The following is a 271,589-nucleotide window of genomic DNA, read 5'->3' as shown; positions in this document are numbered from 1 at the left end:
TAAGAATGAAGATAGTAGGTAACCTCTTTTTGGAAGTACCACATTCAGTATCTTGTTCAGAAACTAAATGTTGCCATATTTATTGTAAGAACTCTTTTCACTGTATCTGTCAGTGAAACTCAAAATCTTGTTTAATTGGATTGATAAAAAAAAAAAATCTACTCACCAAGCAGCGGCAGAACACACACGTAAAAGACTGTTGTGATCAGCAAGCTTTCGGAGCCAGTGTCTCCTCCTTCAGGCAGAAGGGTTGAAGGGTGAAGGAAAAGGACTTGGATAGGTCTAGGAAAAGGGGTAGATTTTGGGTAAGTTATCCAGAACTCGCCATATGGGATTAGAAGGAAAGTATTCCAGACAAACCTCTGATGGAATGGGAACTGATAACTGTCTGGAAAATAGAGACATTTGACTCAATTTCATATGTCATAATTGATGTTTTTGGCAAGCCTGCAGCTGTCATTTATTATTTAAATAATAAAACACTGCACAAATTATATATTTTTTCATGCTTAGCTCGACGCGTTTTGAGAATTTTTTTTCTCGTTGTCAAGTACAAATATTTACGTAAGTATTTTGTGTGGCATCTGCATCTGTGTTGTTCTGTGTCTCTTGCACTGTCAACTTTTATAGGTTATCAGATAGTGTGCCTCCTCAGTTATGTAGATAAATCTCCCATACACAAGCAAATTATCACTTACATTGTTTGTTTGTGTAACATCACAAAAAATACAAACGTAAATACAGCACCTGACTGAGAATAAATTCTCAAAACACATTTTGCCCTGCATCAAAAAATACATATTTGGCATTGTGTTTAAAGCAAAAACATTTGAGCAACACAGAGTGAGTGAAGGTTTGAACTAGCGCTACAAGTGGCCAAACAATGAAACACGCTAAATATGATTCAACAAAGCTGTGATGGTGGTCACAACAATCACGAAATTGCACAAGTGCAGTAGAGACATAGCAGAATACTATGTGAGATCTTTTTAAAGTGTTGTCATAACACTGATAAAGCAATTCCAGAACATCATTTTCTTCATTATTCATTTAAAGGCTTTCATAATAACAATAATAATAATAATAATAATAATAATAATCATAATTGATATAGTTCCTAAACATAGTAATGAAAAATTGGAAAACCACACTTAATATCCAAACAAATTCAAATAATATCATATCACAGCCAATACAGATTAAGCGTGGAATATACCAAGGAGACTCATTAAGTCCTTTCTGGTTCTGCCTTGCTCTGAACATGCTAAATAATACAAATTATGGATACAATATTACTGGAACATACCCACACAAAATCACACATTTGCTATACATGGATGATCTAAAACTTCTGGCAGCAACAAATCAACAACTCAACTAATTACTAAAGATAACAGAAGTATTCAGCAATGATATAAATATGGCTTTTGGAACAGACAAATGTAAGAAAAGTAGCATAGTCAAGGGAAAACATACTAAACAAGAAGATTACATATTGGATAACCACAGCGACTGCATAGAAGCGATGGAAAAAACAGATGCCTATAAATATCTAGGATACAGACAAAAAATAGGAATAGATAATACAAATATTAAAGAAGGACTAAAAGAAAAATATAGACAAAGACTAACAAAAATACTGAAAACAGATTGGTTGGTTGGTTGGTTGGTTGGTTTGGGGAAGACCAGACAGCTTGGTCATCGGTCTCATCGGATTAGTGAAGGATGGGGAAGGAAGTCGGCCGTGCCCTTTCAGAGGAACCATCCCGGCATTTGCCTGGAGTGATTTAGGGAAATCACGGAAAACCTAAATCAGGATGGCCGGACGCGGGATTGAACCATTGTCCTTCCGCTGAAAACAGAATTGACAGCAAGAAACAAGACAAAAGCTATAAATACTTATGCTATACCAATACTGACCTACTCATTTGGAGTAGTGAAATGAAGTAACACAGACCTAAAAGCACTCAATACACTTACACAATCACAATGCCACAAATATAGAATACATCACATACATTCAGCAACAGAAAGATTCACATTAAGCAGAAAGGAAGGAGGAAGGGGATTTATAGACATAAAAAACCTACATTATGGACAGGTAGACAATTTAAGAAAATTCTTTATAGAACGAGCAGAAACTAGCAAAATACACAAAGCAATCACTCATATAAATACATCGGCTACACCACTGCAATTTCATAACCACTTCTACAACCCTTTAGATCACATAACATCAACAGATACGAAGAAAGTAAATTGGAAAAAGAAAACACTACATGGCAAGCACCCATATCATCTAACACAGCCACAGATCGATCAAGACGCATCCAACACATGGCTAGGAAAAGGCAATATATACAGTGAGACTGAAGGATTCATGATTGCAATACAGGATCAAACAATAAACACCAGATATTACAGCAAGCATATTATTAAAGATCCCAATACCACAACAGATAAATGCAGACTTTGCAAACAACAAATAGAAACAGTAGATCACATCACAAGCGGATGTACAATACTAGCAAATACAGAATACCCCAGAAGACATGACAATGTAGCAAAAATAATACATCAACAGCTTGCCTTACAACATAAACTTATAAAACAACACGTTCCCACATACAAGTATGCACCACAAAATGTACTGGAGAATGATGAATACAAATTATACTGGAACAGAACCATTATAACAGATAAAACAACACCACATAACAAACCTGACATCATACTCACCAATAAAAAGAAGAAATTAACACAACTAATCGAAATATCCATACCCAATACAACAAATATATAAAAGAAAACAGGAGAAAAAATTGAAAAATACACACAACTGGCTGAGGAAGTCAAGGACATGTGGCATCAGGATAAAGTTGACATTATACCAATTATACTATCAACTACAGGAGCCATACCACACAATATCCACCAGTACATCAACGCAATACAGCTACATCCAAACTTATATATACAACTACAGAAATCTGTAATTATTGATACATGCTCAATTACCAGAAAGTTCCTAAATGCAATGTAACGTATACCGTACAGTAAAAAGGAAGTTACGCTTGATCAAGGTCCGCGTCACTTTCCATTTTTGACCAGACATAACGTCTGAGAAAAGAAAGAATAATAATAATAATAATAATGTAACGATAGGTTTAAAAATGTCTGCTGTATTGAAAAAGATTTTTAATATTGTTTATGTAAACTAACAGATAGTAAAATTACAATTGCATGTATATATAGGTCCCCATCTGGCAATTTGAATTGTTCTCTGAAAACCTGGAAAATATTCTGAACTACCTAAATAGTCAGTCAAAATACATAATTGTGCTTGGGGAATTCAATGTTAATTTCAACGACAACTGTGGAAAGACTGATGACCTCAGAAGTTACGTCCCATAGTGCTCAGAGCCATTTGAACTGTGAAAAAGGGCATGAACCGGTTAATCTACTAAAACATACATATGGACATGTGTGTAGAAGATGACACCAGATAAGGCAGCAAAAGTGAAAGTACTATTGACCAAATATTCATTGACAAATAAAAATATGGCTTTAACTCTGAGGTATTGGTTACAGGTTTCTCTGATCATCAAGCAATTAAATTGACTTTAGAGAAATCTCATAAGAAAAGTGACAACAGGGGATATATTGAGAGAAGATTAATTAATGATGACAGCATAAGGGTCTTTAATCTCATGTTAAAAAATGTAAACTGGGACATGGAAAGCAATAGTTCTGTAGATATAAAATTCAACGAGTTCTTGTCAAATTATAAATACTGCTGCGATATTTCATTCCCTCTGAAGAGAATGAAAATAAACAAAAAATGAAATTCATGGATAACAAGTGAAATCAAAGAGTCATCAGAAAGTCTTAGAACGCTATATAAGTGTGCAAAGCAAAATACTACCTTGAAACCATATGTAGAGTGAGGAAAAGCACAGGAAAGCTATAGTTGCTGCAAAGAAGCAGCACAATGATTCATATATCAGAAAGGGTAGCAACAATCTATGAATTCTATGTGGAAAGTTATTAATAATCACACAGTCAAACATGAAAATGCAAGTAATAAAATCACCATAAAACACACAAATGAAACTGTTGATGATCCACTCCTAACAGCTAATATATTTAATGATCATTATATTAATGTAGCCCAAAACCTAATCACAACTAAATATAACCCAATGACAAAGGTAATAACTCCAATAACTGAAAGGACAAAGTACCTATATCCCATAACACCCAAAGAAGTACAGTACAAACAGCTATCAACAAACTAAAGAGTAAAGTGACCTGTAGATTTGATTGTGTCCCTGACAATAAGTCTGGTCCCTTCAATCCCACAAACCAACCTGACAAAATTATTAAATATATTACCGACTGTTGTCTCTCAACTTGTGGACATAATCAATGTTTTTCCAAGTAAACTTAAGCAGTCAACAGTTTTATAAAAGTGGTGACAAGTTTGACATTAAAAATTTCAGACCACTATCATTATTATTTGTATTTTCGAAAATAACTGAAAGAATAATGTGTGACAGATTGCTAGACTTCCTAAACAAAAATAAAATTCTTGTGAATGCACAGAATGGTTTCAGAAAAGGCAAACCTACACAAACACTCTCTTCAATTTCCTAAACGTTTTTACAAAGGTATTGAGGAAAACAAACTGATCCCTGGGTTGTTTCTGGACCTGTCAAAGCATTTGATATTTTAAATCATAATCTGCTACTGTTAAAACCATATAATTATGGCATCTGTGGTGTTTCCTATGAGTGGTTCAAATCATATTTAACTGACAGGAAACAAAGAGTGCAACTTTCTCAGGATGGAAATGTGTACCATTCTGAATATAAAAGAGTTAATTATGTGGTTCCCCAGAGCTCGGTATTGGGACCGTCGTTATTCTTGATTTTTATTAATGACCTACCACAACAGGTTTCAACAGCTAATACTATATTACTTACTGACAATACCAGCTTCATTATAAAAGAAAAGAATGATTATGAGATGCAGCAAAAAATCAACAAAACAGCAGAAATGGCAGAAAAATGGCTTAAAAATTACTGTCTAGCTCACAATGACAAGAAAACTGTATGGATGAACTTCAACAAGGAACAAAAATAGGAACAATGTAAAATTTACATTATCGAATAGCCAAATTCAGCAAAAGAATTACATAACATTTTTAGGATTATGGGTGGATGAGCAGCTAAGATGGGAAATCATGTATAAATGCTTAACAAAAAATTAAGCAAGTACTGTTACATATTAAGAATGCTTAAAGATTGGTGCAATATCGAAACAGTGTTGAGTGCTTATTACGCATACATTCATAGTCTGCTGAAGTATGGTATAGTATTCTGGGTAAATACCTCTTTCGCAAAGCAGTCTTTTAAGCTTCAAAAGAAAGCTGTAAGATTAATAAGTGATGTTGCTTACAGAGCATCATGTAGAACTATCTTTAAGGAATTAAAAACATGACCTTACCATTTATATTTGAAAGTATCTGCTTCATTAAGAACCATCAAGTTTCAGCTTTGAATAGTGAGGCCCATGATTATCAAACAAGGAACAGGGATGACTATTATAGGGATGCACACAAAAAGTCAACATATCAGGACAATGCTGTTTACAAACCAAAAATTCATTACATTGCATTGCCAGATAGCATAAAAAAATAACCAAACATCAATACATTAAAACATTAAAAAACTAAAAAATCTACTAGTAAAGAACAGCTTCTACTGCATTAATGAATACCTGGAATTTTGCCCAAATCTATAGGTCTGCTTCATAACAAAAATTTGTCAAACCATTCCCAGATATAACTAAACTTCTTTTATCCATGTATGTATCTAATTATGCACCTAACTTTTGTGCCGTATGTTGCTATGACTATTTAACTAAAGTACTGGCATTTAATAGTTTGAGCAAAAACCAACCAAGGTGTTTTGCTAGCTTTTATTTTATCTGTATGTACATATATAATTTTATAATCTAATTAAGCAGAATAATGTTTTTGTTATAAAGATGTGTTGATATGAATGATAAGATTTTGTACATGATGTAAATATGTAATATTTTATATTGCTTTGTACTTTGACTAGCCCAATATCATGAATGTAACAATAGGGGCACTAAATAAATAAATAAATAAATGGTATGTTTGCAGATAACATAAACAAAGTTCAGTATACATGTAGAGATAAGGTATTTGTTCAGAGTAACCACATTATCTGTATTGCAGCTATTATGTTTTTCTCAATATGTAATCGACTTCTTACATGCTGTCATCATACTGTGGACAAATGTCAGTACACAGCTACCTATCTTTTTATGGATAAAACTGTTTATGCCACTAAATAGAATATGTTTAGTTATTACAACATTTTGTCCTCTACCATCATCAGATACCTGCAGTTAAGATGATAGAAACAGAAAAGACTGATGCATTTGTTGTTGTAACATCAGACTCAAAAAATTTCACAAAGCTATAAAATATTTTAAAAGGTTCACTTGCCAAACACTTTGAACTTTCAAAACAAGGTTCAGTGTGTATTAAAATCTGTACCTAATCAGGGAGTCAACTAGCAGCTTGTTTAAAAGTTATACAAAGATATAAATTCTAGCCAACAAGTGATGCCAGTGTGGGTGATGTTGCCTTTGAATTTTACTTTAACAATATTAGTATCCTATTTTCCACCTTCCACAGATAATTACAATAAGACATACATAATTTAAATTAATAATATACACAGTAAAATTATAAAACACTATTAAGATGATTATAACTGCATACTAATGGGATTAACTTTTCAGATATGGAGTTTAGATAAAATTGACAACAAATATTCATTGAATCTGTTAATAATGTCTATACAAGAGCCACATGAAATTTCAGTCTTAAATACCTTTCACATCAATAGAAAGTGTATAAAGATAGCCTTTGCTGTTGTAATTGCACTTGTATAATATGAAAAAAGCTGTGCATTATGAACTTCACCAAAGACTACACTAAAATGTGTAGACTTGTAAAATATATTATAAAAAGTAAAACAATTTGATCATTACATTCAAATATTTTGGAAGGCTGCTCCACCTTGTGGAAGAAACAGCAACTTGCTTCCCAAGGCAGGCCGTTTGCTGCGCAACTGTTGGCAGTTCTTCCGGACCAACAGACGTGAGTTGTGGGCCGATCAACAGTGGTAGAGCATGCCACAGTCAGTTTACATCACAGTAGCAGTTCTTTAAAAATGCCAAATACCCAATGATGGCTAAGTACATACTGATCATTTAAGATTGTTTGTGGAGCTCTGTTTTATGCATAAAAATTTGTAGGTCCTCCAGTATGTTTAAGGAATGTCCCTTCTGACTCCTATGCAACACTGCCATGCTTTCACATACATGACCTAACTTATGCTTCTCTATTTTAAGTGTGTCATGAATGCACTACCACTCATATCATAGCAGTGCTTCTTAAACCTTGTCATAAATTTCCTTTTTGTTTGTCCTATACAGGCGGACCCAGGAGGAATGATCAATTTTCATGGATATGACAGGAATGATCAACTGAAGCAAAAAAGTTTAGTAAACATGGGCTCTAAAATGTATACCTTAAGAGCTATGAACACTTCTTCAAATTTGATACTGTGAAACAAATCTCTTCCACTGCATGCTCTTTGCTTTGCATATTTTGTAAAGATGTAGTATGGACTAAAACAACAAAACTTTTTGCAGTAAACATTGATCCAAAAATGCATACTTTAAAAGCTATGGGAACTTGTTCAGTAGAAGAAATGTGTTTATCAGTAGCAAAGATGAACAGGTGCTCATAGCTCTTAAGTTAAGGCATGCACTTTAGAGACCATGTTTACTGAAGATTTTTTATTATTTTGGTCTGTAGTACCACCTCTCAAAATATGGAAAGCGAAGAGCTTGCAGAGAAGAGATTTGTTCCACAGTATTGAAGGAGAAGAAGAAGAAGTAGTAGTGCATATAGATACCTCTGAAGGCATGTATTTTAGAGCTGATGTTTACCATATTTTTTCGCTCCAAATGAGCATTCCACTCATACCCCTGAATATTGACCATTCCTCTGGGGACACCCTCTATAAAACTTGTCACAACCACAGCAGTTTATTTTGCACCCTCTGGAGTCACAGTATTTATCAGATTTATTTCCGTTTCTGTGGTGTAACCTGTTTCCTAGGCTACCTGTAGTTTGAAAGCCTATGGTGACATTAGTTTTCTTGTTGCTCTTAGTATTGCTTTCAGAATGCAAGCCAATAAATGTTAACATTGCATATCTTTTGTTATTCTGGTGCATCGTTGCTCAAGTACTTTTCTTATGTTTAATTTTCTTGTACATCTGATGACATCACCATTTCTGTATCTATTTGCATGATGCAGTTGCACCACTGCTTGAAGCTCTTTCTCAATTTTGTCATAATCCAAAGGTTTCAAGATTATGTGTATCATAGCCCTGAAGAAGGTATACTTATGCCCTCAGAGATGACATGATTGCCGGCCGGGGTGGCCGAGCGGTTCTAGGCGCTACAGTCTGGAACCGCGTGATCGCTACATTCACAGGTTCAAATCCTGCCTCAGGCATGGATGTGTGTGATGTCCTTAGGTTAGTTAGGCTTAAGTAGTTCTAAGTTCTAGGGGACTGATGACCTCAGTAGTTAAGTCCCATAGTGCTCAGAGCCATTTGAACCATTTGATGACATGATTTTTGCATTTATGATTAGATCCATATTTGTTTGTTTCCTATGTATACCTGCTTTATGCTTTCCACCATTGTTAGTAATTTGAAGGTCCAGAAAAGTTTTGCTTTTCTCTTTTTCTAGCTCAACTGTGAAGTTAATTTTAGAGTGCTTGGTGCTCATCTTCTTAGCAACTTCTTGTATTTCATCAGCACATTACCTCTGTACAATAAAAATAATGTCATTGACATATCTCCTATAATATATGATCTTCTTGTCTTTGTCCTCATTCACTTGAAAGAATCTGTTCTCTACATCATTTACAAAAATCTCTGTTACTGTCCCAGGTAAACTGTTGCCCATTACTAACCTGTCTGTATGCTGATACATATGGCCATTAAACTTAAAACAATTAAAAGAAAACATTGATTCCAGAAGTTCTATTAGTTCCACAAGTTACCCTCTGCAACTCGTCTGATACTTCAATAAATTTTCTCTAGAATCATTATCAGGTATATTTGTATAAAGGTTTATGATCCGTCTGGGATTTCAGTTTAGTTTACAAATGCCACAAAGTCATAGCTGTTTGTGAGGAAAGCTGTGACTCAGGAGTATACAAAATAAACCACAATGCTTGTGACAAGTTTTATATAGGACAAACAGGAAGGAAATTTGTGGTAACATTTAGGGAGCACACTCCTATGATGGGTGTGGTAGTGCACTGACGATGCACATAAAAACAGAGAGGCATAAATTAGGTCCGATAAGTGAAAGCATGGAAGTATTGCATAGGGGCGCAAGGGAATGCTCCTTAAATATACTGGAGGACCTCAAAACCATCACTGGTTTTTTGACGTTTTTTGAGAATTGCTAGTGTGACATATGCTGACCGTGGTGTGCTCTCTCAGTGTTGAGTTGGCCACACTTTACCTCCTGTCTGTTGGGCTGACGGAGCTGCCTCTGCTTTCTTGGTAAACGGCCTGTCTTGGGAAGCAAGTTGCTGGTTCTTCTGCAAAATGAAGGAGCCTTCCAAGATATTTGAATTTAATAATCAAATTGGTTTATTTTGTGCAATAAATGGCATTTAACACTAAAATTTCATGTGGTTCTTGGATAGATATTATTAACAGATTCCATGAATACTTGTTGTCAAGTTTAAGTAAACACCACATGGACTAAATGTCCCCATTTGAAAAGTTAATGCCATTAGTATGCCATTATACTCATTTTAATTGTGTTTTATTATATGTCTGTGTATATTAGTAATTTAACATATGCCTGTCTTTTTAGAATTATAAATGAAAGGGGAGGAATGGAATAATAATAATAATAAAAATAATAATAAAAGTAAAATTCACAGGCAGCTTCCCCCAAACTAGTACCACCTGATGACTAGGATTTATATCTTCGTACAACTTTAAACAAATTATTAGTTGGCACCTCAATTAAGTATAGATAATAAAACTGACACTGAATCTAGCTTTAAAAGTTCAAAGCATTTGGTAAGTGAATCTTTTTAAATATTTTATACTGTTTTAAATTTTTAGAGCTCAAAATTGTGTAATAAATGTGCCACTCTTTTCTGTTCCTTTCATCTAAATTGCGGGTACCTGACGATAGCAGATTCTGAAATTTTGTACTAAATAAATACATTTTATTTAACAATGTTGACAGTTTTATTCACAAAATATTCTTGATGATCATGGACTCATACTGTAAATTAATTTCCTTTATTAACATGCACCCTACTTTGTTGCTGCCCCTAACCCTCTTGAACACTGGCCCATCATTTGTAGTGTAGTCATGAGTGCTCACTTTACACATCTTGTGCAAATAAAAAGCAGGTCTACAAGGAAGTTCCAATCTGGGGTTTGCTGAAGGCCGATAGAAAGTTTTTGCATGTTTTTGTTAGCTTCAACACTCAGTCCTTAAAGTATTGCCCTCAAGACTACAGCGCTTTTGAAGTGCAGTTTTTCATCTGGAAGGCCCTCTATCTTTCATCATCAGTACTCATTAGATTAAAAGAATGAAACACAGCCTGTCATAAGTCCTGCAAGCATCTGACTCTGGTAATTGAAATCCGTTATTATACAACTGACAAAACATCCCATGTTTGTCTTCACTGGCAGACTGAATGTTTCCTTTCATGCAGTACTTTCAAAGTAATCATGATATGAAGCAGTTATATTGAAATCATTATTAAAATATACTTTACATGCATTTTGCCTTTAGATATACTGTCTCTGGTATGTCAGTATGCTTCCAATATGTTAATGGAAAGCCAGGACTCTTTCTTTAGGAATATGATTCTGACAATTTTCATACTTCTAATTTGATTACTTTTGGGTGCACATTGTGACTTGACTTGTTTTTATGTGTTGTTTAAATGCCCTCTGTTGTGGTGAAGATAAGTCACCAGAAAAGATGTTCTTCTCACACACATACTGTCCATCTATTTTTATTTTATTTTTCAGTCATTAGTTTTCTCACTAGTTTATGCCATGCCCAAATTCCCCTCCTGTGCTAACCTCTCCATCTCAGAGTAGCACTTGCAACATATACTCTCAATTATTTGTTGGATCTATTCCATTATCTGTCCGCCCCTACCGTTTTTATTATCTACAACTACCTCTGCTACTACAAAAGCTATTCCCTGATGTCTTAACCCAAGGCCTATCCTTCTATCCCTTCTTCTTGTCAGTGTTTTCCATATGTTCCTCTCTCTTCACCAGTTCTGTGGAGAAACTCCTCACTCCTTACCTTTGCTGACTCATATCTTTGGATGTTCTGTTCAGAATGTTTCTCCAGTCAGTTGGTGGTTGATGGTTAGAGACAAAATATCCATGTTACAGATAGTCTGCGAAAACCATTTCGTAGATGTTGGCCACTGATGTATCATGTATACAATTAGAGTTAACTCCCTCAATGTCAGTTAAGGCCTGGAGATGGTGTACTGAGGCACCGAAACTGGTAGCCATGTAGTAAATTAACATCATCAGGACGGCTGTTGGTGTTCCATTTTATTACATAAGTGAACGACCAAATTTCCACCAATTTCTGATCAGAAGGCTTGGACAACCAAAAACCTTATCAGTTCACCTAATTTTAACCTCCTCCTGTAGCACTATATCCCAAACACTCTGATTCTCTTCTTTTCTAATTTTCCCCATAGTGCACGATTAACTATCATACAGTGCTGTGCTCCAAGTGCCCATTCACAAAAATTTCTTCCTCAAATTGAAGTTTGATCTAAGTAGATTTTGTTTGGCCAGATATGCCCTGTTTATCTATCCTAGTCTGTTTTTTATGTTCTTTTTTGCTTCCAGTGTTGCAGTATTTATCAACTTCGTCTACTTCCTAGGCCCTAATTTTACATCTGTCACTATTCTCATTTCTGCTGCTCCTCATTACTTAAGTCTTTCTTTCAAAATGTAAAAACAGTTTCAGAAACAAGGCTAAGGGAATGTGGAATGACTAGGCAAGATTCAGGGAAAAAACATCTTACACCCTTTAGTTTACACACTTTATTTGAACAACATCCTAATTTTTTGTAATAAGAAAAATCCCCAGCGTTTTAAGAAATATAATACAAAAACTTACAGAATTTAAGCAGAAAACATGTAGCGTAGCATAAACTACACGCCTACACACTTGCTTGAGGAAGACTTACAATTGCCAATTCTTAAAAGGAGTGTCAACCATTTAAGAAAAAAAAGCAATTTGAGAGACAATTCGAAAATGTGCTTTCCATCTCAATTTTGGAAATGCATATCAAATCCTTTAAGATATTGAAATGCACAATGTGTACAAAATCTTACATTTTTCCCTCAGTTAAACAACTAACAGGAATTTTTTTTATTAACCCTCACTCAGCCACCGTCACTGAAATTGAGCTACTACTGTAAGATCAGCACCTCCACCAGAACAAGAACATCTCAGAAGTGAACAAACAAAGGACAGGGAGACCCAGGGGATTCGAAGGAAGCTGAGACCCATGGCTCAACATCCCCTGCCAAACCCACAGGAACCCCCTCCCCTTTGTGATGTGTTGAATGTTCCGGGAGTATGCTAGTTCTCCTTAACCTGGAAGACATGAACCCTGGGTAGCTTATCCGATTCAAGATTGCGCCCAAGCAAGTTGACTGGATCCAATACTTGGATGATCTCAAATGGACTCTAAGGCTGGGGTACTAAGTTAATAGAATAGCCCTTCTCTTTCTGATTAACACTGTGATTGCGCACAAATGACCGATCACCTACCTTACCCCCAAATTCTCTACGCTCCTGATAATATTGATCGGCCATCCTCTGATGAGCCCACTTAATATCTTGATGCACCTTTCTCCAATTCTCCTCCAGAGCCTTAGTGTCGGTATGCTCTGGGTGCAAATTCTTCACTGACCACAAGTAGCCCAAAGATGAATTAACTTGATAGTCCAACATGAGGGAAGCAGGGGCCACTTTTAATAACTCATTTTGGGCCGTATTAAAGGCCAAATTAAGCCACCCCATAGAGTGGTCTCTCTTACTCTGCAAATTATTATGGAAGGCAATAAAAGTCCCATTCAGATTTTGTTTAACACGTTCCGCAACAGACGAGTATGGATAACGGGGTAGTCGTCACGTGACAAATAGTCTGCTCAAAACAAAATCTCATAAAGCCCTTGGATTTAAAAACTGAGGGATTATTGCTGACCAAATACCTCAGTGGGCCACATATGGAAATTAACCCCAACAGATATCGAAAAGTAAAAAGCCGTAACCCCTTAACTAGGTATTAACCAAGAGAAGTATGTGAAGGCATCCATCACGAGTACATACTCATTACCATCATGAGTGCATGGTAAATGACCAATACAATTGATGAACCTCTTATCCATGGGATAAGGTTCTCTAATGGATTGCATGAGACCTGTACCATGGCTAGAATTTGGTTAGGCCCATTTGCCAAACTCCACACTCACTCACCATCCATCACACCCACGTGTATAAGGAAGGCCAAGACACATGGCACTTAATTTTAGCAACAGTTTTGTGGGTACCTAGATGCCCTCCTACAACCATATGATGGAAGCACAGGTACACAGACTGGATGAGCTGACAGAGCAAACAGATCCAGAAACCACATGAGCGCATACCATGACAACAAACCAGGCCTTTATGCATGAGATGACCAGTCACATGTTCCCCATTCAGTAGTTTACTGTCAATGGCTTTAATACAGAGATCACTATCCCGTCTTTGCCTGAGGTCCCAGAAAAGTTATGGGACATCAGATAGTATTCCACTTACACAAACCTCCGGATCAAAATACTTCTCTGACTGTTGATCAAACATCTGACTCAAGGCATCACCCACCTGTTTGTTGGTGCCATGGATATGCTTAACCTTGAATTGAAAAGCCAAAATTCACACAGCTCAGCGAGCTGAACTTCCCATCTTATGTGGACACGCAAACACCCAACTGAGGGCTTGATTATCAACTTAAAGTAAAAATTTGGATTGCTCACGTTAAAACCCAAGCTTTTCTAAAGCAGAAAGCACCACAAGTACCTCTCATTTGTAGACAGACAGAATACTTAAGCTCTGCCAAGAACAACCTTCTCAGCACATAAGTTACTGGTCTATGTTTTTGTTTCTGCTCTTAGAGCAGGACTGCTGCTACCCCACAAGTAGAGGCATCAGTTTGGGCCGCAAAGGGCAACTTGAAGTTTGGGATAGCCAGGACAGGTGGGTTACTAAGAGCTTGCTTAATAGCTTTGATGGATGCCTGGTGAGTTTGATCTCAATATAAATTAACACCTTTCCTGTATAATTCATTGTGTGGGGTGTCCAATTGTGCGAAATTAGCCATAAAGCCTGCGTAACACTGCTTCCAAATTCCACAAGTGTTTCTCAGAGTTGGGGCTATAGATAATAACGTTGTCCAAATCATTGTATACACACTTAAATTTTAAGCTGCTGGGCACCCAAACCATTAACCTAGACGAAACAGGCACCCTTGTGACAGACCAAACAGAACTCTGTTACATTTGAATAGATTCCAATAAGTACAGAAGGCAGTAATGTGCTTGGAATCCTCTGACAGTGGAATTTGGTAATAGACTTGGTTCAAATCCAAAATGGTAAAATAATTTGCTCCAGAGAACCATGTGAAACCATGATGAATATCATGTAAAGGCACAGATCCCAAGATAAACTTTTCGTTCACGAACCTGTAGTCAGCTACTGACCAGAATTCCCCCTTACTACCCCTAGAACCCAAGAACATTGCTGATGCATAGGGGGAGGGGGGAGGTAGAAGATCTTCTAACCCCTTCAAGAAACAGTGTTTATCAGAGTATGCGGGTTCTTCATCTTGGGGGGGGGAGATAACCCGTAGGCAACTGATGAACTGTACCATTGTCAGTTAAGAGGATTTTGTATTGGATCTTGTTAGTCATGCCAAACCTACGTGTGAGAACTTCAGGAAACTTATTGAGCACCCACAACAATTGATCCCTTTGTCATGGCTCCAAATGACTTTGTTCATAAGACCCAGTAACAGGTAAAACAGAACACACTGGACATGAAATATTACACGAACATAAACTAATTGGCCCCTCAGGACAAAATTTAAAATAAATTGTGCATTGTTGAACATCCAACATTAATCCCATGTGGGATATAAAATCATATCCTAGGATCAAACTAATGGACAAATTCTTAAACACTAACAAATTAACAGGCCAGGAAAACTTCCAAATACTCAAACTAACCACAAGCTCACTGACTAAAAGCAGCTGATGGCCACTAACAGATCAACATTTCCAAAAAGAAGTTTATTAGTGAGCAACCTAACATTAATGTAAGGATTGATACTCCAGGTATCAATGATAGTCCAACAATGACACTGAGCTCCCAGAATCAACAAGCATGCAAGTGGCTCATGATTCAACTGAGCTCACACAAAGGGCTCATCCGCTACGCCCCCAATTTGATGAATCTAGGAAAGGAAGGCATGAACTCCTTTCTTAACTTCCAACTCTGTCAAATGTCTACCTCCTCTTTTTACTGAACCTGACATTCAAGAACAAAATGTCCCACATGCCAGCAATGAAAATGGACTTTAGATCAATGCTGCAGGACACTATTGAATTTAGGTTGCTCCAAACAGCCACTAATTCCCAGACAACCAAAAGATGATTGAACCTGCTGATTATCAGTGTAACTAAGTCCCTCAGTGCTGGAAATCAAATCAGTTAACTAATCACAGGTGGACGTTTTACTAGCAAAGGTGATGCAAGATTGATCTTCAGGTCTCATTCCTTCCAATATGTTATCAACAATTTGGTCCTCGGAAACTTACAATTCTAAAGCCAAAACACTGGTTTGGATCCACTCATTACATTTACTCAGAGACTCATTATTTGATTAATGAAAATCCACAAGATGAGGTAGGTTGCTGAAATTACTCACAGCAAAACACTCAGGCGAAGTAAAACCTGCCCAGGATTGGTCATACCAATTTTGGTGTCAGAAACCTGGTCCCCATTCGAACTTGCTACATCCTCTAAAGCAAGCTGATTTACAACACTTTGTAAAAGAACACTGACCCTGCAGTTTTTGAATAAATTGCACTTGGTCACTATCGGGCTTATGATGGCCAAGGTCACTAACCTTATTTTCCCAGTGGAATACTTGTGGCTAAAGATGAAAAGATGTTTACGAGTGCGAGGAGCGCCGTCAAGAAAATCAATGTTCTGCCCTAAACTGGCCAATGCAGCAGTATAATGTGGCAGTGCATGACCTACCTCACCAACACTTTCCACGATGATGACGAGGGGTCTATCCAACACCACCCTAACCTGTGCAGTGAGAAAGGCTACGCTTCCGTTGCCAATTTGAGAGTGAATCTTAGCTTCATCTGTGATCTGCTCTTTCTTTAACACATTGGACCACGGGTAACGCCATGCCTCCATGGCTTGCAAATCATAATTTGTTAGTGTTTAAGAATTTGTCCGTTAGTTTGATGAGATCCCATACTCCGAGGAACATAGGGGGACGATGCGCGAGACCCACACCGCCGACTAGGCAAGATCCAATAATTTATATGTAACAATAATTTACTTTAAATATTGTACCATTGAGTATACAACCAAGGTGAAAGGTGCTTAGAAGTTGCCACCCAGTGATAATAATCAGACCCTGAGTAAGCTTCTGACATGGCCAATCAAAATGTAAGAACAGTTTTAGAAACAAGCCAAGGAACGGCTAGATAGGGTTCAGGGAAAACATCTTTCACCCCTTTAGGTTACACACTTTAATGCAGAACAACTAAATTTTTTTAATAAGAAAACATCTCCGGTACACGCCTACTCAAGTGCTTGAGGAAGATTTACAATTGCCCAGTTCTTAAAAGGAGTGTTAACCATTTAAGAAAAGAAAACAATTTAAGAGACAACCCAAAAAGGTGCTTTCATCTCTATTTTGAAAATGTATATCAAATTCTTTAAGAAATTGAAATTCTCCCAAGAACCATAGACCTTGCCGTTGGGGCGGCTTGCGTGCCTCAGCGATCGATACAGATAGCCGTACCGTAGGTGCAACCATAACGGAGGGGTATCTGTTGAGAGGCCAGACAAATGTGTGGTTCCTAAAGAAGTGCAGCAGCCTTTTCAGTAGTTGCAGGGGCAACATTCTGGATGATTGACTGATCTGGCCTTGTAACACAGGCCAAAACGGCCTTGCTGTGCTGGTACTGCGAACGGCTGAAAGCAAGGGGAAACTACAGCTGTAATTTTTCCTGAGGGCATGCAGCTCTACTGTATGATTAAATGATGATGGCATCCTCTTGGGTAAAATATTCAGGAGGTAAAATAGTCCCCCATTCGGATCTCCGGGCGGGGACTACTCAGGAGGACGTCGTTATCAGGAGAAAGAAAACTGGCGTTCTACGGGTGGGAGCATGGAATGTCAGATCCCTTAATCGAGCAGGTAGTTCGAAAATTTAAAAAGGGATATGGATAGGTTAAAGTTAGATATAGTAGGAATTAGTGAAGTTTGCTGGCAGGAGGAACAAGACTTTTGGTTAGGCAAATACAAGGTTATAAATACAAAATCAAAAAGGGATAATGCAGGAGTCGGTTTAATAATGAATAAAAAAATAGGAGTGTGGGTAAGCTACTACAAACAGCATAGTGAATGCATTATTGTGGCCAAGATAGACACAAAGCTCACGCCTACTACAGTAGTACAAGTTTACATGCCAACCAGCTCTGCAGATGACGAAGAAATTGAAGAAATGTATGATGAAATAAAAGAAATTATTCAGATAGTGAAGGGAGACGAAAATTTAATAGTCATGGATGACTGGAATTCGGTAGTAGGAAAAGGGAGAGAAGGAAATGTAGTAGGTGAATATGGAATGGGGCTAAGAAATGAAAAAGGAAGCTGCCTGGTAGAATTTTGCACAGAGCACAACTTAATCATAGCTAACACTTGGTTCAAGAATCATAAAAGAAGGTTGTATACATGGAAGAAGCCTGGAGATACTGACAGGTTTCAGATAGATTATATAATGGTAAGACAGAGATTTAGGAACCAGGTTTTAAATTGTAAGACATTTCCAGGGGCAGATAGGGACTCTGACCACAATCTATTGGTTATGAACTGTAGATTAAAACTGAAGAAACTGCAAAAAGGTGGGAATTTAAGGAGATGGGACCTGGATAAACTGACTAAACCAGAAGTTGTAGAGTGTTTCAGGGAGAGCATAAGGGAACAATTGACAGGAATGGGGGAAAGAAATACTGTAGAAGAAGAATGGGTAGCTTTGAGAGATAAAGTAGTGAATGCAGCAGAGGATCAAGTAGGTAAAAAGACGAGGGCTAGTAGAAATCCTTGGGTAACAGAAGAAATATTGAATTTAATTGATGAAAGGAGAAAATATAAAAATTCAGTAAATGAAGCAGGCAAAAAGGAATACAAACGTCTCAAAAATGAGATCGACAGAAAGTGTAAAATGGCTAAGCAGGGATGGCTAGAGGACAAATGTAAGGATGTAGAGAGTTATCTCACTAGGAGTAAGATAGATACTGCCTACAGGAAAATTAAAGAGACCTTTGGAGAAAAGAGAACCACTTGTATGAATATCAACAGCTCAGATGGAAACCCAGTTCTAAGCAAAGAAGGGAAAGCAGAAAGGTGGAAGGAGTATATAGAGAGTCTATACAAGGGTGATGTACTTCAGGACAATATTATGGAAATGGAAGAGGATGTAGATGAAGATGAAATGGCAGATATGATACTGCGTGAAGAGTTTGACAGAGCACTGAAAGACCTGAGTCGAAACAAGGCCTCAGGAGTAGACAACATTCCATTAGAACTACTGACAGCCTTGGGAGAGCCAGTCCTGACAAAACTCTGCCATCTGGTGAGCAAGATGTATGAAACAGGCAAAATACCCTCAGACTTCAAGAAGAATATAATAATTCCAATACCAAAGAAAGCAGGTGTTGTCAGATGTGAAAATTACCGAACATTCACTTTAATAAGTCATGGATGCAAAATACTTACGCGAATTCTTTACAGACGAATGGAAAAACTGGTAGAAGCCGACCTTGCGGAAGATCAGTTTGGTTTCCGTAGAAATATAGGAACACGTGAGGCAATACTGACCCTACGACTTATCTTGGAAGCTAGATTAAGGAAAGGCAAACCTACGTTTCTAGCATTTGTAGACTTAGAGAAAGCTTTTGATAATGTTGACTGGAATACTCTCTTTCAAATTCTGAAGGTGGCAGGGGTAAAATAGAGGGAGCGAAAGGCTATTTACAATTTGTACAGAAACCAGATGGCAGTTATAAGAGTCGAGGGACATGAAAGGGAAGCAGTGGTTGGGAAGGGAGTGAGACAGGATTGTAGCCTCTCCCCGATGTTATTCAATCTGTATATTGAGCAAGCAGTGAAGGAAACAAAAGAAAAATTCGGAGTAGGTATTAAAATCCATGGAGAAGAAATAAAAACTTTGAGGTTCGCCGATGACATTGTAATTCTGTCAGAGACAGCAAAGGACTTAGAAGAGCAGTTGAACGGAATGGATAGTGTCTTGAAAGGAGGATATAAGATGAACATCAACAAAAGCAAAACGAGGATAATGGAATGTAGTCGAATTAAGTCGGGTGATGCTGAGGGAATCAGATTAGGAAATGAGACACTTAAAGTAGTAAAGGAGTTTTGCTATTTGGGGAGCAAAATAACTGATGATGGTCGAAGTAGAGAGGATATAAAATGTAGACTGGCAATGGCAATGAAAGCATTTCTGAAGAAGAGAAATTTGTTAACATCGAGTATAGATTTAAGTGTCAGGGAGTCGTTTCTGAAAGTATTTGTATGGAGTGTAGCCATGTATGGAAGTGAAACATGGACGATAACTAGTTTGGACAAGAAGAGAATAGAAGCTTTCGAAATGTGGTGCTACAGAAGAATGCTGAAGATTAGATGGGTAGACCATATAACTAATGAGGAGGTATTGAATAGGATTGGGGAGGAGAGAAGTTTGTGGCACAACTTGACTAGAAGAAGGGATCGGTTGGTAGGACATGTTCTGAGGCATCAAGGGATCACCAATTTAGTATTGGAGGGCAGCGTGGAGGGTAAAAATTGTAGAGGGAGACCAAGAGATGAATACACTAAGCAGATTCAGAAGGATGTATGTTGCAGTAGGTACTGGGAGATGAAGAAGCTTGCACAGGATAGAGTAGCATGGAGAGCTGCATCAAACCAGTCTCAGGACTGAAGACCACAACAACAACAACATTGAAATTCTTGAAAATATTCATTAAGATATTGACCTGCCAATGAGTGCACAATGTTTAGCACAATCTTACATTTTTCTCTCAGTTAAACAAGCAACAGGAATTTAAAAAAAATGTATTAACCATTTAAAAAGACAAAGATTTAAGAGAGACTCCCAGAACATGCTTACGACCCGCCTTTTCAAGTATGTGTAATTTGCTTTTAAAATACACTCCTGGAAATGGAAAAAAGAACACATTGACACCGGTGTGTGAGACCCACCATACTTGCTCCGGACACTGCGAGAGGGCTGTACAAGCAATGATCACACGCACGGCACAGCGGACACACCAGGAACCGCGGTGTTGGCTGTCGAATGGCGCTAGCTGCGCAGCATTTGTGCACCGCCGCCGTCAGTGTCAGCCAGTTTGCCGTGGCATACGGAGCTCCATCGTAGTCTTTAACACTGGTAGCATGCCGCGACAGCGTGGACGTGAACCGTATGTGCAGTTGACGGACTTTGAGCGAGGGCGTATAGTGGGCATGTGGGAGGCCGGGTGGACGTACCGCCGAATTGCTCAACACGTGGGGCATGAGGTCTCCACAGTACATCGATGTTGTCGCCAGTGGTCGGCGGAAGGTGCACGTGCCCGTCGACCTGGGACCGGACCGCAGCGACGCACGGATGCACGCCAAGACCGTAGGATCCTACGCAGTGCCGTAGGGGACCGCACCGCCACTTCCCAGCAAATTAGGGACACTGTTGCTCCTGGGGTATCGGCGAGGACCATTCGCAACCGTCTCCATGAAGCTGGGCTACGGTCCCGCACACCGTTAGGCCGTCTTCTGCTCACGCCCCAACATCGTGCAGCCCGCCTCCAGTGGTGTCGCGACAGGCGTGAATGGAGGGACAAATGGAGACGTGTCGTCTTCAGCGATGAGAGTCGCTTCTGCCTTGGTGCCAATGATGGTCGTATGCGTGTTTGGCGCCGTGCAGGTGAGCGCCACAATCAGGACTGCATACGACCGAGGCACACAGGGCCAACACCCGGCATCATGGTGTGGGGAGCGATCTCCTACACTGGCCGTACACCACTGGTGATCGTCGAGGGGACACTGAATAGTCCACGGTACATCCAAACCGTCATCGAACCCATCGTTCTACCATTCCTAGACCGGCAAGGGAACTTGCTGTTCCAACAGGACAATGCACGTCCGCATGTATCCCGTGCCACCCAATGTGCTCTAGAAGGTGTAAGTCAACTACCCTGGCCAGCAAGATCTCCGGATCTGTCCCCCATTGAGCATGTTTGGGACTGGATGAAGTGTCGTCTCACGCGGTCTGCACGTCCAGCACGAACGCTGGTCCAACTGAGGCGCCAGGTGGAAATGGTATGGCAAGCCGTTCCACAGGACTACATCCAGCATCTCTACGATCGTCTCCATGAGAGAATAGCAGCCTGCATTGCTGCGAAAGGTGGATATACACTGTACTAGTGCCAACATTGTGCATGCTCTGTTGCCTGTGTCTATGTGCCTGTGGTTCTGTCAGTGTGATCATGTGATGTATCTGACCCCAGGAATGTGTCAATAAAGTTTCCCCTTCCTGGGACAATGAATTCACGGTGTTCTTATTTCAATTTCCAGGAGTGTACAAAAGTCTTGGTGGGTCCACCATACTTAATAAAATCTTATGATTTCTTTCAGTTAAACAAACAACTGGAAAATTCTTAAACTATTAACCATTTAAGGAAAAAAAGTACATGAGAGGTTTACGTAACACTTGATTCAGTGAGCCATTTGCAAAACCATCATCCCTCAATTGTTGCATGTCCATGTGTCCTTTCTGTCAGATCAGCGTCGTCTTCTACAATGTCTGGCCCTCATGCCAGTAAAACTAGAACACACTAAAGCATGTGTTAACTGTCAGTTCCATACCACTTGTCCATAAATAGTTTTAATAAATATGAAGGTGGTTCGAAAAGTTCTCAGAATGGAATAGAAGAAAAATACTTACATCAGTGAAACTTATTTTATTTTTCAATATACAGGGTGTTACAAAAAGGTACGGCCAAACTTTTAGGAAACATTCCTCACACACAAAGAAAGAAAATATGTTGTGTGGACATGTGTCCGGTAACGCTTACTTTCCATGTTAGAGCTCATTTTATTACTTCTCTTCAAATCACATTAATCATGGAATGGAAACACACAGCAACAGAACGTACCAGCGTGACTTCAAACACTTTGTTACAGGAAATGTTCAAAATGTCCTCCGTTAGCCAGGATTCATGCATCCACCCTCCGTCGCATGGAATCCCTGATGCACTGATGCAGACCTGGAGAATGGCGTATTGTATCACAGCCGTCCACAATACGAGCATGAAGAGTCTCTACATTTGGTACCGGGGTTGAGTAGACAAGACCTTTCAAATGCACCATAAATGAAAGTCAAGAGGGTTGAGGTCAGGAGAGCATGGAGGCCATGGAATTGGTCCGTCTCTACCAATCCATCGGTCACCGAATCTGTTGTTGAGAAGCGTATGAACACTTCGACTGAAATGTGCAGGAGCTCCATCGTGCATGAACCACATGTTGTGTCGTACTTGTAAAGGCACATGTTCTAGCAGCACAGGTAGAGTATCCCGTATGAAATCATGATAACGTGCTCCATTGAGCGTAGGTGGAAGAACACGGGGCCCAATCAAGACATCACCAACAATGCCTGCCCAAACTTTCAAAGAAAATCTGTGTTGATGATGTGATTGCACAATTGCGTGCGGATTCTCGTCGGCCCACACTTGTTGATTGTGAAAATTATAATTTGATCACGGTGGAATGAAGCCTCATCTGTAAAGAGAACATTTGCACTGAAATGAGGATTGACACATTGTTGGATGAACCATTCGCAGAAGTGTACCCGTGGAGGCCAATCAGCTGCTGATAGTGCCTGCACACGCTGTACATGGTACGGAAACAACTGGTTCTCCCGTACCACTCTCCATACAGTGACGTGTTCAGCGTTACCTTGTACAGCAGCAACGTCTCTGACGCTGACATTAGGGTTACCGTCAACTGCACGAAGAATTGCCTCGTCCATTGCTGGTGTCCTCGTCATTCTAGGTCTTCCCCAGTCGCGAGTCATAGGCTGGAATGTTCCGTGCTCCCTAAGACACCGATCAATTGCTTCGAACGTCTTCCTGTCGGGACACCTTCGTTCTGGAAATCTGTATCGATACAAACGTACCGCACCACGGCTATTGCCCCGTGCTAATCCATACATCAAATGGGCATCTGCCAACTCTGCATTTGTAAACATTGCACTTACTGCTAAACCACGTTTGTGATGAACACTAACCTGTTGATGCTACGTACTGATGTGCTTGATGCTAGTACTGTAGAGCAATGAGTGGCATGTCAATACTAGCACCGAAGTCAACATTACCTTCCTTCAATTGGGCCAACTGGCGGTGAATCGAGGAAGTACAGTACATACTGACGAAACTAAAATGAGCTCTAACATGGAAATTAAGCTTTTCGGACACATGTCCACATAACATCTTCTCTTTATTTGTGTGTGAGGAATGTTTCCTGAAAGTTTGGCCGTACCTTTTTGTAACACCCTGTATATGTGGAAAATCTCAAGAACTCCTTTACAAAAAAGTACTTAAGAAGACTTTTAAGTTCAGTTAATTTTTAGATTTAAGAATGACCAGTAGATAAACGAACACAGAAACAACTGTAGGAATGAAAGGATTACAATAACAGAACAAGACTTGCACATCAATAATTTATACAACACAAAACATTTTGGAACTTACATAGAGATAACCTGCAGAATGACTGATATCAGATCATGGATTTTCATGAAGCTCCTTTTGTCTTTCTCAGGTGGTATACTGTTAACCTGTGGCTTTATGGGAAATGGAAGAAATACACTGAAGTGCCAGAGTGGAATGGATTCATGGAAGAAGCCACAAATCACTCACAGTCAGTTTGTTAAAAAATAATGTGCCTCCCATTCTTAAATTATCCTCGACCTTCGTATGATTTGATATATACATGTCTTCTAACAGTATTGAAAAGATGCATAAAACATGGTCAAAGGTGGGGTTTTGTCAGTTTCGATCATCCACTTTATCTGAAGGTGATGGATATTGTAAGAATCGAAGGTATTGATTTATTACATGCCATTGTATAACTAGGTGGGTTTCACCTTTTAATGTCCTTCTTGGGGTGCATTGGTATAACAATGATGGGAAGTGGCTTGAGAGACTTGCTGAAAACAGTTTGAATAAGGTTTTGAGTGGGCATGCATATGCTCAAGCAGTAAGAGCTCATACACTGGTTCACATGGTATTTTCATATTATATCTTTCAAGAGACTGATTTCATAGAAGGTTAAATGAAAATAATTGAGGAATTGTGGCTTCCTCATAACAGATCATCAGCATTCAAATGCCATGAAAATGGAGATTACATATGTGAGATTGTCAAGTTAGAAAATGAGATTTGCAGCATTGAAGCAAAAGGAAAAACAGCTAAATTATAGGTGCAATATTATCAGGTTACATTCACAAAACAATTCATTGAGGCTGAGTGTACTGGAAACTGGAATCCGCATTTAAATACCATTAAGAAAATGCTACCATACTTTCATGTTGCTGGTCATTTCTTGTATGCTATAAGTGCTGATTGTTACTTGCAAGAGATGCTCACTTCGGAGGACCGAACGGATGCTGCTGAATTCAACAAATTTACAACTGAAGGCTATTTCACCATTAGGTGAAGTGATAGATCTTGGTGTGGCATACAGTCTGATATGACAATATAGCAAACTTTAATGAAGACAATTAAAGTGAAAGGTAGTTTAACTCATGGACATAGGTTTTCAGATTTTATGCTCACAAAGTGTACTAGGTGGCACTCATTGTGATCCTACCATCAAGTGCAATCTTGATTGGGGTATAAAACTGATCCATGGCAGTGGGTTGGAAAAAAAAATTTATCTCGCTTGTTTCCCATGACATGACAAGTTGTGGCACCACACACAACTGAAGATGATTTTATGCGTTTGCAGAACGGGGTGCACAGTAGTATGTGGATGTCGCCAATCAGGACTGAACTGCTCCTTGACATGCAAACACCATTGTGTCATATCTTGTGACAACGCCCCAGAAATTAAACTATACGAGGATGAGGAAGAAATTAAAGATGTGTTCCAGGATGAGGAATTTGGTGAAGATGCCGCAATGGACTCTGTAGGTCAGATGCTGGACTGGGACCTGCTACCATCTTCCAAACGTCATTGATGGAATTGAAATTTGATAAATGTGAATCCCTGATATTTAAAATGTGTTTTTTAATATTGTCATGCACCTTTTATTTGTTCATTTGTACAAATTTTTGTATTACTCATACATAAATACATACTGGTCATTCCTAAGTACTTGGTTTTAATTTAGGAACCCACTCTTAGCAATTAAGGCATGGATAAAAATGAATAAAAATAAACATGAAAGAAGAAAATTAAAAAGGTAAACACATGTCTCCATTAGAGAGCTGTCTACACACTGGACATTTCATTTCATTTCATTGAATAGCTTTGAGTTAAAAAAAAAAAAACCACCAAATGGAATTACTTTAGTTTTCAGGGATATGAACGCCTAATAGTGCCTAAAAGAGAAAAACTTATAACATGAAATTTCATGCTCTACCACTTTGATAACTTTCTTGGTTCTTTGGCCACAAAAAGTTTTTCTGAGGGTTTTGGTGGTCGAAAACTTGGATTTAGCATACTCTCAACTCTATGCACAACATAAAATATGTGTATTAGGATTGCATAGCAAACTGTTTCCTGCGCCTCATATTAGGGCCTACCTGATATGTTTCTTTGTATGTATCATGTGCAGTAGCTCTCAGTATAATTCAGTTATGGTTTGGATTCACTACAAAGTCAGTGCTTTGATGAGCTGTTGTACGTTTGTAGTAATATTAAGTAGAAAAAAAATTTTTGTATCTACAGTCGTTCACCTAGTTCCCAAGGATCGAAAATCATCCACTGACTAAGCTAACAACACAGTATTTGCTTTGTGTTTACAATGTATGCCTACAATTCTGCACATAATTTTAATGCACTGCAGTACATTCGCAGTTGCATTAATATATCTAAAAAGTGCTCAGGATTAAACTTAATAATCTGCAAAAAAGGCTTTTGGTAAAAGATGACACAAAGTTTACACGTTTAATTTTACTAGAAATTTTCTCAAAGTGTTTTGAGTCAAAAGTGAATATCATTTCTGACATTTTCTTGTCATAACTACTATCTGGTGATCAGCTCTTGCTAGTCATGTGAACAGTTTCTCTCCTAGTCTTAACTTGCATCTTCTATACTGAGCTTCATGGTACTATGCTTCCTTCTGTACATTACGGGGATGACGAGATTCTAGCTATTAGGCTTGCAGAAATTTCTTTCCCTTTTTTGAGTTGGATGGTTTCGCACATCAGATGTGACACATACGCCTACATTAAAAATGTCAAAGAACCCCCGTTGGGTCGTGTGTCTTCCAATAATACATACCGTACCGGTAACACTATTTCAGTCTCAATGTGAGTATGCAGCAAAAAACTGAAAGCAGTGAAATAAAAGGCATCTTTTTTTTTATTTACGGAAACGTTTAAAACGATTAATCCTCTGTAACGTCAACGGAAATTTGAAATGATGTAATAAAAGTTATCGTGATTTAAGTTAACAGCAATCGGCACACTTCTTGCGTTACATTTATTCGTCATTCTAATCAATGAAATGAATGCGCCAACAATCAGTATTCTATGTATTAGTTTCACTTGAGAATATACATACTAACATCAATTTGGTGTACGTCGAAAAAAGACATTTGTTTTAAAATGTCAGTAGCATTCTTTGAACATTTGAAGCAACCGCAAATAAATTTTTTAGGGTTTATGTATATCTGTGGATAAGTGCTGCAGTTACATTACTAAATATTACTATAATAAGCATCTTTGTCAACACTTCAGTGTTGAAAGAAGAAGAAGAAGATTGTTTACATACTGTGGTGGTAAAGTGGATTGCGTGGCGCTACCCAAACATCGTTGTTTAACCCACAGCACCATGAAAAGTGAGTGTGCAGCAACAATAGACCTTTATTATTATTATTATTTTAAGTTCGAATGCCACTATTTCTGCTTAGTACGATATGAAATAACATGTCATGTTTGCCCATTGTTGAAATGGCAAGATGGGACTGCATATTTGTAGTTTTATTTCATTACATTTGGTTGTCGGTAACGGTAGAAAGAATCCTCTGTGATTTGGTAGGTCGCAGGTGTACTTAAAGGTAGAGGACACACAATGTGTTATATATAATTTTTAGGCATACCTATATCTATATTAAACGAATCTTACGAAAATACGCGAGTTTCATATAGTCGTCAATATGTCCGGAGATTGATGTTTCAAATAAAATTATAACCGTAATAGTCATTAGAATGATAAATGCTAGAAGAGAATAGCGAAACCTTTCTGCTCACAGAGAGTTCAGTGTTTGTTGCTCTTGTGGCTGCGTGGTGCAGCGGGTCAGTGTAGCAGAATTTTTCAGAGACGAGTGCAAATTTTAGTAAAATTTCGCAGAACAAATTCGCTATAGTCACAGCTAAAATAGGTCTATATACTCTCATGTTTGAGTGCAAGTGTTGCTCATAGTGGGATGCATGAGCGCGCAGGGGTTAGTTAGCAATAAAAATCATGGACCCATTCAAGATTGTAATGTGCAAAATGCAGAAATTTTCAGATGCTGTGTGAAGATTAGCAGTCGGGTACCGGTAATTTAGATGTTAAAATATTAACTGTGCCGGTAGATAAAATCTACATTTTGAGATAATTAAAATTTTGCGCCATATCTGTATGGTGGCACAGAAGTATCACTGCGCGTGAAATAAACCAATAAAAATAAGTTTGAACCTTGATGATTTAGAATTTTGTAATTTTTGTCATCTCATTCTATTTATCTAAGTAGGCTTAACATAAAATCCAAAATTAAAAACGTTTTGAATACTTCGTTTTTTGAGTTTCTAATTTTTAAAGTTCACGAAATTGTGCGATTTTTGCCACGTTTGGAACCATAAAATGACCATATCTCAAACAGTAGGCCTATTTGACGTACTGACCCCAAATTTATACGGTTTTGTTCAGTTTATGATAGGCTTTGGAAGTAAGTAGGCCTACTACTTGATTAAATTCGATAATATGCCAAATGTTCCCATACCAGAACTTTTTTTAAATTTTAAGAATTTCAAAATTGGTTACCTTTTTACTTTGAAAAACTGTTAGTCGTACACGATTTGTTAATGTGTGTGCCGAATTTCAGGGAACATAAGATTTTATTTTACTGCTATTCGTATGACTATATCTCAACTGCACTTGGTTTGCAAGATGGTTCATTAAACTATTGTTAAAATGAAATTATTGAGTATGAATTGAGCACTCTTCATTGTATCCAAAAACATTGTACTAAACTATGCCATATCACACACACACTGTCTGTGGAGGGGGGGGGGGGGGACGATTGGCTCTGTGCATGTATATGCTCATTAAGCACATGTGTTTAGGGGATAAAGTGGCAGAAAATTGCTGTGCCATGATTTAAATAACTTAATCGCCCAAATAAGTGTTAAAAGCCACATGTTGTAGTACAACATGTACTGACTTTGGTGCTGCTTGTGCCTATGACAATACATGGTGGGTGACTTTTGTGCTATGCAATCCAGAGATGAAAAAGGAGAAGTAAACCTTTTATTTATACATCATTCTAGAGCAGCTCTTTCTTTTTCCTAACTGAGAAGGCCAGATAAATTGATTGTACTGAAAACAGCTTCATTCTTAGTAAATTAAATCCTTCGGCAACCACTGAAAGAACATACAGACGATCAGGCGAAGAGCTATTAGTAGCCTCAGATTCTTTTGGAAAAGAACATGTTACATCAATTATGTTGTTATTGCTTGGGAGAACTAGGTTATTTCATTTACAAGAAATGTGCAATGCATAATCTCAGACTAGAGTAAGATTGATTGTGGATCACCATAACATCTTTCTTGTTGAAGATGAGTAAAAAAGTTTCTCTTTCAAGGCCCTCAGATAACACATTGTTAAATAATAACAGCTGCATCATTGTTTAAATAATAATACTGATGAACATTAATGTATCGGTGAAAATGAGGTATAATTAAGTAAATTATTTGTAGTCTTGTTGTGGTGTATGTTAAAATATCTTCAGGGTAGTTCCATGACTAACGAAATGAAACTCAGTGATTGTTTCTGCACATTAAGGATAGAAAAGACCAAAAATCATGTTAAAAAACAAAAAAATTAGTATTGTGTTTTATGCATTTGTTAAAGTGACACGTTCCACATCCTTATGAAATGAAATGTCGTATTCATTATCTATGGAACAAGGATTTATGTATGTATATAAGCAAAGGAACAAAAGTTATGCAATTTAATAGTTTAAGTTCCATTCATACAATGAGACATTTTAAAAAAAAAAAAAAAAAAAAAGACTTTCTGGTAACAGAATGGCTCAATTCAGACATGCATATTGTTCTCATTTATAATGCAACAATAATTCAGCTCGTCCATTTCCTATAAAAAGTCACAAAAATTATATTGTGAAGAGGAATAAATGGATAACAAAATAACGTAGAAGATAATTGCATGAAACTAATATTTTACTAACAAAATAAATAAATCTATGGTGATGCAATGACACTTAATAGTAACGGAATGACACTTTCACTTGAAAATTACCAGTTTTATTCTGCACTGCTGACTGGGTAGAGAAAGTTGTATTTATTCCTCTGATCTATAGTTGGTGCTGCTAGTTTCTCTACAATTTGACCTTTTTCTACCCAACATTTATCCTCTTTTGAGGGCAATGTAAATATCTTTCCATTTGCATAATTATTTCTAAGAAATGAAATTTCGTAATGATCTTCAACATAAATCACCTGCCCCACAAAAAATTTTGATCTGTTTCTTACAGAATAGGAAACCAGAGCAAAATCCCCTTGATGCAAAGCTGTATGATTGATCAGTTCTTGTGAATTTTCTTTGGCTGAAGATCGCCTTTTGAAATTGTGCACAAACCTCTGGGGATAGAGCAAGTAATGCTGGTACTCAATAATATATAGAGCAATAGGTGTAACAGCATGGATGACTTTTGTCTGCTCTATTGCAACTATTCCCATCCACATTTGATCTAATTCCTCTGTATTCTCTGCAGTTTGCAAGGCATAGATATTAAAAATGTTTGTGCTACAACATCTTTCATGTGCGACTTTTGCAAAGTCCTGAGCACCAGATAGTATGTGTTTCCCGGCTTAACAGATATTCCAGACTGCGCACTTTACAGTTCCACCAATCCCGTCCACAACACCTTTGGCATGGCAAAGAAATTCCATGAAATATTTATTCTACAGTGTTCTATGAAAAATGTCAAGTTGGCAAACAGGAAATTCTGCTTGAATTGACTGGCTGCTCATGAATGTGGCAGATCCTACCTCTGGGTTCGTGAATATAATGTGCTCTACAATTTTACTTATGAAAGCATGCACTAAATATGAATTATGATCAAATTTATCACTACAACAGCACAAGAATATCTATCATTTTGAGTCCCAAACATATGCTGTAAACAAAGTGATTTGTTGTTTTAACCAATGGGCACATTGGATTTCATTCTGCAGTTGAACAGTATAATTTTCTGCAAAATCTACTTGCACCAAGATGTTCTTCTTGTTTGCTGAATTCCCTCTTTTTTTCCAAAAAAAATTTGATTGTTGTCTTTTAATAAATGTATCTTGTAAGAATTAGGGTAGCATGTTTGAAAGAACATCAAGACACTGACCAACAGTACCATGAATATCTTCCAGAGTGATTCCCTGGTTCACTGTTTGCCATTGGGTCCATTTGATCAGCTTCTTCATTAAGTTCTCATCCAAATACTACTTATCTTTCAAAGATACGTTTGCACACTTTTCATATTTTGTCGTCATGCAAACGTCTTTCCCTTGATTGCAGACTGTCGTGCTAATGAAGTCAGAAAATGTGGCTTTCGCTTCTGGAACAAACTCGGGTATACATTTCAAAAGTATCTTTACGTTCTTGTTGTAGCAGCAGAGACACACATTGTGCATCCTGTAAGATGCACACAAACTTTTATCTCAGTGCACATAACTTGGACAATTTTATTGGCATGCCAGGGAATTCCTCTTGGTTTTTCCACCTTCCTTATCCTTCATTATCAAATAATCTTTCAATCCAGGAGTTTTCCATGAAATGTCGTCTCGAACATAAAAAGTTGCAGCAGTTTCTTCTGTGCCTGGATGTAGGCATTGAATCTGATTTTTCACCTGTTGTTCGCTTACTAAAACTTCATGAGCAGCAGCTAATTCCAAGACAACTTCCTTGCACTTTCTTGGACTTCTAGGTAAAAAAAAGTTTCCACACGTTTAACTGCTTTCCTTAATGTAGCGGGAGATTTATATGGACTATCGGTGTAGATGAAGCCTTCACTGCTGGCTCTAACTTCATTTCTGAATTTTCTTTGATTAAGTTTATCTTTCTTTCTTTCTTTCCTTCATAAGTTGAGCAGGAGTTAAACTTTGGCGTTTCAGCCTTTTCTTTTCCCTGTCCTTCTCTTTAATATCATCACTTAACCCTTTATCCTTGAGTCGTTTCCAGTATTCTCTCTTTTTCTCAGCTGATGTGAGAGGCATGATAACAATTGTAAAAAAGAAATATCTTGTTTGAGAATAATTGTGAAAACACTGTAATTGTTAGAAATAAGCCAATATCTATTTTAAATAAAAAATTCTATGCAATATAGTGATCTTCTAACAACACAAAACATAAAAATGTCTCGATTATTTAAGTATAATACATGTTGTTGTTGTTGTTGTTGTTGTTGTGGTCTTCAGTCCTGAGACTGGTTTGATGCAGCTCTCCATGCTACTCTATCCTGTGCAAGCTTCTTCATCTCCCAGTACCTACTGCAGCCTACATCCTTCTGAATCTGCTTAGTGTATTCATCTCTTGGTCTCCCTCTACGATTTTTACCCTCCACGCTGCCCTCCAATGCTAAATTTGTGATCCCTTGATGCCTCAAAACATGTCCTACCAACCGATCCCTTCTTCTAGTCAAGTTGTGCCACAAACTTCTCTTCTCCCCAATCCTATTCAATACCTCCTCATTAGTTACGTGATCTACCCACCTTATCTTCAGCATTCTTCTGTAGCACCACATTTCGAAAACATCTATTCTCTTCTTGTCCAAACTGGTTATCGTCCATGTTTCACTTCCATACATGGCTACACTCCATACGAATACTTTCAGAAACGACTTCCTGACACTTAAATCTATACTCAATGTTAACAAATTTCTCTTTTTCAGAAATGATTTCCTTGCCATTGCCAGTCTACATTTTATATCCTCTCTACTTCGACCATCATCAGTTATTTTGCTCCCCAAATAGCAAAACTCCTTTACTACTTTAAGTGTCTCATTTCCTAATCTAATCCCCTCAGCATCACCCGATTTAATTTGACTACATTCCATTATCCTCGTTTTGCTTTTGTTGATGTTCATCTTATATCCTCCTTTCAAGACACTGTCCATTCCGTTCAACTGCTCTTCCAAGTCCTTTGCTGTCTCTGACAGAATTACAATGTCATTGGCGAACCTCAAAGTTTTTATTTCTTCTCCATGAATTTTAATACCTACTCCGAATTTTTCTTTTGTTTCCTTCACTGCTTGCTCAATATACAGATTGAATAACATCGGGGAGAGGCTACAACCCTGTCTTACTCCCTTCCCAACCACTGCTTCCCTTTCATGCCCCTCGACTCTTATAACTGCCATCTGGTTTCTGTACAAATTGTAAATAGCCTTTCGCTCCCTGTATTTTACCCCTGCCACCTTCAGAATTTGAAAGAGAGTATTCCAGTTAACGTTGTCAAAAGCTTTCTCTAAGTCTACAAATGCTAGAAACGTAGGTTTGCCTTTTCTTAATCTTTCTTCTAAGATAAGACGTAAGGTTAGTATAGCCTCACGTGTTCCAACATTTCTACGGAATCCAAACTGATCTTCCCCGAGGTCCGCTTCTACCAGTTTTTCCATTCGTCTGTAAAGAATTCGCGTAAGTATTTTGCATCCATGACTTATTAAACTGATAGTTCGGTAATTTTCACATCTGTCAACACCTGCTTTCTTTGGTATTGGAATTATAATATTCTTCTTGAAGTCTGACTGTATTTCGCCTGTCTCATACATCTTGCTCACCAGATGGTAGAGTTTTGTCATGACTGGCTCTCCCAAGGCCATCAGTAGTTCCAATGGAATGTTGTCTACTCCCGGGGCCTTGTTTCGACTCAGGTCTTTCAGTGCTCTGTCAAACTCTTCACGCAGTATCGTCTCTCCCATTTCATCTTCATCTACGTCCTCTTCCATTTCCATAATATTGTCCTCAAGTACATCGCCCTTGTATAAACCCTCTATATACTCCTTCCACCTTTCTGCCTTCCCTTCTTTGCTTAGAACTGGGTTGCCATCTGAGCTCTTGATATTCATACAAGTGGTTCTCTTCTCTCCAAAGGTCTCTTTAATTTTCCTGTAGGCAGTACCTATCTTACCCCTAGTGAGACAAGCCTCTACATCCTTACATTTGTCCTCTAGCCATCCCCGCTTAGCCATTTTACACTTCCTGTCGATCTCATTTTTGAGACGTTTGTATTCCTTTTTGCCTGCTTCATTTACTGCATTTTTATATTTTCTCCTTTCATCAATTAAATTCAATATTTCTTCTGTTACCCAAGGATTTCTACTAGCCCTCGTCTTTTTACCTACTTGATTCTCTGCTGCCTTCACTACTTCATCCCTCAGAGCTACCCATTCTTCTTCTACTGTATTTCTTTCCCACATTCCTGTCAATTGTTCCCTTATGCTCTCCCTGAAACTCTGTACAACCTCTGGTTCTTTCAGTTTATCCAGGTCCCATCTCCTTAAATTCCCACCTTTTTGCAGTTTCTTCAGTTTCAATCTGCAGTTCATAAACAATAGATTGTGGTCAGAGTCCACATCTGCCCCTGGAAATGTCTTACAATTTAAAACCTGGTTCCTAAATCTCTGTCTTACCATTATATAATCTATCTGCTACCTTTTAGTATCTCCAGGATTCTTCCAGCTATACAACCTTCTTTTATGCTTCTTGAACCAAGTGTTAGCTATGATTAAGTTATGCTCTGTGCAAAATTCTACAAGGCGGCTTCCTCTTTCATTTCTTAGCCCCAATCCATATTCACCTACTATGTTTCCTTCTCTCCCATTTCCTACTGACGAATTCCAGTCACCCATGACTATTAAATTTTCGCCTCCCTTCACTACCTGAATAGTTTCTTTTATCTCGTCATACATTTCATCAATTTCTTCATCATCTGCAGAGCTAGTTGGCATATAAACTTGTACTACTGTAGTAGGCATGGGCTTTGTGTCTATCTTGGCCACAATAATGCGTTTACTATGCTGTTTGTAGTAGCTAACCCGCATTCCTATTTTTTTATTCATTATTAAACCTACTCCTGCATTACTCCTATTTGATTTTGTATTTATAACCCTGTAATCACCTGACCAAAAGTCTTGTTCCTCCTGCCACCGAACTTCACTAATTCCCACTATATCTAACTTTAACCTATCCATTTCCCTTTTTAAATTTTCTAACCTACCTGCCCAATTAATGGATCTGACATTCCACGCTCCGATCCGTAGAATGCCAGTTTTCTTTCTCCTGATAACGACGTCCTCTTGAGTAGTCCCCGCCCGGAGATCCGAATGGGGGACTATTTTACCTCCTGAATATTTTACCCAAGAGGACGCCATCATCATTTAATCATACAGTAAAGCTGCATGCCCTCGGGAAAAATTACGGCTGTAGTTTCCCCTTGCTTTCAGCCGTTCGCAGTACCAGCACAGCAAGGCCGTTTTGGTTAATGTTACAAGGCCAGATCAGTCAATCATCCAGACTGTTGCCCCTGCAACTACTGAAAAGGCTGCTGCCCCTCTTCAGGAACCACATGTTTGTCTGGCCTCTCAACAGATACCCCTCCGTTGTGGTTGCACCTACGGTACGGCCATCTGTATCGCTGAGGCACGCAAGCCTCCCCACCAACGGCAAGGTCCATGGTTCATGGGGGGGGGGGGGGTATATTACATAGTGACCTTCAAAGATGATCAACATTCTGTTGCAGTACATAGGAAACCAGTAACTTGTTTTTCTATAGGCAATGATGAGATTTTCTTATAATTCGGCATTGCTGTTGCTTCCCATAGAAAGCATAGGCTATGGAAGAAGAAATACTGTTTATCAAATTAATTAACTCCATTCTACAGGTACGAGGATAAGCCAATTATTATCGGCAAAGTAGTTATAAAATTTTATTGTAATCAAATAGGAAACTTACAAGAACATTATTTTTCGGCACAGTCTCCTTGCGTTTCAATGCTCTAGGTCCATTGTTGTATAAGCTTCCTGATCCCTTCATAAAAGGAGGTTCTTGATTGAGCTGCAAGCCAGCAATGCACTGCTTCTTTCACTGCTTCGTCAGAGGCAAATCGATGGCCCCATAATGCCTGTTTGAGTGGACCAAACAAGTGATAGTCAGAAGAGGCAAGATCAGGACTATATGGAGGATGACCCAGTACTTCAAATTTGAGATTCTGGACCGTTTAAGTAGTGTGGGCAAAGCAGTGTGGGCAGCAGTATATGGACGGGCATTGTCGTGCAACAACACAACACCTTTTGGCAGTAAGCATCTCACTGTAACGTACACAGTTCGTTGTGCCCCTTTCCCCATAATGTTCCAGTACTGGACCTTGCGCGTCCCAAAAAACTGTAAGCATAAGTTTTCCTGTGGACGGTTGGGTCTTGAACTTTACCTTGCAGGGCGAATTTGCGGGTTTCCATTCCACGCTCTGCCGTTTAGTCTCCGGCTCATTATGATGGATCCATGTTTCGTCACCAGTAATGATCTTGTCTAAGAATTTTCCCCCTTCGTTACCATAGCGATCTAAATGTTTTTTGCAGATGTCCAAGCACCTTTGTTTATGCAACTGTGTGAGTTGTTTTGAGACCCATCTTGCACAAACTTTATGAAACCAAAGTCTGTTGTGGATGATTTCGTAGGCAGAACAGTGACTAAATTGCAGACAATGTGCCACTTTGTCAATAGCTAATCGTCTGTCTAAGAGAATCATTTCACGTGTACTCTCAATGGTTTCTTCATTTGTGGCGGTAAACAGTCGACTGGCTCCTTCATCGCGTGTAACACTTGTGTGACCATTTTGGAATTTCTCAATCTACTCGTAGACACTCCGTTGTGGCAAAACACTGTTCACGTACTGTACTGAAAGTCTTCGATGAATTTCGGCCCCGGATACAAAAAACGGGTCTTAGGTGCAAATAGACAGCAGAGCAACCATGATAAACGGCACGGCAGTGATAATGAAACTAATGCTAGCAGCTTGAAAATTGCAAAGATATAATAACAAATAAACAAAGCATGCGTCGTCAACGTAAAACAACAGTACTGCCAAAATAAACAAAACTATAACTAAATTGCAGATATTAATTGACTTACCCTCATAGTGTGCAGCCATTTAGTCATTCAATTGTAATCTTCACTAAAGAAGCTTATTAACTCACCTTTCAGCATTTACTCTTCAGACGCACTGAATGTAAGTTTCTTCTCTTGGAAAAGTACATTCTTGGTTTGTGGGATTTTCCCATTTTCCTTCCAATTTTTACTAACAGTATAGCCAACATATAAATGTATTTGGCCTACATCATCTTAAGGAATGTCAGTCAAATTCAATTATAAATTATTGTCATTCCATAACTCCATTTATATCATTCCGTTACCGCATGTTTGTCAGTCCGTTACCACTAAAAAATATTGTTTGCAATGAATATTTTTTTCTCTGCAGTGAGACTTTTATCCATCTCGTAAATCTGTATTTGCATACCTATTCTCAGGATTCTATAAAATTGCATTGACCCTGAAAAATACATTTCGTACTTTTTTCGGTAACGGAATAATAGGAGAGAACAAATAAAAAATAAATCAGCCTTGAGACTTTACTAATTAAATAAAATCAATATAAGCTGCTGAAATGGGCTGATCTAAGATACTTGTAAAGTTTTTCAGATGTATTCTGTTAATACCGAGCGAGGTGGCGCAGTGGTTAGCACACTGGACTCGCATTTGGGAAGACGACGGTTCAATCCCGTCTCCGGCCATCCTGATTTAGGTTTTCCGTGATTTCCCTAAATCGTTTCAGGCAAATGCCAGGATGGTTCCTTTAAAAGGGCACGGCCGATTTCCTTCCCAATCCTTTCCTAACCCGAGCTTGCACTCCGTCTCTAATGACCTCGTTGTCGACGGGACGTTAAACACTAACCACCACCACCACCATATTCTGTTAATAAATTACTTTACGTTGGTTGATTTTGCATGGACAGACCCAGAAGCTGCAACTGAAGTATTAAATTGAAGATGTACCAGTAGTCAAGTTTTGAAGAACACAAAGGGTATAGACAGGGAGGGGCGGGGAAGCTAATTGCCCTCCACAGAAAAGTCTTCTCAAACGAAACTCACATCCTGAACCACTAGGGTGAACAATGCACTAATTTAGCCTCAGTTCAAAGCAGGGCAGAAAAAGTAATAATTATTGGCTAGTAGCAGGTGTAGTTTAGGGACCATGAAGTAAAGATTAATCTAATTACTCTAAATGATTAATGGAATATCTCATATAGGGGTCGATCCATTTCAAATCACCCAGGCGATGCTACTCAACATTTTTGATTTTCCTGATTTTTTTTATCATGACTTCCCTATAGGCAGGCATCCACAAAACACTGTTTAAAAAATTTTTATAAGTCATAGGTTTTTCTGGCAGTAATTTTTACAATGGCGGTTGGGCAAATTTTAGGGGAAATCGATGTTTGCTGAAAGTTTAATTGCCATGTTATTTTAAAAGATATCAGAATAATTCAAAAACCAGTGTGCTCAGCATGAAATGAGCTTCAGGCATAATTTTTTTTTAAATTTTTCTATCATGCAAGAGAGTCACTCAAACTCTTTCTGTAAAGACTCTGAAAAAATTTATCAATCTTCACTTTTTAAGGCCTTCAATTTTCATGAGACTCACTAATAATATCTCTGTGTTGTGTACTTACATAACTACGTGCAGTAAAAGTTGCAGTCCTGAGAATGCACTCCTGTTTGTTCTAGAGCTTTTAAAAAATGGCCAAAACCCTTCTGTCAATTTTTGCAGGTCAATATCTAAAAAGGGACTGAATGAAAACAAGTGAAAATTTTACAGAATGTTCTTTATTCTCATGGGAATCTCTCACAAAAAAATTATGACTGAGACTCAACTACATTGAGAGTAATAGAGCAGCAAATTTCAGTAAAAACGCTACCCCTCTACATGCTAGTGCAGTGCCAAGTTAGCAAACAAGGGCTTGAAATTATTACAGTTGACATTGGTCAAATGATGTTTAAATCATTACATACAATAAATGATCAAATATTTCTACTTTTAAATAACAATGGGCAGAGATAACAATTGGTAAGAGTTTTAAATACTTGAAATTAACGGTACATTTGTTGTACTACACTTGTGCACAGTATACACATAGTAATGTTTCTCCATGTATACAGATTTAAAACTTCAGTTGTAACTACTTGCGAGCTGCAATTTTCATTAGGGAGTTAAACAAACACGATATTTCATTGCATAGTTTATCAGTTATGTTGTGTGTTCTACCAGACCCTTTGTTAATTCCATTGGAGTTACTTTTCATATTAATTTCTTTGCGGGACCCAAGACAATAAACAAGTGAATAAGAGTTTTGTAAGTGTAGATCTGAAATCTCCCATCTTCAACTGTTTTCAAGAATAGTAGATTTTTCAAGTATTAAAATGAGTTGTTTTGTGGGTGAACTAATAAGTGAACAGTGCCATAAACAACACTACAAGAAGAAAGTGCATCAAGAATTAATAAGAGAGAGTGACTTGCCAGCTGAAGAACAATGTTTGTTAAAATTAAGAATTTCGAAAGAAATTTCTAATATTTGTTATTACCACAAAGATAAATATTTTGACAAATACAACCACATTTTTGGTAAAAAGTGTTGTGACTCATTTGGTACTCACAAAAAGCCAGTTAAAAATGGTTTGCGTAAAATACTAGTTGAACACCTAAACAAAAAAAATGTGGATATTAACCTAATTCCTGGACAAGCTCTATGCCCAACTTGCACATCAAGAATATTTGTAAATAAACCAGTTGAAAAAGTGGCAATTAGTGTTGAGAATGATCCTGAATTTCTTCCTGGGCCTTTTGAATTGGTTGAGGATGATCCTTTGCATCAAGTAGAATCAATCTGTGAAACTTTGGAATTATCTCCTTTACATAAAATAACAAAGCTCAACAAAGATGAGCGACTATCAGCTTTACAAAGAAAAACTGATAAAATTACAAGTGCTGTCAAGTGAAATTTGGAAGAATCTTTCCATAATGACTTTTATGCTCAGAATGGAAATAGGACAGAAAATGTGCAAAGTGAGTATGATATACATATTACCAAAATAAAAGAAAAATTCAAAGTTTCCAGTAAAGATGACAAAATTAAGATAATTAGCCTCTTGCCAAGATCATGGTCAAAGAAATAAATAATCGAGGAATTTGGTGCATCTGAATACATGGTGAAGTTAACTGGGCAGCTAGTTATGGATCAAGGTATCTTACCACATCTTTCGAAAATACAAGGTGCCAACAAAATAAGTGAAGTTGTTATTAATAGTGTTAAAGAATTTTATGAGGATGATGACAATAGTCGCTTGTGTCCTGGTAAAAAGGAATGTGTTTCAACTGTCATTGACAGTGTTAAAGTGCAGAAGCAGAAAAGGTTAATTCTTCTCTTGCTGAATGAGCTCTACAGCCTCTATAAACAAAAATACCCAGATAGCAAAATTGGCCACTCTATGTTTTGTGTTCTACGACCAGAGTGGTGTGTTCTTCCGGGTACATCAGGAACTCATACTGTATGCGTTTGCAAGCATCATCAAAACACAAACCTTATGATGGAAGGAACAAAGCTTAATGCAAATTATAAAGACCTGGTAGCTTTCATGGTATGTGATATTGATATTGAAAAATGTATGCTTGACATATGTGCAGGATGTCCTGGACCAGATACCCTACTTGATATCTTAAAAAATGAACTTGACATCTTGCCTGATGAAGTAGTTTTCAAACAATGGGTACAAACTAATAGTTGAGCTTATTACACAGGTAATGCCCAGTGAGGAATTTTTAGTCTCTTGTCAATAAGCTGGTGCTTTTAATATCCCATCACTTTATCTCAAAAGCTCAAGCTCAATATTTTAAGGAAATGAAAGAAAACCGGAAAGAAACCCTCTGTTTAGTGATTGGTGATTTTGCAGAAAACTATACATTTATAGTACAGGATGAAATTAAAAGTTTTCACTGGACTAATGCACAAGCGACACTGCATCCATTTGTCTTCTACTTTAAAAAAGAAGACAATGCGTGTTGCAAATCTATTTGTGTAATTAGTGACCACCTAGAACATAATACTATGACTGTGTATGCATTTCAACATCACCTCATTAGAGAAATTAAGAATGTCATACGTAATGTTGAAAAGATAATCTACTTTAGTGATGGCGCAAGCAGCCAGTACAAAAATAAGAAAAACTTAATTAATATCTGCCAACACAAAAATGATTTTGGTTTACCAGCAGAGTGGAATTTCTTTGCCTCATCACACGGAAAGAATTCTTGCGATGGGATAGGTGGAACAACAAAAAGAGAAGTTACACGAGCTTCCCTTCAAAGACCTTACACAGAACAGATCCTGACTCTACACGATTTGTTCAAATACTGTCAACATAATATTACTTGAATTAGATATATATTTGTTTCTACAAATGAAATTGAACAAATCAAAATAAAGCTGACTGAGAGATGTGATTGTTGTTTACCATTGAAAGCAACAAGAAGCTATCACAGATATATTCCCATAAGTGACAATCAAATAAGATGTTTTGTTACTTCCAAAGGCTCCAACTTTGATGATCATCAAACTTCAATACTTTTTACAAATGTATCATCTTTTAAAAATAACGATTTTGTTGTTTGTATGTATGATGAGAAGTGGTGGCTTGGAAAAATTGAAGAGAAAAGTGAAGATAACAGTGATGTTTTGGTGCATTTCTTTCGCCCTTCTGGTCCAAGAACTGCCTTTCAACTTTCCAAAAATGACACTGCTTGGGTGCCTGCAAATAAAATAGTACGAAAGATATTTTAACTCCACCCAATTTTAACTCAGTCAATGAGAAATGTCAGCTATCTTTATTGCATCAAAATATTCGAGGACTGAGAAATAAAATTAATGAATTAACTATCTGCATAGATGAATTAGAGTCTTCAAACCCAGCTGACATAATCTGCCTCTCTGAACATCATGTGACAACTGGTATAGAACTTTTAAGTGTTACAGGGTTTAGGTTAGCATCTCACTTTTGTAGATCAGAAATGGAGAAAGGAGGAGTTGCCACATTCATCAGGAACTGTCATAAATTTAAGAACATAGATATTCATAAATTTTGCCTAGAACAGCATATGGAAGCATGTGCAACAGAATTAGAATTTCACAAAAAATCCTTCATAATATTAAGTGTATATCGAGCACCTGCAGGTAACTTTAATCTGTTTGTCAACCACCTTGAAGCTGTACTGGCCCATTTAACAACCAAAAACAAAGAAATAGTGGTTGCTGGTGATTTCAATGTAGATTTCCTTAAAGACTCTCCCAATAAGAACTTATTTGAGTTAGTAACACTATCATTCAACTTATTTCCCACTGTAAAGTTCCCCACTAGGATAGCCACTTGCTCACAAACAGCCATTGATAATATCTTTATAGAAAAGTCCAGTGAACAAAATTATATTACAAAACCAATAGTCAATGACCTCTCAGACCATGACATGCAGTTCCTTCTGTTAAATGTTAATACTGAACAGGATATAAAATCTGTTAAATCTGAGCTCAAGAGGGTAATCAGTAAGCCAAAAATTGATTATTTTAGGACACTCCTCAGAGACATTCACTGGACTGATGTTTACAGTGCTCATGGCATGAATGAAAAATATAACATTTTTGCTAATAAAGTGCTTACCTTATTCGAACACTGCTTTCCCCCAAAAGTTACCAAGGTTAGAGCAAAGTCTACAAAGAACCATGGATTACTCGAGGAATAGGGGTATCTTGTAAAACAAAAAGAAAACTGTATCTGTCAATCCGAAACATTTCCAATATTGATGCTATAGCACATTATAAGAAATACTGCAAAATATTAAAGACTGTAATACGGATGTCAAAGCAAATATATTACAAGGAAAAGATAGTCATATCAGATAACAAAATAAAGACAATATGGGATATAGTGAAGGAGGAGACTGGTAGAACCAGACATGAAGAGGAACAAATAGCATTAAGAGTAAATGATACATTGGTGACAGATGTGTATAGTGTTGCAGAACTTTTTAACAAACATTTTATAACTGTTACTGAAAAGATGGGGTTGTCAGGTTCGGTAGATGCTGCTATGGATTACCTTAGACCAGACATTTCAAGTAACTTTCATAATATGAATTTGACCCTCACTACCCCAACAGAAATAATGTCCATCATAAAATCTTTAAAATCAAAAACATCTAGTGGGTATGATGAAATATCAACAAAGTTAATTAAAGAATGTGATTCTGAGCTAAGTAACATATTAAGCTATCTGTGTAGCCAGTCGTTTATTAGTGGAATATTTCCTGAATGGCTGAAATATGCTTAAGTTAAGCCACTGTTTAAGAAGGGAGATAAAGAAATAGCATCAAATTTCCGTCCAATTTCACTGTTGCCAGCATTCTCAAAAATTTTCGAAAAAGTAATGTACAGTCGTCTTTATAACCATCTTATCTCAAATAACATACTGTCAAAGTCACAGTTTGGATTTCTAAAAGGTTCTGATATTGAGAAGGCTATCTACACTTACAGTGAAAATGTGCTTAATTCATTAGACAAAAAATTGCGGGCAACTGGTATATTTTGTGATCTGTTAAAGGCATTTGACTGTGTAAATCACAATATCCTTTTAAGTAAACTAGAATATTATAGTATAACAGGAAATGCTGCAAAATGGTTCAAATCTTATATCTCTGGCAGGAAACAAAGGGTGTTATTAGGAAAGAGACATGTATCAAGCTATCAGGCATCATCCAACTGGGAACTAATTATGTGTGGGGTCCCACAAGGTTCCATTTTGGGGCCCTTACTTTTCTTGTGTATATCAATGACCTTTCATCAGTAACATTACCAGATGCAAAGTTTGTTTTGTTTGCCGATGATACAAACATTGCAATAAATAGCAAATCAAGTGTAGTCTTAGAAAGATCAGCCAATAAAATATTTGTGGACATTAATCACTGGTTCCTAGCCAATTCTTTGTCAACATGCAGTTCTGAACTTGTAAGGGGTGTCCCAAGAGTATATGTCTAACATATGATGACAAGAAGATAGAAGAAGTGGACAGTGTTAAATTCTTGGGATTACAGCTTGATAATAAATTCAACTGGGAGGAGCACACCACAGAACTGCTGAAGCGTCTTAACAAATCTCTGTTTGCAATGCGAATTTTGTCAGACATAGGGGATATAAAAATGAGAAAGCTGGCACACTATGCTTACTTTCATTCCATAATGTCATATGGGATTATTTTTTGGGGTAATTCATCAAGCCAAGCTAAAGTTTTCTGGGCACAAAAACATGCAGTGAGAGTTATATGTGGTGTGAACTCAAGAACATCCTGCAGAAGCCTGTTTAGGGAACTAGGGATACTAACTACTGCTTCCCAATATATTTATTCCTTAATGAAATTTGTCATTAAAAATATATCACTTTTTCAAACCAACAGCTCAATTCATGGAATCAATACTAGAAATAAGAATAATCTTCACAAGGATTTAAAGTCACTTAATCTTGTACAAAAAGGCGTGCATTATTCAGGAACACACATTTTCAATAACTTGCCAGCAGCCATAAAAAGCTTAACAATCAATGAAATTCAGTTTAAGAGAAGCCTAAAGGATTTATTGGTGGCCAACTCCTTCTACTCCATTGATGAATTTCTTAGTAAAACCAACTGATTTGTATATAAGTACAACATAACTTCTGCACAATTTCAGTGCAGTAATGTGTTCATTGAAAATTTGTGTGTGTGTGTTAGTATAATCTAACTTCTGCACCATTTCAGTGCAGTAATGTGTTCATTGTAAATAAGTATTACAGTAGTTGTATTACCTTATAAATAAATAAAAAACTTTTTTATTTTAAATTCAGTGCATTAGTATTTGTAAAATGACTCTTAGTGTTCATTAAAAAATGACGATCATTCCACTTGGGACCTGTGGAATGGTACATTAGCTTATTTGTTTTAGTTGTAAATATTTGTCATGTATTGTTGTTTTTCTGACATGTTCCACATCCTGGAGGACCTCCTCACTACGGATCAATTGGAATGAAAGTAAATCTAATCTAATCTAATCTAATCTGACTCCACTGGAACTCACAACAGTGTCTGGTAGAACACACAACATAACTGATAAACTATGCAATGAAATATCGTGTTTGTTTAACTCCCTAATGAAAATTGCAGCTGGCAAGTAGTTACAACTGAAGTTTTAAATCTGTATACATGGAGAAACATTATTATGTGTATACTGTACGCAAGTGTAGTACAACAAATGTACCGTTAATTTTAAGAATTAAAACTCTTACCAATTGTTACCTCTGCCCATTGTTATTTAAAATTAGAAATATTTGATCATTTATTGTATGTAATGATTTAAACATCATTTGACCAATGTCAACTGTAATAATTTCAAGCCCTTGTTTGCTAACTTGGCACTGCACGAGCATATAGAGGGGTAGCGTTTTTACTGAAATTTGCTGCTCTATTACTCTCAATGTAGTTAAGTCTCAGTCATAATTTTTTTGTGAGATATTCCCATGAGAATAAAAAACATTCTGTAAAATTTTCACTTGTCTTCATTCAGTCCCTTTTTAGATATTGACCTGCAAAAATTGACATTAGAAGGATTTTGGCCATTTTTGAAAAGCTTTAGAAAAAACAGGAGTGTATTCTCAGGACTGCAACTTTTACTGCACGTAGTTATGTAAGTACACAACACAGAGATATTATTAGTGAGTCTCATGAAAATTGAAGGCCTTAAAAAGTGAAGATTGATAAATTTTTTCAGAGTCTTTACAGAAAGAGTTTGAGTGACTCTCTTGCATGATAGAAAAATTAAAAAAAAATTATGCCTGAAGTTCATTTCATGCTGAGCACACTGGTTTTTGAATTGTTCTGATATCTTTTAAAATAACATGGCAATTAAACTTTCAGCAAATGTCAATTTCCACTAAAATTTGCCCAACCGCCATTGTAAAAATTGCTGCAAGAAAAAAACTATGACTTATAAAAATTTTTAAAACAGTGTTTTGTGAATGCCTGCCTATAGGGAAGTCATGATAAAAAAATCAAGAAAATCAAAAATGTTGAGCAACAAATTTTATTCATATTGGGTGATTTTAAATGGATTGACCCATAGAGATGTGAAACAAATACTAACAAAGTGATAGAGGGGCTGGCCAGTACTTACCTCAGCTCAGTACAGCCGATAGATACACAAAACAGAACAGAAAATTTAAATTCCTAGCTTTCGGAACTTTGTTCCTTCGTCAGGGCTGTACTGAGCTGAGGTAAGTACTGACCAGACCCTCTATCTCTTTGTTGGTCTAATTGCTCTGTCACGCACTTCATAGTGGTTTGCAGAGTATGTACATAGATGTAATTTCAGTGCCCACAAAGACACTTAAGTAATCATGCATCCTGCACTCCATACATGAATGGAATGTGAAGCTTTAATAAATGGTAGAAAGGGAAATACCCTCTGCCATTCGCTTAAGAGTGGTTTGCAGGGTGCTGAGTATAAATGTAGATGTATCTCAAGCCATTTGTCATGAAGTCTCGAAACTATTTTGTCATTCACTGCAAAACTATCGTGCCTTTCAAATCTTCACCTCAAGTCAATGACTTGGGTGCACTCTTGGAGAACACTGTGACAGGAAATAATACATATCTAGTCCTTTTCACATAAATCAAACCAAATCTTTCATTTGTTTTTAGAAAACTTATCTGTTGCTAAACATCCCAAACTTATCTCTTATATTCCCTCTCTGATAGCAAGTACATATATGATACCTGATACCAAATGTATATAGTCACGTTGTAACCAGAATCAATTCCAAATTTGAAAGGTGGGTTGTCAGTGACTTTCAGTACTTAGCACTGAAAGCATGTTTATTATAAACACCAGGACACAGAGATTAGATTAGATTCTGGCAACAGACAGAACAGAATTGAACATCTGGGTGGAGAGTGCGCGTATTTATACAAACATGAAATATTTCAGAATATACAAACATAAGAAATTTTGAGAACCTTCCAGAACTGATAACTCCTAAATGACAAAGAATATTGGGTTGGTAGGCTCCAACTGGCGACATGCAGCACACCAGCCAGCTACGCTAAATGCTAAGCCACAGTGCATCAGCATAGCTGGCGGCATTGCTCCTTCTGTAAGAACAGTGTCTTGCTGTTTCAGAAATTCCCATTGGAACCGAATACAGATCTAGTTATAGCTCTTGTCAGTTGCCATTTGTATGGCACCAATAGCAGATGCGTATGTTCTGGTTGTGTTGTGACATCGTTTTCCTATGATGAGCATCAAAAGTAGCTCCTTCCATTCAAGCTTCACAATCGTCAAGTGCATCTCCAGTTTTCTTGAATGAGAAGCCCTCATCGTCAATCTGTGTCTCAGAAATGTAGTAATGCTTCATACAGATAATGTGGACGACCTCTCTGCATATGATTTTGTCTTCTTAATGAAGGAAATGGTTTTGGACTTCATCTGTGATGTCTGACACACGACAAAGGATACGATATGACCCAAAGTAGACCATTAATAACTTTTCTTATAGCCCCATGCATAAAAATCCTCACCAAATCTCCTGGGCATTGTAGCACTTTCAGTGTTTCTCTGGTGTGCCAAGGCTCTGCATGTGAGCCAACTGTCCTCTTTCTTAGGTTCTGGTGATAAAATGTTTTATGTAGTCACCCTGTGTATTGTCCAGTTGAAATGGGAACAGTTAAATCATTGTCGTATCAGCCTAACGACCATGGAGCAGATAGAATTGTGTGAAGCCTGTAGTGTCGTCCATCAGTGTGTTGTATGCGAATGTAACATTGGGCAGTGTAGTGTCCCAGTGTCTGTCTGACAAATATACAGTGAGAGCATATCTGCCAACATTTTATTGAAGCCCTCAGAGACAATCCGCGTGTGGATGATTCACAGTGTGAAATTGTCTCTGATACTGGTCTTGCCTGAAAAAGTTTTCCGCAACCAGAAATCGTTACACAGTGTGCTCCAAGTTTCAAAATGATGTATTGTACAATGAACCTTGCAATTCCCAGAGCTACAGTTGTCAACATGGCTTTGGTAGCAGCATCTGCAGATAAGTACCACTTTGTATCAACATTTTCACAAAGCCAAATTATCAGAATGCCATTACCTTGAAAATATTACTGTATATCCCATTCCTGCTCCTGAGGGAAGAAGAAGGTTGTTGAAAACTTCTTACAGGTCATTCCATGTCATGTGGCCTAAATTTAGACAAGCTCCCCACTCGACCATCTCCAATTTTGATGAAATATTTACAGGATGTACATATAGACTTTACATGAAGCACTGCCAAATTACAGCTTCATAAGTACAGTGGGGCCACTAGTCACCTTTTCGTAAAGGCTCGTTTTTTGACATTGTGACTGAATTGAATAAATGATCAAATTTGTTTTACTGTTGTTCAGGATCTGAGAGACCTGTCCTGCTGAAACTTTGTGATCCTGTTCAACTTTTTGGGTACAATAGCTTAGTTGTAGTACAAAAGGTCAAACTATGGTAAATTCATCATAGTGTGCTATCACAGTGGCTCATAAATCTTGTCGTACCAAATTTTGGTTGTACTTTATTGCCTTGTATCTACTGAAAGAGTAACTTTCTGAAGCTAATACTTTAGTTATTTGCAGCCTGACAGCATGTCATAAAGCTCTGCAAGTGGCACCCAGATTGCTCAAATAATAACTGAGTTAGGGAAGTTCAGTGTGTGCTAAAAAATTTAATCTTTCAATTTTGGCTCACTTTCAAAAGGTCATATCTCAAAAGGTATCACTCAAAGTGATCAGAACAAGTTGTTTTTATCTTGGAGACTTTGCAATTAACAACAAATAAACTTATATTTTCATAACATTACATTTCTTGACATTGCAACTTAAATGAATAAATGAACAACTTTGATTTACTATTACTCGTGATCTAAGAGACGTCTCATGCTGAAACTTTGTGATCCTGTTAAACTTTTTGGGTACAATATCTTAGCTGTAAAACAAAAAGTCAATCTATGGTAAATTCATCATAGTGTGCTATCAGAGTGGCCCACAAATCTTGTCGTACCAAATAAACTTACATTTATATTACATTAAAAAATATATGTACCAGTCGTACTCTTTATGGTTCCCAAGTCAAATACACTGGACTCACATTCGGGAGGACGACGGTTCAATCCCGTCTCCAGCCATCCTGATTTAGGTTTTCCGTGATTTCCCTAAATCGTTTCAGGCAAATGCCGGGATGGTTCCTTTGAAAGGGCACGGCCGATTTCCTTCCCTAACCCGAGCTTGCGCTCCGTCTCTAATGACCTCGTTGTCGACGGGACGTTAAACACTAACCACCCAAGTCAAATATTTCAGTTCTTATTAATTCATTTTCTGAAATTTGTTACTAATAGCAATTGCAGTTGATTCTAGCAAACTATAATGTCGGCCCATTCCTGTTGCTTATGAAGCTGGAATGACAGAAATAATGTGTTGGTTTGGAATCCAACAAGCATCTTGCCTAGCTGGCCAATAGAATGAATGTGCAGGTCCGTTGGGGTGCTTGAAACTGACTAAAACATCATTTTCTTCTGAAACTTCAGACATGTTACCAATCCACCATTTTACATCATATATACAGGCAATGTATTGGCCTGGTTGTAAGGCTGTAATATTTCTGAATGAAACTGTTGTTTGACTTTTGTCAACATTTACCACACAAAAATTTGTTTCATTGGATACTCTTCTAATACAAACTTGCTTTTCATTTAATGGCACAAAATGGTGATTCTCTCTTGTTCCTGATACAGTGCAGCCATTTATTACTCTTGCTTACTGCTCAGTTTTTAATGTTTCAATTTCTTCTTTTGAAAGAAAAATGAATTGAATTCCTCTGGTATTCTCTGTAAAGTATTTAAACAAATCAGTTGGTGTCAAAATCTGGCCCTCAGATGGTCTTTGAAGGCTTGCTCTTGCTGCCAGGTGCTTTACAGTTCCTCCAATTCCATCACATGGAGATTTTCCATGGCTTGTAGCAAAAGTCGTTTTGATGGTGGCAGAGACTCAGATGATTATTATTATTATTATTATTATTATTATTATTATTGTTATTATTTTTTTTAACTGCGCTGCTGGCCCATCACTGAAATAGTAAATGTGTGTGATTTTTCCAAGGAGACACTAGATCTTCTATTAATTTCACTATAAAAGCATGTACAGCGATTGCGTCTTGTTTCAGGCTGTCACTTATTATACAGTAGCTGATGCTGCTGATGTCAAAGTTGTTTCTGAAGTACACAACAAATGGGTGTAAAGTTGCTTGGCTGTTATTCCAGTGAAAACCTTGAGCTGCATCCTGGAAATGATGGAATAATTTTCAGCAAAGTCCATTAATATGATCAGTTCAGTTGGCTTACAGCTTTCTTTTATGCATTTTAGGTGCTTGCTCTGGTACTTTACAACATAATGGTGAGTGGAAAGTTTGTCAATTTTTGGAATCAGATCTTCAATAAAATCCTCGTTGGTCATCTGCTTGGTTTCTAATGTATCTCTATCAGTGTGCACTCACTGTTTGAACTCAATGGTATCATCTGGATCACTTTCTTCAAAATTACTTTCTAAAAACTGTTCCAGTAGTTCTTTTCACGACAGATTTCACAGCGATGAAGCATGCAATCTTTAGGTTCCAAATCACACACTATTTTAACAATCAGAATCTTATAATCTTCTTTAATTGGAGTGCTTGCAAGCATCAGTTTCATATTTTGGTGTTAAGTGCAAACACAGACTGGGTGGGTTCCTGCAGCACTCACAGTGATGCACCATTTTGGCCTCAAATTGCAAAATTTGGAAAATCCAATTTCAGGCCCATGCTGAAGTCGATATGCAGCAAACATTTCTTTCAAATTATTCAGAAGAAGGTATTTTTCCATCAAAACTTTTTTTCCTTCTATTCTAATTGATATACAGTCTTTTTTACCTGGACAAATTCAGCTAAATTCTTCATTCTGAAAAAATGTTACCACTCTTTCTTTTACGCCATCTAGAATCTTCTTGCCACACTTGTTCTGTGGCAGAGCTAATACACCATTTTCTGCCTGTAACTTCCTAGCTGCTTTTACTGTCCTCTCTGAAACACCAAATTCTTGCATTGTCTCTTTTATAGTACAGCTTTGTGGTACTAATGTCAGTATTTGCCATTTTTCAGGCTGCCTTGACAATTACAACTTCTCTTTCAATTCTTTAATCAGCTGCTTATAATCTTCACAATCAAGACATGTCTTGCTTGTACTAGGTGTTTGAAGATCTTTTGGGGCGAATCCTCCAGCAGGAGCAATGTTATTCGCAATTGCCTCTTGAGCTTTGCTTATTTTTCATTTTGCGTAACCTTTCACATCTCTTTTTGATACACTCTGAAATTTTAGAGGGGATACCCAAAACGCAGTTAGACTTGAATTTATTGACACTTTTGGATATGCTTCATCTTATGACTGGTTTGAAGTTGACTGTGATTTTCCTGCTTTCTATGCTAAAAATTGTTTTCTGCAAGTTGGACAGATCTTCTGACCAGGTTTCACATTGCTCTTAGTCACGGCTTGCAATTGTTTTGCTGTTTCCACATTGACAATCCGTAAACCCTTTTTAACAGAATGGTTCTTTGCACCAAAAGGATTACAACAAGATTTTTGTAGGAGGTCGTATTTGTCCACAAGTATTGCTTTGTGATGGAAGCATATTAGTGCATTTTCAGTAAGACATATCTCACTTCTTTGGTTTATTAATTCCTGTTGCTCTACTGAAAATTCTTTGATTGGAATGAAGCCTTGTTGATGTATGTGTGTTTTCAGATGACGTGCAGAATTATCTGCAAGGCCAATGACACATGGTACTGGAACCTTGTTGATATCCATTACAGTACAATTAAAGTTATGCTTCCAATTGCCATTTGTTTCAATATGAGATAAAGTAGAAGTGATGTATATTTCCAACTGAAAAATATTAAACAGTCGTAGATAATGGGAACTTCCTTGAGAAAGCAGAAAAAGATAAACATTTCAAAAGAGTCACCCCATATCTTGAAATAAATTTTACTTACCAAAAAAATATGTTTATCTAGTAATGACAACACACTTTACATCATTTAAAAAGGCACACACTACATCTGAACACTCTTCACTACACAACAGTGTGCTCCAGACTGTTGAAGCATGTTACCAAACTTCATTGTTGACACTAAACTGGTCTCCAAAATAAAAACAACTTTTTCTGATCAGACAAGGTGAGTTCAGATAACTCAGTTTTTATTTGAGCAATCTGGATGTCACTTGCAGAACTTTATGACATGCTGACAGGTTGCAGATAACTAAAGTATCAGCTTCAGGAAGTTATTCGTTCAGTAGATACAAGGCAATAAAGTATAGCCAAAATTTGGTACAACAAGATTTATGGGCCACTTTGATAGCTCACTATGATGAATTTACCATAGTTTGACCTCCTGTTTTACAGCTAAGATATTGTACTCAAAAAGGTGAACAGGATCACGAAGTTTCAGCATGAACAAAGTTGATCATTTTTTCATTTCAGTTGCAATGTCAAAAAATGAGCCTTTATGAAAAGTTGGCTAGTGACTCCACCTGTACTACTTACGAAGCTGTAATTTGGCAGTGCTTCATCTAAGGTCTGTATTTACATCCCGTAAACATTTCATCGAAATTGGAGATGTTTGAGTGGGGACCCTTAGGCCACTTGACATGGAATGACACTTGTATTACATTTCTCCAACCCCCTGGGAACCTATTTTGTCTTAAGTAATTCCCAAGTTTATAGATTCTCTAATAAATTAATATTAATGGGTTTTCTACAAATCAACACACAAAGAAATCTGAAATGAAATAACTTTTTACTGTAATGAAAAAAGGGTCATTCCAAGTTCACCCACTGCCTCAGGTGCAGGGGTATCAAATTCCATATTCGAATGTCAATTATTCTAGGCAGACAAATTAACTGTAAGTGTGAAAAATTTATTGCATTCTAGAAATTCAGTAATTTTTGAAATGCTATATTATATTGTATTTATCTGTGTAGCTAATCACCTGCTCACAGTGATAAGAAAGTGTTCTCTATGCTTGCAGCAGTTTGCTTTGAGCCAGCATATACATGAAGACAATGCAACACTCACTGACATGCATTATTGAATATTTCTGACATGTGGCAATCGGTCCACTTGCCCTCTGTTCCTCTTCGTTTGCGAGACAGGTCATATTCATTTTTACTGCAGTCATTTATCATTCTGTTTGTAATGAAATATGTTTTAAATGATGTACTGCTCACGTAATTGCAATGTGAAGTATGAATTCATGTAGTGTCAGACAGTTAAAACCTTGCACCCAAAGACAAAACCAGTGTAAACCTATACAGGTTATGCCAACGAGGTTAGGCTGTTACATCTAGAAATTTTTTTGTGGCCAAGCCCCCTACCTCCACAGAGGCGATAAAAAAGAGCCGTCACTGTCCACATACATACAACTTCTCCATATACCACCAAAATGTGCAGTCAATAACAAACAAGCTTGCAGAAATCGAACTCCTATTCACAACAGACCTACAATATGTAAATGTCGTTTGCATTACAGAACATTGGCTGAAACCAGACCAAATTAGTTCAGCTAGCATACCTAGTTACACATTAGCTTCCCACTACTGCAGGAAAAGCCAGAAAGGTGGAGGTGCTGCCATATTTATAAAAAAAATCCATAAACTATAGAAGTTTTGACCAGTTTGACCACTTAAATAAAGAAAACGATTTTGAGGCAGCTGTAATCGAAATTCTAGAAGAAAATACAATCATAACATGTATCTGTCTTTCTCCAACAGTCAGTGTATGTGTCTTCCTAAAAAACCTTGAAATACTCCTAAACAAATTCCACCCAAACAAAAAGGTACTAATTTTATGTGGTGATTTCAGTGTTGATTTTCAGCCTACAGGGTGTGTGAAAGGATCCCTACTGGATCTCACTAACTCATTCAGTCTGAGTCCCACAGTAACATTCACCACAAGGTGCAAAAACAACACCAAAATCACACTTGACCAGATATTTGTAAACTGTCCCTACCACAGAGTCGAACTTTGGACACAGGCTATAGTGATCACTGTGGCCAAGTCCTATACCGTACAAATGTTCTCCCTTAGACTGCAACAACAAATACACAACTAAAGTAAGAAACTACAGCAATGAAAACAGGAAAATCTTCAATGATTCCTTAGCTGCAGAAACATGGAACAAAGTATATGAAGTAGACGATACAGACAACAAAATGGAATCATTTCTAAACACATTTCTATATCACTTCAATATTGCCTTTCCTCCTAAACTCAAATGCAAACATAAAAGAATACTCCACATGTTATGTAAACAAAGTAGTGCCTCCCCCCCCCCTCCCCCAACTAACAGAAAACTATAAAAACTACACATGTATCGTAAGAAGAGAGATAAGACAAGCAAAAAGGATGCTAAATGATGAGTACATTAGCAAATCCAACAATAAAGTAAAAGCAATGTGGAATATCATAAAAAGGGAAAGAGGGGAAATGAAACTTCACTCATGAATATAGAAATCAAACTCAACAAAGAATCTATATCTAATCCCGAAGTTGTGGTGAACTCTTTCAACAATTTCTTTATGAGCATAGCTGAAAAAATGGTCAAAAATAATCATAACACAAATTACCAACCAGCAAACCAAAAATATCACATGTGCAGAGTCAATTTTCATTACCAAAGTCACTGAAAATGATGTTGCAAAAGCCCTCAGAGAGTTAAAAAATTCATATTCAGCTGGAATTGATGGTATCCCAGCAGCTGTAATCAAAAATTGTGAACACACAATTGCTGAACCATTAACTCATCTCTGTGACTGTTCTTTCCAGGCAGGTATTTTCCCCGAAGCTCTGAAACTTTCTAAAGTAGTTCCTGTCTTCAAAAAAGATGATAATAAAGATATGAATAACTACATGTGTATCTCAATCTCATCCTGCTTTTCTAAAGTTTTTGAAAAAATAATGTACAAAAAAATGATGGACTTTGTTGAAGAAAAAAAAAAGAAAAAGAAAAAAAAAAAAGATTTACTAAGTTTAGCTCAACTTGGGTTCAGAAGCAACAAATCTACTGAAACTGCAGTATATGATTGCATAAATACGCTATTAGATCTGTTAGATAGAAAACAACCCATAACAGGCATATTTCTGGATCTGTCAAAGGCTTTTGACACTATTGACCACAAAATATTGCTGGAAAAAATAGAACACTGTGGTATCAGAGGAATTGCAAACAATTGGATTGCTACATTCCTAACCAATCGGATGCAGAGAGTCAGCATGAAATACACTAATAGACAAAGCAACTCAATAACCGAAATACTATCAAGTAATAAAACTATAAAGCAAGGTGTTCCACAGGGCTCAGTATTGGGACCCCTACTTTTCCTCCTGTATATTAATGACTTGAGCCTGAATGTTGATGCACACAAAACAATAATATTTGCTGATGACGAAACTGTACTCCTCAAAGGGAAGAATACAGAGGCTGTGCAAAAAGCTGTGAACTTGGCCACTGAACAACTCAGCAACTGGGCTAAAATCAACAGATTAACTATCAACACCAAAAAGACAGCTTCCGTGAACTTTCACACAACACAAAATGCAAATTCCTCTCAGCCATTTGTCACTGTAAATAACCTGCCAATAGATACTGACACTGTTTTCAAATTCCTGGGTCTGTGGGTTCCAGATCACCTGAAATGTAATACACATACAGGAAAGGTAAATGCCAGAATTAGTACTGGCTGTTATGCATTGAGTGTACTAAGATCGTGTGCTAGCCTGAAAACATTAACCAGTGCATACTACGCTTACATACAAACCCACCTAAAATATGGTGTGATATTCTGGGGAAAATCTCCAACTGCTCTGAACACATTCAGAATCCAGAAGAGAGCAATGAGGATTATTACTGGGAGCAAACCCAGAGACTCCTGCAAACCCATTTTCATAAAGTTGGAAATCCTTACACTGCCTTTCCTATACATTCTCAAGACACCACCAGATCACATGGAATAAATAAATAAACAATAAACAAATGCAACACATCAAAAGAACCCAATAAGAAGCCATTGATAACAACTGGTATAAAGATTTCCTGCAGAGAGATCTGTTGAAGTATCTAAAAAATAACACCACCAACCCCATCCCATCTCAAGAAAAATATATCAAGCAATATGTCAAAATCCTTAAAGTCATAGCACTAGCAAAGCAAACAGCAAATGACAACTATGTGGCAACATACTCAAACAAAAACATGAAAACACTATCCCGATCCACGATGACGCCAGTTACTAATCCACAAGAAATTGCAAATATTTTCAACAATTACTGTGAAAATATTGTTAAAAATCTGTTACAAAGCTTCAACAAACCCTCACCCGACAGACAAAACAAAATAGCAACTCCTGTCGAATCTATATTCTTCTGGGAAACTACTCCTGAAGAAATTGTGCTAAGTGCAAAGTACCTCAAGAATAAATTCTCATCTGGAATCAATGACATCCCAGATTTTATCATCAAAAACTGTATAAACAAAATAGCTCTCCCACTCTCAAATGTGTACAACCCGTCATTGATGGCAAGTACATTTCCGAAATGCGTGAAAGTGGTTAAAGTCATCCCAGTCTTTAAGAAAGGTGAAAAACTCAACACAGAAAATTAGACCCATATCGCTGTTACCTGTATTTGGTAAACTTTTGGAGAGATTTCACCAAAGACTAATAAAAGTTCTTGATAAGAACCAGATACTATCTGATGCCCAGCATGGTTTCAGAAAAAACAAATCCATGACAACTGCCATATGAGTATTTACACTCCACCCTAGATGCTCTAGACAAAAAACAAAAAGCAGTTGGGATCTTCCTAGATCTGTCCAAGGCATTTGATATCATAGACCACAAGATTCTTCTCAACAAATTGGAGTCATATGGCATCAGATGCACCCCACTAAACTGGTTCCGCTCGTACCTGACAAAAAGGAAACAAAAAGTGTCAATAAAACATAACAACCAAGGACATATCGAAACATACTACTCTGACTATTGCAATATTACGCAAGGTGTGCCCCAAGGCTCAATACTTGAACCAGTGCTCTTCCTTGTGTGCATAAATGACCTACCGCCAAACATCAATGCCAGCACCAGTACACTCTTCGCAGATGATACCAGTATCCTCATAACAAGCAAAAATGAACAAGAACTCCAAAAGGCCATAAATGGAAATACAGATGAACTTGGTGATTGGTTTGAGGGGGGGGGGGGGGGGGGAACCTTACCAGAACTTCCACCTAAGATCAAATAAAATTATGCCTGATATGAAATTACACGGTTTCCAAATATCCACAAATACAGAAACAAGATTTCTAGGCCTATGGATTCAGGATAATCTAAAATGGCAAACACACATTAATAAAACTAATAGTAAGCTAAACCAAGTGTGCTATACCCTACGAATCCTTGCATACTGCACGAGCCCAGAAACTGTTCACACAGCCTACTATGCACAATTCCACAGTGTAATGCAGTATGGTATTTTATTCTGGGGAGACTCTACACATAGCCCAAACATTCTCCTCACCCAAAAGAGAGCTATAAGAATAATGACCAAGGCAAAGCCGACTGATAGCTGCAGACCTCTCTTCCAAAAGTGGCTCATCCTACCCTTGGCAGCCTGTATATACTAGAACTATGCAAATTTGTAAAAAGTAATATTACAAAATTTAATAAAAATGTAAATGTCCATGACTATGGTACTAGACAGAAAATGGAACTCCATGTTCAGGAAATGCGCACCTCTCTTTAAAAACTCTCCCTTCAACAAAGGCATTAAAATATACAATAGCCTGCCATCAGAAAAAAAACAGTAAGTCCCTGACTGTATTTAATAAAAAATTAAAATCATTCCTACTTGATCATTGTTTCTACAGTGCAAGTGAATTTCTACTTAACGTGGGTGGAAAGAAACATGAATCAAATTGCAGCAAAGAAAGTATGTGCAAAAATCTTGCATCTACACTCCTGGTAATTGAAATAAGAACACCGTGAATTCATTGTCCCAGGAAGGGGAAACTTTATTGACACATTCCTGGGGTCAGATACATCACATGATCACACTGACAGAACCACAGGCACATAGACACAGGCAACAGAGCATGCACAATGTCGGCACTAGTATAGTGTATATCCACCTTTCGCAGCAATGCAGGCTGCTATTCTCCCATGGAGACGATCGTAGAGATGCTGGATGTAGTCCTGTGGAACAGCTTGCCATGCCATTTCCACCTGGCGCCTCAGTTGGACCAGCGTTCGTGCTGGACGTGCAGACCGCGTGAGACGACGCTTCATCCAGTCCCAAACATGCTCAATGGGGGACAGATCCGGAGATCTTGCTGGCCAGGGTAGTTGACTTACACCTTCTAGAGCACATTGGGTGGCACGGGATACATGTGGACGTGCATTGTCCTGTTGGAACAGCAAGTTCCCTTGCCGGTCTAGGAATGGTAGAACGATGGGTTCGATGACGGTTTGGATGTACCGTGCACTATTCAGTGTCCCCTCGATGATCACCAGTGGTGTACTGCCAGTGTAGGAGATCGCTCCCCACACCATGATGCCGGGTGTTGGCCCAGTGTGCCTCAGTCGTATGCAGTCCTGATTGTGGCGCTCACCTGCACGGCGCCAAACACGCATACGACCATCATTGGCACCAAGGCAGAAGCGACTCTCATCGCTGAAGACGACACGTCTCCATTCGTCCCTCCATTCACGCCTGTCGCGACACCACTGGAGGCGGGCTGCACGCTGTTGGGGCGTGAGCGGAAGACGGCCTAACGGTGTGCGGGACCGTAGCCCAGCTTCATGGAGACGGTTGCGAATGGTCCTCGCCGATACCCCAGGAGCAACAGTGTCCCTAATTTGCTGGGAAGTGGCGGTGCGGTCCCCTACGGCACTGCGTAGGATCCTACGGTCTTGGTGTGCATCCGTGCGTCGCTGCGGTCCGGCCCCAGGTCGACGGGCACGTGCACCTTCCGCCGACCACTGGCGACAACATCGATGTACTGTGGAGACCTCACGCCCCACGTGTTGAGCAATTCGGCGGTACGTCCACCCGGCCTCCCGCGTGCCCACTATACGCCCTCGCTCAATGTCCGTCAACTGCACATACGGTTCACGTCCACGCTGTCGCGGCATGCTACCAGTGTTAAAGACTGCGATGGAGCTCCGTATGCCACGGCAAACTGGCTGACACTGACGGCGGCGGTGCACAAATGCTGCGCAGCTAGCGCCATTCGACGGCCAACACTGCGGTTCCTGGTGTGTCCGCTGTGCCGTGCGTGTGATCATTGCTTGTACAGCCCTCTAGCAGTGTCCGGAGCAAGTATGGTGGGTCTGACACACTGGTGTCAATGTGTTCTTTTTTCCATTTCCAGGAGTGTATATCATCTGCTACTAAGCAAATTAAGTGCAGAAAGAATATCCAACCAGGTACTGTTGTGTATATGTGTTAGAGGAATATAGCATTAAAATACAAATGTGTAACTGAGTATGTAATTTGTATGTTCATAAAGTTGTGTGTCCATAACTTCTCAAAAAATATGCATGTAAGCTCATGTTTGTGTAAACTTTTGGCATATCACCTCATGCCATCAAATTATCACAATGTCCAATATTAAATGTATGTATGTGCATCACCATGTGCATGTTATGTACAGTATTGATTCATAGGACAATAAATAAATAAGTTATTTAAAACACCATGTCAACTGATGACCTACTCCTCAGTAAAAATTATTAAAAAACTTTCAGAGCTGGATGAAGACCAATAAGATTTACTATTGAAACGTCCTGGCAGATTAAAACTGTGTGCCGGACCGAGACTCGAACTCGGGACCTTTGCCTTTCGCGGGCAACGTTTGCAGGAGAGCTTCTGTAAAGTTTGGAAGGTAGGAGACGAGGTACTGGCAGAAGTAAAGCTGTGAAGACGGGGCATGAGTCGTGCTTGGGTAGCTCAGTTGGTAGAGTACTTGCCCGTGAAAGGCAAAGGTCCCGAGTTCGAGTGTCGGTCTGGCACACAGTTTTAATCTGCCAGGAAGTTTCATATCAGTGCACACTCTGCTGCAGAGTGAAAATCTCATTCAAGATTTGATATTACTGCTGTTCTATATAAATTTTTCGGAAGATCAACAAAGAACTTCTATATGTAGACATCACAGATACTATTGCTCAAATGTTTTTGGAAGCCATCAAAGAACTGGTTATTCTTTCAAAATACACACTTAGTCGGTTAAAAAATCCTTGCGGTCAGTAAGCTTGGCTGCACCTAAATCATCCATACTAAGAGAATCTATGTGAAGCCAGGCAAAAACCTTTATTCAAGACTTCATAAGGTCTGTGAGCAAAAAACTGAAATCAGTGATGGAAATGAAAGTGATGCAGGTGAAATTTCATGAGTCATTGCTAAAAATATAAAGAATCAAGGGTGCAAAAAACTTTGGATGATTTTGTGTGCTCTCCCTTAGAACTTCATTCCATTCTAAATCAGAGCGGGGCCTCATATGGCAAACGAAAGCTAGAAAAAGTTAAGCATGTTTAACAAAGCCCAAGATTTTGATGCCATGATAATGTTACTGAAAGAAAAAGTGGCTGTTGTAAGGAGAGCTGAACAAAAATCAATTTTTAACTATAGCTGCTCCTTCTTGGTAAAAAAAAAAAAAAAAAAAAAAAAAAAAAAGGAAACTGAACAAACACAACAGATATTTAATCAATTCCTAAACCAAAAAGAGGTAAAATGATCACTGATGAAGTTGTAAAGTTGGTCACTGATCTTTACCAAAATGATAAATATGACGGGTGATAAGAAATTAATAAGAATTTTTGTTTTTCTCAGAGAATACTTATTTATTCATGATGATGATGATGATTACGATTATGATTATGATCATCATCTTCTTCTTCTTTTTCTTTTTCAGCTTTGTATCCTTCATAAAAGAAATTATGCGAAATGGAAGCAGTTGTCAAAAGGTCAATGAGAGATTCTTTTAACGAATTTTAAAGCAATATTTTATCTGCATATTCTAAAAATAACACCATAAAATTTTGGTCGTTCTTAAAATCTATGAATGCTACACATAATTCAATACCTTCTCTTGCTGGCAGTACGGGTAATGTAACGGATGACGATATACAGAAGACCGAAATTCTAAACCTAGCTTTCAAAAACTCGTTTACTGTAGAGGACTGCAGCACCATTCCCCCATTCAATTATCGAACAAGTGCTGGCTGACATAGTAGTTAGTGTATCTGGGATTGTAAAACAGTTAAGATCCTTAGATGCCAGGAAGGCATCTGGCCCAGACGGTATCCCCATAAGATCATATGTTGACTATGCTACTAATATAGCACCATTCTTATCCATCATCTATCAGAGATCATTGGAACAGCAGAAAGTTCTACACGACTTGAAGAAGGCCCAGGTCATAGCAATGTATAAAAAGGGTAGAAAATCGGATGCACATAATTACCAGCCAATTTCACTGACGTCGGTTTGTTTTAGAATCATGGAACTTATTTTGTGTTAAGACATAATGACCTTTCTAGACTCTGAGAAGTTCATCTGCAGAAACCAGCACGGTTTGAGGAAACAGTGGTCATGCGAGACACAGCTGGCACTCTTTGTGCATGATATACAACAGGCTCTAGATATCGGCTCCCTGGTTGATGCCATATTTCTCAACTTTTGAAAGGTGTTAGACTCAGTTCCGCACTGTCGCTTGCTCCAAATGTGCGTGCTTACGGTGTATCCGATGACATATGCAGTTAAGTTTTCTGACAGACAGAGAGCAGTATGTCGTCCTGAACAGGGTGACTTCAACAGAAACAAGAGTAACTTCAGGTGTGCCCCAGGGCAGCGTGATAGGTCCACTGCTGTTAACGGTTTACATAAACAATCTGGTTGATGGTATTGCAGTGGCATTAGATTGTTTGCTGATGATGCTTTAGTCTACAGGAAAGTTGTATCACACGAAAGTTGTGAACAAATCTATGAAAATTTGCATAAAATAAATGCTTAGTGTAATGACTGGCAGGTATCTCTCAATATTAGTAAGTGAAACCTACTGTGTATAACAAGGCGAAAATCCCCATTAATGTAAGGGTACCAAATAAATGCCCAGTCGTTGGAAGCGGTAACATCCGTCATTTCGTTGTGTTATATTGTATTAAATAGTTGTTATTATTTGCCTGGTGGTTTAATAATGTCGGCTAGACGGAAGGTTAAGTACAGGGAAGAATATACTGAACAGTTTCCAAGTATAAAGCGAGGAAGAACTGAATACGAAGCTTTCTGCAAAATTTGCGGGTGAGTAACATTATGATTATACACAGACCCATTGAAATCGTTGTTTTCCTAGAAAAATTATTCTATTATACGTTTTTCCTCTTCACAGTTCCTACATTCCAATCAGTAATGGAGGTAGATGTGATATTAACGACCACATGCAATCGAAAAAGCATAAGACTGCAGTGGGTTCATCATCTTCCAAACAGCTCACCAGCTTTTTCAAAACACAGACAGATGGTAATAAAGTAGCTGCAGCAACTCAAGTTCTTGCACATCAAAAATTATCTCTCACGTTTTTAGTGACTCGAAAGTCGCAGTAAACTTCTCCAGCGGCAAAACTAAAACAGAAGCCATCTTTAATAAAGTGATATCACCGTTCATTGAAGACAGAACCAGGAACAGTCTATCAAAGGCCAATTAAGTTAGCATTAGCACTGATGCTAGCAACCACAAGTATTTGAAAATATTTCCTGTTCTTGTGCAGTATTTTGATTATGACAAAGGTGTCCAAAGTAGATTGTTAAATTTAAATGAATGTGACAGTGAGGATTCTAGTACAATAACTGAGTGTGTATACAGTGCCATTTTACAACATGGGCTTAGTGATAAGGTATCTGCTTTTGGTGGAGATAACACAAATACTAACTTTGGGGGTGTTGCGAGAAAAGGAGAAAACAATGTGTAGAAGAATCTTCAGAAGAAACTGAATAGGGAAATTTTAGGAGTAGGTTGTCCAGCTCATATTTTGCATAATGCAATTCATACTGGTGCAGATATCCTCTCTTATGATATTGAGAGCATTATCATAAAGGTTTTTAATTATTTCTCCATATATACTGTTCGTGTAGCATCACTAAAAGAATTTTCAGAATTTGTTGATGTGACACATAAGGACCTACTTAGACATGTAACAACCAGGTGGCTCACCATGTTTCCTGCTATAGAGTGGTTCATCCACATGTTTAAGGCACTTAAGTCTTACTTTCTTTCACTTGATACATGTCTTTCCCTTCTCATGAAATTCTTTTCTGATTCTGTTGGTGAAATGTATCTGCTCTTCTTGTATGCACAAATGAATCCTTTCCACAGTGCAGTTAGCAGCATTGAGAGGGAAGACATATCAGTGAATGAGGTAAGACTGGAGCTAGAAAATATACTGCAAATTTTAGGAGAGAGAAAACTGTGTTTTCGTTACGTCTAAAGTTAAAGAATTAATGTCTGACCTCACACAATATCAGCAGTCTACATTTTTAGGGGAAGTTTCTCTTTTCTATCAAACTGTTATTGATTACTTGATAAAATGGAGTAAGCCCTTGTCTGATATTAAACATTTTGACTGGATTTTGCTAAAGACTGTACCTTCATGGGAAAATGTTGAAAAGACATTCAAGTGGATGCATGAAAACACAAGCTGTAAATTGAATGAGTCCCTTCTCTTTGACCAAGTACTGAAATTAAAGTGTGTTTTGGGGAGGTCAAAGATGAAAGTTTTGAGAATATGACGTCACATAAGAAATGGGTGTTCTTCATTCATAACTGTATTTCTAGTGAGCAGTATTCAGAGTTGCTGAAAATTGTGGAATTTTATTTCTCCATTCCCAGTCATAACGCCAATGTAGAGAGAGTCTTTTCCCCTCATGAATTCTCAGTGGACAGAAGAAAGGAATAGGTTAACAGCAAAAATCAGTTAATACAATGATGCAAATAAAGTACAATATGAAAAATGTAAGTTGCAGTGAATTTCATAAACTGATTGAGAACCAGATTAAGTTCCTTTCATCTATCCAAGGTTCTGAGAAATACGATTGGTATAAGAAAAGCTCAAATGATGACAATAGAACTTCGTGTACTGAATAATGTAATGCATATTCTTATTTTTTGTAATAAATGCTTTCTTAATGAAGCAGTCCTTCCTAAACTCTGGATCATTAATTAAATGCACATTTCCCTTAGCTTATGTGCATGAGGACTTCTTATTCCTCTTATTTCCTTCGATCGGCTACGGTGACCGTAAGTTTTGTCCTGGTTTTGGATTCCGAGATTATGGCAACCCTATATGTCAAGTATCCGAATGTGACTGTTCAAAATGATCTCAAATGGAATGATCAGATTACACAAGTAACGGGCAAGGCGATCTCTAGATTGTGATTTATTAGTAGAATCTTGAAGCAATGCAGTCCTTCAGCAAAGGAAATTGCTTACAATATGTTAGTTCGTCCTGTCTTAGTATATTGTTGGTCTGTATTGGACCCTTACCAGTTGGTTCTGATTCAAGAGATTGAGAAGGTCCAAAGAAGAGCAGCAAGATTCGCGACTGGTACATTTAGCCATCGCAAGAGCGATACAAATCTCATAGAAAGTTTGAAGTGGGACACACTTGGAGGTAGACGACACGCTAAACGGAAGGGGCTACTCACTAAATTACAAAATCCAATCTTCGCCGAGGATGTAGAGCATATATTATTACCACCAACTTTCAAATCGCGCAATGATCACCATTCAAAGATAAGGGAAATTAGAGCTTGTACTGAGGCATTCAGAGAATCATTTTTGCCTCGCGCGATCCACGAGTGGAACGGGGGAAATAAGACTTTGGCACGAATTGTGCCCTCCACCACACACCACTTGGTGGCTAGCGGAGTATATATGTAGATGTAGATACACATATATTGTTCGTGATTCTATGGAGGGAAAAAATTTGATATTGCTTCTTGCAAATGGCACGTAAATTCCAGGTTGTATTTCTTATTGCCCCTATACCTCTAAGGCCAGAACTCGTGATACTCTGTGCCTTAGAGATTGAAGAAAACAATGAGAAGAACCTTTGCATGTAATCGAACTTGTCGAATTATTTTGTGGTCTCGACTCTTTTTATCAGTTTATAGTGGGATGGTTGGGCTTTGATGTTGATGTCATGCATGTATACTCGTGTTTTGTCATCAGTTACAACCTTTGTTAGAAGTTCTGGGTTGTTGTCAACTTCATTTAGCAATTCCTGAGTGATGTCTACGAAATGTTGTTTTTGGTTGAAATTCAACAAATTTGGAACAAACTTTGCTTCTACACATTTCATGCACAAAACATCCGAAAAAAACCTTAGCATGAGCCAAAGAATATGTCAACATCATCAGGTGTATCTCTGGTGGTGATTCAGTGATTTTCCAGAACTATTTCCTTTATGTCTTCCACAATGTCATCAGCAATTGATGCGCTAGGGCATCCACGGTGGTCGCCATATTCTCGACCCTCTTTGAAATGTTTATACCATTCAAACTCTTGTCTTATTCCTAGTAGATTTTGTAAAAGCCCCAGTCATCATTTTGAATGTGGTGCTGCACTTTTCCATTTTACAAGCAAAATTTAATGCAAGTTCATTTATCCATCTTTTTTGAATGTAAAAATTTGCTGAGCACACAAATACACATGTAACCATTTCGACTGTGAACAATATACTAAATATTCAGAGGAGCTTAATATTCAAAGATAAGTCAGAAAAATGTGTACCAACAAGATTAAAAAAAAAGAAATTTGAAAATCGGATGTACACACATCAAAAGGAAATTTTGCATGCCTTGGCTGTGCGAGTTCTGGAACCTGTACAGAAAATTGGAATATAGATCAACATAAACACCATTTCCACCCTTTTTACTGCTCATGAAATCCACACATTACATGTTGTACCACCATACGGCAAGACCTTCAGAGGTGGTGGTCCAGATTGCTGTACACACCGGTACCTCTAATACCCAGTAGCATACCCTCTTGCATTGATGCATGCCTGTATTCATTGTGGCATACTATCCACAAGTTCATCAAGGCACTGTTGGTCCAGATTGTCCCACTCTTCAACAGCGATTCGGTATATATCCCTCAGAGTGGTTGGTGGATCACGTCATCCATAAACAGCCCTTATCAATCCTTCCCAGGAATGTTCGGTAGGGTTCAAGTCTGGAGAACGTGCTGGCCACTCTAGTCGAGTGATGCCGTTATCCTGAAGGAAGTCGTTCACAAGACGTGCATGATGGGGGCGCAAATAGTCATCCATCAATACGAATAGCTCGCCAATATGCTGCTGATGTGGTTGCACTATCAGTCGGAGGATTGCATTCATGTATTGTACAGCTGATACGGCGCCTTCCATGACCACCAGCAGCATAAGTCAGCCTCACGTAATGCCATTCCAATCATCAGGGAACCTCCACCTTGCTGCACTTGCTGGTCAAAGTGTCTACGGCGTTCAGCCTGACTGAGTTGCCCCCAAATACGTCTCCGACGATCATCTGGATGATGGCATAGGAGACACTTATCAGTGAAAAGAACGTGATGCCAATCCTGAGCGGTCCATTCGGCATTTTGTTGGGTGCATCTGTACCATACTGCATGGTGTCATGGTCGCAAAGATGGACCTCGCTGTGGATGTCAGGAGTCAAGATGCACATCATGCAGCTTACTGAGCACAGTTTGAGGTGTAACATGGTGTCCTGTGGCTGCATGAATAGCATTATTCAACATGGTGGTATTGCTGCCAGGATTCCTCCGAGCCATAATCCATAGGTAGTGGTCATCCATTGCAGTAATAGCCCTTAGGCAGCCTGAACGAGGCATGTCATTGACAGTTCCTGTATATCTCTGTACCTCCTCCATGTCCAAACAATATCGCTTTGGTTTACTCAGAACTGCCTGGACACCTCCCTTGTTGAGAGCCCTTGCGGGCACAAAGTAACAATGCAGATGTGATCGAACTGCGGTATTGACCATCTAGGGATGGTTGCACTATAGATGACATGAGCTATGTACCTCCTTCCTGGTGGAATGATGGAAAGACTGGAAATGATCGGCTGTCGGAGTCTCTCTGTCTAATAGGCACTGCTCATGCATGGTTGTTTACGTCTTTGGGCGGGTTTAGTGACATCTCTGAACAGTCAGAGGGATTTTGTCTGTGATAAAATATCCACAGTCAACGTCTATCTTCAGGAGTTCTGGCAACCAGGAAGATGCAAAACTTTTTTTGATGTATGTATAAATCCTGTGAAATTAAAAAATTCCCATTACTTTTTAGCTCACTTTGTTTACTCGAGTGTTACCTGGAGCATAAGACAAATTGAGCATTCAGAGGAATGCATTTATGCAAAAAAGGCTTATCATTTGCAAACTAAGGGAACTTTATACTTGCTTAAATGGGAGGTTCATTAAGACCAGAGTTGTGTATTTTAGCTGGTGCTGGAGGCAGTCATCCAGTTTGTGTGTCTGTGGTATCCACCAAAATGTAAAACTGCTTTTGGGTGCAGAACACATTGCGTGCACAAACACATGTACAAAAATTATGTATGTGACTCAGAATACAATAACTGCATACTTAATCACTGTGTTAATTGTCCCTGTAATGAGAAATTGTTAAAATTTTTGAAAGAAAAATTAGCTTACATAGATGCTTACTATGAAATTGTGTATAGCCTGTGGGATGAACCCAGATTATGGGACTGAATCGGTAAAATGGTGTGCAACAGGTGATGAATAAACTGGCTTGTTGATAACAAAATTATAGGCACTTAATAAACCACTCTCATTTATATTTTGTGTGTTGTGAATAAACTGACTTGTTGGTAACAAAATTATAGGCACTTAATCGGGGTGTATATTACTCGGGAGATCCGGGAAAAATCTGGTAATTCTTTCATCCGGGAGAGAACCCCGAAAATTGTAGAATTCCGGGTATTTTTTATTGTTTCAGTTTTCAGTTAAATTTTTGTAATTGTGACTGGTAAGAACCAATACTCTAACAAAGGATATTACTTATCCTGCTACTGCTGAATAATACTGCAGCAATGAAACATGGACGAGAGAAAAAATGAAAATAAAACTTGAATTGGAAAGGAAATACGCCAATACAACAAATAACATAGTGCTTGTACAGACGTCTGCCAACAGCAAAATGTGTCAAAGGCTTTAGGAAGACTATGCAATGCTTCATAACAACAAATTGCCTCTGATGAGGATGACATCACAACTGTTTACGTTAGATTCGTATGAGTAGTTACTAGCGGGCTCATACACAGTTGAGCCACATAAGAGTTGTACCATCTCCTGGTTCTGCCTACAGAGATGAGGCTGTTGGCTGTGTAAGTACTCAAAGCAATCAGCTAGATGCTACTCGGAAAAATATTACTGGCATGCTGAAGCTGCCAGATTCACGCATGCGCAGCAGCCTGGATCTAGGGGAAAGGTGGGAGGGCTGCAAACCGGAGTATCTGACCTGGGTGGCATTTTTGGGGGGCGGGGGGGGGGGGGGGGCAAATTTATATTCATGGTGGGAAAAACCACTTTTCACAAAGGACCTAGCATCCTTTGCAGGTTGATCATTTGATTATTCATATGATTTTAAAACGCATCCCAGTTGGTTTTTCAATGCATTCTAAGTTGTTTTATGAATGAATCTTGATTTTTGAATGCGTGCATAGTGTACGTGATGTTTCTGCCAGGGGAGTCCTCGTTGTATATAGAAACAAACTTTGTTGCAGGCAAAAGGGGATGAGGTTATACGATCCCAATCGCTGTTTGTTCTATGTGGTTGACTGGGTTTGCGAATGATAAGTGTTGTTATAATTACTAGTGTAATCTGTAGATTTGGACTACCAAAGTGGAAAGAAATGACTAACAGGAATAAAAGGTAAGAAAGATTATGTGTTATCTTCTCGGTGCATCCAAGAACATGAAATTTTGACAGAAAATTTTTGGTCAGATCGCTACACTAGCAAGGACCAGTTGTACAGTCCACTGCTAGCAGCCGCTGCAGTTCTGTTCTGGGACTGGCGCGAAAAACGTGTTGTACAAGCATGTAATAACGCCTAACCGGAGAATAATCGTGGGATAACTAAACCGGTGATTCTAGCAGGGTTAATGAAATTAGCCGGAGAATAAGTTTTGACTATGTCACGAATAGTTACAGAATTAGTGATGGCAAGTTTGTTTGTTAGAATGAGGAAGGAGAAGAAATGAGGACATCACACAATTAGGGAAAATATGACGATTCCAAACTTATGTAAAAATTTTGTGCTACTGTTTTTCGATCTCATGCTTGAGAAACTAGAGCGTACGAATGAAACGTGAAATTATTTCCTAAGATAAAGCTTTTTGCTTGTAGTAGGCCTAAAAAGCATTTGCATTTGGTATGTCTTTGATTTTATTTTGTCGTGTTATAAAAATTACCATTTGTGACAAAACAGTCTCATTGGTATTTGGTGTGTGTTACAACTGCTGCAATATTAGAAAGGCCTGTTTTCTTTAATCTAGCAGACAGTAACAAAATAGACATATTCAGATTAAGAAGCCACACCAGTCTTGGGGTACTATTTGTATTAACAGCTTTTTGTGGCATTAGACAACAAAATTTCGATTATTGATGTAGCAAAATGTTTGATGAACTTCAATGAGGTAATATACTCTTTCGCAGAAAGGAAAGCATGCTATGTAAAGCTGTAGCAAGATTAGAAAGAAAAACAAAATGCTAGAACCTAAGGATTGAAGAAATGTGTACTGCCTTGCTTTTCACTGTCTTTACTTGTTTTATGTATCCTACATTTAATTTAAAGTCACACAAAACAGCAAGTTATTAGCTAATAGGCAATAAAGAGTGCAAATTTTCTGAAGAGTTCTTGTTCTCCCGATTACAAATAATCCCATCCAATATTAATTATGATTTTATTTATTTATTTATTTTTATTTTATTTTATTTATTTATTTATTTATGTTTAAGAGGGGCAGGATGTCAAACTGGCCGACTGGGAGCAGGAGGGGCACCTCAGGACATTTTAATTTCCATTGTCCTGAATATAGTTTGATGGTATTCATTACAAAATATACACATTTGAATTCCACGGAGTGATGTGTGATAGAACAACGCTGTGTGAAGGGGCGTGGCACTGTACTTTAGCACACTTAAGACCAAATATGTCTTACATTTCCTCGAACGTGTATGTTTTATGTATTAGACTCTTTAGAAAGATGTTAATCACAAAATGAATATATTTTTGAAAACTGTAATTTCCTTTTTTTTTTAGTCCTATCTCAAATGCTCGAGGGAGGGGGGGCACTATCTAGTATTGCCACGGTTTGGAAATATCGTAGATTTGGGACTGATGCGCAGAGCAGTCTGAGTTTCAGTGGAGAGGTGGGTAGTCTCCATGTGACCCGTGATTACATTTAGTGAATTTGCTGTTTCTTCTTGGCTTACTGCTCTCACGTTAAATGAAAACAAAACAGATTTCTGTTGACTGGTAGCTATCAAGTGAATTAAAATGCCGGCCGGAGTGGCCGTGCAGTTAAAGGCGCTGCAGTCTGGAACCGCAAGACCGCTACGGTCGCAGGTTCGAATCCTGCCTCGGGCATGGATGTTTGTGATGTCCTTAGGTTAGTTAGGTTTAACTAGTTCTAAGTTCTAGGGGACTAATGACCTCAGCAGTTGAGTCCCATAGTGCTCAGAGCCATTTGAACCATTTGAATTAAAATACATTCACATAATTACAGAAGACTAACCGCCCTGTGGGTCCAGGGGTTAGAATATGCCCACAGCATTCCTGCCTGTCGTAAGAGGCGACTAAAAGGAGTCTCAAACGTTTCAGCCTTTATATGATGGTCCCCACCTTACATGGTGCATCGTGTCCATCATGCGTTGAGATCTTTAGCCCCCTTTCTTGTCATCGCATTGCAGTCCCACCTGTTCTCCGTCTCTTGGGCGAGGATACATTCCTGGGTACGATTTCTGCCATGCAGTATGCAGTGTCGCTTTCTGCACCGATGATGACCATGGATTTCTTTGCACCTGATATCCAGCACAGTAGCCAGTCCGTTGTGGTGGGGCCACCAGATACCCTGTTGGTTGTAGCCCCCTGACAACACAGGGATCGCTCTGCTGATACCTGTGCCATTAACTCCCCATATATGCCAAGGAGTAGATGTCCGTCATCCTGGGGCATCGGGACTCCCGGCAAGGCCATCCTGCCAGGTGGCACTTGCTGAGGCTGGGTGACGCCCATTTGGAGGGCCCTTGGTCGGAGTGGGTGGCATCAGGGTGGATGACATGCAATGAAGTGTGGTACACCATCTCTTGCTGGTGGCCAGCAACCAGCAGTCTCTAAGCGTTCTCGGGCTCAATTCAGTGCACGTGAGTACGACCCCAAATTGTTCCCCTCCTTTGCCACACCATGGGAGGAGTGAAAGGCTAAGGGTGGCAGCGAGACTTATTCCTCCCGTACCTGGTTTGTACGAGAGCTGATGGGGAGTCTTCCACAACAGTGAAGCCTCAGTTCTATGTAGAGAATTTAGAGGACAAGTTTGGGGAGATGGAGGGCTTGTCCAAAATGCACTCTGGGGCAGTTTTGATAAAAACAGCATCCTCTGCCCAGTCACGGGCATTACTCTCTTGTGACAGGTTGGGGGATGTTTCTGTTACCATTATGCACCATAAGAGCTTAAATATTGTCCAGGGCGTTGTATTCCACAGGGACCTTCTTTTGCTGACTGATGATGAGCTGCGCGCCAATTTGGAGCGGCGAGGTGTTCATTTCATCCGGCGCATTCATCGGGGTCTGAGGGATAATCAGGTTGCCACCGGTGCCTTCATCTTGGCCTTCGAGGGTGGTACATTGCCTGGGAAGATCAAGGTGATGGTCTACCACTGTGATGTCAAGCCCTATATCCCTCCCCCGATGCGGTGCTTTAAGTGCTGGAAGTTCGGCCATATGTCTTCCCCCTGTACTTACAGCCTAACATGTCGAGATGGCGAACGCCCATCACATCCCAATACTCCATGTGACCTGCCTTCCATCTGTGTCAACTGTGGAGAGCATCATTCACCTTGCTCACCAGACTGCAGGATTTTACAGAAAGAAAGAAAAACCATGGAGTACAAGACCCTGGTGTGACTGCTCTATACTGAGTCTAAGACGAAATGTGAATGACTCCATCCTGTGCTAATGAATTCCTCTTATGCTGCCGCTATGACAACAGTTATAGCCCCATCAGTTCAGTAAGACTACACCTGCCCCCGTGACTGTGGTGGGCACTACCCTCCATGTTGCTCCTGCACCACATACTTGGGTAACAACACCCCCCCCCCCCCAATCATCAGGGATGTCCATCCCCACTTCTAAGCCGGAGAAGCATCCAACTTCTTCAGCTCCTCTCACTCGAGAGGGGTGCCTTGGGTCCCTCTCTTCCCAGGTTTACACCAGTGGGAAGGATGATGCCCGCCAGTGATGTAAGTGCCAACAAGCAGCCGGTCGTAGGGCTTCACGATCCTCCTCAGTCTCGGAGACTGAATCAGTGAAGTCCTCCCAGCCAGTGAGACCCAAGGAGCAGCGAGAAAAGTCCAAGAAGAAGACCTCTAAGACCATGGAACTCGCGGTGGCGCCCACCCCACTGCAACCTACAAGCTCTGCGTCTGAAGGTGGGGTGGAAATTCTGGCGTCCGCTGAGGACCTAGAGCTCGCCGGACCCTTAGACACCATGGAAGTCGATTGCACTGGCACTCAGTCGGTGGCAGCGGTGTTCCCGTGACATAATCTGCCTCCTCGGTCCCTTCACGCCTTTTTCGGATGCGGACAATGTCATCCTCCAGTGGAATTGCAGTGGTTTTTTTCCACCACTTTGCGGAGCTCCGACAACTTCTCAGCCTTCACTCTTTCTTGTGCATTGCTCTCCAGGAAACTTGGTTTCCGGCAATGCGAACCCCCACCTATAAGAATCGGGCAGCTTATGAGAGGGTATCTGGTGGAGTCTGTGGCTATGTCCTTACAGCTAGTGTGTCCCTCTTCAAACACCTTTAGAGGCTGCCTGCAGGTTGGTCCCTCCCATAGTTCCTCCCGAGTCCAGGAGAGTGGGGTCCCGCAAGGCTCTGTCTTGAGTGTCTGCCTCTTTTTAGTTGCTTTCAATGGGCTAGCTGCAGCTGTGGGAACGTTCGTATTGGCTTCTTTGTATGCTGATGACTTTTGCCTGTACTATGGCTCCACTATTATTGCAGTTGCTGAACAGCTGGTACAGGGCGCCATCTGCTGCGCGCAGTCTTGGGCAGTCATGCGCGGCTTCCAGTTCTCGGCTGCCAAGACCTGTGTCGTGCATTTCTGCTGGCGTCGCACTGTTCACCCTGAGCCACGGCTTTATCTTGACAGTGAACCTCTTGCCGTGGTGGAGACGCATCGGTTTTTGGGATTGTTTTTTGATGTCCGGTTGACTTCGCTCCCTCATATTCGCGGCTTAAACAAACGTGCTGTCACCATCTTAACGCTCTTTGTTGCTTGAGTCACACCAGCTGGGGCGCCGATCGGTCTACCCTTGTATGACTGTATCAGGCATTGATTCAGTCCCATCTCAATTATTGGAGCCTGGCTTACGGTTCAGCATCGCCTTCCGCGTTGTGATTCCTTGACCCCCTTACTCCACTGCGGGATCTGACTCACAACTGGAGCTATCCACACAATCCCTATAAACAGCCTACTTGTGGAGGCTACTGTCTCTCCCTTGCAAATTCAGCACTAACGACTACTGGCCACTTTTGCTGCACATGTTTGTAGCTTGCCTGGGGATCCAAATTACTGTCTCCTGTTCCCCAGCTCGGTCGTCCATCTTCCAGAATGGTGACCCTGGTCAGGGTGTATGATCGCAGTTCGCGTCCGGTCTCTTCTCTCTGGGCTTGAGTTTTCCCTCTCCTACCTCTTTTTCTGGGCTCATATACCCCCATGGTGTGTGCCCTGCCCATGCCTTCGGCTGGCTCTGGCACAGGGCCCGAAGGATTCAGTCCCTCCTAAGGCCCTGCGCCGCCACTTTCTTTCCTTCCTTGCTGTGTTTCACAGCTCTCATGGGGTCTGTACCGATGGTTCGATGGTTGCTGGTCAAGTTGGTTATACTATTACTCTTGGGGATCATTCTGAACAACACTCATTGCTGGCTGGCTGCAGTGTTTTCACTGCAGAGCTGGTAGCCTTCTCTCGCTCCCTTGAGTATATCCGCTCCTGCTCAGGTGTGTCCTTAGTCATCTGTAGTGACTCCCTGATCAGTTTAGGAGCTGTCGACCAGTGTTTTCCTCGTTCTTGTCTGGTGATGGCTATCCAGGAGTCCATCCATACTCTTGTCTGTTGCAGCCACTCAGTGGTTTTTATGTGGACCCCAGGTCATGTCGGCATCCTGGGTAATAAACGTGTTGACATGCTGGCCAAACAGTCTGTTGGTGCACCTGCTTTGGAGATTGGCCTTTCGTAATGTGGTCTCCATTCAGTTTTGTGGCGGAAGGTCCTTGGTACCTTAGGTGATGAATGGCACACCCTGCCTTCACCCAACGGTCTTCGGATCGTCAAGGAGACTACTGGTGTCTCCGCCTTGCGGGCCTCTCACAAAGAATCTGTTGTACTCTGCCGGCTGCGCATTGGCCACACCTGGATGATGCACCGTTATTATTGCACCGTGAGTACCCACCTCTCTGTCGCTGTGGTTCAGTATTGACAGTGGTCTACATTTTGTTGGACTGTCCGCTTTTAACTGTGCTCAGGCAGACATTTGTGCTGCCTTATATACTCCCTGCACTTTTAACAGATGATGCTGCCATGGATGGCTTAGTTTTGAGTTTTATTCCTGCAGGGGGCTTTAATACTCGATCTGAGAGTTTGCCTCTTTCTTTTGTGTTGAGTCTGGCCTTTGGCGTACGGTTTTAGATTGGGCTTTTTAGTGTGTCTCTTGGTGGTGGGCTTTTCCTGTTTTTGTTTCCATGGTTAACCAACCACTGTAACACTCTGTGTGTTTTTAATTCCTCTTTTCTGGTCTTTGTCTATGTCTTTCGTGTTCTGTGTGATTCCTTGTCATCTCCGTTGCTTGTTTTTGTTCCTTGTGTGTGTTTCATGATCATGGAAAAAGGGACCAATGGCCTTTTGTAGTCTGGTCCCTTCAACCGCAACAGAACAACCAACCTGAATCAGTGAAGCCCTCCCAGTGGGACAGACCTAAGGGGCTTCGAGAGAAAGCTAAAAAGCAAAAGACCCCCAAGACTCAAGGAACTGCAGTGGTACCCATACCACCGCTACCTAAAAGCTCTGCGTCTGAGAACTGAGAATGAGGTGGAGATTCTGGCATGTGCTGAGGACCTAGATCTTGACGGACCCTCAGACCCAACAGGCACACACTGCTCAGGCAGTAAGTTGGTGGCAGCAGTTGGCCCTGAGGCGTAAACCGCCTCATGGAATTTTCAATGCCTTCCCAGCCTCATGATGCTGTTATCCTCCAGTGGAATTGTGGTGGTTTTTTTCACCACCATGCTGAGCTCCGACAATTTCTTAGCCTTCACCCTTTCTTCTGCATTGCTCTCCAGGAAACTTGGTTTCCGGCAATGTGAATCCCGCCCTCCTTGGCTATTGGGGTTATTATAAGAATCGGGCAGCTTATGAGAGGGTATCTGGTGGAGTCTGTGTCTATGTCCTTAACTCTCTTTACAGCGAGTGTGCCCCTCTTCAAACACCTTTAGAGGCTGTCGCTGTTCAGGTGTGGACGCCTCAGGCTGTTACTGTCTGCAGTCTCTATCTTTCACCGGATGGCGGATGTTGATGCCCCATAGCATGTATTGGCTGCGCTGATAGCCCAGTTGCTGCCACCTTTTCTGTTATTGGGTGACTTTAAAGCCCATAACCCTTTGTGGGGTGGATAAGTGGCAACAAGCTGAGGCACTGTCGTTGAGCAAGTGTTGGCACAGCTTGGCCTTTCTCTTTTATATAATGGTGCCTCCACACATTTCCGTGTGGCGCATGGCATGTACTCGGCCATTGATGTTTTGGTCTGCAGCTGTGGCCTTCTACCCTCTGTCCAATGGAGTGTGTATGACTACTTGTGTGGTAGTGACCACTTTCTGATCTTCTGTCACTGCCCCAGCATTACTCACCTGGGCACTTCCCCAGATGGGCTTTGAATAAGGCTGATCGGGCCTCATTCGCCTCCATTGCCACTCTTGAGCCTCTTTCTCATGACACCACTGATGTGGTGGTTCACACAATAACCACCCTCAATGTTTCTGCAGGGTAGTCTGCAATTCCCTGTTCTTCTGGCCCCCCAGTGGAGGACTGTGCCTTGGTGGTCACCTGAGATTGCTGCGTCGATTAGAGATTGCAGGCGGGCCCTCTAGTGTCATAAGCGGTACCCATCATTAAACACCTCATCGCCTTTAAATGGCTCCGTGCCCAAGTCCGCCGCTATATTCACCATCGGAAGCAGGAGTGCTGGGAAAGGTATGTCTCCATCATTGGCATCCGCACCTATCCATCGTAGGTTTGGACCAAGATTCGGCGACTCTATGGCTATCACACCCCTGTCAGCGTCTCTGGGCTTTCTCTGAATGGGGGCAGTCTGTACTGAATCAGACATGTTTGCTGTACACTTAGCAGAGAATTTTGCTCAGTGTTCTGCTTCTATGAATTACCCGCTGGCCTTCTGCTCCCTGAAAGAGCGGTTGGAAAGTCGGAGCCTTTCATTCGATACACGCCACCCCGAATCATACAATGCTCCATTCAATGAGTGGGAACATAGCAGCTTGCCTCCCGGGTCAGATCACATACACTGTCAGGTGCTCGAACACCTCTTGGAGAACTTCTAGCGACACCTCATTGACTTTTTCAACCCCATCTGGGGAGGGCGAGTTCCCGTCGAAATGGCGGTAAACCATTATCATCCCAGTGTTGAAGCCTGGCAAGAATCCATTGGAGGTGGGCAGCTACCGCCCCATTAGCCTCACCAGCATTCTGTGCAAGTTGCTTGAATGCATGGCGAACCGGAAGTTGAGTTGGCTCTGTATCTCGGGGCTTTCTGGCTCCGTCTCAGGGTGGGTTCCGTAAGAATCACTCTGCCACCGATAATCTGGTCTGTCTTGAGTCTGCCATCCGTATGGTATTTGCCTGCTGTCAGCATCTGGTTGCCTTCTTTTTGACATGCGGAAGGCATATGATACAACATGGCGACATCACATCCTCACCACACTTGATGGGTGGGGTCTTGTGGGGCCGGCTCCTGATTTTTATCCAAAATTTTCTGTCGCTTCATTCCTTCCAAGTGCAAGTTGGTCCCTCCCACAGTTCCTCCAAAGTCCAGGAGAATGGGGTCTCGCAAGGCTCTGTCTTGAGTGTCTGCCTCTTTTTAGTTGCTATCAATGGGCTAGCTGAAGCTGTGGGAACTTCCGTATTGGCTTCTTTGTATGCTGATGACTTTTGCCTGTGCTATAGCTCCACTGGCATTATGGTTTCTGAACAGCAGCTACAGGGTGCCATCCGCAGGGTGCAGTCTTGGGCCATCACGCACAGCTTCCAGTTCTTGGCCACCAAGACCTGTGTCATTCGTTTCTGCCGGCATTGCACTGTTCACCCAGAGCCATGACTTTATCTTGATGGCGAACCTCTTGCCATGGTGGAGACGCATCGGTTTTTGGGCTTGCTTTTTGATGTCCGGTTGACTTGGCTCCCTCGTATTCGGCAGCTTAAACAAACATGCTGGCGCCATCTTAATACTCTTCATTGCTTGAGTCACACCACCCGGGGCGCTGATTGGTCTACACTTCTACGACCATATCAGGCGTTGATTCAGTCTCGTCTCGATTATGGGAGCCTGGCTTCCAGTTCGGCATTCCGCATTTCGGTTGCTTGACTTCATACTTCACTGCGGGATCCGACTCGCAACTGGAGCTTTCCGCACAAGCACTGTAAACAGCCTACTTGTGGAGGCTGGTGTCCCTCCATTGCAGATCTGGCACCATCGACTGCTGGCCGCTTATGCTGCACATGTTTGTAGCTTGCCCAGGCATCCCAATTACAGTCTCCTGTTCGCCAACTCGGTCATCTTCCCGGACGGCGGCCCCGGTCAGGGTGTATGATCGTGGTTCGCGTCCGGGCTCTTATCTCTGGGCCTAAGTTTTTCCCTCTCCTACCTCTTTTCCAGGCCCATTTACGTATACCCCCGTGGTTTGTGCCCCGCCCATGCCTTCGGCTGGATGTGGCATAGGGCCCGAAGGACTCAGCCCCTCCTAAGGCCCTGCGCCGCCACTTTCTTTCCATCCTTGCCGTGTTTCACAGCTCTCATTGGGTCTATACCGATGGTTCGATGGTTGCTGGTCAAGTTGGTTGTGCTATTACTCTTGGGGATCATTCTGAACAACGCTCTCTGTCGCTGCAGGTCAGCGTTGACAGTGGTCCACATCTTGTTGGACTGTCCGCTTTTAACTGCGCTCGGACAGATGTTTGCGCTGCCTGATAAGCTCCCTGCTCTCTTAATGGATGATGCTGCCATGGAAGGCTTAGGTTTGAGTTTTATTCAAGCAGGGGGCTTTTATTGCCCAATCTGAGGGTTTGTCCCCTTCGTGTGTTGGGTCTGGCCTTTGGCCTGCGATTTTAGATTGGAGTTTTTAGTGTCTCTCTTTGTGGTTGGCTTTTCCTATTCTGTTTCCATTGTCGGCCAACCACTGCACAACTCTGTGTGCTTTTAATTCCTTGTTTTCTGGCCTTTGTCTGTGTCTTTCTTGTTCTGTGTTGTTCCTTGCTACCTCCATTGCTTGCTTTTATTCCTTGTGGGTTATCATGATTGTGGAAAAAGGGACCAATGGCCTTTGTAGTCTGGGCCCTTAAACCCCCCCACAAACCAATCAACTAACCAGCCAACAGAAGGCTAAAAGTTTCAGATTTTATTTTATTTCTACCTTTCTAACAGTCAAGCATTAATCACCTTGTAGAACAATGAAGCTATTTTTGTCGGTTTGCTAAAGAAATTTGGCTTTTATTAATCTTTTCCGCTGAGACAGTCAATTTGTGTGAAACGAAATGTTTAATTCCACACAATTGTCTAGTTTCAACTGTTTGCAGCATTTCAAGTGCACTTTTCCATGTTCTAGCACGTATGGCATTATGCCATAATCAAGAACCAAACATTAGGTAATACAGTACTGGTACTCCAAGAATATTTACATCCCAAAAATCACACTGAAGTGCTTAATATCAGGTTGAGGCCTCCTTCATTGGGAATCTGGACATATGAATGTGCACTTTAAGCCGAATTATATATTTTAGTATGATTCACGAAATTCCGATCCTCTTGGAGTATCATCTGATGTCTTTTTTCTTTTATGACATAATGTAATAGCTTTTAATGTTTTACACATACAAAAATACATGCTTCCTATGTCATTGTAGCTGAGCAAGTGCGGTGATGCATGTTATCAGGCGCTGTCTGGCAACTGCTGAAACGAACCTATTTCTAAGAGATCATGAGAAAATATTGTGAATGGTGGTTTGAAAAGCGTTACTTTCAAAATCAATTTCCTTTTACGCAAGATGAACTATGTGCGAGAGTGTACGATGAATTTTTAAACCACAGTGCATTTGACTCTCATTTAAAAATCCAACTCTTTGCTGAAGAGCCATTCAGAAGGTTTTGAGCCCAGAAGATCACATATTTATGTCGTTATTAAAAGTTTTATTGGCACATTTGTGTTACACAAAAAAAAAAAAAAATCAACATTATATGTGAAAACTTAGCTTCACCTGCAGCTTATTAATTTTGGAGACCAAGATTATATGCGAAAGCTTTGCTTTTCTTGTAGCAACACTATGTATATTAATTTAAACCATTAACTTTTCCTGTTTGTTTTCATGCCACTTCAGTGATGTTGCTATTGGGTGACTACATCACGTGTCCTATGCGCTGAATATCCCCCGTGATCGGCTGGCGAGATCACGTGACATGAGCTATGACTGGCTTACAAAAGTGCATCGCAATCTCGATTTCAATGGTTCAGAAAGTAACATCTGGTGTTTGGTGAAACTCGAATTTATACTTTCATGTTACGAAAATATGAAAATATACAGCATACATTTTGCTGCACATCAAAGATCTTTCCAAAAAGTGTTTCTTTCCCTTCAGCTTCGCTTTCATGCCGGGAAATTCTACGCTGGTGTATAAAACCATAACCATTCAAAGGATTGATAAGTTTTACAGTTTTGAGGGAAAGTATACTGTCACTTAGCACGGAAAAAGTGTGTTTTCATCCGGGAGAAAGTGTATTTTTAACCTGGAAATCCGGGAATTTTTTTCCTTGTCCATGTATACACCTGTTAATAAACCACTCTCATTAAACCTTATGCGTCAGGCAAAGTCGCTGAAAAATTTAAAAACGAATCTAACCTTGGAAAAAGCAATTTTGTTAGTGGTCTTAGCTGAGAAATACAGTTTTGTAACTCTGAATGAAATCCAGAATTACCACAGAACAAGAACCAAGCTGTAAAATCCATGTTGTTTGTGTTTATGTAATAAATGAGGAAAATAAATTGATAATAGTAAACCAGTGCTTTGTAAGTGATGATTTGGATCACAGTGTAGGATCTTTAAATGTTGATCAGAAAGAAATGCTTAAGTGCGTGTCTGAACACTGCCTACAAGTCAAGAAACCCCATTATTTCTCTGATGGATTCCCCATAAATATAAAATCAGAAGAAGCTGTAAAAACTTGTGTGAAAACGAACATGAAATTTCCGTTGAAACAAAATGTTCCTTTTTTGCTACTAGCCATTGTAAATATGTATGTAATGGATTGGAGGGGGAACTGTAAAATTGGTATTGAGAAAAGCCAGTCTTCAACTAGAGGCTGATGTACAAATAGCAAGTGCATCTCTTGTTTGTGGTCTGCTTGGCTAATGTTGTCAAATGTTTTTTCCACTTCATAGAGAAAATCAATATAGCTCGCCGATGCAAGAACCTCGAGATAAGATTTTTGAAAATCTGCACAGTACCTGGTACTAGGAGTTTTCACAATTACAAACTACTTTCTTGTGATTCATTAGAAATTAGAAGAGTAGCGTGTTCTGAAAAGCCTTTCTTAATTTTTACATTCAGTGAAAATGCCCCATAATTGAGATACACACACACACACACACACACACACACACACACACACACACTCAAAAAAACACTCTTTGTAGCAACTGTGTATGATGACAGGTAGTACTTTGCCTTTATTGATTATGTATGTGATGAAGATGATGCTGAACTACTTTTTTTTTCATTGGCCTCCCGGAGACTGATTTGCGAACCTTCTTACGCCGCAAAGTTTTCGCGCTTTGGGACGCTGAATGACGCGATCTGACCACACCAATAAGCTCTGTGCTATCAAGGAGACTACAACTGTGTGGCGGTCATCCATGCGAGCCGCTCGCAGGGGCTCAGTTGTCCTTTGTCGGCTCCGCATTGACCACACCCGGCTGACGCACAGATATTTACTGCGCCGTGAGGACCTGCCTCTGTCGCTGCAGGGCGACTTTGATGGTGGTCCACATTTTGTTGGCCTGTCACCTTTTAGCTGTGCTCAGGCAGACATTTGCGCTGCCTGATACGCTCCCTGCCCTTTTAACAGATGAACCTGCCATGGCAAGCTTAGTTTTGCATTTTATCCGGGCAGGGGGCTTTTATCACTTAATCTAAGTGTTTGTCTTTTTTTGTGTTGAGTCTGGCCTTTGGCCTACGGTTTCAGACTGAGTTTTTAGTGTGTTTCTCGGTGGTTGGGTTTTCCTTTCTTGTCTCTATGGTCGGCCAACCACTGTAACACTCTGTGTGATTTTAATTCCTTTTGTCTGGTCTCTGTCTAAGTCTTTCTTGTCCTGTGTCATCTGCCGTCTTTTCCATTGTTTTTATTCTGTGTGGGTGTTTGAAATTTTGGAAAAAGGGACCGATGACCGTTGCAGTCTGGTCCCTTTAATCTCACAAACCAACCAACTACCTTTCTCAATCCACCTATACCATCAATGTCATTTTTATGGTCTGAGAAGGAAGACTCTTGTGTCATGCTTTTGGAAAACATTTTATGTACTGTTATAGTTCAATTCTTTTATCTTGGCGGCTCGCGCATGCCCGGCCAGACGCGGGAGATTGCTGCGTTGCCAGTTGTACGCGCCAAGAGAAGCAGCGCCATAGTATATAGTTCGCAAACTTACGTTTATGGGGGAGCACGCAGTTTATGAAATAAAGCCACCACGGCCGCATTAACCCTTTCACTGCTACAGAGACGTGCTCCCCGCATTCCGCGATGTGCGCGATTTTGTCATCATTGCACTGCTCGCCTGTGTAGACACATGGTGTTTCGACTGCTTTGACACACTTTATCATTCGATTTCACAAAAACTATTTGGCCCAAAAATTTTATTTTTACACATCTTCTTGACTGATACCTTCCCCCCATAAATGACTTAATTTTGTTTCGAAGTTCAACACAGTTATTGTGCAGCATTAGATGTAGTAAACCATTGCAAGAAATTTTGAAGAGTTTGCAGCGGTAAAAGTCCATAGCGTATACTTTCCGTATGGTAGATTTTAGTTGCTACTAGAAATTTCAAAAAATTACGTTAAAACGAATAAAATTCATGAAGTAATACATTTTGATATTGTTTTTAAATAAAGAAAATATTAAGCACTGAACAAGGTTTGAACTCAGAACCTTCTGCTTAGCAGTCATTCACTTCAACCATTACGCTATTGCAGCTCGTCGATGACTACATTTCCCAGAGAACTTTAAAATACCACGCAAAATACCGACAAACACTGTTGGTATGACTGTGAATTACTCACGTTTCGTCGAAGTACAATAGGAAATAAACAATTACCGCTGTTCTTTATTGCGAAAAAGCAGTTAGTGAGAATGATACAAATACCTTTCCTTGCTATCGCCTGAATTAGGAGGCTTATTGCTTGTTTGGTTTAATTAATTAATAGAATATGAAGCAATTGGTATAAAGAATGCTTTTTCCAAACTTTCTATAAAAGAAAGTCTGCTATCAAGACACTGCTTTCGTCAATTTATGACTGAAAGTTTCCAAAACTGAAGACACTCGTCCGTGCTCTGCACTGCAGTCAAGCTCTGGCAATGTCGTTCTCTGTTGATTGTCTGACTGTTTTTTGAGATGTCAGGTGCGCAGAACGAATCTAAACTCGGCCGCCGTCATAAATGACGCACACTTTAGTGTACCTGAATCAAGAACATTAGGAAGAATGTATAACTTTAATGAAAATAATATGAAGTTACCAAAATCCAATTTGTTACAGTGGGTTAAAGCTTAATCTTGAGCATTTGATACCCCTAAATATTTAGTTAATATTAGTAATGAAAGTATTTCAATTAAAATTATAACTTTTTGCTCTGTACCTTTATTGTTTTAACAAAACATGAGACATGTACTAAAGCTTATCAGTTTACGTAATGTGTTTTAAATTACCTTCTGAACAGTGATAAAAATACTTTAATGTAAAATGGGCATTTAATAAGTAATGCAACGTTTTTTTTTTTCTCGGCCAAGTTGAATTGAAAAAATGCAGAATCTTTGGTGGGACATGTGGAATATTCCCACTTCAAACCCTATACTTTCATGAAGGTCCCATAGGTGGCGGCACTATATGTAGTCTTCAAAATGAGATTTGTATTGGAGGTGCATTCCAAACTTAGAGCAGTCATTGAGTTTCTTTTGATGGAAAACAACAACAATACAGATACTCATAAACACTTATAGAATGTCTACAGAGGCGTGGCATTGAACAAAAGCATAATCAGTTCTTGGGCGAGGCATCCGTCCTCATTGCATCAAGGTTGCGCAGATCTGTCTGGTCTCCCACATGCCATCTGGTGCACACAGCTGTGACTCCTGCAATGTTGGAACATTTAGATACATTCATTTGAGGTGATCGACAGATCACAATCGAACATGTTGCTCCTCAACTGGATGTCTTTGTTGCTAGTGCTGCCGCGCGGGATTAGCCGAGCGGTCTAAGGCGCTGCAGTCATGGACTGTGTGGTTGGTCCTGGTGGAGGTTCAAGTCCTCCCTCGGGCATGGGGGTGTGTGGTTGTCCTTAGGGTAAGTTAGGTTAAGTAGTGTGTAAGCTTAGGGACTGATGACCTTAGCAGTTAAGTCCCATAATTTTTCACACATTTGAACATTTTTTGCTAGTGCTGACACACTCGTGCACCAGTTCAGGTATTCAGAGGTAGACTTCCCTCATGATGCAATGATTAACTGTGAAGTATTTGTGCTACCATCAAGAAATTGAAGAAATGACTACAATATGTTTGTCACTACAAAAATGCAAATGAACTTCATGATGATGCAAGGTCTCACGCATGTCTACCCACCCGAGAGGAGCTCACAAAACTTCATTGAACTGTTTTCCCTCTTCCTCCATACAGCCAAGATCTTTCACCTTCCGCCATATGTTTGACCCAGTGAGGGATGTAGCAAGACATTGGTTCTGATTTCTGATGTCGACCAGTAGAGTGGTACCATGTGGGCGTAATGCCCACACCGCACCCCCCTCCCAGTAAGGTGGTGTAAGGTCATCTTATTGAACAGAGACTGTGTTGAAAAGTATGATTTTGTAGACAAAAAGAGTGGGAAATGATATAGTGTATTTGAATCCTGAATAAAAATAACCTACTTCTTGGGGGGGGGGGGGGGGGGGAAATGTGGTGCATTACATATTTTACACCCACGCATAAATGAAAAGCCCATGTCTGTCAAAACCTATGCTGTTTTATTGTTTGTAATCACACTGTAGTTGAGTCTCAAATAAGTAAATAAACAAAAATGGCCTGATAACTGCTCCATCTAAAAGTGTTTTGAATATTCAAGTTGATTTTTTTGTATTGCCAGGAGTCAAGTGGAATTATTAAATATTTTTTCCTGTAAAGATACATATTTTTTCAAGAATCTGGATAAATGTGGTGGTAAGGTGTGAAAAGCTAGCTAAGTTCTGATTTATTTTCCCCTCTAAAGTTATGCAGTCCAAATGGGGATCTTCGGCCATTTGGTTTATGTGTGCTTTTTGTAAACTTTAGCATGTTTTCCCCTCAAAACTGAATAAAACTAACCTACTTCTTGGGGGGGGGGGGGGAGAAATGTGGTGCATTACATATTTTACACCCCACGCATAAATGACCTAGTAGATAGTGTCGGAAGTTCCATGCGGCTTTTCGCGGATGATGCTGTAGTATACAGAGAAGTTGCAGCATTAGAAAATTGTAGCGAAATGCAGGAAGATCTGCAGCGGATAGGCACTTGGTGCAGGGAGTGGCAACTGTCCCTTAACATAGACAAATGTAATGTATTGCGAATACATAGAAAGAAGGATCCTTTATTGTATGATTATATGATAGCGGAACAAACACTGGTAGCAGTTACTTCTGTAAAATATCTGGGAGTTTGCGTGCGGAACGATTTGAAGTGGAATAATCATATAAAATTAATTGTTGGTAAGGCAGATACCAGGTTGAGATTCATTGGGAGAGTGCTTAGAAAATGTAGTCCATCAACAAAGGAGGTGGCTTACAAAACACTCATTCGACCTATACTTGAGTATTGCTCATCAGTGTGGGATCCGTACCAGATCGGGTTGACGGAGGAGATAGAGAAGATCCAAAGAAGAGCGGCGCGTTTCGTCACAGGGTTATTTGGTAACCGTGATAGCGTTACGGAGATGTTTAATAAACTCAAGTGGCAGACTGCAAGAGAGGCGCTCTGCATCGCGGTGTAGCTTGCTCGCCAGGTTTCGAGAGGGTGTGTTTCTGGATGAGGTATCGAATATATTGCTTCCCCCTACTTATACCTCCCGAGGAAATCACGATTGTAAAATTAGAGAGATTAGAGCACGCACGGAGGATTTAAGACAGTCGTTCTTCCCGCGAACCATACGCGACTGGAACAGGAAAGGGAGGTAATGACAGTGGCACGTAAAGTGCCCTCCGCCACACACCGTTGTGTGGCTTGCGGAGTATAAATGTAGATGTAGATGTAGACTTATTTACATCCAAGAAATGGAAGAAATTTTACACTGGCAATTTCCATGGCAAAAGTAAAAAGTAAAAACAAATTTGTGAATAATCTGGGGCAGTGGGTTTCAGGCCTAGATTATCTAATTTGGAATGATCCTTTTTTAACTACAGTAAAAAGTTTCTTGATTTCCAATTTATTTGTGCATCCAGTCACAGAACACCCTTTTATCTTATTAGAAAGCCTACAACCTTGGAAGTCATTTAAGACTGAAACTAGTTTCGCAGTGTGTTAGAGAAATGTGATATGAGTGTTTTTCAACACCCTTGTTTTTCCAGTATTCAACAATTATACACATTAATATTTTTTTTATTTTCTTTGTAACTTTACTGCTTAAATAATTGCATTTCTCTTAACTTAAAAAAAAAAAAATTGAAATCAAAAGCTTCATAAATACCTGAGTTTTGAGTGTTTCTGTAGATAAGTACTACTTTGCATGGACATTCACACAGAGCCACATTGTAAGAAGACCATTACATTGAGAATTCAGTATTTTATAGTTTAGTAGTTTAGTTTACTAGTTGTCACATTACCAAACCTGATTATCGAACTAATAAGATTCATAGTACCCACACTCATACATTTTCAGGTTCATCTTTATGCAAAGCAAGTCTGTCAGCTACAGGTTTCCAGCTGTCTCAGTTGCCATGCAAAAACAAAGCTCTGGCAGATGAAAATGCTAATCTGCGAGCCAAAGTAGCAAAGTTACTGGATGAGAAAGAAAAATGGCAGATTAAATATTGCAACCTCCATATGAAAGTTTCAGATTATACAGTGAGTATAAAACAGCAAATTTCCTAAACAAATAAGATTCATTTTTATAATACTACAGTAAAATCATGGAGAATGATTGCTGCTTTTGAAGAATAGTAAAAGTTTAATTCTAAGTAAAGATAATTTTCATGTAGAATGTGTGTCCCTATCTAGGATTCAGAATAGAGCTTTATATTCTGATGTAGAAGTATATAACAGGTTGCCATTCGTTTTATTAGCCATTCTTTCTGCAATTTGTTGTAATTAATGGGCTCAGGTATGTAAATATCATTTAATACGAGCATTAGTATTTCTAAATACCAAGTATACTAGGTATTTTTAAGAAATTCTGGAACTATGTGCACAAAATTTTTCTATGCTTAACTTTTACTCATTGGGCATGGTCTCCATTGAAATAATCTCCTCCATGATTGATACACAGCTCCCAAGACAGTTTCCACTTCTGGAAGCTGTCGTGGTATGCCTCTTGTTGCAGCGCTTGAAGTGCCATATGAAAATTTTCTTTTATTTCGCCTATTGTTGCAAATCTTCATTCTTTCAACTTCAGAAATAAAGAAAAAGTTCGCATGGGCTAGGTCTGGAGAGTACGGAGAATGAGGCAGCACACTGATATCTTTTTTTGTGCAATAGTCACGAATCAATAGAGATGAATGTGCGAGTGTGTTATCCTGATGAAAAAGCAATTAATTGTCTCTTCACACATCAGGCCATTCTTTCTCACATTTTCTCACAGGTGTCGCAACACATCCTGATAGTACCATTCATTAACAGTTTGTGCCTGTGACACAAATTCATTACGAATTAAGCCTTCAATGTCAAAGAAGACTATCAGCATAGCTTTGCCATTCGACCTGACCTGACAACCTTTCTTTGGTCATGGAGAACCTTCCCCAACCCATTGTGAAGATTGAACCTTGGTTTCGACATCATAACCGTGAACTGACATTCTCACCACCAGTTATGATTCTCTTGAGGAACATATCACCCTCATTTGGCAATACAAAAGCTCTTCACAGATTGCGAGGCGTAGGTTATTATGGTCTAGACTTGTGGGACAAACTTGGTGGCTGCACGGGTGCGTTCCAAGAAGCTGTGCCAGGATTTCATGAAATGATCCGATTGAGATGTTACATTCTTCTGTAATCTCTCGGACAGTCTGTCGTTGATTGGCATGCACAATTTTGTTGAAGTTCCCGACATGAACGTCATTGGTAGACTTTGAAGAGCATCCTGAATGAGGATGATCTTTAACTTCCATTCGACCATTTTAAACTGTGTGAAACATTTGTTACATCGAGTATTGCTTATGCACTCATCACCGTAGGCTTCCTGCAGTATTTGGTGTCTCTCAAGTTAAGGTTTTCTTGAGTTTCATGCAAAATTTAATGCAGCTACATTCCTACTCCAACTATGCCATCTTGAAATTCACAAACTGTGGGACACACCATTCTACTCAATACAGCACTGAACAATAACTAACAGACATACGACAATGAAACTTCTGGAAGTTACACATTAAACACAGGCATGTGCAGAGACGCCAACCACATTTTGCTCCAATGCACCATTGGCGCGAAATTACGAATGTCCCAGAAATTTTTTAACGACCTCATATATACAGCTGATGGTGGGGACTACAGTCAGTATAAAAGTGCTTAGTTTGAAGCAGTATTTAACAGCCTCAGCTTAGTAATGTTAGTTTAAAGATTTCTGTAATTATCTGTGTGAGTAGATTAGCAGTATTTATAATTTGTTATTAGGATGCTTTACAAAAGTTGCTAGACTTTTTCCACATTGCTGAAGGCTTTCCTTCATGATAGTCCAAGACACACTTCATGATAGTACAAAACGCAACGAGACACTCAAATGAGTAGGTGAATTAGTACTTAAATTTGGAAACCGAATATATTTTTGAGGCCAGTTACATTTTGATCAGTAAAGAAATAATTAAGAGCTATTTTTCTGTACTGTGTGATATCTACACTTCAAAGAGTATTTATATTGCTATTATGTTTCTAGAACTATATTTGGCATTACACATTCATGGAACTGAATAATGCTGCACGAATCCTTGAATGTTTGATTAATAAGGAAAGTATTATTTGCAGATTAGAAAGTGTCATTGTATGTGTACTGTATTCAGAACATGCATAAAATTAACATTTTAAACTGATTTGTATTTCTATGGTAATTTGTGAAGTCCTGTTAGAATCTAAAACAAATTTTGGAATAAAGGTAACAACACATTGAATAATCCACCTGTTGAATTATCTACAGGCACATGAAGAAAACTAAGCTTCACTAGCTTTTGGACAAATCCTTTTTCCTTAGCTAGAGCACGTGTGCGCGCGCGCACACACACACACACACACACACACACACACACACACACACACACCACTACATTGAGCATCAAAATGTGGCCACACGTGTGTGTGTGTGTGTGTGTGTGTGTGTGTGTGTGTGTGTGTGTGTGTTTGAAATACATTTTACGAATTTATATTTGTTTAAATGTTATTGCTCTGCATACATAATAAAATAACTGGCATGTAGGTCACATTTTCTGCTTCTGAGTCTGAATTTGTGATTCTGCACTTTTATAAAGTGTGCAGGGAGGAGACCCCCCCCCCCCCCCAAGAGGGATCATTGCCAACAAAATTTTATTAAATAAATTTTCCATGCATAATGTTCGGCCGTAGCCGGCTTGGGCATACTGTGGTGGAAGGTGCTGGCCGGAAGACCATGGTCGGCACATTCCTGCCACGTGCACCTCGGTCAGACTCAAGTCCCACGGGTTGGTTGCGCTGACGGGGGTACGCTACTAGCAAGGCGCGTTGGCGGAATCAATCCTCCAATCAGAGACTAATCGTGTGATCACGTGGGGACGCGGCCGGGAGCGGCGAGGGCGGCTTGGAAACAGCTCCGCGCTCTCTTAGCTTCAGACCTCGGCCCCGAGTAGTCGCTCCTCTAGCCTCTGCCTCTCTGATGAGCAGACGGCAACCCCTCTTGGGGCTGCTCAGCCCTACGTAGGCACCAATGTATCATCGTTACAGGAATAAACTGGATCCATTCCACTTCATTACTTTTCATTTTACAACGCCCTCCGCTCCTGACCTCCATCCTGACGAACAAAAGGTTCATGATATTTGTAAGTAATTAATGGTACATAAAACCATACATCCTTATACACTCCTGGAAATGGAAAAAAGAACACATTGACACCGGTGTGTCAGACGCACCATACTTGCTCTGGACACTGCGAGAGGGCTGTACAAGCAATGATCACACGCACGGCACAGCGGACACACCAGGAACCGCGGTGTTGGCCATCGAATGGCGCTAGCTGCGCAGCATTTGTGCACCGCCGCCGTCAGTGTCAGCCAGTTTGCCGTGGCATACGGAGCTCCATCGCAGTCTTTAACACTGGTAGCATGCCGCGACAGCGTGGACGTGAACCGTATGTGCAGTTGACGGACTTTGAGCGAGGGCGTATGGTGGGCATGCGGGAGGCCGGGTGGACGTACCGCCGAATTGCTCAACACGTGGGGCGTGAGGTCTCCACAGTACATCGATGTTGTCGCCAGTGGTCGGCGGAAGGTGCACGTGCCCGTTGACCTGGGACCGGACCGCAGCGACGCACGGATGCACGCCAAGACCGTAGGATCCTACGCAGTGCCGTAGGGGACCGCACCGCCACTTCCCAGCAAATTAGGGACACTGTTGCTCCTGGGGTATCGGCGAGGACCATTCGCAACCGTCTCCATGAAGCTGGGCTACGGTCCCGCACACTGTTAGGCCGTCTTCCGCTCACGCCCCCGCACACCGTTAGGCCGTCTTCCGCTCACGCCCCAACATCGTGCAGCCCGCCTCCAGTGGTGTCGCGACAGGCGTGAATGGAGGGACACATGGAGACGTGTCGTCTTCAGCGATGAGAGTCGCTTCTGCCTTGGTGCCAATGATGGTCGTATGCGTGTTTGGCGCCGTGCAGGTGAGCGCCACAATCAGGACTGCATACGACCGAGGCACACGGGGCCAACACCCGGCATCATGGTGTGGGGAGCGATCTCCTACACTGGCCGTACACCACTGGTGATCGTCGAGGGGACACTGAATAGTGCACGGTACATCCAAACCGTCATCGAACCCATCGTTCTACCATTCCTAGACCGGCAAGGGAACTTGCTGTTCCAACAGGAAAATGCACGTCCACATGTATCCCGTGCCACCCAACGTGCTCTAGAAGGTGTAAGTCAACTACCCTGGCCAGCAAGATCTCCGGATCTGTCCCCCATTGAGCATGTTTGGGACTGGATGAAGCGTCGTCTCACGCGGTCTGCACGTCCAGCACGAACGCTGGTCCAACTGAGGCGCCAGGTGGAAATGGCATGGCAAGCCGTTCCACAGGACTACATCCAGCATCTCTACGATCGTCTCCATGGGAGAATAGCAGCCTGCATTGCTGCGAAAGGTGGATATACACTGTACTAGTGCCGACATTGTGCATGCTCTGTTGCCTGTGTCTATGTGCCTGTGGTTCTGTCAGTGTGATCATGTGATGTATCGACCCCAGGAATGTGTCAATAAAGTTTCCCCTTCCTGGGACAATGAATTCACGGTGTTCTTATTTCAATTTCCAGGAGTGTAATAAAAGTAAAATTCTTTTCTTTGCATATTATTTTGTTTGAGTCCAGTGCACCATTAACTGTACTTGAAAGATTGATTCAATTTTAGTTTACATTGAAATTCTGTCTCATGGGTACAACCTTACTTTTTACAGCAGTTAAAATCCTGTAATGATCAAATGTACACATTATAACAGCACTGGAAACACTGCGCTGTTTGTAATGTTTTTGTTAAGAACTACAATTATTAGCTAAAAAATATTGACAAGTGACTAGTAAAAGTACATTATCAATACTGATTTGATGTATCAAATCTTACTTGTCTCTGCTGGACCCAAGGTCAAAGGTGGCCTAGGGATCCCCTGTGATCTAGCAAATGGAGTGAGCTTTTGGTACTTGCAGAAAAGCCATATAGGTAGCCAGTCTGTGGATTAACTCACGGCGTGAACATGTACGAATAGGTGCAGGAAAGACATACAGGTAGCCAGTCTGTGGATCAACACATTGGGGGGAACATGTACGGATAGGGGCATGAAGTATTTATTTTATGGATAATATTGTGCAGTATGAAGCAATTTATTATGCTTTATGGTGGCCAGCTGGCATTGTACATGAAAATGGCTAATTCCAGTGAAAATGTAAATAGTGTAAGTTTTTCTGAAATCTGAATGGGCTTTAGATTGGCGAGGGATATTTTTGCTAACTCAAGATATAGCAAACCCAGTATTATTCATGAACTGTTGTAATTTTGAGATCTTTATTCATCATAGTACATTTATTTAGTCTTATACTGAAGGCTGGAAGCAGTAAACTGAGAAGACACTCCACATAGGCACATGGTTATGGAAGTTATTACAGAGATTCTGTAATGTTTCTCCATGAGAAACACTGACAAAAAAATTATTTGTATATTTTGTTTGAGAAGCTGATTTATATTGCTCATTGATTACTGTGTAGACTATTAAATAGGGGAGAACACTGGAATATAACTCTTTACTTCTGTTTATCCCTATCAGTTTGCCCTGAGAACAAAGGATTCTAGGTGTTTAGTTTGGATAAATGATTAACAGAAAAAAAGTTAAAATGATTGTCTTCCTGCTTTTATTATTTGAGCACTAGTCAGATAATTGTGCCGTTAGTAATGTTGGCTGTTCGCAAGAAGTTGATGTGCTACACAAAAGCGTTTGGAACAATTAGCTGTAGAACGAGCACTGCTTTCTGGTATTGTCTCCATCCCGTGACAGAGGAAGAGAATTGAACAACCAGGGAGAGTAAAAAAAGTACGTCTGCCTTGCTCTACAGTTAGCATAGGACAACATCGTTAAATTATATTGTAATAAAATGAACTTTGTGTGCTGAGATACCAAAACACAAGTTTCTCAGGAATAAGTTGTCCAGAAATGCTGTGGAAAATATTCTGATTCATCCGAATCAGTGTGGGAGGAAACAAGTGAAATAAATGAACTGTCCATAAAATCATCCGAAAAGACAAGGCAACGTAAAATTGGAAACTGTCATTTTGAGACTGCCATAATATATGATGCAGTTTGTAAGATACAGTGCCTGATATTAGGAAGAATAAATAGCAAATCATAATTTTTCTTTTATTGCATTATGTAATGTGACAGTGTTACAGACTTTGTAATCTTTCAGTTGTGTTCTTTTCATGTATTTGGTCTGGTGTCCTAGCTGGACACAAAGATCTCAAACTACACAATGGAACATGCATTTTCAGAGGACACCACACTACACAGATGGCACCATGATAGGTGTGACGAATTTTGTAGCCGTAGATGATTTCCACATTAGACATTTAAGGGAGTGCAACCACAGTTAAACAAAACACAATATGAAAAATAAATCAAAACAAGCTGTTGGTATTGCACCATGTGGCAACAGGTTCACTTGCAGCCACCAGGATTCCTAGTACCACTAGGGTCAATATGACCGTATAAGCTCATTTGAAATAGATACCTCCCTTGTTTTTAAAACTATTATTTTTCAAAATATATGATTTTCTCTATTTGAGTCTATTATTTCCATTAATTGTTCAGTTGTTGTGTTTACAACACATTAAAATTTATTCACTGTTTTTGCACCAAGTACCACAGTACACTTGATAAAATGAAAATAACGTTTTCTGCTGTTGGGATTTCTTACCTCAGCCGTTGTTTTGCATTGCCTCAGTTGTAAGTGCTTTGCCTCAGCGTCTCATAGAATTAGAAGTAGAAAAGGTTTGAGTCGCCCTAAAACACAAGTAATTTTGAATGAAGAAGAGGAATTAAGTGAAATATCATCTGGTGATGACTGAGAGTCTGATATAATTATTTCCGAAAATGATGAATCAACTGAAGATTCTTGTGATGATTTTGGAGATTTGGAAACTATTGTTCCTGAAGCTGATATATCAAATCAGAATGTTTTCAAGTAAGTATACTTCATCTACCATTTGATTACAATGTCTGTAATAATAATAATAATAATAATAATAATAAAAGACTGTCAGAAAGTGAGCTTTCAGTCAGCAGGGCTTTCTTTGGAAGTAGACTACAAAAGCTTGCTACCCCCCCCCCCCCCCACACACACACACCACTGTCTCTAACTGCACACACACACCACTGTCTCTGACTGCACACACACACCACTGTCTCTGACTGCTTGCAGAGCCAGGCCTCGTTGGCTGAAAGCTCACTTTCTTACAGTCTTTATGTTTCGCCTGTCTGCGACTCAGCTTCTCAGCCATATGGTGAATAGCAACTATCCTTTTCATAATACTGTAACATTCCATCCTGTTGTTTTCAGCTCCAGAAATGGAAAAAAATCCAAATAAAATCTTGGTAGATACAGAGAAGGCAGCCAGCAAGAAACATACTGAAGACAGTTAAAGTCCAATGCAGCTTGGTGTAAGGAATGTAAATACTATGCAGTCAGCATTCAATTATTTATGAAGCCAAGCATTTTCCAGAATGTTTTGTAGAGTGTGAACAAAGAAGGTAACATTTGTTTTTGGTTGAAATGGATAGATCTCGATATAGAAGAATTTACGTTCTTTGTTGGGCTGCTTATACTTGCAGAAGTGTACAAAGGTTATAAAGAGTACATAGTGTTTTTTATGGAACAAAGAGCATATCTGACCCATTTTCAATAGTTCTGTGGCTGGGAACAGCTTTACAGGAGGCGCTGTATTCGGTAATCTGACACACGGTAGCAGTAACAGAATCGTAGCCCTGATAAATTAGCTCGCATAGGGGATATATTTGAACAGTGGGTATGAGCATTACATGAAGCATTGAAGCATACGAGAATATTACAGTTGATGAACAACTGGTAACTTTTAGAGGCAGGTGCCTTTTTCACCAGTACATCCATTCAAAAGCCATAAAGTATATCAACCTATGGGTTGCATGTGACAGCATTGATTATAATGCTGCAAACCTGCAAGTGTACACAGAAAATGGTGAAGACCAGCCTATAAAACAAATTTGGGGGGGGGGGGGGGCTGCTGCGTAGTGTTGGAATTGACAGAAATTTTATGCAGGTGTGTTATATACATCACAACAGATAATTTATTTACAAGTCTGGAGTTGTCAAATGAATGAGAACAAAACAGATGAGTATGCTTGGAACAATAAAAAAATTGTCATAAATTACTCGCAGAATTGATGATAACAAGGGGAAGAATTGCAGCTTCATGTTTCTTCAGATTCCAGGAATCAGCTGCAGTAGTCTCCTGTTGCCCAAAACTGGATAAGGTAACGGCACTGCTGTACTGTGTATTTAAAAGAGGAAATTGGTGAAAGTGTGATGCAGCAAAACATATTATGATTCTAGACTTTTAACAAATCAGATGTAGACACAATGGACAAGTCAGTCAGGACCTATGATACAAGATGTATGAGAAGATGATGGCCTATGGCTATTTTTTATAATGTTTTGGATATTATTGCCTTCAGTGCTTGTATAATTTGGCTGGAAGAAAGATATCCACTGCAAATGAAGAGAACTACTTCTTGAACTGGGAACATGCGTATAGTACAGAAAAACAGGAGTTGGCGCAACAGAGTTCCTCCTCTTTGTCCTCATCCCTTCAGCGCAACTGCAAAATGGGGAGAAACATGGACAGTGCTCTCTGTGCAAGTGTTGTGTGGATAGAAAACAACAAGAAAATGCAGATTCTCTTCTTTTGTCTGTAACAGCATCCAGAGTTGTTTGCAATAAAGTTTTTATGACAGTTCCTTAAAATAAATGAAATAATGCTAATATATCCTGTGTACATTACTTGGGACCTTTATGACCAGGTTCATCAGGCCTGCTCTTATATCCCGTTGCCATTCTCTGTTGATGTGTCACTGTCAAGTATATGTTTATGTTGTTTGTCTGTTTACACCTTTAACTGTGTGGTGGTTTGTATGTCAGACAGATGTGTCATGTCTGTCCTTTAGAGTACTTAGCATGTTGTCCATTTTCGTTGATGCTCTTGCATTTCATTTGTATAGATGTTGATTCCTTTCTTTACCTTCACCTTCATTTAGTGTTCTAATGATAGTGTACAGGCTTGTACAGGAGGTATAATGGCATAGCAAGTGTATTTATTGGTTGGGATGCACCACCTGATGTAATTAAGATTTTTTGTGTTCTGTTTGCTTTTATTTTTTCTATATTCTGTATGTATTGTATATTAACGAGAGTCAGAATTTTCTATACTGAAACTGGGTAATCGGAATTACAATTTGTGATAAATCCAAATAAAAATTGAGAATTTCCATGTTGTTATTGATACATAATATCTCTTATGACAACCGCACAAAGAGCTCACTCATACTCTTTGTACTTTCATTGATATTGTCTGTTTTTTGCACACCAACGAGTTGGTGCTGTGAACTTCACAGTGCCCAGAGATATTAGCCATGTGTGTGTAGTCGCATATCTGTGTGTGTTGTCTGTTTTGGAAGAATGATTTTTTTGTCATTAAGCTTAAATGTTAAGCAGTCTTTTTCCATTATGCCCATGTGCGATTCAGTGCCTCCTGTATGTGGTGAGTAGCTTTTCTTCATATTGTTGTTACTTTTCTCTGTTACATGCTAAGTGCTAGTGATACATTTACATGCTTAGTAGTAGTGATCCATACTAAGTGCTAGCAATGCTAATTCTTTTCCTTATAAAGCATCCTTCGGTAAAGAATTATGTTCTGAGGTAATACACCACATAGTTATCATATTCATAACACAGAAAAGAACTGTAATAATAATGCAACATACTCAGCCATCAGATTCTTGCAAGCCTCTCTTTCAAAGTCATCAGTTCTCCCACCTCACTTGTATACACATACTGGTAACTTATAGATATGTTATCATGAACTTAAAATACGTAAACAAAAACTGTGAACATGATACAAACGATTATAATTACTAATATGGTATTGTCAGTCACAAATTTTTTATTCTCTGATTGCTCAGCAATAAGGAAGTGAATGTGTGTGTGTGTGTTTTTTCCACACATTCATACACAATACAGCGTCGGTTATCTGAACGGCGGTCAACTGAATGATCGCTTAACCAAACTGTGTACTCGCTTGGAATTATGTTCCAAAACCCTACTGCAAACCGACATTAGTGTTATGGGTCTGTAATACAGCGAATTACTCCTGTTTCCTTTCTTGGTTATTGGTGTGACCTGTGCAGATTTCCAGTCTTTCGATGAGTGAGTAGTTGTACATCATTGTTAGATATGGAGCTATTTATCAGCATACTCTTGTAAGGAAACTGATTGGTATGTTACTGGGACCGTAAGCATTGCCTTTTTTAGGGGATTTAAGCTGCTTCACCACACCAACAATGTCTACTTCTAAGTTACTTGTGTTGGCAGTTGTTCGAGATTTGAATTCTGGGATATTGACTTTGTCCTCTTTGGTGAACGAGTTTTGAAAAACTGTTTAGTAACTGCTTTAGTGGTACTGTCATCAGTGACATAACCATTGTTATGATACAGTGAAGGTATTGATTGTATCTTGGTGCTGGTGTGCTTTATACATGACCAGAACCTCTTTACGTTGTCTGCCAGATTTAAAGACAGTGTTTCGTTGTGGAAACTAGTAATAGCACCTATCATTGAAGTTTGTACTAGATTTTGAATTTCTGTAAAATTCCGCCAGTCTTGTGGATTGGCGAAATCTTACAGAAACTCTAAATTTAGTGCGAACTTCAACTACTGCTATGAACTCCTAATTGTTAGGATTTTCCCCAATTCCATTCACATATGGAGCACATAAAGTTTGTGATTACTGTCACTAGTCATTTATTTTATTTATTTATTTACGCTGATCAGTATGTTATGCTTGAATGCAGACACTACTATTATTAGTCATCTACACAAAAGTTGTATCTGTTGTTAGCTAAAAACATTATCGTATTAGCAGACTACACGCAAACTGATACAAAAACATGCACACTACAGAAAATATCTAATCCTGTATTGAGCAGAGAATTTAAGGGAACAAGCTATATGTTTAATTAATATTGTAAAATTGAAACTAGCATCTCAAACTTTGTATTCACCTGTAAACCAACCTGTTTCAGAATTTTGTTCAGTATGCCATGGTGACTCCTAATTGATTTGTAGTTAATTTCAGTAATTGTAACTTCAAAAAAATTGTAATATCAACAATAACTGTACTAGTTTTGATTGCCGCACTATCAGACCAGTTCATGACAGCACAGAGGTGTTCAGTTTTATGCAGGACAATACAATGTTATTTCAGTAAACTTCAATAAAAATTAAAAGTTGTGTGTTTGTCAGTTATTTAGAGCATCTCATTTATGTTCCAGTAACTTAAACACCACATAAATGGCAGCTATAGCAATGAGATAATAACTCCAGTTTTTGATATTATAATGAACATGCAGAATGAGTGTTATTCTTTGTTTTAGTATCATACAACTACCATTTTTAAAGCAAACTTGTGATGTTTCATTCTCATTATTTTGAAGTACCAACAAAAAAGATTATGAACTATCATTTTTATTCTGGCACTGCTAGTTGGTTGTGTCATAAGATTATCCAGTAAGAGTCTCTTACTGGATTCAGAGGACAATAAATAAATAAATAAATAAGTTGTAGTACTTCTCATAGCTGTTGAATTGAAACCATTTTCTGAAGGCAACTTAATTAACAACTGTATTTTAACACTGGTCAAAGAATTGTGCCCACACCTGGTTCTGTAATTGCAGTCAGACCCCTTTCTTGAACAATTGTAATGTGTCAAATTGAAGATTTTATGGATGATACTCAGCCGCAACTAACAATTATTGTAAAAGATGGTGATACATTTTCTTTGTCCTTGACTGTGTTGCTGGACTTGAAAGACTCAGCACAACTATTACTTGGATAGTGAATTAAAAGTCCACCTTCGGAATTATTAACCATTTTGATAACATAGAGTACTGTTCAAATCATTCATTTAGTAGAGCATATAAAAAATGCAGGGTTTTGACTTGTATATCATTCCTATACATTGCACGAGTCATCATCAAAATTTGTGTTTGTAAACTGTGAAACTAAGTATGCAATAAACTTAGTTTTGAAAATTACTGTAGCTATACAAGTGAAAGGATTGAATCATTTGCAGTTCAAGATATTTCTTAACAATATCATTAATTAATTGAGATTTACCCATATCATTGTGAAATTCACTGACTCAGCCATGCCAAGGTGTTGAAGTGCTTCATTGTTCTGAAGAAATAGTCATAAACGTTTAGCATGAAAAATTTGTAACACAAAATAATAAAGTGGCCCCAACAAAAATCTTACGTATTTTCATACTTTTCTCCTTTTAAACTGAAAAATTTCACTGTTGGAAGGAAAAAATACCTGATATCTGTAGCCCTGCCTAAACATAGGTCTCTTGATGATGGCATCATAGTTTGTTCATCTGGAGATGATATGAAAGAGATTACAAACATTATAGTTACATGATCTATCCCTGAATCTTGCAACCATGAACAGAGCCATGGTGCATGCCTATCACAGGGCGTTATTTTGTTATCTTTTCATTGTGTGTCTTATGACAACTTAATGATGAACAAGATAATTCTCTCTTGACATTCTTTGATAGTGTTATTTTGTGCTTTGTCAAACTGCCAGCTCTGTAAATCATAACAGCTATGTGTGTTTTCCATGCTTTTATACCTTATTTACAAAATTATGCTCTAATCAGGACCCAGGAATTACAGTGTGTATATTGGAACAGGGCAGTGCTTGCTGCGTCTGTGACATTTGCTAACCTTTATGTGCCTCCTGCTTTGTGCCAAATGACAGACACCTCAGGGAGCTCACTCTTAGTTGGTGGAGTACAGGTTTGGTGAATCGGGGCTCAGAACCTGGGGACTGGAGAGTGTGACCAGTCCTCTTTAACCACATGCTCTGCAAAAGCTTCAGTGACGACCATGCAATGTAGAAGTGGAATTTTGTTTGTCAAGAGAGTGGAGTCTTGGCTTAATCATCTGTATCATAAGAATAGTTAAAAAAAATCCCCTACACCTCAGTTGTTTGTGTTTACCTATGCAGGCAGGATTCTATATGTGAGGATTCTTATTTTCCTGACTGTTCATGGGACATCAACAGATCCTACCAATTTTGCTGTAAATACTTCCTGGTGAGCATCCAATCCCAACCAACAAATAGAGATTTGGTGACTAGCTCATGAAAGCATATAAAAGTGAGGTGAAAAACATGAATAGCAACAGATCATATTTGTACCCAAATGTGTATTTAGTAATAAAAAGAGAAGGGACATTTTAGGAGTACAGTCATTAGAGGCAGTGACCAAAGGCCTGAAGTATGCAAATATCTTAGAAATTGCTTTCATCTTACTGGAAAATCAACATCCAGACATGCAGAACATCATGTTATATGTGGCAGTGTACTGTCATCATTGAAAAACAGTGTGCTTATATGCAGAAAAGATGTCATTTCATACTGTGATATTATATCAGTTGATGATAACTTCAAAAGGAACAATTTGAAGAGCGTCTTATATAGGTGAGGAACATTTTGAAAAGTATTAGTGACAAAATGCCCCGATTTATTGTAACATTTCAGTCACCCTTTTTACTGGATGCCCTGAAGATAACCAATACGCTCTTTTGAAAGAAAGATGTTAATAAATATACATAGAGCAAAAGAGGAGCTAGATCTGTTATTAATTATGTAATTCTTAAACACAGGATAGTCTCACAACTGAATGGCACACATTTGAGAGGATTTGATATTGGCTCAGATCACTTCATGTATGCTTAAAAATTCAAATTTGGACTAGATGGAGGAAAACAAAATGGAAAACTAACCCTAAATATGTAGAAAAATATGCAATTCACCTCCTACAAATGGAAAGTATTAAATATCAGAGAAGACTTAAGTTTATAAATTGATGACAGTAAACTTTGAGGAAGAATGGCAAACCATTTGAGGAAGAGTGGCTAACCATTAAAAATCCAAATGCAGTTTTGAAAACAGCAGGTTCTTGGCAAGATAAAAGAAAGACACACAGATGAAGTTTTACAAAGTCATGGCAGTGTGTACTATGCTCTATGGATTTGAAACATGGGTTCCCACACAAAGGGGTACGAGCAGGATCCAGGCTGCAGAAACAAGATTTCTCTGTGGTGTTAATTGGACAGACCATTGCATCTGAGTCTTCCTCACATATATGATCCTTGTGGCAAGGGTTTGCAATTAGGAGTGCCATGTACTACTAGGATGTAGTGGAGGAAGAGTGAGAAGGATGCTCGGGTAGGACGTCCCTCATTTAGGGGCATCACAATAGGTAATCAAAGCCATAGCAGATGTTGCAATTCAGTTGTTCCAGTCCATGGTAGTACTGCGTGATGAAGGGGGCATTTGTTTGTGGTTCATTCTTGGGGGGTGGTGGGAGAATTTGAGGTGCGAGGGGAAATTGCATGGGAGATCTGTTTGTTCTGTGGGATAGTGACTATATGTGAAGGCCTTGGTGAGACCCTCAGCATATTAGGCAAGGGAGTTTTTGTCACTGCAGATACACTGTCCTCAGGTGGACAGGCTGTATAGAAGGGATTTTTTGCTGTCAAAGGGATGACAGCTGTTGAAATGAAGGTACTGTTGGTGGTTAGTGGGTTTAATGTGGACAGACATGTGGATGGTACCATCAGAGAGGAGGAGGTTAACATCTAGGAAAGTGGCATGCTCCATCGAGGAGAACCAGGTGAAGTGGATGGGAGAGATGTTGAGGTTGTGAAGGAATGAAGATAAGGTGTCTTGACTCTGAACCCAGATCATGAAGATATCATCAGTGAACCTGAACCAGAATAGGAGTTTGGCAGTATGTAAGGCTAGGAAGGTCTTCCCTAGATGGCCCATAAATTGATTGGCATAGCTGGAAGCGCATGGCTGTGCCACAGATTTGCATGTATACCTTCCCTTCAAAGGAGTAATTGTATGACAAATGAGGTAGTGGGTTTAGAGTCTGAAGGACATTGGGAAAGGTAGTGTTCAAAGTGTAAATGGAGGTGGCATCAACAGTAACAAGCCGAGATCCAGGTGGTAAATGGATCGGGATGGTGGAAAGTTGCTGAAGGAAGTAGTTGGTGTCTTTGATGAGGGAGGCTAGATTATGGGCTTTGGGGTGGAGTTGTTTGTCGATGAGGAGGAAAATTCTCTCAGTGGGAGCACAATCTCTAGAACCAAAACCAACCTAATTCCAACATTGAACCCTGCCTCTCACAATTCATACTATCATCCAACCATGATTCTCCCCCACTCCTACCTAACTACACACTGGTCAGCTTCGAGGAATTCCTAACCTCCAACTTAGCCTCACCATCCTTCCCCACATCCGTTCCTCAGAAAACAACCTTTCAGCAGCAGAAGAAAAAATAGCCATACACAATCTCAAGCCAAATCTAGTCCTAATCATCCTACTTGCAGACAAATCTTCCATCATTGTAGTTATGAGTCACAGTGATTACCTGGCAGAAGGCCTCCACCAGTTATCTGACTCCTCCACCTATCAACTCCACCATATTGAACCCATCCTAGAAGTCCAACATAATTTCCAATCCATGCTTAAAGCCTTAAGCCCTTCCCAGAAGCTTTCTCCTAAATCCATTTCCCTCCTCATCCCTATGACACCGTGCACATCCATGCTCCCAAAAATCCACAAACCCAACAATCCTGGACACCCCATTGTGGCTGGTTATTGTGCCCCCACGGAAAAATTTCAGCCTTCATTGACCAACACTTCCAACCAGATGCCTATAATCTAGCCTCCCCAGTCGAAGATACCAACCACTTGCTTCCCCATCCATTTACCTCCTGGATCCCTACTTTTTACTGCTGATGCCACCACCCTATACCCCATCATCTCTAATTCCCATAGTCTTACTGCTACTGAACACTATCTTTACCAACAACCTTCAGACAGTAAACCCCCTATCTCATTTGTCATACACTTTACTGACTGTATCATAACCCACAACTTCTCCTTTGAAGGGTAAGGCACACAAATAAATTTGTGGCGCAGTAATGGTCACCTGCATCGCACCCTCCAATGCCAACTTTAATGGGCCATCTAGAGGAGACCTTCCTAGCCTCCCATAACGCCAAACCCATAGTCTAGTTCAGGTTCACTGATGATATCTCAAAGATCAGGACTCAGGGCCAAGACACCTTATCTTCATTCCTTCACAACCTCAACACCTTTTCTCCCATCCACTTCACCTGATCCTCCTTAACAGTGTGTGCCACCTTCCTAGACACTGACTTCTCTCCATCTTCCCCTCTGTCCATGTTAAACCCCCCAATGACCAACAGTACCTGCATATCAGCAGCTGTCATCCCTTCACACCAAAAAAATCCCTCCCATACAGCCTGGCCATTCGGGGATGGCATATCTGCAGTGACAAGCACTCCCTTGTCAAGTATGCTGACAGTCTCACCAAGGCCTTCACTGTCAGGTTCAAGTCTGCAAACAGATGGCCCACACCATTTCCCCTCACACCTCATATCCTTCCACCACCACAAAGAATGAACCACAAAGGAATGCCCCCTTTGTCACTCAGTACCACCCTGGAAGGGGAAGACTGAACCACATCCTCGCCATGGCTTTTGACTGCCTATGCCCTGAAATGAAGGCAATCCTACCCAAGATCCTTCTCACTCCTCCTAAAGTGGTGTTCCGTTGCCTACCCAACCTCACAACGTACATCCCTATGCCACTCCCAATCCCAACCCCTTGCTACAAGGACCATGTCCCTGTGGAAGACCCAGATACAAGACCTGCCCAATCCACCCACCCAGCAGTTCATACTCCAGTCCTGTCAAAGGTTTATCCTACCCCATCAGGGGCTGGGCTACGTGTGAAAGCAGCATTGTCATCTACCAGCTCTGCTGCAGTCATTGCACAGCTTTTTATTCTGGTATGACTACGAACCAGCTGTCCAGTAGTAGGATGAACAGCCACTGCCAAACTCTGGTGAAGAGCAAAATAGACCACCCTGTAGCACATCATGTAGCTGAACATAACATGCTTGATTTCAATGACTGCTTCATTACCTGAGCGCTCTGTCCTCCCCTCTACCAGCAGCTTTTCTGAGCTGTGCAGATGGGAGTTATCCTTACAACACATTTTGCTCTCCCATAATTATCCCTTCCTCAACCAATGATAACATACTGTCCCAACACCCTCCACCCAGCAGTTTCCAACCCCACTGTCCTACCATCTTTCCCCCAATCTTGTCTCCTACCCTCTTTGTTTGCTGCCCTCTGCAAAAGCACCCACCCATCTTTCTCCACTCCTCTCCTTTCTTGCTTCTTTTTTCCCCACCGCCCTGCCCCACAACCTCTTGACGCTGTACCTGTTGGCATTCCAGTCCACGCATACTCGCCAGACAGTGTTCTGCTCTCCCCTCACCCATACAGTGCTGTGTCTTCCCCTTCCCTGCCCCTCCAGATTACTGCCTCCATCCCACATGATTGTTGCATTCTGGCCCAAGCTGATGATCGTGTGTGTGAAGTGTACTTTGTTAAGTGTATGAATGGCGTGTGTTTCTCTTTTCCTGATGGAGGCTGTGGCTGAAAGATTTGTGTAATTATCTTTTAATTATGCATGTGTGCAAGTTAATGTGTCATCTTTACAGTAAGTAGCTATCTGTCTTTTTCTACATTTTTGAATCTACATCTTCCAAATCCCGTGCATCCTGGATTTTCTATTGTTTGAAATTCCACTCATTGTTATGCATGTCAGTGTTACAGCACACTATCCTTATTTATAAGAGACAAGCAATGTGATAGATGTGGTCTAGCATCCTATTAAGAAGTGATCACACTCTCTACTGTCGTTCTGTGTGAGCTGCTTAGGAAGTCATGCTGCTTGGAGCCACAAATGCCGTGTTCCTTGAAGAAGAAAATTCGGAAGAAATCATTGTGACAAAATGGATGTTCTATCCTGAATTAAAAAAGGTCATGAGGCGGTGGTTTCTTTTACTTTTGCAACATCCTTTGCTTCAGTGGCAAAAGAAACAGCACTAAATGTTGATGTCAAGATTCAAACAAGTAATGCCATCACAAATAACTGTACTTGTAAGTGTGCCTTTAAAAACAATAGCTAAGGTTAAACAAATTACTAACATCCAACCTGGGAAGTGACCAAAGATTGATACCAGTACCACACAGCACACACATTCATCATCGCCAGTGAAAGAGAAACTGAGGGAAGAATACAAAATTGAGTAGATATATCCAAATCCTTTAATTGACTCACACTGCTTTTCTTGGAAAAAGCCTGGTGGTGATGTATGAGGGTTCCAAAACTCTCTGTATCTATCTGCCCACACTGATCAGTACAAACTTTCCATCTAATGGAAAAGAAAAAGAGAGTTTGTTGTTTTGTGTGTGTGTGGGGGGGGGGGGGGGACCACCAATGAAATTATTCCCTTTATACAGAGGGGCATAAAAGGATTCAGCAGTCACATCTAAAGTGGATGCTCACCGGAATGAGCTGAATACTGTACAACCGACTGACTTTTCAGACATCATGACATTGCCCAGGAATGGGTGGGTGTCATCAGGTCAACTGTGATGATCATCTTTTCTTTGTTGGAATGAAGAATCCTGTTCTACAACTAGGAGCAGGTATGTGCATCTGCATCAGTTTAAACTGCCAACCAACAGCAGAATGCCTCACAGCTTTTTAGGTAGCAAGGGCAAAATAAAATTACTATTGTCTAGCTGAAGGTACAGGTCACCTACAGGATGATGTAGTTCAAACAAAAGCACATGATTGGAAAATTGCTTCCTGCAGCATTTGCTGGTGAGAAGTGAATGATAAAGGTATCAGGCACTCATTTCATTGCACACTAGAATATCTCCACAACCTGTCTGAAAGACGCTCTGTTGATAAGTGTGTGTATTGCCTCATTTGGTTTTGAATTTACCTGTATTTGATTGGTCATGCAGCAGCATGTGCTGTGCCTCATCAGTCCGGATAATATATCGTGTGTGTGTGTGTGTGTGTGTGTGTGTGTGTGTGTGTGTGTGTGTGTTCTACAGTATCCATCCCTTTTCAACAAATGTTGTTGCTCATGGGATTTGGCTGTACCTGTTAAGGTTTTCTATTAAACAAAATTCAGTTCAACCTTTACACAGTAGAATCTGATGTCATAGATGTAGTGTCTGATACATTAGCACTCGCAATATGGTTGCAATCAAATGTGTTGATACGGTGGATGTAGACAATCATGTGCTGCATTATCACTCCAATGGACAGTGCAAAGTGTGATGACATTATCAGAGAGTCTATCCACCCTAAACAGAACTCGTTGTTTCATAATATTTCATAAAACCTAATGTCAACAGTTATATGCCATTGTTTTGTAATTGGTCTCATTGTAACATTCTTTACTGTTTCAGTTTTTTCCCTCGTCATTGTATTTTCATCAAGACAGACAGAACTTGTTCTTCTGGCTAAAGAATATAGTAACTTCAGTAGTATAACAATCATGAATATTTTTTGTACCAAACTCATGGCATATAAATTTATGATAGTATTTCCCTTTTTAAATCCTCTCTCTCTCTCTCTCTCTCTCTCTCTCTCTCTCTCTCTCTCTCTCTCTCTCTCTCGCGCGCACGCACGCACGCACGCACACACACACACACACACACACACACACACTAGAAATACTCTTCATTTTATACCAGCACTACAAGCCATTTATTTTTATATCTGTAAAAAGAATAAAAATTATACATCTTCTTTGCATATGTATATTCGGAATTGATGTCAAAAAGAGAAAATGAGTACAGAATTTTGTCTTGGTTAGAATAAAATTCTGTATGATCACTTCTAATATACAAAGTCTGTTCAGAAAATTCCAGAACATTCATAATTTCACGCCATTGGTGTGTTGGAGCAAAGTGCAGCATCCCTGCACATGCCCATGTGTAATTCCGGAAATTTCATTGTTCTGTGTCTGTTAGTTATTCTTCAGTGCTGTATTGAGTAGAATGTTGTGTCGAACAGTCTGCAAATTTCGAGATGGCAGAGGTATAGAACAGCAATGCATCTCATTAAATTTTGCTTGAAACTCTAGAAAACCTGTACAGAGACACACCAAATTATACAGGGAGCCTACGGTGACAAGTGCTCAAGCCATACTTGCAGGTATGAGTGGTTCACATGGTTGAAAAATCGTCAGACAGAAGTTAAAGGTGACCCTCCTTCAGGACGCCCTTCAATGTCTAGCAACAGCTCTCATGTCAGGAGTGTCAGCAAAATTATCTGAGCAAAACGAACACTGATTGTCCGAAGTAGTAAAGAAGAATGTAACATCTCAGTTGAAACATCTCATGAAAGCCTGGTACAGCATCTTGAAACGCACCGTGTTGCCACCAAGCTCATCCCACGGGTCATGAGTCAAGACCAGAAATACCTTTGCCTCAAAATCTGTGAAGAGCTTTTGGATCGTGCAGATGAGAATGAGATGCTCCTTACGAGAATCATAACTGGTGATGTGACGAGGATCTACACTTAAGATGTTCAGACCGAGGTTCAATCTTCACAATGAGTTGGGAAAGGTTCGCTAAGACCAAAATAACTTGTCAGGTCAGGTCAAATGTCAAATATTTACTTTGACTTTTTCTTTTACTTTCAAGGATTAGTTCATCATGAACTTGTGTCACAGGGAAAAACTGTTAATCGATGGTACTATCGGGATGTGTTGCGACGCCTGCAAAAAAATGTGAGAAGGAAACAGCCTGAAGTGTGGCGAGACAATTCAAGGCTCTTGCATCACGATTTGCACCCACACATTCGTCTCTGTTGATGCATTGACTGTTGCATAGAAAACAAAATCACTGTGCTGGCTCATCCTCCATACTCTCCAGACCTGGCCTGTGGACTTGTTTTTACTTCAAAAGTTGAAAACCCCATTGAAAGGACAAAGATTTGTGACAATGGAAGTGGTAAATGAAAATTCGCAGAGGGTGCTTCACGCAATCAAGCAAGAGGCGTACCAGGGCTGCTTCCAGAAGTGGAAGTGGCTTTGGGAGTGGTGTATCATTTGTGGAGGGCAGTATCTCGAAGGAGACCGTGCACAGTAAGTAAAAGGGAAGCATAGAAAAATATTTTGGACAAAGCTCCAGAAGTTTTTGAACAGACCTCATACATCTTAGTCATAGTAATACCACCCTTTTCAAGAAAGGTTTTATTGTGCAGGAACAAAACTGTGACATAGTTTGATTACTTAAATAAAATCTGTTTCTGAACTGTGTATTTTTAAAGATCTGTGTCATATATGCTGCAGTACTTTTTCCATACAGTCTCACAGTATCTCGGTTGTAATTCTTTATATTGACCACATAATGGCTTAAATAAGTTAGTAAGTTTATTGTGTTAGCCACCAAGATTTTAATGATATACTGTATATGTACAAAATCAGTGTGTAGGTATATTTTGTGCCCTAGTATTGTACATATCATATGTATCAGAAAAGATTTGTATGAACTAGTAAGTAAATTATTTTTTTACAACATACCTTCTATCTTAATACCTGAATCTTTGATTGGAATATTCCAGCCTGTATATGGTTACTTCAGTATTCAGATGAAAGGTAATTTACTCAGACCATACTGGAACAACAGAAATGTGATATATCTAATTCAGACAAACAAAGGACAGTATGACAATTTTAAGTCTGTTGTCTTTCTAAGTCATTTTCATTCTATTTTTATCTTATTATTATAATTACTTTTGCTACATTTTCCATCTTTAGGTTGATGTGGTTTGTAAGAATCAGTCAACATGAACTATGGAATTTTTTCTTCAATAATGTTGCAGTCAGTGATCTTTATTTTCCATTTTGATTAGTACCTAGTAAAAACAAACTCGGTAATTGAATATTTGCTTTGTTCTGTATGTACCAGTTTGTTTTTTGATGTAGTCCTCTATTTCACCCTTTAATTATTGGGTTAATTGAAAACATTGTTGCACTTACATCAGTACTTTAAATGAGGGGATTATACTTAGCTTAATTGATGCATATGACTTGATTACTGTAAAAAATAAAGCTTGCTTGAAAATCTTAAAACACTTTTGGGAGCACTGTGTATGTGTGTTATGTCCTTGGTTAAAAATACCAAAGTTGTTTGTTCATGCCAGAAGGCATGTCATTTTATCATAGCATCTGAATAATGATACATCATTATTTCTGTAAAACACCTGTTATGTATAATGCCCCTCTCTCTCTCTCTCTCTCTTACTGTTTATATGTGTGTGTGTTTCTTTTTTTTTTTGTTACATGAAAAATGTTCCTTTCTCCTTCTTCACAGAAATACAGGAAGGATGTAAAACATTTTCTACAAAGGATGTTCTTTTATCTTCAGAATTTTCTTGTGGTCCGAGATATGCTTGACCATATGTTGCAACAGGAAGCAGAGTATGAAGAAATGGAACATCATAATACAAAAGCAAAATCAAGTGAGTAATTTTACAATTGTGGAAAAATTAAATTGACATATTGCAAGCATTTATCAGTTTATTAACTTTTTATACCAGGGATTCATAGTCATGTAGAACTTTATAAAAAAGAAATCATATTAACGCCAGTGACTGTAACACTTTCTTTATTTCACGATTGCAATTTCGGCTTTAGGCCATTATCAAGTGAAGCTGAAAAATACAGAATGTTTTTAAATTATTTAACAAAATCGTTAATGTATCTTGATATTAGGCTGATTATACAGAATGAAAAATGGAATTGCATAAGCATGTTACTTACATGTTATGGCTATTAGGCCGTATCAACCTAAAATGAACGGACACATTTATATGTCATTGTCATTACTATTAAATACATTGGTGAAGCTGTTACATAGTGCGAGCACACACATCCATATGTCAATAAAACAACATAGTCTGTAGACACTCATATTCGTTAGCCCATCACTAGTCACATATGCACTAAACTGCAGCGGCAGATTACTGTTTACAGGCTGCTAGTAGCCATTTTGGCACGTAAACAGATTACAGATATTGCTTTGCTCTGTGTGGAGCGCCATTGCTGTCCAACGACTGTACTAGGAAGCATAGTGTGTGCCCTTGTGGTGCCACTATATCATCTTACTTAACATATTTTTATGTATGAAGTATTAAAAATAGGTTACAAAAGCAAAATGAGGATAATGGAATGTAGTTGTATTAAATCAGGTGACGCTGCGGGAATCAAATCATGAAATGAGACACTTAAAGCAGTAAATGAGTTTTGCTGTTTGGGCAGCAAAATAACGGATGATGATTGAAGTAGAGAGGATATAAAGTGGTTACTGACAATGGCAAGGAAAGTGTTTCTGAAAAAGAGAAATTTGTTAAAATTGAGTTTAGATTTAAGTGTCAGGCAGTCTTTTCTGAAAGTATTTGTTTAGTGTGTAGTCACATATGGAAGCAAGACATGGACGGTAAATAGTTTAGACAGGAAGAGAATAGAAGCATTTGAAATGTGGTACTACAGAAGGATGCTGAAAATTAGATGGCTAGATCATGTAATTAATGAAGAGGTACTGAATAGAATTGGAAAGAAGAGGAATTTGTGGCACAGCTTGACTAGAAGAAGGGATTGGCTGGTAAGACACATCCTGTGACGTCAAGGGATCACCAATTTAGTATTAGAGGGAAGCATGGAGGGTAAAAATTGTAGAGAGAGACCAAGAGATGAATACGTTGAGCCGATTCAGAAGGATGTAGGCTGCAGTAGTTACTCAGAGATGATGAGGCTTGCACAGAATAGATTAGCATGGAGAGCTGCATCAAACCAGTCTTTGGACTGAATACCACAACAACAACAATTCTATAACACGTTAAATTATCTACTTACAGATTTGAAGTATTTTACTAAACTATGTTCTTTTTACAGATAACCTGAAGGTGGCAATCACAGCGACATAGGCCTATAATAATAAACAATATAATCACACACAGGATTGTCTTTAGTCTCATAATGTAATATATTGTTTAACTCACTAAAAAATTTGTTAAGATACTGCTCCCACTAGTCAGGTTGCAGTTTTTTTTTAATGAAAACAGTCTCAGTTGAAATATTTTTATATGTAATAGAAAAAGCTTCATCTGTCAATTGCCGCCGAAAGGCTTAAATAAGAATAAGGCATCTGGGTATAACATCCAGTTCTCAGATGTTTTATCGGATATATGAAAGACCTAAATGGGAAGTAAAAGCAGAAAAGTAAAATTAACCAAGATTAATGGTAGGTGGCGGAAGCAATGGGAATCTAAAATAGATAAAATGTCTTACCAATTAGGTACCTTATATGTACTGAAGCAGACTCATCATGGTATAGCCGCCATGTGTATGACGTATGAATGTTGAGCAGAAAACTGTTGGCTCAGCAATTTGGTCCAACACAATAACAGCTGACTGTGAGGCATGTGAGTGGATATGCCACGCTAATATGACGGGTATGGGCTGGATTACGTAAAGACTCAAACTAACTGCATTACTTGATTTTGACATTAAACAGAGTTATCCTGGTGAATGGGCTGCCATTTCTAATGTAGCCATCCAATTGTTTCAAGAGAATTTTCAGGCGATGTAGTTGGTACAGCAACATGTCACCACATACCATTGGTTATAATCGGATGTCATTAGAATAAAAATAACATTTATGCTTGCATATATAAATAAAGGGTCCAGGGTTCTTCATTATAAAATAATAACCTTGACAACATTCATATGTATCTCCCAATTTATTGTTTCCAGATGCAACAGATTTTTTTACAAACAACAAACAATAAGTTGAATGTTTGACAGTCAGATTTTTAACGTAACTTGATTTTCTATGCAAAATTTCGTAATATATAAATTTTGAAAATTACTTTTTATATTTGCAAACTGGTGCTAAAATTATGTTATTTGGAACATCCAATTATTTTATGAACCATGTTAAAGATAACTACGTTATGTCCTGTTTACATTTTCAGTAATAAATTAATCACGACATTACACCGTGTTTGTCTAGCACTTTCCATCCATTAATTTCATATAAAAATTAACTCTCTCTCTCTCTCTCTCTCTCTCTCTCTCTCTCTCTCTCTCTCTTTTCTCACTGATCACAGGCCCTGTAGACCACGCATTGCATCAACGATCTGCTTCCAACGCCTTCTATCTCTCACAGCCTCTCTCCACCCTGCGGAAATTCCTAATGCTGCAATGTCCTTCTCTATGTCATCTTTCCACCTTGTACGAGGTCAGCCCAATGGTCTTGTTGCCTGGAGAGTTCCTTCAAATGCTTTCTGGGTGATTCTGTTGTTTTCCATTCTGGCCACATGTCCAGCCCATTGCAGTCTCCTACTTTTTAATTTCTGGACGATAGTGGGTTGCTTCATTAACTGATAAATTTCATTGTTCTTTCGAATTCTCCATACAACAGTCTCCAACACAGGGCCCCAGATTTTTCTCATTACTTTTCTTTCAAAAACATTCAGTTTTTCTCTTTCATTATTTGTAAGCGTCCAGCTTTCTGAAATGTACAGTACTATATGGCAGAGAATGGTGTTGTATATCTTCATCTTTGTGGTGATTGACAAAGCTTTACTTTTGAGTGGGTTGATTAGTGAGTACAGACATCTTGACCCTGAGGCTATTTTTTTGTTTATATCCATTGTTATGATATTTTTACTGTTGAAACGTGATCCAAGGTATTTAAACTGGAGAACTTCTCTGAATTTAGAATGTTAGTCAATTTCAAAGTAAGGATTTGTGTTTATGACTCAACCTATTTCCATATATTCGGTTTTCTCTTGGTTAATCAAAAGCCCGATTTTGCTGGCACTGTGCCTGAGAGATCTGTACATGTCTTTCAGTTCATCAGTTTCATTCAGCAACACTATATCATCTGCATAAGCCAGGAGTTTTACTTCACTGTGTTCGAATCGGAGACCATTGTTTAGATGTAAATTACTCTCCCGAACCACTTTCTCTAATGCAAGGTTGATGAAGAGGGCTCATGAAAGAGCATTTCCCTGTTGTAAGCCTGTTTTAATTGGAAAGGTGAGGGATATGGATCTTCTGAACTTCACTGCTGCCTGGGAGCCATCCATGCACAGTTGTATCATCCTAATGATTTTACTGGGTATACTAAATTCTCGTAAGGTGTTATACAGGCTACTTCTGTGGGTGCTGTTGTAGGCTCGCTGGAAGTCAATGAAGAGACAGTGGATGTTTTTGTTAAATTCCCAGTATTTCTCAAAGATCTGTCATATAGTAAACAAATTATCAGTTGTGGAGCAGTTTGTTCAAAATCCAGCCTGGTAATCTTAAATAATGTTTTTCGCATAAGGTTTAACTTTTTCCAGAATGGTCATTGACAGGATTTTGTATGTTATGTTCAGCAAACTGATCCCTCTGTAATTTCCACTTTCCATTCTGTTTCCTTTCTTGCGTATGGGACAAATTATTGCAGTTTTCCAATCTTCAGGCAGCATTTCAGTTTTCCAGATCATTGTGATAAGGTTATAAATTTCTTTGTGTAGTTTGCTTCCTCCCTCTTTTAACATCTCTGCTGATATCTGGTCCTCGCCTGCTGCCTTGTTGTTTTTGAGCTTTTGAATGGAGTGGATCACTTCCTGTTTTGTGATTCTGCATTCATCATTATTAATGCTGTCACTCTCAGACATTGCGTAATTGCAGGTTGTCTGCAGATCAGTGTAATTTAACATTTCTGAGAAATACTCTTTCCATCTTTCTAGGATACGTTCCAGCTGTGTTTGATTTTTATCTTTTATGAATAGGTTTTCACTTTGATAACCTCTCTTACTTTTCTTTGTATACTGAAACAACTTCTTTGAGTTTCCATTCCTGCTTTCCACTTCTATAGATTCTAGGACTCCAGTTAGATATTTCCTTTTCTCTGTTCGCAGAACTCGTGCTGTTTCTCTTCTAACTGCATTGAACGTCTCGCTCCTGTCTTTACTCTCCTTATTATGCAGCCATTGCATCCTGGCTTCTTTCCTCCTTCCTACTGCTCTCTGACACTTTTCGTTGACCCATTTCTGTTTCTTCATTTTCTTTTTCTTGCCCAGTGTTTTTTCTGCTGAATCTGTTACCACAGTCTTTATTCTTTCCCAAGCCTTCTGGACACTATTTTCCTCCTCGGCTTCTTGCAATGCTGTAAATCAGTTATTTATTTCAACCACATAGGCTTCTTTAACAGAAAGTTCCTGCAGTCGTTCAATGTCTAAATTATGTTTTGGTGTTGCTTTTGGTTGTTGATTCCAGATCATCTTTATTTTCATCTTTCCTACCACTAGGAAATGATCCGAGCCAATTTCAGCTCCTCTATACGTTCTGACATCTCTTATAAATGAAATGAAACGTTGATGTGTCATAACATAGTCAATCTGATTTACTGTTTTGCCATCTGGAGAGCACCACGTGCCTTTGTGTATACCTTTGTGAGGGAACATCGTCGAGCAAATTCTCATACTCTTTGACAGTGCAAAGTTGATCATTCTTAATCCATTTTCGTTTGTGGTCGAGTGCTTGCTATGTTTTCCTATTGTGGGGATGAACATATCCTCTTTACTTATTTTTCCATTAAAGTCCCCTAAGATAATTCTCATATTTCTTGTTGGAATACTTTCGACTACTCTCTCTAATTCTTCATAGCGCTCATCTTTCTCATCCTCAGTTGAATCGGTGCATGGACATTTATGAATGTTACATCGTACCCATCGTACCACTGGTGTTTGATTGTTATGTAAGACATTCTTTTGTTAATGGGATGGAATTCCTTAACCCAATTAACAATCCTGTTTTAAAAGCAAAACCAGTTCCAAATTCATGCTGTTTTTCATCTCCCCCATAAAAAATGACACAATTATCCTCCGTGTGTGTCCCTTCTCCAAGCTACCTAACTTCCTGTAGAGCTTCAATATCTGTCTTGTATGTTTTTAGTTCATATATAAAAGTCGCTGCTGCAGCTGGTTTATTAAGACTACAAACATTCCATGTCCCAAATGTGTAGTAGTGTTTCTTGTTTCTATCTCGCGAATTCCTGTTCCATAGCCTATGTCCGTTTCCTTTGAATCCATTATCCAAGGCAAATCATTGATGTGAGCCAGTAGGTATAGAATCCCCTGGCCACGTTAAGAGCACTGCGCAGGTTAAGCTTGGTGATCGGGCTGCCACCTCACAGCTTCCAAGCTTGCTGAGTAATATTTTGGATTACCATTTGCTAGGCAGATTACCTTTCCCAGGCTCTGAGCTCTGCCTGCCCCGTAGAGATGCCTTCCATCTCTTCTACTCTTGGAATGCTATAAAAAACATTCTCTTCCAGCATCCAAGCCGTTGGCTTCCTCTTCACTGGTTTTGGTCCGCCCTGGGTATTTTATTTCCCCAGTACCCACCATATCTGGTGAGCATTCCCCTATCCACCACCTGGGGAGGCGCCCGATGGGGGACCAGCAACCCCTCACGGGGTTAATAAAATTAACTACACTGCAAAAGTGACATTATTATACTTTTGACAGTCACATTAGTATACTTTTGACAATGTTGTTTCAACTAATTACAAACTTGTAGATATATTATTACTAATGTGAGTGGTTAAAATTTATGTGCTTCGCAGTGGCACATGGTATTTATTGATTAGGCATATAATTCAAAATTATTTTATGCAACATTAAATAATGAAAAATAAATGTAAAGTGATGTGAAATAAAAATAACAATAATAATAATAATATAGATATATCTTACACTGCAATAATTGAATATCAGTCTTTTACATCCTTATGAAATAATTTCATGGAATACTTACTTCAACAGAGCTGGACTGACAACCACAACATCTGTAAGACAACTTAATGCAGGAAGAGGCCACATTGTTGAGGGCTGAAGCCACAAATAGTGTAGAGTATTTTCTGCAGAAATACTGGTGCAGTGGAATGCAGGAAAGATTAAGGAAGGAAGTACTGAAATCAGAATCATTTAACCTGTGACCAGGCAGTATGTAATGGTATTTTGAAAAATATTTGCATAAGGCCAAATGTTGGAAAGAAGAGGCCCTGCAGACCAACATCTTGAAAGTTTTTAAGAACCAGGTCCCCATAGAGTTCAGAGAGAAGCTGTTAATGCGGTCTGAAGATACTGGAAAATATCTTCCGCTTTTAGACTCTTTGTGTGTGTTAGAAGACAGTCAGCATAATTTTTACAGAAACAGGAACTGAATAAGTTTTCAAGGTACAGATGGTACAGGAGAAAGCAGATGTGACAACTGCTGCGCATGAGGAAGGGGCTACGTGAAAGATGCTATGAACAACGGGAGGTGACCCATCATACCAAACCAGAAGTTACAGAAGACAATTGATCATTAGATGTGAACACAGAATTGTAAGAGGGTATGATAGAGGAAATTGGACAGAAAGAAACCAAGACTGACAGATTCAATTGAACCATGACAACAAGCAATCACACCTAAGGGAAACCCATAACAACCAGACGTGGATGCCCCGCTGGTCTGGTCGCAGGTACCCATGTGGGCTAAAGAAAGATGTAGTTCCCTAGGTACCAATGTAAGATAAGGAACACCATTTGACCAAGTTGCCGTCAACAACAGTGGACAAAACATACAAATGATAGGAAATAGTGGATCAGGGATTAATTTAATTTTCTGTGAAAGGTACAGGTTATCCCACAGAAAACCGGTATGCCTCACTGGTTAATCATCTCTAGTCAAATTACTTGTGAAGTGGCTATACTGTCTTGAAATTTGGCTACACTGCATTTTATCAGAAAATTGAGTGCAGCACTGTGTTCATGCATCTGCTGTTGTGAGACGCTTTTATTGCTGAATTATTACAGCAATGGAACAGTTTGCATTAGAACAGTGAATTGATATGGTGGAGCATTACACAGAGACAGGCTTCATTAAGGAATGTAAAGAAATGTTTCGAGCTGGTTATCCTGATAGTAAACTCCCCATAACTAGCACTATTCAAGATCTATACAAGAAACAGAGGATTGTTGGATCCATTCAGAATGTGGAAAGGAATAGGTGACCAACAGCGAGGGCCCCTGAAACTAGAGAAAGAATTTGCATGGTCATTATGAGAAGTCACTAGAAGTCAGTAAGGATGTTATCACAGCAGCTTGGTGTATCTCATACATAACGTCATCGTATACTAAAAAAGACACGAAATTAAAAGCCTCTCATGTGAGTATGGTGCAAGAGTTGAAATTTGAGGATCAGGAAAAAAGAGTGCATCATTGTTAACTGGCTGTTAAAACCAGCTGCTAACAGTTGCTTGGGCCTCTTGTTTTACTTCATATCAGATGAGTTCTGTGGTATCATTTATCAGGTTATGTAAACTCACAGAATTGCAGATGCTGGTAGAATAGAATAGAACAGAATCTTTGTCACATGACATCTTATATATAATCATTTGATTGAAGCATTGGTGACTCGCCAATGAATAATTCTTTGCCTATCTAAGTATACCTTAATACAAGATACATCAAAATAGAGCATATGGATGCTCCCAGAAGCAAATTACAACATAAAAAGATAATTACATGGTAGATTTTTTCCTGTTTCTTAAAATTTTAACTGGTTTAAAATCATTCTTTTTAAGTGTTTTTCATGTTTGTTTCTCTAGTTTATACTGAGCGAGGTGGCGCAGTGGTTAGACACTGGACTCGCATTCGGGAGGACGACGGTTCAATCCCGCGCCCGGCCATCCTGATTTAGGTTTTCTGTGATTTCCCTAAATCGTTCCAGGCAAATGCCAGGATGGTTCCTCTGAAAGGGCACGGCCGACTTCCTTCCCCATCCTTCCCTAATCCGATGAGACCGATGACCACGCTGTCTGGTCTCCTTCCCCAAACCAACCATCTCTAGTTTATAAATATGGGCATACTTCAAAGAGCACATATTTTCATAAAAGTAGTATATATGAATACATCTAGATATTTAGATACATACTTTACACGATACATAGTTCATAAGTATGTACACATATAAAAAGAACATGTACCTCCATTAAAAGGGAACATAAGCATACACATAGAATGTAATATTTTTCGGTGTTTGCACCTGTGGGTTCTAGTTCGCAGTCCTTCAAATTTGAAAGCATTTTATTGCCAAGCTTCAAAGCAATGTAATATGGAGTATTTTCAAATAATGTTAGTTTACGGCAAGGTAAAATGTAATCTTGTTTGTGCCTTGTTTCATAAGCATGTGTAAATGAATTTCCCAGAAAAAGATGGGGAATTTGTAACTCAAAGAGAAGTGTTTCATTTATAAACATGGAAGGGGAACAGCTAAGTCAGTTACTTTATTTGGAACTCTCATTGTGTAAACAAAACTATTGAACTGCTTCAGTAGTCAATCCACATGATCAGTCAATGACAAGTTTGTTTTTTAATGGGACTCCCAGAAATTTAACAGATTCTGCAGTTGTCAGTTGTCTGCCTTGATAACTTAACTGTGTTATGTATTCAACACTTTGTTTGGTCCTGAAGTGTACAATTTGTGTTTTTGTTAGGTTTAGTTTCATAGCATTATTATTTATCCTGTTTTCTAGTTCTTGAAGAGTGTGTTTCATTTTCTGTGCAAATTCTTTAGTGATTCTACAGCAGACTACTGCTGTTCAGTCATCTGCATACAGAATCATATCTGCAGTTACCTTACCTGACATGTCATTTATATAATACAGAAATAGTAATGGGTCTAGTATGGACCCCTGGGTACACCTGCTTGTATTTCCTTCCAACTATAGCAGGCTTTCTCACCCGTATGTTGTATAACTACCCTCTGTTTCCTATTTTTGAGATGTGAACCAACTTAAAGATTTTCCATGGAAGTCATAAGAAGCTAATTTGAGGAGCAGCTGCTTATGGTTTACCATAACAAATGCCTTACAGAGGTCACAGAACAAACCAGATATGGTCTCCTTGTTATCAAGGCATTTGCTTATTTTAGTGATTAGTTCATTAATAGCATACACAGTGGTTTGGCCCTTCCTAAATCCATACTGATTGTTAAGAATAATGTTACATTTTTTGCTATATTTTTCTAGTTGGTTACACACTACTTGCTCAAATATTTTAGAAATAATTGGTAGTACTGATACTGGGTGAAAATTTGCTGTCTCCTCTTGTCTGCCCTTTTTGTGGATAGGTCAAAGTTCCGCATACTTCAGCCTGTTCAGAAAGCAGCCCCCATCAAACGATTGATTTAGAAGGGTAAGTCAATTATTATCTGCAATTTAGTTATATTTTTGTTTATTTTGGTAGTACTGTCATTTTACGCTGATGACACATGCTTTGTTTATTTGTTGTTATATATTTGCAGTTTTCAAGCTGCTAGATTAGTTTTGTTATCGCTGCCGTGCTGTCAGTCATGGCTGCTCCACTGTCTATTTGCACCAAAGAAGAGCAACACTCAGTGATCTGTTTTTTGTGGTCGAAAGGCATATCGGGCTGAAATTCATCAAAGACTTTCAGTACAGTACGGGAACAGTGTTTTGCCAAAACGGAGTGTCGAAGAACAGATTGAAAAATTCCGAAGTGGTCACACAAGTGTTACGCACAATGTAGGAACCAGATGACCGTTTACCGCCACAAATGAAGAAACCATTGAGCGTTCACGTGAAATGATTCTCTTAGACAGACGATTAGCTATTGACGAAGTGGTACATTGTCTACAAATTAGTCACAGTTCTGCCTACAAAATCATCCAGAATAGACTTGGGTTTCATAAAGTTTGTGCAAGATGGGTCCCAAAACAACTCACACAGTTACATAAACAAATGCACTTGGACATCTGCAAAAAGCATTTGGATTGCTATGGTAATGAAGGGGACAACTTCTTAGACAGGTTCCGTCACTGGTGACGAAACATGGATCCATCATTATGAGCTGGAGAGTGAACGGCAGAGTACGGAATGAAAACATCCATATTCACCATGCAAGAAAAAGTTCAAGAACCAACCATTCGCAGGAAAACTGACGCTTACAGTTTTTTGGGAGGCACAAGGTCCAGTACTGGAACGTTATGGGGAAAGAGGCATAACAATAAACAGTGTACGTCACAGTGAGATGCCTACTGCCAGGCTAAAGCCTGCAATTCGAAGCAAATGATGAGGATTGCTGTCAAAAAGTGTTGTGTTGTTGCACGACAATGCCTGTCCACATACTGCTGCCCGTACTGTTGAAATGCTCCAGAAACTCAAATTTGAAGTACTGGATCATCCACCATATAGTCCCGATCTTGCCCCTTCTCTCACTTGTATGGTCCACTCAAACAGGCATTTAGGGTCCATCGATTTGTCTTGGACGAAGCAGTGAAAGAAGCGGTGCATTCCTGGCTTGCAGCTCAACCAATAACCTTCTTTTATGAGAGCATCAGGAAACTTGTACAATGATGGACCAAGTGCGTTGAAACACAAGAGACTATGACAAAAAATGATGTTCTTGTAAGTTTCCTATTTGATTACAATAAAATTTTATAACTTTTTTGCGGATAATAATTGACTTACCCTTGTATTATGTGACAGAGTTCACAGGACAACCCACATATTCTGCATGAAGAACCTCACCGCTCAGAGAAGATAGCTGTTTGGTGTGAGTTGTACGACATGCACATTACTAGCCCCATGTTTTTCGATTACACCTTAAACAGTGACAGACATCCAGTAATATTTGACTCTTTCTATGCATAATTAACAGATGCAGAGAAGTTGTATGTAGCATCCCAACAAGGTGGAGCAACTGCTCACACATCCAACTAGTATGGCACACATCACCAATGTTTTCCCTGAAAAGAGACTTGTCAATAGAGGCCTATGCCCCCCTCTCCCAGGGATCCCAGACTTAACAGAGTGTGATTTTTATTTGTGGGGCACACTGAAAAGCAAAGTGTATGCTGACAATCCTTGCACAATAGACAATCTTAAACAGAACATTACTAGAGAAATTATCATTGTCATCATGCCTGCCAGAATTACAGCATGTTGCTGGTAACGTTGTCACGTGAAGTCAAAGATGCCTGGTTGCCCATAGCCACTGCTTCCAGCTTTTCTTATAAGCAGGTAACTATATTTTTTGACATTACTATTATCTATTCTTTTTGGTTAGTTCATCATTACTTGAATCTCGGGCATGAGGCATACTGGTTTTATGTGTAGACCCTATATAATTAATGGAAGAAGAACAAAGAAATTCTGACATTACCAGTGAGCAACATAAAGATCTTAGTTACAATAGATAACTGAACATGTCCAGATCGAAATTGAGATTAGTGACAAGATACTTTAACATGCATTATTATTATTAGTCATGGAAAATCCAGTGGTTGATTTTTTACTAGAAATTGATATCTTGCAGAAATGTTAGAGGAAGAACTGAATGAGTGTGTGGCTGCTCGTAAGCAGCAGAAAATTGCTTCGATTGCTGTCAAGTGCATGGAACTTGACGTGAATGGGTGCATTTGGAGAGCTGCTGAAATCCTGTCTGTTCTACAGGGAGTAGAGGAGCAGTCACCACTCATTTATGTGATAGTGGTATGTCCAGTGGTAGATCTAATGGCCCAGTAATGAAAAACTAGGATCAGACTGAACTCGGAGTATTACACCAGTCCCCCCGACCAACAAGTTCGAGGTGCTACTTACCATTAAAAATGAAACTGAGCTGGTATATATATATATATATACGTCGATACCTTCTGTAGCTGATTGTACTCTATATTTCCATAAATAAAGATCTGTAGCGTCAGCCACAAAGCATAGAGTGTACATCTATTACCGGAGGCTCAAGGATGCAACAGCTTTCTTATGTAAACACTCTTATCTTTGGCGGCGCGCCAGCGGGGCGAGGAGTGCGCGCTAACGCGCGCACCTAGAGAGATTAGTGCGCGTGTCCGGGATAACGCTCCGCTGGCCACTGCAAAAATTCTAAGTTCTTATCTAAGGTCAAAGACCTCGCACAGTATATAAGCGAGCGCGCTCCCGCGCTACACTCAGTGTGCTGCTGCACAGGCAACTGCATTGAACGCCGCCAAAATGCCTTACAGAAGGTATCGACGTAGCCGGAGAACAGTCTACAAAACCATTGAAAACATTGAACTGACAACAACATCCGGAGACAAAAAAAATCGCGTTCCAGTGAAGTGTGTTGCAGCCCACACTCTCGTCGATGGACCTTGTGTGTTTTTTGGATGTTCTCTTAATTTTAGCTTGGATATAAATGACACTTTTTCACATGGAAATGGATGGTTCACTGTTGCCATAGTAAGAGGTGGTAGTGGAGTGTCTAGTGTACCTGGTCTTGAAAGTTTTAATGATAGAGATATAATTGCTTATCGTACTTATCATATGTTTGAAATTGGTAATAAAGATTTTGGATACCACCACTACCTACAAGCTGTGTGTCTGAGGGTGGAGTGGAGATTCTGGCATCCACTGAGGACCTAGGTCTCACGAGACCTTCAGATATATGGGACCAACATCATGCTAAGGATGACGGAGGATCTTATTTGCCCTGGGCCCTTGTATGTTCGAGAGCTGATGAGGAATCTTTCATGACAATGAAGCCTCAGTGTAGTAACACTGTTCACGTTACGTCGCACTTCACTTAGCGTAGACCGGGACTGTGTCCTAGGCATGCCCGATGTTAACTGACTGGGCACGGCCCGTGCTGCCGGAGTTGTTGTTGTAGTTCTTGTTGTTACGCCACCAGAGGTCGCATCCGAATTTTCGCGTGCCCTCTGGTGGACGGGACTCTACTTGCGGCAACTACCGTCCGTGACGTGCCGTGCCAATGTGCGCCTCCCGCGATCTTTCTGGTGGCTACTACACTCCTCCTCCTTCGGGGGGTGAAGCCACTGTGATCCACTGCGTTGGAAGGTGGAGCGTCGGGCAGGAGCGATGACCTCCACATCCATTGGATGGCCGGAGTCGAGGGGATCTGCCAACCCTCGAGCTGGAACCTTCGAATACGGCTGGAAGTGACGCACACGAAGAGGCCCCCGTCATCCCAGAACTGGAGCCCGGGACAGAACGGGCGAGAAGCTGTCAAACTCCGGATCCTGTTCCACCTCAGGAGGGGCAAGACCCAGTGGCGGGACGAAGGGGAAGGGACGACCACAGGTGAACTAGCCCCCTGAAAAACCGGGCCCGCTAGGGGGGCTGGCTCTCGCTGGGGCATCTCGAATGATGGTGATGCCGGTGCGGGAGCTACTGGAGGCTGCCAAGGCTGAGAACCATCGCAGTGCGGCAGAGTCACAGCGGGGAGAGGAGGTAACGTTCCCTGTGAAACCAATACAGGTGCCGGCAATGGGGAAGCCGGTGTCCGAGAGGTCGGAGGGTGGGTGCCCGAACGTGGACGTAGCTGATTTTTGTGACGACGGACCACCTGATCCCCCGCCTGCAAGGTATAGAGCCGGCGGCCATTTCGGCGCAGGACCACCACCGGTATCCAACGTGGATTGCGACCAAACCCACGGGCCCAGACCGACATACCCAGTGGAAAGCCAGGTACTCCGTTTTGTGAAGGCTGGCGAGGACCAGGCCGGAGGAGGTGCAGCAGAGTCCTAGGTTGACGCCCATGGAGGAGCTCTGCGGGGCTGCGTTCTCCCATTGGTGTGGTCCGGTATGCCGTCAAGAAAAACGTCAATGCTTCCTCTGCAGGAAATTCGTGCACATACTTTTTCATCTGCGTCTTAAATGTGCGCACCATGCGCTCGGCTTCCCCATTCGATTGTTGATGGAAGGGGGGAGAGCAAACGTGCCGAATACCGAAGCGCCTACAAAAATCCTGGAAGGTCTGCGAAATAAACTGCGGTCCATTGTCTGAGACCAGGGTGATTGGCAGACCTTCCACAGAAAAGATTTTTGCTAGTGCCTGGATTGCAACTTCTGAAGTGGTTGAGGAGCAGCGAACCACATATGGGAATCGGGAATAAGCATCAATGACAATGAGCCAAAAGCCATTGAGAAACAGGCCCACAAAATCGATGTGAACACGTTCCCATGCGTGGGTTGCCGGCGGCCATGAAGAGAACGCTGCCCTGTGAGATGCTTGTTGGCTTGCACACTGGGAACAGGCGGCCACCAAGTGCTCAATTTCTCTGTCAATACCGGGCCAGTACACATGTCTGCGAGCCAAGGTTTTAGTATGGGAAACACCCCAGTGCCCCGCATGTAATAACGTGAGGACCTCCCTGCGTAAACCTGCAGGAACAACCACGCGAGGAGCCGTATCATCGTTAGCCAGAAGGAGAACTCCTTCCAAGACCGAGAGGCGGTCTCGGAGAAGAAAATAATTACGAAGAGAGTCCGAGGCCCGGCCCGGAGGGCGGGATGACCACCCCAGCTGAATGAGGCGAACGACTTGCCGGAGAACTGGGTCAGCCGCCGTTTCCCGGGCGACTCGAGAACTAGTGATTGGGAAGCCATCAACCGCTTGGCGGGACGCCACATCCAAATGAAAACACATAATCTCCTCTCGATCAAACGTAGGGTCCGGGCCCACCGGAAGACGGGAAAGAGCGTCAGCGTTGGCATGCTGTCCTGTAGGGCGAAAATGAATGTCATAATGGCACTTAGAGAGGAACAAGGCCCAGCGCTGTAGTCTGTGGGCCGCCCTATCCGGAATCTGAGAGGCGGGGCCAAATAACGATATTAACGGCTTATGGTCAGTGATTAACTGAAACTTCGTGCCATACAAGAAAGGGTGAAACTTGGTAACCGCGTAGACAATGGCCAAAGCCTCTTTTTCCACCTGGGAGTAATGGGCCTGCGCGGGACTAAGCGCTTTCGACGCAAACGCCAGTGGTTGCTCGGAACCATCTGCGTTGCGATGGGCCAGGACCGCCCCCACCCCATACTGCGAAGCATCTGTAGCCAGGACCAACGGCTTATGGGGATCAAAAGTAGCCAAACAAGGGGCTGACGTGAGGAGGCCCTTCAACGAGGCGAACGCTCACTCGCATGCAGGCGACCAATCAAAAGGAACACCCTTGTGCAGAAGGCAGTACAGGGGGTGGGCTATAGTGGAAGCCCTGGGAATGAACTGGTGGTAATAGGCTATCTTGCCTAAAAAAGCTTGTAACTCTTTCAGCGAAGTGGGCCGAGGAAGGTTGACGATACCTTGGACCAAACTTCCTAGTGGCTGGATTCCATGCCGAGATATGGTGTAGCCCGTGTAGCCCACATACTCAATGGACAGTTGGAGGAAGGTTGACTTATGCAGGTTGCAACGCAAGCCCACAGACCTGAATTTGAGAAAGAGGGTGCGAAGGTTGTGCAAGTGTTCCTTCGTGCTGCGGCCTGTGATAATTATCTCATCCAGGTAATTAATACAATGAGGGATTGTCGACGTGACATGCTCAAGATAACACTGGAATATCGCCGGGGCACTGGATATTCCAAAGGATAACCGCTGGTATTGGTAAAGGCCAAACGGGGTGTTGACGACCGCCAGCCGTTTGGAGTCCTCATCAAGTGGTATCTAATGATAAGCCTCCGACAGATCGATTTTCGAAAAATATTGGCCACCCGCCAGGGCAGAGAACAATTCATCAGCACGAGGCAAAGGATAGGTGTCCACCACCAATTGGGAATTAATGGTGGCCTTGAAATCGCCACAAAGACGTAATTTTCCCGAGGGCTTCTTGACAATAACGAGGGGCGAAGCCCACTCACTGGAAGAAACGGGAAGAACGACCCCTAGGGCTGTCAGCCGGTCTAGCTCTTCCTTTACCTGAGGGTGGAGAGCCAAGGGGATCTGCCTCGCGCGTAGAAAACGCGGGCGAGCCGATGCCTTCAACGTTAAGTGAGCTTCAAAATCGGAAACACGCCCCAGGCCCTCCGCAAAAATATCGGGAAAGTCTGAGATCAAAGATTCCAATGAGTTATAGGGAACGTCTTCGGAGACCAACTGTATGGTGTCAGCGATAGAAAAACCGAAAGCTTGAAAGGCATCCAGGCCAAAAAGGTTAGCGGAGCTCGCATCACTGACAACAATAAAAGTAATAGGCCAAGTGACTGATTTGTAAGTCACGTCGGTAGTGAATTGACCCAGTAGGGGAATGAACTGTTTACCATAACCGCGTAGACGCCGGTAAACTGGCGCCAACGGGGGCGATCCAAGGTCGGAATAAGTTTGTGCATTCATCAACGAAACTGCCGCACCCGTATCTACCTGCAGTTGTAACTGGCGCGACCGAACCGACACCTCGATAAAGAGTTTGCGTGCCGATGCGTCGGGAGCCTGGCCCGATGAAACTTCCTGAATGTCAACGTCCATGTCCTCTGTACTTGCTTCCTTCGATGCTTTTGAGGCTGAGTGGCAAACTTTAGCAATGTGACCTTTTTTAGTACATTTGCGACAAACGGCCCAACGCTGGGGGCACTCTGACCAATCATGATGTATATAGCACGACGCACAGGACGGCAACAGGGGCCGGCGGCCGGAATTCTGTTTACGCGCCGTGCGGGAGCGGCCGTAACGGCCGGATTGTACCGCTCGCACGTCGTCCACCCCGGACACAGTGGACAGGACTTCCTCGAGGGAAGGGTCTTCTAACAGCAGGGCCCATTGCCGGACCTCCCTATCAGGGGCTGAACGAACAAGACGTCGCGTACCATAACGTGGGCATACGACTCTCGCGACTGCTCCGTGACAAAATGACACTTGCGACTAAGACCGTGCAGGGTAGCAGCCCACGCCTGGTAAGACTGATGGGGCTGTTTCTTGCATTGATAGAACTCGACCCTAGCCGCCACAACATGCGTGCGGCGGCGATAATATGAAGACAGCAATGAACACAATGCGTCAAAAGACAAGGACGAGGGTTCCTGCAACGGCACTAGCTGCCGCAAAACTTGATACAGCGAGGGATATATCCAAGAAAAGAAGAGAGCATGACATACCTCCGCATGGACAACATGAAATGCCTGGAAATGCTGCCAAAGGCGATGTTCATATGCGTCCCAATCCTCCGCCGTCTCGTCATACGGGGGAAAGGGAGGAGGGAACTGTGCCGGAGGAGACAGCGTGGAGAGCAACGCTGGAAGCACTTGTCCTAGGCATGCCCGATGTTAACTGACTGGGCACGGCCCGTGCTGCCGGAGTTGTTGTTGTTGTTGTTGTTCTTGTTGTTACGCCGGCAGAGGTCCTGTCCGAATTCTCGCGTGCCCTCTGGTGGACGGGACTCTACTTGCGGCAACTACCGTCCGTGACGCGCCGTGCCAATGTGCGCCTCCCGCGATCTTTCTGGTGGCTACTACACTCAGTTTTTTGTTCAGCTTTTATAGGACAAGTTTGAGGCAGGTGATGGGAATGTCCAAAATAAGATCTTGGTCAGTCTTCATTAAAACGGCGTCCTCTGCACAGTTACTCACTTGTGACAAGCTGGGGGATGTTTCTGTAACCATCACACCCCATAAGAGTTTAAATATGGTCCAGAATGTCATATTTCACAGAGACCTTCTTTTGCAGTCTGACGATCTGATGCGCGCCAATTTGGAGTGGCGAGGTGTTCATTTCGTCTAGCATGTCCATCGGGGACCGAGGGATAATCAGGTTGTCACCGGTGCCTTCATCTTGGCCTTCGAGGGTGATACATTACCCGAGAAGGTCAACGTGATGGTCTACCGCTGTGATGTAAAGCCCTATATCCCTCCCCCCGTTGCAGTGCTTTAAGTGCTGGAAGTTCGACCATATGTCTTCCCACTGTACTTCTAGCATCATATGTGTCGAGGTTGTGGGCACCCATCGCATCCTAATACTCCATGTGCCCTACCTCCCATCTGTGTCAACTGCAGAGAGCACCATTCTCCTTGCTCGCCAGACTGCAGTATTCCCAAGAAAGAAAGGAAAGTCATGGAGTACAAGACCCTGGACCGACTGACCTATGCTGAGTCCAAGAGGAAATTTGAATGCCTGCATCCTGTACATTTGACATCGTTTTACGCCGCTAATACAACAGTACTGGCACTGTCAGCTCTGCCAACCCCAGTCACCTCTCAGAGCCGAAAGACTACACCTTCCCCCTTGATGGTGGGGGGAATTTCCCTCCCTGTTGCTCCCGTACCACCTACTTCGGGAGCAACACCCCCCCAACCGTCAGGGATGTCTGTCCCCACTTCTATGCTGGAGAAGCATAAGTCTTCTTCAGCTTCTCTTGCTAGGAAGGGGTCCCTCGGGTCACTCACTTCCCAGGTTTCTGCTAGTGGGAAAGATGACAACCGCCAGTGGCTGAAGAGCCCAAAAGCAGCTGGTTGTAGGGCTTCATGCTCATCCTCAGTTCAGGAGACTGAACCAGTGAAGTCCTCCCAGCCAGGGAAACCCAAGGAGCAGCGAGAAAATCCAAAAAGAAGACCGCTAAGACCCAGGAACTTGCGGTGGCACCCATACCACCACTACCTACAAGCTCTGTGTCTGAGGATGGAGTGGAGATTCTGGCATCCACTGAGGACCTAGGTCTCACGAGACCCTCAGACACAATGGATATTGCCTGCTCATGCAGTAACTCGGTGGCAGCAGGTGCCTCTGCGGCGTAAACTGTCTCATTGAATGTTCCATGCCTTCCCAGTCTCCTCCAGTGGAATTGAGGCTGCTTTTTCCACCGCCTGGCTGAGCTACGGCAACTGTTAAGCTTTACACCTGCTATCTGCATTGCCCTCCAGGAAACCTGGTTCCCAGCAGTGCGGACCCTTGCCCTCTGCAGCTATAAGGGATGTTACAGCAATGTGGACCCCTGCCCTCTGCAGCTATAAGGGATATTACAGCAATGCGGACCCCTGCCTATAAGGGATATTACAGCAATTGTAGTGACTATTATTGTGTGTCAGGTGGAGTTTGCATTTATCTCCTAAACTCAGCCTGTAGTGACACTGTGCCCCTACAAACCCCTCTAGGAGCTGTGGCTGTCAGAATAAGAACAGCACAGGAATTAACTGTCTGCAATGTATATCTTCCTCCAGATGGTGCAGAACTCCTGAATGTATTAAATGTACTGATTGATCAACTCCCTAAACCCTTCCTACTTTTGGGTGATTTTAACGCCCATAACCCCTTGTGGGGTGGCACCATGCTTACTGGCTGAGGCAGAGATGTCGAAACTTTACTGTCTCAGTTCGACCTTGCCTCTTAAATACTGGGGCCGCCACACATTTCAATGTGGCTTATGGTAGTTACTCAGCCATTGGTTTATCAATTTGCAGCCCAGGACTTCTCCCATCTATCCACTGGAGAGCACATGACAACCTGTGTGGGAGTGACCACTTCCCCATCTTCATGTCACTGTCCTGGCGTCAGGCCCACAGACACCTGCCCAGATGGACTGTGAAACTTTCACTTCTGCTGTCACCGTTGAATCTCCCCCACACGGTAACATCGATGTGATGGCTGAGCAGGTGACTACAACAATTGTTTCTGCGACAGGAAACACGATCCCTTGCTCTTTATGGTGCCCCTGGCATACGGCAGTCCGTTGGTGGTCGCTGGAAGTCGCTGAAGCAATTAAGGAGTATCAGCGAGCTCTATGTCGGCACAAGCGACACCCTTGCCTGGAGCACCTCATAGCCTTTAAACGGCTCCGTGCTCGCGTTTGCCAACTTATCAAACGACAGGAGCAGGAGTGTTGAGAGTGATACGTCTCAACCATTGGGTGCCATACATCACCTTCACAAGTCTGGGCAAAGACCGAAGGTCTTTCCGGGTACCAGACCCAAACAGGTGTTACCATAAATGGTGTGTTATCTACTGACGCAACTGTGATTGCCGAGCACTTCGCTCGAGCCTCTGTGTCTGAGAATTTCCCCCCAGCCTTTCGCACTCTGAAACGGCGGCTGGAAGGGACGGTCCTCTCATTCACTACATGCCACAGTAATCCTATAACGTCCCATTTACAGAGTGAGAGCTCCTCAGTGCCCTTGCACATTGCCCCGACGCAGCTCCTGGGGCTGATTGAATCCAAAGCCAAGTGATTAAACACCTCTCATCTGACTACAAGTGCCATCTCCTCGTCATCTTCAATGGGATCTGGTGCAATGGCGTCTTTCCATCACAATGGCGGGAGAGCACCATCATTCCGATGCTCAAACCCGTTACAAACCTGCTTGATATGGATAGCTATCGGCCCATCAGCCTCACCAATGTTCTTTGTAAGCTGCAGGAACGTTTGGTGTGTTGGCAGTTGGGTTGGGTCCTGGAGTCATGTAGCCTACTGGCTCCATGTCAGGGCAGCTTCCGCCAGGGTCGCTCTACCACTGATAATCTTCTGTCCCTCGAGTCTGCCATCCGAACAGCCTTTTCCAGATGACAACACCTTGTTGCCGTCTTTTTTGACAGACTTAAAGCATGCAACATGACCTGGCAACATCATATCCTTGCCACATTGTATGGGTCTCTGGAGCCCGCTCCCGATTTTTATCCAAAACTTCCTGTCATGCTATATTTCCTTGGTTTCTTCCATATCCAGGAGAATGAAGTCCTGCAAGGCTCTGTATTGAGTGTGTCTATTTTTAGTGGCCATTAACGTTCTAGCAGCAGCTGTCGGGCCTTCCGTCTCACCTTCTCTGTATGCAGATGACTTCTGCATTTCGTACCGCTGCTCCAGTACTGGTGTTGCTGAGTGTTGCCTACAGGGAGCCATCCACAGGGTGCAGGCATGGGCTCTAGCCCATGGCTTCCAGTTTTCTGCCATGAAGATGTGTGTCATGCGTTTCTGTCGGCATTGTACCGTTCATCCAGAACCAGCACTTTGTCGTAATGACAATCCACTCACTGTAGGGGAGACATATTGATTCTTAGGTCTGGTTTTCGACACTTGTTTGGCTTGGCTTCCTCATCTTTGTCAGCTGAAACGTAACTGTTGGCAGCACCTCAATGCCCTCTGCTGCCTGAGTAATCCCACTGGGGTACAGATCACTCCACACTGCTGCAACTCTTAAGAGTCCTTGTTCATCCCTGCCTTGACTATGGGAGTGTGATTTATGGTTTGGCGGTGCCCTCAGCATTGCATTTTCTCAACCCATTGCACAATTGTGGAGTTCGACTAGCAACAGGAGCTTTTAGGATGAGTCCGGTGACAAGCGTACTGGTGGAGGCTGGAGTCACTCCATTGAAGATCAGACGTGCACAACTGCTTGCCAGTTATGTTGCAGACATTCATAGCTCTCCTGAACATCGTAATTAACATCTTCTCTTCCCAACCATGGCAGTTCACCTCCCGCATAGGCGGCACAGGCCGGGGCTAACGATGTGTGCGATCACTTCTGTCTGAACTGGAATCCTTCCCTTCACCACCTCTCCTCAAGGTCCATTCACGTACACGTCTGTGGTGTAGCTTTAGGCCGAAGCTTCACCTGGAACTTTTGCATGGCTCTAAGGACTCCGTTAAACCTGTGGCTCTCCGCTGTCACTTCCTCGATTCTTGAAGTGTTCTGGGGCTCTGAAGTGGTTTACATCGACAGCTTGATGGCTACTGGTAATGTTGGCTTCGCCTTTTCCACTAGAGGCCATATTGAACAGCATTCCTTACCCGATGGCTGCAGCGTATTCACTGCATAGCTGGTTGCCATATCTCGTGCGCTTCAGTATATCTGTTCATGCCCCGAGGACTCCTTTCTTCTGTGTACTGACTCCTTGAGCAGCCTACAAGCTATCGACCAGTACTACCCTCGTCATCCTTTGGTGGTGTCCATCCCGTAGTCCACCTATGTCCTGGACCGGTCTCGTCGTTCAGTGGTGTTTGTGTGGACCCTAGGACACGTCGGCATCTCAGGCAACGAACTTGCAGACAGGCTGGCCAAACAGGCTATGCGGAAACCGCTTCTGGAGATGGGCAATCCTGAACCTGACCTGTGTTCTGACTTATGCTGCAGGATTTTTCGGCTTTGGGAGATGGAATGGCATAACAGTACGCACAACAAACTGTGTGTCATTAAAGAGACTATGAATGTGTGGAAGTCTTCCATGCAGGCGTCTTGCTGGGAATCGGTTGTCCTCTGCTGGCTCCGCATTGGCCACGCTTGGGCAACCTACGGTTTCCTCTTGCGCTGTGAAGACCCGCCTCTGTGTTGATGCAGCATCCAGTTGACTGACCCATATTCTGGTGCACTGTCCCACTTTGACCGCCCAACGACGAAATCTTTGGTTACCGGACTCGTAGCCACTCATTTTATCTGACAACGCCTCATTGGCTGATTTAGTTTCACGTTTTATTCATGAGGGTGGTTTTATCATTTGTTTTTAAGTTTTAGCGCATGTCCTTTTTCCCTCTGTGTCCTCCACCCTAGTGCTTGTAGGGTGGAGGTTTTAATGTGTTGCAGAGTGGCTGGCTTTTCTATTCTCGTGGCCGGCCAACCACTGTAATCTGCTTTCTTGTTTGACTCTCTTCTGTTTCTAGCATCTCTCTGTTGTTTTCTCGTCCTCTTTTGTTCCTTTTAGTGTTCGTTGCCTTTCCTTAGTTCTTATGGTTTTTCCTTTCTTTCCGTTTTGTGTTATATGTCTCGTCTGTTTTATTCTCACACTTGTGGCATTGTTTTATTAGGAACAAGGGACCGATGACCTGATAGTTTGGTCCCTTCCCCCCCTCTTTTAAACCAGCCAACCACATTGTTTAGTAGAGGCATGGATTGTAAATGACAACTTCCAGCAACCTATCTAGAGGCAATGGCTCTCAGTAGTTCATCCTTGTAGTCCAAATTTTTATGTTTGTTGTTGATGTTTCAGTTTTAACAATGACTTTATCATATTTGCAAGTATTCCATTTGTTGAAATTTGCTCCACTGTTATTTCTCCTGAATTAGTTTTCTCCCTAATGTAACTATGTGTCGTATCAGTGTGTATAGTGTGACCTTTGTATCCACTTGTCTTTGAAAAGTCATTTTACTATTGTCACACAACAATTGTTGTGCCTTGTTTTGGGGAAGGAGATATTTAACTTTGCAGCCAAGTGTTTCCTGATAAGCAGAATTTATGCTATATACTTATCTTCACTTGTCTTGAGATATATTGCTGGTTGTTTTTTGCTGTTCCATGAAATTTGTGGAACTTGTGACATAAAAGGAAACTGGTTGTCGATTTTCTATCTCCAGAGTCTACAGACCAGTCAGGGCCAGTGTAAAATGTGATGTCATCGTCCTTGTCGAAGCAAGTTGTAGTTTGAAACATTTAGTTTCCTTTCGGTGGTATAGGATTCTTTCTGTAGATTGCCAGTGGGTTATTCCCGGTTTCTTATTAGAAATACTCACTACTCCAATTGCAAATTCTAGATTCTATGTAGTATCTAAATATGCATCCATTAGGCTACCTATTGCTTCTCTGTATGGAAGATTCTTCATGTCAGCTCTTTCTCTTTCTCCCACTGTCTTTGGGCTCATTTCATGAGTTAATACTTAGTTGTTTTTTACCTGTGTGGATACTAGATGGCTATCTATCATGTTACATTTTTGTAAAATCTGATTTGTGTAATTGATCTGGTCCATCCATGAAAGCCCATGCCTACGACAGGGTGTATACACTCCGGGAAAAACCCAGGAATTTGTTACAATTATGAGAATTTTTCACTGTTTTGGTCTTCAATTAAATTTTTGTAATTTTGACTGGTAAGAACTGATAAACAACTAAGTTTGTCCAAGGCTTTAAGAGGAATACTATGGAATACTTCATAACAATAAACTTCTGATGACGAGTGTGACGTCACAGCTGTTTACATTAAGTTCGTTTGAGCAGGTGCCCGCGGGCTCACGCTGTTTCATCTTCGTTCACGGTTCTCACATCAAGTGAAAACATAATGGATTTCTGTGGGTGGGAACTATCAAGTGAATTAAAATACATTCACATAATAATGGAAGGCTAACATTGTTGTTAGTTTCAGTTTTCTGATATTATTTTATTTACACGTTTTTGGCAGTCAGTTTCCTTGCAGGTCAATGAAGTTATTTTTGTCGGTTTGCTAAATAAATGTGACTCGTATTAATCTTTTCCCCAGAGGCAGTCAGTTTATTAGGAACAAAGTGTTTCATTCCACACTATTGGCTAGTTTTAACTGTTCACTGAATGTCAAGTGCACATTTTCAACTTCTGGCACGTATAGCATTATGCCATAATAAAGAACCAAACATGAGATAATACAGTACTGGTACTTGAAGAAAATTTGCATCTCGAAAACCACACCGAAAAGCTTAGTGTCAGGTTGGGGCCTAATTCATTGTGAATCTGGACATATGAATGTGCACTTTAAGCCGAATTATGCATTTTCGTATGTTCCGTGTGCAAATGTCCAATGAATTTCTTAAATCCCAGAGCGTTTGACTCTCATTTAAAACTGAACACATTGAGGACTAGCCACATAGAAGAATTTTAAGCCCAGAAGACCAGGCATTAATGTCATTATGTAAAATTTTACTGGCACTATTGTGTGATGCATGTTAAAGTGTAACACACTCAAAAAAGATCAATATTATATGTGAAAGCGTTTCCTTGTAGCTACACTATGTACATTAATTTAAATGATTAACTTTTCATTTTTGTGTGTTCATAATGCCTAATTTTTTTATTTTAGTGATGTTTCTATTAGCTGACTACATAACGTTTCCTGTGGTCTGAATATCTGCTGTCATTGGCTGGCAAGATCATGTGACATCAGCTATGATTGGCTTACAAAAGGGCATTTCAATCTTGATTTCAATGCTGCGGAAACTAAAGTGTCATTTTGAATCTATTCTTTTATAATATGAATACAAAAATTTGCAGCGTATCATAATATAAAAATATACAGTGCAAACATTGCTGCAAATCATAGATCTTTAAAACTTTTTTCCCCGAGTTATTTTGTTCTCTGAAGTTCCACGCTGGTGTATAAAACCTTTACCATTCAAAGGATTGATATTTTTACAGCCCCAAGGGAAAGTATACTATCACTTGTTACGGAAAAAGTGTATTTTACTCATTGGAAGAGATTTATTTTCATGTGAGAAAAAGTTTATTTTTAACCAGGAAATCCATGAAAATCCTGGAATTTTTATTTTCTTTTCCATATATAAAACTTATATGATCCCTAAGCAACTGGATACTTCTCAAAGTTCTTTTAGTTTAAATTGTTGCTTTAGTTTCTCTTACATGAATGTAGTGTGTGTGAAAATCATCATGATATCATACACGTAAACCGATGAAATGAAAATAACACTTCCAAGATTTTTGTGGTAAAAGCAGGGGTCAGCTGTGGACCAGCTGAAATTTAAACTTAGTCAAGCTTTATCCACTTTGATGTTCCAAAAGTGAATTCCCTGCCTGTAGGCTGCTTTCTTAAGCCTTGTAATGCCTTTGCCTTTTAATGTTTTTATCATATAGTAAACCATGGGTATTTTAAATAAAAATTTCTCCTTTCTATTTCTGTATCTACATCTATACTCTGCAAACCACTGTAATGTGCACAGCAAAGAGAACATCATATTGTACCAGTTATTGGGGTTTTTGATATTCCATTCACATTTGCAGCACAGGAAGAATAATTGTTTAAATGTCACTGTGCACACTGTAATTAATATAATATTGTCTGCATGATCTGTATTGAGAGTGACACATAGGAATTTGTAGCATGTTCCTAGAGTTATCATTTAAAACTGCTTCTTGAAATTTTGAAACTAGACTTACTTTGTTATTTTATGTTGATCTTCTAGAGTCTACCAGTTCAGTTTCTGCATCATCTGCATGACACTCTCCCATGGCTCAGACAAACTTGTGACTCTTGTGACACCTTTCTCTGTGTTTGCCCAGTATCCCATGTTAGTCTTCTCTGGTATGGGTTCCATACACTTGAGTGAGTGGTATTGTAGGATAGGCCACATGAGTGATTGCTTACAACTCATCTTTGTATATTGATCGCATTTCCATAGTATTCTACCAGTAAATCCAAGTCTGCAATTTGGTTTACTCACTATTAAGTGTATGTGATCATTCCATTTCATATCCCTACATAGTGTTACATCCAGGTATTTGTGAAAGTTGACTAATTCCAGTTGTGACTCATTTAAATAAGAGTCATAATAGGAAACTAATTTTTCATTTTGTGGATTCATGATATTACATTTCTGAAGATTTAAAGCAAATTGCCAATCATTGCACTACTTTGAAATCTTAATAAAGACTTAACTGAATATTTGTGTAGCTTCTTTCAGGTAATACTTAATTATAGATTACTGCATCATCTGTGAATAGTCTGAGGTTGCTATTAATTTTGTCTGCAAGGTCATTAATGTACAGCATGAACACCAAGGGTTCCAATACACACCCACGGGGCACACTTAGAGCCACTTTTACATCTGCTGATAACTCTCCATCCAAGATAACATGCTGTGTCCTTCCTACCAAAAAATCCTCACCAAATTTCACTTGATACCCCATACGAAAATAATTTTGGCAATAAGTGTAGATATGCTAATGAGTCAAATGCTTTTTGGAAATCAAGTAATACTGCATCCATCCTACTGCCTTGATCCACGGCTTTCAGTGCGTCATGTGAGAAAAGTGTGAGTTGCGTTTCACATTGTCGATATTATCGGAATCCATGCTGGTAGGCATGGAGGTGGTCATCGTGTTCAAGGTACCTCATTACCTGACTTTAAAGTCATGCTGCAAAGAGCTGTCAGTAAATCACAGTGATCAATGTCCAGTGATCCATTTAGCAGCTAGATTAAATAAATGTCTGAGTGAACTGTAACATCTCGCACATGTGTATACATTTCTTCATAGTCCAAACCTCTTGAATTTGCTTGTTCCTTGATTATCATATGAGTTTTATGGTGAACTATTTGCCCATGTCTCTTTTTGTCTCAAAGACCCACTTGGTGTCAATAGCTTTTCTGTATGGAGGCAAGGTTGCTACTTCCGAAGTTTGATTTTCTGCATATGGCTTTAATTCGTCTTGAGTTGCCTGAAACCTTTATGCAAGTCAGTAGATTGCAACTCTTCTTTCACAGTTTATGGTTCTTATTCTGACAATTCTTTAACGTGATAGGACACATGATCATCCATCTACCTTGGTCTTGGTATTTGGGAAGATCTGAGTACCTCTCGAGACGATTCAGAATCTTCATTTATTTCTTCTGAGCCTGATTCTTCTGAAATGCTTTTATCCAACCTGATCTCCCTTGTGTTGTCTTGCATCTCAGTATTTTTCTCCTTATCTGTGAATGAAATAAGTATTTGGTTTGGTTTCAGCGATCAGTCAAATGTTCCTGATGTGTCATTACTTTTCTGACTTGTTTCTTCTTTAAAGATTCCTTGGATTTTATAATTCTATATTGCCTTTTCCCCAGTTGTTCTATTATATTTCTCCGCTACATCATTTTGTTCTGAAGTGTGGGGAACTGTGGGTTGATGGTTAACTTCTTTGTTCTTCAAGAATTTCACCAATCTTTTGTTTAAATATTCCTTTCCATTATCATGTCATAAGTTATGAAGTCTTTCTCATGCCTGATTCTGTACAAACTTTGTAAAATTGTGGATAACATAAGCATTTATTGCTGAAAGTGTACAAAAAAATCTGTCTTGAAAAATCATCAGAGTTAGTGTGTAATACCCAAACAACTAGCTCCTAGTATCATACCTTTTATTTTTCCTCGTTATTAATTTCTATGAATGTTTTCTTTTCCTCATTGATATGATTTGATTTTGACAGGGAATCTAAAACAGCTTAGGTCCAACCCACCACTGCTCACATCAAAACAGAGTTTATTGTTCGGTATTGCTCTCAGTGTATCTAGTAAAGCCAACCAATGCCCTTAAATAGTGCAAGGAGTGCCTTTACTAGATTTTTGTTACACACAATTTCTTCAGGGCTAGTTGTCCCGAAGATTCTGTCTCTTTTTCTCTCCAATGCCATGCATTCGAAGATTAGGTGTGATGCAGTTTCACCCTCATCACAGATCCTACATTTAGGGTCTTCTTCCGTTATACCCAATGTGTGTAGGCGTATTTTTGAAATTCCCATGGCAGGTCATCAGTCCAGTCATGAGTTCGATCTCTTTCCTGTTCAATCCCAGGATTACAGAGCTTCTTTTAAAACATGGCTTGGGCATCATTACCTTACCACGTGTTTGTTCGTGGACCTTGGTCCAATATTCTAAGTGCTGTTTTCTGAGCCAGTTCCATAGTCCTAGTTTGATCATAGCCTTGATGAGTGTCAGGATAGGTTCCGGTCAAGTGAAAGGAGTCATTGCACCCATCCTGGCCAATCTGTCGGCTTGTTCATTGCCACAGATCCATGAGTGGCCAGGGATCCACACTAGGTTTACCCTATTGCTTTCCCACAGTTCCACCAGAGCCCTGTTGCATTCTGCAACAATTTTAGATCTTTCTGCAGTAGTTACCAGTGATTTCAGGGCTGTTTGAATAGATGTAGATGCTATGGTCATTGGAAGGAGAAACAGCCTTGGTCGTATTTTTTTGTTTTATTATCCGCAAAATCGATTTTCGGTTACTTAGTGACCATCCTCAGTGCTGTAAGATACAATTAAAATTGTTAGGCACTGGTATTAACAATTTTAATTGTATGTTACAGCACTGAGGACGGGAACTAAGTGACCGAAAATCAATTTTGCGGATAATAAAACAAAAAAATACGACCAAGGCTGTTTCTCCTTCCAATTATATCCATTATCTGGTCATGGTACACAGAACACTCCATGGAGTCGCCAAGCTATGGTCATTGTAGCACCTACGCTTATTCTCTTCCAAGCATGCCCTGATTGCAGTAATTTCATATTGGAATACAGAGGCCAGTTTTCCTAGAGAGATGATGCCCTGCAGTCTGGCTGAACCCCGTACAGCTGGCCGGGGTGGCTGAGTGGTTCTAGGCACTACAGTTTGGAACTGCGCGACCGCTATGGTCGCAGGTTCGAATCCAGTCTTGGGCATGGATGTGTGTGATGTACTTAAGTTAGTTAGTTTTAAGTAGTTCTAAGTTCTAGGGGACTGATGACCTCAGTAGGTAAGTCCCATAGTGCTCAGAGCCGTTTGAACCCCGTACACCCTTGCCCCAACACCCTGGTCTGGTTTTAACCCAGTGGTGAACCAAACAATGTCCCCCGTATGGCGTCTGTTTTTTCCCGCTGCTCCCTGCTTCCAATTATTACATTCTAAGGCTTGTTGAAGCAGTTGTGAGTTGTTATATAGTCATGCTGGTATTACCCCAGCCATTCATATGTTTACCTCACTCACTATGGTAGAGTGTAATTCTGGATATCCCGATGTGATCCAGTTTTTGGCAGTTTTAGGTCTGTATGCCCCAGCTGCTGCCTCCATCTTGACCAAAAGGTGTAGTGGAGGCATGTCCAGCGTGGCTTCCATCCCAGTGGTTGGTGCACTGCTAATTCTGCCTGTTATGGCTAAGCAGGCCAGTCTCCGCACCTTAGCGAGCTGCTTAGCTGCAACCCGCTGTTCTACCTTCTTGCACTGCACTACTGCCCCGTAGGAAATCCTAGGTCTAACCACTGTGGTGTATATCCAGTGCATACCTCTGGGGCTTAGCCCCCAGTTTTTACCAAAAGCCATTCTGGTACTCACTAGAGTACTTTTTGCCTTGGAGCAGATACTCTTAATGTGAGTGTCCATGTTAGATATTTCACCATCCCCTTCACAGGTAGACTTTCGTCGAATAGCTTTAGATTCCAACTTGAGTGTTGGATATGCCTCTTCGTAAATGGAATCACAACAGTCTTCTTAGGATTAACCCTCAGATCCTGTTTAATGCACCAATTTTGCACAATGTCCAATCCTCCTTGTGCCATGTTTCTAACTGTGCCTCGCCTCTAGTAGTGTTAATTACCATTGTTTCATTCATCATGGTAGCCTCTACCTTCCATCCATGAAGCATGGCCCTGGTCCACCTATATATAGTGGTCCTTAGGTCATGCACCTCTGCTGCTCTTACCATGGAATCGAAGGTCGTGCTAAAGGAAATTCAAGAAGGTACTCACCTCTACTGTTGTTGTCCTTGCTGCCCCACACTAGGTTGTGGGCATTGGCGTTGCATCCCACCAGCAGTTTGTCACCTTACCGATGACAAGCCTCTACCAGTCTCCTCACCTCCAAAGGAGGTGGAGAGCTGTCTTCGTAAGGAAGTTAAGCTGAGGCCAAAATAATTTCCCTCATTATACAAGGTTTACAACTTTGCTTCCACTATTTGCCGATATATGGCGACAACGGTAAGTAGAGGTTGAAAGAAACAGATCGCAGACGTCAGGCAGTTAGCTTGGACCTCGGTCAACATAACCTCATTCAAACATTAGTTGATTATTATCTGCATCATGAAGTTGTTCTTGATTGAAAATGTCTTTGTTTCAATATGAAGAAATGAACGGTTGAGTCTCATCAAATGCTCTCTCAAGTACATATGGTAAGGATGCTGTTAGTGAAAGAACATGTCGTGAGTGGTTTCAATGCTTCAAGAATGGTGATTTTAATGTAGTAGACAGGCATAGTGGTGAAAGAGAGAATGTTTTCGAAGATGCAGAATTGGAGACATTGTTAAGTGAAGACTCGCGTCAAACTCAAGAAGAATTGGCACAATTTGTTGGATTGACACTACAAGCCAATTCAAAATGTCTCAAGGCTATGCGCATGATTCAGAAAGAAGGAACTTGGGTCCCTTGTGAGCTGAAACCAAGAGACGTTGAATGGCATTTGTGTGTTTGTGAACAGTTGCTTCAGAGGCAAAAACGGAAGGGGTTTCTGCATCGCATTGTGACCGGGGACGAAAAATGGGATCATAACAATAACCCTAAACGCAAAAAATCATAGGGATATCTCGGCCATGCTTCCATGTCGATGGCCAAACCAAATATTCATGGCTCCAAGATCATGCTCTGCATTTGCTGGAACCAGCTTGGCGTCGTGTACTATGAGGTGTTAAAACCATGTGCTCATTATCAAATGCAACTAATGCGTTTGAGAAGAGCAGTAAAAGACAAATGACTGCAGTACCGCAAGAGGCACGATAAAGTGATTTTTCAGCACAACAGTGCTCGACTCCACATTGCAGAAGAGGTCAATATGTAGTTGGATACGTTAAAATGGGAAGTCAGACCCCACCCGCCATATTCTCTAGACATTGCTCCCTCTGACAATCACCTGTTTAGATAAATGGCACATGGCCTGGCTGACCAACACTTCCGATCTCCTGAAGAAGTCACAAATTGGATTGGTTCATGGATCGTTTCAAAAGATGAACAATTTTTTTGACACAGGGTTTGTACACTCCCTGAAAGATGGGAGAAAGTAGTGGCCAGCGATGGAAAATACTTTGAATGATACATGTGTAACCAATTTGTTTCATTAAAGCCTCAAATGTTGGAGACAAAACGGTGGAAGCAATTTTGTGCACTTTGTACCTTCCTCACATTGCTGTATTTTAATGGTCACAAGGTCCCTGGAGCAGAAATCCATCAATAGCATGAAAGAAATTCCATTTTGTACATAGATTCATGTACTGGAGTTTCTTAGATTTCTAGCATAAATCAGCTTATCTCCAGTGCCACTGAGGCTTGATACGCCCCCTTTATATAAGTAGGGTTCTTGTATCAGGGCCACATCCACTTCCTGCCTCCCCAGGCAGCAGCTTAGAGCAGCAGAGGCCCCTTTACTGTGCTCCAGTCTCTGTCTTGCTGCCATCATTGCCTTTGAGGTCTTTGAGAACCCTGACAGTGACCTCCGAGAACCCTAAAAGCTATTCAAGGTCCTGCTCTCGCATCGCCTTCAGGGACTTCTCTCCAACCTCCACCACCAGGGTTCGTCCTTCCGGTAAAACCTTCTGGTTGATCTCTCTGCAGTCTTTTGTTGAGATTTTGGGTTTTGAGCCCCTATTTTCTTGAACAGAGTCTAAGGAGAGACATCCTTAAGTCTTAAGAAGTTCCACTGCCATCTTGACCAGCAGCTTTGCTCTTCCCACGTGGATATCACGGGCACCTTGTCCTTAAGTCATTCCACCGTGTGCACCCCTTCACAGACAAAAATGAGGGCACCATGATCTAGATAGACCCTTCTGAAGTTGGGTCCTGAATCAGCGTCCCCTCCCCCAATCTTTTCAAAGAGGGCCATCTCTACAGATTACTCCTGCTGCGAGCTGATGACCACCAGTGGAGAGCCTTCCTGGATAACTGCCATCTTAAAAACCGAGACTGCAGTACTATAGGTCTGTTTCCCTATTTTTCTTGCCTCGGTTTTTTCTGGACTCGGTTATCCAGGGAGGAGGGAGTCTTAGATTCCTCCCTTATCCTCATCTTGCCTGTCTTCGATGTTGTGGGGGTCTACGTAGCCCCTTCAACCTGAGGCAGTTTTTTTTTTTTTGAAGTCTTAGGTTCAAGTCCTGATGCATCAGGATATGTTCAGTCAACTGCTCCTTTCTGTTAGTCAAGTTGTGTTACATATTTATCTTCTTCCCAGTTGGATTCAGCACCACCTCATTCGTTATTTGATATATGTAGCTAATCTTCATCATTCTTCTGTAACACCACATTGCAAAAGCTACTATTCTCTTCTTGTCAGAATTCCAATTGTCCATGATTCATTCCCATATAAGGCTGCACTTCAGACAGTACCAACAAAAAATACTTCTTAACAGTTAAATTTATTTTAGATCTTAACATATTTTGCTTTTTGGGGAACAGTCCCCCCCCCCCCCACCCCCCCACCCCCCACCCCAAATTGCAAGCTTGCATTTGATACCTTCCGTACCTGGCCATAATCAATTATTGTGTTGCACAAATAGCAAACCTTGTCTACTTCTTTAGTGTCTCTTTCTCTAGTGTAATTAACTCAGCATTGCCTGATTTAATACAACTCTATTCCATGACTTTTGTTCTAGTTTTGTTGTTGTTTATCGTATAAACTCTGTACAAGACACTGTCCATTCGTTTCCACTGCTCTTCGCTCTCTGTAAAAATAAATAAATAAATTACAGTGCTATTGGCAAATGTCTAAGTTTTTTCCTTCTTCGTGAGCTTTAATTCCTTTAATAAATTCCTCCTTTGATTTCCTTCTGTGTTCCTCAATATATGTATGGAATAACATAGTGTACAGGTGGCAACCCTGTCTCACTTGTTTCTTAACTGTATCTTCCCTTTCACGTCCATTGACTTTTACAACTTCTGTATGCTTTCAGTACAAGTTTTAAATAACCTTTTGCTCCCTGTATTTTATACCGGGTACCTTCAAATTTTCAAAGAGCAGGTTCCAGTCCACATTGTCAAGAACTTTCTCTAAATTTGTAAATACTATAAATGTAAGATTTCATCCAAGGTAAGTCATAGGATTAGTATTGGCTTGTGTCTTCCTACATTTCTCCAGAACCCAAGGTCAGGCTCCACCAGTTTTTCCATTTTCTGTAAAAAGACTTATTAAACAGATGATCCAGTAAGACACATTAAAATATGAGATTACTGTACAATGGTAATTTTTACAATTCCTGCTTTCACTATTCATCACATTTACATGCAACAGTAATATGTTCTGACCACATGCCTAATATTTTGTAATGAATAGTGAGAGCAGGCGAGATGCCACACAGAAATGAAAACAATAAATAAACGGGTGTGAACTGTGTTAAAACGAAGGAAATTGAAGAGTCAAAACTTCCGAAATGGAATGCAGGAGGCATAAGATGTGGTATCTGTATAGAATAAAGATGAGTTACATCTGGAGGTCCCTTCAATACACGTCACTGTTGCAAGTGACATTACGCCACAACACATACACAAATTTGAATACAGCGAACAGACGCATTGATGCCTGGACAGAAAGTTTGTAATTTTATGGAGGAAAATAAAAGGAACCAAGTGTGATTTGAACCCAGAACCCCTCCGTCACAGTTCAACACCATGACCACATAACCACGACACGACAGCCATTAGCATTGCTCGATACTGCACACTTAGAGTTCAGACCATTCACACTGTCTATTTTCTTCCTTTTTCCACAGTTCAGTACACCTTCTTCCTGTTTTTATGCTTGATCTGTGTTCAGTTTTTGATGGACTATCCAATGGGCCAATTTACCACTAAATCTGTGGGGCCTGCAATGGGGAGTTTCCCTTGTTAGTGATCTGATGATTTCTCTATTTATGGTTTATTTTTGAAACTAATACCTGTTGCTGGTGCATTCACAGTTTCTGCAAGAGCTATTTTTGGGGGTCATTTTCATTAACAGTTTTGTTTGTTTCTTTTTTTGTATTATTCTTGAAGTGTTTTAGTTTTTGAATGGTGGAACATGAACTTTGTTTTCTTAATGATGGTGTGGAGGATTTGACAGTACTGGTGATAATTAAGTTTCAGATCTTCATTACTGCGTCTTCTTTGAAATATGTTGAGTTCTCTCTTCTGCCACAAGGTACTTCAGTTGCAGGAGTTATCCACCGTCTGTTCAATTTTTATCATATTCATTTTAGCAGTAAACATCGCTTAAAGTGGTACAGGAATTGGTTTAAGAAAAAGTAAATTTTTCCATCAGTATTCTCTGATTTATAAATTTCTCCCTAGCATCCATCCCATAATTTCTTTCTAAATACAGTGATGAAGACATTGTTTACGATTCTGGTATACAGTACTTTTTTTCTATTATCTGTACCTAACTGATCTTCTTCTCTTGCAGAAGCTGAACCAGAGCGATTGTTGAAGGATGAAAACAATGAGTTAGTGACGAAGGAAGAGCAGCATCAGCAAAAGCAGGAACAGCAGCAGCAACATATACAACAGAGTCAGTTGCAAAATACATCTGTCAGTCCTGTTTTGCAGCTATCATCAAAGCATAACCAGACACGAAAATGTGTTTCAGAAAAGACTGGGGAACATCATCTTCACCATCCAAAAGACAACACAGAATTCCAGTCAAAAGAAGTACATCAACATGATCAACTGGTAGGCTTTGGTCATCTTTCACAGCAGGATAAGGCATGTTCATTGACAGAAGAAAAACAATTACAAAATGTAGAAAAACAGGAAGTGCTAGTGAATGAAGCAATGCAGAAATCGAGGTTATCAAACGAATTACAAGAGCACCAAGGAATCTGTCTCTATTTGAGTGGTGGAAATGATAGATTAAAGTATTGTAGTAGTGGCAAGGATTTAAAACTGAACCTTCCAGAAGATCGGTTACTTCAGCTTCAGAAAACTGTTTCACAGAACTGTTATCCACCAAAATGTGATTTTCTTCTCAAAGCAAGTCAGCTGTACAAAGAAAATGAACCACAACAACCATTGATCAAAGTCCAAAAAGACTCAGTATCAGATCATTTCTGCCAAGAAAAGGATTGCAAAGCACACAATCAAAGAACAATTAATGTTAAGGAAACGGAACAACGGGTATTGGAACAGCAAATACCAGAAGATAAAGGTCACCAGTCATTGGAGTCAGCTAGTAGAACACAATACTGTGAATGTGCCAAGCAGCAGCATGCAGGTCTACAGGGAAAGCTGCAAACAGAACATGAGCACCTAAACAGAGTCGTACAGAGAGAGAAATTCTTGACAGCACAAAAATCGAGTTTCACAGATGTTCAAGGTCAAATCATAACTGATCAAACAAGACAGCTAGCAGAGGATCAAGGCCGGCAAGATGCACTGAACCAAGGAATGAAGCCTACTGTAAACAAAGAGGAGCCACTAAGAAATAAACAAGAGAATCATTTCTTCATAGAACACATCAGAGGGACAGAGCAGCAGACACACACTATGGAGCACCTTCCAATGAATAATGGCGGCCACTTGAGCACACACGGTAGTCCCAAATCTGTGACCATTAATGAACGGCAGTTCACTAATGATGTAGATTTTCCATTTTCATCTGATAGAGAACAACTATTCCCTAAAGAAAATAGATTGCAAGTTAATGTCCAAAAGCCTCTGCAGTCAATTGAAGAAGAAAAACGGGGAGATAAGGGAAAGTCGGGAGAATATCTCCCTTCAATAAATGATGAACTGCATTCTGTTGAAAGGGTTGAAGGACAAAATACAATCAATCAAGAGACTTCTGTTGGAATACGCCAGCAGCTTCCTGTTAAATTATGCCACTTGCTTCCTGCAACACTGCATGCAGCTCTGTCATTTGGGAAAGGCCAAAAACTCTACCAGAATGAAGGAAGAAAACAGTCCACAGAAAGTGAACTGCAGCTTTTTCCAGAAATCAAAGAACCTCCTATGGTAAATAGACTCAGATGTGAATGTGGGGAGCAACATATCATAAAGCAGTTGAGTGAAAACCAAGGGCAGGAATACAATGTAAAAGGACAACAGCTTGTTTCAATAGAAGTCCAACACCAAAATAATCACCCACATCCTTTTGGTTCTGCGAAAGATCTGCAGCGGCCCACTGTTGAGCAAAATCAACAGTTCATTACAGTACATGGGTGGCACCACACTCGTTACGAACTGAGTGGCGAAGCAGTTCGACAATCTGCAGTGGAGAAAGTATCCTCTCTTACACCAATAAAAAAACAACAAATAGTATTGGGACAAGAGCAGTCACACTGTGCAGAACAAAAGGAGCAATTGATAAAAATAGACCAACCATTTACAGCACACAAACATCACAAGTTAAGGACTGGTAAAGAGCAGGGAATGATTGTTAATCAAGGGCTGTACACCACAAATTATCAACAGCCTCAGATTGTGTCTGGTCGACAACAATCTTCTGTATCTAATAAACTGCAACCAGATGTGGGAAACAAAAATCAGAAATTGACAAGACAAATAAATCAAGTTGGTTGTGACAAAGAACTGAAGCTGAAAGCAAAAAGAAGGAAACAGTTCGACAAACAAGAGGGGCTGGTTCCTAACACAGAACAAACAAGGCCGTTTGCTGGGGAGCATATACAGCAAATCACTGTAAAGAAAATGTCAGAACTTGTCCCGAGATATGAACGAGGACAACTAACACTAAATCAAGGGCAGCAACAGGAAATAGTGAAACAAGACGAGCAACTACAACGGGAACAAGGCCAACATCCTACAGGGGAACAACCCCAGCAGTCAGTAATCGAAGAAATCAAGGGGCTAGCTGAAAGTGAGGAAAGTCAGCAACCAGCTGTGGAACGAGCACAAGAGGAGCCAGTGGAAAGATTTCAGCAGTCTTTCACAAAACAAACCCTACGATTGCCAGCAGAGCTTAGCCAAGAAATTCTAATGCAAACATTTCAGGACACCGTAACAAAAGAAGTTAAGTGGCTACCAACAGAACAATATCAGTGTGTAGTGACTGAGCAAGAGTGGAAGGTAAAGGGACTTCAAGAACAATCAACTTCAACTTCTCATTGCGTGAGTACATGTCTCACTTAATTTGTTATGTAGAGTGTTGAGTAAAAATTACGCTGATTTCACATTTTGTTTTAAAGACTGTGGTACGTATAAATCATTTTATATTTTCCACAGTATTAGATTACTGATCTTTGGGTCTATTCACTAAATTTCTCTCCTGTTCCAATTTGTTACATAGCTCCTTGAATTATTAAAACATTAAACAGTTTATTCACAAGGACGCAAGTGGACTCGTCAGTATGTCTAAATTTCAGAATTGCAGGTTCATTCTTCATAAGCTGGAAGGAAAAATAATTGTAGTGCATCATAGTCACTTAGAAATGAGGTTAAGTTAGACCTATCTTATATGAGGAGAAAGGGAGGCAAAGAAGTAACATAAATGGTTAAGGCACTTAAATAGGAATTCTTGAAAAAAGGGTGACATCATTTTTCTGGAACCATCTTGAATAAGTTTAGGTAATTGAAATTTGTAGGAAGATTGTGTGACCTTATTGTACATCCAATTTACATTTCACATAGGGATCTTAAGGATAGGAAATGTACTGAGGTATATAGATGAATGCTTTTCCATGCTTTGTATCCAAATGTAGGAGGCTGAAAATTGATAAAATTGCTACAAAGCAACCTCCATGGTCCCTGCTCAGTGGCTTGTTGATTGTATTCAAGATCATTGTGACACTTTGGTGCAGTTTTTTTAGAGTTAAATAAGTTAAGGAGATAACTGCATATCAGAGGATAGTCTACACTTGAACTGATTGGGCTTTAAAACTTGATTTTACTTTCTTGTCATATGGCATACATTATGAATCACAAGAATAGCTAAATAGGGGAGGGTTGGAACTTTAATAGTAGCAACTATTTATTCACAATTGATACAAAAGTGTTACATGTTTGCACCTGTTACTGCCCTTCAGAGTAGTCACTAGCATTGTGTAGAACCCGTTGCCAACAATTTGGAAGGCGTAGTATACTGTTAGCAGAGCCTGTTCTGTTGATGGTGCGAATAGAGCGGTCTACTGCCTGTTGAATCTCTGGAACAGTTCTGAAGTGAATGGCACTAAGTGCCTCCTTCATCTTCAGAATCAAATCAAAGTTACAAGGACTTAAGTCCAGGGAGTATGATGGATGGTACAGTACTTCCTAGTCCCATCAACCGAACAGAGCAGCCACAGCTTGCGCTGTATGCGGCCACGCATTGTCATACAAAATGATTGGTGGGTTATACAGAAAGTGTCGCCACTTCTTTCGTAAAGCTGGTCACAGTGGTGCTCCAAAAACAAACAGTAATACTGCGCATTGACGGTCTGCCGTGGAGGAATGTAATGCGTTAGGATAACACCATCACAGTTGTACACGAGAATCACCATAACTTCAGACTACTCCATTTGCACCATCAACAGAACATTCTCTGCTAATGGTATACTACGCCTTCCACATCGCTGGCAGTGGGTTCTACACAACATTGGTGACTACTTTGAAGGACAGTAACAGGTGCAAACATGTAACTTTTTTGTATCGGTTGTGAATAAATAGTTGCCACTATTTAAGTTACAACCCTTGTATATAAAAAGATTACTAAACTACTACATGTCAACATTTCACACAGCTCTCCAGCATAATATAACCCAAACTACTACAACTAATGATGAGTGGCAAGGTTTTTTTGTGTAGTAGGAATTCTTCAGAAGAAACCTTCTAGGCACATGCGGGACATATTGATACAACATGAACAACTGTCTTTCACTCTGCACCACAGTCACGAGATGGTGTTGAAGATCTGCCCTGCCTGGGAAGTGTGTCCACACATCTTCCATGACCCATTTGGATGCAGTTCAGGGTAGTCCAAATTGTGGTGAGGCTGGTCAAATCCAGAGGGTTTCTCTTGGATGCAGGGCAGTTTCAGACATTTTGAAGAACAATTTTCTTGCCAGCAGTGTTTCCATTCATCAATGACATTGAATTCAATTTCCTTAAGAGTTCTAGCTGTGAAGAGTGGAGTGCCTTGATCTTGATCTTTTTTTACTCTGTAGAGAATAAATTATTCAATATTTTAAGATCAGGGTTATCAGCAATCTTCTGGTATTCACACAATAACACACTCTTCCATCTGATATCAGTAGTTGGAATGTGGCTCAAGATAGGTGACTAGTATGTGGGAGTAGATCATATTGATCCATTAACAATGTGAGTGGCTTAGTTAGATTTTATGTATATTATTTTTGCATATGGACTATTAAGCTAGACAGGTGCATAGTGCTGTGTTGTTGAGTATAACAATCGGAGTGCTGATACTCAGTGAGTATTGAAGTTTGTCTCCCTTGAAATAGACATGAAGTGCTATCTGCGTCAATCTGTTGGACAGATGAAAATGTGGAACCTCTGTTTGATTTGAGTTGTAACCCTCATTTATGGAAATATTGGCTTAAATTGTCTAGATCAGAAGTTAGGATTTCTTCAGTTATTTCAAAGGTTTTGTGTTCGCTAGCTATTGCCCAGATGATGTGACTTACCATACGAAAGCGCTGGCAGGTCGATAGATACACAAACAAACACCTACATACACACAATGGTTGCTTCGTCAGGAAAGAGGGAAAGATGAAAGGATGTGGGTTTTAAGGGAGACGGTAAGGAGTCATTCCAATCCCGGAAGCGGAAAGACTTACCTTACCTTAGGGGGAAAAAAGGACAGGTATACACTCAGAATGAGATTTTCACTCTGCAGCGGAGTGTGCGCTGATATGAAACTTCCTGGCAGATTAAAACTGTGTGCCTGACCGAGACTCGAACTCGGGACCTTTGCCTTTCGCGGGCAAGTGCTCTACCAACTGAGCTACCGAAGCACGACTCACACCCGGTACTCACAGCTTTTCTTCTGCCAGTATCTCGTCTCCCACCTTCCAAACTTTACAGAAGCTCTCCTGCGAACCTTGCAGAACTAGCACTTGGAAGGTGGGAGACGAGATACTGGCAGAAGTAAAGCTTTGAGTACCGGGCGTGAGTCGTGCTTCGGTAGCTCATTTGGTAGAGCACTTGCCCGCGAAAGGCAAAGGTCCTGAGTTCGAGTCTCGGTTGGGCACACAGTTTTAATCTGCCAGGAATTTTCAGGTCTACACTCACGCGCGCGCGCGCACACACACACACACACACATATCCATCCACACATACACAGACACAAGCAGACATTTGTAAAGGAAAGGAGATTCGGCAGAGATGTCAGTCGAGGCAGAAGTACAGAGGCAAAGATGTTGTTGAAAGACAGGTGAGGTATGAGCAGCGGCAAATTGAAATTAGCGGAGATTGAGGCCTGGCGGATAACGAGAAGAGAGGATATACTGATGGGCAAGTTCCCATCTCCGGAGTTCTGACAGGTTGGTGTTAGTGGGAAGTATCCAGATAACCCGGACGGTGTAACACTGTGCCAAGATGTGCTGGCCGTGCACCAAGGCATGTTTAGCCACAGGGTGATCCTCATTACCAACAAACACTGTCTGCCTGTGTCCATTCATGCGAATGGACAGTTTGTTGCTGGTCATTCCCACATAGAAAGCTTCACAGTGTAGGCAGGTCAGTTGGTAAATCAAGTGGGTGCTTTCAGACGTGGCTCTGCCTTTGATCGTGTACACCTTCCGGGTTACAGGACTGGAGTAGGTGATGGTGGGAGGGTGCATGGGACAGGTTTTACACCGGGGCCGGTTACAAGGGTAGGAGCCAGAGGGTAGGTAACAAGTCACATATAATATCTTTGTTGTGGCAAGCTCTTTGCGAGCAGTCTGTGGCCACGCGCGAAGCAGTACCAACTATACACGTGCACTGAGAATCAAGAATGTATATAACTGTATGTGTGTGCTTCAGAGTAATAAAATAGTGCTTATTTCATGTGCTATAGTGTACATCATTCGATACAGCAATCCTACAACACTAAACCCATAAATTAAACGAGAGAGGAGCAAGGATATATTCCTGTGGTAAGGTGTTATTGAATACTTTTGGACAGCTAGTGTCTTTTCTTGTAGTTATAGTAAATGTCCTTGGTAACATATTGTCAATTAGTTTTGTTGTCTGGGTGCATGGAGCAAGTGGTAATAACTTATAAAGCAACCCATGCCTGCAAACTGTGTCATATACTGCTCTTAGATCAACCAAGGCAACTGATGTTTTTTGCTTCATTTGGTATCCTGCTTCAGTGAATGTTGATAATGATAAGACTTGGTCAGCACTGCTCCGTCCTGGTTGAAGTCCAGCTTCCTCAGCAGGAGGGTTCTGAAATATCACTGGACTAATATGATTTTGTAAAAGTCTTTCAAGGGACTTATAAACAGTGTGATAGTTATTTTGCTGGTTTGAGTATTGCTATGATATTTGATTGCTTCATATTTTGTGAGACTGAACCAGATTTCATAATACCAGAGAAGAAATCTGCCAGCCATCTTTCAGCAAATTTCCCACTGCGCAGAAGTAGTTTGGGATGGATTCCTGGTTTTAGAGTTTTAAGAACAGCAAAGATTTCGGATGCAGAGGAAGTTCTTGAGAAATCAGATTGTTCATTAGTTTTCTTTTTGAGCTATGCAAGTTTTCTCTTGATGTATCATGCACGAGTCTTACCCCTTCATGCTGCAGACTGGACAGTATATGTCACCCAGTCCTGTTAGCTGTTATATGAGTGTTCTCCTGTACTTTCATGTTGTTTCCATCAAATTTCCTTAGTAATGACAATGCTTCTCTACTTGATGTTTGAAAATTGAGTGACTTAACAGTCTCTGTCCACCTGCTGCATCTGACTGTATTTAGGCTATGAAATGGATTATCCATTATTTCCGGATCACTACTTTTTAGAAGTTCATCATACTGTTTCTTGTTAGTATCCCAGCCTGGAATATATTAATCGCAGTAGCCACTAGGGTTTTCCTTGTTTGCTACAGTTTTCGTAGATCTTGCATGCTTCTCGTAGTTAGTTGCTTTTAGGGGAATCTATCCAGCACATTTGTTAGAATTTTTACAAATGCATCCCACTTTACTTTTCTTAAGTTCCATCTAGGTCATGGTGAGGATGATATGAGTGGGATACTTGTCCAACTTTTGGTCAAGATTGGATGATGTTGGTTGTATGGGAAGTTTTTTTACTACAAACTGGGAACATTGGAGAAGTAATTATTCTCTTCAGTTGTTACAAACATAGATTGGGATTATACTCCTATCTCCATGCAGCTGATAAAATGTTTCTTTATCCTTTGTATCAAACACCAGATATAAATTCTTGTCTTCTGCCCAATTTATAAGAAAATTACCAGTCCGTTTCATAATTTTCCTTACTCTTCCATTGAGTATGAGTATGACAACAGTTAAAATCTCTGAGATATATGGCAAGGCGACACTGGGATATATGGGGGATGCCAAGAGATAGCTGGAGGTTTCTACATATTAATTACTGTTAGTTCTCCAGTTTTTACTGTAATTTTGTGGATGTCATTGAGATCAGATACAGAGCATAGATGTGCATTCATGATTGCCAGTCATATGTATGTTGCCACTCCATAAACATGATGTTACATTGCTCCTAGTAAGTCAAAGCCAGGAATTTTTCCTCTCTTGATTTATATGATCTTCATTTTCAGGATGGTATCAATTTCCTGAACAGCGACAGTGCGGATGTTATATTTTGATAAAATCTCCTGTAAGACTTGACACTTTGATGTACTTATGCCTTCCATATTGATTTGATAGATCTTGAAAACAGGTCCAAGGTTTATAGCTGGATGATCCTGAAAAGAACCTTGTGAGGTGTCTTGTGACAAATTCATTTTAGCCAGGAGATCTTTGAGATTACCTAGCTGTCTCTGTTTCTCGACTTTAGATATTTGCCTTGAAATAACTGTTGTTTAACACCACTCAGAGGACTTATGTGACTTCAGGAATGTCTTGGACATGTACATTGTCCCTGTAAAAACTTATAAAATTTACATACATTTGTGAAATTTTGAGAGCTTGTAGAAAAAGTTTTCCAGATGTATGTAAATTATAAAATAATAAAGAAAAATGATGTTTAGTGAGGGAGTGAAAATTAACATGTGTGTTGTCAACCAGGAGTAGAAATTGATGAGCCAGAATATAAGATAATTGAAAGATTATCTAGGAGGGTACTGAGATGTCTCATGGTAAACAGCAGGATTGTTGTCAGGAAAGAAAGAGAATTCAATACATTTATGAAGAAACTGTGCATGGTCTTAAAATAGGTGTAGATTTCTGGATAACAGGATATCAGGAACATGGAAGTTTTTCTTAGTGGTAATCACATATTCAGAGGGATTATGGGTGGTAGTGTATTAATTTTAGTGGATGCATCATATGCATGCCAACATACTTACTTTGATAATGTCAATGGGGTACATCTCAGCACTTACAGAGGCGGAAAGTTAGGTTTAGTAGGCACTTAGAGGTTTTGAAGTGGGGAATGAAGTGACATTAGGTGAAGTATGTCCAGGGAGCACAAAGCTGACAAAAAAAGAAAAAACAAACTAATACTTTGTACTGGACTGGGAGTCAAATGTAGGCCTTTGACATTCACGGTAAGTTATCTATCAACTGAGTTCTCCAAGCACAAACTCACAATCGGCCCTCACAGCCAGTACCTCATCTCCTACCCTCCAAACTTCAGAGTAGTTCCTCAATATACCTCTTAGAATTACCAGTCTTGGAAGAAAGGATATGGAGGAAGTACTCCTAGCCACAGCTAGGGGATTGTTTCTAGAATGGATTTTCACTCTGTAAGGCAGTGTGGGATGATTTCAAATGTCCAAGAGATTAAAACTGTGTGCCAGACTGGGGTTCGAAGCTGAGACCTTTGCCTTTCTCTGGCAAGTGCTCTACTGACTGCTCTCACAGGAGAGAGATACTGGTGAAAATTCGCTCTGGAAACAATCCTCCAAGCTGTGGCTAAGCCATGTCTCCACAATATCTTTACGTCCAGAAGTGCTAGTCACTCAAAGTATTCAGGAAAACTTCTGTGAAGTTTGGAACATAAGATATAAGGGACTGGAAAAGTAAAACCGTGAGGGCGGGTGACTTATGTACGAGGTTATGCCTATTTGGCAGGGCTCCGTCCTGCTGCAAAATTAAGTCGGATACCTCTTTTGTGAACTGAGGCAACAACCAGAGAGAAATCATATCAATATGGGTTATGCCTGTAATGATTATGTCTCGGGGAGGCATGCAAAAGTGAAATGTGAGAACACAAGTCTGCCTGTGGAACCATCCACCTCCATCTGTGCTTGAAAATCAATGCATAATTGTCTGTTTTAGCTTATCATCTAGTTTTAGCACCTGCAACATTTCAATTCTGTAAGCTTTGAACTGCAGACACTTGTGCAGCAAACACCACACTGTTGGCTGGGACACAATCACGTGTTTGTTAGCACAATGAACAATGCAGGGTGCTTGTTTTGTAGCTTGTACGAATATTTGCCACCACTTCATTCTTAACGGATGGCTGTCATTTGGTTTTCTTCTTGCTTATGCATCCTGTCTCCTAGAATTGCTTTGCCCATCTAGCAGTGTTGTGACGGTGCGGTACCACTAAAATGTGGTAAGAAAATGTCTTTGAAATACAGTTGGGATGTTTTTTTGCATATTCTGACGCAATACACATTTTCTGTTGCAGCTGTCAGCGATGAACAGCAGTGGCAATTTTCCATTACTTCATTATTGACAGCCTAAACTGTGAGAGATAACCTTTATATCTCTCTGTGTATTTCTGAAATAAAGTCATTGCTGTAGTCACAGCAATACTTTCTTTTTATCCTGTTCATTCTGAATCACCCTGCACAGTCATGACCACTGGAAAAGTCATAGTACACTGAGACTGCAGACTTTGCATTCAGTTGATGAATGTTTTTAAACTGAAGTTCCAGAATGGAAATTTGGATTAGATAGCACATAAACCAGATAATGCTGTTAAATTATGACTCCTGAAATATTTCTTAATGTTAATACCTACCACTTTAAGCAAAAGTACTAAATACCAAGGCCAGAATTGCACTTCAGCGGGTGCATAGGGTACAGGTGCATAGGGTAGGGTGGGAGTTGTCGGATGGGCTGCGTACAGGAGGAGAGAGACGGGAGGCAGAAAAAGGAGGGGTTGGGGTGAGTAGCTAGTGGCTCAGATCAAAGCAGCAGGTTTTCTGGCTAAGAATGCTGGAGGGAGGGGTTACAGATTCACAGCCATGACATATCATGCACAGGTACCAGGGCTGGTTTGAGAGGGAGTGACAGGACAGAGGGAGTGGAAACTGTTGGGTTGAGGGTGTGGGGAGGCTGGGTTAACAGATACTCAAGACAGGAGGGTTACGGTAGTGAAGTATGTGTTGCAAGGATAACTTTCATCTGCATAGTTCAGAAAAGCTGGTGCAGGAGGGAAGAATCTGAAAGGACTTAGTTGTGAAGCAGCCGTTGAAATTGAGCATGTTGTGCTCAGCTGTATGTTGTGTCACTGGGTGGCTATTTTTGCTCTTGGCCGTAGTTTGCCGGCATAAAAAGCTGTGCAGTGATTTCAGCAGAGTTGGTCTATGATATGGCTGCTTCACAGGTGGCCCTTCTATGATGGTGTAGGATAATCCTATGACAGGACTGGAGTAGGAAATGCTGAGTGGTTGGATTGGACAGGATATGATTCCTTTGCAAGAAATTGGGATTGGGAGTGGCATAGGGGTGGAGGAGGAAGTTGTGTACGAGGGTTGACTGAAAAGCATGCCTCACCTTCATAACTATTCAACAGTTGGCAGCATTGGTATGCGGCAGGTACTGGCTTGTTCCGTAGCCTCTTTTCTACAGCTCTAGTTGGCGGGAAGCCTTAGCATTGAACGGTTGTGTTGCTACAGTGTAAAGTATGGAACCCTGCACAGACGGTCGGTCAATGCGGTTTAAGCAACGTGCTGTCACTGAATCTTGACAGCAGAAGGTGTCACCCCAAAGGAGATTCATTAGAGAATGAAAGCAGTTTTTGGTGATTGTGTTGATGCGAATACTGTGCATCGCTGGGCGAGTAAGTTTAAAGATGTTGAGGCAGGAACATCTGACCTGCATGACACACAAAGAGTTGGATGTCCTGTGACAGCAACCACCGAGTTTCACTAGCAAAATGTTGACAGATTGATTCAGGACGATTGTCGTATCACTCGGAGAGAAATTACAAGCACGGTCAGCATCTCACAAGAACGCAAGGGTCACGTTATTGCTTTTCTTGGCTATCGGAAGATCTGTGCATGATGGGTACCCCGGATGCTGACTCCTGAAATGAAAATGCAGATACTTGAAATTTGCCAGGAACTCCTCTCATATTACGAGAATGAAGGTGACGCTTTTCTTGATTAAATTGTGACAGGAGACAAAACGTGGGTAGACCGTTACAATCCAGAGACGAAATGTCAGTCTGTGGAATATCGGTACAAAGACTCACCCCAGAAAAAGAAATTCAAGGCGCAACCTCAGCTGGAAAAATCATGGCCACAGTGTTCTGGGATGAAGATGGTGTTATCCTTGTTGATTTCCTTGATCATGGAACAACAATAGATTCAGAGTGTTACATTACAACGCTGAGAACTCTGAAACAACAGCCAACAAAGGTCTGAAGTGAAAAGGGAAAGGTTTTCTGCAGCATGACAATGCCAAACCACACATTTCACATGTGGCCACAGCAGAACTTCAGAGACTGAATCCTCCTTACACTTCAGATTTAACACCATCTGACTTCCATCTGTTCCTGATAATGAAATCGATCTGCAGGGACATCATTATGGTTCTGATGAAGACGTTGAGAGAACTGTGAGACTGTGGTTGCGGAAACAGTGTGTCGACTTCTTCCGTGACAGCTCCAGAAAACTTGTTCATCGTTGGCATAAATGTATCCAATTGGCTGGTGATTTGTGGAAAGTTAATATTGGTAATTAAAGATCACATTTTAAGGATTATTTTTGTGATTGATTTATTATAATATTCCCATCCAAATCCAATTGATGAAGGTGGAGGCATTACTTTTCATTCAACCCTTATAGATTCTGTGGACGATGCGATACCACTTTAGGCGGGGTGGGAAGGATTGAGAGTTGGATGTCTACCACTTATGGACGTGATGATAGATGATCAGAGACCTGGTAAAAGATATGGTTCGTTGGTTCCAGTCCAGTGTGATATTGGGTGATGAGAGGGGGGGGGGGGGGGGAGTAGAGTATTGCACCATGTAGCACTCTGAGCCCATGGATTTTTCTGGCCAGGCTCACTGCATTCAATACAGCCGCCTGCCAGCCCACTATCATCACCGAGCGAGGTGACGCAGTGGTTAGCACACTGGACTCGCATCTGGGAGGACGGCAGTTCAATCCCGCTTCCGGCCATCCTGATTTAGGTTTTCCGTGATTTCCCTAAAATGCTTCAAGCAAATGCCAGGATGTTTCTTTGAAAGGGCACGGCTGACTTCCTTCCCTAATTCGATGAGATCGATGACCTCACAGTTTGGTCTCCTCCCCCAAATCAACCTACCACCACCACCACCACCACCACCACCACCACTATCACCTGCTCTCAATGCAAGAAATTTTTATTCACAGATGTTTTTCTTGCATTTGTTAGGTATGTTTTAAATGACCACAGTGATTGCCTGATAATGACTTTGTGTTACTTTCATAACAAGATACTGGATTTGTAGTTTAGATGATAACTAATTATGCTCAACACTGGTTAACAGTGATATATGATGGTTAACAGTAATATATGAGGTCTGTCTGAAAAATTCCAGAGCTTTGTCCACAAAATTTTTCTACGCTTACCTTTTATTTATTGTGCATGGTGTGTTTTGAAATACTCTCCTCCATAATTGATACACACCGCTACCATCGCTATTTCTACTTTCTGAAGTAGTCTTGGTACGCCACCTCCTGGATCGTGTGAAGCACCATCTGCGAATTTTCTTTTATCTCATCTCTCACTGCAAATCTTTGTCCTTTCAATGAGGTTTTCAACTTTGGAAATAAAAGTCCACAGGGGCCCAGGCCTGGGGAGTATAGAGGATGAGGCAGCACAATGATTTCATTTTTTGTGCGGTACTAATGCGCCAACCGCGATGAATGTGTGGGTACGTTATCATGATGCTAGAGCCATGAATTGTCTCACAAAATTTCTGCCTGTTTCCTTCTCACATTTTCTCGCAGGTGTCACAACCTGTCCCGATACTACCATCGATTAACAGTTTGTCCCTGTGGCACTAATTGCACTAATTAATGATGAACTAGTCCTTCGAGGTCAAGGAAAACTATCAGCATTGCTTTGACACTCGATCTGACATGATGAGCCTATTTTTGTCATGCACAACCTTTCCCAACCCATTGTGAAGATTGAATCTTGGTCTCAATATCACTTTTGATTTATTTAAGGAAGGTCTTGTTCTCATTTGCATGATCCAAAAGCTCTCCTTGGATTTTGAGATGAGGGTCTTTCTGGTCTTGACTCATGAGCCTTGGGACGAACTTGGCGGCAACGTAATGCATTCCAAGATGCTGTGTCAGGATTTCATGACATCATTCAACTGAAGTATTACATTCTTCTGCAATCTCATGGACAGTCAATCTTCGATTGGCACATACGATTTTGCTGACAATCCTGACATGAGCATCATTGGTAGACATTGAAGGGTATCCTGAACAAGGGTCATTTGTAACTTCCTCCAGCCAGTTTTAAACTGTATGTCCGACCATTTTTAAACTGTATGAACTGTTCATAGCACTGAGTATGACTTAAAGCACTCATCACCGTAGACTTCATGCATCATTTGGTGTGTCTCTGTGAAGCTTTTCTTGAGATTCTCGCAAAATTTAATGCAGACACATTGTTCCTCTAACTTTACCATCTAAAAATTTGCGAACTATATGACACATGTTCTACACAATACAGCAATGAACAGTGACTAACACACACTCAAAAATGAAACTTCCAGCAGTTACATGTCAAACTCAGGCGTGTGTAGGGATGCAAACAGTATTTCACTCCAGTACACCATTGGTGAGAAATTGCAATTCCTCCGGAATTTTCTGAACAGACCTGGTATGTATATCATTTGGGATCAAGGCAATCGTGAATCAAATTATATATCTTTCTAAATACTAACTTGAAAATTTGATGAGCTGAGGCTGAAATAAAGCTGCCATTATTGTCCTTGCTGCTAAATAATAATTTTAGAATAAACTCAGTTTTACTTCATTTAAAAAAAAATGAAAATTAATTTGAAAAACAGTGTACATAAATCAAACATACACAACAAAATGTGTGATAAATGAAAACTTTTTCCACCACTACTAATAACAGAAAACGAAACTTGATGTCCAAAAAGTGTCTGAGTATAATTTTCACTCATTTGTCTCCAAAAGAGTTATTATGAATAAAAAGAAGAGCATCAGCATTGTCTTGGTGTAAAAGATGACCATCTTGCGATTGAAATGAAACCGCCAGAACTGAAAGTTATTTCGGAAGCAGAGCTAGATGCTTGTAGATACGGAATAGAAAAAAAGTGCTTACATCACTGCAGCTTTTTTTTTTATTTTTCAGTGTAGTCTCCTTGTAGATTAATGCACTTGGTCCAATGATGTTCCAATTTCTTGATCACATCTCAAAAATGAGTTTCCTCCAGGCCCGCAAAATAGTTGTCAACTCCGGCTATCAATTCTTCATTTGGAGTGAACCTTCGTCCACCAAGAAAAATTTTCAGTTTTGAGAGGAGATGGAAGGCTGACAGAGTCGTATCAGGTGGATAAGGCGGGTGTGGCAACAGTTCATACCTCAGTTCGTGTAATTTTGCAATGGTGACTGCACATGTGTGCGGGTGCGCATTGCCTTGTCTCTGCACCCATCTTGCAGAATTTTTGTGTTTTTTTCCTAATTCTTCTTTATACCCTTTCAGATGACATCTGACAAGCGTGAACAATTTCACGTTTTTTCAATCAACAGTCCTTCATGACCATTTTGTGCACTTTTACAATGATTTCTGGAGTAGTGACACATTTTGGTCGACCACTGTGTGGGTGTCCACTTGCCAACTGTTGAATATGAAGGAGTAGAGTCACCCAGTTTATTCTGGAAATCAGCATGAATGACCTTTGCTTTCATACCTTTCCTTACAAAGTACTTCATCACTGCTCGAATCTGCCCCCCCTCCCCCATCTTCACAAATCATTACGCGGGAACAGCAGCAGAACCACGTCACTGCCACAGCTGTCTTCCAAGAGCAATGACGAGGCACGTGTTTACAGGCAACAGACCAATGAATTATCACATGAACAACTCGTTGGGCTAGCACTGACCTCTCGTGGTGACTCCAAGAACTTTTCAAACCACCCTCGTACACAATATTTTTCTGACAATCTTCTGAGGAGTCAGAAAATTCTGCCCACTCATTTTCCAGTAAGAAGCCCCATTATGTTACATTTTCCCAGTTTGGTTTAAGTATTTGTCAAACTCATCTATTGGAATAAGGCTATCATCAACATCTGCCCGCAAAGCAAATTCCTTTACTTTCATTGGCAGTAGAGTTTTTCTGGAATCTGGTGAAAGAATTTCTTCTTAGTGGCTTGTACGTTCTTCTTTCACCATGTTTTTTACTTGATTGGAAACATACAAAAACTATATATCGATTTGCAAATCCACACCAATGTGAAGTGTATTCTGAGTATGGTACTTTATAAAATAAAACAAAATGTTATGTTGTTGAAGGTATTTGAACTATTTCAAAGAATTTTAGGACTCCACCAAAGTCGCTCACAAATTCGATGATGTGATCTGATATTTTCATATTCTCAGCCTTTCTTATGGCAAAGGAACATTCAATCTGAACCTATGAGACCCACACTTGATTCTGTGACCGACCTTGGTTTTGATTGAGAGTCGGTAGTTCCTTTTGCAAATGGCTAAAAAAATGGTTCAAACGGCTCTGAGCACTATGGGACTTAATTTCTTTGGTCATCAGTCCCCTAGAATTTAGAACTACTTAAACCTAACTAACCTAAGGACATCACACACATCCATGCCTGAGGCAGGATTCGAACCTGCGACCGTAGCGGTCGCGCGGTTCCAGACTGTAGCACCTAGAACCCCATGGCCACAGCGGTCGACCTTGTAAATGGCCTCTGGGGAACTATTAACATAACAATAAATGGATAGTAAAGTAAACCTCTGTCATGACTTCTCCCCACTTATCTTCAGATATCATTTTTAACGATAAAATTTTGCTCAGAGAGAAGTTTCTACTTCATGGCACCTCTGAGCAATTAATTGAACCATTTACGTAAAAGTCCTTTTTCAGAGGCTTCTCTGTACTGAGACGCCTGACTCAAATAGTCAACGGGTTACCGCAGAGTCTATTCCCCGGTCTAGTAACCACCTCAGAAGACAGTCTGTACCATGTTGGAATGACGACTAGGGATAGGCAATCAGGGCCAGATGAACAGCTCTGCGAAACTTCAAACACTGTGAAACTACAGAAAACCTTCATGCCTTCAGATGGATGAGAGCTCATGCGAGACAAGTGATAAGAGAATGGAAGAGGGCAGCCTGGATGGAATTCGTGACTTCCATTACACAGTCCACTTCCACTGCCCAAATTATGGAATCAATAAGACTGATTTCAAGCAAGGGTACTTCCCCGTATGGCCTTGTTAAGTAATGGGGTCATGGTGGACATGCCAGAAGACATGGCTCAGGTTTTAGCTGAACACTTCTTTACTGTTACTATGTCATCCAGACAAGCTCCTGCTTTTCAGATGTTTCATAGGCCATAGATGAGGAAGCTCAATTTATTCTCACATAATGAGGAAGTCTACAATCTTCCGTTCTCCATGTGGAAACTGGAATCAGCTGTGTCTGCCGCCAGAGACACTGCTCCAGTACCGAATGAGATCCATTACCCCATGCGTCATCATATGTGCCATGAATTGAAAGGACAGCTCCTCTCTTGTTTCAATCAAATCTGGTTTGATGAACAGTACCCTGCAACTTAAAAGGAGGCAACAATAGTTCCATTCTGCAAACCTGGCAAGTACCACAGCACCCCTAACAATCACCATAGTGCAGCCCTTACCAGTTGTATGGATAAGACTCCTGAATGCACAGTCAACCACTGCCTCATCTGGCTGCTTTAATCCTGGGGTCACCTGAGCCACTCCCAGTGCGGTTTCAGGTTCTACCATTCCACCCTTGACAACATAATTCTGCTGGAGATGAAGATATAGGAGTCCTCCTTATACCAGAACCATTTGGTTTGTGTGTTTTTTGACCTCGAAAAATCATATGACACTACTTGGAGGCACAACTACCTTTGCCAAGTTCATGAATGCGAACTACATAGATGCCTGCCACTACTTATCCAATCACCTTTCAAGGACTGGCGTTTTCAGTATCACATTGGTGATGCGTTGTCTGACTGCTATGTTCAAGAGAATGGGGTCCCAAAGGCAGTGTCACATTGTTTGCCATCACTATCAATGGTATTTCCTCCACAGTCAGGAGCTCTATCAAATGCCCTTTGTTTGTGGATGACTTTGCAACCTTCTACTCTTACTCTGATCTTATAGTGATGACGAGGCAGCTATAGCTGATCATTAGGAGGCTAGAAACCGGGGCCAGGACAACTGGTTTTCAGTTGCCACCCAAAAAGACTACATGTGTCAATTTTAACTGAGTTCGTCAAAGTTGTAACTAACCAATGCTGACAATTGGGGGCGGGGGGGGGGGGGCAGACAGTATTTTATGTTTTCAAGAAACTGTGTGCTTTTTGGGTTTATTATTTGACTTGAAATTAACTTGGCTCTCACACTTGAAAGACCTAGGAACAAAGTGCTTCCAGTCATTGAATATTTTGAAATGCCTTAGTGAAAAAACATGGGGAGTCGACAGTTGCCTCCACCTGTAGTTTTGTAGGGCATTTGTTCAATCACATTTACATTATGTCAACATGGTCAATTGATCAGCCCGTCCTTCCTACCTCAAGATGTTAGATGCTGTACACGATGAGGGCATTCGGATATCGACTGGAGCGTTTTGGACACAACTTGGTTCAGTGTGTGTGCAGAGGCCAATGAACCACCTCTCTGCATTCAGAAAGTATCTTTCTGGCTCAACATGTGCAGCAAATTTCAGCATCACCTCCATCATTGACATTTAGTTTAGTAGTCCAACCCACCTATGAACGGCTGTTCAGGAATAAGCTCCATGCGTGCAAGTCATACGGGATACATGCTACAGACTGTCTCAAAAATCTGGATCTATCAGGCATCAAAATACACAGCCAGGCATGGAACGCATTGCTTCCTTGCTGTCTTCAGAGGCGCAAAGTGATTTTAAGCTTGACACAGTGCAAGAAAACTTGTGTACTCCAGATTATGTTTTTACAATGTTGTTTTCATCCATTTTAATTACCTACCACAATTTTATTGTTGTTTATACAGAAGGATCCCAGCAAGAGAATGTCCTCGGTTGTTCTGTTGTTTTCCCCGATAGGGTTCTTAAAGTGCATCTTCCGAAACAGTTTACAAATTACAATGCGGAATTATATGGCATTTTGATGGCACTGGAGAGGGTTCACAGATATTACCGTATAAGATTTATTGTTTGTTCAGACTCGCTTCCTGACAGTGGCTCCAACACCGTGGCAAGGAGGTGATCGTTTGCTGGGTACCTGGCCTCATCAGCATGCAGGGCTACAATGTGGCTGATAAAGTTGCCAAGGTATCATGTTAGGAGGGTGTCGTCCATCAATGTCCCATCCTATTGCACACCTTCAGCTCATTTTCTGACAGATTCATCATGCACCGGTGGAAGACTGAATGGTTGCAGGTGGCAGAAAACAAACAGTGGTCACTCAAATCGACCACAAAGGTATGGCGGACTTCATGTCAGCCTCACCACTGGAAGGAGGTTGTGCCTATCAGACTGCACATTGGACATAACCCTTTAACACATGGTTCCTCCTCTGGGGGAGGATCCACCACTCTGTGAAGTTGTGGCGTGCCACTTTCAGTTCAGGATATTATGGCAATATGTGTACTGTATACTGATATTAGGGCAGCCCTCAGTCTTGATGGGGATCTGCCCACCATTCTCGTACATACATTCCAGTGTTACAAGGGTGGTGAAATTGCCCGCGTAAATGATTTATTCTGAAAGCTCACAAGTTTTCTTTCTCTTTTGTGTGTTAATGTCAATGACTCAACATTCTACTATTCGGTGAGTGCTCTCCTTTACTCCAAAATTGTTTACATTCTACCAGAACTTTCATATTTATTTGTACTGTTAGTTTTACAGTCTTCACAGTAATGTTTGGTGATGATTAAGATGTGGCAATAAACAATAAAAATGATAATATTCATTGTGCTTGGCATGTGGTTGAACTCTTTCAAACCCTTATCAGATATTATGTATGATCAAATGGCTTGTATTGTTTTGTAAATATGTAAGTACATGTGCTTTTGCATATATTGCCACTCTTCGTAATGTGACTGCTTATATCTCATGTGTCATATATCTGGATAGTAGTTCTTAATTTTTATTTCTTTTTATTACCGTTTGATGTGTTAGCTACCCGTACTGGTGTTTTTTACCATTGTATTCTGCAGCTTGATCTCAGTACACCTACAAGAAGTTGACTAACCACCAATAGTGTAACCTTTTTCAAATGATGTTCAATCATCCAGGAATAATTGGAAATATCTGTAATAGGTACGAAATTGTGCGCCAGTATTTATACATGGTTACGACAGCCTAGACCCGAACTGGTGAATATTTAAAATCTTCAAATTTTGAAAAGTGTAACAAAAGAAAATTCAAACAGTGGAAAATCCAGGACGGAATGTAACAATATTATGAAAAGTGTAGTTACTATTCATCGTATAGCGGAGATGCTTCGTCACAGGTAGGCAAAGTCGAGTTTCTGGCCAACAAGGGCTTTGTTAAAAGTAGACCACACACACACACACACACACACACACACACACACACACACACACACACACACACACACACAAACAGACAAATATAATGCGCTGGCACACGCACACACACACACACACACACACACACACACCACCACCACCACCACCACCACCACCACCACAGTCTCTGGCAGCTAAAGCCAGACTGTGAGCAGCAGTGCATGATGGGAGAGGCAACCGGGTGGTGCAGGTGGGAGTAGGCTGTTGCAGCGAGGGGGGGAGGGGTAGCAGGGTAGGGATGGGGACGGTAAGGTGCTGCATGTCGGAGCTTCTACTTTACCGTCTGCCCACCCCTACCCTGCTATTCTACCCCTCTTTGCGCCAGCCTCCTCCCACCCCCACCACCTGTTTGCCTCTCCCATCATGTGCTCCTGCTCAGAGCCTGGCTTCAGCTACCAGACTGTGGTCGTGTGGGGGGGGGGGGGGGCGCGCGTGCGCGCTATTTTTGACAAAGGCATTGTTGGCCGAATGCTCAACTTTCTGACAGTCTTTTTGTTGTGCTTGTCTGCAACTCAGCATCTCTTCAACATGGTGCATAGCAACTACCCTTTTCATAATATTGTAATAAAAGAAAAAGGTACACTACTGGCCATTAAAATTGCTACACCACGAAGATGACGTTCTATGGACGCGAAATTTAACCGACAGGAAGAAGGTGCTGTGATATGCAAATGATTAGCTTTTCAGAGCATTCACACAAGGTTGGCACCGGTGGCAACACCTACAATGTGCTGACATGAGGAAAGTTTCCAACCGATTTCTAATACACAAACAGCAGTTGACCGGCATTGCCTGGTGAAACATTGTTGTGATGCCTCGTGTAAGGAGGAGAAATGAGAAATGCGTACCATCACGTTTCCGACTTTGATAAAGGTTGGATTGTAGCCTATTGCGATTGCGGTTTATCGTATTGCGACATTGCTGCTCGCGTTGGTCAATATCCAATGGCTGTTAGCAGAATATGGAATCGGTGGGTTCAGGAGGGTAATACGGAATGCTGTGCTGGATCCCAACGGCCTCGTATCACTAGCAATCGAGATGACAGGCATCTTACCCACATGGCTGTAACGGATCGTGCAGCTACGTCTCAATCCCTGAGTCAACAGATGGGGACGTTTGCAAGACAACAACCATCTGCACGAACAGTTCGACATTTGCAGCTGCATGGACTATCAGCTCGAAGACCATGGCTGCGGTTACCCTTGATGCTGCATAACAGACAGGAACGCGTGCGATGGTGTACTCGATATGAACCTGGCTGCACGAATGGCAAAACGTCGTTTTTTTCGGATGAATCCAGGTTCTGTTTACAGCATCATGATGGTCGCATCCGTGTTTGGTGACATCGTGGTGAACGCACATTGGAAGCATGTATTCGTCATCGCATACTGGCGTATCACGTGGCGGGATGGTAAGGGGTGCCATTGGTTACACGTCTCGGTCTCCTCTTGTTTGCATTGAAGGCACTTTGAACAGTGGACGTTACATTTCAGATGTGTTACGACCCGTGGCTCTACCCTTCATTCAATCCCTGCGAAACACTACATTTCAGCAGGATAATGCACGATCGCATGTTGCAGGTCCTGTACGGGCCTTTCTGGATACAGAAAATGTTCGACTGCTGCCCTGGCCAGCACATTCTCCAGATCTCTCACCAATTGAAAACATCTGGCCAGTGGTGGCCAAGCAACTGGCTCGTCACAATACGCCAGTCACTACTCTTGATGAACTGTGGTATCGTGTTGAAGCTGCATGGGCAGCTTTACCTGTACACGCCATCCAAGCTCTGTTTGACTCAATGCCCAGGTGTATCAAGGCCATTATTACGGCCAGAGGTGGTTGTTCTGGGTACTGATTTCTCAGGATCTATGCACCCAAATTGCGTGAAAATGTAATCACATGACAGTTCTAGTATAATATATTTGGTCAATGAATACCCGTTTATCATCTGCATTTCTTCTTGGTGTAGCGGTTTGAATGGCCAGTAGTGTAGAAAGAAATGTTGACAAGTGCTTTTTGTTGTCTGAAGAACCAATGAATTGAATTTCAAGATTAGGAGAGACTGAGTAAATTGACCGAGTGAGGTGCTGCATTGGTTAGCACACTGAAATCGTATTCGGGAATATGACTGTTCAGACCCACATTGAGCCATTGAGATTTAGATTTTCTGTGATTTCCCTAAATTGCTTCGGGCAAATGCTGGGATGGTTCCTTTAGAAGGGCATGGCTGATTCCATTCGCTATTGTTCCTTAATCCGAGCTAGTACTTCATATCTAATACCTCATTGTTGACAGGACATTGAACACTAATCTCCATCCTCCTCCTCCTCCTCCTCCTCCTGAGTAATGTGATTGTACTTGCATGAAGTCCTATTTTGGAGGAGAAGAAATAAAAAAATTGTTAAGTTTGTTTATAAATGTGGCAACAATAACAAAATCTTCACGTATAGCAGTTTTATGTTGTTGTACACGCTGAACTTGGAAATCTATTATCCTTACAACAGTATAATATTTGTTTGATTTATTACCATGATGTTAATTTTCCAATGGATGTTATTATGAAACTGACTTGTATTTATAACATTTTGATTTATTTGAGCAGGCAAATGGTGGTTGCATAATTTTCTAAGGCTTGGGATGCAAACCACAGAAACGTGGACCAGATGACAGGCCAGTGCAGTAGCAGTATGAGTTCAAATGGAACCGAGGTTCCTTACAGTTAAAAATGAAAATGTTAAAAGTTTTCATAGCTTACAGTCTGACACTCAAGAATATGATAGGTATCACGTGCATTTAAAAAGAAACTATCCTTGTCATTAAAGGGCATGTAAAATCCAGGATGGATTAATGACATTGCTATTCACCATATACTGGAGATGCTGAGACGCAGACAAGCACAACAAAAAGACTGCTGAACAAGAGAGCTTTCAGCCAAAAGGCCTTCTTCTGAAGTAGATAACACACACATTCACATAAACACATCTCATACACACATGACCACAGTCTCTGGCTGCCAAGGCCAGACCTTGCATGCAATATCTCCTCTACATCCTTAAAATTCTCTTGCTCTGCAGTTTCAAATTCCCGCATCCCATCTATCATGTTGAAACTCTTGCCGTCCAGGAACTAGAACAGGACACCAACTCAAAAACCTCTTCAATGTGTTCACCTCCTACTCCCACCTTGGACTACCATATCCACCACCTCTAGAACAACCTCTAAACCTCACCCACATCCTATCAGAGCTGACAAACCCTGCGTTGTGGATCACCTACACTTACCACCCAAACCTTTCCTCCAAATGCCGTAGTTCTGTAGAAGCATTAGTCCTTTCCAAGGGCCTTACGGTTTGTTCCACACCAAAATACAGTCCTGCTTCACTTGTTAGAGACTTTCTCTCTTTTTCCCATTCCCTACAGTGGAAACACTTTTCGACCACCAGCTCCATTAATCAGGCTCAACCAATTTTGAACCCTGCCTGACTCGGTTCATTTCTCCATCCAGTCATGATCCAGCCCCACTGCCCCCTAATTATCCCCTGTAAACTTTCCAGAAAGTCTTAACCTTGAACCTTGCCTCACAATCATCTCCCAAATGCCTTAACATGCAAGCTAACCTTACATCCACGGAAAGTACCACAATCCACCATCTAAAAGCTGATCCCAGCCTTACAATCGTATGCTCCACCACTATGGTTTCCAATTGCAAAGATTACCTGGCAGAAGGACTCCACCAGCTGTCAGATTCATCCATCTACAAACCCTGCCACACGCCATTCTGGAAATCCAGCAAGGTCTCCAGTCTCTCTTCAGTTCCTTAGGCCCATCCCAGAACCTCTCCCCTGAGTCTCTCTCTGTCCCTCCTCGACTCTACCACTCCCTGCACTTCTACCTTCTCCATGCTTCCTACAGTCCATAAACCCAACCACCCAGGACACTCCTTGTGGCCAGTCACTGCATCCCCAATGAGGGAATCTCTGCTCTTGTAGACAAAGATGTTCGGGCTCACATACGGTTCCTCTTTGTCGAAATGTCTTGGCTCAAACTCATCTATGCGTTGATGAACCGCATGTGTCGCATTACACACCCTAAATTAGACCCTTGTGACCCTTCGGTTAAATTGTGTGGCTGATGGTAAGTTTATGAAATACAAAGTTAACATAACATATAATAACAGTAATAATAATATTAGGAACTAAATGAACGTCTCATAAATGATGTAGGCCACACAGTTGTGATTTGGTTAGATGATTTGATGCTTAACTGAAAATACTGGTAATTTAAATTCAGTATATCTTTTAAGCAAATGAAGTTACAGAGTTGATATGCACAATGTTTGTCATTTTAATGATGCGCTTCTACAAAGCATTCAGATTTTAGCATTCAGCTCTTTGTTACAAAACTTGGTAATTTCACTTTAACAGTAAATCATCAGCTATTATAGATATGATCAGTATTCAAGTTTTATTGGGATCACCATGAAAATTTATGGAGGATGGCAGATTAAAATTACTGTGGCTCGATTTCCTGCATTACTACAGAATTAAATAGTTTTCGTAAATGTTCCCCTTTATGGCCGATCTTAGGTCCGCCATATTTAACATTGCAATGTCTCCTCGGCCACAAACTCTTTCTACTGGGTTTCCCTATGACATAGGTTCTCGTCTGTCTCACTCTCACACTACAGTGCTTAGGCCTCAATAGACAATAGATGCCTGCGAGTTTCCCATCTCGTGGTGAATCTGTGCCCTTTGTGGCACACGGTCCTGAACAACAGGGTTCATTTCACAATTCCTGTAGGCTGACTGTTTGGGCCACATATAGAAATCAGAGTGAAAAAACTCACAAGCCTATTACCCACACCCTGCCTTCCTATATGAAAGACACCAGCCAATGTCATCCACTGACTCTTCACGTATCCCTTTCCTTTACCACATTGTGGCCTGCTCATCATAATTGATGCCACTTCCCTTTACATTAACATCCCTAATGCTTATGGCTTTGCAGCTATTGACATTTCCTTTCCCAATGCCTGACAGATTCCAAACATACAACCTCCTTCCTGGTCACCATTATCAACTATATCCTCACCAACAATTAAGCAATTGGACTACCATATCCACCACCTCTAGAACAACCTCTAAACCTCACCCACATCCTCTCAGAGGATGTATGTACAAAATAGTCCATGGTACGACAGTGAATACCTACATGGCATCATCCCAAGCCAACATATTCTTGGACCATCTAGAAGAATTCTTCCTGGGCACCCAGAATCCAAAACCCCTCATCTGGTTTGGATTCTTTGATGATATCTTCATGATTTGGATCGAGGGTGAGGGCACCCTATCCACATTTCTCAAACCTCCACACCTCCTCTCCTATTTGCTTCACCTGGTCCTGCTGAATCCAACAAGCCATCTTTGCTTGATGTTGACCTCCACCTCAAAGATGGCTACATCAGTACCTTTGTCCATATCAAACCTACCAACCACCAGCAATACCTCCACTTTGATAGCTGCCAATCATTGCATATCAAGAAGTCCCATCCATACAGCATAGTCACCTGTGGCCCTCGCATCTGTAGTGATGAGAAATCCCCCTCAAAATATACCAAGGATCTCACTGAGATGTCTGTTCCATACAGTTTAGCCACCCATGGCTGTTGCCTGTGTAGTAACGAGCAGCTCTTGCTGAAAATGGTCTGGCTTCAGCAGCCGGAGATGGTGGTCATATGTGTGTGAGTTGTGTGTGCATGAATGTGTGTTTTCTCTATCTCAGAAGAAGGCACTTTGTGGCTGAAAGCTTACTTGCACATGCACACGCACGCACAACACACACACACACACACACACACACACAGTTTTCTCTATTTGGAACAAGCATCCAACAAATTTAAATATTTTCTCTTCCTCACAAATTTAATTGTTTTAATTGTACATGTTTTTACTTTTTGTTTTACAGGAGAAAGAACTTAAAGAACACTCATCAGTATTTTTACTGTCAGAATTACGTAAAACAGGTTAGTGTTTTTTCCCTATTTTGAAAGTTTACAGCAACTAAGTTAGTCAGTATTTAAGCAAAAGAAATCACAAGTTTACATTAAATGCCTGTCCCAACAAGGCATTGTGTTGTGCAATAAAGTTACAAATGTATTTGTAAAGTAATAGATCTTGAAAATGATAACACAATACATTAATTTGGAAAAGTGTATTCTGAAAAGATGCCAAAGAAATACACACATAAAAGATTATGTTTGATGTCCGACGTTCCTTTTACTTGCAGAAAAGCAGAAAGGGATTTCCTCAGAAACTGAGAAAGGCAATTTTCTAGTATTGCATAGCAGGGTAGATACAATAAAGCAGGTCAAGACTGAAATGTTGCTTGTTTTTCAATGTTGATTTCACTTTTATCCTGTTCTGCAAATGAAGAAGTTGATATTGTGATTAAAATTGTGTGACAAAGGAATGGAATTGAATTAAAAAATCAAATTTAAATCAGTTAATTCAGTAAAAATGATGATCCGAGTCATCTTGATAAAGATTTAAAAATTTAAAAAAAGTTTGTGTATCTGATGAGATGCGAACCTACAACCTGCTGTATACATGGCTGTTAGCCTATCCACTATACCACACTATAAAAATCAACTTTTTTTAAGCTTTTGAGTGTCACATAAAATTCAGATCCCCCCCCCTCCCCCTCCCCCTTCCCTCCCTATCAGTTGCTTGTAAATGAGAGCCCACCATGTTGAATGGCTAAATTGTGTGATACCTGAGACCTTAACCTACATTACCGGAGGGGTCAAAGGTTATCCAAAGGCTCCTCAGTGGTGTTGCAGTTATTTAGTCGCATGCTACAAATGCACGCCCACTGCAGGAGATGCTCATTATTTTTTCCAGATGCGTCAAGACCCACCTGTCATTGGCACTCCATCAAAGATGCTTGGTGTATCTTGAAGACATCCTGTTGCTGCACCAATCCTGTTCACTAGGTCCTCCGGCAATGTGTTTCATACACAAGGCCCTTCAGAGACCTCAACAGGAAAAAATTAGTTGGGGACAGGCTGGATAATAATGATGGTCATGCGACTAGCCCACCACAACCAATCCTGTTTCCAAGAAAGGTTGTGTGCAGATATTTAACTTGTATGCTGAAATGTATGGGGGCTCCATCATGCTGAAATCGAATGCAGCAACGAATAAGTGTGGCAACATCATTCAGCATGTCTGGCTGAAACTTAAAAGATACATGCGACCATCAAGTCGGTCTGGGAGTATGTGTGGTCCAATTGAACAATCTCTGATGATACCAACCCTCTCGTGACTGTAATGCCCTCGCAAGGCATTTCTAGGCCCAGGTTTCCGTGTTTATATGTGATTACTAATCCTTGTTGTATGCTCGATGTGCCATGTCAGTTTGTAAACTTTTTTTTAATCACTCTGTTGAAGTAGAAATGATGGGAAGTTCATAGCCATTGCCCAATGGGTTCTCTCTTAAAATTTTGAGTTGTTTATGAAATAATTATACGCATTATTAAGGTTCTTAACTTCTAAACAGAATCACATGCGTACCTACTGTAATGTTAAGAGAACATATTAATTTAAATGTTTGGGGCATATCTATTATACAGTTACACTCAAATCTCTTGTCATGAAGTGTAACTCTCCTTCACACAATTCACAACAAGGATTATGGGTACCAGTAATGCTGCAATTGACATCATCCATATAGAAACATTGAGTAAATTATGTAAATACATGCAGTTAAATTATAACACAAATTAATGAAAAGGAACGGAAGACAAATAAATATGAAATGAATTGTATTGACACACTGGAAAGATGTCCATAACCCATTTGGCATCAGTGGGAAATGTAATATATTATGCAAAGTAACCTATAGTTCCTAAGATAAATGTTTCAAAGCAAATTTAATAAATTATAATTTTCATTTATTTTAAATTTATGATTTGAATGTATTCCTGGGGATACAGAAATCAGCTACAACTGCTGCTAAAAGTAGTAATTCATTTTCCTTAGCAGAACATCTTGATAGGATGACATCCATAATACTGACTGAAACTGCTTGACAAATCACTTGTGTGTGGGGTGTCAATGTATCAGATTACAAGCAGTATAGCATTTGAGGGATCACTGAATTCCATTGTTCATGTGTGGGACTCTTAACATACCACGGGAAAATATTCTGAATGCTGGTTTTAGAAGCGTTACTTTAACAATAAATTTCTTGTTATGGAGTATGAATTACGTTACATGAGAGAATGTGCAATGAATGTCTTAAATCATAGATCATCTGACTCTCATTCGAAACTTAACAGTTTGAGGATGAGCCATCTAGAAAACTTTTCGACCTAGAAGATCAGCCGTTTATGCCATTATTTAAAATTTACTGCCACATTTGTGTTTGATATAACTGAAAGGGCGTGTTAAAGGGTGACAAGCACTAAAAAAAGTCCAATATTATATGTGAAAGTTTAGCTTTTCGTGCAGTTGTCTCGGCTCTCATTGGCTGGCTAGACCTCATGGCAGGAGCTATGATTGACTGACAAAAGTACATTGCAATCTGGATTTCAATGCTTTGGAAGCTGCCGTGCCGTATTCGGTGTAGGTCATATTTACACTTCTGTAATATGAAAGTATGCAGTGTACATGTTGCCACGCATTGAAGATCTTTCCAAAGTATGGTTGTTTTTTTGCTTAGTTTTGTTTCCTAAAGTCTTGGGAAGCTCTACGCTGGTGTATGAAAACTTTACCATTTAAAGGATTGGTAAGTTCGGCAGATCCAATGGAAATTATATTGTCACTTAACATGGAAAAAATGTATTTTCACCTCGGAAAAATGTATTTTTAAGTGGGAAACCCGCAAAAAAAAATTTCTTGTTGACGTGTACATCTTGGTAGATGACTAGGGAGTCAAGGAACTGGAGATTTACTTCTGGACAAGGTGTGAAGGAAAAGTTAGGTTCATGAAGGCATTAGCAAGACCTTTGGCAGAGTTGGATAGGAAATCGGATAACTAGGAACCTTCATTAATGTTAAACTGTCTCTCATGGATGGCTCCACGAGTACTTCTGTCCACATCAAACCAAAAAAACACTCAGAATACCTTTATTTCTACAGCTGTCGTCATTGCATCTGCAGTGATGAGCAGTCCCAGTCCAAAAAATGTTGAGGGTCTCACTGAAGTTTTCAGAGACTGAAATCAGCCTCCACACTTTGCCCAGAAACAGATTTCCCATGCCCTGTCTCCCCGGTCACCTACCATCCCTCACACACCCACTGACCAGCCACAAAGGAGCATCACACCTGTGGCTCAGAACCACCCAGGACTGAAGCAAATGAATCATGTTCTGAGCCTGGGTTTTGACTACCTCTCATTTTGTCCAGAAATGAGTAATATCTTCTCCACCTTCCCAAGAGTAGTAATCCTGTGTCAACCCACCGTACATGTCCCTATTCCAACCCTGTTCCCAACTTCTTACTCCGTGGCCTATGTCCCTGCAACAGACTTACAGGCAAGACATGTCCTCTGCATCCTCCCATTCAACAAAAATTTCTTACCCCTTCAAAGACATGGCCACCTGTGAAAGCAGCCGTGTGATATACGAACTTCACTACAGCCACTGTGCAGCATTCTACATGGACATGACTACTGAAAACTGTCTCTCCTCATCAGTGGCCACTACCAAACAGTGGCCAGGAGGCAGCTTCAATGAGTGCTTCATTACCGGAGTTATCTAGATTTTCCCCACCAGTATCAGCTTTCCTCCCTCTCTTCCCCCCCCCCCCCCCCTCTGCCAATGCTGCCCCTACAGCCAAACGTCTCCTCCCCAAAATGTCCTTGCACTCTCCCACACTCCTGTAAGCAGCGTTGTAGCATCTTTCCCAAAACTTACCCTGCTATACCGCCTCCTCACTCCATGCCTCATCTCCACCCCACCCCAGCGCTCTCCCCCAGCCAAAACTGCTGTTCACTGCACTTGTACAGTTGGGAGTCAGGCCCTAGCATCTGGAGGTGACAGAGGCCATGTGTGTGTGAGTTGTGTGTGCATGAATATGTGTGTGTGTGTGTGTGTGTGTGTGTGTGTGTGTTTATGAATCTGAAGAAGGGCTTTATCCAATAGCTTAGTCTGCTTTCAAATATAGTTTTGAATGTGCCTGTCTGCCTCTCAACCCCTTCCTATGTGGTGAGTAGCAACCTGTCTTAATTCATAATGTTATCTTTATGTATAGATCGTCTGTGTACACAACAGATGAAAAGCTACTACTAAACACATTGTAAGTCAGCCATTAGCCTTCTTTGGTGAAGCACAGGTGACTAGCAAGTCACATTTTCTGCTTTGTTCATAATTTAATTCTTAAAGTCTTTGCTTGTTTTTGTGTGCTTGCATAGTTCAGTTCATAAATTTATTGTGTATTTTTATATTTGAGAGGTGTAATATTGCATTTTAGTAACAGTAATGTGCTCAATCATTTAGTCTTAGTGCAGCAGACTACTTTTTTTGTTGCCAGTAATCGTTGACCAAAGATCAGTGAGCTGCTAGCCTCTGTTGTTGAAACTCCAGGAGTTTAGCAGGTCACATACATAGCTTTTCTGTTCGTTCAAGATTTGATTCTTTAGTTAGTATGATGGATAGAGTGTGTGCATGCAGGAGGAGTTGACCACAGTTTGCAAGCAGCCAAAGATGCTTATGATCATGGTCAGCCATCTGCAAATTGCTGTGGTGTTGTGAGGCCAGAGCATCTGGTGCATCCCATGGGACAGCTCAAAAGTCGCTTGTTTCGCCGATGGGCTCTACTGCCAAGGCACACACTGTTGCTGAGGCATAACCATCGTAGGGATCTGCACTCACCATGTGCTGATTTGCGGGTTGTAATGCTCTCACATCACTTGATGCTGACAGTCAATGTGGAAACTGACCATCTGGTCTCACCCACCCACCTTGCAAGTGGAGATGTAGGTGCTCTTCAACAGGGTCCAAGCAAACACACGGGGGAGAATTTTACTAGTTAGTGGGAGCTCCAATGCTAGACATGTTAAATAGTTCCTTAGAGAAAAAGTGTCCAGGACTGAATAGAAACCCAATATGGACTTTGTATGTCTACCGAGGGGCCTCATCTGAGGTGAGGAGGCAGCCCTGCCTGCAGCTATTGAACTTAAAAGATACACTCATCTGTAAGTTGTTGCTCATGTGGGCACCAGTGACGTCTGTTGCTTGGGTTCTAAGGTCATCCTCAGTTCTTACAGGTGGGTGACAGAAGTGGCGAAGACTGCTGGCGCAGGCTGCAAGCACAGCTCATAATTTGCTGCATCATTCCTAGAATTGATAGGGGTCCTTGGTTTGAAGCCAATTGGAGGGTCTCAAACAAAGGCTTCATCAATTCTGTGTAAGTCTTGGCTGCAAATTTTTAGACCTACATTATGGATGAAGAATTATAGGACTCCCGTTGATAGGTGTGGGGTGCACTACACAACGAAAGCAGCTACTTGGGTAGCAGAGTGGTCATGGTGTGCACATGAGAGTTCTACAGGCTAAGCGGTAGTTTTAAGACTTCTGATGAACACTCTCTAATCCATGTACAGAGAGCAAAATCAGATCACATACAAAGCAGACATACTTTGACTGTTAAAATTTGAACAGTAAATTGTCAAAGTATTTGTAACAAAGTTCTTGAACTTGGTGCCCACCAGGAAAGTTGTCACTCTCAAATTATCCTTGAAACCATGAGCTGGCTGAAACATGAAGTAGAAACTCAAAATACATCAAAAAAAGTTTTGCATCACCCCGGTTCCCAGAACTCTTGAAGATTGGTGTTGATTGTGGATATTGTATCACAGACACAGTCCCTTTGACTGTTCAGAGATGTCACTAAAGTTGCCCAAAGATGTAAACAACCGTGCATAAGCAGCACCTATTAGACAGAGTGGGTCCAACAGCCGATCAGTTCCAATTATTCCACCAGCAAGGAGATACACGGATCATGTTGTCTGTAGTTCAGCCATGCCTAGATGGTCAATACCACAGTTTGATTGTGTCTGCATTGTTACTTTGCGCCAGTAAGAGCTCTCAACAAGATAAGTGTCCAGGCGTCTCGGAATGAACCAAAGCGATGTAGTTCGGACATGGAGGAGTTCCTGGAACTGTTGATGACATGCCTCGCTCAGGCCATCCAAGGGCTAATACTGCAGTGGATGACTACCGATACCTAAGGATTATGGCTCTGAGGAACCCTGACAGCAACGCCACCATGTTGAATAATGCTTTTTGTGCAGCCACAGGACGTTGTGTTACAACTAAAACTGTGCGCAGTAGGTTGCTTGATGTGCAACTTCATTCCTGACGTCCATGGCGAGGTTCACCTTTGCAACCAAAACACCATGCAGTGCGGTACGGATGGTCCCAGCAACATTCCGAATGGACTGCATCACGTTCTCATTACCGATGAGTGTCGCATATGCCATCGAGCAATCGTCGAGACGTGTTTGGAGGCAACCTAGTCAGGCTGAACACCGTAGACACACTGTCCAGCGAGTGCAGCAAGGTAGAGGTTCCCTGCTGTTTTGGGGTGGCATTATGTGGGGCCGACGTATGCCGCTGGTGGTCGTTGAAGGCACCGTAATGGCTGTACGATATGTGAATACCATCCTCCGACCGATAGTGCAACCATATCAGCAGCATATTTGCGAGGCATTCAACCTCATGGACGACAATTCACACCCCCATTGTGCACATCTTGTGGATGACTTCTTTCAGGATAACATCACTCGACTAGAGTGGCCAGCATGTTCTCCAAACATGAACCCTATTGAACATGCCTGGGATAGATGGAAAAGGGCTGTTTATGGATGATGTGACCCTCTGAGGGATTTACGCTGAATCGCCGATGAGGAGTGGTACAATCTGGACCAACAGTGCCTCGATGAATTTGTGTATAGTATGCCACCATGAGTACAGGCATGCATCAGTTCAAGAGGATGTGCTACTTGGTATTAGAGGTACCAGTGTGTACAGCAATCTGGACCACCACCTCTGAAGGTGGTACAACATGCAATGTGTGGTTTTCATGAGCAATAAAATTGCAGAAATGATGTTTGTGTTGATCTCTCTTCCAATTTTCTGTACAGGTTCCAGAATTCTCGGAATTGAGGTGATGCAAATTTTTTTTTGATATGTGTATTTAGCAAGGCATGGAACACAGAGTAGATGCCATAGGAGGGAGGTCGAAATTGAGTCTAACTATGAAGTTATCTGGACACGAGTAGTAGGCCTAGGTGAAGTCACGTTAATTATCTGTTGTTTTGATCATCCACCTTATTCTGCCATAATAGTTGTAGAATCATTCAAAGAAAGTTCACTGCAGAAATATCCAGGTCATGCAGTATTAGCTGGAGGCAACTTTTAACTTACTGAGTAAAGACTAAGGTGTATATGGATTCACTGCAGATGGTACAGTCAGTCAGTCCCGTGATGTATTGTTGAATACATTTTCCATAAACTGCATTGAACAACCAGTTAGACAGCCCACACAATAAAGAAATATTTTAGATCTTTAAGCTACAAACAGGTGTGACCCTATTGACAATTTCCGCACAGAGACAGGGATAAGGGATCATGATCATAGTGAGATAGTTACTGAAGTCAATAAAAATATCTACAAGGCCAGGAGAGCATTAATGCTAAAAAAAGCTCCCACTGACAGTGAATGGACATCATTTAGTTCCAATACAATGGACTTTGAGGAATTATGGGTGAAGTTTAAACACATAGTTAATACAATATGGATATGTGTGTGCAAGATAAGTGAATTAAGGTTGAAAAGATTCTCCATGGCTTAATAACCACATTCTGAAAATGCTGAGGAAACAGAGTTTGTTCTGCTCTCAGTGAAAAAAAAGAACGCGCAAACATCAACTAGCAAAAGTTAGTAGGAATTTGTTCACCCATAAGAAGGTCAATGCGTAAAGCATATCAAAGTTTGCATCATCATACCTTAGTGAAAGATCTTGCTGAGAACCTAAGAAAAACCTGGTCATACGTAAAATCACTAAGTGGATCAAAGACCTCTTTCTAGTTACTCGCCAGCTAGTCCTGTGTGGCAATATAAAACAGCAAAAGGAAAGCTGAATTTTTTTTTGCAAAGACTTTCACATGCTGGACATGTTGGCATATAGAAGCAGCTGAAAGAATTGAAAATATGTAAGCCGCCAAGTCCAGATGGAACCCCAAAGAGGTTTTATGCAGCATACTCTGTGGCATTGGCCCCGTACTTTGCTTTCGTCATGAACCTCTTGCCCAGCATGAAGTCCCAAGCGACTGGTAAAAGTGCAGGCGACTGGCGTATGTAAGAAAGATAAAATACCAGACCCACATAATTTGCAGACCAATATCCTTAACGTCGGTTTGCTGAAGAATTCTTGACTACATTCTGAGGTTGAATGTAATAAATTTCATTCAGACAGAAAAGCTTCTGTTCACAAATCAACACACATTTAAAAAGCATGCGAAACTAAGCTTGGTCTTTTGTCACACGATATCCTACAAACCACGGATGAAGGACAACAGGCAGGTTCTATATTCCTAGATTTCCAGGGAGTGGTTAACATGGTGCCCTACTAAAGGCTTTGATGAAGGTTCAAGCATACGGATTAGGTTTCCAGATATGTCAGTGGCTTGAAGACTTTGTAAGTAATAGAAAACAGTACATTGTCCTCGATGGTGAGTGTTCATCAGGGACAAGGGTATCGTCAGGAGTACCCCAGGGAGGTGTGGTAGGGCCACTCTTATCCTCTAAATACATAAATGATCTGGCAGACCAGATGAGCAGCAATTTACAGCTTTTTGCTGATGATACTGTGGTGTATGCAAAGGTTTCATCATTGAGTGACTGAAGGAGGATGCTCGATGACTTCAAAAGAAGAATGGGAGCTAGCTTTAAACGTAGAAAAATATAAATTAACATGGATGAATAGGAAAAACAATACTGCTGTGTTCAAATACAACAATAGTAATCTGCTGCTTGACACAGTCACATTAATTAAGTACCTAGGCATAACATTCCAAAGTGACATGAAATATAATGAGCGCATCAGATTGGTAATCGAAAAGGCAAGTGCTCACACTGAAGTGTGTTACAAGACCTCATCCTTTCCCCAGACTTAAGAGGCCACTTGTAATGGGGGCGGGGTGGAGGGCACCTAAAGTTTAACATTGAGTCTGAACTATTCTTCAGTTCGGCATTTTTCCAAAACACAATGCATTGCCATAGATTAAAAGATTGAGTGGATTTGTTGCCAGTCACATATCCATATGTCTATCAAGCCACACATGAAAGACAAATGAAATATTAGTTTGGTGCGAGATTTTGAAAAGCCAGTGCACCCTTTTAGGAAATTGGTGTTGCCTGTTGTATAATACTGCTATATTGCATGGGGTTCTTATCAGTTAATCATTACAGAAGAAATTAAAGCTTCTCAAGGACAGGCTGATATGCTACAGGAACTAATTTGGAAGTATAGAGACCAGGCTGACAGACCTCTGTGGTGGTTAGTGGGAACGGTTGACAGGTGCCAGAAGGGCAGTGCTTCACCACCGTGAGTGGGGTAAGAGTGATGCAGTGAGGGGATATCTGGTAATTGTTCAACATACTGTCATGAAAACATCTTTGTTAAAACATTCATTTGTTGCTGACCAAATTCCAAAATTCGTGATGGTACTTGGAGAAGCCAAGACGGCAGGACATACGCTGAAGGCATCCTCTGAAGAGGTGCGGCTGGCAGCAGGTGGCCCGGCACCTTGCAGCATCGCAAAGCCATTGTAGTGATGATGGCAGCAAACTGGCAAAAATGCCAACCACAGCAATGGGTGCTGAACCACAATGCAAGCTAGATGCTGACTGGGATGGGGTGTGCCAAGAGACACAGAATCACACTGTGAACCCAGAAGGTATGAGACAGATTGCAGCAGCAGCAATGGGGGCAGTGGTGTTTGCCCACACAAGCAGAGGTGGGCAGCAAAAAGTTTTCCCACACAAATGAAGGTAGGTGAGCTGCTGCATAACCTGAGGCTTGAACTGAACGCCACCATTTGATCCGCTGGTTGGAGGGTGCTAAGTACACAACTTTACACTCATGAAATTACAATGAAATCCAGACCGTTAGCTGCTTACAGGCATTGATAAATATCAACTGTTGTTGTTGTTGTTGTTGTTGTTGTTGTTGTTGTTATCAGTCCTGTGACTGGTTTGATGCAGCTCTCCATGCTACTCTATCCTGTGCAAGCTTCTTCATCTCCCGATACCTACTGCAGCCTACATCCTTCTGAATCTGCTTAGTGTACTCATCTCTTGGCCTCCCTCTACGATTTTTAACCTCCACACTAGCCTCCAATGCTGAATTTGTGATCCCTTGGTGCCTCAGAACATGTCCTAACAAACGGTCCCTTCTTCTTGTCAAGTTGTGCCACAAACTCCTCTTCTCCCCAATTCTATTCAATACCTCCTCATTAGTTATGTGATCTACCCATCTAATCTTCAGCATTCTTCTGTAGCACCACATTTCGAAAGCTTCTATTCTCTTCTTGTCCAAACTATTTACCGTCCATGTTTCACTTCCATACATGGCTACACTCCATACAAATACTTTCAGAAACGACTTCCTGACACTTAAATCTGTACTCGATGTTAACAAATTTCTCTTCTTGAGAAACGCTTTCCTTGCCATTGCCAGTCTACATTTTATATCCTCTCTACTTCGATCATCATCAGTTATTTTGCTCCCCAAATAGTAAAACTCCTTCACTACTTTATATCATCTCTACTTCGACCGTCATCAGTTATTTTGCTCCCCAATTAGCAAAACTCCTTTACTACTTTAAGTGTCTCATTTCCTAATGTAATTCCCTTAGCATCACCCGACTTAATTCGACTACATTCCATTATCCTCATTTTGCTTTTGTTGATGTTCATCTTATATCCTCCTTTCAAGACACTGTCTATTCCATTCAACTGCTCTTCCAAGTCCATTGCTGTCTCTGACAGAATTACAATGTCCTCGGTGAACCTCAAAGTTTTTATTTCTTCTCCGTGGATTTTAATGCCTACTCCGAATTTTTCTGTTGTTTCCTTTACTGCTTGCTCATTATACAGATAGAATAACATCGGCGAGAGGCTACAACCCTGTCTCACTCCCTTCCCAACCACTGCTTCTCTTTCATGCCCCTCAACTCTTATAACTGCCATCTGGTCTCTGTACAAATTGTAAATAGCCTTTCGCTCCCTGTATTTTACCCCTGCCACCTTTAGAATTTGAAAGAGGTTATTCCAGTCAACATTGTCAATAGGTTTCTCTAAGTCTACAAATGCTAGAAACGTAGTTTTGCCTTTCCTTAATCTTACTTCTAAGATAAGTCGTAAAGTCAGTATTGCCTCACATGTTCCAACATTTCCATGGAATCCAAACTGATCTTCCCCGAGGTCGGCTTCTACCAGTTTTTCCATTTGTCTGTAAAGAATTCGCATTAGTATTTTGCAGCTGTGACTTATTAAACTGATAGTTCGGTAATTTTCACATCTGTAAGCACCTGCTTTCTTTGGGATTGGAATTATTATATTCGTCTTGAAGTCTGAGGGTATTTCGCCTGTCTCATACGTCTTGCTCACCAGATTGTAGAGTTTTGTCAGGACTGGCTCTCCCAAGGCCGTCAGTAGTTCTAATGGAATGTTATCTACTCCCGGGGCCTTGTTTTGACTCAGGTCTTTCAGTGCTCTGTCAAACTCTTCACACAGTATCGTATCTCCCATTTCATCTTCATCTACATCCTCTTCCATTTCCATAATATTGTCCTCAAGTACATCAACTTTGTATAGACCCTCTATATACTCCTTTCACCTTTCTGCTTTCCCTTCTTTGCTTAGAAGTGGGTTTCCATTTGAGCTGTTGATATTCTTAGAAGTGGCTCTCTTTTCTCCAAAGGTCTCTTTAATTTTCCTGTGGGCAGTATCTATCTTACCCCTAGTGAGATAACCCTCTACATCCTTACATTTGTCCTTAGCCATTTTGCACTTTCTGTCGATCTCATTTTTTAGACGTTTGTATTCCTTTTTGCCTGCTTCATTTACTGCATTTTTATATTTTCTCCTTTCATCAATTAAATTCAATATTTCTTCTGTTATCCAAGGATTTCTACTAGCCCTCATCTTTTTACCTACTTGATCCTCTGCTGCCTTCACTACTTCATCCCTCAGAGCTACCCATTCTTCTTCAACCGTATTTCTTTCCCCCATTCCTGTCAATTGTTCCATTATGCTCTCCCTGAAACTCATATCAACTAGGAAAGATGAAAATGTGTGCCCTGACCGGGACTCAAGCCCAGGATCTCCTGCTTACATAGCAGACGTTCTATCTGACTGAGCCATCGAGGACATAGAGGATAGTGCGACTGCAGGGACTTATTTCTGGCATGCTCCCCATGAGACCCACATTTCCAACTTACTGTCCACACACTACATATGTAGTGCCCCTGCCCACTACAATCATTATTCACGGCAGTCAATCTACCGACTCTCGTGAGAGCTTGAGCACTGTTAGTGAATCCACACTGAAGAAGATCATTGGTTGGTAAGCCTTATGTATATGAATATGGTATCTGTTCGTTTGGACATATCCGAAAGAACAGATGCCATTGGTGATCTTGCAGCTCTCAAAGAATGAAATTACAATGAAATCCAGGCAATTAGCTGCTTAGATTCTCTTGATCATAATGTTATTTTGCTGCTTATCACAATTCTGCCTTACATGTTGTGTAATGCTTGCTCAGTCGTAATTTGGCCCTTCTGTGAAGTTATAAGTTCATTCAGTGAATGAATTAGGTCTGGTTTTAGGGTGACATTTAAATAGGTCAGGTTCTGGGTTGTCAACACATCTAATTGTTTTTCTGGCCAATTCTGTGAGCATTGTGTCAGCTTCACTATGGTTTCTCCAGTGATGGTAACTGGGAGACAGAGTGCCATACACACTATATCGCAGGGTCAGATCATTGACTAATATTCCACTATTTTGTAATACAAGCCTCGTCATTACCTTGGTTATAAGCTGTTAATAACAGTTCACTAATGCATACCTACCCCTTGAAAGTGTAAGGGAAGCATCAGAGCATCCCTTTGGCATTCTACAAATTCTGCTGTAGCCGGGAAAGGAACGAGTGCATTTCACACACTTGCACATTGGTGTGAACCATCCTGGTTGGTCATACTGTAGTTCTCTCTCTCTCTCTCTCTCTCTCTCTCTGTTTGTGTGTGTGTGTGTGTGTGTGTGTGAGAGAGAGAGAGAGAGAGAGAGAGAGAGAGAGAAATGGAGCTTATCCATTGACATCAGTATATAGATAGCACTCTCCTCGGTGATTAGCATTGCCTCCTGCATTTTGACCTTCACAAATTTGTCCCTGGTTTCCCATTTCACCATGTAGATGGGGATCATGGACAACTGGTAATGCACATCCAAACTTGCCACTGGGAACCAAGCTAATGCACAAAGCAAAGCTCTATTGGTATTAATCTTGTGGTTGCCATATGATAAAATGCGGACAAACTCTGTTCCATTGGTTCTGTAGTACATCCATTACATCTTTACTAAAGAGGTGCAGTGTGGAAATTTCACATGGGACCGAAATTCTTATCACCCTTCTTCCCCTATTGCAAGGGTGGTCATACATGGTTCATTACTACATCAAGCACCATGTCACCATAGCATACTCCCATCCACTTTCAACCTATCTCTAACAAAACTTAACAACAGTGCAACATGGAACTCCCTAAATCACAACTAACCCACTACAATAAGACAGTGACATAACAATCACATTTTTCATCACAAAACCATTTATATTTCCCTAATAAGTCAATATCAGTTGACATGATACGACTGTAAGGCATTCCGCATACACTCTGCTCATCGATTTCCATTCCTTCCTTCCATTCTCAGTTTTAACTTTACCTGCAGATAACAACACTGACACTCACACTCACAGTAAAGTGCCTAAAGTACCCTTAAAAGGCTTAATGTGTCCTCCAGGAACAATGGAAGTTCTTATCGGTAACTGTAATTCATTGGTGATGTCATTTCTGATTTGGTTTAGCTCATGATATCACATAAGGAATTTTTTTGTTTTACTCTTTTGTGTGTCGGGATTCACCATTATAAGCCACTGGACTGATTTTATGCTCAGATAGTTTAATAATGAGTTATACCATTTGTTCTTGCTGCTCGAATGCTTTCCTTTCATTACACGTTTCTCCAAAAACTTCTTTGCTGATTCCCCATTTTCTACCAAGTTAAGATGTAATCATTAATCATTCCAAAAGGGGACAGCCTATTTCTACCACATACCACTTCATGCAGTGTAGAATTATATGCAGCTATGACTTAGGTTTGGGCAGTTCACATAATAACCTAACATTTTTCCAGTAGGATAATGATTGTGTTCCATTCGACTGAGGGAACGGAGAGTAGATCTTAGCTTCTTGACTCACAGTACATGGCACAGCTGCTTAATCAACTCAGATGCAAAGTTGATGCCCTAATACGTAATTTTTCTGTTTAGAGTGCCAAACTTCAATAACCAGTTCTAGATTGACATTGCCTGTCTCACTGTTCTTGCTTGTTGAGTCAGGATTGCAACCGTTGCAATGTAATGTGAAAAGTGGTTTATGTTGGTTAACACATGCGGTTATGGGCCAGTGTTAGGTTGACTGGACCCAAAATATCTATTCCCTCCATTTCATGTAGCTTGGATGCCTTCAGTAATCTTTGCACCAGTGTTGGTTGGTGACTGAGACTGGGACATTGTGTACAACTACTTGCACACAGATCAGCATCATGTCTTCTCATCCTACATGAGTAAAGTCTAGCTGTTTGACGATCACTTGTACTTAATCCTCTGTGACCTGCTAATACATGATTGGGTACTTCTTTCAACACTTCATCACTCAACACTGCAGGTACCACAATACCTCATTATCCCACACAACAGCCCATTGTGCATAGTGAACTGTCGCTGTGTCCTGAATACATGGCAGTTTGCATCAGCGATCTGCCACTTTAAAAGGCTTCTGCCAAGGAGTTGTACGGCCCCAATCTTTGTACATGAGCCATTGGCATTGCTGTGCTTCCTGCTAGGTTTGTGACTACCTCTTAATCGAATTCACTTAACCTTAATGCCAGATGAGTTTAATCTGCTCAAAGGATTCTTCACCTCTAATAACCAATTTAATGCCTCATGACCTGTTATAACTTTGAACTTCCTACCATACAGGTGACAGCAAAAATGTGTAATACTGTGTATGACACTCAACATCTTCTGTGTGGTTGAGCAATCCTGTTTGGCTCCATTCACCTGCATTTATGGACAGGCTACTGGGTGTACCTTGCCATTCATATCCTGACTTAGAGTACATCTTACGACCTGGTTGCTTGCATCACAGGACAGTATAATTCTTTCTTGTAAATCAGGAATACTGATACCTGACTGGTTGTTAGCACCTCTTTCAGTTTCTCAAATATGGCTTGGCAGTCGGTTATCCATCGGAATTTTGAATCCTTTTTTAACAAATGAGTTAGTGATCTAGCAATTTCAGGAAATTGCTGTAATAACTTGCTTAGCCTAAAAATGAAGTTGTTTCACAGTTTGCGACAGTAAGACATCACAGGCAGCACATATCAATCTTGGCTCAGTCTTCACACTATATTGGCTAATCGCATGATATTAGATAGTTTACCCCCATGTATGCAAAGTGACACTTTTCAGTACTTCAGGTTAAACATTCCAAATGCTACCTCCATAAACAATTCATCCAGTTGTTATATAACTCCTCTAGATCTTTAGGAAACACAATAATATTGTCTAAATAGATCATACACTGATGTGATTTTAATCCATCTTAGCGCTCCATCTAATAACCCCTGGAATGTGGCAGGAACATTCTTAAGCCCAAACAGAGTCTGCCAATATTGATAGTGTCCCCACGGAATGGTAAATATGGTCTTTGGCCAGTCTTTTGGAGCCAGTTTTAAGTGATCAAACCCACTCTCTAAATCCATCATGAAGAAATATTTACTTTGAGCCAGGGTGTCCAACTTTTCCATCATATTTGGTATAGGATATGCAACCCTTTTTTTTTTTTCCACCATGATGATGACTGGTGCTCCCCATGCAATACCACTCTCCTCAGTAGTGCCATCCTTCAGCTGTTGAGTGATGAAGTCATTCATTATCTGTTACAGAGATGTTCTCTCTGATTTCTTATGTACTGGAGAGTTATACCCTGTTGGGGTTTTATTCTGTGTCATGGGTATTGCTGGTAGCGGTCAACTAGGATCGAAAAATCCATGAATTGCATTAATAAAGTTTCCGTAGCTGATCTATCTTTCCCTTTTCCAAATGCTGTAATATACTTTTTTTTTAAAAAAAAAAATTGTCCTCATCTTAGATGTCCAAATCAGCAGTCGGTAATACTTTCAGCAGATCTACTTTATTAGAGCCAAAATTATTACCAGAACCGTTTAATCTCCATTTATTTGTTGCACTAATGCTATCTCTCGACACACAAAACAATCTGAAATATTCGGTTCATCATTGGGTTTCAACAGCTCTATAACACACAACATAATGTCTGATAGGTCAGTACCACAGTCACACGAAGTAATTTTCCCATGTCTGTTTTTAACTTACCATGCAAATTTATCATTGACCATGTGTGCAGCTTATTCAGTTCCATCTTCATTATCGCTGAACCTTGCAACCCTGTATCCTTATTTTTGAGTGGTCATTCTCTGCCAAAACAATGTTCTACTGAGTTCGACAGTGTGCTGCAAAAGATCAGTTTTTGCGTGATGCTTATTCAGAAAATCCAGCCCTTGAATTGTGCGGCACCACTCACCAAAATGGGGCAATATTTCCACTTATTCCCGAAAATTTATTGCTCCAGTATGTTACCCCCCAATGAAGCCACATCATTGTCCTCTCCTACACATAATCTATATCCTGAAGAATTCAATCTCTTTTGCCCAAGTGGTCAAGACTAGTCACCAACACATTGACCCCTGTGTCCACTGAAAACTTGGGTTCCATTTACCATATCCACGAAGCAACAGTCTGCTTCTGCACACATCTTTTTATCACTGCGCTTTACTGAGAATGCCTTCTGGTGGTCGAGGAATTCCTGCTGACATTTATCGAACCCATAACGTGAAGTCATCCTCTTTTCTTTTTTTCGTGCGTGTTTTTATGTTTAAGAGGTTTAATCTCATAATTTTCTAAGTGTAAATTCATTCAGTCTGTAGTGCAGTATTTGCCCATTTGTTTAGTTTTGAAGATAAGCATCTGCTTGTTTAGTGATTCGGTCAGTAAGGCTCCAGCTCTCAGCTGATACAGATCTACAGAGTGGCAAGTTAAGTGTTTATCTTTTCCTTCCTTTTCCTCATAGTATATTTATTAAATTCCATGCATGTGTCTCTTTAAGAGGTATAAGCTCGCATTTTGTAAATGTAAATTCGGGCAGTGTGTAGCACAGTTTTCATTTCTTCTAACAGCCAGCTACATAGCTCATTGAGGCATCAGCGTACAGTCCTTAGGTGACACAGTTGCATGTCTAAGATTCTGTCTGCTTTTATAGTTTACTTCTTTAGTTAAGTCTTGCTAGGCTGAATAGGAGAGTGTGCATGCTGTGTGCAGACAAAGGAAGAGCTGGGTGCAGTTCACGAACAGCTAAATGCACTTTTGGCTTCAGTCAATCACATTCAGGTCTCTGCCACTGAGTGTAGCAGTGGTGAAGAATCTGGCACATTGCATGGGGCACATCAGGTGCCACTTGTTTTGTGCACAGGCCCTGCTACTCAGGCACCTCCTAGTGTACCCTATCCAGTGGATATGTTCTCACAGCAGAGTGAGTGGCAGGTGATAATGTGTTTGTGTCACTCGAGGCGGAGGGCCAATGTGGAGACTGGTCATCTGGCCTCGTCCATTCACCCTGTGGGTGGACAGGTGGCCACTCCTTCAGCAGTGTCCGAGCTAGTAATCAGGAGCTCCAGTGTTAGGCGTGTTATGAAGCCTCTTAGCCAGATAGCGTTCAGAGCTGGAAAGAAAGCCAATATGCACTCAGATTGTCTGCCAGGAGGCCTCATCAGGGATGTGGAGATGGCCTTGGCTGCGGCTGTTGAATGTGCAGGGTACAGTTGTTTCCAAGTTGTGGCTCAAGTCGGCACCAACAGAACCTGTCACAGGGGTTCTGAAGCTATCCTAGTTGATACAGGTGACTGGCAGAACTGATGAAAGCTTCTGGCCATACAAAAGGGGTGCAAGCAGAGCTTGCAATATGCAGCATTGTTTCCAGAGTTTATTGGAGGGTCTCCACCAAAAGTTTTGTCGACACTGTGATGGTATTGGCTGCTTATTTCTAGACCTGTGCTAAAGGTTGTAGATTTGTAAGACTTCCCTTGACAAGTCAGGGATGCACTACGCAAAGGAGGCAGCTGCTCGGTTTGCAGAGTACTTGTGAAGTGCACAAGAGGTTTTTTTTAGGCTAGGCGGTAGTTTGAGGTACTCTGATGAACATTCGTCAGTTGATACAAAGCAAGGAAAATCAGACAGCCTTCAGAGTAAAGATACGTAGACTGTCAAAAATTTATCAGTAATCAAAGTATCTGTAAAAAATATCGCAAATTTACTGCCCTCCATGGAGGTACTCGCACTCAAATTATTCTCGGGACCAAGAGCTGGCTGGAACCCAGAGTGGAAAGCTAAGAGATATTTAGCGAGTCGTGTAACATATATTGGAAAGACAGATTAGAGGCCATAGGATGGGAAGTGTTCATTGCAGTTGACATAAATATTGTCTCTATTGAGGTCAAAGTTGAGTGTGACAGTGAAGTTATATAGTCACGTATAACAGGTCTAGGTGAAACCAAGCTAATTTTTGGATGTTTATACCGGCCACCCGATTCTGCTGTGATAGTTCTAGTCATTCAAAGTTTATGGTCAGTAGCTTGTAAAAACCCAGATCATGCATTACTAGTTGGAGACAACCTACTGAGTAAATACTGGGATGTCTATGAATTCATTGCAGGGATACAGACAAACAGTTGCGCAAAGTAATTTCGAATACCATTTTCAGAAAACTTGTTTTGAGCACCTACTTCGGCATCGGACACGCAATGGAAATATCTTTAGACCTTGTAGGTACAGATAGGCCAGACCCTATCAGCAATGTCAGCATGGAATCAGGGATTAGCGATCATGATATTATTATAACAACTATGGTTACAAAATTGGTTGAGAAGGCTATGAGAGTGTTTGTGCTAGAAAGAGCAGATAAGCAGTAGTTCCAGTAAGATGGACGTAGAAGGGGTATGGGCAAAGTTTAAGCAGACAGTAAGTCATGATCTGGAGATTTACGTGCCTAGGAAGTGGATTAAGAAGGCAAAAGACCCTTCATGGTTTAATAACGAGATTCAGAAAATGCTGAGGAAGTGGAGGCTGTTGCACTCTCAGTGCAAAAGAGAATGCTCAAATGAGAGTGCGCAAATGATGACAAACAAAGGTTGGTATAAATTCGTGCGTCTGTGAAAAGATCTGTGCGCGATGCCTACAGATACTACCACCATCATACCATAGCAAAATATCTGCCAGGAAAGCTTAGAAAATTCTGGTCCTATGTAAAATCAGTGAGTGGATCTGCAGCTTCCATCCTGTCACTTGTTGACCTGTCTCGTGTTGCAGTTGAAGATAGCAGAATGAAAGCCAAAGTTTTAAATTTTATGTTCAAGTAATCGTTCATGCTGGAGAATCGTACAAACATACCACTGTTTAATAGCAAACAGACTCTTGTATGGACAACGTGGTGATAAGTGTCCCTGGCATAGAGAAACAACTGAAGGAGTTGAAAGCAAATAAGTCCATATGGAATCACAATTCTGTTTTTCAAAGAGAACTCCACAGCATGAGGCCCTTACTTACCTTGCTTTAATCGTGAATCTCTAGCCCAGTGCAAAGTCCCAAGCGACTGGAAAAAAATCGCATGTGACTCCTATGTATAAGAAAGACAAAACAACAGACCCGCCAAGTTACAGACTAAAATTGGTTTGGTGCAGAATCCTTGAGCGTATTCTCCGTTCAAACCTAATAAATTTTCTTGGGACTGAGAAGCTTATGTCTATGATCATAATTGTTTTAGAAAGCATCACTCACGTGAAACAGGACTTGCCCTTTCCTCACATGGTAGACTGTGAACTGTGGATAAAGGCCAACAGGCAGATTCCGTATTTCCAGATTTCTGGAATGTGTTTGACACAGTGCGTCACTGCAGGATGTTGAAGTAGGTACAAGCGTATAGAATAGGTTTACAGATATGCGAGTGGCTGGAAGACTTCTTAAGTAATAGAAGCCAACATGTCATCCTCAACAGCAAATGTTCATCAGAGACAAAGGTATTGTCATGAGTGCCCAAGAAAGTGTGATAGGACCACTGTTATCCTGTATATACATGAATGATCTAGTGGACAGGGTAGGCAGAAATTTGCAGTTGTTTGCTGATGATGCTGTGGTTTACAGTAAGGTATCAAAGTTGAGTGACTGTAGGAGAATATAAGATGACTTAGACAAAATTTCTAGTTGGTGTGATGAATGGCAGCTAGCTCTAAATGTAGAAAAACGTAAGTTAATGTGGGTAAGTACGAAAAACAATCCCTTAACGCCCGGATACAGCATTAGCAGTGTCAGGCTTCACACAGTCAAGTCATTTAAATGTCTGGGCATAACATTGCAAAGTGATGAAATGGAATGAGCACGTGAAGATTGTGGTAGGAAAGGTGAACATTCACACTGAGTTTATTGGGAGAATCTAGGAAAGTGTTATTCATGTGTAAAGAAAATTGCATATACGACACTAGTGTGACCTATTCTTGAGTGCTGCTTGAGTGTTTGGCATCCGTACCTGGTTGAAATAAAGGAAGACAGGTAAGCAATTCAGAGGTGGGCTGCTAGATTTGTTACTATTAAGTTCAAACAACACACTAGTGTTAGGGAGGTGCTTTGAGAACTCAAATGGGAATCCCTGGAAGGAAGGCAACATTCTTTTTAAGGAACAATATTGAGAAAACCTTAGAGAATCAACATTTGAAGCTGGCTGCAGAACTATCTTACTGCTGCCAAAATACATTTCGTTTAAGGACCACAAAGATAAGATATGAGAAATTAGGGCTCATAATAAGGCATGTAGACAGTCACCTTTCCCTCATTCTATTTGTGAGTGGAACAGGAAAGGCAATGACTTGTAGTGGTATCGGTTACCCTCTATCACCCACCATAAAGTTGATTGCGGAGTATCAGTGTAGTTGTAGATCTACTTCGACAATCGTGTGCACAATCCCCACCGCTCCGCACCCGTAACTTTGGATTGCTGGCATTGTTTCTGAATAAGATCCAAATGTCCTCATCTGCAGCACTTTACTTCTAAGGAAAAAGTGCTCCATTCATATTGCAGCCAAGTATTCTTGACTACTTCCTCTTGTTACTTGGCAACCTGGCAGCAGCCAAATCCTTTGGATTATTCATCGATACCTTCTTCTACATATTGAGTGGAAGTCCTATAAGACATATCTACTGCTCTGTTTTCTGCCTCTTTCAGATTAATTTTATCTGCTTACAAAGTAATTAAAGACATTAGCTGCCAGTGTGCATTGATTTATATTAATGGGGCAAGTTGAAAATATGCTCTGGTCTAGGATTCAAACTCGAGTCTCCTGCTTACTAGGCAGATGTGCTCACCACTACACCATCTGGTTTCAGTGGTCACCACAACCACACGGGCTGTCCTAGCATACCTCCCGTCAGACCCATATTCACTACTTATATCACACGCTACTGACATAGTGTCCCTAATTGTTAGCCTCATTACTTGCAAAGAATCGCCATTCCCATAAGAGTGCGAAAGAATGGACGCTACATATATAATTAAGGCAATGGCGGCCAGTGATCCCTTCGGTGCAAATGCACACCAAGCTCAAACTCTTATGGGAATTGACAAGATGCTTCAAGTAATGAGGCTAATGAGCAGGGGCATTACACTAGCAGTGTATGGTATATGTCAAGAATGAGGGTCTGACAGGAGGTGTGCTAGGGTAGTCCGTGCAGTTGTGGTGACCACTGTGTCTATATTGCACAGTGATTAGGGCATCTGCCTAGTAAGCAGGAGATCCGGGTTCGAAACTCGTTCCACCACAAATTTTCAACATGCCTCATTTATATATGTCAGTGCCCACTGGCAGCTAAGGTCTTTAATTCCTTTGTGCTTTGATTCATAGTGGTTGCAGGACCAACCTGGTTCCTTTTCCTTTGGACATGTCTGAAGTAACAGACAATTACATAAGTAATTTTATCTGCCTTCTCATTCAACATAAACTCACACCTTTGAACACTGATTTTCCTAATTGAATCTGAGAATGTCTCCACTGAATCATTTCGCTTCTGAGACATCCTGTTATTATTCTCCCTAAAGAATCTAGCATTATACTGCTTGCATTAGTTCTGATGGAGTCTTTTGCTGAGTTGTTCAAACATGTGTACCTTACTTGACTTGTCATGATATATGACATGTGTCTTGTTTACAGTTTAATCGCAGCTAGTTCACCGTGTCCACGCACATGTTCTGCCATTAACATGTCCACTTCTGCCATTAACATATCCACCTGCCTTTGTAACGTGATATTACCCTCCAATAATCTGGACATCCGCTTCACCAGAGATTCAGCTGCTTCCTATGTTTTAATTCCTCGTGTTTGTGGCATCTGTACAACCTATGTCTACCAAAATATAATATATCTAAAGCACATTAACAAAGCAAGAATAACTACCACAAACATAGCCCATCAAGAATCTGAGCATTGATGTTCTTCAAGCCCATAATGTAAGCAAGTACAACAATTAGCTGGTGCTGCTGGCATACATGTCAATTTGTGATCTGCCAAATTATAATATTGGCACCACACTGGCTCTAAATAGTACTCCCTACAGTTTCCTGTAGATTGTGAAAAATCAACAGGTCCATCAGTTTCACAAATTGTACCCCCAAGTTCCTAGGCACATCAGTCTGTCCACCGTAGCCATGTACAAAACAAAAAATCAACAAAAATAAAAATTTCGCTCATTACAACATACTACTGAACTGTACATTGCAACCTAATCCAGCTGCAGACAACAGTGACAACTTCTGATACCACTTACAGTAGAGGCCGCATGGTAAGTCTCTTTGGTAGGTGGTGGAACGAGGTTGGCGGAGGTCAGGAGGCAAGTAGTTCCCCATTCTGGGCAAGGCTGCAGTGGTGTGGTGAGGACTGCCTAGTAGTCATTTGACATTTTCATGAAAACATCATTGTTGAAACATTCATTTATTGCTCAGAAATCTACAATGTTTGTGACCTTACCCAGAGAAGCCAGACTAGAGGATGCCTTGTTGCACAGGATGGAGTGTGGTGAGGCAAGGAGAATCACACTGTAGACCCATTTTGAATGAGGCAGCTGACAGCAGCAGTAAGGCAGCAAGGATTTTCCCCCACAAGCAATGACAGCTGAGCAGTTTCATAGCTCCAGGTTCCAGCTGTAGGCCACCATGTGGCCCACCAGTGCTAAGTTCACAGCTTTGTACTCGGCACAGACACACAGACACCTAGACTGCAGCTGACAGTGACAGAGTCCAGAGGGGGTGACTTGTAGACCCATGTAGACTCACAGACCATCCTAGCCCCCCCCCCCCCCCTTGGAGCTGGGGACTGGCAGGAGTGAGGAGTATTTGTTTAAGCTTGGCTTGTTGAAAGATCAATTTCTAACATGTAAGAAACAACAGAGCCATGGCTCAGTCATACACTAACCAGGTCATCCTCACTATAGCAACTCTTGTCTTTTTGCTGAGTCAGTGCTATTATACTTCTGGGCCCTCTGCTTATCTGTAGCATGTGGTAGCTGTCTCACCATCTTGGATCCACTTCTTGCCATATCAGCAGGTAGTCCTTGATGTAATGTCACCTAGCCAGCCCAAAGTGAGCTGCTGCCACGAGGCACTTGCATTAGCTGTGGGCGGTGTCTCAGATTTAACCAGTGGTGCCAAGTAAATTATTTGTTTTACAACAGATGAAAGGAAGCTTTGTTCTTTTGAAACCCTGTTGGGTAAATTTGAAGTAGTAGTATCTGAGGTTAACAGTAATAGTTCTACCACAACCACTGTGTGTGTCAAATATGAATCATGAGAAAAACATAGGAGAGATAGTGTGTATTCAGAGGCATATGGTCAATTATATTTCCTTTCAAGCCATGCACAAATGGAATGGTGCAGTTTGTTGCTGGCATTGACATTAATTACCATCCACTTCAATCGACAATGGCTTCCTTTGAATAAGCACAGTCCAGTTACATTAATGTGACCACCACTTATGTTCAAAAGTCAATGTGCAGAGTAGTCACTCACAGACAGAAATGTCAGCACTTAGCAGTGGAGGGTATATAAAGCATGTAAGAGGATGTGTATATGTTGAAAAATAGCTTGAAAATTGCTGTACCTGTTGTCAGTAAAGTTTTTCATGTAACTGCACTGTCTTATATATATATATATATATATATATATATATATATATATATATATATAATAGAGGGAAACATTCCACGTGGGAAAAGTATATCTAAAAACAAAGATGATGTAACTTACCGAACGAAAGCACTGGCAGGTCGATACACACACACAAAATTCAAGCTTTCACAACAAACTGTTGCCTCATCAGGAAAGAGGGAAGGAGAGGGAAAGACGAAAGGATGTGGGTTTTAGGGAGAGGGTAAGGAGTCATTCCAATCCCGGGAGCGGAAAGACTTACCTTAGGGGGAAAAAAGGACGGGTATACACTCGCACACACACACATATCCATCCACACATATACAGACTCAAATATATATATATAATAGAGGGAAATATTCCAGAGGGAAACATTCCACGTGGAAAAATATATCCAAAAATCATAGATGATGTGACTTACCAAACAAAAGTGCTGGCATGTTGAGGGAAAGAAAAAAGGATGTGGGTTTTAAGGGAGAGGGTGAGGAGTCATTCCAATCCCAGGAGTGGAAAGACTTACCTTAGGGGGGAAAAAGGACAGGTATACACCACAGGTATACACACACGCGCGCGCACACACACACACACACACACACACACACACACACACACACACACACACACACACACATCCGCACACACACAGACACAAGCAGACATTTGTAAAGGCAAAGAGTTTGGGCCGAGATGTCAGTCGGGGCGGAAGTACAGAGGCAAAGATGTTGTTGAATGACAGGTGAGGTATGAGCGGCGGCAACTTGAAATTAGCGGAGGTTGAGGCCTGGTGGGTAACGAGAAGAGAGGATATACTGAAGGGCAAGTTCCCATCTCCGGAGTTCTGACAGGTTGGTGTTAGTGGGAAGTATCCAGATAACCCGGATGGTGTAAGACTGTGCCAAGATGTGCTGGCCGTGCAGATCAACACCTTCAACCCATTACATGCAGTCTCCCATCCTTCATCAAAGACACCAACCACTTTCTCGAACGCCTGGAATCCTTACCCAATCTGTTACCCCCGGAAACCATCCTTGTAACCGTTGATGCAATTTCCTTATACACAAATATTCCGCACGTCCAGAGCCTCGCTGCGATGGAGCACTTTCTTTCACGCTGATCACCTGCCACCCTACTTAAAACCTCTTTCCTCATTACCTAAGCCAGCTTCATCCTGACTCACAACTTCTTCACTTTCGAAGGCCAGACATACCAACAATTAAAGGGAACAGCCATGGGTACCAGGATGGCCCCCTCGTATGCCAACCTCCAGAATTTCCTCTTCAACCTCAACTCCTTTGGTTCCATCAGATTCACCTGGTCCTACTCCAAATCCCATGCCACTTTCCTTGACGATGACCTCCATCTGTCCAATAGTCAGCTTCACACGTCCGTCCACATGAAACCCACCAACAAGCAACAGTACCTCCATTATGACAGCTGCCACCCATTCCACATCAAACGGTCCTTTCCCTACAGCCTAGGTCTTCCACATCAAACGGTCCCTTCCCTACAGCCTAGGTCTTCGTGGCAAACGAATCTGCTCCAGTCTAGAGATGGGCAAAACTGTTCTTTTCAGAGATCGGATCCGAACTGTTCACTCCCTGAAATGAACTAGGTCTTTTTCATGATTCACCACTCATTCACAATAGAAAATAAATGGAAGGCACATTGCCCTTTAAACTTTGTTTATTCCAGTACTATACCTGTATTTTGATCTTATTTGATCCTATTTTGAAGTAACACAGATAATGAGTAAGAATTTTGTATTGTTTATTGAAATTTCCACGATATGACAAAGTTTTTGATTATCGATTTATTTTGCACTATCGTGGTTTTTTGGGTGATCGGAAAATTTTGTAACTTGAGATGTACATTAACAATGTATTTGGCTATAATGTATTAAAATTTCATTAACCTCGTACAAATACATCCCAAGCCATATATTTTTAAAGTGAACATTTCCTTCCTAAGACGCCCAAAATCGCAAAATCCGTACTACAATTAGAAAAAAAATATAAATTTGACTGTAAGACCAAAGTGCTGCATATAGCCTTATGCAGAATAAAACAAGGAAAATATTGGTGTATCACATTTTGCGATACGTTTATTGGTTCGCTCGTAATTAAAGTGTAAATTCGAGTGACCATAATAAAAAAATCCTATAGCAAGAGGAGTCGTCAGGAACCTCATCTGATCAGTTTAAACAAATAAAAATAAAATAAAAACAAATGATTTATACATAACATAATTATGTAATATACACATCGGTATTAGTACGAAGAACAATATCCAGTATAGACGAACTCCGATGCAGAGGTGCTGAGTCAAGCTGGTCGAGCTGTATTGCTGCGTGAGCTAAGACCGCAGAGACCAGAGTGACACCTGAGTTGCTTTGCTCAACGCTCTGGCTAGAGTCGAGAACGGTGGGGTGAGTGTTGAGCGGGCGAGTTCCGAGGGTGGGGGGAGCGGTGAGCTCCCACCAGTCACCCGCTCCGAGACAAATCGTCCGCTCTCTTGCGAGCAGGTTGTTGCAAGTAGTTCTTATGTTCTCCGCTAGGAGGTTCTCTGTCCTGTTGCTCACATCAACTGCCCAGAGGGCAGGACGTGCGACTGAAACGATCGCCGACGGAGTACGATGCTAAGGTGCGCCAGACACTGCACGTGGCAGAGGAAGCACAGAGACGGCACGGGATATGTGAAACACAAAATCCAATGGGGCACTGCACAATGCAGGCAGCCAAGGCAGAAGCAGGGCAGAGGCCGGCGCTGGCTGTGTTGTGTGGCGCGCAGTGTGCTCTGACCAGCAGAGGCCCCGCTGATATGCTCCGTCTCTCTCTCTCTCTCTGCTGTGGGAAACGTTTGGAGCTACCGTTCTTTTTTTCTGAATCACTGATTGTTCACTCCTTTGAAAGATTCAACTCTATAAAACAGTTCAGGAGCGGATCCCCCATCTCTACTCCAGTCCTGAATCCCTGAACCATTACACCAACAACCTGAAAACAGCTTTCACGTCCCGCAACTACCCTCCCAACCTGGTATAGAAGCAAATTACCAGAGACACTTGCTCATCCCGTCAAACCCAGAACCTCCCACAGAAGAACCCCAAAAGTGCCCCAATTGTGACAGGATACTTTCTGGGACTGGATCAGACTCTGAATGTGGCTCTCCAGCAGGGATAAGACTTCCTCAAATCCTGCCCTGAAATGAGATCCATCGTTCATGAAATCCTCCCCACTCCACCAAGAGTGTCTTTCCGCCGTCCACCTAACCTTCGTAACCTCTTGGTTCATCCCTTCCCTACCCTCTGGCTCCTACCCTTGTAACCGCCCCCCCCCCCCCCGGTGTAAAACCTGTCCCATGCACCCTCCCACCACCACCTACTCCAGTCCTGTAACCCGGAAGGTGTACACGATTAAAGGCAGAGCCACGTGTGAAAGCGCCCACGTGATTTACCAACTGACCTGCCTACACTGTGAAGCTTTCTATGTGGGAATGACCAGCAACAAACTGTCCATTCGCATGAATGGACACAGGCAGACAGTGTTTGTTGGTAATGAGGATCATCCTGTGGCTAAACATGCCTTGGTGCACGGCCAGCACATCTTGGCACAGTGTTATACCGTTCGGGTTATCTGGATACTTCCCACTAACACCAACCTATCAGAACTCCGGAGATGGGAAGTTGCCCTTCAGTATATTCTCTCTTCTCGTTACCCACCAGGCCTCAATCTCCGCTAATTTCAATTTGCCGCTGCTCATACCTCACCTGTCATTCAACAACATCTTTGCCTCTGTACTTCTGCCTCGACTGACATCTCTGCCGAATCTCTTTGCCTTTACAAATGTCTGCTTGTGTCTATATATGTGTGGATGGATATGTGTGTGTGTGCAAGTGTATACCCGTCCTTTTTTCCCCCTAAGGTAAGTCTTTCCGCTCCCGGGATTGGAATGACTCGTTACTCTCTCCCTTAAAACCCACATCCTTTCGTCTTTCACTCTCCTTCCCTCTTTCCTGATGAGGCAACAGTTTGTTGTGAAAGCTTGAATTTTGTGTGTATGTTTGTGTTTGTTTGTGTGTCTATCGACCTGCCAGCGCTTTCAGTTTGTAAAGGACGTGATTTCTGGATTCCTTACCTCTGAACTTAACTGCCATGAATTGGGAGACTAATAATAATAATAATAATAATAATAAAACTTGGTACACATATTCCTTAGTGTCAGGCACCAACTGCTATGGGGGTAAGAACCACCTACATACCATAATTCACGAGTTATGGTGCCATAAGTAAGAAAGATGGATGAAAAACTGCCGTATCATGCACGGCATTTAAATTTATTACTTCTGTGCTACCACCTCATTCGCAATATATTCCGCAGAAAGTATCCACATATGCCGCTAAATGCACCTGCAAAACTATGTCATGGTATCACACACAATTCAGGAGATATGACGCCATAAACACTTAAATGTGTGAAAAGCTGCTGCATTGTCCATGAGTTTTAAATTCATTAGTTCTGTACAAGTAACTCTGTTCGCAACACATTTTGCAGACAGTATCCACATATTCTCCTGAATGGACCTACAGAAAAATGTCATTGTATGACACATATTTCAAGAGGTATGAAATAATAACACTGAGATGCATGAAGAAATGCCCCATAATGCATGAAGTTTTAACACACACTTTTTTTTTATAAATACTCCTACAGTCAAGTCAACTTAAGCAAAACTCCTGACACGTGGCAGAGCATTGGACAGCTTTCAAGTTTATATCACAAATAGCTGTAGGCGAAAACAGTAGCTGTCCATAGAACTACATTGAGGTGTTATCATAGAGATGTTTACAAAATCGCGTTAAGGCTGTTATAGCATCTGCACCCAGCATAAAGAAACTTTTCAAGATACTGTACTTACACATTTGTACATTATTGGTAGTACTTTTTATGACTGTTTCATAATTTCAAAGGTGTTTTCACCAATACATAGAAATGAATTTTTTTTTCGATATTACGCAACAAATACAGTTCATTTTTTGTTTCCATTTCCGATAGAAAGATGGCAAAATATTATTATTATTATTATTATTATTATTATTATACAGTAAAGGTTTTACAGCACTGCAGTAGCTGTTACATACTGTTGTGCTGTAAGTTAGTTCGTTTATTGTTGCAATGTGAGTTATGAAGCAATTTGTGGTCTGTTGTGGCAACTATCTGAAACTCAAAGAAGACACTTTCGTGAGATGATTAAGGACATGTAATGTCCACATCTACATGGATACTCTGCAAATGACACTTAAATGCCTGGCAGAGGGTTCATCGATCCATCTTCACGATAATGCTCCATTATTCCCCTCTCAAAACAGTACGCAGAAAAATCGAAGACCTGTATCTTTCCCTGGGAGTTCTGATTTCCCTCATTTTATTATGATGATCATTTCTCCATATTTAGGTCAGTGTAAACAAAATATTTTCACATTCAGGAGAAAGTTGTCACTGAGATTTTGTAAGAAGTTCCTGCCGCAACGAGAAACAACTTCATTCTAATGATATCCACCCCAAATCCTGTATTATGTCCATGACACTCTCACACCTATTTGTCGATAATACAAACTGTGCTTCTCTTCCTTGAACTTTCTCGATGTACTCCATTAATGCTATCTTGTGAAGGTCCCACACCATGCAGCAGTACTCCAAAAGAGGTTGGACAAGTGTTCTGTAGGTAGCCTCTTTAATAGATTCGTTGCATCTTGTAAGTGTTCTGCCAATAAATCACCTTCCCCACAACATTTTCTGTGCATTCTTTCCAATTTAAGTTGTTTGTAATTGTAATTCCTAGGTATGTAGTTAAATGTATGGTCTTTAGATTTGACTGATTTATTGCGTAAGTGAAGTTTAATAGATTCCTTTTAGCACTCATGTGGATGAAATCACACTTTTCATTATTTACAATCAATTGCCAATTTTCCAACCGTGTATCAACTTTAATGTCATAGATGCGTGCAAAATGTACAACATATGGTTCAAGTAGGTGGATTATGTGAAGATGATGTTCATACATACGTTTCACAAGCTGTAACCCCAACAACATTTTGCACACATTAATGCTTCTAGGAAATATAGGGAAGCCATGGCTACATGAGAAATCTGAAGAAATTAAAAAAAAAATGAATGATAGGACAGACTTAGTAGCACTGTGAAAAGTCAAAACAGCCTTCAGTGAAATTAAAAGCAAGGGTGGAACATTAAGAGTGCAGAGGGAATTCCACTGTTAAATGCAGAGGACAGAGCAGATAGGTGGAAAAAGTACTTTGAAGGCCTCTATGAGGGGAAGCTCTTGTCTGGTGCCATGATAGGAAAAGAAACAGGAGTTAATAGGGAAGAGCTAGTGGATGCAGTATTAGATTCTGAATGTAAAATAGCTTTGGAAGACTTCGAAGTACCAGCAGACTTTCAGAAAAACATCAGCCACACAACTGCGAAAATTGCAAGAACCGACAGGTGTGAGAATTATCGCACTATCTGCTTAACAGCTCATGCATCCAAGTTTCTGAGAAAAATAATATACAGAAGAATGAAAAAGACAATTGAGGATCTGTTAGAAGACAATCAGTTTGGCTGTAGGAAAGGTAAATGCACCAGAGAACAGCTCTAAGGTTGTGGTTGACAATGGAAGCAAGACTAAAGAATTAATAAGAGACATTCATTGGATTTGTTGACCTGAAAATACTGTTCAACAATGTCTAATTGTGCAAAAGGCTCAAAATTCTAAGAAAAATAGTGGTAAGCTACAGGGAAAGATGGGCAACATACAGTACAGTATGTACAAGAGCCAAGTAGAAACAATAATATTGGAAGACCAAGAAGAAGTGCTTAGATTTAAAAGGGCGTAAGAGAGGGATACAGTCTTTCACACATGATGTTCAATCTGTATATAGAAGAAGCAAGGATGGAAATAAAAGAAAAGTTCAAGAGTGGGACTAAACTTCAAAGTGGAAAGATATCAGTGATGACATTACTATCCTCAGTGAAAGTGAAGAAGATTTACAGGATTTGTTGAATGGAATGAACAAGCTAATGAGTACAGAATATGGACTGAGAATCAATTGAAGAAAGATGAGGATAATGAGAAGCAGTGGAAATGAGAACAGTGAGAAACTTATCAGAATTAGGGATCACGAAGTAGATTATGTTAAGGAATTCTGCTACCTAGACAGCAAAATAACCCTATGATGATGGACAGAGCAAGGAGAATATAAAAGACAGAATAGCCCTGGCAAAAAGGGTGTTCCTGGCCAAGAGAAGTCTATTAGTATCACGCATAGGCCTTAATTTGAGAAAGAAATGTATGAGAATACATTTGGAGCACAGCATTGTATAATAGTGGAACATAGGCTGTGAGAAAACAGGAACATTTGAGATGTGGTGTTGCAGAAGAATGTTGAAATTAGGTGCAGTGATAAAGTAAGGAATTAGGAGTTTCTTCACAGAATCGGCAAGGAAAGGGATGTGTGGAAAATACTGACAAGAAAAAGAGACAGGATGATAGGAAATGTGTTAAGACATCTAGGAGTCATGTTCATATTACCAGAGGAAGCTGTAGAGGACAGAAACTCTAGAGGAAGATAGAGATGGGTATACAAGCAAATAATTAAGGACATAGGTTGCAACTGTTACTCTTGAGATGAAAGGTTTCCACAGAAGAGGAGTTGGTGGCAGGCTGCATCAAAGCAATCAGAAAGTTGATGACACACACACACACACACACACACACACACACACACACACACACACACACACAGAGAGAGAGAGAGAGAGAGAGAGAGAGAGAGAAGCCCTAACAATCTTTTAAAAATAATTTAGTTTCACGAACAAAACGTAATTGAACCCTTTTCGTTTTACCCCTCTGGGGTAATCATCCCAAGATTGGGAACCACTGCTATAGAGGATTGGTGTGTGGCGCTCAGAAACACATTATAGAAAACAGTTAACACTAACTTTTGAGCGCTTGCGCGCTCTCACACACACACACACACAAACCACTCAGGCACCCACTCATGTGGTAGCAGTGAGACTGATTATCAAATATCAAAAATAGTTGTCAGGGTAGATGGGGGTGGGGCTACGGAAAGACGCATTAGGTAGAGAGGGGATAGGAGAGTGGTGTGAGGGCATTCTTTTGTCAGCTGGCACAGTGGCTACACATCAAGATGAAAGGAGTTCAGACGGTAGAGCATATAAGTGATCAAGTGTGGGAGAGGGTGTGGGGAAAAAAGGCGAGGAAAGAGAGTAAGGGAGAGGGGTGGAATAGAGGGCATGGAGGGAGAGCCAGCATGTAGATGGAATAAGTGTGGTGAGAGAAGGCAACACATGATCTGGATGGGGAAGGAGTGGTTTGGACATAGGAGAGAAGGGAAAAGATTTGATGAGGCAGCAGAAAACAAGTTAGCAGAGGTTTAGGCTGAGGGAATTATGAGAGAGTGGGATGTGCAGAAGAGAGAATTTCCACCTGCGTAGTTCAGAAACATGTTTTGGAAGGGAGTATCCAAATGGCCATTGTACTAAACAGCTTTTAAGTCATTGGTCTGGTGGTGTGCAGCATGTTAAGCAACTGAGTGATCAAGTTTGCTGTTCACCACAGTTTGGCATGGCCATTCGTGTGAATGGACAATTGGTTACTTTTCTTGCCCACATGGAATGCTGTACAGCAATTGTAGCATATCTGTTACATGGCTGTTTCCATGTGTGATCTTACCTATTATTGGTAGGAGATTTCTGTAACTGGATTGTGGTAAGAGGTGGTTGGTGGATGTATGAGACAGTTCTTGACCCTGTGTTGACCACAAGAGAATGAGCCATGGAGTGCAGAATTGTTAGCATGGTTGGAGTAGGTGTGGACAAGGATATTCTGTAGGTTGGGTCAGCAGTGGAACACTACTTTGGGTGATGTAGATATGATATCCCTCATCTCGAGGCATGACGAGAGGTAGTCAGAGCGCTAGTGAAGGAAGTAATTGAGCTTTTCAAGGCCAGGGTGGCACTGGGCGATTAGCGGAGTTAACAGAGTTACTGTTGTCAGAGGAGGAGATGGCACAGTATGTGTGTTTATGGATGACCTGGGTAGGATATTGTCGGTCAATAAAGGCTATGGCACAGTTACCAGTATATTTCAGAAGCTCATGCTTTCTGCTGCAGATGCAGTGTCCATGGGTGGCGAGGCTGTATGGAGCAAACTCTTTAACACGGAACAGATGACAGCAACAAAGTGGAGTTAGCATTGGTGGTTGGTTCACTTAGTAGGAACGGACATATTTGTGGAGCCGTCTGAGAGGTGGAGATCAACATCTATAAAGGTGAGCCACCTTTTGAGTTGAGAAAGACCAGATGAAGTTTATTTGGGAATGGGTGTTAAGATGTGGAGGGAGGAGCATAGGTTGTCCTTTCCATGAGCTGAGATCATGAAAATGTTGTCATTGAATCTGAACCAGTCAATGAGCTTTAGGTGTTTACTGGGAAGGAAGGATTCCCCCAAACAGCCACCCTGCGGGTCCGGGGGATAGAATAGGCCTGAGGTATTCCTGCCTGTTGTAAGAGGCAACTAAAAGGAGTCTCACACGTTTTGGTCTTTATCTAATGGTCCCCTGTAGGGTTTGACCTCCATTTTCCAAAATTTTCCCAAAGAGCGAGCCAATTGGGGAAGGATGCCTTACATGGTGCATTGTATCCATCATGCATTGAGATTTTCAGCCCACTTTCTCATCATTGCATTCCACCTCGCCTATGCAGTGTCACTTTCTGTGCCAACGATGACCATGGATTTCTTTGCACCTCATATCCAGCACAATAGCCAGTCCGTTGTGGTGGGGCCGCCATGTACCCTGGTGGTTGTAGCCCCCCTGACAACACAGGGATGACTATGCTGATGCCTGTGCCGTTAACTCCCCACGTATGACAAGGAGTAGATCCCCATCACCCTGAGGCATCGGGACTCCCTGGAAATGGCCTATGCTGCGGCTGGGTTGCGCTCGTGGGGAGAGCCCCTGGTCGGAGTGGGTGGCATCAGGGCGGATGACACATAGATGAAGCATAGTACGTCATCTCTTGCTGGTGGTCTGCCACCAGCAGTCTCTAAGCGGGCAAAGTCTAGCGTCAGTGCCAAGAAATATGACCCCAAGTTGTTCCCCTCCTTGGCCATACCATGGCAGGAAGGCCAGGCTAAGGAGGCAGTGTAGCTTATTCACCCCGGTACCTCGTATGTACAAGAGTTGATGGGAAATCTTTCATGTCCATGAAGCCTCAGTTTTTTATGGAGCATTAGGAGGCTGAGTTTGGGAGGTAGAGGGCATGTTCAAAATGCGCTCTTTGTGTTTTTGATAAAAACAGCATCCTCTGTCCAGTCATGGCCGTTACTCACTTGGGGCAAGTTGGGGGATGTTTCTGTCACCATCACGTCTCATAAGAGCTTAAAAATGGTCCAAGGTATTATGTTCCACAGGGACCTTCTTTTGCAGTCTGACGACGAGCTGTGCACCAATTTAGAGCAGCGAGGTGTTCATTTTGTACGATGCGTCCATCGGGGTCCGAGGTATAACCAGGTAGCCACCGGTGCCTTCGGGGTGACACATTGCCCGAGAAGGTCAAGGTGATGGTCTACCACTGTGACATCAAGCCATATAACCCTCCCCCAATGCGATGCTTTAAATGCTGGAAGTTCAGCCATATGTCTTCCTCCTGTACTTCCAGCCCCACCTGTGGAGATTGTGGACATCCATTGCATCCCAATACTCCATGTGTGCTGCTTCCCATCTGTGTCCACTGTACAGAAAGAGAGGAAAATCATGGAATATAAGATCCGAAACCAACAGACCTACACTGAGGCTAAGAGGAAATTTGAGCGCCTATATCCTGTGGCTGTGACCTCCTCATATGCCGTCGCTACGAGAACAGTTGTCGCCCCGTCAGTTCCTTGAATTCCTGTCACCTCTCAGAACCGGAAGATTACACCTGCCCTCTTGATGGTGGGGAACACTTCCCTCGCTGTTGCTCCCACACCACCTACTTACGGAGCAACACCTCCTCAACCATCGAGGACGTCAGCCTTCACTTCTCAGATGGCGAAGCGTACTTATTCTTCAGCTACTCTCGCTAGAAAGGGGTCCTTTGGTCACTCCCTTCGCAGGTTTCTGCTAGTGGGACAGATGGCTCCTGCCAGCAGCTGAAGAGCCCTAAAGCAGCTGGTCATAGGGCTTCACACTCATCCTTGGTGCCAGAGACTGATTCAGTGAAGTCCTCCCAGCTGGGAAAACCCAAAGAACAGCATGAGAAATCGAAAAAGAAGACCCCAAGAACAAGTAACTTGTGGTGGCACCCACGCCACTGCTACCTACAAGCTCTGTGTCTGAGGATGGGGTGGAGATTCTGGCATCCCCTGAGGACATAGATCTCGCCAGACCCTCAGACACAAATGATATAGACTGATCAGGCAAAAAGGCGATGGCAGCAGGTGACCCTGAGGGGTAAACTGCCTCACTGAATGCTCCTTGCCTTTCTAGTCTCCCAAAGATGTGATCCTCCAGTGGAATTTTGGCAATTTTTTCTACTGCCTGGCTGAGCTACTGCAACTGTTAAGCTTTACACCTGCTTTCTGCATTGCCCTCCAGGAAATCTGGTTCCCAGCAATGCGAAACTCTGCTCTCCGTGGCTATAAGGGATATTACAGGAACCATAGTGACTATAATCGGGTATCAGATGGAGTTTATCTCCTAAACTCAGTCTGTAGTGAAACTGTGCCCCTTCAAACCCCAATTGAAGCTGTGGCTTTCAGAATATGGACGACACAGGAAACAACTGTCTGCAATGTATATCTTCCTCCAGATGGTGCAGTACCCCTGAATTAGCTGCACTGATTGATCAACTCCGTAAATCTTTCCTGCTTTTGGGAGATTTTAACGCCCATAACCCCTTGTGAGGTGGCACCGTGCTTACTGGTTGAGGCAGAGATGTCACAAATTGACCTCTGCCGTTTAAATACAGGGGCTGCCACACATTTCATTGTGGCTTGAGCCTAAAAGTTATCGACCAGTGCTACCCTTGCAAACCTTTGGTAGCATCCCTCCAGGTATCCAGGATTCCACCTATGCCCTGGACTGGTCCCATCGTTCAGTGGTTTTTATGTGGATCCCAAGACACATCAGCATCCCAGGCAACGATCTTGCTGACAGGCTATGCGGAAACTGCTTCTGTAGATGGGCACCTCTGAACCTGACCTGCATTCTTATTTATGCCGTAGTTTTTCAGCTTTGGGAGATGGAATGGCATAACAGTACATACAACAAACTGAGTGTAATTAAGAAGACTATGAATGTGTGGAAGACTTTCATGCAGGCCTCTCACAGGGAATCAGTTGTCCTCTGCCGGCTCCGTGTTGGCCGTGCTTGGGCAACCCACGTTTACCTCATGCGCTGTGCGGACTTGCCTGAATGTCGGTGCAGCGCCTGGTTGACTTTGACTACCCAGCGACAAAATCTTGGGTTACCGGACTCATTGCCACTAATTTCATCTAACAACATTTCATCGGTTGATTTTAGTTTTACGTTTTATTCGTGAGGATGGGTTTTATCACTTGATTTAAGTTTTAGTGCACGTTCTTTGTGCCTGTGTCCTCCACCCTAGTGCTTCTAGTTTGGAGGTTTTAGTGTGTTGCAGAGTGGCTGGCTTCTCCTATTTTACTCTCATGGTCAGCCAGCTATGGTAAACTGCTTCATTATTTTAATCTCTTCATCCTGTTTCTTGCATTTCTGTAGTTTTCTTGTCCCCTTTTGTCCATTTGTATGTTTGTGGCCCTTCATCATTCTTGTGATTTTTCCTTTCATTTTGTTTTGAGTTGTCATCTCATTTGTTGTATTCTAACACTTGTGGCATTGTTTTATTCAGAACAAAGGACTGATGACCCCGTAGTTTGGTCCCTTTCCCCCTCTTTTAATCCAACTGACCTCCAGATGGCCCATCAATAAGTTGGCATAGCAAGGTGTCATGAGAGTATCCAAGGCAGTACTGCAATTTGTGTGTAGGTTTGGCCTTCGGAAGTGAAATAATTGTGGATCAAGATATGGTTGGCTTGGTCGATTAGGAAGGAGGTGTTTTGCTGACTTACTCCGCCTTCCATACCCCTAAAAACTTCCTCCACCTCCCATGAAATGGACTGTTCCTAAATACCCATCATGTATCACCGTTGTCAATCTTTCTGCCGAAAGTTTGTACCCCAGCATAAGTATCTGTACTTTATAAAGGCCTCACCTTTATTCCAAAATCCAAATTCAGCCAAGCTGGATAAAAGACCTTCTTTCCTTTACCCATCCTCTGCAGTGGAAACTTTTCCTTGCTACTCATCCCACTGATGAGAGAGAACCAAAACTTCACATAGAGCCTTGTTTAAAACAGTTCCAACTTTCCTCCAACCGTGATCCTTCTCTTCCACCCAATTATCTCCAGGTTGTCTTTCAGGAATTCCTCATTTCTTACGTGGTCTCGCCTTCCTTTCCTAAATTTTTCCCCAGTGAGGCCAACATCACTCTTATGGAACACACAGCTATCCATAACCTGAAAACCAATCCAGACCTTGTCATTCTTCCCGCAGACAAAGGCTCTAACACTGTGGTCATGAATCACAGTTACTATGTGGTCAAGGCTCTCTGTTGCCAACTTTCCAACACCTCTGCTTATAAATCTTGTGACCATGATCCCATCCCAGAAGTTCAAAAGGATCTCCAGCAACTTCTTAAGGCCCTTGGCCCATTCCAAAAATCAGCTTCCTCCTCACAGCAGCAAACCCCCACCCCACCCCACCGCATTCCTACCTTCTACCTACTCGCGAAACTCCACAAACCCAACCACACAGGTCTCCCCATTGGTGTCCAATTGTGGTTGGATACAATTCTCCCACTGAACAAACCTCTGCTTTTGTTGACCAACACCTACAAACCATGGACCATACTGCTCACTTCCTTCACCATATTTCCATTTCCTGTCCCATTATTGCCAGACTTCTTGTTGGTCACTGTGGATTTTACGTCCTTATATACCAACATTCCTCATGCCCATGGCCTTGAAGCCATGGAACACAAACTTTCTCATTGTCTTTCTGCCCCACAATTATTTCTCTTTCAAAGGCCAAGTCTATAAAGAAATTGTGGTAATGCTATGGGTACTCTTATGGCACCTTGCTATGCCAACTTATTGATGGGCCATCTGAAGAAATGTTTCCTTTCCAGTCAACATCTAAAACCATTGCCTGGTTTAGATTCTTAAATGACATTTTCATGATCTCAGGACAAGGACAACTTGTGCTCCTTCCTCCTTAGCCTTAACATCCAGTCCCAAATCCACTTCACCTTCCTAGATGTTTATCTCCACCTCTCAGAAGGCTCCATAAATACGCCTGTTCACACCAAGTGCACCAACCACCTACGCTACCTCCACGTTGATGCGGTCACCTGTTCCTTGTCAAAAAGTCTCTTCCATACAGCCTCACCACCTGTGGACACCGCATCTGCTGTAGAAAACAGGAGGTGTCAGAATACACCAATAAACTTACCAGAGCCTTTATTGACAAACAGTATCCAATCCAGTTCATCGATAAACACACATCCCGTGCCATCTTCTCCTCTAACACCAGTAACCCTGTTAACCAGTCACTGACCAGCACTGCTGTAAACCCAGTATTATCAGGGCTTTGACTACCTCTTGCCATGCCCTGAGATGAGGAATATCCCATCCACATAATCTAAAACAGTGTTCAGCCATCAACCCAACCTACAGAATGTCTTCGTCCATCCGTACTCCAAGCCTGCTCCCAATCGTGCTCTCCAAGAGTTATTCTCTTGTGGTCAACACAAGTGCAAGACCCGTCACATACAGCTGGCCGGTGTTGCCGAGCGGTTCTAGGCGCTACAGTCTGGAACTGCGCGACCACTACGGTCGCAGGTCCGAATTCTGCCTCGGGCATGGGTGTGTGTGATGTCCTTAGGATAGTTAGATTTAAGTAGTTCTAAGTTCTAGCGGACTGATAACCTCGGAAGTTAAGTCCCACAGTGCTCACAGTCTGTCACATACATCCGCCAACCATCTCTTACCACAGTTCAGTCACAGGAATCTCCTATCCAATAAAAGGCAGCACTATGTACAGATGTACAGACACAGGTGTGTGACATGTCGTGTGTGCTGCAATTGTGTACAGCATTCTGTGTGAACATGACAAATAACAAATTGTCCACTGACATAAATGGCCACACCAAAACACTAATGACCTCAACAGCTGCTTCACTACATGGGCATTTAGATACTCCCTTCAAACAGCACAAGTTTCTCTGAAAAACACAGGTGGGAATTACTTTCTCCCCTCCCCATCTCCATCTTCACCACCACCACTCCTCCCCCAACCCTACCTCTCTCTACCCCTTATATGTTCTACCCTCCAAATTCCTTTCATCTTGTTGTGCAGCCCCTAAGTAGTCTGGTGAAGGATCTGCCTGACACTTCCCTGCTACTGCTTCCCTGTCTTGTGCATTGTTCTATACATTCTTCCCACCTCCATCTGCTCAGGAAACTGCTTTCAATAATTAATGTTCAGTAATCAACCCTACAGTTACTGTGTTCTGAGTGGGTTGCATATATGTGAATGTGTGTACTCTTACTAGAAAGAGAACAAGAGCTAGAAGGCTAGGATTAAATTTTTTCCTCGTTGTGTTTCTTTACTCAATGCACCAACCCTTTCCCTTATTTTACATAATACTGAGTAATGCTGTTTTCAAACTTCCTTCTCAGACAAAAAATAATCACTGTGATATATTTTTTTGTAAAATCCGCTTTAAGCATAACTAGAAACACTTTACATCTACAGTGGCACTAGTTGGTGTAGTTACTTCAAAGAAGTCAGTGTTGTTGTTCTAGAATGCTGAGATAGTTTTAGAGACATCCACATGATCACATTACCATACGGAGACCAATTGGAAGATGTCGAAAACAAGTAAAAACCATGTTTGCAATGGAGAATGAGTGATGTATGAAAAGGAGCATAGCTCAGGTGTGGGATGCTCACAGCTTTACTGGCACCCAAGATGAGTTCAAGCTTGGGTCTCTAAATGTTAAAAGAGAATGAAACTTTCTTGACTTCACAAAGCAAATAATACAATGTTTTAGATATTGATAACAGAGAACTCAATTATGTCACCTTGATATCCTCAAATGATGTACTTGTTTTTTCTCAAACCATTTTCTCTGCAGTGGCTACACTTCCCTTCATTATTATTTAGCCATATGTGCACTCTTCTCTGTGTCTTCATGATAAATTTCAAGGAAGACAGAAATACTGCCCCATGGTCAGGATAGTTGCATAGAAGTGCGCACCTAGTACTGTATGCACTCAAACACTGATAACTTAAGTGAGTTGAACTTTTATTGATTGCTCATAAATGACACAATTGTTGCTGTGTTTTTAGGAAGCATAGTCATGGGTTGTGACACTATCTGTCAAACTTTTGTTAGTGTCATCGCCCATCCCATATGAGGATATTATGCAATTTCCATTTTGTTTGAGAATAATGTGCACCACTTGTTTCAAGGTGTTTTGAAGGGCAATAATTTAGTATCTACAAAAAAATGTTGTTTACATAATGATAAAAAGTTTATAGAAATTGATTCTCCTGGAGAATAACCATTATAAAAAAATTAATTAACATGGCAATTTTTTCAAGGTTTTGAAACATCGTTTAACAGCAGTGCCCATTCCGTCCTACACCTTACAAAGAAAATTCAGCAGATGGGCACAATGAACAACACAGGTAATTATATGGAGTGTTATAGGAACAATATTTTTTGTTTAAGTAACCATTATGAAAAAATGAATAAAGATGACAACTTTTTCTAGGTTTTGAGACAACGTGGAACAGCAGCACCCAGTCTGTCCTACGTTGTGCAAAGAAAATTCAGCACAACAGCACATTGAACAGTGCAGGTAAACAAGAAGAGTGTTTTTAATTTTAAATGTTACACTTATTAGAACCAACATCAGAAAATGGAGTTTTATAAATGAAGGCTAGCAGAGTACTCGACATAATGCTTAGAAATAGCATTTCACAGGTATTTAACTTTTATATCCATGATGTTCCAGAAACACTTCCTTTAACAGTGTGTTTTCTCAGTGTTGTTGCATAAATGATCTGCTTTTTTGGTATAATTTACAGACGGTTGATGACATTCAAAACTGATAATTTATGTTGAATTGTTATGATTTCGTACTAACCGATAATGTTATGAAAAGACAGTTTCATTTTATTATGTAATTGTTAAACTGATCAAGCAGTTTGAGAAAATAATGAAAAGCAGTGATATTATGAATGATACTGTCCTTAAATATTCGCACTGTATCACCTATTTAGTTTTTTGTTGTTGTTGTTGTTGTTACACGTCTCAAAGAGAGATGAAGCAGTGGTTAAAATATTGGCCTAGTATTCAGGAAAACTGCATTTCAAATCTCCTTCCATTCATTCAGATTTAGGTTTCTGACACCTCTTTAAGAGATTGATTTCCTACCTATTGTCTTTTTGTCAGAATTCCTATTGGGCACATTTCACTTTCATACAAGGCTGCACTCCAGACAAATATCTTCATAAAAGGCTTCCTTACAATTAAATATATGTTAGATCTCAACAAATTCCTCTTTTTTTTTTTTTTTTTTTTTTTTTTTTTTTTTTTTTTTTTTTTTTTCAAGCCTGCACTTATACCTCAGCCATTGTCAGTTATTGTGCTGCCCTTATAGAAAAATTTTTTATTTCTTTTAACGTTTTAATGTCTCTGGGGTGTCACCGCCAGACACCACACTTGCTAGGTGGTAGCCTTTAAATCGGCCGCGTGTCGCCACTGTCAGTGATTGCAGACCGAGCGCCACCACACGGCAGGTCTAGAGAGACGTCCTAGCACTCGCCCCAGTTGTACAGACAACTTTGCTAGCGATGCTACACTAACAAATACGCTCTCATTTGCCGAGACAATAGTTAGCATAGCCTTCAGCTACATCATTTGCTACGACCTAGCAAGGCGCCATTACCAGTTTATATTGAGATTGTAATTATGTATCATCAAGAGCGATGTTCTCCAATTATGGATTAAAGTTAAGTATTTCAGAAGCTATGTACTATTTTTGGCTACTATAATTACGTTACCTTGTTCCAGACCTCACGCCAGTCTGCGTGAGCTTAAACGCGTGCATTTCGGCCTCCTGTAGCAACACGGTATTGCCTCTTCTGCCAACACATCATATGGCGACGAGGATGGGATTCGAACCCACGCGTGCAAAGCACATTGGATTAGCAATATCTACAAACTGTTTGTGCGTCGGTCCCTATTGCAGCAAACTATCTGGACGATATTGTGATATCCGGAAAGACGGAAGAAGAACATTTAGCCAATCTCAGAACATTATTTCAGGTCTTGCGACAAAATGGTCTTCGCTTGCGGAAGGACAAATGTGTGTTTTTTGCTCGTGACTTACCCTATCTGGGACATGTAATCAATGCCCAAGGCATACATCCCAGTCCCGAGCACCTCCGTGCCATACAAGACTTGCCTTCGCCGCAGAAGTTGAAGCAGCTACAGAGTGTGCTGGGAAAAATCAATTACTATAACAGATATGTGCGCCACGTCTCTTCCATTTCAGCTCCGCTTCATCGCTTACGCCGTAAAGGTGTTCCGTTCGTGTGGACGACGGAATGCGAACGCGCCTTTTGCCAGTTGAAATCGGCATTGCTTTCCACTACTTGCCTTACGCCATTCGATCCCCAGAAACCCCTTTTGTTGATGGTAGATGCATCGGATTTCGGGATCGGTGCTGTGCTTGTGCACAAAGATGGATCGCATGATCGCCCTATTGCCTTTGCGTCCAAATTGCTCTCGTCTGCGCAAAGAAATTATTCCCAGATCGAGAAAGAAGCCTTGGCTCTCGTATTTGGTGTTACAAAGTTTCATGCTTTCTTGTATGGTCGTCACTTTACCATCATCACAGACCACAAACCTTTGACATCGCTTTTTCATCCGCACAAGCCTGTACCTCCGCGTACAGCGCAGAAATTCATTCGCTGGTCTATTTTCCTCTCGCAGTACCGCTACGATATCTTGTATCGGTCCAATGCTAAGCACGGAAACGCCGATGCGTTGTCCCGTTTGCCTGTTGCTGAGGATAGAGCATTCGATTCCTCCGAACTTGCTTGCATGTTCATTGATGCGGAAACTGATGACGAGTCGAATCGTTTCCGATTGATTTTCGTCGTGTAGCTACAGGCACAGCTGCTGACCCTGTCCTTGCTACCATCTTGCGTTTTGTTGCTACGCAATGGCCCTTGTCAAAGTCACGGATCAAGGATCCGTTGGTTCGCCGATTTTTTGCTCACAAGGAGAGACTTTTTGTTCGACGTGATGTTTTGCTGTTGCGTTCTGATAATGATCAGTCCAGGGTCGTGGTCCCACGTTCGTTACAGTCCTCTGTCTTACGGCTTCTCCACCAAGGACATTGGGGTATAGTGCGAACGAAACAACTTGCTCGTCAACTCTGTACTTGGTTCAGAATCGATGCTGCGATTACGAATATATGCTCTTCTTGCATGGCGTGTGCCGAACAACAATCCGCACCACCGCGGAAATTCTTTGCATGGCCGAAAGCCACTACCCCTTGGCAACGCTTACACATCGCTTTTGCTGGTCCGTTCTGGAATGCTTGATGGTTGGTTGTGGTAGATTCATTCAGTAATTTTCCTTTTGTTGTCCGGCTCTCTTCCACGCCGTCATCTGCCACCATCCAAGCGTTATCCGCTATCTTTTGCATTGAAGGTCTTCCACAGACTATTGTTTCCAACAATGGCCCACAATTCATGTCCGCAGAATTTGTCATTCTGCAAGGCCAATGGTATTCAACATCTGACATCGGCGCCGTTTTCGCCTCAGTCAAACGGTGCCGCTGAACGATTGGTCCGGACTTTCAAGTCCCAGATGTTGAAGCTTCAAGTCCCAGATGTTGAAGCTGCAAGAGTCGCATTCTCGGGAGGACTCGTTATTGCTTGTCTTGTCATCGTATCGCTCTCAGCTCCGAGATGGTCGCTTACCGGCTGAGTTGCTCCACGGTCGTCCTCATCAAACCTTGATGTCTTTGCTACATCCGCCGCATCAGGTTCCTGTGCAGCGGCAGCCACCTGCTTTTGCCCCAGGCGACGTTGTATACTATCGCAACTATCGAGGTTCATGGTGTTGGCTCGCAGGGCGCATTCTTCGCTGCCTCGGCCATGCTTTGTATCTGGTTTTGGGGGCCACTGGTGAGGTGCGTCGGCATCTCAATCAGCTGCGCCTCTGTCATCGCACGGGTTCTGCCGCTCCCCATCTGCTTTCAGCGATGGTGCCGTCCGGTCAGCGCCCTGGGGACCCATCTACTGGCTCGCCTCATCCTCAGGTGTTACCGACGATGCCTTCCATTTTGCCCCATGGCGACGCACAGCCGCCGCCGCCGCCGCCTGTTCTCCCGCCGGCGACGCCCGCCGTTCGCTTCCCGTGACCAGCTGTCCTCCGACATGGAACTCTTGCCCGCTCCGGACCAGATGTCGTCTTCGCCCGCCGGCTGCCCCACTCTGATGGAGGTCGACCCTTCGGCCCCTCCTGTCTCTCTACGGGCGCATACACCGCATGTTGGCGTGCACCCTGGACTAGGTTTTCAGGCGTTTCCTAGCTCCCCTCGGGCCGAATGGCAGGGTGCGGGTGGCACAGCCTCGCCTGTTGTTAGGCTCCCCACCTCGTCACATACGTCAACATGGAGTCCTCCCCACAGCGGGCGGAAGCCTTATAACACAACCGTACGCCGATTTGCGGGGGAGGAATGTGGTGTCACCGCCAGACACCACACTTGCTAGGTGGTAGCCTTTAAATCGGCCGCGGTCCGGTAGTATACGTCGGACCCGCGTGTCGCCACTATCAGTGATTAGAGACCGAGCGCCGCCACACGGCAGGTCTAGAGAGATGTCCTAGCACTCGCCCCAGTTGTACAGACGACTTTGCTAGCGATGCTACACTGACAAATACGCTCTCATTTGCTGAAACGATAGTTAGCATAGCTTTCAGCTATGTCATTTGCTACGACTTAGCGAGGCGCCATTACCAGTTTATATTGAGATTGTAATTATGTATCATCAAGAGCGATGTTCTCCAATTATGGATTAAAGTTAAGTATTCCAGAAGCTATGTACTATTTTTGGCTACTATAATTACGTTACCTTGTTCCAGACCTCACGCCAGTCTGCGTGAGCTTAAACACGTGCATTTTGGCCTCCTCTAGCAACACGGTGTTGGCTCTTCTGCCAACACATCAGTCTCTTTATCTAGTCTAATTACCTTAGCATTACCCTTGTTTCACTTTTATTAGTGTTCATCTTACAACCTCTTTTTCAAGACATCATCCACTCCATGCAACTACACTTTGCCCTTAGCTGTCTGTGACAAAATTACAGTGTCATTGGCAAACCTGTAATTCTGTTTCTTTTTCTTCTCCTCCTTGAACTTGAATTCCCTTACCAGATTCCTCCTGGATTTTCTTCTGTGCTTGCTAGGTGTACATATTGAATAACATTGAAGATAGGGCTACAACCCTCTCTTACCTGCTTCGTAACTATAACTTCCCTTTCATTTCTATCATCTCTTATAACTTCCATCCGCTTTCTGTACAAGTTTTAAATAACCTTTCACTCCCTGTATTTTATTTCTGCTAAATGCAAAATTACAAACAGTGCGTTCTAGCCCACAGTGTCGAAAACTTTCTCTCTGTCTACAAATGATATAAATATAGGTTTGCCTTACTTCTGCCTATCTTCCAAGATAAGTCAAAGAGTCAATATTGCCTTGTGCCTTCCTATATTTCTCCAGAACCCAAGTTCAACATCTGTGTCAGTCAAAAGGCTGCATACGCGCTGCCTCTGATGATGTCACGGCCAGATAGCTACCAAAAGCATTTTCGGTAAAAGTAGGATGTGAACTCTGAGGACTGTACACCTGTAATGTTGACAAAACTGCATGGCAATTGGCAAGATGATTTTCCACATTTAAGGTGAGCAATTAAATTTTGGTGATTAGAAGTCAGGGCGATAGACCATTTTACATGGAACTTTCCTTACAGGTCACCGGCGAATTGTTAATAGTGCGGTTCAGATAGGAACATTGTTTGTTGTTGTTGTGGTCTTCAGTCCTGAGACTGGTTTGATGCAGCACTCCATGCTATTCTATCCTGTGCAAGCTTTTTCATCTCCCAGTACCTACTGCAGCCTACATCCTTCTGAATCTGCTTAGTGTACTCATCTCTTGGTCTCCCTCTACGATTTTTACCCTCCACACTGCCCTCCAGTACTAAATTGGTGATCCCTTGATGCCTCAGAACACGTCCTACCAACTGATCCCTTCTTCTAGTCCAGTTGTGCCACAAACTCCTCTTCTCCCCAATTCTATTCAATACCTCCTCATTAGTTATGTGATCTACCCATCTAATCTTCAGCATTCTTCTGTAGCACCACATTTCGAAAGCTTCTATTCTCTTCTTGTCCAAACTATATAACGTCCATGTTTCACTTCCATACATGGCTACACTCCATACAAATACTTTCAGAAACGACTTCCTGACACTTAAATCTATACTTGATGTTAACAAATTTCTCTTCTTCAGAAACGCTTTGCTTGCCATTGCCAGTCTACATTTTATATCTTCTCTACTTCGACCATGATCAGTTATTTTACTCCCCAAATAGCAAAACTCCTTTACTATTATAAGTGTCTCATTTCCTAATCTAATTCCCTCAGCATCACCTGACTTAATTCGACCACATTCCATTATCCTCGTTTTGCTTTTGTTGATGTTCATCTTATATCCTCCTTTCAAGACACTGTCCATTCCATTCAACTGCTCTTCCAAGTCCTTTGCTGTCTCTGACAGAATTACAATGTCATCGGTGAACCTCAAAGTTTTTATTTCTTCACCATGGATAGGAACATTATGATGCTGATTATTATTATTATTATTATTATTATTATTATTAGGAATATTATTATATTATTTTGTGTGTGTGTGTGTGTGTGTGTGTGTGTGTGTGTGTGTGTGTGTGTGTGTGTGTGTGTGTGTGAACTTTCACTGAATATATCAGTCAGTTTAAACTCAAAACTATTGCTTATAGTCATTGTTCCTGATCCCACCGAGTAAGTTGCCAGTAGGAACATTTTCTTTCAGTGAGCACAATGAGTAATGTGGACTTGGGGACTGGAAATTACGATCAGTATGTTCTCCATTGCTTTCTGGATAACCACAGAAATTGTTTTCCGGCTCTTGTTAACTATGGAGATTATTTACCTGCCACCCAAAGTAACAAGTTTGCTTTTACTTTAAAAGAAATACTTATACACTTTTAATTTGTATAACATGCTTGGTCTCTGCCCAAATTACACGCAGACACTACGCAGCACTACATGTGGTTATAATTATCATCGCAGATCCTGGGCATAGGAATTTTGCAGTTATACTCCACAGCTCGTGGTCTTGCAGTAGCATCCTCACTTCTTGCGGACGGGCTCCTAGGTTCGATTCCTGATGGGGTCACGGGTTCTCCCTAGCTCGAGATGACTGGGTGTTGTTGTGTTGTCTTCATCATCGCCATTAATCCCTGTTACGGTCAGAGGAAGGCAATGGCAAACCAGCACCACTACAACCATGCTTAGTCGGCAGTACGGGTTTCTTGCATTGTTCCCTACACTCCTTGGCGTATGGGACCTCATCATCATCACTCATTAAACTAAGACAGTTTACAATACAACGTCAGTTGTTAATTATTCAATTATGGTAATTTTTACCATTCCCTGCTCTATGTTACCTAAATAATCCTTGATTTTGTAGTATGAATTATTAAAGAGATATGCTTTAACTCCTCCTCCCATGAACCATGGACCTTGCCATTGGTAGGGAGGCTTGTGTGTCTCAGCGATACAGATAGCCGTACAGTAGCTGCAAGTACAATGGTCGGGTATCTGTTGAGAAGCCAGACAAACGTGTTGTTCCTGAAGAGGGGCAGCAGCCTTTTAAGTAGTTGTAGGGACAACAGTCTGGATCGAAATTAGAATTATATTAATACCTTCAGCTGTTGACGGGCATTGATATATATCAGCGGGGACAGGTGAAAATGTGTGCCCCAACTGGGACTCGAACCTGGGATCTCCTGTTTACATGGCAGATGCCCTATCCATCTGGAGCCACCAAGGGCACAGAGGATAGCGCGACTGCAGGGACTGTCTCACGCATGCCTCTTGTGAGACCCACATTCTCACCTTGTATGTCCACACACTGCATTCATAGTGTCCCACCCCAACACACTCATTATTCGTGGAAGACATTGTTACCAAGTCCCGTAAGATTTCAGGGAAATGTGTGTGCATCCACACAGAAGGAGGTCATGGCCGGTATTGCCAGAATGATATACTTATATGGATATGGTGTCTGTTCTTTCAGACATATTTCCCGAACTCTTACAGGACTTGGTAAGAATGTCTTCCATGATTAATGAGTGTGTTGGGGTGGGACCCTACGAATGTAGTATGTGGACATAAAGGTGAGAAGTGGGTCTCGCGGGAGGCGTGCGCGAGATAGTCCCTGCTGTCGCACTATCCTCTGTGCCCTCGGTGGCTCAGATGGATAGACTGTCTGCCATATAATGAGGAGAGCCCAGGTTCGAGTCCCGGTTCGGGCACACATTTTCACCTGTCCCCGTTCATATATATATATATATATATATCAATGCCCGTCAACAGCTGAAGGTATTATTATAATTATAATTTCATTCTAGACACCATATCCATATAAGTATGACAGTCTGGATGGTTGGCTGATCTGGCCTTGTAACATTAACCAAAATGGCCTTCTGTACTGGTACTGCAAACAGCTGAAAGCAAGGGGAAACTACAGCCATAATTTTTCCCAAAGGCATGCAGCTTTACTGCATGGTTAAATGATGATGATGTCCTCTTGGGTAAAATATTTTTGAGGTAAAATAGTCCCCCATTCAGATCTCTGAGTGGGACTACTCAGGAGGACATCGTTATCAGGAGAAAGAAAACTGGGGTTCCACAGATCGGAGCATGGAATGTCAGATCCCATAATCAGGCAGGTAGGTTAGAAAATTTAAAAAGGGAAATGGATAGGTTACAGCTAGATATAGTAGAAACTTGTGAAGTTCAGTGGCAGGAGGAACAAGACTTCTGCTCAGGTGAATACAGGGTTGTTGTTGTTGTTGTTGTTGTTGTTGTTGTTGTGGTCTTCAGTCCTGAGACTGGTTAGATGCAGCTCTCCGTGCTACTCTATCCTGTGCAAGCTTCTTCATCTCCCAGTACCTACTGCAACCTACATCCTTCTGAATCTGCTTAGTGTATTGATCTCTTGGTCTCCCTCTACGATTTTTACCCTCCACGCTGCTCTCCAATGCTAAATTTGTGATCCCTTGATGCCTCAGAACATGTCCTACCAACCGATCCCTTCTTCTAGTCAAGTTGTGCCACAAACTTCTCTTCTCCCCAATCCTATTCAATACCTCCTCATTAGTTACGTGATCTACCCACCTTATCTTCAGCATTCTTCTGTAGCACCACATTTCGAAAGCTTCTATTCTCTTCTTGTCCAAACTGGTTATCGTCCATGTTTCACTTCCATACATGGCTACACTCCATACAAATACTTTCAGAAACGACTTCCTGACACTTAAGTCTATACTCGATGTTAACAAATTTCTCTTCTTCAGAAACGATTTCCTTGCCATTGCCAGTCTACATTTTATATCCTCTCTACTTCGGCCATCATCAGTTATTTTACTCCCTAAATAGCAAAACTCCTTTACTACTTTAAGTGTCTCATTTCCTAATCTAATCCCCTCAGCATCACCCGATTTAATTTGACTACATTCCATTATTCTCGTTTTGCTTTTGTTGATGTTCATCTTATATCCTCCTTTCAAGACACTGTCCATTCCGTTCAACTGCTCTTCCAAGTCCTTTGCTGTCTCTGACAGAATTACAATGTCATCGGCGAACCTCAAAGTTTTTACTTCTTCTCCATGAATTTTAATACCTACTCCGAATTTTTCTTTTGTTTCCTTTACTGCTTGCTCAATATACAGATTGAATAACATCGGGGAGAGGCTACAGCCCTGTCTCACTCCTTTCCCAACCACTGCTTCCCTTTCATGCCCCTCGACTCTTATAACTGCCATCTGATTTCTGTACAAATTGTAAATAGCCTTTCGCTCCCTGTATTTTACCCCTGCCACCTTCAGAATTTGAAAGAGAGTGTTCCAGTCAACATTGTCAAAAGCTTTCTCTAAGTCTACAAATGCTAGAAACGTAGGTTTGCCTTTTCTTAATCTAGCTTCGAAGATAAGTCGTAGGGTCAGTATTGCCTCACGTGTTCCAACATTTCTACGGAATCCAAACTGATCTTCCCCGAGGTCCACTTCTACCAGTTTTTCCATTCGTCTGTAAAGAATTCGCGTTAGTATTTTGCAGCTGTGACTTATTAAACTGATAGTTCGGTAATTTTCACATCTGTCAACACCTGCTTTCTTTGGTATTGGAATTATTATATTCTTCTTGAAGTCTGTGGGTATTTCGCCTGTCTCATACATCTTGCTCACCAGATGGTACAGTTTTGTCATGACTGGCTCTCCCAAGGCCATCAGTAGTTCTAATGGAATGTTGTCTACTCCCGGGGCCTTGTTTCGACTCAGGTCTTTCAGTGCTCTGTCGAACTCTTCATGCAGTATCTTATCTCCCATTTCATCTTCATCTACATCCTCTTCCATTTCCATAATATTGTCCTCAAGTACATCGCCCTTGTATAAACCTTCTATATACTCCTTCCACCTTTCTGCTTTCCCTTCTTTGCTTAGAACTGGGTTGCCATCTGAGCTCTTGATATTCATACAAGTGGTTCTCTTCTCTCCAAAGGTCTCTTTAATTTTCCTGTAGGCAGTATCTATCTTACCCCTAGTGAGACAAGCCTCTACATCCTTACATTTGTCCTCTAGCCATCCATGCTTAGCCATTTTGCACTTTCTGTCGATCTCATTTTTGAGACGTTTGTATTCCCTTTTGCCTGCTTCATTTACTGCATTTTTATATTTTCTCCTTTCATCAATTAAATTCAATATTTCTTCTGTTACCCAAGGATTTCTATAAGCCCTCGTCTTTTTACCTACTTGATCCTCTGCTGCCTTCACTACTTCATCCCTCAGAGCTACCCATTCTTCTTCTACTGTATTTCTTTCCCCCATTCCTGTCAATTGTTCCGTTATGCTCTCCTTGAAACTGTCTACAACCACTGGTTCTTTCAGTTTATCCAGGTCCCATCTCCTTAAATTCCCACCATTTTGCAGTTTCTTCAGTTTCAATCTGCAGTTCATAACCAATAGATTGTGGTCAGAATCCACATCTGCCCCTGGAAATGTCTTACAATTTAAAACCTGGTTCCTAAATCTCTGTCTTACCATTATATAATCTATCTGATACCTTTTAGTATCTCCAGGATTCTTCCAGGTATACAACCTTCTTTTATGATTCTTGAACCAAGTCTTAGCTATGATTAAGTTATGCTCTGTGCAAAATTCTACAAGGCGGCTTCCTCTTTCATTTCTTAGCCCCAATCCATATTCACCTACTATGTTTCCTTCTCTCCCATTTCCTACTGACGAATTCCAGTCACCCATGACTATTAAATTTTCGCCTCCCTTCACTACCTGAATAATTTCTTTTATCTCGTCATACATTTCACCAATTTCTTCTTCATCTGCAGAGCTAGTTGGCATATAAACTTGTACTACTGTAGTAGGCATGGGCTTTGTGTCTATCTTGGCCACGTGTTCACTATGCTGTTTGTAGTAGCTAACCCGCACTCCTATTTTTTTATTCATTATTAAACCTACTCCTGCATTACCCCTATTTGATTTTGTATTTATAACCCTGTAATCACCTGACCAAAAGTCTTGTTCCTCCTGCCACCGAACTTCACTAATTCCCACTATATCTAACTTTAACCTATCCATTTCCCTTTTTAAATTTTCTAACCTACCTGCCCGATTAAGGGATCTGACATTCCACGCTCCGATCCATAGAATGCCAGTTTTCTTTCTCCTGATAACGACGTCCTATTGAGTAGTCCCCGCCCGGAGATCCGAATGGAGGACTATTTTACCTGCGGAATATTTTACCCAAGAGGACGCCATCATCATTTAATCATACAGTAAAGCTGCATGTCCTCGGGAAAAATTACGGCTGTAGTTTCCCCTTGCTTTCAGCCGTTCGCAGTACCAGCACAGCAAGGCCGTTTTGGTTAATGTTACAAGGCCAGATCAGTCAATCATCCAGACTGTTGCCCCTGCAACTACTGAAAAGGCTGCTGCCCCTCTTCAGGAACCACATGTTTGTCTGGCCTCTCAACAGATACCCCTCTGTTGTGGTTGCACCTACGGTACGGCCATCTGTATCGCTGAGGCACGCAAGCCTCCCCACCAATGGCAAGGTCCATGGTTCATGGGGGAAGAATACAGGGTTATAATGCATTCGCCATGCTGTTTGTAGTAGCTTACAGGGGCTCCTATTTTTTATTCATTATTAAACCTACTCCTACATTGCCCCTATTCGATTTTGTATTTATAATACAGGGTTATAAATACAAAATCGAATAGGGGCAATGTAGGAGTAGGTTTAATAATGAATAAAAAATAGGAGCCCCTGTAAGCTACTACAAACAGCATGGCGAATGCATTATTGTAACAAAGATAGACACGAAGCCCATCCCTACCACAGTAGTAAAAGTTTATATGCCAACTAGCTCCGCAGGTGACAAAGAGATTGAAGAAGTGTATGATGAGATAAAAGAAATTATTCAGGTAGTGAAGGTAGACAAAAACTTTAGTCATAGGGGACTGGAATTCGGTAGTAGGGAAGGGAAGGGAAGGAAAAGTAGTAGGGAAATGTGGAATGGGAGTAATCAATGGAAAAGGAACCACATGGTAGAATTTTCCACAGAGTGTAACTTAACGCAGCTTTGAGAGAGGAAAGAGTGAAGGCTGCAGAGGATCAAGTAAGTAAACACGAAGCTAGTAGAAATCCTTTGGTAACAGCAGAGATATTGAATTTAATTAATGAAAGGAGAGAATATAAAAATGCAGTAAATGAAGCACGCAAAAACGAATACAAATGTCTTTAGAAATGAGACCGACAGGAAGTACAAAATGGTTAAGCAGGGATGGCTACAGGTCAAATGTAAGGATGTAGAGGCATATATCACTAGGGGGTAAGATAGATACTGCCTAAAGGAAAATTAATGAGACCTTTGTAGAAAAGATAACCACTTGTATGAATATCAGGAGCTCAGGTGGAAAACCATTTCTAAGCAAAGATGGAAAGGGTCTATACAAGGGCGGTGTACTTGTGGGCAATATTGTGGAAACGGAAGAGGACGTAGATGAAGATGAAATGAGAGATGTGATAGTGCGTGAAGAGTTTGACAGAGCACTTAAAGACCTCAGTCAAAACAAGGCCCAGGCGTAGATAACATTCCATTAGAACTACTGATAGCCTTCGGAGAGCCAGCCCTGACGTTGAACAGATGTGCAGAACTATAGACCTATATCTCTAATGTCGATCAGTTGTAGAATTTTGGAACACGTATTATGTTCGAGTATAATGACTTTTCTGGAGACTAGAAATCTACTCTGTAGGAATCAGCATGGGTTTCGAAAAAGATGGTCGTGTGAAACTCAGCTCGCGCTATTCGTCCACGAGAGGGCCATAGACATGGGTTCACAGGTAGATGCCGTGTTTCTTGACTTCCGCAAGGCATTCAATACAGTTCCCCACAGTCGTTTAATGAACAAAGTAAGAGCATATTGACTATCAGACCAATTGTGTGATTGGATTGAAGAGTTCCTAGATAAGAGAACGCAGCGTGTCATTCTCAATGGAGAGAAGTCTTCCGAAGTAAGAGTGATTTCAGGTGTGCCGCAGGGGAGTGTCGTAGGACCGTTGTTATTCACAATATACATAAATGACTTTGTGGATGACATCGGAAGTTCACTGAGGCTTTTTGCGGATGATGCTGTGGTATATCGAGAGTTTGTAACATTGGAAAATTGTACTGAAATGCAGGAGGATCTGCAGCAAATTGACGCATGTTGCAGGGAATGGCAATTGAATCTCAATGTAGACAAGTGTAATGTGCTGCGAATACATAGAAAGATAGATCCCTTATCATTTAGCTACAATATAGCAGGTCAGCAGCTGAAAGCAGTTACTTCCATAAATTATCTGGGAATACGCATTAGGAGTGATTTAAAATGGAATGATCATATAAAGCTGATCGTCGGTAAAGCAGATGCCAGACTGAGATTCATTGGAAGAATCCTAAGGAAATGCAATCCGAAAACAAACGAAGTAGGTTACAGTACGCTTGTTCACCCACTGCTTGAATACTGCTCAGCAGTGTGGGATCCGTACCAGATAGGGTTGATAGAAGAGATAGAGAAGATCCAACGGAGAGCAGCGCGTTTCGTTACAGGATCATTTAGTAATCGTGAAAGCGTTACGGAGATGATAGATAAACTCCAGTGGAAGACTCTGCAGGAGAGACGCTCAGTAGCTCGGTACAGGATTTTGTTAAAGTTTCGAGAACAAACCTTCACCGAAGAGTCAAGCAGTATATTGCTCCCTCCTATGTACATCTCGCGAAGAGACCATGAGGGTAAAATCAGAGAGATTAGAGCCCACACAGAAGCATACCGACAATCCTTCTTTGCACGAACAATACGAGACTGGAATAGAAGGGAGAACCGATAGAGGTACTCATGGTACCCTCGGCCACACACCATCAGGAGGCTTGCTGAGTATGGATGTAGATGTAGATGTAGAAATCTACCATCTGGTGAGCAAGATGTATGAGACTGGTGCAATACCCTCGGACTTCAAGAAGAATATAATAATTCCAATCCCATTGGAAGCTAGTGTTGACAGGTGTGAAAATTACCAAACTATCAGTTTAATAAGTCACGGCTTCAAAATACTAACACAAATTAATTACAGGCAAATGGAAAAACTAGTAGAAACCAACCTCGGGGAAGATCAGTTTGGATTCTGTAGAAATGTTGGAACTAGTGAGGCATACTGACCCAATGACTTATCTTAGAAGGCAGGAAAGGCAAACCTACATTTTTAGCACTTGTAGACTTAGAGAAAAGTTTTGACAATGTTGATAGAATTTTGTCTGTAAAATTCTTAACGTGGCAGGGATCAAAGGCAGGGAGCGAAAGGCTGTTTGCAGTTTGTACAAAAACCAGATGGCAGTTATAAGAATCGAAGGGCGTGAAAGGGAAGCAGTGGTTGGGAAGGGAGTGAGACAGGGTTGTTACCTATCTCCAATGGTATTCAATCTGTATATTGAGTAAGCAATAAAGGAAACAAAAGAAAAATTTGAAGTAGGAATTAAAATCCATGGAGAAGAAATAAAAACATCGAGGTTTGCCAGCGGCTTTGTAACTCTGTGAAAGACAGCAAAGGACCTGGAAGAGCAGTTGAACAGAATGGACAGTCTCTTGAAAGGAGGATATAAGATGAACATCAACAAAAGCAAAACAAGGATAATGGAATGTAGTCAAATTAAATCAGGTGACGCTAAGGGAATTAGATTAGGAAATGAGACATGTAAAGTAGTAGATGAATTTTGCCATTTGGGGAGCAAAATAACTGACGATTGTCGAAGTAGGGAGGATATAAAATGTAGACTGACAATGGCAAGGCAAGCATTTCTGAAGAAGAGAAATTTGTTAACATTGAGTAGTAAAGATTGAGTAAGTCTTTTCTGAAAGTATTTGTATGGAGTGTAGCCATGTATGGAAGTGAAACATGGACGATAAGTACTTCAGACAAGAAAAGAATAGAAGCTTTTGAAATGTGTGCTACAGAAGAATGCTGGAGATTGGATGGGTTGATCACGTAAGTAATCAGGAGGTACTGAATAGAATTGGGGAGAAGAGGAATTTGTGGCACAACTTGACTAGAAGAAGAGGTCAGTTGGTAGGTCATGTTTTGAGGCGTCAAGGGATCATCAATTTAGTACTGGAGGGCAGTGTGGAGGGTAAAAATCGTAGAGGGAGACCAAGAGATGAGTACACTAAACAGATTCAGAAGTATGAAGGTTGCCGTAGTTACTCCGAGGTGAAGAAGCATACACAGTAGAGAATACATGGAGAGCTGCATAAAACCAGTTTTTGTACCAGTGGCGGACACACATGGGGGTGCACGCCCCCTCCCCCTGTGGGGCCGCCCGCATTGCCACCCCCGCCATTCAGCTTGTACGCTATTTGTTTGTTTCTTTCATCAGTGGACTCGACTGAATCGAGTTATTAAGTAGTTGTACTTTCCTATGTAGGATGTGCGTCCGCGTCATTGTATTTTATATGTTTCTGTCTGGCACATAGGTAGCTAACACATACCTATGAGAAAAGCCGTGGCCATTCTAGTGGTCTCAATACGTTATTCTGTCTTGGATTTGTTTGAGAAAGGTCGCAAATATTCTACTGTTTTGTTGTTAAAAAAGGACTAATGGGAGAGATTCTTCAATACAAGCAAAAGAACATAAACGCCCTTAATGATCATAATTCTGTTGTGCAAGCGTTGTCTGTTTGTCCTAGATCTTACTATCCTACTTTGCACACTGTACAACATATTTGCTTGTCTACTTGCATCTATTGCTTCAGTAGAAAGAAGGTTTCAACATTGTGGCGTACAAAGACATGGCTGAAGTCAACAATGGAGGAGGATCGACTTAATGTCTTAGCTCTGTTGGACACTCACCCTGACATTGATTGTCCTATTGACGATGTAATTAACCAATTTGCCAGGAAGAATAGGCACTTAGAATTCATCATTTGAGGAAGAGAAACACAACTGTAACTTTTTTTGTATCATAAGATGGCATTGTCATGTATAAGTGTACAATCTGTTGAAATAAAACTTTCTTAACTTTACATGTGACTTGATTATTTTTTATTACCGTAAAAGTAAAGGTAGCTTAAGTTATCTTTAACATCCCCTCCTTGAAGTTTTTCTATATCCACTACTGTTCTGGACTGAAAATCACAACAACATGCTTTAACCAAGGTTTTAAATATTTTTGTTTCAGGGCAATTAATTGTGTGATTTTATTCCTTTGTTAGAATGCTGTTTTCTATTTTTTTAGATGTAAATTTGATCTGAGTCTTATTCCTTGATCATGAATGTTGCTGTTTGAGAGAGAATTGCTGATGATGTTCTTCATGTGCTAAATAGAGCAGTGTGTGTACACAAATAATGCTGTTAAAACCCCAGTTGTTGGAACAGATCTTTACAGGGAATTCAGTTAGTATTTTTATTTATTATTCTCATGTCCTTATTCTGTAGCTTGAAGAGTGTGTTCATGTTTTATAAATGGGTCATACAGAATGATTCCTTAACTAAGGAATTAATGCTGATAACAATTCAGGTGGGAGTCCATTCATAAAAGTTTCGTGATTGCTATACAGCTTACAAAATTTTCATCCCCATTTAATTTTACAGACTTATTTCCTCTATAATTCATACTGTTTGTTTTCTTTGTGATCATGTAACTTTATTTCATGATGACCAATTATAAACATCCTTCTTGGATAAAATGACGCGGCCGGATGAGAAAAGTAAAGTGGCCAGAAGCAAGGAGGATACTAAATTAAACTTCACAGGATGAGAGAGTATGTAATATTACATTTTATACATCACACCACACCACAACGCCAGGAGTGACTCTCTTCTGCCTCTCAAAAAGTGCTAGAAGAATGGAATATATCCTCATGTTGCCTCTGTACTCGCCAACAGTGGCCATCCTGGATAGTACAGAATCACGATTTTTCACTGAACGCAGTGCAACATCATTCACCAGCATTCCAGCCTTGTATCCTCTCGTAAGGCCAGCTGGTGCACAGTTGTTGTAACTGGTCCTTAATATCCTGGATACTGGCACTGGGACAGAGTTGCAGTTCAAGCTGGTCCCACATTTGTTGTATCGGTCTCAGATCTCAGGATCTTGCTGGACACAGCAGTACCTCAGCATCACACACATAGTACTTGGAAGCATGTGCTGTGTGTGAATGAGCACTATCCTGTTGAACAATGGCACTATGATACTGTCACATTGGAGGTAACATGTGAGGATGTAGGATATCTGTGACATACCATTAGCCTGCCGTCAGCGTTCCCCCAATCACTACCATTTGTGACCTGACGTCATACCCACACCACACCACACCACACCACACCACAACACCAGGAGTGACTCTCTTCTGTCTCTCAAAAAGTGCTAGAAGAATGGAATCTATCCTCAGGTTGCCTCTGTATTCGCCGACAATGGTCATCCTGGGTGGTACAGAATCATGATTTTTCACTGAACGCAATGCAGTGTCATTCACCAGCATTCCATGCTTCATAGTCAGAACACCCTTCCAAAAATGCCATTTGCATTGTGATGTTAATGGCAGCCTTCCCATGGGACAGTGATCACTTAAAGTGGCCACTGCTAGTCTCTGACCAATGGGATGAGACGACATAGAATGCTGAAATGAGTTCATCACTTGTTTACGGGGGCCAGAGGCAGATATGAAGGGATTACAGTATGCTTAGTGCACAATACAGCAGTCCTCCCTTTTGGTGGTGAGGAGTGAGTGACTGATGAGGATGCCTGCCCTAACATTCCCAAGCAATCCAACATTGTGCCAGAGTCAGTGAATCCACAGTGCTTATGAAGGCTGATTGTTATGGATGGCATATGTTGGACCTAGAACAATATTTTCTACGAGAGCACAGACATGAAACGAGGGGGTTTCGGTTGAGCAGTTTGTCTGCTAACTGTATTTCCACAGCTTCCTTGACCCCTGAATCCCAGTAGGATGAGGCTGTGGCCAGTATCTTGACATTCCTGTGCTCGATGATATGACCAGTGGAAATACAATATTCAGCCACTGGAAACTTGTTGGTCCATCGTAGGTGAGTGTATTGCTGGTGTAAAATGCATCATTCTTTTACAAGATATATAACTTGTCCTGTTTACCTTTTAATTCATAAGGAGTTTTGTATACAGAGTGTCACATTTATATTGACTACCCCCAATAACTGTTTGTCCAGATGCAAATTACAAAATGTTTCAAGCAAATGTTCTTCAGCTGTGAGGGGTACATCAATCAGCATGATCGCCTTTGTTGTAGCTTTGTTTTTTACAAAGATATGAACAGCATTATGACTTTATTAAATGGCACCCTGTATTTTTTATTTGGTAATTCATTTCCTCTCCTAAAGACCTATTCAAAAATGTGTCACAGTGAACCATTCACTGAAACACAATGTTATTAATTACATAACACAACACTGACTTTGAGCCCAGGATCACAAACTCATCCACTTGCTGAGTTGTCAGAAAACAAATGAAAACCTAGTCAAATCATAACACAAAATTGACTTTGACTCTCCTGTACCATTGCCCAGGAGTAGAACATTCAAAGGTGCTCAGAGTGGTGACCCTTGGACACTGATACACTGGTGCACTCATTGAATGAAAGAATTATTTACTGCTTCCAGTGTTGCCTCCTAAAGAGAATTACAAGCAAGCATGATATGTTCCTGCATGTCCTCTGGAGTTGTTGAATATCGTGATAGACAACTTCTGACGGCTAAAGAACATTTGCTTGATATCGTGATAGACAACTTCTGACAGCTAAAGAACAGTTGCTTGAAACATTTTGTAATTTGCATCTGGTCAAACAGTTATTTAGGGTGGTCAAGATAAATTGGAGGCCCTGTATACCACCTTTCATAAAAGTATCCTTCACAGATCTCAGAAGATTTAACGAGTAAGTATCTGGACAATTCAGCGATTGTTGCTTTAGGAAAGAGCTTGATTTTTGCTCTTACACTAAAACCGTTGCCATATCTTTTGTGAACTGGAGAAGCCATTAGAAAACCACCTGATTATGCAGCTGAAGGAATAAGGAGTGAAGAAGCATCTCTTTGCTGATGATACAAGTATAGTAATCACACCTGACAAACAAGAATTAACTGATGAAATTGTCAATACTGTCTTTCAGAAAATTACTAAGTGGTTCCTTGTAAACGGACTCTCACTGAATTTTGATAAGACACAGTACATGCAGTTCCGTACAGTGAATGGTATGACGCCATTAATAAATATAGACCTTAATCAGAAGCATATAGCTAAGGTAGAATATTCCAAATTTTTAGGTGTGTCCATTGATGAGAGATTAAATTGGAAGAAACACATTGATGATCTGCTGAAACATTTGAGTTCAGCTACTTATGCAATAAGGGTCATTGCAAATTTTGGTGATAAACATCTTAGTAAATTAGCTTACTAGGCCTATTTTCACTCATTGCTTTCATATGGCATCATATTTTGGGGTAATTCATCACTGAGGAATAAAGTATTTATTGCGCAAAAGCGTGTAATCAGAATAATAGCTGGAGTCCCCCCAAGATCATCCTGCAGACATTTATTTAAGGATCTAGGGATATTCACAGTAGCTTCTCAGTATATATACTCCCTTATGAAATTTGTTATTAACAACCAAACCCAATTCAAAAGTAATAGCAGTGTGCATAACTACAATACTAGGAGAAAGGATGATATTCACTATTCAAGATTAAATCTAACTTTGGCACAGAAAGGGGTGAATTATACTGGCAGTAAAGTCTTTGGTCACTTACCAAATAGTATCAAAAGTCTGACAGATAACCAACAAGTATTTAAGAAGAACTTAAAAGAATTTCTGAATGTCAACTTCTTCTACTCCATAGAGGAATTTTTAGATATAAATTAAGAAAAAAAGAAAAACATATTAAAAAATAAAAAAATAAAGAAAAACAAAAAAACACAAAAAATAGAGTTGTTATATTAACTTAAGTATGTTGTTAAATTAACCTAATTATGTCATGTATTGGAAAATTCGACTCGTTCCACATCATTACGAAATATCGTATTCATGATCCATGGAACTAGTATTAATCTAATCTAATCTAATCATATCTTTGTCTGAAAGAACTGCACCTCGCAAACTCCAGAACAATTCCCATATGGTAATTCTTCCAGGAGACAAGGGTAATACCACAGTTTAGCTGCTGAGAAATGTCTACATAGAGGAAGTGTATAACGTACATGAGAACACAACATATCATAAGACTGACAGGGAGCCCACTGCGTGTGTTCAAAGAAAAACTGCTTCACTTCTGAACTCAGGCTCTCTGCCCAAGGAAGATATCAACAGATTGAAAGGACGCAGCTCTGTTTCTCCAAGATTATATGGCCTTTCCAGTATCCAAAAAGTAATATGGAAACAAAGAAGTGGTTCAGAAGAAGATGGAAGTTAACCACACTTGGGGCAGATGCTAAAAGCATTGACGTTTAAATCAATAGTGAGATGTAAATGTCCCTTCTTATTGGTTGACTAAATATTTAGCTTTGTTGTTGAGACCTTTTGCAGGTAAAAGTGAACATTATATCCATAAGTCAGCAGGTTTTATTAGTGGATTAAACACTTTGAAACATAACAGCTTTGATTTATTGGCCTACTTCCACATTGTTTCCATGTTCACTAAAGCACCCATTGTTATTCTCTGTCATTGATTAACAGCTAGTTTGAAGTAGATGTAATGGCATTAGTAAAGCATGTGTTAACCTTCACTTACTTTTCATTTAATAACCAGTATTATGAACAGATTTATGGTGTTACCATGGACAGTCATTTCTCACCCATGGTAACTAATTTATTTATGGAGGATTTTGAAGAAAAAGCACTCAGGTCTGCATTTTTAAAACTGACAGTGTTCTCACAGGTGCCACTCCATGGGGACTGAGGGGGCCCGAGAGACCTCTCAAAAATTCGTTTGGGGGGGGGGGGTTTCCCGCCCCCACCCAGTAATTTAAGAATATTATTACTTATATTATGCTTTGTAAAGCCACAAAGTTTTGTTGGAATTTTTTATTTTCCTTGTTTGACGATAGTTGCCTTTTAAAATAGATTCAGTAATGAGTTAAAACAAATAATTATCACGACAGTAAGCAGCTTAACTGAAAAGGAGTGGTGTGAATCATGATAGTGTTACGGGTGCTGCAGGCATACTTAGAATTTGTCCCAGTGGGCAAAAGACCCTCCCTGCTGTCTCAGTCATTCAGTGTGGATAGTTTCGTTCAGTGCATGCTGCAGAAGTGTTTAGTGTTCCGGCTTTAGTGTCTAGTGGGCTATTTTGTATAACTATATTTTATTTCTTTACATTAGTCTCTTAGTTTATTGTGAATTAAGTAAGCAATGGATAAATTTGTTACCAAAAAGGCAGGCTTAGAAGTTGATGGCACTGCAAGTCAACCTCCAACAATTATGTCGTCTGCAGGCGAGAACCGTTCACAGCCAAAACCTGGACAATCCGGTAAGGAAAGATCATTTCAGAAGTCTTGGTTGATCAAATATACATGGCTAGAATACGAAGCATTTACTGAAAAAGCTCTTTGCCAAACCTGCAAAGAGGCAGATGCTGAAATTCTATTACAATTATCTTCAAAAAAAGAAGATGCGTTTACTTCCATAGGGTTTTCTAACAGGAAAATACATTTACGCATAAAGAAGGTGTACTGAAACTAAATTCTATCACTAACTGAAGTGTGGCCTCCCAATTGAATGAACAGTTAGTGATACGAAGAAAGGCCATTTAGCTATTGAAACAGTTTTTACTACTGTACAATTTCTATGTCAACAAGAGCTAGCAATTAGAGGGCATGAAGATGTAAACTTCAATTTTTGCAATTGTTGGAACATCAAAAGAATGACATACCTGAGTTTAAAGATTCATTAGTTGGTTAGGGTGTTCAGGGTTTAAGTGGACATCCCACGATATTCAAAACAAGATCATTGATCTACTAGGAAAGTCTGTGTTGAGAAAGGTATTGGCTTCAATCAAGAAGACTGAACATTTTTTATTATGGTTAGCGAAACAAGTGATTCTTTCATTCACGAACAAGTGTCATTTTGTATTTGTGCTGTCGATGATTCCTTAATCATCAACAAAGACTGTATTGGCTTATACAAGCCCCCCCCCCCCCCTCCCCCCCACCAACACTGAATCACAAACTCTGTTTAGTATTTAAAAAGACATTTTTGCTTGTCTTGATTTGTCAATGGATAACTTAAAGAGGACAGTGGTATGATGATGGTGCCTCAGATATGAGAGGTAAGTTCAAAGGACTAAAAAAGTTAATTTTGGATATACAACCAAAAGCACATTATGTGTACTGCACTGCTCGCAGTTTAGACTTAGCAGTTGTAGACAATCTCCACCATCTTAAGTCTATGAGGAATATTATGGCTTTAGCCAAGGACTTAATAAACACCATAAGGGAATCCAACAAAAGGATGGTACTTTTCAGAAGCATATGCTGTGAGAACGCCAACAGCCAAGCTGGTCTACGGCCCCTTTGCCTGACTCTTATTTACTATGTGAGCTTTTAGTATCTTGAGAATATTGAAAAACTTTGAAGAACTTCTAGAGCTTTTTGAAACATTTTCTGCAGAGGACAAAACAGAGGCGGGTTACAAATGTGCAGGCTACCTTGAGTCAATGTTAAAATTCAAAATTTATTTCTTTTTACGTCTTTATTGCCATGCAGTGAACCCAGTGGAGGATGTCAATGAAAAAATTCAGTGCCCTCATCTAAGTGTTGCTGATCTGGAAAAAATATACGAGGGCATGATTTGTATGTTGAATGAAAGGCGTGATCTGAACACTTTTGGAAATTATTTTTAAAAGAAAAAACTTCACAAGTTGATGATCCTTTGCTTCCCCAGAATTGAAGTATACCAAAGAAGTATGAAAACAACAAAACCAGCTCACCACACACTTTCAAAACTCCAAAGGAATACTACAAAGCTATTTACATTGTAGTTTGTGCAGTCTTGCTTTACTGAGTGGTTTGCTTCAACTAGACTCACACAGGTCATTGCAGTTTGCTTTTAGTAAAAAGAGGTGAAAGAAATTTAGAAAAATCAACTAAGTTTTTCAAAAATTACCTAGACGTTGAGAGACCTAGACATTGAGACACTTGAGTATGTTAGCCGATAGTGCTAATAATAAACAACTGGTCATAAAAAACATGTGTGATGTAAGAAAGTACATTACACAAAAGCCTGCAGTTGGAGAATTGTTATGTGAAATAGTGAAGTGCATTAAGCTTCTCCAAGTAGTTCCAATCACAACACCAACAGCAGAACAGTCATTTAGTGCCCTTAGATGTCAGAAGTCATATCTCCGATCAACAATTTCATATTCAGTAATCCAGTCAGATGGTCGACATTTGCACCTTTCTAAAGACACTGTAGCCCTAATAATGGCATTTAGAGCAATAGTAAAAATCTTTAAACAAATAGAGAATGAAATACATACATAATGTTAAATTTTCGGTTTTGAAATATTAGTACTAGTTTAGTACTGTATTACTATAGTACTGTATTAGTTATTTTCAAATACTTAAATTTTTTCGGGTGTAAGACCCAATTAAAACGTGCTATTTACACACTTTCTGACTGAACATATTAGGCGTACTGTATTAACTTTATTAATTGTATTAAAGCACCGAGCGAAGTGGCGTAGTGGTTAGCACACCGGACTCGCATTCGGGAGGACGACGGTTCAATCCCGCATCTGGCCATCCTGATATAGGTTTTCCGTGATTTCCCTAAATCGCTCCAGGCAAATGCCGGGATGGTTCCTTTGAAAGGGCACGGCCGACTTCCTTCCCCGTCCTCCCCTAATCTGATGAGACCGATGACCTTGCTGTTTGGTCTCTTCCCCCAAACAATCCAATCCAATCCAACTGTATTAAAGCATTAACTTGTTTTTATTTAAATGAACTCTGACCCTTATTCAAAGTTAGCTTAAATTAGCTATTTCACTTATTAATGAAAGTGCTATTACTGTGCGACAGCAATATTTTATGTTTTATTCCTTTAATGATAGTTCAGGATTTATTTACATATAATTTCAGTCTTTTCAGATCTATATATTCACTGCTCTGTAATAGTCATAAGCATCATTATTACTGTAAATTAAATTAGCTTTTTATGAAAATACTGTGCGTGTTTATGTTTTGTTTCTTTTTTCAAATGTGTCGGGCTTGTCGAGTTTCCCAGAGTATCGAGTTATCAAGTGTCCAGTTTTCGGGGTTCTACTGTTGATTATATGACTCTAAAATGCTTTAAAAACTCACTCTTTTTTTTTCATCTAAAATTTAGATTATTTTCTGGGGAAGACCAGCAGTATGAGCTCCCCCAATATTTTTTTTTTTTATTAGCCCCCCCCCCCTCCGAGTGTTCTGGAGATATATCAAAGACACATTCATAGTTTGACCCCATGGCAGGGACAAATTGAGTCAGTTTTGTGAACATCTAAAACTTGAAAAAAAATCTCATTATCTAAAACTCCATTCATAAAAATATAAAAATTTACCATGGAACAGGTCATTTCTTGACCTGCACAAACTGCCATTGTTTGTGGATTGTACTATAGTGATTGAGAACATGCAACTGTGCACACTTCGTATTATTATATGTGCTGTGGTGATTAAATTAGCACAGACATACACTGTGATCAAAAGTATCTGGACATCTGGCTGAAAATTATGTACAAGTTCATGGCGCCCTCCATCGGTAATTCTGGAATTCAATATGGTGTTGGCCCACCCTTAGCCTTGATGACAGCGTCCAGTCTCACAGACATATGTTCAATCAGGTGCTGGAAGGTTTCTTGGGGAATGGCAGCCCATTCTTCATGGAGTGCTGCACTGAGAAGAAGTATCGATGTTGGTCATTGAGGCTTGGCATGAAGTCGGCATTCCAAAACATCCCAAAGGTGTTCTATAGGATTCAGGTTAGAACTCTGTGCAGGCCAGTCCATTACAGGGATGTTATTGTCGTGCAACCACTCTGCCACAGGCCATGCATTGTGAACAGGGGCTTGATCGTGTTGAAAGATGCAATCACCATCCCCGAATTGATCTTCAACTGTGGGAAGCAAGAAGGTGCTTAAAACATCGATGTAGGCCTGTGCTGTGATAGTGTCATGCAAAACAACAATGGGTGCAAGCCCCTTCCATGAAAAACACCATAACACCAGTCTCCTAATTTTACAGTTGGCACTACACATGCTGGCAGGTGGTGCTCACCGGGCATTCACCATACCCACATCCTGCCATCAATCGCCATATTGTGTACCATGATTCGTCATTCCACACAACATTTTTCCACTGTTTAATCATCCAATGTTCACACTCGTTTGGTATTTACCGGCGTGATGTGTGACTTATGAGCAGCCGCTTGACCATGAAATCCAAGTTTTCTCACCTCCCACCTAACTGTCATAGTACTTGCAGTGGATCCTGATGCAGTTTGGAATTCCTGTATGATGTTGTGGATAGATGTCTGCCTATTACACATTATGACCCTCTTCAACTGTCGGCGGTCTCTGTCAGTCAACACACGAGATCAGCTTGTATGCTTTAGTGCTGCACGTGTCCCTTTGTGTTTCCACTTCACTATCACATGGGAAACAGTGGACCTAGGTATGTTTAGGAGTGTGAAAGTCTCGCGTACAGACTTACAACACAAGTGATACCCAATCATCCGACCACGTTCGAAGTCCGTGATTTACGCGGAGCGCCCTGTTCTGCTCTCTCGCAATGTCTAATGTCTACTGAGGCCGTAGATATGGAGTACCTGGCAGTAGGTGGCAGCAAAATGCACCCAATATGAAAAACGTATGTTTTTGGGGGTGTGCTGTGAAGGTGTCTCGCTTTGGCTTCACAGTGTTTTGGATGACAGAGAGGAGGTGATGCTGTCTACAATATCAACATTCAAGAAAACAATATAAACGTTTTAATTGTGAAATGTATCTTGATTTGATGTACACTCTGAAGTAATGTAATAACATTCACTCCAGATATTTTGCTCTAGTTAATGTGAGATCTATTCACCCAGCTTTGTAATTGTTTATTGAGCAACAAAATACAGAAGAGTTCTTCAAAAGACAGTTACATCATTTCACAGTGAGTTGACATAGTTGTGAGCTCTTTTACAGCCCTTGACCCTCTGCAGACAGTGAAGAAGTCCACATTGTGTAATTAGTGGAGATGCCTAGTAGGTCCAGAGCTTCAATAAAATGCAATAAGGTGACCAAAGATAAAAGTTGAGCATGTGGGTGACAGATCGTCATGAAAGGGAAATTCTATTACAGCCACCATCAGAATTTTTCATATTTTTTTTTATTTCACTTCAAAGCCTGCTACAGCCCATCAAATTTGCAGTGGCTGAACAATGTGTTTCCACTGGCTATTCCATAGATCATGGGAATGTTAAGATAGTGGCCACAGCATCAACCTACTGAAATTCAGTGGTCATGGAAGCTGTGGAAGTAGACTTAGCAGACAACCTGCTTATCTGAAACGAAGGTTTCCAGCTCCACGTATGAAAACTCCTCATTTTATGTCTACTCTCACAGGCAATACAGGCACTGTGGATTTGTTGACTCTGTGCTTGCTTTGTCTTATTCTTAGAGATGTAAAAAAAGAAAAAGTTTCATCTGTGACTGATGCTCTTGTTACCAACAGTGGTATTTTTAATGTGTGCGCATTTAATCCAGTGTAAAGCACTTTAAAGCAGCTCATCTTGAGAATGGCTGAAAGGTTGTCAGCCGAATTATCAGTACAGGAGTTAAGAATATTAGAATTTGAAGCCATGTTGACTATTTTTCGATTGTGATTGTCTGAATAAATATGTAAAGGTTTTTTTTTATAAATTACTGCTAAACTACGTTTGTGACTGGTAGCGTAATTTATAAAAAAAAAAAAAAAAAAAAAAAAAAAAAACCTTTACATAGTTAAGAATATCCCAGATGGCCTCCCAAAAAAGTTGGATCATCTAAAAAAAAATGGGATTGACAGACAGTGCAAAGCAGGAATTGCTAAATAAGAAAATGCAAATCTGTAGAAGTATGTATTACTATGGGACAGATAGGTGCCATTTATTTAAAATAAAAGAAACTGTTGGAGAAAAAAGACTGTGAATATCAAGAGCCCAAATGGCAACCCACTACAAAGCAAAGAATGGAAGGCTCAAAGATAGAATGAATATATAGAGTGGCTATACAAAGAAAATTAACTGTAAGGCAATATTATGGAAAGAGAACAGGAAGTAGATGAAACTGAGATGGGAGATGACATGATGAAAGAAGAATGTGACAGTTGGAATGAGGCATGAGGAGTAAATGCCATTCGCTCAGAATTATTGAGATACTTGGATGAACATATCATGCTAAAACTGGTGAGGGCCAATATGCTGCCAATATGGTTGCACTATCAGTCGGAGGATGGCATTCACATATCGTACAGCTGTTAGGCGCATTCAGTGATCACCAGCAGCGTACCTCGGCCCCACATAATGCCACTCCAAAACAGCAGGGAACCTCTACCTCTCTGCACTCGCTGGACAGTGTATCTAAGGTGTTCAGCCTAAATGGGTTGCCTCCAAACACATCTGCAATGGTTGTCTGGCTGAAGCCATAAGCGACACTCATCGGTGAAGAGAATGTGATGCCAATCCTGAGTAGTCCATTCAGCATGTTGTTGGGCCCATCTGTACTGCACTGATTGGTGTCAAAGTTGGACCTCGCCACGGATGTCGCGAGTGAAGTTGCACATCATGCAGCCAATTGTGCACAGTTTGAGTCATAATACATTGTCCTGTGGCTGCACGAAAAACATTATTCAACATGGTGGCGTTGCTGTCAGGGTCCCTCCAATCCATAATCCGTAGGTAGCGGTCATCCACTGCAATAGTAGCCTTTGGGTGGCCTGAGCGAGGCATCGACAGTTCCTGTCTCTCTGTATCTCCTCTATGTCCGAACAACGTCGCTTTGTCTCACTCTGAGATGCCTGGACACTTCCTTGGTGAGAGCCCTTCTTGGGACAAAGTAACAATGCAGATGTGATCAAACTGCGGCATTGACCATCTAGGCATGGTTGAACTACAGACAACACGAGCCTCGTACCTCCTGATCGGATATCAGATCCCCTCCGTCTAATAGGCGCTGCTCATGTATGGTTGTTTACATCTTTGGGCGGATTTAGTGACATCTCTGAACAGTAAAAGGGACTGTGTCTGTGATACAATATCCACAGTCAACGTCTTTGTGTAGGAGTTCTAGGAACCTGGGTGATGCAAAACTTTTTTTCATGTGTTTATATTACTGTATATATGTTAATTTATTTTTTCAAATTCAAGAAATAATAAGATCAAATATTTCAGTAAAGTAACTTAACTCTACCACACTATGAATGCCTGGGAAGACGATGTCCAAGCAGTATTCACAAAAGCATTCACTTTGTAGCACGTGTTTTAAAGGAAGATATACAGAATAATACAAATTGGCACATCTGTGACAGTAAAAAAAATTACATTTCTCATTTTTTCCCACTAGTGTGGTAGTGTGAAGTGCTGTAAGTGTTGGTGGGATATGTCACTATGCTTGATTGCGCCAATGTAGTGTTCTGAAACCAGTAACGCAATAAATTAGGCCAACTCTTTTTTTTATTGGAAGTCTCAAGTATCTTGATGATGAGAACTCTTAACACAAATATACAAAACTTCCAATAATACAGTCTCTGCCTGAGGCTAAGTCCAGATAGCAATATAATATTTGACTGTGCTGGTTACAATTACATATCAGTCACTGTTACAACATATTTCATACGGCATTCAAATTAACAAATGAGGACCAAAGAACTACTTCTCAGGATCTTGTGATACCATTCCAGGATTTGTTTCTTTGATGACTCTCCCTGTCACAAGTTGGTGAATGTGGATGAATACAGGAGAGTCAAGTGATTGGCTGCTGTTATCAGAGTTAGCAAGCTTCTTGCGGGCTGCTTTCCTGACTGGATGATGTCATCATAATCCTGGATTGGTGCCTATGGGAGGTGTGGCAAAAGTAGTTTATCCGCCAAAGGTGACCTCTGCTGAGCATTCATCGGATTGGCATGGATCACTGCATTGGAGGCATGGCCAGCAACTTGGAACACAGCAATGTGGAAAGGGATGTATTCGGCAGGAGTAACTGGAGTATCCAACACCCCTCTCCCATACAGGAGGGTGGGCCTAAGCCTCGTCTTCGTTGGCCGCAACTTATAGTTGTGAACAGTATTTATCTGTGTAATGGTCTCCCTGCTGATGCCACAGGAATCTGCTCTTGGCAGCATCAGTCATGTGAAGGCATCAGTGATGGTAGGTCATCATTATGTAATCCCTCCCTTCCAGCATGCAAAAAGAAGTATGTGGAACCTGCAATCAGAAAAGAGGTACAGGACTGGCAAGCAGACATAACTGGTACCGCATTCAGAGCATGGTGACAGGAGGTCAGTGTGTCTTGTTGTAATGTCCCAGCAAAGTCCCCTCGCTTTTTGGCCATGGCCCCGATGGTGAGCTGCTGTTTCCCATACCGGAAGTCAGTAAGTCCTGCTGTGTCCTGGTGGTGATCTGCGGACTGGGACAGGAGAGTTTGCATCGGGCACCCGTGCAGGTTTTCTACTCCTGATAGATTGTGGTGGAAGGAACTTTTGTAAGCAGAGAGAAAGATGAGGAGGACTTTCTCATAATTTAAGTTAATCGCTAGATGTTTCATCTGAGTTTTGAAAGTGTGGATGATGCAGGTGGTGGCTCTAAGCCACCATGTGGATATGCCAAATGCTGAGAGTCGGATTCTGATGCGGCTATTACAGATTTGTTAAGCTATAGCTGGTGAGTGTATTTTGGTCTTCAATGCATTGTGCTTTTATGGTGCATATACTTTGTCCTATGCATATTTTACTACACTCATATGGAATGTTGTGTATACCTGCTTTTCCTGACACCCTTCACGAATACCAGGGGATCTAGCAAATAAGGATCTGGACATCATGCCTATGACTGTTTTAGGAGGGTGGGACTTTATGATGTGGTGGGCGACAGAGGAGCATTCCCCTTGTAACTCTTTATCACCCAGGAGTGGAGTAACTGCATTACATTCTCTGCTGGAGTTTCGACTACATCTTGTTGTGTCCTGAAGTGAGAATTGTCATGCCCACTATCCTTGCCACCCCTCTCACAGTGGTATTCCACTGTCCACCTAACCTGCACAATATACGCGTCCATCCCTACGCAACCCCTGCTTCCAACCCCTTACCTCATGGCTCACACCCCTATAATAGACATAGATGCAATACATGTCCCATACATCCTCCCACCATCACCACCACCACCTATTCCAGTCTGGTCACAAACATCGAAGGCTGGGCTACCTCTGAAATCAGTCATGTGATCTACAAACTAAACTGCAATCACTGTGCTGCATTCTATGTGGGGATGACAACCAACAAGCTGTCTGTCTGCATGAATGGCCACCGACAAACTGTGGCCAAGAAACAAGTGAACCACCCTTTTGCTGAGCACGCTGCCAAACATGACTTCCTTTATTTCAATGACTGCTTCACAGCCTGTGCCATATGGATACTTCCCACCAACACCAGCTTTTCTGAATTGCACATGTGGGAACTTTCTCTGCAGTACATCCTACGTTCCCATAACCCTCCTGGTCTCAGTCTTCGTTAGTTACTGTCCTCACCCATCCAGCCCCTTCCCTGTTCCCATTCCAGCACTACACAGCCATCTTTCCACCATCACACTAGTCTTTTTACTTCTCTCCTTTTCTGTTACTTTCTCCCCTGCCCACCATCTAACCTGCAGTACTTCACTGCCCGCTACCCCCACTGTACTATACTTCCTCCTCCCCACCCAGCCTCCTCCTTACCCCCACCCTGTCGCCACTCCCATCATGCACTGGTGCTGCTGCTCGCAGTGTGGTTTCAGTTGCTTGAGATTGTGGTTGTGTGTGTGAGTTGCGCATGCCCGTGTGTGTGTGTGTGTGTGTGTGTGTGTGTGTGTGTGTGTCATCTATTGTTGATGAAGGCCTTACTGAAAGCTTTATTTGTTATAGTCTTTTTGTTGTATTTATCTGTGACTCAGCATCTCCGCAATATGGTGATTAGCAACTTTCCTTTTCATAGTATTGTTACGTCATTCTAGTGTTGTACAACCACTACAAAATAAACATCAATTTATTATAACTCTCAAATACCGCAATGAGAACTCTGAACACAAGTATATAATACTTCCAGTAGCACAATATCTGCCTTAGGCTAAATCCATGTAGACTGTGCTGTTTATAATAACAAGTCTGTCACTACTGTAATAGACTGCAATATGGACCATCCGAATTATCTACAATGATCAAAGAATTGCTGGTCACAACTCCATGATACAGTTCCAGGATTTTGACTCTGTGATGAGATGCTGCTGAGATTCTCTCTACAGGTCTCAGTTGCAGGTTATAATACCGTGTGGATGAATACAACGGAGTCACATGATTGGCCACCATTATTGGAGATAGGGAGCCCGTCACGTATTTGCTTTCCTGATCGAATGATGTCGTCGTAGTCTCAGAGTGGTCCATGCAGCAGTTGGGCAAAAGTAACTCCTCCACCAGGGGTGACCTCTGTTGAGCGTGTGTCAGACTGCCACTTGCTCAATGCATTGCAGACATGGCCAGCAACACAGAACACAGCAGTGTGGGAAGGGAAGTATATGGCAGGGGTAGCTGGAGTATCCATGGTATGGCCGCATTTGTTGTCTGGAATGGGTATGGCTGGATTTTTTGTCTGAAATGATGCCCCAACATTTTAGCTATCAACTTCCCTTCTTATTGTTTTTCCATGGTAGATATGTATTATGGAATCTTTCTCTATGTCAGTCCAATCCTCCACTGAAACTCTCTGGGAAGAAGCCAGTGTGAGAGCCTTTCGAAGACATGTTGCTGCCAAAATCTTGATAAGTGTTGATCATTTAAGTCGCTGTTTCCTTGTACCAGGTGCATTCAGAAAGGTCGAATGACCAATAGAGAAACAAAAGCTTCAGAAATATTTAATGGAATATTTATATATATTCATTGGCTACTTCTCAACAAATTCACCACCATTTATCATAACAGTGTGTCATCATTGTATACCCATGTCATAGGAGCCTGCCACCAATGTCCAGAGTCACGAAAGTCACTGCAGTGTGTACCTCAGAATCATTGTGGAAATGTTTTCCTGCCAGAAAACTCTTCATGGGACGAAAGGGGTGAAAGTCACTTGAGATGAGGTCAGCTGTGGGACAGATGATTGAAAATGCAACCAACACCACACAAAATATGTTGAATCAGTTTGAATGCTCCCATTCAAACTGATTCAACATATTTTGTGTGGTGTTGCCTGTATTGCGTCCCGCATTGTCGTGCACAAATATAATGTCTCTTGTCAACATCCCTTGTCTTTGCTCTTTATTGCCCTCCTTAGATTTGTCAATGGCTGACAATACCAATCGGCGGTCACAGTTTCCCTTCATGGTAGAAACTCATCAGGGCACCGCATTGATCCCAGAAGACAGTGCCCATGATTTTTTGACAGAGGCTGTCTGCTTAACTTCGGTCTTCATAGGTGTAACTCTGTGCTGCCAGTGCACAGATAGTTGTTTTATTTCTGGTGTGACATATTACATCCCTGTTTCATCCCCAGTGACAACATGGTAGAGAAACTCATCACCTTTCTCTGCATACTGCTGTAGGAATTTCGGTGCTGCAGTCAGACATTTGATTTTGTATTCATCTCTCTTTTGCCATGGCACCCATCTTGCACATACTTCATGAAAACCAAGTTGCTGGGAGACGATGTTCTGCAACAGCAAGCAAGACATCTCTGGGAACTGACTAGAGAGGTCTGAAATTGGATCTACCAGTCCTGAAATGTTGCTTGTCAAACACTTTCCATTAGTTCTGGTGTTGACAGGGACAGTTGGCCACTATGGTCTTTATCATGAACATTGGTTCGTTTGTCAGTGAATTACCTGTTCTAGCATCTGATATCATGTGCATACATTTAGCACAGCTGGAAATGTATCACTGCTGGAGATTGCTTCTGAACATGCAAAAATTGAATAACTGCAGGAACCTCGCAGTTGGCAGGAGACAATATCACACCAGCCATTTCATCATAACATTATGCAGTAATCACAGCCATCACAAGAATGAAGCTGCATCGCATATTCCGACATACCTCCTCTGCACTCCTGCGATTGCATGTTCCTGTCCGACTGCTTGTGCTATCCCTGAATATGATCAGAACTTACTTTCTGGATGCATCTCATAATTTGCAGCTCTCTTCCTCCTCCTCCTCCTCCTCCATCATCATCATCATCATCATCATCCAAAAAAGGTTTCTGATACTTTGTTGAAACATTGGCATGCTTGTGCTTCTACAAGAGTCAAGCATGTTTCGTAATTTTGGTCCAGCTGAAGTTCACAGACCTAAGGGCCCATAAAAATACACCTTTCATTTTTGCAGCTGATAGACTAGTAAATTTTTCAGCAAGATATGCAAATTCTCTGCAGGTTTGATCCATCACTTTTACAAATTGTGTAATTGAAGCAAGTTTGTTGTGAAGAAGTGGAAGAAGGATATCTAAATGAGCTACCAGACTTCGGTATTTTTGCATCCACTTTCCAGTTTCATTCAGACCGGTTTCTCTTTTATGTAGTTGGATTTTCTATTACAGTATCTTAGTTGCACAAGAAATCGACAGTGACTGAAATGGATGGCAATAAAAGTAGTCATGTTGCTTGCCCAAAAACAATTTGAGAATTTTTCCACAATTTTGTAACCTTCTTTAACCATACTGGCATATGCAATTGGGGCAGAGCACTTTATTTCCATTGTGGAGCAAAACATTATTGAGACCTACTTTTGATGGATCAGTAAAATGTCTCCTCTCCATGAATTGTATTTGAAGTTGATGGCTTTCATTAAGCCAGCAATGTCAGAGCGCCCTCTCTTGCGAAGTAGGAAAAAAAATATGTCTCTAAATTTGTTGGTGTTAGTACTTTGGTGGAATAAATTATATTCATGTAACTTCAAACCAAGCAGTTCTACCTTATGTTTACTCAGTCTTGCATACATACTAAATAATTTAAATCTAGCTGTGTTAATAAGTGTGGCATTGAACTCTACCTTTATTGCCATCCATTTCACAGTCGCTGTCGATTTCTGCATTTATTTGCCTTGAAGGAACTGGAAGACTTTCAGAGTGCGGCTCTGGGTCTCATGCAGAAAGTAGGTCTGGGTAAATAGTGTGGTTCTTTGATTTCTTTTTCTTAAATACCCAAATATTCTTCACACAAAAATAAAAGTCTGAGATGTGGTGTTTTGATTCTCTCCTTGCCGTAAGTCCAGCAAGTAACATATACTTTTTTTTTCTTTCCACTGTTTAATTAATCTACAATAGCAAGTTGCGCAACACACATGTGGTGCCATTCTTTATGCTGGTCTCCAACATCCATTACGAAATCATGTTTTTAAGTCTTTCTACGAAGTGTGAAATCTCTTTCTATTTCTTGCAGATGGAATATCCTACAAATGTAACAAAATTGTCATGAGTATATTGACAATGGTTCCAACAAGGCATTTTCTAAAAAAAATACTAAATACAGAAATTAATATTGCCAGCTATTATTTACAAAATTTTGCTCTATTTTGCTTCTGTAAATAATGGCTTTCGTATTATATGAATGTTCAAATTAGTGGACAACTATCCATGATAGTGAAATTCTGATTTCAGATGTGAATTTATCATTAAAAATTTATGCAGAATCATACACTTTTGTCCCACTTTTAGAACACTTGTAGAACAGTGATATGACAGACCACAAGAACAGTGCAATAATTGTAATTCCGAAGAAGTGTGTGTTTCATTTTGGAATTAGAGGGCAGTAGTGGATTTGAATGGTGACCAATCCTCCGCTTTAGCTGACGGTGAGGTACTGTGGGTATATATTATAAAAGTTATGAATTGTTAAGACTCTAGCATTTTAGGTTGCAGATTTTTGTGTTCTGCAGAGTGGCTGACATATCGATGTCTAGTTTAGTAATGTGTCATAGTGTTAGTTACTTCTCCATCACTTAGTGATTCAAGTCTTTATTTTTGTGTGTGTTTGGGGGGGGGGGCATGCCAAGAGTTCAGCCTTCAAAATTCAGTAGTTTCTAGTGGACATTTTTAGTATTGGCTCTAAAGACTGAGGTATTGATTATACCCCCATCTAGTTCACAGCAAATGTTTACAATCTTCTTCTTAGAACCACTAATACTTTGCACTTAAAACAAATAGAAATGACTTACAGGTACCTGAATCAGAGATTAGCGTGCATGTACATCCAGATGGTTAATAAACTGAAATGGCATCAGGACATGGAAAAAAAGTCAACTAAAAAACTTATTTCTGCCTGCTCTGCACTTATTTTCTAACACTGTATTGTGGACATTCTTTGATTCAGGCTCAGGCTGAAATCAAAAATTTATGACAGAAAATGAAAATTCCTCAGCTATGGGATTCAGTAATGAAGTAAAAGAGTACCTCATTTAGCCATTCTTTCTTCAGTTTATTAGAATATTTGGATTCAGATAGATCAATTCCATGTTACTCTAATGTTGTATTAAACAGATTTTACCTTTGCCAGTGCGTACATAGCTGATAATGGTCTATGTAAAGGAGATGAAAATAGCAACATGACAATACACACATCCAAAAAAGTTTTCCATCATGTCAGTTCTGAGAGCTTTGCAACCTGTACAGGAGATTGGAATACAGATCAACATAAACATCATTTACGCCCATCTTATTGCTCATGATAACCACACATTGCATGTTATACCACCATACAGCGAGACCTTCAGACGTGGTGGTCCAGAATGCTGTACACACCGATGCCTCTAATACCCAGTAGCACGTCCTCTTGCATTGATGCATGCCTGTATTCATTGTGGCATACTATCCACAAGTTTATCAAGGCACTGTTGGTCCAGATTGTCCCATTCCTCAACGGCGATTTGGTGTAGATCCCTCAGAGGAGTTGATGGGTCACGTTGTCCATAAACAGCCCTTTTCAATCTATCCCAGGCAAATTCAATAGGGTTCATGTTTGGAGAACATGCTGAACACTAGTCGAGCAATGTCATTATCCTGAAGGAAGTCATTCACAAGATGTGCACAACGGGTGTGTGACTTTTCATCGATGAATACGAATGCCTTGCCAGTATGCTGCCAATATGGTTGCAGTATCGGTCTGAGGGTGGCATTCACGCATCATACAGCCGATATGGTGCCTTCGATGACCACCAGTGGCATACATTGACCCCACATAATGCCAGCCGAAAACAGCAGGGAACCTCCACCTTGCTGCACTCGCTGGACAGTGTGTCTAGGGCGTTCAGCCTGAACGGGTTGCCTCCAAACACGTCTCCGACGATTGTCTGGTTTGAAGGCATACGCGACACTCATCACTGAAGAGAAAATGATGCCAATCCTGAGCGGTCCATTTGGCATGTTGTTGGGCTTGTCTGTATCTTGCAGCATGGTGTCATGGTTGCAAAGATGGACCTTGCCATGGACGTTGGGACTGAAGTTGCGCATCATGAAACCTATTGCGCACAGTTTGAGTCATAACATAACATCCTGTGGTTGCACGAAAAGCATTATTCAATATGGTGGCATTGCTGTCAGGGTTCCTCCAAGCCATAGGTAGCACTCATCCACTGCAGTAGAAGCCCTTGTCAGCCTATGAGGTATGTCATCGACAGCTCCTGTCTCTCTGTATCTCCTCTATGTCCGAACATCGCTTTGGTTCATTCCGAGACTTCTGGATGCTTTTCTAATTGAGAGCCCTTCCTGGCACAAGGTAACAATTCAGATGCGAATGAACTGCGGTATTGACTGTCTAGGCATGGTTCAACCACAGACTACACGAGCCGTGTACCTCCTTCCTGGCGGAATGACTGGAACTGATCGGCTGTCAGACCCCGTCTGTCTAATAGGTGCTGCTCATGCATGGTTGTTTACATCTTTGGGTGGGTTTAGTGACATCTCCGAACAGTCAAAGGGACTGTGTCTGCGATAGAATACCACAGTCAACATCTGCCTTCAGGAGTTGAACCGGGTTGACGCAAAACTTTTTTTTGATGTTTGTATAAGAGAAGGAGCAATCACTTTTCCAAAGTAGCTGTTGCTACCCTAATATACATATTTAATCAAGAAGTAATTCCCATAATTAGCAGTGTTAATAGATTACCACTTGTCAAAATTTATTTGTAGTATACTCCACAGAGATAGTGAACAGTGTTTTTACCAGTTTATGTATGACTTGACTCGTTTCACATCCCTGAAGGCTCTCCTCCAAGATAGTATTTACAGAATGTGGCAAATGAATGAATCTGCAAGGCACCCTGCTCGTTATTCAGTCACAACAAAAGTTGGCTTGTTAGTTGATACTAAGGGCTAGAGAAAAACTGTAATTATGAGTTTTACAGGCTCTAGTTCAGATGTATGTAATAGACACTCTTTAAACCCACCTCCAATAGTGGTAGAAACTGTTCAGGTACTTAGCACTGTGACCTACACACACACACACACGCGCGCGCACGCACACGTGCGCTAATTTTACTTAAGTGCTCAATTTATTTTTATTGGGAAATATGGTCCATTCATGTCTCATTTCTAACGTCATTCATTCATTTCTAGTTATATGAGCAAATTTTATGAAATTGTTGTTTCATTGTATCAACAAGCATGTGACATAAATTTGCTTTACAGCCTTACATGTAAGTTATATGGAGGACTCAATTGTTAAAAGGACACCAGTCATTACTGAAGCAACCATTTGCAAAACTTTGGATCAACATAAGGCAAGTATACAGTACAGCTGCTATTTCTTCCTATTTGACATATCTGATATTATGACATGGGATACTTCAGTGTTATGTCTTGGTTATCAGTTTTCAAAGCACATTGTTTTCCTATAAATACAGGATGATTCAAAAAGAATACCACAACATTAAAAATGTGTATTTAATGAAAGAAACATAATATAACCTTCTGTTATACATCATTACAAAGAGTATTTAAAAAGGCTTTTTTTTTCCACTCAAAAACAAGTTCAGAGCTGTTCAATATGGCCCCCTCCAGACACACGAGCAATATCAACCCGATACTCCAACTCGTTCCACACTCTCTGTAGCATATCAGGCGTAACAGTTTGGATAGCTGCTGTTATTTCTCGTTTCAAATCATAAATGGTGGCTGGGAGAGGTGGCCGAAACACCATATCCTTAACATACCCCCATAAGAAAAAATCGCAGGGGGTAAGATCAGGGCTTCTTGGAGGCCAGTGATGAAGCGCTCTGTCACGGGCTGCCTGGCGGCCGATCCATCGCCTCGGGTAGTTGACGTTCAGGTAGTTACGGACAGATAAGTGCCAATGTGGTGGCGCTCCATCCTGCTGAAATATGAATTGTTGTGCTTCTTGTTTGAGCTGAGGGAACAGCCAATTCTCTAACATCTCCAGATACCGTACTCAATAACACAAAAAGCTTTCTGTTGAGCGGTCGCCATCTTAGCATCAACTGACGCTGACGCCTAGTCAACAGCGCCTCAAGCGAACAAATGTACAACTAAATGAAACTTTATAGCTCCCTTAATTCGCCGACAGATAGTGCTTAGCTCTGCCTTTTGTCGTTGCAGAGTTTTAAATTCCTAAAGTTGTGGTATTCTTTTTGAATCACCCTGTATTTCACTTGAAGTAGTGTGCTATAGAGTACTGTAAGTGGTTGTCTTTTGTTTATCATACATTCTACATCACGCCTTTAAGTTAAAGGATGTGCCCAACACAGGGAGGGGAGATCTTTCAAGTTGTCTAAAAACCACTCTTTCTTTTACAACTTCTTAGGAAACTTGTAAATTTGTCAGATTGCGAGGAATCATAGTGTGCTAGCAACATATAATTCAACTTGTAACGTGAGAGAGTGGCCATTTATTGTGTGTTTCAATAGTGAAACAGCATAATTTGTAGTAATGTTATATCATCAAGTTTTGTGCTATACGTGGGTCATCTGCGAATGCCACCTTTGAAAAGTTGAAACGAGCCTCTAGGGAACATTCCTTATCAAGATCACAAGTTTTATTTGCACACATCATTTTTGGAAGGCCGAAAACATGTTGAAGAAGAATCTCATTCAGGAAGACCTTCAACTTAAGAATCCAACAAAAATGTCAAATGCATGTGTGCATTTGTGAGATTGTTCCTCCAGAACTAACAGTTTTACAAAGATGTCCTTTGAAAGACTCTGGAAAAGGGTGAATCAAGTGAGACCGAACATTTCAGACAAGTGGATGCTTCATTCATGGAATTTTTTATCTGAAAAGGCATTTGTGCGTTCCACCCCCCCCCCTCCTTCCTTTCCTAATTGACCTGATTTGAGTCCTTGTGAATTTTTTCTTTTCTTGAAATTTAAAAAAAGGTCTTAAAAGGATGTCATTTCAGGACTTTGGAGAACATTCAAAAGAATGTCATCAACAAAGGAAGTAGGTTACAGTACGCTTGTTCACCCACTGCTTGAATACTGCTCAGCAGTGTGGGATCCGTACCAGATAGGGTTGATAGAAGAGATAGAGAAGATCCAACGGAGAGCAGCGCACTTCGTTACAGGATCATTTAGTAATCGCGAAATCATTACGGAGATGATAGATAAACTCCAGTGGAAGACTCTGCAGGAGAGACGCTCAGTAGCTCGGTACGGGCTTTTGTTGAAGTTTCAAGAACATACCTTCACCAAAGAGTCAAGCAGTATATTGCTCCCTCCTACGTATATCTCGTGAAGAGACCATGAGGATAAAATGGGAGAGATTAGAGCCCACACAGAGGCATACTGACAATCCTTTCCACGAACAATACGAGACTGAAATAGAATGGGGAACCAATAGAGATACTCAAGGTACCCTCCGCCACACACCACCAGGTGGCTTGCGGAGTATGGATGTAGATGTAGATGTAGAACGTTGAAGCCTGTCAGCACTGCTGCCAAGACTGGGAACATTCTGCCAGTATATTGCTGCCAAAGGGAACTAACTTTGAATGGAAAATAGTGTTGTCTCAAAACAAATAACCACTTTGGAAAAATATATCTAAAAACAAAGATGATGTGACTTGCCGAACGAAAGTGCTGGCAGGTCGATAGACACGCTAACATACACATGAAATTTAAGCTTTCGCAACAAACGGTTGCTTCATCAGGAAAGAGGGAAAGACGAAAGAATGTGGGTTTTAAGGGAGAGGGTAAGGAGTCATTCCAATCCCGGGAGTGGAAAGACTTACCTTATGGGGAAAAAAGGACAGGTATACATTCGCGCACACACACACATATCCATCCGCACATACACAGACACAAGCAGACATTTCAAAACATGATAGATAAACTCCAGTGGAAGACTCTGCAGGAGAGACGCTCAGTAGCTTGGTACCGGCTTTTGTTGAAGTTTCGAGAACATACCTTCACCGAAGAGTCAAGCAGTATATTGCTCCCTCCTACGTATATCTCGCGAAGAGACCATGAGGATAAAATCGGAGAGATTAGAGCCCACACAGAGGCATACTGACAATCCTTCTTTCCGCGAACAATACGAGGAGGAGGGAAATGTCTGCTTGTGTCTGTGTATGTGTGGATGGATATGTGTATGTGTGCTAGTGTATACCTGTCCTTTTTTCCCCCTAAGGTAAGTCTTTCCGCTCCCGGGATTGGAATGACTCCTTACCCTCTCTCTTAAAACGCATATCCTTTCGTCTTTCCCTCTCCTTCCCTCTTTCCTGATGAAGCAACCATGTGTTGCGAAAGCTTGAATTTCGTGTGTATGTTTGTGTTTGTTTGTGTGTCTATCGACCTGCCAGCACTTTCGTTCGGTAAGTCACATCATCTTTGTTTTTAGATATATTTTTCTCATGTGGAATGTTTCCCTTTATTATATTCAAATAACCACTTTGGTAGATAAAAAAATCAGTGTCATTACTTTTCTCACGCATCTTGTATAATGCAGCTGTACAAATTTTCTTCTTTGTAATTATGACATGAACTATTATAAGGTACAGACAGTCCTGAATCCTCGCTTTCAAGGGTGAAAGTCTGCAGCCACTCCATTTGAAAAATTATAACTTTATTGCTTTTAGGTGTAGAAGATTCTAATTAATATCATCATCTACTATGCAAAAATTTGATAATCACTTAGACTACCAATTACAAGAACTATTTACATGCTTCAATTGGATGTGCTGGGAATGTGTGAAAGTCTGAAGTGATACATAATCTGTTCTTTTCTGATCACCGTGTGACACAGAGATAGAGAAGTCAAATGTCAGGGATTACAGACTGGCTTTATTTTCCTGCATAGTTAACATAAAAAAAGAAGGGAAACAAAGTGAAAAATTTTGAAACAAGCAGTTATTGTATAGATCTGAACCTAGAGACATGTGCTTGTGAAATGTTACTGCAGAATACTTACCTTGTACTCGTAACAATCTGCAGATCCCCTCTAGGAAACTTTCAGCTATGAAGTCTAGATGCGTTATTGAGCGACCTGTCAGACAAGAAGAAACTGTTTGTAGTTTATGGAGATTTCAGTGCAGATTTATTTAAAGATTATGACAGGAAAAATGAACTGTAATCTTTATTTGGCTATTTAAATCCGATTTCAGTAACAAATTTTCTAACTCTTTTACAGCAAGATAGCAGGACACTAACTGATAAAATTTTTATACACAGTCTTCTGGCTGAAATAGTGTGTACACAGTTGTTATGGACCATCTTATGATGATGCAGACATAATGGAAAGAAGGAATTCAACACTTACAGTTCTGAGGCATGTTCATACAAAGCAATGAGGCTTTTTAATGAGGCAAAGATACAGTGTTTCAAGAATAAATTAAAAGATGTTGCATGGGATAAAATTGAGCAGTGGAAAGTTCATGTTGGAATAACAACAATATGGAAATGATAGTTTGCTACTCCCCATGTAGATGTGTTAAGCTGTAGCAGGCACATTGAAAAACAGTAATCTTATTTTTTTGTTGTGTCTGTCTCCAATTCAACATGTCCTTTATGTAGTGAGTAGCAATTTATACTTTCCTTATTATTGTAGTGTGGAATGAGGTACATACAGAAAGAGATGCTAATGTGAAATTAAATATATACTATAATAAATTTCTTTCAGTATTCAAAAGTAGCACTCTAAAGAGTTATTCAGAAAATCCATTCAAAAATCTAGAAGCCTTGGCTAACTAATAGGATTAAAATCTCTTGTAAATTGGAAAGTTTTATAAATGTTGTAACATTTAAATATCCAACATTATTGGCATTCTACCAAAAAAAAAAAAAAATTCTATTTTAAGGAAAGTCTTCACAATAAAGGATGACAGCCAAAACCAGTTGCAGGATAGAATTTTTTTATTAAAATTCTTGACCAAGGTTTCGGTACATATAAATATACCTTCATCAGAAGTAAAACTTCCTGAACAGAAAGACACATACATTAGAAAAGCCATGTCAACGAAAGTGAGAAACAGAAGCTTAAGTAATGGTGAAATTACTAAAGTAATACAGGTACAAAATCTTTAGTACTTACTAAAATTACATCATGCAATGGAGAATAATAAAACAATTATGCCAAAGGCGTCGTCAGTAATTAAAACATCATCTCCATTTGTACAACAAGTGTAATGGGCACGGGATCATAGCGAACAGTTTAACACCGTTACTTCGCCTATGAACTATTAAGACACGAGTGTGAAAGCACTAAGGCAGATTGTTTCGCCGCGAGAGGGCACTTGCATGTGCAAGACTCGCGTATATTAAAATCCATAAATACATACATAAGCGCATCAAAAATTATTAAAGGTTGTGTTAATTCAAACTCTGTCTTAATAAATAAAACGTATCAGGCCAATTAAAGACATTTATGTAAAATAAAAATATAGAACCAAATTTACCTGTGTCCTAGTGTCAAACGGATAAAGCTTGCGCTTGGAGCATCTAACGCGAGAGGGCACAAGTGTAATGCGCGAGAGTCTCGCGTAACGTAGGCAGTGTAATACATACTAGCGAAACAACCAAAATGTTATAATAAAACGAAACCATCTGTCATTATGAATAAAACATAGTAGTCATTTAACCACACATACATATTGAAATCCATAACTAACAAACATCACAATACGTAGAATCCCAACAAGACAGGAAAAGCGCATTTCACCGGCATCAACAAGCAAGAAAATAACTACTAATCAGCCAGACTATATTACATTAAGGCAATGAGGGGTTTGAAACTGTCTAAAAATTTTTTGTTTCGAAGCTGCACCTGTTCATTAAGAACAAAACCATCTTTTAGAGACAGATGCTTAAAAATCTCTAATTCTTCGAGCAAGTCTAGTTTGTAACCTTTATTAGCTTCATGAAGCAGCTCTACGTCGTCCAGTTCACTTGGCGTGTGCCGTAAGAGCCATAGATGTTCAATACCGGTGAAATGCGCTTTTCCTGTCTTGTTGGGATTCTACGTATTGTGATGTTTGTTAGTTATGAATTTCAATGTGTATGTGTGGTTAAATGACTACTATGTTTTATTCATAATGACAGATGGTTTCGTTTTATTATAACATTTTGGTTGTTTCGCTAGTATGTATTTCACTGCCTACGTTACGCGAGACTCTCGCGCATTACACTTGTGCCCTCTCGCGTTAGATGCTCCAAGCGCAAGCTTTATCCGTTTGACACTAGGACACAGGTAAATTTGGTTCTATATTTTTATTTTACATAAATGTCTTTAATTGGCCTGATACGTTTTATTTATTAAGACAGAGTTTGAATTAACACAACCTTTAATAATTTTTGATGCGCTTATGTATGTATTTATGGATTTTAATATACGCGAGTCTTGCACATGCAAGTGCCCTCTCGCGGCGAAACAATCTGCCTTAGTGCTTTCACACTCGTGTCTTAATAGTTCATAGGCGAAGTAACGGTGTTAAACTGTTCGCTATGATCCCGTGCCCATTACACTTGTTGTACAAATGGAGATGATGTTTTAATTACTGACGATGCCTTTGGCATAATTGTTTTATTATTCTCCATTGCATGATGTAATTTTAGTAAGCACTAAAGATTTTGTACCTGTATTACTTTAGTAATTTCACCATTACTTAAGCTTCTGTTTCTCACTTTCGTTGACATGGCTTTTCTAATGTATGTGTCTTTCTGTTCAGGAAGTTTTACTTCTGATGAAGGTATATTTATATGTACCGAAACCTTGGTCAAGAATTTTAATAAAAAAATTCTATCCTGCAACTGGTTTTGGCTGTCATCCTTTATTGTGAAGAATTTTAACAGTTGCTGCTGCAGCCATGTTTAAAATCTTGAAATTAAGGAAAGTCATTAAAATGTTGAGAAATGAGCATGTCATGACAAAAAGATAGCGTAGCTACAGGACAGATTCAAAATGGTGTCTGTAGGTGATGTACATTACAAGCAATGTGTTGTCACTGAATTTCTCACTGCAGAGAAGGAAACTGTGGGGAATAATCACAAAATTGTGTGAAATCTATGGAGCACCTGCTGTCAACAGAAGTATAGTTAGTCACTGGGCACAGAGAGTGAGGTCATCAGAAGGCAGTTTGGGAGAGATCAACGATTTGCAGCAGTCAGAGAGACCATCCACAGCTGTCACATCTGACATGTTGCAGCGAGTTGATGTGTTCATTTGCGAGGACAGATTAAAAAATGCCATTCATGGAATACATTTTGAGGATGATGAGGAAGTGATTCACACAGTGAAGCGCTGACTCCGCCACCTTGTTTCACACTGGAGGAAGGCCACAGAATGGGATAGAGATTACATGAAAAAATAGTATGTGTAAGTAAAACACCATTCTTCTTTGTGTGTAATTCTCATTATGTTCAATAAAGAATTGTCATACTTTCTGGGCAACTATCGTAAGTGAAAAATGTTGTGACCAATACTTCACGAGTTGCTAGTATTTTTAACAGTTACCTATGAAATGTAGCAGCAAAAATAGGATTAAATAATTCAGTCCTTTGGAAAACTGTTGCAAAATCTCAAGGTTGGTGCTTGGTATGCAATGTCTGGTGTCCACATCATAACATGATTCTTTCACCAAACTGATATGTCCAAAAACTGTTTAATCTTACATGGATCAATTCACAGAAGAATAACTGTATGGATATTTTCAGCAAGGTGGAGCAACAGATACACTCTCGGGACAACTTCGTCATGAGTGCATAAGGTATTTGGTGAGGAGAGCAAAGTCAGCAGAGGTAGTGCAATCTCTTGGTTGTCTCAACTGCCTTATCTCTCTCCCTGTGATTTTTATCTTTGGGGCACATTGGAGGGTCATATGTACTCAAATAATTGTTACACACTGGAGGAGCTGTAGCAGAACATTGAAAATGCTATTGCCGCCATCCTTCAGGCAGAGTTGCTATGCATGTCTCACAGTTTGATAGTTGAACACAGTACTGCAGCGATGTCAGTGGTGGCCATTTCCATTATCTTCTGTGATATTCATTAAGAATGTTTGTAAATATTTTTCAGGGCACTTTCATTTTGCACACTCTGTATATGTGAATCATCTTCACTTAACATTCATTTAGCAGAATAGGCACTTTTTGCAGGTGATACCAGTGTTACAATAAATCACATTAGAGAGAAAGCAACAGAGGAAATTGATAATGATGTTTTTCAAAGAATTAGCAAACGGTTATCTGAAAATGAACTACCCTAAAATTTGAGAAAACGCTCTATGTTCACTTCCTCACAACAGGTAGTGCTATATGAGCAGTTGATGTAGCACATGAAAAGGAGTCGCGGAAACAGGGTAGAATGCTTCGGACTTTTGGGTATACATTTTTAAGAGAACTTGAACCGCAAGAATCACATTGCTGAGCTGCTCAAACAATTAAGTTCAGCCACTATTGCTATTGGTATAATTGCTAATCTTGGGAACAAATAAATCAACCTCCTAACATATTTTATGTATTTCCATGCAACAATGTCTTCTGGAATAATTATCTGGGGTATCTCCTCAGTTAGATTAGTGTATTTATTGCAGAAAAGCAAGCAGTAAGAACAATATGTCATGTTCATGGTTTTCTGTTTACCCATCTTGTTGGTACGTCTTCAAGGAGTTAGGCGTTTTAACTGCTGCATCACAGTATATATATTCTGTAACAAAATTTGTCATGAATAATCCGTCACAATTTGAGAGTATTAGTCATGTTCATACCTACAACCATAGGAGTACAGTGTGTAAACTTTTAGATGGCAGACCTCTCCCTAGTCCTGAATTGGCAGAACTCGGTAAATGTCGGGAAGCTTCGGTAGGCACGCAGTTTCGACTGCTGCCAACATTACGTATCTGACTGTGTTGTACAAGGTAGCCATTGTCGTCTGCTTCGTTATTGTTTTGCGCTGTACTGTTCTGCGTGTTGTTATTGTGCAGTTGTGCTAAAGATTATCAAAATTAGTGAAGAGGCAGTTGCTGGCCCATCTCGGGAGTCGCCAACAATCCTAACCGTTAGGCCTACGGTTAGAAGGAAACCAGTATTATGGAGCGATGCTCGCAAAATTATATTGCGTGTGATTGAATGCTGCGAAAGGGAAAGGGAGTAGAAAAAATTGCTTCACCACATTTACAAATCTACGGTGAGAGCTGCTACATACACAGGACAAAGCATGCGTAGCATTGGAAGATTCAAACAGTTTTCCAAGAATCATCCTGGCGTATCACCACAAACGCCAGGCAAGAAAAGGTGAGTTTCCCTTTCAGATATTTTGTTCGCAATTACTATGAAGGAATCACCAAAATTTCATTGCAATCGGATGAATGGTTTTGGAACGCACAGAGGGCAGACATACACACATTCATTTTTATATATAGAGATTGACAGTTACGTTATACTATATGACCTGTTTAAGTATATTTAAATTTTATAATTAATAGTTTAACATTGCGGGGAATGAAATAAAATGGGGAAAAAAAAAAAAAATAAAAATTTCGAGATGTGGGAATCGAACGTAGGGCCGCTGCGTGACAAGCCCTTACCACGCCCCCCCCCCCCCCTTTTTTTTTTTTTTTTTTTTTAAATCTCATTTTGTTCGCTTCATCTGCTCGGGGCGGACGTCGTAAGACGTCCATTGAGGTTCGTAGTTGATCGATTAACTCAGTTTTTTTTGTTACAGAGGGCACCTAACCCTCTGACCGAACACGCTGAGCTACCGTACCGGCTCCTAATCAATTGCGCTATGCATATAACGGTTACCTAACTGTTGAAACATTGTTGATTACTGTTTTCGGGCGTTCAGAGAACAACTCACTGAAGTTTCATTGCAATCGGATGAATGGTTTGTGAGCGCATAGTAGACAAACATACAGGGTGTTTCAAAAATGACCGGTATATTTGAAACGGCAATAAAAACTAAACGAGCAGCGATAGAAATACACCGTTTGTTGCAATATGCTTGGGACAACAGTACATTTTCAGGCGGACAAACTTTCGAAATTACAGTAGTTACAATTTTCAACAACAGATGGCGCTGCAAGTGATGTGAAAGATATAGAAGACAACGCAGTCTGTGGGTGCGCCATTCTGTACGTCGTCTTTCTGCTGTAAGCATGTGCTGTTCACAACGTGCAAGTGTGCTGTAAACAACATGGTTTATTCCTTAGAACAGAGGATTTTTCTGGTGTTGGAATTCCACCGCCTAGAACACAGTGTTGTTGCAACAAGACGAAGTTTTCAACGGAGGTTTAATGTAACCAAAGGACCGAAAAGCGATACAATAAAGGATCTGTTTGAAAAATTTCAACGGACTGGGAACGTGACGGATGAACGTGCTAGAAAGGTAGGGCGACCGCGTATGGCAACCACAGAGGGCAACGCGCAGCTAGTGCAGCAGGTGATCCAACAGCGGCCTCGGGTTTCCGTTCGCCGTGTTGCAGCTGCGGTCCAAATGACGCCAACGTCCACGTATCGTCTCATGCGCCAGAGTTTACACCTCTATCCCTACAAAATTCAAATGCGGCAACCCCTCAGCGCCGCTACCATTGCTGCACGAGAGACATTCGCTAACGATATAGTGCACAGGATTGATGACGGCGATATGCATGTGGGCAGCATTTGGTTTACTGACGAAGCTTATTTTTACCTGGACGGCTTCGTCAATAAACAGAACTGGCGCATATGGGGAACCGAAAAGCCCCATGTTGCAGTCCCATCGTCCCTGCATCCTCAAAAAGTGCTGGTCTGGGCCGCTATTTCTTCCAAAGGAATCATTGGCCCATTTTTCAGATCCGAAACGATTACTGCATCACGCTATCTGGACATTCTTCGTGAATTTGTGGCGGTACAAACTGCCTTAGACGACACTGCGAACACCTCGTGGTTTATGCAAGATGGTGCCCGGCCACATCGCACGGCCGACGTCTTTAATTTCCTGAATGAATATTTCGATGATCGTGTGATTGCTTTGGGCTATCCGAAACATACAGGAGGCGGCGTGGATTGGCCTCCCTATTCTCCAGACATGAACCCCTGTGACTTCTTTCTGTGGGGACACTTAAAAGACCAGGTGTACCGCCAGAATCCAGAAACAATTGAACAGCTGAAGCAGTATATCTCATCTGCATGTGAAGCCATTCCGCCAGACACGTTGTCAAAGGTTTCGGGTAATTTCATTCAGAGACTACGCCATATTATTGCTACGCATGGTGGATATGTGGAAAATATCGTACTATAGAGTTTCCCAGACCGCAGTGCCATCTGTTGTTGAAAATTGTAACTACTGTAATTTCGAAAGTTTGTCTGCCTGAAAATGTACTGTTGTCCCAAGCATATTGCAACAAATGGTGTATTTCTATCGCTGCTCGTTTAGTTTCTATTGCCGTTTCAAATATACCTGTCATTTTTGAAACACCCTGTACATATACATGACAATTTCAGTTTCGTTTACGAACAACATTTAAAGCGAGTTTTACTTCCAAGCCTTTCGTCTGCTTTCATGTAAGCATGACGTGCAATTTGTAGTGCCAGCACTGCAACTGGTAGGTGTGCCTTGTCCCCTCCAACGGCTCCGCTCCCCTCTCCCCTTGCCAGCCAATGCTTGCTTCCTCCTCTCCCCGCACTCCCCTCACAACTCTGCTGTCTTACAGTTAACACACTGTAAAAATGACCTTCATTACCACTTTCTGAAGCAGTTATTGTCTAGGAAAGGAGTTTAGTATGCAGCAATAACGACACAGTCATCACCTGTCCCCACAGAAAGGACTGATTCCTTGTACATCTGAACTCCACACAATCCAACATCAAATTTATTATGAAGACCTGAAAAGAAAGTAGACAACCAATCCTAGATGTCATGGACAAGAGAGAAGCTGATGGCATGCCGGGCGACAGAGTGTATCAGAAGAAAATACACCCTTATCTGTATTTGCACACAGTCAGCCGCCACCATCCTGTGCAGAAGAATGGAGTATTAAAAATACTAGTACACAGAATGTGCACCATCTCAGACGCAGAGTGTCTGCCCCAGGGACTGGACCACCTCACAGTTGTGTTCTGAAAAAATGTTTACTCAGATAGGCAGATTAAGTGCATTACTCACCCCACAACTGCAGTACAACCTAAAGTCATGTAACCACAGCCTTTATAGGCTCTCTGTGGAAGTTGGGCACATATGTTAAAGCATCGAGTAAGAACTGTCGTTTGTCTGCCAAATAAAACACAGGTATCATTGGGGAGTCTCGAAGATCACTTTGGTTCGTGGAAGGCCAGGGTATATCAGGTTCCGTGTCAGTGTAGCAAAATGTGTATTGGACAAACTGTGCACTCTGTAGAAGACTGATTCCGAGAATACCAGCAGCACAATCAACTAATGAATCCCAAAAAATCGGCTGTCACAGAGCACTGTTTCTCGGACAATCATGCGATGGAGTAATAATGTACCAGGATTTTAGCCCAAGCTTTGAAAAACTGGGACCTTGTTGTTAGAGAAGTGATCATAAGTCATACTAGGGGCAAGGGCTCTAATTAGGAAAACACTCAGCAAACAAAATGCTCTGGCAGCCAAGGCAAGCAGAGCAACTACAAAAATGCTATGACAGGCGCTGATGCATTCGCCTCTGTGGCTCCAACTTGTGCCTTCAGGCATGGACGGTGGAGGGAACAGCTTACAGTGGGAGTGATATAACTAGTTTATGTGCCCCCAAGAGCTGAGTTCATCAGCACACCTGGCAACGGTGACTGACAAGTCTGATTGCCGAAATATTGTGCCTGTTGGCCACTATGAACAGAGATTACTTCCATGGACTGTTCGATCAACAAATATGCCAGGAGAAATTGAAGAATCAGATATTGAAATCATTCTGGTGACATAAATCAGTCTTACCCAAATGGTGTGTGTGGTCAGTCAATGCCAAGCAGTCTGTTTGGTGAATCCGTGCTACCTTGTATGAAGCTGTTATTACGGAATTTACATATGCATGTTTCAGATGGCAGTTTTTGGTCATGAATGTCATTTGTGGGAAAGTGCTCTGTGTCACGTTACCCATGAAGCACAATTTACAGTGTGTCTTGTATAACCCTGTGCAACCACATACCTGAATATAGGTTCTGCAGAACAAATGTGATGTTGCATGTATAAATACTGTCTATTGTTAAAATACGTCTGCCTTACTACATTATCAAAACGATTCCCTAGTTCTTAAGGAAATGCTCATACGTATTTGTGAATTTGAAGATTAAGGGTACTAGTGTACAGAACTAATCTTACATAGCTGGTGTTTTACAAAAAAAATGCCTTTATTAGTTTGATAATATAGTCTCTTCTTTGATATAATTTATTGTATTGAAGTATAAAACTTCAATGACTGTAAAACTTAAATGACTGCTGATCATACTGCACGAGTTGTCTGTCGCATTCCGGCTAATCCCATATTGAAAATAAAGCCAAATGTATACTGAAAATAAAACCATTCACTCTGTTGTAGCATGTTAAATTCATTAGCAAAACTACTTATGGAAACTTTTACTTATCATAAATTAAATCCAGTGAAAATTACTCTCTTTTCTTTTGTCAGTTTGAAACAGTAACAGAGATAAAGTTACAAGGCAGGTCAGGAATATCATTTGCTACCTGTAATGGCTTTATTTTATTTTGCTTTTCTGAAGATAAAATCTAATTTTCTCAGCTTTTTATATTTTTGCCTTAAACTGTTTGTAATATTAATAATTTGAATAGGATGTTTGAAGCTGTGCTTTTGGTTAATTTCTTTTCAGAATAATAATAATAATAATAGTAATTATTATTATCATCTTTCCAGCTAGCAAGTTTTCAATATCTTTGCTTCACTGGATAGGACTTTATCAAGTTGTTATTTTCTTAGCACTTTGTTAGACTTTGTTTTAAATACAGGTCATAGTAGGGTTATTTCTGTGAATTTATTGGTCGGAAACTAATTTTTCCTTTTTAACTTTCATGGCTTTATTTTATTTTTTTTTCTTTTATTTCAGAATCAGTACAGCCAGTTTGCTTTAGGTGTAAAAGTGCCAGCAAAAACTTGAACTCCCATTAACAGGCGTCAGTAATAAAAAAAGAAATCAACAACCTAAATGCTACCACCACTTTAATCCATAAAATTAAACATTTTAAACAAAGTTCACAACCTCTTCAGGTTGTGGCATCACATGTCCCACCAAAATCCCTGGGTTAAATAGTCAATCAGCACAGTTGGTAATAAGCAATAGATTTGCAGTATATTGTCTTTTCATAATGGTTCCTTCAATATTCAGAGATCTCCCAGCATAACATGGACTGTTAAGCAAATCTTAACTTGTCAACCACAAAACCAGCGAACCAGGTACTACTGAAATTCATCATAGCAGGAAACTTGAAAACACATATATCCAGTGGTCTGTTGTATTTATAGCAATGTTGGTTCGCTCCCGGCAACTAGCGAACCCAAGGCTATTCCCTTCACGAGACGAACTGAATACTGATTCGCTCAAAACAGTACTGCGTATCTAATATATATAAAAGAGTGGGAACCACTAAATTTTAATAAATGTTCAGTGCCACTATACCTTTCAACAATTTAAAAATTTTTGCTGAAGGGCATCGGCTAGTAGCCAGCTATGACGATAGGTTGTAACACTTCTGGACTGAGGGCATAACAGATTGTAGCACACCACAGCAACTCAAGGACATGCACATATTGCATCCTGACATAATGAAATATACAACATAATTACAAGACATATATTACATCTACAACTACATACATACGCTGCAACCCACCATACGGTGCGTGGCGGAGGGTACCTCGTACCACAACTAGCATCTTCTCTCCCTGTTCCACTCCCAAGCAGAACGAGGGAAAAATGACTACCTACATGCCTCTCTTATCTTATCTTTGTGGCCTTTCCGCGAAATATAAGTTGGTGGCAATAAAATTGTACTGCAGTCAGCCCCAAATGCTGGTTCTCTAAATTTCCTCAGTAGCGATTCACGAAAAGAACACCTCCTTTCCTCCAGAGACTCCCACCCAAGTTCCTGAAGCATTTCCATAACACTTGCATGATGATAAAACCTACCAGTAACAAATCTAGCAGCCCGCCGCTGAATTGCTTCTATGTCCTCCCTCAATCCGACCTGATAGGGATCCCAAACGCTCGAGCAGTACTCAAGAATAGGTCGCATTATGTTTTATAAGCGGCCTCCTTTACAGATGAACCACATCTTTCCAAAATTCTACCAATGAACCGAAGACGACTATCCGCCTTCCCCACAACTGCCATTACATGCTTGTCCCATTTCATATCGCTCTGCAATGTTACTCCCAAATATTTAATTGGCGTGACTGTGTCAAGCGCTGCACTACTAATGGAGTAATCAAACATTACAGGATTCTTTTTCCTATTCATCTGCTTTAATTTACATTTATCTATATTTAGAGTTAGCTTCCATTCCTTACACCAATCACAAATCCTGTCCAAGTCATCTTGTATCCTCCTACAGTCACTCAATGACGACACCTTCCATAAACACCACAGCATCATCAGCAAACAGCCGCACATTGCTATCCACCCTATCCGAAAGATCATTTATGTAGATCGAAAACAACAGCGGACCTACCACACTTCCCTGGGGCACTCCAGATGATTCCCTCACCTCCGATGAACACTCACCATCGAGGACAATGTACTGGGTTCTATTACTTAAGAAGTCTTCGAGCCACTCACATATTTGGGAACTAATCTCATATGCTCGTACCTTAGTTAGGAGTCTGCAGTGGGGCACCGAGTCAAACGCTTTCCGGAAGTCAAGGAATATGGCACCTGTCTAATACCCTTCATCCATGGTTTGCAAGATATCATGTGAAAAAAGGGCGAGTTGTGTTTCGCAGGAGCGCTGCTTTTTATAGCCGTGCTGATGCATGGGCAACAACTTCTCTCTCTCAAGGAAATTCATTATATTCGAACTGAGAATATGTTCGAGAATCCTGCAACAAACCGATGTTAAGGATATTGGTCTGTAATTTTGAGGATCTGTCCTTCTACCCTTTTTATATACAGGCATTACCTGCGCTTTTTTCCAGTCACTAGGGATTTTAGGTTAGGCAAGAGATTCGTGATAAATGCAAGCTAAGTAAGGAGCCAATGCAGTAGAGTACTCTTTGTAAAACCGAATTGGAATCCCATCAGGACCTGGCGATTTATTTATTTTCAACCCATTCAGCTGCTTCACAACCCCAGGGATGTCTTATCACTATGTCCTCCATATGGTAATCTGTACGAGACTCAAATGGCGGTATGTTTTTACGATCCTCCTGCGTGAAAGATTTCTCAAATGCTAAATTTAAAATTTCGTCTTTTGTTTTGCTGTCTTCCATTACCAGGCCAGACTGATCAGTGAATGACTGGATGGAAGCCTTCGACCGGCTTACCGACTTTATGTAAGACTAGAATTTCCTTGGGTTTTCAGCAAGATCTTTTGCTAAGGTATGACGGTGGTAGTGGTTGTATGCTTCACGCATCGCTCTTTTTACAGCAGCACGAATCTCTACTAACTTTTGCCTGTCCTCATTCTCCCGATCTTTCTTGTACTGTGAGTGCAACTGTCTTTGCTGCCTGAGCATTTTCCAAATTGTGCTGTTAAACCACAGTGGGTCTTTTCTGTCCGTAACCCACTTTTTCGGCACGTACTTCTCCAATGCATGATTTACAATGTGTTTAAAATTTGCCCATAATTCTTCCACATCCATCGTACTGGAAGTAAATGAAGTAAATTCATTTACTAAGTGGGATGCTAACAACTGCTATCAGCTCTTTCTAGTAAGAATACTCTCCTAGCCTTCTTGACCGACTTTTTAACTTTTGTGACCATAGTCGTAATGACAACATCATGATCACTAATCCCTGTCTCAACACTGACACGGTCGATGAGGTCTGGTCTGTTCATGGCTACCAGATCTAAAATATTTCCATTACGCGTATGCTGTTGATTTAGCTGCTCAAGACAGTTTTCGGATAATGTGTTCAAAAGTAATTCACACGACGGCTTGTCTGTACCACCCGTAATGAATCCATAGACATCCCAGTCTATACTAGGTAGGTTGAAGTCGCCTCCAACTAATATAGCACGATCCGGGTACTTCTGTGATACAGAGTGTAGACTCCCTTTGAATGATTCTACAAGTGTCACGGTGGAACCTGGTGGCCGGTAATAACACCCAACAATTAACTTTATTTCTCCTAGCCCTGTTAAACATGTCCAGATAACTTCACAATCACACTCTACTTTGACCTCAGTAGACACAATATTTAATCAACTGCAATGAAGACACCACCTCCTATAGTGTCTAATCTGTCTTTCTGATAGACGTTCCAACCCTCACTAAATATTGCAGAACTTCCTATCTCAGGGTTCAGCCAGGTCTCATTCCCGAGAATAATTGCGTGCCACATCCTTCCTGGAGGGCAGTAAATTCAGGAACTTATTCAGAACACTCTGAAAATTTACTGCTAATATCTTGATAGCTGAAGTGTCTTTACACTGAGCGCATCCTGATTTCCGTGCCTGCACGTCGACTGGTGAGTGTTCATCAGGACACCTCGCACTACTGCCTAGCCTAAAAAAAAACCCATGTGCATGCCACAAGTACTCTGCTACCCGAGTAGCTGCTTCTTTTGTGTAGTGCACCCCTGACCTATCTACGGGCGTCCTACAATTCCCCACTCAATAGCGCAAGTCTAGAAATCTGCAGCCAAGACCGTCACAGAGTCGACGAAGTCTCTGGTTGAGACCCTCCACTCGGCTCGAAACCAAAGGACCCCGATCCACTCTGGGAACGATGCTGCAAGTAGAGAGCTCTGCTTGCACCCCGTGTGCGAGGCCAGCGGTCATCACCAAATCCGCCAGCCACCTGTACAAACTGAGGATCGCCTCAGAACCCAAGCGACAGGCATCATTGGTGCCGACGTGAGCATCTACTTGCAGATGACTGCACCCCATACGGTTGATAGCCGCTGGCAAGACCGCCTCCACATCTTGGATGAGGCCCCCCGGCAGACAAACAGAGTGCACGCTGGAATTCTTTCCAGCCCTGTACACTATTTCCGTAAGGGGCTCCATCACCTGCCTAACGTTGAAACTCTCAATAACCAGCAAGCCTTTGCCCCCGTGTGCCTGCTCGGGCCCTGCAGAAAGAGCGGCCACCTGCCCACTGACAGGATGAATGGTCGAGGCCAGCCTCCACATTGACCCTCCGAATTAGACAATTGTTACAAACAATCAGATAATGTAAAATCCGGGATGGAATGTTATTAACAATATTTTGAAAGGGAAAGTTGCCACTCACCATGTAGTGGAGATGCTAAGTCGCAGATAGACATAACAAAAAGACTGTCACGAATAGAGCTTTCGGCCTATGAGGCACACTTACATACGCACACACAAAACTCACAACTCGCACGCACGACTCCAGTATCAGGCAACTGTCCAGTACAATTTTCATATTTGTTACAAACATTTGTTTGAATGTGTCCTGGCTATTAACACATTTCCAGATGCTCTTTTCAATAAGGAAAGGCAATAGAAATCTCTTTTTCATCTGGCAAAAAAGTTCTTTTCATTGGAACATTCGCTCAGTGATCATCTGGCTGGATTAATCTTTTTTTGTTTTGGTCAGCCTTGTTATTACCTGTTATCAGAATGCTTGTCATTAGTGTAGTGTGCCCAAATGTCATTTGTGTTTAACAAGAACAATATGAGATCAACAATTGGGCATTGTAGTACAGAATGTCAGTTGAGTAAACAGTGCATTCTTGGGTACAGTCAGTATGGAAGATTTGATTCTGACCATTCAGTTGTAGTGCCTCTCACTCCATTTTAATTCTTTGATATATGGTTTTATCAAGTATATCAAAAGCTCATGAAAGATCTAAAAGACTGCTACATTAATTTCTTACAACTTAATTATATTAGGCATGATTTGATATATTCATATATTGCTGTGACTGGTATTTTGATTTTCTAAAATCATACAATTGGCTTGATATTAAAGAATTTATTATATGAAGCTTTCTAGTGTGCTGTGAAATAATTTCTCATTATTTCATAAAATGATCTTAATTGGGATGGTTTTTGATTGGTTATTGGTGATCTGTCTGCTTTGATGCAGTCCACCATAAATTTCTTTCATATGACAATCTATTCAGTTCAAAGTAGCACCTGCGCTGAACATTCTCAATTACTGGTCATACATATATTCAAACCTATGTCTACTGCTACAATTTTTGGCCTCTTTAGATTCCTCTAGTAACTTAGAAGCTGCTCCATTATAGTTTTGTCTTTATTTTGGTTTACTCTCAGTTCATATTTTTTGTGCTCAGTAGAGTGTTCATCTCATTCTTCACATTTTCACAGATGATTGCAGTGGCATCAGTAAGTCTTATCATTGATATCCTTTCACTCAGAATCCTAGTTCTGAACATTTTCCTGTCTTTAACTTTTTTTTTATCTGAGCATATCCTTCTTCTTCTTCTTCTTCTTCTTCTTCTAATGCTCTCTACTTTTCTGAGCTGTGTCACTGTAATTCTCCTAAAGCTCTGTCAAATTCTGACTTACTTCCTTAGATTCCTTATCTCTTTAAAATCGACATCTATTTCATCTATCATAATAGCAAATAGTTCCTGCCTGTAGTAGCCGCCCTCAGTGTTTTCTTTCCACATATTTTCTCTTTCCTCTGTGTTTAACATTGGAACTCCTTTTGTTCTTTAATTATGGATGCTTTGCTTTTAAATTCTCTGAAAATTATTGTGTTTCACTGTTTTTTGTACTTCCTATGACCATGTCCTTTTCAACTTATTCACATTTCTCCTGTGGCCACTTTTCTTTAGCTTCCTTACATTTCTTATTGATTTCATTCCCAAGTTACTCAGATTGCTGTATTTCTGTCTTTTCCTGAACATCTTTTTTATTTCCTACTTTCGTCCATCTGTTAAAGCACTTCTATTGTGATTACTGTTTTTTAATATCCAGTCCTCGTCAACTGAGCTACCTACTGTACATACTCATCATTGCTGAACTTCAAACACATGTATCATCATTTCTCAGTAATTTGTATCCCACTTCTATATACATTGATTCTTCCTAATGATCCTCTTAAACTACAGTATGCGCCCCTGCATATGTCTTGCAATCCAATATCTGGTCTTGTAGGCTCTGTCTCATCATTATTCAAGCTAACTGGCAGCTTCCGGTGTCTCATGGCCTATTCCAATTATACCAACTACTTTGTGATTGCTGAAAATTGTACTCGCTGTTAATAGTTCAAACTTCTTGTTAAACTCGAGCAGCCTATGTCTTTTCTCATTCCTATTG

General features: G+C 40.9%; 1 protein-coding gene across 1 annotated transcript; it reads left to right on the top strand.

Annotated features, from left to right (window-relative positions):
- The first annotated feature begins 123,771 nt into the window (after window positions 1-123,771).
- LOC126220775 (trichohyalin-like) lies at window positions 123,772-265,270 on the top strand. Its single transcript, XM_049942155.1, has 7 exons — window positions 123,772-123,802; window positions 145,097-147,756; window positions 171,737-171,794; window positions 213,186-213,272; window positions 213,359-213,445; window positions 251,412-251,503; window positions 265,220-265,270. Exons 1-7 carry the CDS (start codon window positions 123,772-123,774, stop codon window positions 265,268-265,270), a joined length of 3,066 nt encoding a protein of 1,021 aa, XP_049798112.1.
- The last annotated feature ends 6,319 nt before the right edge of the window (window positions 265,271-271,589 follow it).

This window comes from Schistocerca nitens, chromosome 1 (genome assembly GCF_023898315.1).
Source record: "Schistocerca nitens isolate TAMUIC-IGC-003100 chromosome 1, iqSchNite1.1, whole genome shotgun sequence".
Taxonomy (NCBI): Eukaryota; Metazoa; Arthropoda; class Insecta; order Orthoptera; family Acrididae; genus Schistocerca; species Schistocerca nitens.
This window is presented reverse-complemented; position numbering and strand designations above follow the sequence as displayed.

Excerpts from the sequence above, each read along its gene's own strand:
- LOC126220775 (XM_049942155.1), top strand. The coding sequence starts at position 123,772 with ATGGGGAAGCCGGTGTCCGAGAGGTCGGAGG. Across the intron at positions 147,757-171,736 it reads CAACTTCAACTTCTCATTGC|GAGAAAGAACTTAAAGAACA; the intron begins GTGAGTACATGT and ends TTTGTTTTACAG. Across the intron at positions 213,273-213,358 it reads GGGCACAATGAACAACACAG|GTTTTGAGACAACGTGGAAC; the intron begins GTAATTATATGG and ends AACTTTTTCTAG.